This window comes from Canis lupus, chromosome 13 (assembly GCF_011100685.1).
Source record: "Canis lupus familiaris isolate Mischka breed German Shepherd chromosome 13, alternate assembly UU_Cfam_GSD_1.0, whole genome shotgun sequence".
In the NCBI taxonomy this organism is placed as follows: domain Eukaryota; kingdom Metazoa; phylum Chordata; class Mammalia; order Carnivora; family Canidae; genus Canis; species Canis lupus.
In genome coordinates, this window is record NC_049234.1 from 38,336,359 (window position 1) to 38,583,376 (window position 247,018).

General features: G+C 59.5%; 17 protein-coding genes and 2 pseudogenes across 58 annotated transcripts; 9 read left to right on the forward strand and 10 right to left on the reverse strand.

Moving 5' to 3' along the window:
* Positions 1 to 7,715: 7,715 nt before the first annotated feature.
* CYC1 (cytochrome c1) lies at positions 7,716 to 10,020 on the forward strand. Its single transcript, XM_038555798.1, has 7 exons — positions 7,716 to 7,848; positions 8,379 to 8,575; positions 8,658 to 8,784; positions 8,871 to 9,028; positions 9,114 to 9,274; positions 9,538 to 9,638; positions 9,717 to 10,020. The coding sequence occupies exons 1-7, from the start codon at positions 7,720 to 7,722 to the stop codon at positions 9,819 to 9,821; spliced, it is 978 nt and encodes a 325-aa protein (XP_038411726.1). The 5' UTR covers positions 7,716 to 7,719; the 3' UTR covers positions 9,822 to 10,020.
* Positions 10,021 to 10,935: 915 nt separating this feature from the next.
* Positions 10,936 to 15,052, reverse strand: SHARPIN (SHANK associated RH domain interactor). Its single transcript, XM_038555797.1, has 9 exons — positions 14,677 to 15,052; positions 14,418 to 14,592; positions 12,183 to 12,314; positions 11,967 to 12,108; positions 11,801 to 11,891; positions 11,568 to 11,721; positions 11,384 to 11,496; positions 11,168 to 11,296; positions 10,936 to 11,090 (listed from the first exon to the last, which is right to left on the reverse strand). Exons 1-9 carry the CDS (start codon positions 14,851 to 14,853, stop codon positions 11,007 to 11,009), a joined length of 1,197 nt encoding a protein of 398 aa, XP_038411725.1. The 5' UTR covers positions 14,854 to 15,052; the 3' UTR covers positions 10,936 to 11,006.
* Positions 15,053 to 15,582: 530 nt separating this feature from the next.
* Positions 15,583 to 18,496, forward strand: MAF1 (MAF1 homolog, negative regulator of RNA polymerase III). 4 transcript variants are annotated; one of them, XM_038555799.1, is made up of 8 exons: positions 15,583 to 15,715; positions 16,466 to 16,595; positions 16,696 to 16,824; positions 16,900 to 17,065; positions 17,201 to 17,322; positions 17,405 to 17,524; positions 17,641 to 17,847; positions 17,968 to 18,496. In XM_038555799.1, the coding sequence occupies exons 2-8, from the start codon at positions 16,513 to 16,515 to the stop codon at positions 17,987 to 17,989; spliced, it is 849 nt and encodes a 282-aa protein (XP_038411727.1). In that variant the 5' UTR covers positions 15,583 to 15,715; positions 16,466 to 16,512; the 3' UTR covers positions 17,990 to 18,496. The 4 variants fall into 4 exon arrangements, with proteins under 4 accessions (XP_038411727.1, XP_038411728.1, XP_038411729.1 ...); XM_038555800.1 differs by having other exon boundaries at positions 15,657 to 15,715; positions 16,510 to 16,595; XM_038555801.1 differs by lacking the exon at positions 15,583 to 15,715 and having other exon boundaries at positions 16,510 to 16,595; positions 17,692 to 17,847.
* Positions 18,497 to 18,590: 94 nt separating this feature from the next.
* WDR97 (WD repeat domain 97) lies at positions 18,591 to 30,554 on the forward strand. Of its 7 annotated transcripts, none has more exons than XM_038555794.1 (24): positions 18,591 to 18,726; positions 18,961 to 19,088; positions 19,777 to 20,405; positions 20,562 to 20,683; positions 20,790 to 21,489; positions 21,559 to 21,701; positions 21,785 to 22,021; positions 22,097 to 22,187; positions 22,356 to 22,488; positions 22,580 to 22,701; positions 22,962 to 23,022; positions 23,203 to 23,352; positions 23,429 to 23,686; positions 23,768 to 23,893; positions 23,981 to 24,064; positions 26,074 to 26,202; positions 26,305 to 26,529; positions 26,636 to 26,815; positions 26,904 to 27,101; positions 27,181 to 27,302; positions 27,389 to 27,551; positions 27,872 to 28,407; positions 28,493 to 28,554; positions 29,847 to 30,554. In XM_038555794.1, exons 1-24 carry the CDS (start codon positions 18,618 to 18,620, stop codon positions 29,861 to 29,863), a joined length of 4,725 nt encoding a protein of 1,574 aa, XP_038411722.1. In that variant the 5' UTR covers positions 18,591 to 18,617; the 3' UTR covers positions 29,864 to 30,554. The 7 variants fall into 7 exon arrangements, with proteins under 7 accessions (XP_038411722.1, XP_038411723.1, XP_038411718.1 ...); XM_038555795.1 differs by having other exon boundaries at positions 29,855 to 30,554; XM_038555790.1 differs by lacking the exon at positions 29,847 to 30,554 and adding an exon at positions 28,666 to 28,976.
* Positions 30,555 to 38,551: 7,997 nt separating this feature from the next.
* HGH1 (HGH1 homolog) lies at positions 38,552 to 41,476 on the forward strand. The gene is made up of 6 exons (XM_038555817.1): positions 38,552 to 39,183; positions 39,259 to 39,359; positions 39,464 to 39,562; positions 39,745 to 39,836; positions 39,931 to 40,053; positions 40,133 to 41,476. The coding sequence occupies exons 1-6, from the start codon at positions 38,552 to 38,554 to the stop codon at positions 40,307 to 40,309; spliced, it is 1,224 nt and encodes a 407-aa protein (XP_038411745.1). The 3' UTR covers positions 40,310 to 41,476.
* An 83-nt stretch (positions 41,477 to 41,559) lies between these two features.
* On the reverse strand, positions 41,560 to 46,668 carry LOC482089 (testis-specific serine/threonine-protein kinase 5-like). 2 transcript variants are annotated; one of them, XM_038555818.1, is made up of 8 exons: positions 44,567 to 46,666; positions 44,139 to 44,246; positions 43,761 to 43,963; positions 43,619 to 43,674; positions 42,961 to 43,093; positions 42,757 to 42,872; positions 41,992 to 42,126; positions 41,560 to 41,911 (listed from the first exon to the last, which is right to left on the reverse strand). In XM_038555818.1, exons 1-8 carry the CDS (start codon positions 44,768 to 44,770, stop codon positions 41,670 to 41,672), a joined length of 1,197 nt encoding a protein of 398 aa, XP_038411746.1. In that variant the 5' UTR covers positions 44,771 to 46,666; the 3' UTR covers positions 41,560 to 41,669. The 2 variants fall into 2 exon arrangements, with proteins under 2 accessions (XP_038411746.1, XP_038411747.1); XM_038555819.1 differs by lacking the exon at positions 41,560 to 41,911 and having other exon boundaries at positions 41,997 to 42,421; positions 44,567 to 46,668.
* A 1,261-nt stretch (positions 46,669 to 47,929) lies between these two features.
* On the forward strand, positions 47,930 to 115,674 carry MROH1 (maestro heat like repeat family member 1). Of its 15 annotated transcripts, XM_038555806.1 has the most exons (43): positions 47,930 to 48,012; positions 62,731 to 62,799; positions 63,756 to 63,901; positions 68,037 to 68,168; positions 68,574 to 68,736; positions 68,894 to 68,992; positions 72,826 to 72,977; positions 73,491 to 73,631; positions 73,906 to 73,998; positions 77,104 to 77,182; positions 77,453 to 77,566; positions 90,060 to 90,133; positions 90,682 to 90,804; positions 92,997 to 93,104; positions 93,389 to 93,533; positions 93,700 to 93,740; positions 93,952 to 94,093; positions 94,399 to 94,451; positions 94,920 to 95,027; positions 95,321 to 95,440; positions 95,528 to 95,650; positions 96,377 to 96,523; positions 96,607 to 96,633; positions 97,399 to 97,521; positions 97,678 to 97,757; positions 97,869 to 97,980; positions 98,064 to 98,159; positions 98,666 to 98,770; positions 100,829 to 100,964; positions 101,071 to 101,183; positions 102,017 to 102,169; positions 107,404 to 107,558; positions 109,527 to 109,692; positions 110,230 to 110,426; positions 112,838 to 112,975; positions 113,133 to 113,247; positions 113,635 to 113,781; positions 113,859 to 114,047; positions 114,256 to 114,411; positions 114,481 to 114,615; positions 114,706 to 114,808; positions 114,881 to 114,946; positions 115,373 to 115,674. In XM_038555806.1, exons 2-43 carry the CDS (start codon positions 62,778 to 62,780, stop codon positions 115,456 to 115,458), a joined length of 4,923 nt encoding a protein of 1,640 aa, XP_038411734.1. In that variant the 5' UTR covers positions 47,930 to 48,012; positions 62,731 to 62,777; the 3' UTR covers positions 115,459 to 115,674. The 15 variants fall into 15 exon arrangements, 12 of the variants coding, with proteins under 12 accessions (XP_038411734.1, XP_038411731.1, XP_038411735.1 ...); XM_038555803.1 differs by having other exon boundaries at positions 114,256 to 114,615; XM_038555807.1 differs by lacking the exon at positions 96,607 to 96,633 and having other exon boundaries at positions 115,373 to 115,458.
* LOC100685381 lies at positions 52,202 to 52,904 on the reverse strand (annotated as a pseudogene). The gene has a single exon (XR_005368929.1). The product of XR_005368929.1 is annotated as a 60S ribosomal protein L15-like (transcript).
* LOC100685529 lies at positions 56,939 to 57,434 on the reverse strand (annotated as a pseudogene).
* Positions 115,675 to 115,751: 77 nt separating the features above from the next.
* On the reverse strand, positions 115,752 to 141,492 carry BOP1 (BOP1 ribosomal biogenesis factor). Of its 2 annotated transcripts, XM_038555816.1 has the most exons (16): positions 141,373 to 141,492; positions 139,642 to 139,836; positions 128,810 to 128,890; positions 118,546 to 118,700; positions 118,331 to 118,448; positions 118,150 to 118,251; positions 117,864 to 118,076; positions 117,627 to 117,788; positions 117,469 to 117,549; positions 117,281 to 117,350; positions 117,066 to 117,198; positions 116,805 to 116,985; positions 116,430 to 116,718; positions 116,250 to 116,334; positions 116,058 to 116,165; positions 115,752 to 115,970 (listed from the first exon to the last, which is right to left on the reverse strand). In XM_038555816.1, the coding sequence occupies exons 1-16, from the start codon at positions 141,469 to 141,471 to the stop codon at positions 115,817 to 115,819; spliced, it is 2,226 nt and encodes a 741-aa protein (XP_038411744.1). In that variant the 5' UTR covers positions 141,472 to 141,492; the 3' UTR covers positions 115,752 to 115,816. The 2 variants fall into 2 exon arrangements, with proteins under 2 accessions (XP_038411744.1, XP_038411743.1); XM_038555815.1 differs by lacking the exon at positions 141,373 to 141,492 and having other exon boundaries at positions 139,642 to 140,780.
* SCX (scleraxis bHLH transcription factor) lies at positions 118,806 to 121,973 on the forward strand. Its single transcript, XM_038556333.1, has 7 exons — positions 118,806 to 118,817; positions 119,071 to 119,133; positions 119,207 to 119,446; positions 119,839 to 120,825; positions 121,330 to 121,363; positions 121,484 to 121,522; positions 121,643 to 121,973. The coding sequence occupies exons 1-7, from the start codon at positions 118,806 to 118,808 to the stop codon at positions 121,918 to 121,920; spliced, it is 1,653 nt and encodes a 550-aa protein (XP_038412261.1). The 3' UTR covers positions 121,921 to 121,973.
* Positions 141,493 to 141,727: 235 nt separating the features above from the next.
* Positions 141,728 to 162,238, forward strand: HSF1 (heat shock transcription factor 1). 4 transcript variants are annotated; one of them, XM_038555820.1, is made up of 14 exons: positions 141,728 to 141,971; positions 156,924 to 157,032; positions 157,449 to 157,585; positions 157,830 to 157,954; positions 158,974 to 159,049; positions 159,122 to 159,183; positions 159,310 to 159,406; positions 159,499 to 159,635; positions 159,720 to 159,995; positions 160,377 to 160,457; positions 161,297 to 161,402; positions 161,485 to 161,550; positions 161,633 to 161,705; positions 161,783 to 162,238. In XM_038555820.1, the coding sequence occupies exons 1-14, from the start codon at positions 141,855 to 141,857 to the stop codon at positions 161,986 to 161,988; spliced, it is 1,668 nt and encodes a 555-aa protein (XP_038411748.1). In that variant the 5' UTR covers positions 141,728 to 141,854; the 3' UTR covers positions 161,989 to 162,238. The 4 variants fall into 4 exon arrangements, with proteins under 4 accessions (XP_038411748.1, XP_038411750.1, XP_038411749.1 ...); XM_038555821.1 differs by having other exon boundaries at positions 141,855 to 141,971; positions 161,636 to 161,705; XM_038555822.1 differs by lacking the exon at positions 160,377 to 160,457.
* Positions 162,239 to 162,373: 135 nt separating this feature from the next.
* DGAT1 (diacylglycerol O-acyltransferase 1) lies at positions 162,374 to 177,301 on the reverse strand. 4 transcript variants are annotated; one of them, XM_038555824.1, is made up of 18 exons: positions 177,077 to 177,301; positions 174,901 to 175,049; positions 167,811 to 167,898; positions 166,143 to 166,183; positions 165,977 to 166,062; positions 165,842 to 165,894; positions 165,554 to 165,659; positions 165,333 to 165,446; positions 165,155 to 165,229; positions 164,963 to 165,066; positions 164,808 to 164,846; positions 164,675 to 164,716; positions 164,555 to 164,599; positions 164,362 to 164,474; positions 164,212 to 164,277; positions 164,021 to 164,108; positions 163,879 to 163,941; positions 162,374 to 163,801 (listed from the first exon to the last, which is right to left on the reverse strand). In XM_038555824.1, exons 1-18 carry the CDS (start codon positions 177,125 to 177,127, stop codon positions 163,646 to 163,648), a joined length of 1,479 nt encoding a protein of 492 aa, XP_038411752.1. In that variant the 5' UTR covers positions 177,128 to 177,301; the 3' UTR covers positions 162,374 to 163,645. The 4 variants fall into 4 exon arrangements, with proteins under 4 accessions (XP_038411752.1, XP_038411754.1, XP_038411753.1 ...); XM_038555826.1 differs by lacking the exon at positions 177,077 to 177,301 and adding an exon at positions 175,128 to 175,157 and having other exon boundaries at positions 163,395 to 163,801; XM_038555825.1 differs by lacking the exons at positions 174,901 to 175,049; positions 177,077 to 177,301 and adding an exon at positions 172,200 to 172,451 and having other exon boundaries at positions 163,395 to 163,801.
* SCRT1 (scratch family transcriptional repressor 1) lies at positions 175,808 to 181,763 on the reverse strand. The gene is made up of 2 exons (XM_038555828.1): positions 181,271 to 181,763; positions 175,808 to 179,286 (listed from the first exon to the last, which is right to left on the reverse strand). The coding sequence occupies exons 1-2, from the start codon at positions 181,383 to 181,385 to the stop codon at positions 178,349 to 178,351; spliced, it is 1,053 nt and encodes a 350-aa protein (XP_038411756.1). The 5' UTR covers positions 181,386 to 181,763; the 3' UTR covers positions 175,808 to 178,348.
* Positions 181,764 to 194,744: 12,981 nt separating this feature from the next.
* Positions 194,745 to 196,809, reverse strand: TMEM249 (transmembrane protein 249). Its single transcript, XM_038555072.1, has 6 exons — positions 196,805 to 196,809; positions 196,270 to 196,493; positions 195,952 to 196,046; positions 195,477 to 195,672; positions 195,207 to 195,292; positions 194,745 to 195,048 (listed from the first exon to the last, which is right to left on the reverse strand). Exons 1-6 carry the CDS (start codon positions 196,807 to 196,809, stop codon positions 194,851 to 194,853), a joined length of 804 nt encoding a protein of 267 aa, XP_038411000.1. The 3' UTR covers positions 194,745 to 194,850.
* On the forward strand, positions 195,885 to 202,688 carry SLC52A2 (solute carrier family 52 member 2). Of its 4 annotated transcripts, none has more exons than XM_038555832.1 (5): positions 195,885 to 196,026; positions 200,704 to 200,945; positions 201,034 to 201,910; positions 202,012 to 202,124; positions 202,234 to 202,688. In XM_038555832.1, exons 2-5 carry the CDS (start codon positions 200,816 to 200,818, stop codon positions 202,458 to 202,460), a joined length of 1,347 nt encoding a protein of 448 aa, XP_038411760.1. In that variant the 5' UTR covers positions 195,885 to 196,026; positions 200,704 to 200,815; the 3' UTR covers positions 202,461 to 202,688. The 4 variants fall into 4 exon arrangements, with proteins under 4 accessions (XP_038411760.1, XP_038411761.1, XP_038411759.1 ...); XM_038555833.1 differs by lacking the exon at positions 195,885 to 196,026 and adding an exon at positions 200,174 to 200,452 and having other exon boundaries at positions 202,001 to 202,124; XM_038555831.1 differs by lacking the exon at positions 195,885 to 196,026 and adding an exon at positions 200,174 to 200,452.
* On the reverse strand, positions 197,026 to 199,983 carry FBXL6 (F-box and leucine rich repeat protein 6). 2 transcript variants are annotated; one of them, XM_038555830.1, is made up of 9 exons: positions 199,589 to 199,983; positions 199,214 to 199,372; positions 199,010 to 199,055; positions 198,560 to 198,691; positions 198,378 to 198,485; positions 198,179 to 198,292; positions 197,879 to 198,110; positions 197,547 to 197,793; positions 197,026 to 197,278 (listed from the first exon to the last, which is right to left on the reverse strand). In XM_038555830.1, exons 1-9 carry the CDS (start codon positions 199,981 to 199,983, stop codon positions 197,128 to 197,130), a joined length of 1,584 nt encoding a protein of 527 aa, XP_038411758.1. In that variant the 3' UTR covers positions 197,026 to 197,127. The 2 variants fall into 2 exon arrangements, with proteins under 2 accessions (XP_038411758.1, XP_038411757.1); XM_038555829.1 differs by having other exon boundaries at positions 198,992 to 199,055.
* A 13,952-nt stretch (positions 202,689 to 216,640) lies between the features above and the next one.
* On the forward strand, positions 216,641 to 233,537 carry ADCK5 (aarF domain containing kinase 5). 5 transcript variants are annotated; one of them, XM_038555837.1, is made up of 15 exons: positions 216,641 to 216,738; positions 225,684 to 225,790; positions 226,512 to 226,661; positions 230,926 to 231,001; positions 231,124 to 231,324; positions 231,406 to 231,546; positions 231,635 to 231,748; positions 231,854 to 231,985; positions 232,053 to 232,136; positions 232,223 to 232,304; positions 232,374 to 232,452; positions 232,539 to 232,630; positions 232,702 to 232,954; positions 233,033 to 233,149; positions 233,239 to 233,537. In XM_038555837.1, exons 1-15 carry the CDS (start codon positions 216,727 to 216,729, stop codon positions 233,342 to 233,344), a joined length of 1,746 nt encoding a protein of 581 aa, XP_038411765.1. In that variant the 5' UTR covers positions 216,641 to 216,726; the 3' UTR covers positions 233,345 to 233,537. The 5 variants fall into 5 exon arrangements, with proteins under 5 accessions (XP_038411765.1, XP_038411766.1, XP_038411768.1 ...); XM_038555838.1 differs by lacking the exon at positions 231,854 to 231,985; XM_038555840.1 differs by lacking the exons at positions 225,684 to 225,790; positions 226,512 to 226,661 and having other exon boundaries at positions 216,658 to 216,738; positions 231,129 to 231,324.
* On the reverse strand, positions 233,528 to 246,677 carry CPSF1 (cleavage and polyadenylation specific factor 1). Of its 2 annotated transcripts, none has more exons than XM_038555836.1 (38): positions 246,598 to 246,677; positions 246,366 to 246,519; positions 241,273 to 241,300; positions 241,039 to 241,181; positions 240,877 to 240,957; positions 240,489 to 240,640; positions 240,264 to 240,410; positions 239,996 to 240,135; positions 239,815 to 239,925; positions 239,643 to 239,736; positions 239,377 to 239,464; positions 239,176 to 239,298; positions 239,046 to 239,097; positions 238,874 to 238,968; positions 238,734 to 238,808; positions 238,581 to 238,661; positions 238,432 to 238,506; positions 238,119 to 238,229; positions 237,904 to 238,045; positions 237,652 to 237,830; positions 237,442 to 237,578; positions 237,174 to 237,348; positions 236,897 to 237,103; positions 236,738 to 236,827; positions 236,502 to 236,645; positions 236,280 to 236,432; positions 235,696 to 235,812; positions 235,528 to 235,618; positions 235,377 to 235,461; positions 235,158 to 235,299; positions 234,917 to 235,069; positions 234,664 to 234,840; positions 234,498 to 234,564; positions 234,378 to 234,425; positions 234,153 to 234,308; positions 233,949 to 234,078; positions 233,729 to 233,867; positions 233,528 to 233,653 (listed from the first exon to the last, which is right to left on the reverse strand). In XM_038555836.1, exons 2-38 carry the CDS (start codon positions 246,507 to 246,509, stop codon positions 233,606 to 233,608), a joined length of 4,320 nt encoding a protein of 1,439 aa, XP_038411764.1. In that variant the 5' UTR covers positions 246,510 to 246,519; positions 246,598 to 246,677; the 3' UTR covers positions 233,528 to 233,605. The 2 variants fall into 2 exon arrangements, with proteins under 2 accessions (XP_038411764.1, XP_038411763.1); XM_038555835.1 differs by having other exon boundaries at positions 238,417 to 238,506.
* Positions 246,678 to 247,018: the final 341 nt, after the last annotated feature.

The following is a 247,018-nucleotide window of genomic DNA, read 5'->3' on the forward strand; positions in this document are numbered from 1 at the left end:
AAAAAGTTAAAAAAATAAAATAAAATAAAAAAGATGCCCTACTTGGCCTTGGGACACCTCGAGCACCTCCCCCGGGTGTCCCAGACTTCTGTGCTCTTCTCACACCATTTGCCTAGTCGCACCACTCTACCTGAGGTTTCCACAGAGGCAGCGTGGGGGCTGCTCTGGACACTGTTACCCAGAAACTGCTCCTGCAAGCCCACGCTCAGGTCCTATCTCCCCCCAGGCCCCTCTTCTGAGGCCCCAGTGTTACCTGTAAGTCACAGTATCCCAACCTTAACACCTTCTCCTTAGCACGCTCAGCCAACCCTGGACCCGGCATCAGCCTGGCCTCTCTTCAGGGATGCCCATCACTCCAGGTACAACCAGGCTCCTTGCCTTGGTCTCCAAGGCCTGTGTGTGTCCTTCAGAACATTTTCATTGCTCCCAAAAGCAACCTGTACCGACTCTGTGTCCCCTTCCAGCTCGTGACGCCGTTAATCTCTCTAACTCCAGATTTGCCTCATGAATGGATTTCATAGGAATGGCCTCATACATACGTGGTCTTTTGGGTCTGGCTTCTTCCGCTTAGCCTAACGCTTTCAGAGTTCATCCGTGTGGTATGTGTCACAACGCTGCATGGCCAAGCAACGTTCCGTTGTGTGGACATGCCCCATTCCATTTATCTGTTTGTCAGATGGACATGGGGGTCGTGTCCTCTTTGGCTATTACGGCAACGCAGCTATCAACGTTCATGAACAAGTTTTCTCGTGAACACATTTTCTCTTGGGTATATACCAAAAGAATCTTTTTTTGTTTTTAAGATTTTATTTATTTATCCATGAGAGATGCAGAGAGAGAGAGAAAGAAAGAGAGAGAGAGGCAGAGACAGGCAGAGAGAGAAGCAGGCTCCATGCAGGGAGCCGGATGTGGGACTGATCCTGGGACCCCAGGATCAGGCCCTGGGCTGAAGGCGGCGCTAAACCGCTGAGTCACCCGGGCTGCCCTTGTTACTGATTTTTAATTTTATTTTGTTGCGGTCAAAAAATGTACTTTGTATGATCTTACTATTTTTAAGAGTACTGAAACTTGTTTTCTTTTTTTTTTTTTTAGATTTTCTTTTAAAAAAAAATTTATTTATTTATTATTTATGATAGACATAGAGAGAGAGAGAGGCAGAGACACAGGAGGAGGGAGAAGCAGGCTCCATGCAGGGGCCTGACGTGGGACCCGATCCCGGGTCTCCAGGATCACACCCCGGGCTGAAGGTGGCGCTAAACTGCTGAGCCACCAGGGCTGCCCTTGTTTTATTTCCTAGCACATGGTCTATCCTGAAGTGTTCCACATGTACTCGAGAAGAACGTGCTCGTCCGCTGCTGGGCGCAGTTTCACTGGCTTCTGTGAAGCGTGACTGCCCTACAGCAACGTTCAAGTCTGGGGTTTCCTCGCTGAGCTTGTGTTCTGTCTTGATGGATTGGTCGTTTTTATTTCCTTATAGATTTATTTGAGGGAGAGAGAGAGAGCGCACACATATCGAATCATGGGGAGGGGTGAGGGGAGAGGGAGACAACTGCGCTGAGCAGGGAGGTCTACACGGGGCTCGATCCCAGGCCGCTGAGCTCATGACCTGGGCCGCAGGCAGACGCTTAACCACCTGAGCCCCCCAGGAGCCCCTAGTTCTTTTTTTTCATTATAAAATGTCCTTCTTTAACTCGTATCAATTTTTTTTTTTTTTCGTATCAATTTTTATTTTAAGGTCTATGCTGTTTCATATTAGTAAAGCCAATCCAGCTCTTCTTATTGCTGTTGGCATGGTATATCTTTTTTTTTTTTTTTAACATTTTATTTACTTATTTAACCGTGTGAGTCAGCACACAGACAAGGTAGGCAGAGGCAGAGGGAGGAGCAGGCTCCCCGCCAAGCAAAGAGCCCAACGTGGGACTCGATCCCAGGACCCCAGGGTCATGACCTGAGCTGAAGGCAGACACTTAACCCACTGAGCCTCCAGGGTGCCCCAATATGGTATAGCTTTTTCCACATTTTTACGTTCTACCTATTTGTCTCTTTGAATCCAAAGTTTATTTCTTATAGACACCATGTAGTTGGATTTTTAAAATACATTATGCCGGGCAGCCCGGGTGGCTCAGTGGTTTAGCGCTGCCTTCAGCCCAGGGCGTGATCCTGGAGTTCGGGGATCGAGTCCCACGTCGGGCTCCCTGCATGGAGCCTGCTTCTCCCTCTGCCTGTGTCTCTGCCTCTCTCTGTCTCCATGAATAAATAAATAAAATATTAAAAAAATAAAATACATTATGTTAATTTGTGCTTTTTAATTGGACAGTTTAATCCATTTACTTTTTTTTTTTTTTAAGATTTTTACACAATCTCTACACCCAAAGTGGGGCTTGAACTTGCAGCCCCAAGATCAAGAGTGGCATGTTCCACCAACGGAGCCAGCCAGCCGAGCCAATCCATTTATATTTAATGTAACTGATATAATTTATATTTGCTATCTTGTTATATGCTTTTCTTCTGTTTAAATTTAATTTGTAGTCATCTCTACACCAATGTGGGGCTTGAGTTCACAACCTCAAGATCAAGAGTCACAGGATTTCCAACCAAGTTACCCAGGTGCCCCTGTTATATGCACTGTATATCTTTTTCTGTTCCTCAATTTCTTCATTATTGCCTACATTTGTATTAGGTAGATCTTTCCCAATATACCATCTTATTTCTTTATATCCTTTTGAGTAATTTTCTTAGTGGTTGCCTTGGGATTACAATTATCTTCATGGATAACCTGATTTAGGTTAAACAGTAAATTAGTCCTGAGACACCTGGCTGGATCAGTTGGTGGAGCATGGACTCTTGAGGGTTTTGAGTTTGAGCCCCATATTGGGTGTAGAGGTTACTTAAAAATAAAATTTTATCAATGAATCATTAGGGCTACCTGGGTGTCTCAGTTGGTTAAGCATCCAACTCTTGGTTTCAGCTTGGGACATTTCAGGGTCATGGAATACAGCCCCATGCCAGGCTCCACACTGAGCCTGCTTGGGATTCCCTCTCCCTCTGCCCTTCCCCCAACTTGCTCTCTAATATTAAAAAATAAGTCACTGAAGTCTACCTCTGACACTAACAATACACTATATGTTAATTGAATTTAAATAAAAAATAAAAACATTTTTAAACCACTAATTTCAGTAGTAGTAAAAGATGTTGCTATAGCCATTCCCTCCTGTATGTTATTGTCAAATTCCATCTTTATGCATCCTGTGCCTATCCACATAGGCTTATAGTTATCACTTTATGCAGGTGTTTTGATTAGATAGGAAAAAAGTTATCAACAGAAATGCATTCAGGATGCCTGGGTGGCTCAGTCAGATAAGTGTCTGCCTTCAGGCCTGCTTCTCCCTCTCCCTCTCTCTCTGTTCATGCTCTGTAATAAATAATCTTAAACACAAAAATGCATTCATATGTTTTTTAAAGATTTATTCATGAGAGACACAGAGAGAGGCAGAGACACAGGCGAGGGAGAAGCAGGTTCCCCGTGGGGAGCCTGATGTCGGCCTCGATCCCGGGACCCCGGGGTCATGCCCTGAGCCAAAGGCAGACACTCAATCGTGGAGTCCCCCAGGCATCCCTGCTGTTGGGGAAGGGGGAGTACAGTTTTTGAAAGGTTATCACATACACGGACTCTTGTAACCACCACCAGCCCCGGGACACAGCCCTGTTGCACCACAGGGAGGGCCTGTCCTGCACGCACACCCCACGCTCCAGGTCTCCATCATGACGGTGTCCTCTTGTCGAGAATGTCCTACAAATGGAACCATATACATGCAGCCTTTGGGGACTGGCTTTTCGGGGGTAGAGGGCCCACACTCCCCCAACAACGGCAGCTCAAGTGTGCTGTCTCCTGAGGTGTGGAGGGACCCCGTGTATTCACCTGCTCAAGGATATTGGGATTGTTTCCAGTTTGGGGCAGTTGTACACAAAGCTGCTAACATTTAGGTGGAGGCTTCTGGTGACCGTAGATGATGATTCTTCTTTTTTTAAGATTTACTTATTCCTGAGAGACACAGAGAGACAGAGACACAGGCAGAGGGAGAAGCAGGCTCCCTGCAGGGAGCCCCATGAGGAACTAGATCCCAGGACCCCGGAATCATGCTCTGAGCCACCCAGGTGCCCCTCATATTTTTTTATATTTACCTATGTAGTGACCTTTATTGCTGCTTTTTTTTTTTTTTTTCTGGTGTTATTCCTTCATGTGGATTTGAGTTACTATTTAAGGTCTTTTTATTTCAGCCCGAGGGCCCCACTTACTATTTTTTTGGAGGGCAGAGTTCTTGTAACAAGCTCTTCCAGTTTATTTATGAGGATGTGTTAATTTCTCCTTTTTTTTTTTTTAAGATTTTTATTTATTTATTCATAGAGACAGAGAGAGAGGCAGAGACACAGGCAGAGGGAGAAGCAGGCATCATACAGAGAGCCCGATGTGGGACTCGATCCAGGGTCTCCAGGATCACGCCCTGGGCTGCAGGCGGCGCTAAACCGCTGCGCCACCGGGGCTGCCCTCTCCTTTGTTTTTAAGGGACAGTTTTGCCCTATATAGAGTTCTGGGTTGGTAGGGTTATTCTTTCAGCACTTGGAAAAGGTCATCCCACTGCCTTTTGACTTCCATGGTTTCTGATGTGAAATATGTAATTTTATTAGGGATCACTTATATGGAATGAGTCACTCCCCCCTTGCTGCTTTCAAGAGTCTTTTTCTTTGGCTTTCAACAATTTATGATGAGTCTAGGTGTGGATCTTTCTTAGTTTATCTTACTTGGCATCATTGAGTTTCATGGATGTGTAGATTCATCCTTTTCATCAAAGCTAGGAAATGTTCAGGCATTATTTTTTCAAATATTCTTCACCTTTCTCTTCTCTTCTGCTCCTGAGAATTATGCATAGACTGGTATGTTTAATGGTGTTCCACAGGTCATTTTTTTTCCTGTTCCTCAGTCTGGACAATCTCAAGTGACCTACCTTCAAGTTTACTAATTCTTTCTTCTAACTATTCAAATATGTAGTAGAACTCGTATCCCGAGCAGGCTGTGAAGGAGCACAGACTTGTGGCTTTCCACAGTGCCAGCTCCCTTCAATTATAAAGCAAGATCAATATAGTTAGAAGGCAGGTTCAGGGTTCCAAACACAAGGACGTTTCACCACGTGATCACCTTGGCTTGTCACATGGCACGCAGAACACGGCACAAGGCGAGCCACCCGACAAACCAGGTGACAGAAGGAGCAGGACGTTGGCGACCCAAGCCTCAAGTGGGGCTGTGGGCGGTGGGGGAGACGAGGCCCCGGTGAGGTCTGGGTCAGCTCATGGGGAAGCAGGGAAGGATCCCAGTCCTGTTGGGGTGAGCCGGGGGCAGCCAGGGGCAGGCGCAGAGGGGTCATGTCTGAAGAGTCGGCCGGCTGGCTGGCTACACGCCTCCTCCTCCCCTTCCTTTTTTTTTTTTTTCTTTAAGATTTCATTTATTTATTCATGAGAATATACAGAGAGAGAGAGAGAGAGAGAGAGGCAGAGACACAGGCAGAGGGAGAAGCATGCTCCCTGCACCGGGAGCCCGACGTGGGATTCGATCCCGGGTCTCCAGGATCGCGCCCTGGGCCAAAGGCAGGCGCCGAACCGCTGCGCCACCCAGGGATCCCTCCTCCTCCCCTTCCTAAAGGGGTTTAATCAGACTCAGGACCCTGCCGGCCTCCGCCTCCGCCGGTTATTGGGCCTGGGGTGTGAGCTGCGGCTGGACCCAGCAGGGGTCTCGTCACTGCAGTAGTGTTAACCGCGCAACACGGCCTGACAGGCTCCTGCTTCCGTGAGGCACCTGGCCTGCTCTCACAGTGTCTCATACTTTTTTTTTTTTTTAATTGAAAAATAAACATTTAAAATAATGTGGTGAGGGATCCTGGGTGGCTCAGCGGTTTAGCACCTGCCTTCAGCTCAGGGCGTGACCCTGGGGTCCTGGGATAGAGTTCTGCATCAGGCTCCCCGCAGGGAGCCTGCTTCTCCCTCTGCCTGTGTCTCTGCCTCTCTGTGTCTCTCTTGAGTAAATAAAAATCTTAAAAAAAAAAAAAGTGGTGATTCTGAAAATCAGATTCTAAGTTTCGTCGTTGCTGTTTGTGGCAGTTGTATTGTGTAGTGATTTTTCTGACCTGATGCTATCTAGTCTGTGATATTTGTCCTGTGTAGCCGCTGAAGTCAGCTCAATGGTCAGCTCACGGTGGGACAGTGATTTCCTTTAATGCTTATGATCAGTAAACTTGCCAGTCTTTCCCAAATAGCTCTGTGCACCTGGGGCCTGCCCCTGCAACCGTCTCAGGCTTCACTTCAACATGCAGAGAGGCTCAAGGTCACCAGGGGTAACCACTCAAGGCTTTTTCAAGTCTTTCATGAGCATGTGCACACCCTATTTATGTTGGTGACTTTTTTTTGTTGTTGTTGTTGGTGACTTTTTAAAAAAGATTTTATTTATTTATTCATGAGAATACACAGAGGAAAGAGAGCGGCAGAGACACAGGCAGAGAGAGAAGCAGGCTCCCTGCAGGAAGCGTGATGTGGGACTTGATCCCGGGTCTCCAGGTTCACGCCCTGAGCTGAAGGCAGACGCTCAACCACTGAGCCACCCAGCGGTGTTTATTTAAGAAAAACAAGTCAATCTCGGTAAGAACAGTGAGTTTTGAGGCGTGTTTTGACCGTTTCTGGCTAAAGCTGCTGGACAGCCCACATTCCTGGTACTGAAGAGAACAGGACACCTTCTGTGTAAATAATTGCCCTGACTTAACGTGCCTGAGACCCCTCCTGCCAGCCGCAGCTTTCTGGGCCTAGTAGCCTGTGTGCTCCGGAGGCTGTTTGTTGAAGACAATTACAGGCAAGTGTTTTTTATTTCAAAGTGGCCTGAGGCCACAGGTAACAGCTGCAGCTGCTGGTAGAGTAACCTTCAGGCTTAAAGGGAAGAGCTGGAATACAGCCTCCACAGGGATGTCAAGAGCCCTACATATTTCTGAAATATAAAAGGTCACAAACAGGGCAGCCCGGTGGCTCGCGCGTCGGGCTCGTGGAGCCTGCTTCTCCCTCGGCCTGTGTCTCTGTCTTTATCTCTCATCAATCAATAAATAAAATCTTAAAAAAAAAAAAAACAACCCACACCGCTGGGGTGTTGCAATCCTTTGATTATTTACAGACTTCTGAAAAAGCGGACCGCAATGCCTCCTGGCTTCTACGGGGGCGGGGGGGGGGGGGGGCTGCAGAGCCTCCGAGGCCCGTGGTCCTCCGTCCGCAACCCGGCCGTCAGCGCCCCGGCTCCCGCATCTCAGTTTCTAGGTAACACCGTGCGGCTACTAATCCTGGTCCAAAGGATGAGGGCGAGCAGCGCGTGCGGCCGGGCGCCGGGGGTCCGGGGGCCCGGGGTCCCCCGCCTTCCGCACCGCTCCTCCCTACGGCCACCGCGCCAGGCCTGGAAATACTGCGCACGAGAGCCCGCGCGCGGCCCCGCAGACGCCCCGGGCCCGAAACCTCCGCGGACCGCGCCATCCCCGCCACCGGAAGATGCCCGCGGGCCCCGCCCTGCTTCCGGTTTCCACGCCGCCCGGGAGCGCGGCCAGGCGGAGCCCCGCCCCCTCCCCGGCTCTCGCGACGCCTGCGCTCGGGGCCGCCGCAGGGGCCGACGGGAGCCGCGGCGCGCCGGAGACGGCCAAGATGGCGGTGGCGGCGGCTTCGCTTCGCGGGGCGGTGCTGGGCCCGCGGGGCGCGGGGCTGCCGGGCGCGGGGGCCCGGGGCCTGCTGTGCGGCGCGCGGCTCGGCCAGCTCCCGCTGCGGACGTCTCAGGTGAGCGCTGGGCGCGACCCCGGGCGCCGGGAGGCCCCGCAGCCCTGAAGGTCACGGCGGGGAGGCTCCGGGCGCGGGCCGGGCGGCGAGCGGGCGGCCCCGGCCACCTGGCGCCGCTGCCCCCGCCGGACCCCCGCGCCCTGCCCACCTGGCGCGCCCGGGAGCAGGACCGGCGCGAGGCCTCCGAGCCGCAGAGGCGCCCTGTGCGGAGCGCGGGGGCGGCGGGCGCGCTCGCTGCGGGCTCGGGGCTGGGGGTGACCCGGGGGGCGCGCCCAGGCCCGCCCCGCTCCGGCCTCGCAGACCCGGCCCGCGTCCCGGCGCGACCTCAGCCCGACCTCGGGCGGCTGCTCGTGACCTTGGCCCGCCCGTGTCGCCTGCCGTGCAGCCGCTCCCCCGGGCAGGAGGGGGCGGGCAGGGCGCCCCGCGGACGTGGCCCGCGCCGGGCGAGGGCGGTGGGCGAGGCGGGCGCGGGAGGCCGCCCCGGTGGGGCCTGGTGGGGCCCTGGCAGGCGCTGAGCCGGGCTCTTGCAGGCAGTGCCCCTGTCGTCCAAGGCCGGCCCGTCCCGGGGCCGCAAAGTGATGCTGTCGGCGTTGGGCATGCTGGCGGCGGGGGGCGCGGGGCTCGCCGTGGCTCTGCATTCCGCCGTGAGTGCCAGCGACCTGGAGCTGCACCCCCCCAGCTACCCGTGGTCCCACCGCGGCCTCCTGTCTTCCCTGGACCACACCAGGTGCGCTGCTGGCTGGCTGGGGCAGGGTCTGGGGCACTGGGCGGGATGGAATCCGTGCCCCTAATCCTGTGCCTGTCTTTAGCATCCGGAGGGGCTTCCAGGTATATAAGCAGGTGTGCTCCTCCTGCCACAGCATGGACTATGTGGCCTACCGCCACCTGGTGGGGGTCTGCTACACCGAAGATGAAGCCAAGGCGCTGGCTGAGGAGGTGCGGGGCCTGGGGGGAGGAGGACCTAGGGATTGGGGTGCCCACTGTGCTGGGCGGCAGGGTCGTGATGGGGCTCTTCGCGGCAGGTGGAGGTTCAGGACGGCCCCAATGAGGATGGAGAGATGTTCATGCGGCCAGGGAAGCTCTCCGACTATTTCCCCAAACCATACCCCAACCCTGAGGCCGCCCGAGCAGCCAATAACGGAGCACTGCCCCCTGACCTCAGCTACATCACTCGAGCTAGGTAGGCGGGCTGCCTGCAGGGTGCGGAGGGGAGTGGGGGGAAGCTCCGTGTGAGCCGGGGCTCAGGAGACTCGGATCGGTCCCAGGCACGGTGGTGAGGACTACGTCTTCTCCCTGCTAACCGGCTACTGTGAGCCACCCACCGGCGTGTCACTGCGAGAAGGCCTCTACTTCAACCCCTACTTCCCTGGACAGGCTATTGGCATGGCGCCTCCCATCTACGATGAAGTCCTGGAGTTTGACGATGGTGAGACGCCCCCACTCTGGGGACCAACAACCTGGGTCCTCTTCCCCCTGTTGGGACGCTTACCCTGCACTCTCCTTGGCTCAGGGTGGGTGTGTCTGAGCCGGGTTAGCATCCGCAGTCCTATCTAGCCTGGGCAGGGGGGTCCCATTGCTTGTACAGCCTTGGTCAGGAGGCCGTCTGACTGTAGAGGGGGATGCTCCAGGGCTACCCTGGGCTGCATAGGGACCCCCAAGAGCAGCCCTTACCACTTACCTTTGGCGCAGGCACCCCAGCTACCATGTCCCAGGTAGCCAAGGACGTGTGTACCTTCCTGCGCTGGGCATCTGAGCCAGAACACGACCATCGGAAACGCATGGGGCTCAAGGTGAAAGGGTTGGGCGTGAGAGAGGGGCTGGGCTTGGGTCCTTTCTGCTTCCTTTCTCTAAGCTTGCCTCGTCCCCAGATGTTGATGATGATGGGCTTGCTATTTCCCCTGATCTACGCCATGAAGCGGCATAAGTGGTCGGTCCTCAAGAGCCGGAAGCTGGCATATCGGCCACCAAAGTGACCCTGCTCCATGGCTGCTCACTGTCTTGCCTGAGGGGGCCCTGGAGCCGAGGAGCCACCCTGGACCTGTTCAGGCCTCAGCTGGCCCTCTTGGCCAAACCCCTCTTTCTTTGGTTAAGAGGGAACGGGGCAAGAGACCAGGTTCTGGTTCAGACCCTTCAGCCCCTGCATCATGGAAATAAATTAAGTTTCTCAACACACACGTTTGAGCTCTTGTGTAATGGGAGCACAAGTCTGCAGGGGCCTCTGGGACTGAGACCCATGCTCTTGAGCTCCCGGAATGTTCATGCCATGTCGTCCAGCCAGCATGTTGCCTGCTGAGTGGGTACTGAGTCCAGTACCAGTTGTGGGCCGGAAAACCGCTGTTAGAGAGGGCCACGGCACCCGACGAGGTGCAGGTACCCAGTCACAGCCACAGAGGGCCTGGCTTGGCCAGCCGCGGCCCAGGGACCTGGTCGGGTAAGCAGCCATCTGTCAGCAGGCTGAACTACTTGGCTTTCATCCCGAAGGCAGCAAGGAGCATTTCATGGGGGAAGAGGCCTGGCCTAAAGTAGGAGCTGCTGGGGAACGGGAAGAGCCCGAAGCCAAGCTGAGGAAGCAGAGCTAGGCAGAGGCTGCCTGGAATGTGCCCCCGGCGTCCTGCCTGGACAGCCAGAAGGAGCAGGATGCAGGGGTTACGGGGTGGCAGCACATGGCCGTGGCTCAGGGCTCCCAGCTTCGGAGTTCTTGTCCCCCAGGAGGGGAGTGTAAGGAGCATCCTGGCTTGAACAGCCCACAGGTGGTGGCCAGAATCTGGGAAGGGTGAGAGCCAGGAGGAGAAAGCAGAGCACCTGCTAGGCAGCTTCTGGGTGGGCAAGAGGAGGAACAGTCAGCGGCCCGAGCGGGATGGGTGCTCTGTGTGCTCTCGGGTCTGGGAAGAGGCCTCAGCCCCATGCTTCTAGGAGCCCTGGGGTTTGGAGTCCCACGTACTGGAGCCACCAGGGCCTGACTGGGTTGCCCCCCAGCTGAGGACCAGGCCCCACCTCCGCCACATTTCATGGCCGTGGGGCTATGCCCTGCTCTCCGTCCTCCCAGCCGCTCGGTCTGCTGACGGGCGCAGAGATGGGGGCACTCAGTTGGCTCAGAAGTGTCTTTAATGACTCCAGATTGCAGCCCTCCACAACCCTGGCCTGATGCTGGTGAGCAGTCAGCAAAAGTCGCCTGAGAGTTTCAGGACAGGCTCCAGGGACCTCGGGCCCGGAGGGATCAGGCCATCCTCTCTCTTCGAGACCTGGGGGTGAGGGCAAGACGGGTCATCCTGCTGGCTTTACCACCGTGCCCCCCCTTACCCTGCTCTGCCCTTGGTACCTTTGGCGGCTGGTGGGTGGAGGCTGCAGGAAGGGGGTCCCAACTGCAGGGCTTCTGGGTGCTGCACATCTCACAGCCGGGTCGGCTGGGGGCATTGATGAATGTGCAGGAAGGGCAGGACCAGCCAGGCTGGGGAGGCGGGGAGACTGCGGCTGCTTCTCTATCCTTCAGCTGCCCAGCAAGTCCCAGGCCCACCCGGCCCAGTCCCTTACCCACCTGAAGGGGGCTGGGGAGGCTGGCTGGCTGAGGCGCTCTGGGCAGCCCCAGTGACTGCGGAAACAGGCGACTTAGTTCCCCATCTGTCTTCTGGGGGCCCAGAGGGCTGCGTCCTGCAGTAGATGAGGTGGGGCTCAGCGCGTGTCAGCTCCCCCTCTCCCTCCCCTCCACGTCAGGCACTAACCTGAGGCCTCTCCGGGCGCTGAGAGCAGATAGAGGAAAGCAGGATCCCCATCCCGCCGGACCCCATACGAAGCAAGGCTGCGCTCGGGCACACACAGGCACTGCCCGATGACCCAGCGCTGCACAGCTGGCGGGAAGCCAAACTCCGAGAACACCTGGGGCCAGAGCATCGAGGCCAGGTAGTGTCACCAGAGCCCCCGGCCCCCAGCAGGTCTCCCCAGCCCCCATGCTTACCTGCTCCTGGAGAGTTGCGATGGTGCAATGGGGGTGAACTTGCAGGGACACGTGGGCAGAGGACGCAGCATCTTCAACTGTGACCTGTAGCCTGGGCCAGAATACAGGTCAGGGGGGAGGCTGAGCACCCCGGAAGGCTGGGACGTCAGAGTGCAGCAGGCCTCACCTGATGGGGCCAGGAGGGAAGCAGGCCTCCCGGAGCCGGACGCTGAGGGCCACGTGATGCTGGGCCAGCAGGGCTGCTGCCTGGGCTGCCCCCTTCTCATCTCCGTCCTCGATGGCCCGGGCCAGGCGCCCCACCAGCTCCTCTGTGGGGGGAGAGAGGCCCATCAGGGCTGAACGCACCCTGCTGCTTCCAACCCCCTCTGCCAGCTGCCTTTACCTTTCTCCGGAGAGTCTCCAGGGCTCCAGCAAAGATCCACCTTGGGTTGTGGGGTCTGGAGTGTGGGCACTTCGGGGGGGCTGGGTGGGGACACAGGGCATGTGTCTGGGCCCAGGGCTTGGGGCAGGCTGCCTAGGAGGGAAGATGTGGGGTGGGCAGGGGTCTCCTGAGATCAGAAGGCCTGACGTCTGGTGTCGGTTTCCAGGACACGTGCCCTCCCTGCTTACCTCAGCCCACGCCAGGGCCCTGGACCACACGTTAAGCAAGACCTCCCCCAACCTTGGCCCTTGCAAACCCCTAAAACGTCCCTGCCAACCCCTCGGAGCTGCAGCTGCACCTGGCTTTTCCTTGGGCTCCACCTTGCTCCTGTCTAGCCCCACCAGGCCCTTCCACCAGAGCTTGGCCACTTCTCGCCTCGACTGGCCCCACGAGCCTGCCAGGGATGCTCCCTTGGCACCCAGAGCCCCGCAGTTAGGGTGGTCTCCCCCTGGTGCCTCAGGGACCTCCATCCTCCCTACTGGCTCTACCGTTGGTACGTCAGCCCAGGACACCTTGGGTGCTCCCGCTCCACACAAACCCTCCTGGGCCCCTGCCTGCAGGGGCCCTGACCGAGCTGGCGGTGCCGCTGTCTGCCCGGCTTACCTCCCACGTGAGGCCCAGCCCACCCACTGCTGACGCAGCTCCTGTGACGGCCTCAGCCCTCAGTATTCGCAGCTGTCTGCCCCCTGACCCGGCCTGACCTGGCCCTGACTTGGCTGAGCCCCGGGATCACATGCACACTCATGCCTGGGGGCTTTCGGACCTGCCGCTTCCCGGCCACATGGGTGAAGGGTCCACTAGGATCTTCAAGTTTCACCTTAATGAAGCTTTCCCTGCCATCCTACTTAAAATACAAACCCCTCCCAGCGCTCTAATCTCCTCCACCATCTGAAAAGATCTTACTTATTTTTGTTTCAATTATATATATATATACATATACATTTTTTAGGAAGTGAAGAGTGAGTGGGAGAGAGAATCTCAAGCAGACTCCCTACTGGGCGCAGAGCCTGACTTGGGCTCCTTCCCGTGAACCCTGAGATCGTGATCTGAGCTGAAATCAAGCGTCAGACGCTCAGCCGACTGAGCTGCCCAGGAGCTCCCCAACCTACTTAGTTGAGAGGCACCTGGCTGGTTCCACTGGTGGGCCATGTGACTTGATCTTGGCGTTGTGAGTTCAAGCCCCATGTTGGGTGTAGGGATAACTTAAATAAATACGGGCGCCTGGGTGGCTCTGTCAGCTAACCGTCAGCTAAGTGTCTACCTTCAGCTCAGGTCGTGACCCCCGGGGCCTGGGATGAGCCCTGCAGGCTGCGGCTCTCTGCTCAGTGGGGAGCCTGCTTCTCCCTCTCCCTCTGCCCCCTGCTGTGTGTGCACCCGCTCTCTAATAAGTAAAGTCTTTAAAAAATAATACATACTTTTCACCTAATAAGTATTTTTGGGCCGACACACAAGGTCACGGTAGTTCCAAGCGTACAACACGGCGATTCCACAAGTCTGTACCCTACGCTATGCTCCCTGCAGTGCGTGTTTACCTGTCTTAGGTGTCTGCCTCCCTTTTAGGATCTGAGGTTTGATCACGCCACACCCGCGAGGCGTGAAGTGCTCAGTTCAGAGCAGGCGCTGACTACAGGCTGCGCTCTAGGCCTCTCTTCCGCCACCGCATACGGTTTCCTTCTTACTCTCTGGCAGCTCTTCTGACACCTTCGTGGCCTTGTCCTCTGCTCCCTGCATGTCCGCCTGTCACTGCTCTCTTGCTTCGCTCCCCTAGTGAGCTGGGTGACCTTTCCCACCAGCCTTTACCCTTCCGGGCGCGGGTGCCCTGTGCCCTTCCTCCTGGCTAGCCGTGTGCCCCGTGCCCTTGCACGCAGGCTCTGTCTGGGCGCTCCACAGTACTTCTCCCTCCAGCTTTGCCTCAACCACTATGTCCTCCGTCTCGTTAGCCACGAACTCCTGCCAATTCCGTCTCTGGAGAAGCCTCGTCTCCAGCAGGTGCCAGCCAGTGTCGGTAGCTCGGATCCCGCCTGGGCGCCCCGGCTGCCCCAGCCCCAGGCCCGCCTGCCCTGCCCCTGCGCACCTGTCGCCCTCCCCCTCCCGGAGCCTCCCGAAGCCTCCCGGAGCCCGGCTTCCGCCCGCCGCCCCGCGCAGGCTCCAGCGCTCAGCCCCGGCCCGGGCGCGTCCTCGCCGCGGCGCACTGACCATCGCGTCCCTCCATGGCGGCCCGTCGGACCAGGGCGGCCCAGCGCCGAGCGTCCCGGGCGTCGAGGAAGTGCAGGCTCAGGGCGCCGGGCCCTCCCGGCGGAGGCTGCAGCTCATGCCGGCTGGGGCCTCGGACCGTGTAGGAGACGGACTCCAAGGGCCACTCCGAACCGCCCTACGGAAGGCAGAGTCGGGCCACTTAGGCGGCCCCGGGCCGGTCCTCGCGCCGCCGCGCCGCGCCCCCGCCGCCCGCACTCACCGCCCCGGGGCCCGCGCCCAGCAGCTGCAGCCGGAGACGCCCGGGCCGCTCTGGGTCCGCGCTCAGCTGCAGCCTCCGCAGCTGCGCCTCGGCGTCCGGGCCCGCGCCCAGCGGCCTTACCGTGGCCTGCACCGCCAGCAGCACGGCGGCCGGGCCCGGGCCCGAGGGCGGCGCCATCCCATCTCCGGTCCGGCCGCGCTTCCGTGGGCTCGGGGCTCCGAGCGCCTCGGCCGACCGGAAACTGGGGCCGCGCGCTTGGGGTTCCGGCCGACACCAGAGGGTCGGAGCGCCAGCCTCCCGGTCCCGCTGGGCCCGGGACCCACACGGCCCGGAGGCTCGGCGGCGGAGGCGTGGTCCAACGGTCCGGGCCCGCCCCCCCGCGCCCGGCCGGTGCGGGACGCAGTCCCCGGGCTCCTTCCGGCCCGCCCCCCGCCCCGCCGGCCCACCCCGGGGGCCGCCAGCCACTCTCGGGAGCGCGGGCCGACAGCAGGGGCGGGACGCGCGAGGGGTGGCAGCCAATGAGCGCCAGGGGAGGAGGCGGGCTCGCGCGGCCCGGAGCGTGACGGACAGGCGGCGCAGCCAGTCGGAGCGGACGCGAGGAGTGAGCGACGTCAGCCGTCCCCAATGGCGCTCCGAGCTCCAGGTCCCGACGGCCGGAGCGGGCCACTCAGGGGCGGGGGGCCGGGCCTTGCGGACGCTTGTTGTTGTCCGGCCCGGGGAAGCAGAGGTCGCTCGGCCGCTCCTGCGCTCGTCCGGGCCTCGGGTGGCGGTCGGCGGGCAGGTCGGTCGCGGCAGTCGGTCGCCGTGCAGGGGCGAGGCTATGTCGCGGTGGCAGCCCGGCAGGGCCGGCAGGGCCGGGAGTAACGGGACGTCGCCGCGGAGCCTCTTCCCCCGGATACAGTGCGGCCCGAACGGAGGCCGCGCCGCCGCCCTCCGGTCCTGAGGAGCCCGCGCTGCCCGGAGCCCACAGCGCCCTCTTACCCGCGCCGACGTCCGCCGGCCCGACCCGGCCCGGCCCCCGCGAGCGCCGCGCCAGCAGGTGGGTGTCCGCCCGGCGCCGGGCGCCCAGGCCAGGCCTCCAGAACTCCAGCCCCCAGCGGACTTGGCGCCGGCGCGCGTGCGCGGCCCGGGGCGCGCGGCCTCCTGGGACGTGTAGTTCTCCGCGGCGGGCTCGGGGCTTTCCTTGGCCCCGGGCGGAGAGGCGGGTTCGGCCGCCTGACCCCGGAGCGCCCCGCGGCCGGCCCCGGGCCCTACGGGGGTCCTGCGGCCTGCCTCTGCCTCTGTTCCGAGGAGCTCGGCGCACTTGCGGAGAGGAACGGAGAAGCCTATGGGTTTCCTGTGCGCCTCCCTGGGGAGCCCGTAGGACAAGGGAGAGCGCTGCCCAGGTGACCGACCGCAGGCCCCCGCCTCGGTGTTCGGGTCCTCACCGGGCGCAGGAGTCGGCCCCTGGGCTACTGCAGGGATCCCGCGGGCTCGCGGCGACGCCCCCCACCCCCCATGGTGGGTGATGCTCTTGCGGCGGGACGGCCGTATCCCGGGAGATGAAGCCCCGGACCCTAGCATGAGCGGGACCCCAGGGCGCCCTGGGTGTCGGGGCGGGGAGCAGGGGCTGGCGGAGCTGGAGTTTCGGCTTGCCACCCTCAGGTAACAGGATCTGCTCTGCCTCTCCTGCCCCTGCCGACGGCAGGGGAAGGACCCAGCTTGTTGCTAACGGCTCCACTTGCCATCAGGGAGGCCAAAGGCTGAGCCCCAGGGCCCAGGTCCTCATAGACTGGCCTCCTGTCCTCAGGCAGCACTAGCCCCTCTGAGCACAGGACCCCCCTCCCCCCCAAGGACATGAAGCTGTTGGAGAACTCCAGCTTTGAGGCCATCAACTCACAGCTGACAGTGGAGACCGGTGATGCCCACATCATCGGCAGGTGAGGCCCGGCCTCCGAGGGCTCGCGTCTCCCAGGTCACCGTGGCCCTGCGTTGAGCCCTGTGGGTGGCAGGCTCCATGGTCCCCCCTGCCCCCTGCAGGATCGAGAGCTACTCATGTAAGATGGCAGGAGACGACAAGCACATGTTTAAGCAGTTCTGCCAGGAGGGCCAGCCCCACGTGCTGGAGGCACTGTCTCCACCCCAGACCTCAGGCCTCAGTCCCAGCAGGTGAGCCGGGGCAGAGTCTGCCCGCCGGGGGCCATGGGGTGCAGCGCCTGTGGGCTCATGCTCTTCTCCGCGCAGACTGAGCAAGAGCCAGGGTGGTGAGGACGAAGGCCCACTGAGCGACAAGTGCAGCCGCAAGACCCTCTTCTACTTGATTGCCACGCTCAACGAGTCCTTCCGGCCTGACTACGACTTCAGCACAGCCCGAAGCCACGAGTTCAGCAGGGAACCCAGCCTCAGCTGGGTGAGGGCCGGGTCAGGGGTGGGGCCCGCAGCCCCCAGCTGTCCTTACCACCCTGCCTACTTCATTGGCCCCTGGCTCTGCCCCGATGACGCGTCCTGTCCTGCAGCCTAGTCACCCCGACTGTGACCGCCCTAGGTGGTGAACGCAGTCAACTGCAGTCTGTTTTCGGCGGTGCGGGAGGACTTCAAGGCCTTGAAGCCACAGCTGTGGAACGCGGTGGATGAGGAGATCTGCCTGGCCGAGTGTGACATCTACAGGTAGGCTGGCATCCCTGCAGGTGGGCCCCGGGTGTGTGCGGCACTTGGGCCTTCATACTGCCTCTCGCCTCACGCCCCCCAGTTACAACCCAGACTTGGACTCAGATCCCTTTGGGGAGGATGGCAGCCTCTGGTCCTTCAACTACTTCTTCTACAACAAGCGGCTTAAGCGGATTGTCTTCTTCAGCTGCCGCTCCATCAGGTTAGCACCTTTCGGCCTCCTTTCCCTTAGCTCCTGTGGGGCCCACACACCACTTCCCCCGCTGTGCCCACGCCATTCCTGATTTTGTCCTCCTTGGACCTCCTCCCTGGGGTCAGCAACAGGCCAGGGGTAGGCAGTCCTAAGACCAGTTCCCACACCTCCCCCAGTGGATCCACCTATACTCCCTCGGAGGCAGGCAACGAGCTGGACATGTTGCTGGGGGAGGAGGAGGAGGAGGAGGAGGAGGAGGAGGAGGAGGAAGACGGCGGAGGTGGAGGCAGTGAGGGCGGACCCGAGGAGACCAGCGCCATGGAGGAGGACAGGTGTGTGATGGTTGCTGTGGCCTGGCTCTCTGGAGTCGTGTGGATGGGCAGAGTGGGCACCCTCTGGCCTGATCTGGCTGTCGGCTCCTCTGAGCTCACCGTGCACCGCCTTCTACCCAGGGTCCCGGTGATCTGTATGTGAGGACCAGGAGCAGAGGCCCCAGCTTCATTCAGCTTCACCAGTGCCTGGAACTGCCCACTCCAGGGGCCCCAGGGCCTCCCCAGCTGGTGGCCAGCCCCTGGCCCTGCCTCGGCTCCACACCACCGAGGCCACGCCCACCTAGCCCTTTGGCTCCCGCCTCCAGATGTCTACTTACCCCACAGGCTCCAGCTGCCCCTGCTGTGGTTGGACAATAGCACAGGGCCTGGTGGGAAGAGTCACTGCCCTTTCCCAGTGAACTGACACAGGCAGGGACAGCTGGACTACAGAGTTTATTTTTATATTTTGTGCCGGATCGGGCCTGGGCCTGCACACTCCAGCCCAAAGGGCCTGAGACCCAGTCAGCAGGCCCCTGTGGTCACCACCCTGGGCTCGTCCAGCCCCTGGCGCCCACCTGTACCCCCTCCCCCACCTCGCCCGTTGGGCAGCGTGCACTGAGTGTCACTTTGCTGCAGCTGGTTTGTTTCCAATAAAAATTTCTGTGACTTAGTGGGGACCTAGGCTCTGTGCTGTGTTGGGGGTGGGGTCTGCGTCGAAGGCGGGGCCTACCGGCGTCTGGTAGCCTAGCAACAGTAGCAGGGCCGTTAGGCGGCCTGGACCTGTAGCCGGAATGGAGACCGAAGTGTCAGATGCGAGTGACAGCCAGCTTCTGGACCAGGACCTGTATGATACTGACAGCTACGACGTCCCAGACCCGGGGCTGCTCAAGGAAAGGAATGGTGAGGGGGCCCGGCCTCGCCCACGCCCCCATGACAGCAGGCACGCCTCCCTCAGGCCTCCTTCCACCACGCCCCCATGACAGCAGGCACACCTCCCTCAGGCCTCCTTCCACCGCCGCCCCGCCGCAGCCCTGGGCAGTCCCTTGACCCGGCCGGTCCCCCCCGGGAGGTGCCCGCAGCCTAGAGCCAGAGCTCCGAGACCACTCTGACAGCGCTCCCCCTGCTGACCCGCAGACTTGTTTCCGGAGCCAGTCCCACCGCTTTTTACCAGCAGCTCGCGGCAGCAGAACATGACCCCGCGTGCCCGCGCCCACCAGCTGTGGCTGCTCCTCCGTGCAGGCCTCCGAGACTTCGTGGAAAAGGTGGGGCTTGCCTGTGGCCCTGCCTCTTCCTCTAGGCGTGCCTAGCACCCCCCACCTCTTCTCCTAGGCATGCCTAGCACCCCCACCTCTTCCCCTAGGCGTGCCTAGCACCTCCCCCACCTCTTTCCCTAGGTGTGCCTAGCACTCCCCACCTCTTCCCCTAGGTGTGCCTAGCACCTCCCACCTCTTCCTCTAGGTGTGCCTAGCACCCCCCACCTCTTCCCCTAGGCGTGCCTAGCACCCTCCACCTCTTCCCCTAGGTGTGCCTAGCACCCCCCACCTCTTCCCCTAGGTATGCCTAGCACCCCCCTGCCTGGGGCCCCCACCTCTTCCCCTAAGTGTGCTTAGCACCCCCCACCTCTTCCCCTAGGCGTGCCTAGTAACCCCCCCACCTCTTCCCCTAGGCGTGCCTAGCACCCCCCTGCCTGGGGCCCCCACCTCTTCCCCTAAGTGTGCTTAGCACCCCCCACCTCTTCCCCTAGGCATGCCTAGTAACCCCCCACCTCTTCCCCTAGGTGTGCCTAGCACCCCCCACCACTTCCCCTAGGTGTGCCTAGCACCCCCCACCTCTTCCCCTAGGCGGGTGCCCTGCCTAGCACCCTGAGGCTCCGCTAGGCAGGCACACTACCTCTCCAGCTCCCCACCCCATCCCATCATTGACCACAGGTCTGCCCCTCCTGGCCCACAGGAAAAGAGAGCCGAGCTGTGCGTGGCACGCTTGACCCATGGGCTAGAGCTGCTGCGCCACCTGAAAGTGGCAGCCGGGCTGTGCTGGGTGGCACAGGATCCAGTGGGCAGACGCTTCGTGGTGCTGGATGGTGCCGGCTATCTCCACCTGCACAGAGAGGATGGCTGGGCTTATGAGAAGCTACAGGCCCCAGCCGTGCTCACTGGGCTGGTGGCTGTGCCTGGCCCCCTGGGTGCTGTGAGCCGCTTCGTGGGCTGGGGCCCGGAGGGGCTGGCCATACTAAGGCCTGACTTCAGCCTACTGTGGCTGAGCAAGCCAGTGGTGGGCGGGATGCCGGACCACCAGCCCATCTGCTGCCTGCCAGTGCCCAGCCTGGGGCTGTTGCTAGTGGCATTGGCAGGTGGCAGCCTGGCGCTCTGGAAATTCCGTTCAGGGGGTCGCCGCCTGGTGCTGTGGGGCTCACCTCTGCGGCTGCCACCAAGCTCTGCAGGTACACTCACCCATTTGGTTCTGGGGCCCCTGTCTTCCCACCAAGTCCCATGCTGTTTTGCGGCCTATGGCTCTGCCGTGCTCATCTTTGATCTGCACACCTGGGCCCTCGTAGACGTCCGCCGGGACCTGCACAAAATGTGAGGGAGGGACCTAGGGATGGGGAAAGGACAGTGCATGGGAGGGGTGGGGGGGTGCGGCGGAGGTGAGTCCGGGAGGGTGAGCAGCCGGTGGCAGGGGCCCGGTCCTGTCACATGGAGGTGCTGGGGCTGCAGGGGCCTCGTCTTCCCCTTCAGCACTATCTTGGACTTGGCCTACTGCCTCGAGGTAGACGCCGTGGTGACAGCCTCTCGGGACAGCACGGTGAAGGTGTGGGAGACCGACTGGCGGCTCCGGATGGTGTTCATGGGCCACACAGGTGTGCCATCCCACCGCAGCCCCTGGGGCCCGCCTGTGTCCACCCCGGGCTGCCCGGACATCCGACCCAGTGCCCGGCTGCACCCAGCGACCGTTCCCTCCCACAGGCCCCGTGACGGCCGTGGCTGTGCTCCCCAACTCGTCCCTGGTGCTGTCCGCCTCGCAGGACGGGACGCTGCGCACATGGGACCTGCAGGCAGCGGCCCAGGTGGGCGAGGTGGCGCTGAGCGGCTGGGCCCGAGACGTGGCGGCGGCGCGCGTGGACCGCCTGCTGGCGCCCGCGTGCCCAGGCTGCCCGGTGCTGTCGTTGAGCGCGCGCGGCGTGGCCTTGTGGCGCCCCCGCGAGCTGTACGCCCCGCTGGCGCGGCTGTCGGCGCCCGTGCTGCTCCTGCAGGTGGCGCCCGAGCTGCCCGCCGCCCCGCGCGCCCTGCTGCCCACGCGCCTCGTGTGCGCCTGCTCTGACGGCTCGGTCCACCTGCTGGCGGCGGCCACGGGGCGCTCGGTGAGCGCGCTGCTGCTGGGGGCTTCCAAGCCCGCAGCCGCGCTGCTCTACTGCCTGCCCCGTGAGGCGCTGTGGCTGCTGACGCGCGCCGGCCACCTGCTGTGCGCCACTGCCGCGCGCCGCCCCATGCGCGTGCTGCTCCGGCTGCGCCCCCCGCCTGCCCCCGCGCCGCGGCCCTGCTGCCTGCACCTGTACAGCCACCTCGCCGACCCGCGCAGCGCCCTCGCCGCCTGGGAGGCCGTGCGCCGCCGCGGCGGGGAGCTGCCCCCCGGCCACCTGGCCGGCGCCTGGGACGACAAGAACCGGTGGGCGCTGGGGCCGGCGAGGGGGGGAGGGGTGGCAGGGCCCGCGCCAACGCTCTGATGTCGCGCTAGGTACCTGCCCGTGGTGGGCCACACGGACGGCACTCTGTCCGTCCTTGAGTGGCGCCACGCGAAGACCGTCTTCCAAACGGCGGCACACAGCCCGGGCCCGGTCACCGCCATTGCGTCCACCTGGAACAGCATCGTGTCCTCGGGTCCATACCTCCCCTTGCCCCGCGGCAGGCCTGGGACCCCTCCGTCCCCGCACAGGGCCCAGCCCCGGCTCCTGCCCCCACAGGCGGCGACCTGACCGTGAAGATGTGGCGCGTCTACCCGTACGCTGAGGAGAGCCTGAGCCTGCTGCGGACCTTTTCCTGCTGGCACCCGGTGGTGGTGCTCTGTGCGCTGGGGAAGCGGGTCACTGTGGGCTTTGAGGACCCTGACACTGCCACCTACGGCTTGGTGCAGTTCGGCCTGAGCAACAGCCCCCGCTGTGATCACCGGCCCCAGGACGACCCCACGGACCACATAACTGGTGAGCGGGCGGGCAAGAGCGAAGCCCAAGCCACCATGTGGCCCTGGTCCCTGACCCCAAGCCTTGGTCCCTCAGGCCTGTGCTGCTGCCCCACGCTCAAGCTGTATGCCTCTTCCAGCCTGGACTGCACCGTCCGCATCTGGACGGCGGAGAACCGCCTGCTGCGGTGGGCTGGGGCTGGGAGGGCGGAGGGCGGGGTGGGGGCCTGTGGGCTACCGGCTGGGGTCTCCTACCTCCACCCCCACCAGAGCCTGGTGGCTTGGGGGCGGGGTTGTCCCTGTCCTGGCTTCCTGCTTGGTAGAGCGGGCCAGACCCTTACCCTGCATGCCTCCAGGCTCCTGCAGCTGGACAGCCCCCCTCAGGCCCTGGCCTTCTGCAGCAACAGTGGGGACCTGGTGTTGGCTCTGGGTTCCCGACTCTGCCTGGTGTCTCATAGGCTCTACTTGCCCACATCCTACCTGGTCAAGGTATGCAGGAAGCCCAGGACACGCAGGAGGCCGCTGCTGTGGGCAGATAAGCCCCCGAGGCCAGGGCTATGCATGCCTTTCTCCCATTCAGAAGCTGTGCCAGAATGTCCCTGAGGTGGTGGATGACCCTCCGCTGCCCCTGACCAGCCAAGAGTCGCTAACCTCAGCCCAGCTGCAGAGGCTCGCCAAGCTGCATGGGGCGGCCAGTCTTAGGTGTGCCCGCAGGCCCCGCAGAGCAGTCCTGGAGGCCCCTGCCCGACTCCCTGAGTCAGGGCCTGGCCGTGCGGCCCCAGAGCTCCTGGGCTGCATGGGCCACCCCAAGCCTATCCTAGCCCTGCCATCCCTCTTCCTGGATGCTGGCTGTGCCCTGCCAGAGGCCTGGCCACCCCCACCCCCAGGTCTTTGTCCCAGCATCCGCCCCATCCCGCCGCTGATGACGCTGGTGTCCCACCTCTACCTGTCCCTGTCTGCAGCACAGACTTGTCTTTCATCCATCACCAGACGGGAACACCTCAGCAACCAGTGTTGGAGGAGGTGGGGTGGGTCCCGACCCCATCACCACCCCAAAGTCCCAACCCGCACCCTGCACCCTGCCCGGGCCCAGGCCACTCCCTTTCAGTCCTTGGGATAGGTCTGGGATCCCTGTGGTTGGGAGGCAGATGGCAAGACCGAAGGAGGACTGAGCTGACCCTTGACCCTTGGCCCTGACCCCAGGATTTGGAAGCCCTAGTTACTCGGGATCAAGACCTTCAGCAGCTGAGACTGGGGCTGGTGGTCCCGGCAGCCCATCCCCCACCTTCCTGGCAACAGCAGCAGGAGGCCTTTGACAACTACCTGCGCCTGGTCTATGGCCCGGGCTTGCTGGTAAGTGTGAAGCCTCCCCCAGCCGCCCTTCGCCTGGGGCCTCCGAGGCTACCTGTCTCCCCTGCATCCCTCCCAGGGCGTGCCTTCTGGAAGGGAGTCCCAGCAGGAGAGCACTGTGACCCTCATAGTGGAGAGAGAGACCTGGGACGTGTGCACCTTGCCCAGAGCTGCCAGCAGTGTTCGTCAGGCAGGGGTCTGTGCCGAAGCCCCAACAGTGCCAGCAGCCCACTCCCTACAGGACCCGGGAGCCGTGGGCCAGCACCTTGCCCACCCTCCCCGAGTCCCTATGCCCACCCCACACACACACCGAGGAGTGCACAGCAGGGCATCCCAGGTAAGGCCTCCCACCCCTCCCACCTCTACCTTGACCCTGTGACCCTACTGCCACCCTGTGACTCCTCATCCCTCATCCCAGCTGCTGGTCCACTCCTCCCTGAGCAGTAGCCTGGGCCTCAGTCTGGACCTGCAGCTGCAGCTGGAGCGGCTCCCCGGAGAGAAGCGTGTGGGCCCGGGCCCACCGACCCCCAACCTTCAGCACAGGGTGAGGGGGGCTGCTGCCTACCCCAGAGCAGGGCTGCAGGGGCACTGAGGGTCCATGCTTGGCTCTGAGCCCCTCTCCTGTCCCCAGGTTCCCCTCTTTTCAAAGAGGCGGCCCAGGGAGCTTCTTTCCAACCTCCGAGGCTTCTTTCCTGCCGCCATTGAACATTACGAGGTGAGAGTCCCTTGCTCTTCCCAGAGGCACCTCTCTCGTGCAGAGGCAACTTTCTTATGCACCCTGTCTTCCCTTTGTTGCTAATCTTGTGCTCGAGTCTGACTTGAGAGCCATGCCTGGGGATCCCTGGGTGGCTCTGCGGTATAGTGCCTGCCTTCAGCCCAGGGTGTGGTCCTGGAGTCCTGGAATCAAGTCCCACATCAGGCTCCTGTGTGGAGCCTGCTTCTCTCTGCCTATGTCTCTGCCTCTCTGTCTCTGTGTCTTTCATGAATAAATAAATAAAATCTAAAAAAAAAAAAAGAGAGAGAGAGAGCCATGCCTGCATGCTGCCCTCCACCCACCTCCTGGCCAGCCCGGTTGTGGTGCTGCTGTTCTCTGTGGGCCCTGACTCCTGGCTCTCTGGCAACCAGCTGCCAGAGGGCCAGAGATTCCCAGAGAAGACACCGGGCAAAGCCAGAGCCTCTGCCAGCTGATTCTGCCCGCACACCTCCTTCCCGGTTAAAGTGCTGGGTGGGTCCTGTATGGACTTTGTCTGGAAGACCAGAGTCCTCTCCCTTTAGAGGAGCAAAGTCCATAGATGTTGGCTTTGCAACTCGCCACCTTCCCCACCTATCCCACCCTAGATACCCAGGGGGGCCACACTCTGGCCCTGTCACCTGCCTGGGTGGGTACTGATCCTTCCCGTAGCTGTGCCATCGACCCAAACCCGCAGCACCCCCTCCGAGCTCTTCCCACTGACCCCCTTCATTGCTACAGACAGCTCTGTTCCAGGTCTGGGGGCCTGGTCCCTGGAGAGCATGTGGGGGTGTCAGCGCTCCCCAGCTTCTCAGTCGTCACAGCTGCCATCTCACTGACTACTCTTCTGCTTGGTTTCTTTCCAAAGGTCCTCTTTGCCTGTTTGTGTGTTTGGGGGTGTCAGCTGAGAAAAGAGGCAGAACTGAAATGAAATGAAAGCATTTATTTGGGGTCTTAGAATTCCAATTCGGGGAGCAGAGATTTGGTAGCAATCCAAACCGAATCCTACTGAGGAGTAAAAGCCAGGGGACTTTATTATTTTTTTTAAGATTTTATTTATTTATTCATGAGAAACAGAGAGAGAGAGACAGAGACACAGGCAGAGGGAGAAGCAGGCCCCAGAGGGAGAAGCAGGCCCCATGCAGGGGGCTGGATGTGGGACTCCATCCAGGGTCTCCAGGATCACGCCCCGGGCTGAAGATGGCGCTAAACTGCTGAGCCACCTGGGCTGCCTAGCGAGGAGACTTTATCAGCAAATTGCAGGAGCACTAAGAGACTTACACAGTTGTTCTCCAAAAGCTAGGATTGGAAGAATTCCAATTACATTGTACACTCCGCTGGTTTTCTGAGTACTTTAGTTTGTTTACAGGAAAATAGCTTTGTCGAGTGTCCACTTTTTGTTTTTTTTAGGATCTTATTTTTTTTTAAGATTTTATTTATTTATCATAGAGAGAGAGAGGGAGAGAGAGAGAGGCAGAGACGCAGGCAGAGGGAGGAGCAGGCTCTATGCAACAAGCCAGATGTGGGACTCGATCCCGGGTCTCCAGGATCACCCCCCAGGCTGCAGGCGGCGCTAAACTGCTGCGCCACCGGGGCTGCCCTAGGATCTTATTTTTAAGCAATCTCTACACCCGACGTGGGGCTGGAACCCACAACCCTGGGATAAAGAGTCACAGGCTTCGGGACTGAGCCCCCTGGGGGCTCTGCAGAGTGTGCACTTTATTCTGGTCAAAGATGCAGGGCAGCAGTCCTGTGTTCAGTGTGGCCGGTTCCATATGATTCCTCTTTCAAAAACAGGATAGAGTTTTAGTTCCCAAACCGTCTATAATGTTCAGAGGTTTTACCCAAGTTCGCGTGGACAGGGGGTGTGAGGCCAGTTGAGCTGCCCGAGACCTGGCTGGCAGCCGGGGCTTGTGCTGGGGGTGCCAGGTGCCCCCTGAGGTGGGGGTCAGCTCGGCCTGTCAGCCGGCCCCCCCCGTGTTTCCCTCCCCCAGAACCTGCAGACGCCCATCCGCTTCCCCGGCAGCGTGCCCAACTCCGTGGTCCTGCAGCACATGTGGCTTCCCGGGGAGGTCAGCGGCCTCGGGGCCCTCGCCCAGATCTCCAGCCGAGGCAGACACAAGGCAAGGGGGTGCGGGGGTCCCCGCCCTGGGGCTCTGAAGGCAGGGGCCTGAGTTCCCCGCAGCGTGCCAGCCCGGCGGCCACCTGTGCCCTCCGCTGCGCAGGTGAGGAGGAGCCTGGATGACGTGTGGCTGCCGCGGCGCATCAGGCGGCGCCAAGCCAGGTATCACCAGAAGCTGATCCAGTGGTTGGGGGAAGAGGAGGAGGAGGAGGAGGAGGAGGAGGAGGAGGAGGAGGAGGAGGAGGAGGAGGAGCGGAATCTGGACTGGGCCTCAGATTACCTGAGCGCAGAGGAGCAGCTCTTGGAGTTGGAGGAGCTGGAGGCGCAGGTAGGCGCGGGCGGGGGCGGGGCAGCGGTGGGCGGGGCGGGGCTGTGCGGGGAGAGGTCTGCAGCTGCCCCCCCCCCCCCCCCCGCCGCCCCCGCACGCCCCGGAGAACCTGGTCCTGCAGCTCAGGCAGCGCGCGGGCGCCAGGACCGACGCCAGCTCTCGCCGCCTCTCGTACCCCTATGGGCGCTCGCTCTGGAAACAGCGCTACGGGCATCTGCCCAGGTTCCTGCATTTCTTCATCGTCCAGAACTGGTTCAAAAAGCTGTTCCCCATCTTCACCCTGGAGGTTCGGGGGCTCGGGCGTCGGGGAGGCCCAGGCTGGTGGGGGCGGTGGGGCGTGCAGGGCGCAGGGCGTCAGCACGCGGTGCCCGCAGGCCTACCCTGAGGTGGGCACGGTGGAGGGCCTGGCCTCGCTGTTCACCGACCTGCTGTGCGAGGCGTCCTGGGCCGACTGCGTGCACATCCTGCGAGCGCTGCTGAGGCTGCTGCCCAACGTGAGCAGGGACCTTCGGGACCGGCTGCAGGACGTCCTCGTGCGCCTGCTCAACCTGGACCGGCCCCCCAGCCTGGAGGTGCGCCGCTGCCCCGCCCACCGGGCCGCCCCGGGGCCTCGCGCTGCCCATTGCCCACGCTTTGCTCGGCTGTGCTCAGGACCCCACGCAGAAGCAGTTCGTGATGCTGGCGCTGCAGCTGCTCCTGGCCTGCTCCCTGGAGTCCCGCGAAGTGGTGCTGGAGCTCATGTCCTACTTCCTGTACTCGCCGGTCTCCTGCCGGTGAGTCTTGCTCCCGGCTAGTTCTCCCGCCAGTGGGGGAAGGGGTGGGGGAAGGCGTCTGGAGCAGCTCCCCTCACCTGTTCCAGGCCCGAGCTCAAGAAGCTGCTGGACGGGCTGGGCCTGCAGGACCCACAGGGCTTCCTGTTCAAGGAGATGATGACCTGGGTCCAGGGCCCCGACGCTGACTCCAAGGCTGCCCTGCGCAAACGCTGCTGCCAGAAGCTGGAGGAAATGATCCACTGGCTGCAGGTCCTGGTGGGCAGGGGTGGGGCAGGCCACTTGTGAGGGAGCCTTCTGTCTTTCCCCCAGCCCCTGGGCTTTCCCCTAGTGCTTGAGGGGGTGGGGAGGGGGATCCAGGTGAGGCGGCCAGCACTTGCCTTGCTCAGCCCCAGACCCTCATTGGTCCACTTATGTCCCCCAACCCTCCATCTTTGGGGATCTTCCTGCCCCTCCCCAGGAAGGAGTCTGCAGCCAGGTCTCAAGGCTGGGGGCCACCAGTGCCTCTTGACGGAGGGGAGCCTCTGCCTTGGGCTTGGGGGGCGATGTCGACTGGCTGCTTCCCCCCACAGATGGAGTCCTTGCAGCCTTCTGTAGCCAAGTTGTCAGAGATGCTGCCCAGGGTCTGTGAGCCCTCAGCACCCGCACCTTCTCCCAAGGAGGTGCTGTCACAGGTCTCTGTGCTCTCCTGGTCACCTCACGAGTCAGTGATGCCCTCGGTCCCTTCCTGGGCCCCCTCACTAGTGGTCTCACCTGGGAAGCTGGACTTGGCCACCCTGGAGTCCCCAGCCAAGAAGGTGCTTTCACCGATGCACTTCACACCGACCAGGCGCATGCTGTCCGAGACCCTGCTGCACTTCTCCCTCTCTGAGGGCCGCTTGAGCTCCTCAGTGCCCACCACGCTTCGGGAAGAGCCACTGCCGCTGGAGCAGACGGACTGGTCACGGTCACAGATGCTGGACCTGGGCCCCATCGATGCGCTGAACTTCTTCTGTGAGCAGCAGCGGGTCCGGCAGCAGCGCTTCCTGCAGGAGGAGCGGCAGGGCCTGCACCCCAGCCCAAGCCCGTTGGTTCCCAACACAGTACTGCCTCAGCCCCTGGACTGCTGGTAAGGGGGCCCTCACACTGGGACAGGGCCTGTGGGGGGCAGCATAGGGGCTGGCCGGACCACACCTACCTCCTTATCTCTGCAGGCACTACCCCATCCTCCGGCTTCAGGAAGCCAAGCTCCAGGGGGCTCCAATGAGACTGAGGGGTGAGTGGGGGACAGGGGTTGAAATGCACAGCACCATCTACCTCCACCCTAGCTGGGGTCCCAGTGGGGACTGACCCCACCCTGAAGTCACACTGTCCTGCTGGCCCACAGGCTGGATGCGGTCCCAGCTCTGGGTGGCCCGTACCCTCAATGCCTCCATCCGGATGCTGAAGCTGCCACTGCCGAGGGTGGAACTTCAGCCTTTCCCCCCCAACTGGCCCAGGCCTGCCCGTCCGCTGCCCCCACTGCTCCTGCAACCCGCTTTGCAGCGTTATTTTCTGCCAGATGATATGAACCCTGACAGCTACAGTTGACCAGGCCGGTGGCCCAGTCTCTTCCTCCCCTTGGCATGGAGTCGGGATGTGGCTCTCCAGCCAGCTATTCTTTTCTGGAAATAAAGTTCAGAGGTTATGGCCAGAAAACTGGATGCCACCTTTATCTTTAGGGGCTGCAAGTGTGAGCAGGACAGTCTTGGTGGTGTGATGGATCTGCCAGTGGCCACCTGGAAGGCAGGAACTGGGGGCACGGTGGAATGTGGTGTGGTCGGCCCTTGGCAGAGCAGCATTCCTGGTGGGTGGGTCTGTCTGCCAGGAGAGAGGCCCATCACGTGGGCACATCTCGGCTCAGGCACTCAGCCTGTATTTATTAGTAAGTTACTGGGGTCAAGATAGTGGGGACTCATGGGCCAGTGAGTGGCCAGGCACAGAGGGGATGAGAGAGTCTAGATGGCTCTGTGTGTGTGTGTGTGTGTGTGTGTGCACGCGTGTACGTGTGTGTGTTGAGGGGGTGGGGGCCTGAGTTTGTTGGTGCTTTGCTACCCATGGCTAGAAGGGAGAAGAATTGATGAAGGAGTTGCATGTGCTTTTATCCAAGAAACAGCATCCTTTTGACCCTTGTATATAAAAATTGCCAGGAGACAGAACTTATATGTGAAGTACAAGATCTCAGAGGGCTTTGGCTTCCTTCTGAGCCATTAGGGCCTCCCAGGGCACTGGTCCCACAGCTTGTGGGGCACTTGGCCCATGTGTGCACTCGCTATTAGGTCTGCCTTCTTTTGTTTTGTTTTTTAAAGATTTATTTATTGGGCGCCTGGGTGGCTCAGCAGCTGAGCGTCTGCCTTTGGCCCAGGGCGTGACCCCAGGGTCCTGAGATTGAGTCCCACAGTGGGCTCCCCACAGGGAGCCTGCTTCTCCCTCTGCCTGTGTCTCTGCCTCTCTCTCTGTGTCTCTCATGAATCAATAAATAAAATCTTAAAAGAATATTTTTAATAAAAATTTATTTATTCATTTGAGGGAGACAGTGTGAATGAGCAGCGGGGAGGAGTAGAGGGAGACCATTCAAGCAGATGCCCCACTGAGCAGGACCGCAGCACCAGGCTCCATCTGACGACCCTGAGATCACCATCTGAGCCGAAACCAAGAGTCGGATGCTTGACCAACGGAACCCTCCCAGGGCCCCCTGGGTCTGCCTTGGTGAAGGGCTGTTCTAGCTTTTACATTCTCCTTTGGGGTCGTGGAGCAGCAATTTCTTACCTTTGAATGTTTTCAGCCTCTGACTTCAGAAGTTTTTTCTCAGTGTCTTTCTTTCTTTCTTTCTTTCTTTCTTTCTTTCTTTCTTTCTTTCTTTCTTTCTTTCTTTCTTTCTTTTTCTTATTTATTTATTTTTTTTCTCAGTGTCTTTCTAGATAAAATTTATCTCTCACACCTTCCCCACAACCCCAGAACTGTGCCTGGGCTCTAGTCATGGCGACTAGGGCAAGAATTGCCCAGTCTGGAGAACTAAAGACATGACATTTGTATAAAAGGGCCATGCCGCCTAAAGCAAGGACTGTGGGGTGCATCGTAGTCTGCTTCTTCTGGTATTTCATTCAAATTATAAAAAGCAATCAATTCTTGTAAAACTACCAACATGAGAGTGACGCCCAGCTGGCTCAGCCAGTGGAATGTGCAAATCTTCTCAGGGTTGTGAGTTCAAGCCCCATGTTGGGCATATAGCTTACTTTAAAAAATAAAGGTTAATTAAAAATAAAAATATATTAAAAATATCAACATGAGGGGTGCCTGGGTGCTCAGCGGTTGAGTGTCTGCCTTCGGCCCAGGGCATGATCCTGGAGTACTGGGATCGAGTCCCACATCGGGCTCCCTGCATGGAGCCTGCTTCTCCCTCTGCCTGTGTCTCTGCCTCTCTGTGTCTCTCATGAACAAATAAAATCTTTTAAAAATAATAATAAATAAAAATAAAAATATCAACATGAGAGTAGGGCAAGTTTAAACAAGTCAAAAACCCACTAATTATAAAGGGAAATATTAGTATATGTTTATTAATACATATTAATATAGTTAGTTTAAAATTAATCTATTAATCTATACCATTCAGAGAATAAAAAGGCCAGAGAGTGAGAGGAGATGTCTGTAATACATGTAACATGTAACATGATGAAGATGAAGTGGCATAGAACCAACTTGCTTTTTGGTGTCGTCGTCATAGCTACACAAGGTGTACCACTGACATTCCTAGAAGAGAGAAATTTATTGAGAAAGTAGATTAGAGACCCCTGAGTGGCTCAGCGGTTGAGCGTCTGCCTTCAGCTCAGGTCATGATCTCAGGGTCCTGGGATCGAGTCCCACATTGGGCTCCCTGCTCAGCGGGGAGCCTGCTTCTTCCTCTACCCTATAACCCAACCCTGGCTTATGCTCTCTCTGCCTCTCTCTCTCTCTCTCAAATAAATGAAATCTTTATTTTTATTTTTTTTTTAATTTTTATTTATTTATGATAGTCATACAGAGAGAGATAGAGGCAGAGACATAGGCAGAGGGAGAAGCAGGCTCCATGCACCGGGAGCCCAATGTGGGATTTGATCCTGAGTCTCGAGGATCGCACCCTGGGCCAAAGGCAGGCCCCAAACCGCTGCACCACCCAGGGATCCCTAAATGAAATCTTTAAAAAAGAATTTCAACAAATCAATAACTTTTAAAAATCACACAACGCAACAGAAAAAATGTACAAAAAGCTGGAATGGAATTTTCACTATAGAAGAAATCAGGATAGCAAACGCACACACGTATTCCCTTCACTTCCTAACAGTGTGGCGTTAAGGAGTTACCTGGCTCTCTGAGCCTTGGCTCCCCATGTATGAAATGGAGATGATGATGCTCAGAGGCTGCGCACTACTGTCATGAGTAAATGAACTTTTTTATCTAACACACTTAGGAAAATAATGCCTAGCACAGATGATGCAGATAGGAAAGCCAGACCCCATGGGCAGCCCCGGTGGCACAATGGTTTAGCGCAGCCTGCAGCCCAGGGTGTGATCCTGGAGACCCGGGATCGAGTCCCACATCAGGCTCCCTCCCTGCATGGAGCCTGCTTCTCCCTCTGCCTGTGTGTCTCTGCCTCTCTCTCTGTGTGTCTCTCATGAATAAATAAATAAAAATCTTTAAAAAAAAGAAAAAAAAGGGATCCCTGGGTGGCGCAGAGGTTTGGCGCCTGCCTTTGGCCCAGGGCGTGATCCTGGAGACCCGGGATCGAATCCCACATCGGGCTCCCGGTGCATGGAGCCTGCTTCTCCCTCTGCCTGTGTCTCTGCGCCTCTCTCTCTCTCTGTGACTATCATAAATAAATAAAAATTAAAAAAAAAAAAAGCCAGACCCCTTCCTCGCATCATTTACAAAAGTAATGTTCAGATGATTTGAGGATTGCAATGTAGAAACTGAAACAATAAATATATTAGAGGTAATTTAGAAAAATATTCCCTTAGAATACTTAGAAGGAGGGATCCCTGGGTGGCGCAGCGGTTTAGCGCCTGCCTTTGGCCCAGGGCACGATCCTGGAGACCCGGGATCGAATCCCACGTCGGGCTCCCGGTGCATGGAGCCTGCTTCTCCCTCTGCCTATGTCTCTGCCTCTCTCTCTCTCTCTCTGTGTGTGACTATCATAAATAAATAAAAAATTTAAAAAAAAGAATACTTAGAAGGAAAAGAGACAAATTTGCAGATTAAAAAAAATTATAGCAAAAGATGCCATAAAATCAAGGACAAACTTCAAAGTGAATTGTATATTCAAATGTAAAGCTGAAAAATTTAGAAGCAAATATAAAAGATCTGGGATAGCAACTGAGGAAGCATGTTCAGACTCAGACACGCCCAAGATGCCTTCTGTGAAGGAAATCAGAAAGTTGGACTTTATTGACTATTGTTTTTTGTTTTTTTAAGATTTTATTTATTTATTCATGAGAGACTCACAGAGAGGCAGAGACAAGATGCGGGGAGCCCAATGTGAGACTCGATCCCAGGTGCCCGGGATCATGACCTAAGCCAAAAGCAGACGTTCACCTGCTGAGCCACCCAGGTGTTGGTGCCCCAAGTCTGTCAAATTTTAAACTGCTCTGTCAAAGGCCATGTCAGCAGGCTGGAAAGACAAGCCATGACCAGGAGAAAATGCTTGCACGTGGCCTGTCCACAGAGAACATCTAGCTGGAAAGAAAAAAAAAAAAAAAACAGCTTCCAAAATTAACTTAGAAGCCAAACAATCCCACTAGAAAATGGGTGAAAGAAAAGAAAGAAAACGGGTAAAAGAAGCAAACATTTCAGCAAAGACGAAATGTTCCTCATCCCCAGCAATTAGAGGAAACACAAATGAAGAACACCTAAAATAAAAAAAGCTGACATCGCCAAAGCTGGTGAGGATTCGAGCAACCGGGTCTCCACATGCTGCTTGCGGGAATGCCAACTGGTCCAGACACTCGCAAACCATTTGGCGGTTTCTGGAGAACAAAACATGCCAGCACTAGGACGCAGCGGTCCCAGGCATTTACCCCAGAGAAATGAAGATTGATGCCCACACAGAAGCCTGTACACTAAGGCTTTATGGCCGCTTTACTCGTCACAGCCCCAAACTGAAAATGACATGGAGATGCTTGGGCAGGCGGACGCGCCCGCGAGCTCTGTAGCAGCAGGATGAAGTGGTTGACACGGCGACAACCTCCAGAGGTCGTAGGCTGCGTGATTCCACTTCCGTCACACTCGTGAAATGACAAGCACGGAGAGGAAGCACAGGCCCGTGGGTGCGGGGGGGAGGCCGGGAGCACAACAGCAGGACACCGTGGGGAGGGCCCTGCTCCCTATTTCTATGGCGGCACTGAGAGCAGAGGGGGAGGTTCATGCTGAAAGGTTACGGGTTCCGTTGGGTGATGAAAACCTTCTGGAAACACATGGTGGTGATGGTTGCACAGACCACGAGTGTAATTAATGCTACTAACTGTACACTTAAAAATGTTTAGGGGCACCTTGGCTGGCTCAGTTGGTGAAGCATACGACTAGATCTTGGGGTCGTGCGTTCAAGCCCCACCTTGGTCATAGAGCCTACTTTATTTATTTTTTTTTAGGGGTCCCTGGGTGGCGCAGCGGTTTGGCGCCTGCCTTTGGCCCAGGGCGCGATCCTGGAGACCCGGGATCGAATCCCAAGTCAGGCTCCCGGTGCATGGAGCCTGCTTCTCCCTCTGCCTGTGTCTCTGCCTCTCTCTCTCTCTCTCTCTCTCTCTCTCTGTGACTATCATAAATAAAAAAAAAAAAAAAATTATTTATTTTTTTTAAAGATTTATTTATTTATGATAGACATAGAGAGAGAGAGAGGCAGAGACACAGGCAGAGGGAGAAGCAGGCTCCACGCTGGGAGCCCAACACGGGACTCGATCCTGGGACTCCAAGATCGCGCCCTGGGCCAAAGGTAGGCGCGAAACCGCTGAGCCACCCAGGGATCCCCATAGAGCCTACTTTAAAAAAATGGTTTAAATGGCCAATTTTGTTATATGCATTTTACTACCATTTAAAAAAATTAATAATATACCAAAACCCATCGAATTTAAATGGATGATTTGTATGGTATATGGATTACATCTCAATAAAGCTATTTTACAAAATGGACAGGAGGGGCACCTGGGTAGCTCAAGTTGAGCGTCTGACTCTTGGTTTAGGTTTGGTCATGATCTCGCAGTAGTTGGATTGAGGCCTGTGTTGGGTTCCTGGCTGGGCATGGAGTTGGCTTCAGATTCTCTCTCCCTCTCCTCCCCCTTCTCCTCCACCCCACCCTTTTCTCCACGTATGCACACCCTCTCTCAAATAAGTAAAATACTTTTTAAAAGAATAAATAATACACAGGAGTGTCCTTCAAGGGCCTTCCACCGGCCAAATTCTGGATCACAGTAATGAGAGTATTCTATTTCTTTTAATAAAGGAAGACTCCGTGAGGGGTGCCTGGCTGGCTCAGTTGGAAGTGAGTGCGATTCTTGATTTTGGGGTGAGTTCAAGCCCCACACTGGGTGTGAGGATTAAATAAATTTACTTTAAAAACATTAATAGGGGCAGCCTGGGTGGCTCAGTGGTTTAGCGCCACCTTTGGCCCAGGGCGTGATCCTGGAGTCCTGGGTTCGAGCCCTACATGGGGCTCCCTGCATGTAGCCTGCTTCTCCCTCTGCCTGTGTCTCTGTCTCTGTCTCTCTCTCTCTCTGTCTCTCATGAATAAATAAATAAAGTCTTTAAAAAGAACATTAATAATAATAGTTTTAAAAAGACCCCATGAGGGGCAGCCCCGGTGGCGCAGTGGTTTAGCGCCACCTGCAGCCCAGGGCGTGATCTGGAGACCCTGGATCAAGTCCCACGTCAGGCTCTCTGCATGGAGCCTGCTTCTCCCTCTGCCTCTCTCGCTCTCTCTCTGCATCTCTATGAATAAACAAATAAAATCTTAAAAAAAAAAAAAAAAAAAAAGACCCCATGAGTCTTCATTGACATAATAAATGAACAAAATAGGGCAGCCCGGGTGGCTCAGCAGTTTAGCGCTACCTTCAGCCCAGGGTGTGATCCTGGAGACCCGGGATTGAGTCCCACGTCGGGTTCCCTGCATGGAGCCTGCTTCTCCCTCTGCCTGTGTCTCTGCTTCTCCCTCTCTCTCTCTCTCTCTCTCTCTGTCTCATGAATAAATAAAATCTTAAAATAAAAAATGAATAAAATAGGTAAAGAAAAAGCTTTTTCCTTTACAGTAAACAAAAACTACATACAAAAACTAGTGAGTGAAAGGTGGATGAGGAACGGACTATTTACATAGTCTCAAAGTATTTCCCCATAAAACATTTACTAAATACAAAGAATAAGAGTAACCTATCAGTAAAGAATGCTGGACAATTCACCTTAATTAAGTAATCAAACATCTCCTATGTGGGGGCAAACTAGTATCTTGCCATCTGATGGGACTCAACACAAAGAGCTCGGTCTCACTTCCATGGTATTCCTTTTTTTTTTTTTTTAAGATTTATTTATTTGTGAGAGAGAGCAAAAGCGTGTGCCCATGCGAGGGGGAGGGGCAGAGGGAGAAGCAGACTCCCCAGTGATCATGGAGCCCAACACGGGGCTTGATCCCAGGACCCAGGGATCATGATCTGAGCCGAAGGCAGACGCTTGACTGACTGAGCCACCCAGGCGCCACCCTCCATGGTATTCCTACCAAAAATATATGACCTGAGTCTCATCATGAGGCAGCCAGACAAATGCAAGTTGAGCAACAAAAGAGCTGATTGGTGCTCTGCAAGTGTCAAGGGCATGAAAGTCAAAGACTAAAGAGTAGTCCCCAGTAGAAGGAGACTGAAAACAAGTGACCACACCCTTTGCTAAAAGGTCATTATTGGGATAACTGGGAAATTTGAGGTGTCTGGGTCAAGGGTACATGGAAGTCCTTTCTACAACTCTTGTAACTTTATTAAATTACTTCCAAAAATTTTGTATCTTTTAATATATCTTGGGAATATTTAAGGCTCCCTACCTGGTGATTACACTAAATGATTCCTTGAATCAGTCAGAGCAAGTGCTTGCCGGTTTGCCTCTGGACACCAGTGGGCTCTGAAGGTACACATTTTGTCTCAGTCAGATGGACCCCCCAGATGCACCAGATGACAACAATTACCTAGTTTATCCATAATTTTCTGATTCCATTTCTTGAGAAATCTTTGACTCTTATGGGCAGGATCTGTGTGTCAGAGCATGTGGTTTCCTTGGAGAGATGGGCATTTCCTTGGACTTATCTACCCTCTCCCTCAATTTCAAGTGAGTGGCTTTCACATATGGCTAAGTTGGGACTGAAGCTATGAAGTGCCTATGGATCTTACCTGGGGACAAATCCCAGCTCTTGGATCTTTTTACCCGCTGACTTCAGGGGCATGCAGTTCCCTGTTGGTGGCTCTCCTGGGCCTCACTGTCCCTATAGGCTTTGTCCTAGCCCTTAGAGTGAAAGAAAAAGAATATCAACCTACTAAGCAGCCTATAACCTATGTAGAAGGACATAAACCATGAAGCAAGGAATAGGTGAGGGGAAGCTTGTATTAGAAAACAACGTTTCAGGGATCCCTGGGTGGCGCAGCGGTTTGGCGCCTGCCTTTGGCCCAGGGCGCGATCCTGGAGACCCGGGATCGAATCCCACATCAGGCTCCCGGTGCATGGAGCCTGCTTCTCCCTCTGCCTGTGTCTCTGCCTCTCTCTCTCTCTCTGTATGACTATCATAAAAAAAAAAAAAAAAAAAAAAAAAAAAGTTTAAAAAAAAGAAAACAACGTTTCAAACCAATGACCTCAGCCTTTACCTTAAAAAACTAGGAAAAAGAACAGCAGGTGACACTACTACAGATGCTACAGACATTAGAAGGATAAGGGAATAGCATGAACAACTTTATGCCAATGAATTTGACACTTTTGATGAGCCAATTCCTTGAAAAACACAAACTACCAAAAGTTACTCAAGAAGTGACACCCTGGGGCACCTGGGTGGCTCAGTTGGTGAAGTGTCTGCCTTCGGCTCAGGTCACCCAGGACTGAGCTGTCCCAGGTGACCTTGTGGGGGGGGTGCGTGGGGTCCCTGCTCAGTGCTTCTCCTTCTCCCTCTGCTGCTCCCCCTGCTTCTGCTCACTCTCTCTCTGGCTCACTCTCAAAATCTTTTTTTTTTTTTTTTAAGATTTTTAAAATTTGGGATCCCTGGGTGGCGCAGCGGTTTAGCGCCTGCCTTTGGCCCAGGGCGCGATCCTGGAGACCCGGGATCGAATCCCACGTCAGGCTCCCGGTGCATGGAGCCTGCTTCTCCCTCTGCCTATGTCTCTGCCTCTCTCTCTCTCTCTCTCTCTCTGTGACTATCATAAATAAATAAAAATTTTAAAAAAAGATTTTAAAAATTTATTTATCCACGAGAGACAGAGAGAGAGAGATGCAGAGACAAAGACAGAGGGAGAAGCAGGCTCCCAGCAGGGCGCCCCATGTGAGACTCAATGCAGGGACCACAGGATCACGCCCTGAACTCAGCCACTGAGCCACCCAGGCGTCCCCAACTCAAATCTTTAAAAAATACATTGAAAAAAGAAAGTGATTTTTTTTTTTTTTTTAAAGAGAAGAAAGCGGGCAGCCCGGATAGCTCAGTGGTTTAGCGCCACCTTCAGCCTAGGGCGTGATCCTGGAGTCCCGGGATCCAGTCCCATGTCGGGCTCCCTGCATGGAGCCTGCTGCTCCCTCTGCCTGGGTCTCTGCCTCTCTCTCTGGGTCTCTCATGAATAAGTAAATAAAATCTTAATAAGAAAATTTAGCAAACTTAATACGACGATACATGAAAATGAAAGTAGTACAACCAGATGGAGATGATGCGGAAACACAGGCCTAACATTATTAGAAGGTCAAAAGAAAAAAAAAGAAAAAAAAAAGGTCAAAGTAATTGATCCTAAGTCTCCCGGCGACAGGAGGTCGCTGCCTGCCCCAAGGGCCCGGTCACACCCGAGGGGCCGGCCCGCGCCCCTCCCCCGGCGGGGCGCGGCACCCAGTCCACAATGCCCCGGGCCTCGGCGTGGCCCCGCCCCCGCGCAGGCCCCGCCCCCGCGCAAGTCGGCGGCCTCTGATTGGCGCTGCGGCTTCCGCTGCCGGGGCGGGTCCTCGGTCCGCGTGGGGGCGGTGGGGCAGCGGGGTCCGGGGCGCGGACCAGCATGGGGGAGGCCCGGGGGGGCGCGGGCGCGGGCGCGTCGGGGGGCGGGCTGTCTCCCTCAGCGCCGCGGATGCCGGAGGCCGGCGCGGAGGCGGAGGTGGCGACGCTGCTGCCCTTCCTGGCGCCCGGGGCCCGGGCGGACCTGCGGGCCGAGGCGGTGCGGCACGTGCTGGCGCTGACGGGCTCCGGGCCCGGGCGGGCGCTGCTGGCCGGCCAGGCGCTGCTGCTGCGGGCGCTGGTGGAGCTGGCGGCGGCCCCGGCCCCGGCCCCCGCCCGCGACGCCGCTCGCGCGCTCGTCAACCTGGCCGCGGAGCCTGGGCTGCACGAGCCGCTGCTGGAGGCTGAGCCCGCGCTGCCCGCCCGCCTGCTCGGCCGCGCCCTGGACCCAGAGTGGCCCTGGGCGGAGGAGGCGGCCGCCGTGCTCGCCAACCTCAGCCGCGAGCCGGCGCCGTGTGCCGCGCTGATGGCCGCGCTGGCGGCCGCGGGGCCGGGGGGCTCGGGCCTGGAGCGGCTGGTACGCGCGCTCTGCACGCCCGGCTACAACGCCCGGGCGCCCCTGCACTACCTGGGGCCGGTGCTCTCCAACCTCAGCCAGCGCCGCGCCGCGCGGGCCTTCCTGCTGGACCCCGACAGGTGAAGCCCGGGGCCCTCGGGGAGGGGGCGGGAGCGAGCGGGAGCGGGATGGCGCTGAGCGGTCCCTCCCTGCAGGTGCGTGGTCCAGCGGCTGCTGCCCCTCACCCAGTTCCCAGACTCCTCGGTGCGCAGGGGCGGGGTGGTGGGGACCCTGCGAAACTGCTGCTTCGAGCATCGTGAGTGCGGGTGAGGGTGGGGGTGTTGCGGTGGGAGGGGCTGGGGCAGAGGGACGGCTCTGGGGCCCCCTCTAGACTGGCACCCATTTCTGGTTTTCCTTCAGGACACCACGAGTGGTTACTTGGGCCCAAAGTGGACATTCTCCCCTTCTTGCTGCTGCCACTGGCTGGGCCTGAGGACTTCTCTGAGGAGGAGATGGAGCGTGAGTGGCTTGGGCCGAGCCTCAGGGTTGGCCCAGCAGGGGGGGTGCAGATGCACAGATCTGGCAGGACCCCTTCTGAAACTTTCCCGCTCGGAGACGCTGAGCTCAGGTGGGACTTACAAAGGCAGGGTCTGGCCTACCGGCCTGTGCAGGCAGCCAGTAACCCCTTCATACGCCTCCAGGGCTGCCTGTTGACCTGCAGTACCTGCCGCCAGACAAGCAGCGGGAGCCTGATGCTGACATTCGAAAGATGCTCATTGAGGCCATCATGCTGGTGAGCGGGGGTCCTGCAACGTTCATGCCACCCCGCAACATACCCACACGTACCTGAGGACACTGATACCTGGGTAACCTTTGTCTTCTCCCAGCTGACAGCCACAGTGTTTGGTCGGCAGCAGGTGAGGAACCAGGGAGCCTATCTGATCCTGCGTGAGCTGCACAGCTGGGAGCCAGAGCCCGACGTGCAGGTGGCTTGTGAGAAGCTCATTCAGGTGGGTGCAGGGTTTGTGGGGAAGGGAGGAGCATGTCTGCAGTGCCAGCCAGCTGCTCACCTGCCTCCCCTGCTGGCAGGTGCTCATTGGGGATGAGCCAGAGCAGGGCATGGATAACCTGCTGGAGGTACAGGTGCCTGAGGATGTGGAGCGGCAGCTGCAGCGGCTCGACCAGCAGGAGCAGGAGCAGCACAGCCGGAAGCACCCAGAGGAACTGGCCCCAGAGCCACAAGCACAGGGGGCAGCGCCCACCTGAGGCCCCTGCAGCCTACCGCCAGGTCTGGGTGCACCTTGCTGGCCCTCCTGTCCAGCCCTTCCTGCAGTCACCTGCAGGCCTCTGCGTCTCCCTGCTCAGAGCTCGCCCCGAGCTGAGCAGCATAGCTGCCCCTAGGCTCACGGTGAGGTCTCTAGGGCGAATGGCCAATAAACCTGGGCAAGGGTACCTTCTCGTACCCTGCTGCATCCAGCCACTCACGTTGCTCAGCGTGGCCCAGGTCGGCCAGAGCTAGCTACGCCCTCTCCCAGGTACCTCCAGGAACCAGCTCATGAGCCTAGACTGATAAATGGTGCCAGCCTGAGCACCCCCAAGGGCATGACAGAGGCCTGGGCGTCATGGGTGTCCAGGTGTAAGCAGGGCTGTTTGTTGCCGGTGCCACCCCGAATCTTCCCTTCAGGACTCCTCAGCTTGCCCTGCCCTGAGATCAGCCTCAAAGGACTGATCCCTTGAGACTTGCCCCTGCCTCAGCCTGTCCTGGGATCTCCTAGGGCTGTACCCCCGGTGTGTCCTTGGAGCGTTTGCTGGGGCCCATCTGCCTACATCTCTCCACCTTCCTGCTTGACCTGCGGTATTGCCCTCAGCCCCTTGCTAGTGTCTCCAGCTCTGGACTGAAGTGATGCCCCCCTGCCCTCCCTCCCCCAGCTCACACACACACACCCGCTGACTAGGCTCTATCTTTGGTCAGTTTCCTTGAGTTTCAGAGCCCATCGCTTGACAGAGTCTCCCTGAGGCACCTGTGGCCCTGCTCTTTGCCAAGCCTTTTCCTTCACCACCCTCTGCCCCCTCGGAGCCCCTCGTGTGGGGCCTTGTGTTCTGCAGCTGCCAAGCCAAGCCTGCTAGGCCGTCAGCACGGCCTCCCCGCGCCCTGCTCCTTTCCTGGTGCCATCTTTTGCACAAGACTCCTGAGTACTGGCCTCCGCAGGCCTTTGCTCTCTGGCACTGGTGTGCCGCCACCTGGCATCCTGAGTGTTTCCAGTGTCCTCTGCACATGTCCTCCATCGTGACACTGCCTCCAAAGCTGGAGGCCCATTCCAGTTCCTCCCAGTGAGGCTGGGCTTCATGGATACAAGCTCTCCCCTTCCTTCATGTACTCTCCATATATTTTTTTTTTTCTTGTCCTGATTAAAGCTCTGGCATGGAAGCATGTGGACTCGTGTTCTCCCTGGATGGGGGATGCAGCAGGCTCCCCATGGCTGGCTGCCCCTTCCTGCACTGAGACATCACACCCCTTCCATAAAATAAATGCTTTATCTGGCCTCGCCCGTGCCCATCCATCCTCAGTTAACCAGGTAATACCCAGGCGTGGTCCTGATGGCACACGTGGAGCTCGGCAAAAGTGCTACCAGGAGGCACCCACCCCCACACTGGCTGCCACCGTGCTCTGGAGCCCCAGCTGGGCAGACCCTGCACCTCTTGTTGGGACTGCGTCTGGGCGCTCGGGCATTGGGCCAGAAGCACTCTCGTGGTGAGGTCCCCTGTGCTGGGGACGCTGGAGTCGCTGGAGCAGCCTCGGAGGCTGTGAGTCTCTGCCAGGCTCCATGTGGTCAAGGGCTGCTGGCAGCTGGGACTTGGCTGGCTTCTCTGCAACCAACAGCCATGGCAGGTCAGGAGGGGCAGTGGGGGCCTACCACCTGCCTGCCCCCCTGGGGGCCCCACCGCACCTGGTGGTGAGCTGAGCATGGTGCAGAAGAGTGCGTGCGCAATGGGCAGCATCCAGCAGTGAGCAGCCACCTGCTGCAGGTCCAGGCGTGCCCACGGGCGTAGCTGCAGCAGACCCCGGATCAGGTCCTGGCATTCTGTGGGCAAGGGCTCACAGCTCTGGCCCCCCACTGCCGTCCTCTTGTGCAGGCCCATCACCGCCAACAGTGGTGGTGGTTGGGAGGAGTCCTCCCATTTAGTCTACCCAAACGCCGGGAGGGAGTCCATGCTTCACCAGTCAGGAGATGGAGGCACAGAGAGGGGAGATGGCCTGCCCAGAGCCGGCGTAGAGCTCAGCTCACGGGGGTGCTGCCTTTCCAGACACGGAGTCTGGGTCTGGGCCTCCCCCAGGCCAGCTGCCCTCTCACCTCTTGGCTGCAGTCACCTACCAGCCTGGGTTGGGAGTGGGGGGACAGGTCAGCTTCTATGCCACTGCCATGCCCCTCACTGCACAGGAGGACCTTTCTCTGGACCCAGGGCTCTTTTTTTTTTTTTAAAGACTTTATTTATTTGAGACAGAGCAGTCAGAGAGGCAGGGGGAGAAGCAGATGCCCCTCCCCGAGCAGGGAGCCCGATGGAGGTTCCATTCCAGGACCCCGGGGTCATGACCTGAGCTGAAGGCAGATACTCCACCGCAGAGCCCCCCAGGTACCCTTGGACCCAGGTCTCTTGCCCACTTCCCAGAGCCATGTCGGGACTTTGGAGGAAGGCAGGGTGTTCTCACTCACCTGGGGACATGCCTGGCCTGAAGGTGGGGCCCTGGCGCATCAGGTGCAGCATGCGGTGGGGCTGGCGCTCCTTGAAGGGCAGCTTCCCAGTGACCATGGCATAAAGGATGATGCCCCTGGGGGCACAGGCTCCTCAGGGCAGGCTCCTTATCTTGCCCTCCCACGGGGCCCGCCTCTGCTGGGGTGCCTGTGGGCGCCACTCACAGGCTCCACAGGTCGGCCTGCTCCCCGTTGTACTTCTTGCTCATGAGGATCTCAGGGGCTGTGTAGGCCACGGAGCCACAGAAGGTGCTCAGCAGCGAGTTCTTGAGGCCTGACCGGTTGGCGAAGCCAAAGTCTGCAGGGGGCACACAGGGGGGCACAGGCGGGCAGTAGGCCCCGTGAGGGGAGGGAGGGGAAGGAGAGCCTCGGGAGGGACGGCTGTGGGGTGTCTGCAAGCACAGGTGCAGGCAAGAGGGAGGTTGGGCCTCCCAGGAGGGTTGAAGGTCAAGCCAGGTCGGGGTGCGGAGGGTGTCGGGCGTCTGAAGCAGGCAGCTGCCCAGTCGATGAAGCGTCTGCTTTTGGCTGAGGTCATGATCTCGGGGTCCTGGGATGGGGTCCTGGCTCTGTGCTCAGCAGGGAGCCTGCTTCAGCATTGTCCCTCTGCCCGCCCCTGCCCCCCACCACTTGGCGCGCTCTCTCCAAAATATGTAAATAGATCTTTAAAACAATTAAAAACATTGTCTGAAGCAGGCCAGGGTCGAGGCTGGGGCCCGGGCCGGGACACCAGCTGAACACGGATGGGCGTCCTGAAGCAGGTGAAGGCTGGGGCGGGCGTCCGGGTGGCCTGGGGAGGAGGGCGGGCGCTGGGCCACGGGCTCACCGCTCAGCTTTAAGAGGCCTCGGTCATCCAGCAGGATATTCTCACACTTTAGATCCCTGCACAGGGAGGGGGAGGCGAGCTGGTCCCGGGCTCAGGCGGGCCCCTCGACACGAGTAGGGGGCAGGCTGGGCAGCAGCCTCACCGGTGCACGATGCCAGAGCTGTGGCAGTGGGCCACAGCGCTGACCAGCTGCCAGAACAGCCCGCGGGCCTCGTCCTCTTCCAGCCCCGGGCGGCAGCGGTGGTCGGACACTGAGTTGATGTGTTCCAGCAGGTCACCGCGGGCTGCCAACTCCAGCACCAAGTAGGAGCGCCGGCTGTTCTGGTAGGTCTCATAGAGTTGCACCTGCGGGACCCCCAGCTCCCTGCTGTCACCCAGGGAGGGGCTGTCCAGTGCATTGGATCAGGGCCTCAAGATGGGGCTGGGACCCAAGCAGGACGGTCCCTGGTGGGAAAGTGGGTGGGCCTGGTCAGCAGGAGATGCACAGGATGGGAATGGGCTGTTTGGGGTCTCCACCTACCACGTTCAGGTGCTTGTAGGTGGCATTGAGTGATGATATTTCACGGGGCAGGAACTTTTGGGAGAATTCCACGGGGGCCTCGGCAGTGGAGATAATCTTGATAGCCACCTGCAGGGATGGAGGGCGGCCCTTGTGTGCCAAGCACAGCCCCTGAAGGGGGACGTGGACGCCCCGTGCCCTTGACGCACATTGCTCAACTTGACCGAGGCTGGGAAGCAGTGTGCTCCTGGGGCTATGCTGATCCTCCCCTCCCTTCCTGGCTCGGATAGGCTCAAGGGGTTCTGGAACTGGGAGTGGCCAGCTTGCGGGAGCCTTGAGGGGATACCATGCCAGGAAGAGCCAGAGCGGCAGGGGGGTGCCTCAGTGGGGGGAGGACAGGGCCACAGAGCCCGCTGTGGGCCACCCCCGGGGAGATGGGCCTGCCTCACCATGGCATGGCGCTTGCCCCGCAGGTCGGAGGCCAGCTTGGGGTTATGCCGCAGGCGCTCGTGTGTGGCGTAGGCCAGGTAGACTTTGGAGAAAGCCCCAGAGCCGATCTTCCTGGAAGACAGCAGGTAGCCGTTGTCCCTGCACTCGCGCACCTGCTCCATGAAGTTTAGCTGGTCCAGCTTTTGCCTGGCACTGCCCTTCATGGAGGCCAGGGCTCCCCGGAGGGGACAGGGTGGTCCAGCTCCCTGCAGAGCCTTGGCTAGGAGAACCGGTGAGACCTGACTTGGGTCAGAAGGGCTGGAGGAGTCTAGTGCGACCTGTGCCCCTTGGGGCTGGATCCCAGGACCCCAAATTTCTGAAGTCTTGCTGAGACTAGGACAGAGACAGGGGAATGACCAGGGCTGCAAGCCAATGCAGCCTGGACTGGTGGGGGGCAAGGCAGGCTCTGGGAAAGCAGGGGCAGATTCTAGAATGGAAGGTTCTAGAGCTGCCCTTGCATTGTGCCCTCAAAGGGGGGTGTCCCCAGGGCCTGCCTTCCTTGAGAACTGCTTGCTGGAACTAGCCCCGTCCTGCACGGGGCTCACTCTGTATGGGGTGATCCTCCCCAAGGTGAGGCCCACCGTAAGTGGGACTGGCCACAAAAGACCCTAAAGAAGCTTGTGGGGAGGGTGAGTGAAGGAAGGTGAGCAGGGTTTCCAAGGATACAAAGGACGGAAAGGAAACACAAGGAGTGCTCGCAACTGTTTTGGCTGAGCCCCTCGTGCTGTGAGATGGTATCAAGGGGGCAGCCAGGTGTGCGGCAATAGAGGCTGAGCTGGAGGAAGGGTGTGGGGGCGGGAGCTACCTGGCTCCTCTGCTGTGGCCTAGAAGCTTCTGCCCAGCTCACGGTCAGCTGCAGGAGGCCTTGCCCCCAGAGGTCTCCGCAGACTTGATGACACATCCCCAAGGCAAGCAAGGCTCCCCAGTTTGGGCTCTAGGAGAGAGAAGCCCACCTGCACACCCCTTCCCCTGGCCTCCAGCGCCTTCTGTGAGCACTGCTGTCACAGGGAGCGGTATCTAACGTCACCGAGCATCTGCTGTGTGGCAGGCAGTATTGGGAGGAGTCCTAGGAGCCCCAGCGGCCACCTCCCTTAGACCCTGCCTCGCAATCCATGCCGGATGCCCCCTTCCCGTTGTAGGTGTTCACATCCTGGGTTTTGAAGTGGAGCACAAACAAGTGGTGCCTGTCTTAAGGGTGACAGTTGGGGCAATTGGCATCCGGATATGTGGTCTCTCTGCCATAGCTAGATGGCACAGCAGCTGTGGGCTGCCATCCTGGAGGTGTCCCAGGAGGGCCTTGGCCTTGGTGGAGGCTTGGTGATTGTCTGTGGACTTGACTTTTCCTCCACTGGGACCCGCAGCAGCCACGGAGTGCCTGCAGGGAAGGCCTGCGATCGGTCTGGTGGGACACACCGTTTCTTATTCCTGGTGGACCACGAGCTGCTTTAGAGCAAGTTTAATACTCCCCTGCTCACCCACTGCCCTTGTTTGTCACATCGTGTGGGATAGAGAAAATGTGGACAGCCTGCCTGGTTCGTTGCTGCTGTGCAGGCTAGAGAGGAGAAAGCTCCAGATTTCAACAGAGGCATGGTTATTCAGGCACTAGGGGGTTGGAGCCGCAAAACGGAATATCGTGTGGCTCTAGCCAGGGGTGTCCGTGCCTCTGAGCTGCTGTCGTCAAGCCTGGGAACCGTGTCCCGTCACCTTCCCAGCTCCCACCAGGGCCACAACACAACTGGAAGCCAGTGAGAATCCTGAGGAGATGGGCAGGACCCAGAATAGTCACCAGCTCTGTCCACCCTCTCTTTGTGAAGTCTTTTGTGTCCTCCTCCTGCACTGCACCCCCGGTCATCCATCTAGCCCGTGAGATGCACGGAGCACCCATCATGGGCTGGGCTTGCTGCTGAGCACCAGGAGCAAATCACACACATGGGCCTTTCTCTCGGAGAGCTTCCAATTACAGAAGGGAGATTGGGGGGATCCCTGGGTGGCACAGCGGTTTAGCGCCTGCCTTTGGCCCAGGGCATCACCCCGGGGTCCTGGGATCGAGTCCCACGTTGGGTTCCTGGCATGGAGCCTGTTTCTCCCTCTGCCTGTGTCTCTGTCTCTCTATGTCTATCATGAATAAATAATTAAAATCTAAAAAAAAAAAAAAGGGAGATTGGCATCAATAACGTGACAAAGCGAAAGGATGGCAGTGATGTCTGCTGGCGCACCTTGTGCCCCTGGGGAGTGAAGTCTGGCCGAGGCTGGGGGTGCTGGGCACTGGCCATGGACAGAGGCAAGGCTTGGGCTGGAAGGTGCGTCCTCCAGATGGGAGCTTGGGAAACGCCAGCCTCCTGCCCTATAACTTCTGGGGCCGTGGGAGGGGCTTGGGGCCGGGTGGTCGGGCTCCTCCTGGGGGGCCGGGCCCCACCTGCAGAGCCTCTCAGTGTCAGCCTTGCGGGTTCCGTCCCTGCAACAGAAGCAGGCTGAGCCCCTTCCCTCCCCGCCCAGGGTGTGCCCTGGGGCCCCACTCTGCACCCTCACGCCATCGCCCTCAGCTCTCTGCAGACAGCCCGCTGCAAGCCGAGGACACCTGCCAGGCCCCGGATGCAGTGCTGCTGACCATTTCCTTCTCCAATCGCCCTTCTAAGCTTCTGAAACGCACTCCCTTCTGGTCTGTGCACGGGCCCGGATGATTTCAGCCTCCGGGCTGTACCGGCGCCAGCGCCCCCGCCGGGAGGGCAGCTCTTCTGCCCGCTGCTCCTTCGGGGCACTTCTGTGCCTTATTCCCCGCCGCTCTCTCCGAGCCCAGGCCCGGAGGCAGACACCTGCTCATCCCCATCCGCGGGGGGGCGGCGGCCCCGGGGCTCTCCGGTGTGTGTTGGGTGTTCAGTGTGTGCGTTCTCGCGTGAGCGATCACAGGGCATGAGAGTGCCCGCGTGTGTCCAGGTCGGGCCCACCTGGGCTGTGCACCTGGATAGGTGTGTGTCTGCGACGCGCCGAGGCGCCCCCCGGTGCGCGCCGGGGTCTCCGGGGTGCACCTGCACGCAGCCTGGCGCCGCGCGGACCGAGCGGGAAGGGCACATCCGCGCCTGCGCACTGGCCGGCCGCGTCTCCTGCAGCCGGGGGGCCGCACTCGCGCCCAACCGCCGGGAGCGGCCGGGGGCGGGGCCGAGCACTAGGCGGAGACTGCGCACTCGCGCTCGCCGGGGCTCGGGGGGCGGGGCGGGAAGGGGGCGGAGAGGGACGCGCCTCCGGCCAATGAGCGCAGAGATCGTGCGGGGGCGGGGCCGGGCGGCCGCGCGCCGGGCCGCGGTTGGCGGATGGGGCGGGGCGGGCTCGGCGTTTGGCCCCGCCCACCTCGGGCGGGGGCTGGTGGGAGGGCGGCTCCCAGGCGGCGGCGGCGGCCGCGGCTCCTCAGGTAAACCGGGAAGCGGGGTGGGCGGCGCTCGCTCGCACGGGCGCCCCTCCGGGAGCCGCGGCCGGAGAGTCCGGGGGCCGCGCGCGAGGCCGGGTGGGGAGGCACCCCCGAGGTCGGCGGGCGAGCGCGAGGAGGGTCCCGGGCGCGGGGCTCAGGTGCGCCGGGCGTGCGGCGTCCCACCCGGAAGCGGCCGGGGCGGGGGGCGGGGGAGCGTGTCCTGGTCACGAGGGCCTCGGCCGCGGGCACGGCCGTGGAGCTGCTCGGGCCGGAGGAGGTGCGGCTCCGCGGCGCGGCGCTGAGCTCCAGGCCCGAGCTGCCGCCCCGGGGTCCCCGCGGCGCCCGCACAGCCGCGGTGCAGCCCTGGACCCCGAGGAGCCGTCGCGGACGGGGGGGGGGGGGGGGGGGCGCGGGACGTGAGTGCACGGCGGGGGAGGCAGGGGGAGGCCGGCTGCGACGGGCGCCTCGGAGGCCGGGAGGGGTGTTGGGTGGAGAGAAGGGGCCGGGGAGGCCGCCGTGGGGCGTGTGGCGGGGACGCAGGGCGGGCTGGGCTGCTGCTGACTCCGAGCCTCTAGCCCGGTGCCCGGGCCCAGCGGAGGTCTGGGTGAAGCGCGTGGGTTGGTAGGAGCTGCGGGGTGTGAGGGGCCCACTGGACGATGCACAGCAGCAGATCCGCGGACACCTGGGCAGCGCGTGGTGGTGATGCGGCTGCGGGTCACCTGTCGCCCCAGTACCCCGCGGGCCTGGGGACGCTGCTGTCTGCAGGATCTTGATTTCGAGGCCTCGGTGGTGGCCCAAGTGAGCAGGTGTCTCTGGTCTCTCTGTGGGGTCAGAGTGAAATGACCTGAGTTGAGCTCTCTTGGTTACCTTGAAACCAGCATCCAGGCTGCATCTTGCTGCTTTTTGCTCCCCGGGGCTGCCTGCTGCCTGCTGCGGGAGGTCAGTGGGTCAGAGGTGGAAGCTGCGGGGCTGTCCTCGCGGCGCTCACTGCCAGCCCGCGTGCTTGGAAGCAGGTGTGTGCGCTTAGTTCTTAGACCCCGGGCCCGCTGAGGCCCAGGTAAGCAGCCAGGTTGTGGCTGGTGTATGATCAGCAGCGCTGGAGCTCATGAGCCTCTTCTATGAGCTGAATTATTTCATCTCCTGGAGGCAGGTGCTAGGCAGCCGCTGTGGCTCTTGGGGCTCCTGGCCAGTGCTCAGGGCATACTGGCTGCTGGAGTTGAGGACTGTGATTTCTTTACCCTTGGCTTTGGTGGTTTGCACGTGAACCCCGTGACGCAGCTCGCTGTGGTTTGTGTTGAGAGTGTTTCCAAGGGACCAAGAGCAATGGGCCGTGGAACTGCCTTTCCTAGGTCATCAGCCCAGGTCCTAGTTGGTGGCCCTGGAAGTTGATTCTTCTCTGGCTCCTGTGCTAGGAGGGAAGGTCCCGGGGGCCTGCTGCAGCGGTGGGTCCTTCCCATGACCCCACATGGTGGCCTGACTCCCCAGTCTCCCTGCACACGCCTGATCATCAGACAGGCTCACAGCTGCGTCTGGGCAGTGGTGCCCATGGGCTCCATGCAGGCGGCCCAGCCCCTCTGTGTGTGGCAGCCACCATACATGTGGGTGTCCTTCCAGCCAAGGGCTAGGACTCTTGGGGCTGAGATGGTGTCTGGTCAGCACTAAATGGGGTGGGAGGACTGGGTTGTTGTGGTGAACGAGGAGGAAGCCTGAGTGCTTCTTCAACTGCCATGAAGTAGGATGCAGGGAGGGAAGACCCCCTGAACCCTGCCTTCATGACCTGTGCCAGCATGCATCACGGCTCGGGTGTAGGGCAGAGCCTGTGGGAGCCGGTCCTCAGTGAGTCCCGGCCGCTAACCAGCAATGGGTTTCTCTCACACCTGCTTGGCTGTGTGTATCAAAACAGATGGTGCCTTTAGGGCACTGACCGGGCAGTCAGTGCTCAGCACACCTGCTTCCTGCAAGTTGCAGGCTGCCTTCCAGGCCCAGACCCTTCCTTGTCTCTGCACCCTCCTCCCCTGCAAGCATTGGTCGTGGCTTGCCATCAGCAGCCTGCTCACGGTTTGTCTCCACGGAGAGCAGGTTCTGGGCTGCTGTCCCTGTGTGTCCAGTGTCAGCACACAGATCACCTGGCCTGGGGCAGGGGCCGCGAACGGAACCTTACCTAACCGGTCTTGATTAGCTGCACACACTGTGCTTTTCCATTGGCGGTTGAGCTCTGCTCTTTGCTCTGTAGTTTATACGAACTCACCACTTGCTCCCATTGGTTGTTTTTTTTTTTTTAAATCTGACCAGACCCCTGATTGGTATTTGTGTTTCTTCTAATACCTCTGTGCCCTTGTGGGAGGGTTTCTGTAGATACACGTCAAAACGTGGGTGATCCCATCACGTGGTGTCTGTAGGCTCCGCTGACTGTGCAATGACCGCAGCGCTGATGACATCTGTGCTAGCGGAGCATGGCTGTGTGCCAGACCTTCCTCCAAGCCTTTCACTTGTGACACAACTGAAACCTGGTGCGAGAGTCCGGACCTTAGCATGTCCACGCTGTCCGCGGTGCAGTAGAGGCCAGTGCTCTCCCCTCAGTCTGCTGGATGTCTTTTCTGGGAATTCCGTATGCACGTTTGTCCATTTTCCTATTTGTCTTGTTGATGTAGGTGAGCTCCTTTGCATGCTGGTGTTAGATTTCTCTCTCATCTGTTATGAATGATTCGTCCTACTTTGTCTTTTATTTACCTTATGCTCTTTGGATGAGGTGTGTGAGCGTGTAGAGTGGTGTGCATAGGTATAAGTATGGATATGGTTTTCAAAATTTTTTTTAAGATTTTATTTATTCATGAGACACAGAAAGAGAGAGAGACAGAGACACAGGCAGACACAGGCATCCCCCTGCAGGGGATGCGGGACTCGATCCCAGGACCCCGGGGTCACGCCCTGGGCCGAAGGCAGACGCTCAACCACTGAGCCACCAGGTTTTCAAATTTAATGTATGTTTTTGACTCAGAAACTGAAACTCTTTATTGTTTATTTATTTATTTATTTATTTATTTAGATTTATATAGTCATGAAAGACACACACGCACACACAGAGAGGCACAGGCAGAGGGAGAAGCAGGCTCCATGCAGGGAGCCCAATGTGGGACTCAATCCCAGGGTCCAGGATCACGCCCTGGGCCGAAGGCAGTGGTAAACTGCTGAGCCACCTGGGCTGCCCTCAAACTTTTTTTTAATAGTCAAACTGAATAGTGTTCACTAGTCTGGCTTAGAACATCCTTTCCTACTTCAACACTATAAAATATTTACTTGTACTTTCTACTCGGACTTTTACGTTTCATCCTTCCACTTTTAACTCTTACATGCGTCTAGAGTTTGTATTGGGATAAAGAGAGGTGAGGGGGGCTAGTGTTTTCCTTGAGAGTTTAACTAGCTGTTTCAACACTATTTATTGACTAATCTGTATTGTTTAAAAGTCTTTCATGTATATTTTCTTCCTATTTGGTGTTCATTTCTGGACTTTTTATATAGTTCCATTGATTTGATACACTTTAACATAAATAGGACAAATCCTCCTCTTCATAAACTTTGAAAAATTGGGCAGCCCGGGTGGCCCAGCAGTTTAGCACCGCCTTCTCCCCGGGGTATGATCCTAGAGACCCGGAATCAAGTCCCACGTTGGGCTCCCCACAGGGAGCCTGCTTCTCCCTCTGCCTGTGTCTCTGCCTCTCTCTCTCTCTCTCTGTGTCTCTCATGAATAAATAAATAAAATCTTAAAAAAAAAACTTTGAAAAATGTAACTGGCTATTCTTTTTCTTTTTTTAAATTGGCTATTCTTGTATGTAATTCTTCTATATGAATTTTGGCCATTTCATCAAGTACCTTCCAATATCTTGATTCGTATATTTGTAGATTTGGAAAAATCGAGCTTTACAATATTGAGTCATATGGGAGGGTTTTGGTTCTATTCCTTCCATGAACAATTTTTTTTAAAGATTTACTTGTTTTAGTGAGCTATCTATCAAGTGGGGTGTAGGGGCAGGGTGTGAGAAGCTTACAGCAGACTCCCTGCTGAGCTGATTCCCTGCTGAGCTTGGAGCTCCATCCCCACACCCACAAGACCATGACCTGAGCTGAAACCAAGAGTCGGATACTCAACCGACTGAGCTACCCTGCAGCCTCTGAACAGAACAGTTTTCTTTTTTTTTTTTTTGACTGTCCTAAATTGTTTATTAGGTAAGAATTTTACAAACATTACTTATATTAGCGGTAACGGTGGAGCTGGAGAGTATTGCGTCTTCTCCATGCTGTACTGTGAGAACCACCAATAGTGTGGTGGAACTTGTGACCCTTCCCAAGGCCACAACTCTTGCGGCCTGCATAGGTCAGCCCTCGCATCTCCCTGTGTTTGTGGACTGGTTTGGTGATCCACTGGGTGTCAGGATTTCTTCTGATAGCTTTATGGAATGGATCAATGAGGATAACCTCAAAGAATTTGTATGTGGAATCTTCGCCAACCCAATAAGAATTCAAGACTCTCAGAGCTCCACAGTGGCGTCCAGCTCGCTCCTCTGCAACAGACTGAAGGCTTTGGGCAAACTTCAGCTGGTTAACACCATGATGGACAGGCTTGCCATAGGTAGCACCCTTAGGAACTGGGCATTTGCGGCCACCACGATGCACACGAATCCAATACATGACATAACTTTGCTTGGCCTTGTAGCCCAGTCTGCGCGCTTTATTGGGCCGGGTTGGGCGGGGGCCCTGTGGAGCGCAGAGAGCTGGCGGTACTGCCAGCAGCACACCCTGAGAAGAAAGCGCATGACATCGGACTGCTTCTTCCTCCATAGCTCCTGGATGTACTTGTACGCACCCATCTCGGCCTACCCTGATGGCTGCCGCCAGACGGAAAGGCTCTGAACAGTTTTCTAAAAAATTCTATGCACACTAAGGATAAAAACGAAAAATTTTTCCCTTGCTCACAGTGCATTGGAGAAGGCAGGCCTACTGGAGCATACAACTGTTAATATTTTGTGCTGATCCCATACCCATCATATGAACAAAGCGTTGTGGGAATATTGGATCACTTGCTGGGAAAGGTCGAGTGTCCTGGGTGACGTAACAGGGATTGCTGTTGAGGAGTGAGCAGGAGTCCCCATGGTAGAGAGGCCAGGGCAGGGTGTACCTGCAGGGGCCGGCAGAAGCAGAGGTGCTGAGAGTGCAGGTGGCCAGGATGCCTAGAATGTAAAGGGGTGAGAGAGAAGCAGCGAGGGCTGCAGGCCTAGGCTGCAACAGCCCGTGCTGAAGGTGTGGGTTAGGTTCTGTGGGCAGCAGGGGGACTGGTAAGCAGCAGTGCGGCATGTAGGGTCGGCGTTGGCAGAGGTCAGCGCTCTGCATGTGGAGGAGGCAGGATGGTCAGGTGAGGCGGTCATCAGAGGTAGTACCTGGGGCGGGTGGGCGTTGAGGGCCTTGTGTGAAGGGCAGAAGTAGGGAAAGGAGAGCAGTGGGGGGTGCTGATGGCTTCACAGTGGGTCTGTTACTGAGTAGGGTGTCTTGGTGCCGTGAATTTCATTTCCTTAGTAGTGTATTCAAAGAGCAGAAGGTTTTTGGGGCACCTGGATGGCTCAGTCAGTTAAGCCTCTGACTTTTGGTTTCAGCCCAGGGTCTTGGGATTGAGCTGTGTGTCTGCTTCCCCTGTCTCCCCTTCTGCTCCTCACCCTGCTCATGCTCTATCTCTCTCTCTCTAAAACAAATCTTAAAAGAACAAGTAGAAGTTTTTTGATGAATTTCAGTTTATGACCCCCCCCCCCCCAAGATTTTTCTTTTGGTGTCAGTCATGGAGATTTTCTTATTTTTTTTTCCCCCAGAAATTTTAGAGTTTTAACTTTTACAATTAGGCCTGTAAATCATTTTGAGTTTTTGTATGTACTGTGAAGTATAGGCTCAAGTTTATTTTATCGCATGTAGATGTTCAGTACTATTTGTTGAAAAGACTGTCCCTTTTCCACTGAATAGACTATGTCCCTTTGTTGAAAATCGATTTGCCATATAAGTTTTTTTTTTTTTTTTTTTTTTTTTTTTTTTTTAGGATTTTGTTCATTTATTTGAGAGAGAGGGAAAGAGTAAGCATGAGTGGGATGAGGGGCAGAGGGAGAAGCAGATTCCCCACTGAACAGGGAGCCTGACGTGGGGCTGGATCCCAGGATTCTGGGATCATGACCTGAGCTGTAGACAGATGCTTAACTGACTGAGCCCCCCAGGTATTTCCATGTGAGTTGTAGAATTAGTCTGGTCAGTTGTGTTTTTTTGTTTTTGTTTTTCTCAGCAAATGGCATGACTTTCCATTTTTGGTTGTCTATTGTTAGCAAATAGAAATACAGTTGACTTTTTAATACTGACTTTACCTCCTGTGTTCTTAACTGTTGACTTATTGATTCTAGTCCCAGTTGTAGGTTCTGTAGGGTTTTCTACATAAACCATCATATTACCTGTGAATAAAAACATTTTTACTTCCATCTTTTCAATTTGAATGCCTTTTTTTTTTTCTTGCCTTATTGCACTGACTAGACCCTCTACTATTATAGTGAATAGAAGTGGTGAGAACAGGTATCCTCACCTTGTTCCCTATTTTATTTTATTTTTTAAAGATTTTATTTATTCATGAGAGAGAGAGAGAGAGGCAGAGACACAGGCAGAGGGAGAAGCAGGCTCCATGCAGGGAGCCCGACATGGGACTTGATCCTGGGTCGAAGGCGGTGCTAAACTGCTGAGCCACCCGGGCTGCCCTTATTCCCTATTTTATTTATTTATTTATTTATTTATTTATTTATTTATTTTTATTATTTATTTTTTTAAATTTTTTATTTATTTATGATAGTCACAGAGAGAGAGAGAGAGAGAGGCAGAGACACAGGCAGAGGGAGAAGCAGGCTCCATGCACCGGGAGCCTGACGTGGGACTCGATCCCGGGTCCCCAGGATCGCGCCCTGGGCCAAAGGCAGGCGCCAAACCGCTGCGCCACCCAGGGATCCCCCCTTATTCCCTATTTTAAAGGGATAGCATTTAGTCTTTCACCATTAAGAATGAAGTTACTATAAAGAGCACCATTAGGTTGAAGAAGTCCCTTTTATTCCTGTTTGCTGGTAATTTTTTGGATGTTGGATTGTGACAAATGCTTTTTCTGCATTTACTGAAACAATTATATGGTCCCCCCCCCCCTTTTTGGTCTGTCAATGTGAATTACATTGGCTCTGCTTAAAAATACTGAGCCAAGCTTATATTCATGGGATAAACCCCATTTGGTCATGATGTATTATTCTTTTTACATGTTGTATGTGATTTGATAAAATATTAAGAATTTTTACATTTGTATCTATGAGGGATATTGGTCCATGGTGTTTATTATTTGTAATATCTTTGTCTACTCTTATTCTCAGAATAATGCTGGCCTCATAGAATCAGTTGGGAAGTATTCCCTTATTTTCAATTTTCTTGGAAGAATTCATGTAGAGTTGGTATTATTTATTCCTTAAATGTTTGATAGAATTTCCCAGGAGAACCATCTAGGCCTTGAGCTTTCTCTGTGGGGAGGCTTTTTTTTTTTTTTTTTTTTTTTTGTGGGGAGGCTTTTAACTACAAGTTCAATTTCTTAATTAGATACTACCTTATTTAGACTTTTTTAACTGCAATGTTTTAATATCATGAAATACAAGTACAAAACGTTGTACAAGTATATGTTGTACTCACAGAGATGGAATAATACATTTGTGTTATCAGACTATAACCCAGTGCTAACCACTGTACCAATGGCTTTCCATAGGGATTTTTCTACTCTTTGTATGAGATTTTATCATGAATAAAAAAGCTCACAAATCTTTTCAACCACTGCAGATTTATATTTATGTTAATATTCTTGTTCAGCTGCTTTGGAGACCGTTAAGAAATACAGAATTGCCTTAGCCAAGAGTTTTGAGTGGCTAAAAAATTTTATTATTTCATGTTGGCCCAGATCTCCCTTACACTGGCATTGCAAAGACACTGTGCACTTCTATGGGGTTTAAAAAAAAAAAGCGTTGTCTCAATAGACAGCCCTCTTTTTTTTTTTTTTTTTTTTAAATAATGAAGGTTTTTTTTTTTTTTTTTTTTGTTTTGATTGTTTTATTTTGTTTTGTTTTACAGAGATAGGAGGTACCAATTTTTTTTTAAAATTTTTTAATTTATTTATGATAGTCATAGAGAGAGAGAGAGAGAGGCAGAGACACAGGCAGAGGGAGAAGCAGGCTCCATGCACCGGGAGCCCGATGTGGGATTCAATCCCGGGTCTCCAGGATCGCGCCCTGGGCCAAAGGCAGGCGCCAAACCTCTGCGCCACCCAGGGATCCCAATAGACAGCCCTCTTATGTTTGGGAAGGCAAATTACCATTTCTTGAAAAGTACAGACTATTGCAATAGTTATTGGCTAAGTAGTAATTCATGAAAATCCATTTATATAACACAAATAATAGCAACAGAGAGCCATAAAGCCCCACATATACTAAAGAAAACAAGTTTGGAAATATTTAAACTATTTTTCCTACCTCTATACTGGTTTAGCCACATCAAGTGAGAGTAAATATCATCCAATAAAGAAAAGTATTCAGCATTCTGTTTCCATAGCATACCTCAGCCATCTCGGCTAAGACTTTTTTATGACAAACCAAAAAAAAAAAAAGAAAAAAGGATAAAAGTTGCATTTACTTTGCTGAAAATAAAAATAAAATAATGCTGATTTCATAAAATATCTGAAACTAACTTTGTTTCTATAATAAAATGGTGGCTATCTTTTTTGAAGTTTTAATTACCATTCTTGCCATTAAAAAAGAAAATCTATCAAAGTCATGTCAACCTTTAGGTATAAACTTTGGGGTACTTAAAATAACATGTTTGGAAAACTGAACCACATTCTTAATTGCCAGCATTATGCTTTGTTCTTGTTAGAATCATCTTTGTTTTTCTTCTTTTTACATCCCAGTTATAAACCCTGGCCAGATTGATTTCAGTGGTAGTCAATTGGTCTCGAAGAAAGTCAAGATCTTCCTCAAGAGAATCAAGATTTTTTGTGGCAGTTGATAGATTCTTTTCCAACAATGCTGAGCTTCATCAATATCATATTCAAGCATTACATTAGCCCCCAACCACAGACACACTTTATCAGTAGGAGGAACTGAAGCTTTGCAATACAGGTTATCTGCCAGTAAGAATCTGGTCTCCATTGAACCAGTCGACTCTTTTTTCTTCTGCATGTATTTTAGAATTTCTAAAGTCTGCTTAATTTCAGGAAGCTGACCTTTTAGGCTCCTTTTCTTTTGAGCAAGGTTGAGTTCTGTAAATTTATACTTCCGGTATTGTTCATCCAGCTTCTTCAGCACTGTATCTGCAGTCTCGTTCCCAGGCTGTTTCTTTTTTTTTTTTTTTTTTTTTAATTTATTTATTTACGATAGACACAGAGAGAGAGAGAGAGGCAAAGACATAGGCAGAGGGAGAAGCAGGCTCCATGCCGGGAGCCCGATGTGGGACTCGATCCCGGGTCTTCAGGATCGCGCCCTGGGCCAAAGGCAGGCGCCAAACCGCTGAGCCACCCAGGGATACCCCTCCCAGGCTGTTTCATGAAGGAATCTACATCTTCCATTAACACGGCCTCCGGAATCCCCAGGGGGAGCCGCCGCCCATTCCCCCTGCGGCCACTTCTCCCAAGCCACAACTGTCCTTAGCCGTCGCCATCTAGGAGAAGCGAGCGCACGCCGAACGGCCTACCTTATTTAGATTATCTATTTCCTCTTTCATAAGCTTTAGTGGTTTGTGTGTTTTAAGGAACTTGTCTGTCTTATTTATAATTTTTTAATTGAGGTATAATTGACTTGTCTATTTCTTTTCTTTTTGTTTTTTAAGCTTACTTATTTATTTATAAGTAATCTCTACACCCAACATAGGGTTTGAACTCATGACCATGATCCTGAGACCAAAAGTCTCATGCTTCTCTGACTGAGCCAGCCAGGTGCCCCTGACTTGTCTATTTCTTTTAAGACGTCCAGTTTACTTTAAAAAAAGTTCAATTTACTGGCATAAAGTTATTCATAATGTATTTTTATTTTCTTCCTAGTATCTCTAGAATCTATAGTGATGTCACCTCTCATTCTTGATACTGGTAATTTGTGTCTTTTTTTCCTGATCTGTCAGGCTAGAGGTTATCAAATTTATTGATCTTCTCAAATAACTAGCCTTTGGTATCATAGATTTTTTTTTCTATTCTGTTTTCTATTTCTTTGTCTTATGTGCTAATATCTATTATTTCCTTTTGGTTCATTTGTGTGTCTAGTTTTTTTTTAAGATTTTATTTATTTGAGGGCAACCTGGGTGGCTCAGCAGTTTGGCGCCGCCTGAGGCCCAGGGCATGATCCTGGAGTCCTGGGATGGAGTCCCATGTCAGGCTCCCTGCATGGAGCCTGCTTCTCCTTCTGCCTCATATCTCTGCCTCTCTCTGTGTCTCTCATGAATAAATAAATAAAATCTTTAAAAAAAAGATTAAAAAAAAAGATTTTATTTATTTGAGAGAAAGAGCACATGAGTGGAGGGAGGAGCAGAAGGAGAGGGATAAGCAGACTCCATCCACGCTGAGCACAGAGTCTGACATGGGGCTTGATCCCATGAGCATGAGATCATGACCTGAGCCAATATCAAGTCAGACGCTTAACCAACTGAGCCATCCCTGCACCCTTGAGTGTCTAGTTTCTTAAGGTGGAAGATCACAACATTCTTCTTTTCTAATACAGACATTTAGTGTTATAAATTTCCCCCAAATTTTGATATATTTTTTCATTTTCATTCACTTCAAAATGCTAATTTTACTTTTGATTTCTTTTTTGTCTCATGCATTATTTTGAAGCATATTGAGTGGTTTTTAAAATATTAGAGGATTTCTCAGATGGCTTTCTCTTACTGATTTTTTTTTATATAAATTTTTATTTATGATAGTCACACAGAGAGAGAGAGAGAGAGATAGGCAGGGACACAGGTAGAGGGAGAAGCAGGCTCCATGCACCGGGAGCCCGACGTGGGACTCGATCCCGGGTCTCCAGGATCGCACCCTGGGCCAAAGGCAGGTGCTAAACCGCTGCGCCACCCAGGGATCCCTCTTTTACTGATTTTTAATTTAATTCCATTGTAGTCAGAAAACTTTGTATGACTTGAATTCTTTTTTTTTTTTTTTTTTAGAGATTTCATTTATTTATTCATCAGAGACAGGCAGGCAGAGACACAGGGAGCCTGATGGGGGACTTGATCCTGGAACCCTGGGATCATGCCCAGAGCTGAAGGCAGACGGTCAACTATTGAGCCACCCAGGTGTCCCTGTATAACTTGAGTTCTTTTAAATTTACTGAGATTTGTTTTACTGCCCAGAATATAATCAGTCTTGGTAAATATTTCATGTGCTTTTGGAAAGAATATATATTCTCCTGTTGATGAATAGACAGTTCTATAAATACTACTTAGGTCAAGTTGGTTGACAGTATTGTTCAGGTCTTCTGTACCCTTACTGATTGATTATATGTACAATTGTTTTGCCAATTATAGAGAAATCTATAATTTGTACAGTATATGAAACTGTCTAAATGTCCTTGTCTACTAATTTTTCTCCATCATTTCTGGATCAGTTTGTATTGCTGGATTCATCTTCATTATGGGTTGTATTTTTTTTGCTTCTTTGTATGCCTGGTAATTTTTGATTGGATGCCAGACATTGTTGGTGCTGGATATTTTTGCATTTCTCTTATGATTCTTGAACTTTGTGCTGGGATGTAGCTAAGTGACTTAGAAATAATTTGATTTTTTCAGGTCTTACTTTTAGCTTTGTTAGATAAGACCAGAACAGCATTTATTTTACAGCTAATTTTTTTTACTGTGGCAGAGCCCTTTTGAATGCCCTTTCCAATACGCTGTGAGTTGTGATGTTGTCCCCTCTGGCTGCTGGGAGCAGCTTCATTCCTGGCCTGTTGGGAGTTCTTTTTTTCTTTTTTTTTCTTTTCTCTTCTCTTCTTTTCTTTTTACTAAAGATTTTATTTATTCATGAGAGAATACACACACAGAGAGAGAGAGAGAGAGAGGCAGAGACACAGGCAGAGGGAGAAGCAGGCTCCATGCAGGGAACCTGACGTGGGACTCGATTCCGGGTCTCCAGGATCACGCCCTGGGCTGAAGGCAGCGCTAAACTGCTGAGCCACCTGGGCTGCCCACAGGGTTTGGGTTCTATCTGATGATGTGCCACCGCCTTTGAGAAGTATCTTTGGACTCTTTCTGGAACCTGCTGACAGCATACCTCATACCCTGCCTGACAGCTGCAACATTTTCAGCCTATCGTTCTTTTAGGATTTGGGATTTTTTTTTAAAGATTTTATTTATTCATAGAGACAGAGAGAGAGAGAGAGAGAGAGAGGCAGAGACACAGGCAGAGGCAGAAGCAGGCTCCATGAAGGGAGCCTGACGTGGGACTCGATCCCGGGTCTCCTGGATCATGTGCTGGACTGAAGGCGATGCTAAACCAGAGCCACCCGGGCTGCCCGGGATTTGGGATTTTTTTTTTGCCACCTTCTTGCTCTGCCACAAATGAAATGTGTACTTTTAGATACTTTCCAGGAAGAAAGGGAAAACACCTTGCTGATGCCAGCATCTTCAAACCAGAGTCTTCTCCATCTGCTTTCTATCTGCCTGGGATTCCTGGAGATTTCTGGTTTGCTAATTTTATCTGGTTTTCTAGTGCTTTTGTGGATTTATTCTTTCAAGACTTGCATCACTAGGACACCTGGCTGGCTCAGTCAGTAGAGCACGAGACTCTTGATTTTGGGGTTGTGAGCTCAAGCACCACGCTGGGTGTAGAGAGATTACTTTAAAAAAATTTTTTTTAAAAAACAAAATAAAAACTTGCATCTTTTCTGTCATTTTGTTGAGGTTCTGGTGGGCTGGATGCAAACTTGGGGCTGGCTTGCTTTCCTGAACTAGGGTTCTCACTTACTTGTGTTTCTGCTACCACACACCCCGTGATTTCTCACTGTGCTGCTTTCCTTGCTGTATGTCTGTAGCCAGGTGGGTGTCGTCTGGCTCGGTTAGGGGAGGTCACGGCAACTCGCCTGTATCATCTGTGTCCTTTTGTGTGTGAGAGGTAGTGAGGGGAGGGCCCGGGGAGGAAGTGATCGGTGAGGGGTGGCGGAATTGCCAGCGAACAGGAGGCATCCATGATAGCGTCAGCCACCACGCCGAGGGTCTACCGCCCCTCTGACCTTAAGGACCTTGGAGAGTATGACATAGGTTTGAGCTTGTGACCATGTGGCGAAGAGGCAGAGGCACTTGCATATTGACGGACTTTATTCTTTGGGTTGTTTCAAGGTGTGCACTATTTGAAAACTGCCCCCCCCTTTTTAGGATTGATTTATTTATTTGAGAGAGAGAGTAAAGCAGGGGCAGAGGCAGAGGGGAGAGGAAGAGAATCTCAAGAAGGCTCCCCAGTGAGTGTGGAACCTGACGTGGGGCTCCACCTCATGACCCTGAAACCGTGACCTGAGCCGAGACCAAGAATCAGATGCTCAACCCACTGAGTCACCCGGGGGCCCCCAGAGCAGCACCTCTCTAATGCCATGGGCTGTTTGGATGATTGGTTTCTGGTGCCCGGGAACCCACTGGATCCCCATGCTGCTCATGCAGCTTCAGGCCAGGGAGACTCACTGAGCGCTGTGCTAGAACCCTCGGCCTGGGGCACCTGAGCCTGCCGAGATCGGGGCCCTGTTCTCAGCCTTCGGGGCAGCTTTCCCTGCTATGCATGGACTGCCAGTGATGCCAGCCTTCCGTGTGCCCTCTCTTCTTTACGGAGTGAAGGAGGCTGCTGTAGGTGGAGGCAGTGACCGCACTTGCCCGGGTCACCATGTGGGCTGGCAACAGCCTGGCAGGGTTGCCAGCTGGGGCAGATAGCTCCCCCAGGAAAAGGGACTGAAATCATGTGGGGTTTTTTTTTATAACAATTCTTTTTTTTTTTAATTTTTATTTACTTATGATAGTCACAGAGAGAGAGAGAGAGACAGAGACACAGGCAGGGGGAGAAGCAGGCTCCATGCACTGGGAGCCCGATGTGGGATTCGATCCCGGGTCTCCAGGATCGCGCCCTGGGCCAAAGGCAGGCACCAAACCGCTGCGCCACCCAGGGATCCCTCATGTGGGGTTTTTTAATGAGGTTTTTTTTTTTTTTTTTTGTAGAGGGAGCACGTGTGGAATAGGGAGGGGGCGGAGAGAGGGAGAAAGTCTCAAGCCGACTCCCCACTGAGCATGGGACTCAAAGTGCGGTCCGTCCCAGGATCCCACAATCACGAGCTGAGCCAAAATCAAGAGTTAGAGGCTCAGGGGACGGACCACCCCCAGGGGCTCATGTTTTTTTTTTTTTTTTTTTAATTTTTTTGTAAAGACTTTATTTATTCATGACAGACACACACAGAGAGAGAGAGAGGCAGAGACACAGGCAGAGGGAGAAACAGGCTCCTCACAGAGAGCCTGATGCGGGACTTGATCCCGGGACTCCAGGATCACGCCCTGAGCTGAAGGCAAGCCCTAAACCACTCAGCCACCCAGGGATCCTGGGGCTCATGTTTTACACAAACACTGACTGGCTGTAAACTGGAAGGCGGATGGCTGACCTCTTGCTTTTGCTTCCTCCAGGCTTGTGAAGAAGCTGTCCATGCTCACGCCGGGTGAGAGAAGCCGAGATGGCAGAGCCCTACGTGAGGAGTGAGTGCGTGGGCTGCGTGGGCCCCTAGGGCGGGACGCGGGGTGGAGTAGGCACCTGGAGGGTGGGAGGGAAGGGCTGTTGCCTGGGTGGCTTTCTCTCCGTGTTTGTTAGGAAGCAACGTTCCCTAGGAAGCAACAACGACAACGAAAACCAAAGTAGTTGTAGTAGTTGTCTCTGCAGCTGCCGAACGGGCGGGTAGGCCACTGGCTCAGGGCGTCGCAGGGAGTGGTGCTTGCTGGGCCCTGTGCCTTTGTCCCTTCTACACAAGGCCTGGCTCCAGCAGCCGCTCTGGCTGTCTGCTCTGTCCCTGCAGCCACGGCCAGCAGTTTGCTGAGCTCACGGGGAGACCCATCCCTGCCCCACAGAGCTCTGTCCCCAGGAGTGAGGTGCTAGAAGCACCATGGCAAGCACCACGCCCTGTGCTCCAGGGACACCGAGGGTGACAGGGTCCTGTCCAGGGGGGCCGGGGGGGACTGGTCAGGAGGGTGTAGGGCATTGACCAGTGGGGATGGGATGATGAGTCGTCTTTGGGTGCAGTTGGTGGGACTCCCTAGCATGGGGCAGTTGGCCACCTGGGGGCAGCTTCCTGAGGCACCTGAGGCACCTGAGGCACCTGGCCCTCAGCCTGTAACATCTGCGTTTTACAGCAGCCGCAGTCCAGTGGGGGCAGGAGATGTGAAGCAGACCCAGCCTGGGGTGTAAGGTCAGGGTAGAGTTAGCCAGAGTGCCCTCAGAGCAGGTGCCAGTGGGCCCCAGGGACCCTGGCAAGCAAGGTGGAGGGAGGCAGCACAAGTGCCTCAGGTGTGTATGGCTGAGGTGTGTAAGGGGGCCAGGCAGTGGGTGGCGGGGTGGTTGCCAAGGCAGCGGGAGAGTGCAGGAGTGTGAGGGGGCAGGCGTCCTCCAGCTGGTAGGGTTGGCCGGGCCTGAGCGCACACCCTGGGCTTTGTCTTCGTAGAGCTGTCCACCATCCTGCTGGATGCCGTCACCGACAAGGACCCTCTGGTGCAGGAGCAGGTGTGTGGCGCCCTGTGTGCCCTGGGAGATGCACAGCCAGCAGAGGCACTCAGAGCCTGTGAGGAGTACCTGTGGCAGCATGAGAAGGTATTCCTGCCAGGGCCGCGGGGTGGGGGGCAGGTGAGCTGCCCTTCTGGGGGGCAGAGCTGAGGGTCTTTGGGGTGGGGTCTGCAGGGGAGGGTGGGCCCAGACCTGTGGAGCCAGGTTGCTGTGGGCAGAAAGCCACACCTGCAAGTCCAAATTCCCTGGAGATGGGGCGTTTCCAGGGCAGACGAGCCGCCGTGCCTTGTGGCCTGTGGGTTGGTCCCGTCACGGGGCACTGGGTGGGGCTGGTCAGCAGCACAGTGTCCAGCTGTCCTGGTGTTGCCATCCCCGTTCACTCACTGGCTAGAGGCTGGACAGCTCTTCCTGCCAGGCTCTGTGCTGCCCCCCAAGGGGGGACATCCCCTTGTCATCAGCTGCAGTGAGGGACGGGTGGACCAGTGCTCTGACTCCGCGGGGGCCGCCCAAGGAGGCCGGGGCCTTTCCCTCGCTGCCCTCCTGCAGATTGCTAACTTGGCAGAGGTGTGACACACTCCTGGGGTCTCGGTGCCACTGCTGCCCAGCATGTCCCGCCCGTGCCGTGGGGGAGGCTTGGAACCAGCTCCTCTCCTGGACCCGCTGCCGGCCGGCCCCTGGGCCTTGGCTCTGACACTGCTGGCTCCCTGTCCTCTGGAGCAGTCGTGTGCCGTCTCAGTATGTGGTTTGGGCCCATCCTGGAAGGGAGAGAGACTTCTGCAGCCTTAAAAGACCATTTTTCTTTTTGTTTGATTTAACACCTTGATAAAAAGGGATCTCTCTACAGCGGGAGCTGATCCTCTCTTGGATCAACTGCGTCCTGCTGAGCGGCAGCCCTGTGACACCTCGTGCTGAGGGCCTCTCCTTCCTCCCTGTGGCTCTCCTCGCTGTCCCTGGGCTTATGTGCTTGTGCAGGAGCCCTAGGGCGCCTGTGGGCACTGTGAGTGCAGACGCCCCGTTGGTGGCGTGCATCGGGAGGGCACACCCCCACGCTTGGGCACCGTGTGCATCCTCCATGGCTCTTCTGTGGTTTGTGGAGCTTCGTGCTGCTGCTGTGCCGGACCCCAGGGTCCTTCTCCGTGGGCTGAAAGGCTCCATCGCCGTGATGTGCTGAATCAGCGTCTGATTGTGAAAGCAGATTGGGGCCGCCCTGGCCACTTGAGGGTGTGGCTGTGGCCAGGGAGTGCCTCCTGGAGGCAGCTGCCAGGGCCTTGGTTAGCTATAGCGATTCGTTGGAAAATTAAGCGTGCTTCATGCTTGTCATTTTCTAGCTCATGGTTTTACACCTCTTCCAGCGTTTTTGGTTTCTTTAACCAACTTAAAAATGAGAATCTTCCTTTACCTTTGCATATTTCCCACATGACATGGGAAGCTCTCCTACAGAGGCTGCTCCCTTGCAGGCACCTCCTTCTCCCCTAGGCCGCCTCTCTTCCAGTTTCTGTCACGTGCTTATGCTTCATCACAGCTTGCTTGGGCCACTCCCTCGGACAGGGTGCACACGCTTCACATCCCACGGACTGTCCCCAAAGGGAGTGTGGGAGACAAGTGCCTGGGGAAACGGGCAGAAATCGCCACCTTGGTGTGTCGGGGTCACGCCAGCAATAGCAGGCTTGTACTAGTCACCGTTCTGCGGGCCTGGGTACAAGGTCACCCTGCGGCAGATTCCGTGTGTGCTGGGGACCCACTGCTTGGTTTAGAGGCCACCTTCTTGCCGTGTCCTCCCACGGCGGAGGGCAGGCGGGTTCTCTGGGGTCTCTCTAGAAGGCACCGACCCCACTGGTGGGGTTCCACACTCATGGCCCACTTGCCTCCCGAAAACCCCGCTTCCACTACCATCACTTTGGGGTTAGGTTTCCATGTAGGAATCTCAGGGGATCCTGTAATAACAGTTACAGTTTGGAAACCAAGCTTCCAAATAGTGATTGGAGTTTTTGTTCTCTCTGTTCTTACTGCTTTTCTGGGCTGGTTTTCTCTAGAAAGTCATTCTACCGTAAGGGAGTTTTGACGGGCCGCTCGTCAGCACACTCCAGGACCCCCCATGGAGGCTGCAGGGTCTGCAGGAAGCAAGCCCACGTGTGGGTGTGGGTCCTGTCGCCCAGGGCCACTCAGCGTGAACCATGTGAACCCACTCCCCCCGTTAGGAGTGGAACGGATTCCCCAGTCACGTAAGGGACTTTGATCCTGACATCAGAACAGAGTGACACGGGACATGGTTGCAGCTGGAGCAGAGAATTTCTCTGGTGCAGTTAGTTATTCTGCTGGGGTTACAATCCCAGTCTGCTTAAGTGAGCAGCTTCTACACACTCAGGCCGGGACCTGAGGTGGCTGCACGGGGACCATGTGGTGACTGAGCTTTGTGTCCCGTGGCCAAGGCCGGGCCCACACCTGCCCCAGGCCTGTATTGGCAGCAGGCGAGCCTGTGCGCTGCTCCTTGTCTGTCCCAGTTCGGATCCCGCCGTGCTAGAGTGACCTAGAGGGCCGTGGCGTTACCCCTATGCGTGCCGAGCCTGCTGAGGCCCGCGGAACCTCGTCAGGGAACGTCACCTACACCTCACTCTGATGTGACTGCTCTTCTGCCCGTTGAACTTTGCAGAGCAATGGAAAATGGGGAAAAACCCTTTTCTTTAAAAATAAGCAGCTCTATCAAATTATCAAATAATGAGCAGTCCCTATCAAAATTTCAGTGAGGATTTTTTTTTTTTTTTTTTTGCAGAAGTAGAAAACGCTATCCTCAAATTCATGTGCAATCTCAAGGGGCCCCAGATATTACCCAGGCAGTGCTGACAGAGAACAAGGCCGGAGGGGCTCACTTCTCGACTTCAAAACTTACTAGAGAGCTGCTGGGGTCAAACAGTGGTAGAGACCAGCTAGAGACAGACACACAAACCAATGGAATAAGGTCAAGTAAACCCTTGCATGTGTGGTCAGAGGAGTTTTGACAACATTTATTATCAGGACAAAACCGAAGACGAGCTTTGGCCCAGAAAACCAGGGCAGGTTTCCCGTGATCTGTTCATGTATCTAGAGATGTTTATGACGGGTGTTGGCTTTTTTCAGGAACAAAAATCCTGCCTGTCTGTGGGCGTGGTGTGGTGTGGCCAGGGCTCTCTGGCCTCCGTGGGAGGGAGCCCTGGCCTGGCTGAGCCCCGCCGTGGGCCATCACCCCTGCTGTCAGCGTTGGCTGCATTTCTCTGGCGCACAAGCTCGGTCCTGACCCAGCTCGGGTGCGGCACTTGCTGCACACAGTGTGCCCCCCAACCTGGCCGCTCCATTCCTGGAGGTGGGGGCCCTCAGGGTAAGGCCAGCCTCGGTCTTCCCTGCCTCCTGCGACTCTCTTGCCCTGTCCTCCAGACTCTGAGACCTGGGGGCTCCTTCCCCGGGACCGGGTGGGCACTATCATTGAGCCGATGGCCCGGCCTGCCACCCAGCCCCTGGCCCCCCACCTGCAGCTTCACCAGTCCTCAGTTAAGGAGAGGATGAGTGGCAGGTGGGGTCGCGGTGGCAGGGTGCTGCTGAGGGCTGTGGCTGGTGGCATGACCTGTGCAGGGTTCACCTGGGGGCGAGGTCAGCAGGCCCCCCCCCGCCCCCGGAGCCACAGAGAGAGCCTCGGTTGGTGGCCGTGTGGGGCCGGGGCCAGGCAGCGCCGTGCTCTTACGTTGTAGTCTCAGGACACTCGGGCATGCTTGTGCTCGCTTGGCAGGGGGTGATGGACGATCCCCCGGGGTGGGGGTTGGGGAGGGGCTTGGGGGTGGGAAGGGCCCCTGAGTTGGGGGAGGGCCTGGAGTGAGAGGACCCAGCAGGTTGTGTCCCCTGACAGGCACGTGCAGGACCAGAAGAATTCCTGGTGATAGGGCCTCTTGGGGCAGGGGAGCTTCTGGCCAGAGACCCTGGCCACGGCAGGGGCTACATCTGCTCATCCTGGGTCCTGCATGGAGCGCTCGTGGCGCTGCTGACGATCTGGGCCCACACCCGATCACGGCCCTTTTCTGTACGAGGCACCGAGGTTCTGGGGGCGCGGGGAACGGTCAGCTGTGCTCCTTTCCTCCTGTCGGGCAGCCAGGGTGATTTGTTTTCAGGAGCCCTTGTAGACAGCAGGAGGGGTCGGCAGGGTGCCTGGGTGCTGGGCTCAGCTTCCAGGATCTTCCTCAGTGGTTTCTCTGCTCAGTTGGCACATCCTTACCGGACGATGATCCTGAGGGCCATGGAGACAGTTGTAAGCGGTCACATCAGCGAGCTGGACAAAGACGTGGCCAGGGCCGTCATCTTCCTGGCCTCCAGTGAGATGACCCGGGCGAAGGTAGGGGGAGGGAAGTTTCTTTACTAGAACTTTCTACCCAAGTGCATTAAGAAAACGGGTCTGTGTGTGGCTCTCTGGGGCTGGGCCCTCCCTCCTACACACCTACTGCCCTGCTGGCGAAGGGAGGGCCACCCATAACTTCAGCAGTGGAACTGAGGCAGAGAGCACAGTTCCTAAGCTGTCAGGGCAAACAAGGGCACCAATGCCTGCATCCCATCATCCGGGGTGGTGCTGGGCTCTCAGGGGAGGCACTGCCCTTGCCCTGCTCCTGGCCTGGGGGGGCCTTGGGAGAGCCTGAAAACAGGGCAGAAGGTCTCATTGTTGCCTCTCTGGCTGTGAGAGGGTGAGGTCCTGTCTCCTCTGCTCGGTCAGGCCATCAGTGCAGGTTTTGGGGTGGGGGGACAGGAATTGGTTTGCGACTGGCAGCAGGCCGCCAGCAATGTCCTGGTGGCTGTTGGGAAGCGGTTCATCGGCAAGGTGATGGAGGAAGTGCTGAGCAAGTTCCAGCCCGGCGCCCTACCCCACTACTATGTCGTGCAGACCCTCGCCAACCTCGCGGCTTCCAATGGTACGTACCTGCGTCCCGGAGGAGCCGGGAGGACCTCTCCGCACCTTGCCCCAGGCTACGTGGCCCAGGCACCCTCTGCCTGTCCCTGGACGCAGGGGCTGCACGGAGGCCAGGCCAGGATAGGCAGGTGCCTTGGTCACCTGCCCCCTCTTCACAGTGTTCGGCATGGTTCCCTTCCTGACGTCCATCCTGAGCACCATGCTGCCCATGCTGGGCATGGCCAAGCACGATACGATGAGGGTAGCCTTCTGCTGTGGTAAGATGGGTTCCCTGAGGGCGGGCGTGGTCTCCGGGGAGGGGTTGGGAGCTGCCTTTCCTACCCTGGGTCTTTGTGGAGGGTCATGAGTGCAGGCTGCAGGAGGGGGGTGAGCACTCATGGTGAGGGCGGAGCCGTGGGCGGCCTATGCTTGCTGGGCTGCTGGTGGGACCCCTCTGCCCTGCAGTGCGCTTCCTCAGCCTGGGCACTAGGGCGGTGTGGAAAGATGCCTCTCCACGGCCCAGAGACTTCTCATTTTTCTCCCTGCTCAGTGCCCGGCGTCTCCAGCAGGGCCACTCGCTCTCCTTCCTCCTGAGTCTGCTTCCCTCTGGGTGCCCGGGCAAGGGATGGCACCAGGGGGCGTGCCCTCAGTGGAAAGGGAGGCTTTCCTGGGGGAGGGGAGCAGAGGCTCCTGAGATCCAGAGGGGTGCGGGGGGCTCCCTCAGCAGCCACCAGCCTGCCCTTACCCTTCGTCAGCAGCACTGCCGACTCCGGCGCCGAAGGGGGTGGGGGGCCCCAGGGCAGCTGGGACCCTGAGAACAGGACTCTGGTCAGGAGGGTCCTAGACAGGGTAGGGTCAGGGCCACCAGAACTCAGCTGAGGCCTTGCCCTGCTGCTGCCCCTTGTGTGCTGGGCTGCCAGCCTGTGCACACCTGGGAGCTCTGGAGGCAGGCCTGGAGCTGTGGGCCCTGAGGCCCTGGGAGGGCCTCCAGCTGCTGCCACCCCCTTCTCACTGTCCCCGCCATGGGCTCTCCTGCCTCCTCATAGGCTCCTCCTGCTGCGGGTGATGGCCCCTCCCGCGGTTGGACACAGAGCCCCTCCTTGACCTAGTTCTGGTTGAACAGGGAGTTTGTGACAGGCTCCCGGGGCAGCTGAGCTGGGACATCCGCAGAGCTGGAATGCGGAGCGGGACGCAGAGGGACAGACCGCGTGGGCTGCGTGGGCCTGAGCCTCCGCTATATACTCACAGGTGCAGGAAACAAGGCAGGAGGGCTGGGGGGCCACGTAGGTCTGGGTGCACCCGGGCTGCAGGGGGATCAAAGAGAGCCCCATGGCCCAGCCGAGGCCCCGTCACCGGCCGCCCGTGTGGCTCCTCGGGAGGGGCCCAGAAGTTGCAGCTGCCGATGCTGCCCCGCCGTGCTGAGGAACCTACTCCTTCCCCTTCACGGGCCTAGTGCCCCTGACACTATTCGCTACGGCTGGTCTTCCTTCGTGCGTGAAGCCAGTGGGTCTCAGCAGCGCACGCCCACTGTGGGACGTCCTCGTGGCAGGGTGGGTGCTCCTCGCCACAAACTGCAGTCCTGCCTGCGGTTGGACTGGAGAATGGCCCCTCCTGCTGCCGTGGGGGGCCCGCAAGCACAAGGAGCGGGTCAGTGGCCACTGTAGGGAGGGCCCCGGTCCAGCTGAGGACGGAGGCACCGGGCCAAGGACAGGATCTAGTGCACGCTTGGAGGTCCTCACTGGTTGAGTTCCTAGGACCCTGCGGCCTGGCGGGGGAAGAGCTGGGACGCCAGAGGTGGAGTTGGCCTCCCCCAGACGGCCAGGTGTGTCCTCCCAGCAGCAGCAGCAGCCCCAGATGAGTGCCTGTGAGGAGAGTCTCGGAGAGGAGCAGCAGCCCCGTGAACAGCCGTGGGCCCGTGGGGAGCGGGCAGGAGAGAGAAGGCGTGAGCAATCCCTCAGGGAGCTGAGGGGGGACAGCAGAGCACGTCGCCATGAGGCAGCTCCTTTCAGGGAGCACAGCTGAGCTTTTCGGGGTTAGAAACATGACAACAGATGGCAACCAGAAATGGAAGAGAAGGTTGAGGAAATCCCCCAGAAAATAGAGCAAAATAAAAACATATGGAAAATAGAGAAGGAAGGATTGGCATGAAGTTGCATTTGAACAGCAGACACCCTGGAAAGAATGAACAGAGCAAGTGGGTGGAAGAGCCGTGGCGTCCCCAGCCGTGCCCCGGAGCTGGGAGTTCTGGGGGGAAGGTCCTCCGAGCACCCACACCAAGATGCTTTTGTAGGGGAAATGGTCCCAGAGGACACTGAGGAAGTGGGACGGCCCCCACTTCTGCGCCAGGGAGGGCGCCATGAACTGATGGAAGTGGCCAGGCCTGCCCGGGTGCTGTTTGAGTGGGGGGAGGGTGCAGGGTCCCTGGGGGCGTGGCCGAGGGAGGCCCAGGATGCTGGCAGGACGCGCAGAGGTGGCATTAGTGACCCTGCCTGGAGAGCCAGGGAGACTCGGAGGTAAAACAGTGACGCGGGTGCAAAGCTGGTGCCCTGGCCGCGGGGAGCAGGGGGCAGAGCCTGCGTCAGCAAGACCAAGATCCACCACAGCACTTGCTGCTGGAGGCTGGGGATGGAACACGAGCTTGGCTCCTGGACCCGCTACCTGTGTGCGTAACGGATGAAAGCTGACAAGCCCGTAATGCAGTGGGGAGGTCGATTTCTGCTTCCAGCAGTACAGGGGTCTCTTACCCTGAACAAATTCACCCCGAGATGCCAAGGACGCCGTTGAGCATGACCACATCCTGATTACAGAGCTCGGAGAGGCGAGCCCCGGGGGCCGGGGAGGACAAGGGCGGGTCTGGGCCTGCCCAGGTGGCACAGCACGTGGCTGCTGGGGCACGAGGCCTCCTGGCACTCTGCTGGAGGCGAGGCTGCCTGCCGCGGTGACACACAAGGGCCCCAGGAGGTGGTTTTCTTCTGAAATCTCTTTAAATTCTCTCTCCTGGGAACCCCTAACTGTGACCGCTCTCGTGTACACGTCGGGGTCAGGCTTAGTCTTGTTGCCTGGGGAGCCCTCGCTGAGAGATTGGCCGAGCAAGCGGGCCGTGTGAGTGGTGTGCTGGACCAGGGCCGCCGGGCCTGCCTCCGAGGTGCCGTACGCGGGTGTGGTCCCCTCCCCAGGAGGCTCGGGCGGCGTGACAGGGCCCCAGCGTCAGCCCATTGCTTGACCCGGGGTTCAGCCCTTGCCCACGCGTAGGTCTTCAGTTGTGCCTGGGCTTGCCCCCCCGAATGTCCACAAACACAGTCGCTGTCACAGACACAGATCGCTGTCTCAGGCCTGCCCTACCCCAGCCTGGACGCAGCGACTCTCGCAAAGTGTGTGGCTTCTGCGTCCATCTGTGAGGGGTGAGGTGGGCCCGCTGGCGAGAGTGGCGTTCCGGGGCTGTTGGTCCCTGTGCTGGCTTCCTAGGGCTTCCGTAACACAGCACCACAAGTCGGGGCACTTAAGGCAGAGAAACGTGGCCACCTGGCGGCTCAGTCAGTGGGGCACACGACTCTTGGTCTCAGGGTTGTGAGTTTGAGCCCCACGTTGGTGTAAGGATTACTTCAAATCTTAAAAAAAAACGGAAGAAAAGTATTCTCATGATTCTAGAGGCTGGAAGTCCGAGGTCCAGCTGTGCCCAGGGTTGTTTCTTGGGGGCTCAGAGGGAGTCTGCTCCCTGTCCCCTCCAGCGTCCTTGCCGTCTGGGCCCCAGTCTGTGTCCTGCTGTCACACTGCTATCTGTGAGTCTGTGTGTTCCCTTCTAGGGACCCAGTCACGTAGGAGTTAGGCCCCCCAGTCCCACCATGACCACATCTTAAGTAGTTACACCTGCAAACCTCCTCTTTCCAAAAAAGGTCACCTTCTGAGGTTCTGGAAGGATGTGGATGTGGGGGGGATGCTGTTCACCCCACTGTTCATCCCCCACTGTCGTCCCGAAGTCCTGCACTTGGCCCCTGTGCTTGGGAAGGTGTCTTGCAGGTTTCTGGGGGCGCGAGAAGGGGCAGGATGCCGATGTAGTGTTAGCAGTGAGTGTGTATGGCCAGCGGCCTGTAGCCACTCGCCCCTGTGACAGCTCTGCAGCGCTTCAGCGAGAGCACCCTGGAGTATCTGGCCAACCTGGACCAAGCCCCAGACCCCACAGTCAGGAAGGACACCTTCGCCTCTGACATCTTCAGTGCGTACGATGTCCTCTTTAACCACTGGATGCAGAGCCGCGAAGCCAAGGTAGCGCCTCTTGGGTGTGCAGGGAAGCGTGGTCTCACCTTGCTGGCAGCTCCCCCCCACCCTGTGCTTTAGGCTTTGGGGGAGGGGATTGGCCGGGGTGGGGAGTGGGGTGGAGCCAGCTGTCCCCTGCTTCCCCGCTGGCCGGCTCAGGAGGTGGGGGTTTCCGCGGGGAGTGGAGGTGCCCTGTGCCAGGGCTCCGTGGCATCTGGTTTGTTTTGTGCTCTGCCCCAGCCTGCCTGGAGGCTCCCTCCTGCACTGCCCGTGGGGGAAGGGGCTGGGGCCTGGTGGGTGCCCCGTGGTGTTTCCTTCATGGCCTCGCTGGCCTTCCGCTGTCCAGAGCCTGGCCATGGTCATGCTGACCGACCTCTCTGCCCTTGGACCCCTCGAGGACCCCCTGGTCACCTGGTAACATGGGTTTTCTCACTTGGGCCCCTGGGTTCTTGGCGAATGGGCCTTGGGCCTCTGTTCGGGTCAGTGGTCTGGGCCCGAGCACCGTGTCGCTCTTCCTGTCAGCTCCGGCTCGCTGTGGTGGAGGCCCTGGGGCCCATGAGCCACCTGCTCCCAAGCGAGAAGCTGGAGGAGCAGCTCCCCAAGCTCCTGCCCGGAGTCGTGGCCCTCTACAGGAAGCATGCTGAGGCCTTCCACGTGTCCAAGGTGTGCTCCTGCATGCTGTGCCTGTGCAGAGCTCTGTCCACCGGCCCGTCCCCACCCGGGTCAGATGGGAGGAAGGGTGGCTCAGAGGGTGCTGCTGGACTCCGTGTTGGCTGGGGTCCACGGCCCTCTGTCCTGAGTCTTCCCCTCCTCTCTAAATTCCTGACGTGGAGGTAGGGCTCCCTTATCTGAGCCCTGAGGTGGGGTCTCTGCAGTCAGGGGGTGGGGCTGGAGCCTGGGAGAGGTATGACGGCCCCTCTCCTCCCTGCTTGAGCAGAGCCTGGGTCAGATCCTTGAGGCTGCGGTGGGTGTGGGCAGCCGCACGCTGGAGGCCCAGCTGGACTTGCTCCTGGCTGCTCTGCATGCTCAGGTAGGACGCGCAGGAGATGGGGATGGGGGCTACTGTGGCGAGGCAGGCTGGGCTCCCAGGCTGGGGCCACGTTGCAGCACGGCTGCCATGACAGGGGCAGGTCTGGGTGCCGCCTGTCGCCAGGTCTTGGTGCAGGTGCCTGCTGAGGCTGGCAGGGAGCAGGAGTGGGGTGGGCTGTCCAGCCTAGTGGTGCTGCAGCAAGGGTGGTCCCTGGGTCGTGGGCGTGGCCCCTGCTGTGGAGCTCCTGCCCCGGCAGGATGGGTGGCCCCAGGGCCAGAGAGGCCTGAGATGGCCTGGGGTCTGCACTGGCTGTGGGTCCAGAGGGTGGGGTGCAGGCAGAGAGAGCAGAGGAGATCTGGGGCTGCTGGGGGGCAGGTGCCTGCGAGGGAAGGGTCCACTGAGCTGGCTTCAGTGGGCCTGCGAGCTGTGGAGGTCACAGGAACACGGGGGCAGGTGTGCAGTGGTGGGAGTGAGTCCTGGAGAGGGCACAAGAGGCGCGGGGGAGAGGCAGGGGTCTCCTGGCCCCGGGGGCCCTCCCGCAGCGGTCCACCCGCCCCACGGGGCCCCCAGCCAGCACTGCGCCCCTGGAGGAGCTGGAGGAGCAGTGAGGTGGGTAGATCCCTAAGAAGATAAAAATGTCAAGCTTGGCAGGAGACCTGGAGCACTGAGCTGGGCCAGCAGGCAGGTGCGAGTAGCCACCCCCAGGCCACGCGGCTCCGGGGTGGAGGTCTCCCCGTTGTATCCCACCCATGGTTTGGGGAGCAGGCGAAGGTTCAGAGCTGCCCCCTGAGCTGTCAGCAGCGCGGGGAAAGCCTGTCTGTGGTGAGGGTGGGCCCCAGAGCTGGCCGACCCCGCGTCCCCCACCCCCGGAAGGACGGCCCGAGAAGCTGGCAGGACGCGCCCTTGGCAGCACCTCAGGGACAGAAGCCGGACTCAGGGATGCGGAAGGAGCTGCTGGTGACAGTGACGTTCAACACCTGCTTATCAGTAACAGTCATAGCGGCACGGGTCTGGGGTCTGCGGGTCCGGGAGGAGTGTCTTTAACCTGTGAGAGCCCCCAGCTCCTGGTGAGCGGTCACGGCGCGTTCCCTGGGCCCGGAGGGAAAGGCTCCCCTTTCCCTGCTGGGGGCCCCGGGCTAGGTCTGTGGGAGAGGTGGGGAGGGCAGGCGTGAACCCTTGTAGGCCGCCCTGGCCTGCCCCCTGCCCACCCTGCCCCATTTCTCCCTGGGACGCGTCCTGCCTGTGGCGGGCCTCCACCACTAGGGCTGCGTGTCCTCTCTGCTGTGCTTGGCCTGGGGACAGTCCCGGGCACAGTACCTGGCACAGTCCAGGACACGGTACCGGGCACAGTACTGGGCACAGTCCAGGACACAGTACCTGGCACAGTCCTGGTCACAGTACCGGGCACAGTCCTGGTCACAGTACTTGGCACAGTCCAGGACACAGTACCAGGCACAACCTGGGCACAGTACCGGGCACAGTCCTGGGCACAGTACCTGGCACAGTCCAGGACACAGTACCTGGCACAGTCCCAGGCATGCCAGGGCCCTCAGTATTAGTCGTTTGCAGGAGGGCTTCCCTCGGCTAGAAATCCACCCAGCTGCAAATGGAATCCGTCCGTGAACATGAGAGCTAGGAGTAAAGTCAGGCAGGTTGCCTGTCACAGGAGTGACAGTAGCACGACCTCTGCCAGGCGACGGCAGGAGAGGGCCCGAGGGCTGGAAGAGCAGCTGAGATCTGCCCCCGGGCTGCCCTCCCCTGCCCCCGGGCATGGCCCCTGCCCCTGCCTGGTGCCGCTCTCTGCCACCAGAATCACCCAACGCTTACGTTCCCGTTTACGTCTTTAGTGTGGTGGCGTAGGTTCCGTTACATCTAGGGGAGCCTTTTGATTTCTGCAAACTGGTTTTCAGATCTCCTATTACCCAATATACTTTTCTTATTTAACCCACCTGGAACTTATTTTAGGGAAACCATGAGTGAGAATCCAATTTTTTCTTCTCTGCAGATGACTGCCCACTCGCATTAGTTATCTCTTGCTGTGCAACTGATTATTCTGGAACTTGGCACCTAATGGCAGCCATTTGTTATTTCACAGCCACTGTGGGTGTGGGATCCAGGCACAGCTCAGCGCGTGGCCCTGGCTCAGGGTCTCGCGTGCTGACAGTCCGAAGGCTTGGCCAGGGCTGGGGGCTGCTTCCACCAGGGTGTCCTCGTGGGGCTGTTGGCTGGAGGCCTCAGTTTCTGGCCGCGGGGCTGGGTCCGCGGGGCTGCTGCGTGTCCCCCGGAGTGAGAGCCCGCTGCAGTACCCTTCACGAGTAGCTCAGGTCTTTATGGCGGGAAAAACCAGGAGTGGAGCCTGGGCCAGTGCCTGCAGCGCCCGCTCCTCCTGTCCTCTGAGAGCCAGCAGGGTCCGGCTTCGGGACTCACTCTGCTGCTGACCGCTTCTGGTGCTTCCTAAGACGGGCTGTACTGAAGCACAGGACTGTGCCCGGTACTGGCATCGTGGCCATGCCCCTGGGACAGGGGGTGTAGGGCCTGGATCGCCACCTCAGAGCCTCAGCCCCCCGAGGGTGTGGGGCTCCGTGTCACCCCGGAGGAACAGCGGACCCCAGGAGACACACCTGCCCACAGCTTCAGTTTTTATTTTAACCGATGCCACTTTTTTTTTTTTTTTTTTACAATTTTGAATGAATCAGCACTAGGTGTTTCCGTTTCCAGGACTTTCTATGATTTAGAGCTAGTGGTTTCTAGTCTGTACCCAAAGGAAATGTGAAGTTGTCTCCTGGCTGCTGGTGGGAAGGGCAGAGTGTGCTGCCCCCGCTCCCCTCCCCGCCCTCCCCTGCCACAGGGGCGTAGGCCCGGGTACCGCAGCAGCCTCTAACCACAGGGCTCATGCTTCTGTGTCGCCACACCAGAATTGCTGGAGTGGCCTCCAGCTGCAGGCTGTGCTGCCTGCGTGGTGGGTGTAGAAGCCACGAGGACTGGATGGTCATTGTGGGGGCCCCACGTCCGCAGGAGCGTGTGTCCGTCCTTCCAGGCTGCTTGGGCTCTGGGAGGCAGCATACCCCCCTGTAACTGTTGTCCATCTTCTGTCCCTTGGACCAGATCTGCGTGCCTGTGGAGTCGTCCAGCCCCCTGGTGGTGAGCAACCAAAAGGAGGTGCTGCGCTGCTTCACTGTGCTGGGTAAGCAGCTGCAGCCCCCGTGTAGGACCATCTGTGGACGTGCGGGTCTGCTCGCCGTGGGGGCCTGTGGACTTTGGTGCGGGGTGGCAGCTTTGGTCACGGGTTGGAGGTGAGGAGGCTTCTTTGTCTCCCTGTCCCTGGGTCTGTGTGGAGCGGAGGCCTGGCCGGGCTGCAGCCCCGGGTGTTATCCTGCCCAGTCCTTGAGGCTTGCATGCGCTGACATCAAGCAGGGAGCGAAGATTATTACAAATAATGTGTGTCATCCTTCAGCTTGCTGTGCACCTGACCGCCTGCTGGCCTTCCTCCTGCCCAAGCTAGACGCCAGCAATGAGAGGACCCGCGTGGGCACCCTGCAGGTCCTGAGGCACGTCATCAATTCGGCTGGTGAGCGTCCGGTGGGAGGCAGGGCCTGGAAAAGGCAGATACTGTCCATCTTTTAGGTGGAAGGACCATCTTGCTCTGATTGTTTCTCCCCCCACCCTTTTTTTCCCTAAAGATTTTATTTGAGAGAGAGGGAGACATGGGGTGGGGGAGAGGAACAAACCGACTCCATGCTGAGTGTGGAGCCTGACATGGAGCTTGATCCCAGGACTGACATCATGACCTTAGCCAAAACCAAGAGTCAGACGCTCAACCAGCTAAGCCACCCAGGTGCCCCTTTGCTCCCATACATTCTTAAAAGCATTTTTCCCCACTTTCTATTTTGTAATATTTCAGACTTTTTGAAAAACACCTTTTTGCCCACTAGTGAATGCCTGTCGTAGACATTTGCCTTTGATAGGTGACTGGAGACGCTGGGACGCTGCGTCCCTACCCCCGGCCGGGTGTTCAGTGCTTGCTCCCGGCTCAGTGGCTCAGCTGCATCATGCATGGTCACAGCTGCCCCGGGGGTGTCCAGTTAGAGATACCTGCCTCAGGTGTGGGCCTCTGGGAACAAGGCAGGCCAGCTGTTCTGCAGAACACCTTTCCATGTGCGTGTGTCTCGTGACTCCCTCACAATCAGGTGGAAGGCTTCAGGCTTCTACTTCTAAGACTCATTTAATCAACAACGAGTTTGGACACTTTTCACACCCGAGTGTATATTCTTTGATGAGCCTTGGTCAGTACATAACGGCCTCGGGCTACAGTCGGCCTGCAGCCTGCTGTTGGGTAGCCCAAGCTCCGAATGGATTTTACGTGTTAACAGGTTGTAAAAGCAAAGAATGTGGCGCCACATATGGCCCTTGAGGCCTAAAGTCGTTTTTCATTGGTCCTTCATAGAACAAGAATGCTGACTCCTGTCCTGGGAGGGTCGCTGCAGGTCAACGCTGAGCCACAAACAGTGCCTGTGCACACGGACCTCCTCATGGAATTGGGGGATGATGCCCGTGGGATGAGGTGGGGATGGCGTGTGCTCCAGACGCTCCGTTCTTTCCCTTGATCAGGCACACTGCCTTCCTTCCCACCTGCTCCCTCACACTTAGGCTCCAGGAGTCCTCTTTTTTTTTTTTTTAACTTTTTCTAAAAGATTTTATTTATTTATCCACGAGAGACACAGAGATAGAGAAAGAGGCAGAGACACAGGCAGAGGGAGAAGCAGGCCCCATGCAGGGGGCTGGACGTGGGACTCCTTCCAGGGTCTCCAGGATCACGCCCCGGGCTGAAGGCAGGGCTAAACCGCTGAGCCACCCAGGGATCCCTAATTTTTAATGTCTTATGTCTTTTATTCAGTTTACTAACAAATAAAAAACAAGCAGTTCAGCATTTTTCCCAGCCCTCCACCTCTGGCAACCACCAATCTGTTCTCTATATCAGTGGGCATAGTTCTATAGATACATATAGCTGATAGATAAGTTTTTGTTCTTAGATTCCACATATAAGGAGAGATCACACAGTATTTATCCTGCCATCTGAGTCTTGGTCAGTCTTTTTCTTTTTTTTTTTTTTTTCACTTGATCTATCAATTTTTTTAAAATTTAAATTCAATAAATTAACATATAGTGTATCATTAGCTCCAGAGGTAGAGGTCAGTGATTCACGAGCTGCACGCAGCGCCCGGTGCTCATCCCGCCACGTGCCCTCCTTAGTGCCCGTCACCCCCTCACCCCGTCCCCCCAGCCTCCCCTCTAGTGACCCTCAGTTGGTTTCCTAGAGTTATGAGTCTCTCATGGTTTGTCTCCCTCTCTGAGTTCATCTTACTGTATTTTCCCTTCTCCCCCCCACCCCGATCCTCTGTTTTGTTTCTTAAATTCCACATATAAGTGAGGTCAAGGCATAATTGTGTTTCTCCGACTGACTTATGTCGCTCGGCATCATACCCTCTAGTTCCATCCATGCTGTGCAAATGGTAAGATTTCACTCTTCTGATGGCTGAGTCACACTCCGTTGTATACATAGGTCGCGTCTTTACCCTTCATCTGTCGATGGACATCTGGGCTCTGTCCACACTTGGACTCTTGTGGACGTTGCTGCTGTAAAGGTTGGGGTGCAGGCGCCCCTTGGAATCACCGTGTCTGTGTCCTGTGGATAAGTACCCAGTAGGGCCGTTTCTGGGCCATAGGGTAGCTCTACATTCAGCCCCTTTTGGACCCTCCACACTGCTCTGCAGAGCGGCTGCCCAGCCTGCATCCCCACCAGCAGGTCAGGGGGCCCCCCTTTCTCCTCATCCTCACCAACCCCTGCTGTCTCCTGACTTGCTGATTTTAGCCATTCTGGCCAGTGTGAGGTGGGATCTCGCTGTGGTTCTATTTGTATTTCCCTGATGCCGAGGGATGTGGAGCATTTCTTCATGTGTCTGTTGGCCACGTGTAGGTCTGCTTTGGAGAAACGTCTGTTCGTGTCTTCTGCCCATTTCTTCACTGGATCATTTGGTTTTTTGGGTGTCAAGTTTGAGACGTTCTTTATAAATCTTGGATACCAGCCCTTAATCTGATAAGGCATTTGCAAATACCTTCCCCATTCTGTAGCTTGTCTTTTGGTTTTGGCCACGGCTTCCTTTGCTGGGCCGAAGCTTTCTATCTTGATGAAGCCCCAATAGTTCATTATTGCTTTTGCTTCCCCTGCCTCTGGAGACGTGTCTAGTAAGAAGTTCCTGCGGCCGAGGTCGCAGAGGTTGCTGCCTGTGTTCTCTTCTAGGATTTTGATGGATTCCTGTCTCACATTTAGGTCTTTCATCCATTTAGAGTCTATTTTTGTGTGTGGTGTAAGGAAATGGTCCGGTTTCATTCTTTTGCACGTGGCTGCCCAATGTTCCCAGCACCATTTGTTGAAGAGACTCTTTGTTCCATTGGATAGTCTTTCCTTTTTTATTTTATTTTAAATGTTTTATTTATTTATCCATGAGATACACTGAGAGAGAGAGAGAGAGAGAGAGAGAGAGAGAGAGAGAGAGAGAGGGGCAGAGACACAGGCAGAGGGAGAAGCAGGCTCCAAGCAGGGAGCCTGACGCGGGACTCGATCCTGGGTCCCCAGGATCACGCCCTGGGCTGAAGGCGGTGCCAAACCGCTGAGCCACCGGGGCTGCCCTGGATAGTCTTTCCTACTCTGTCAAAGGTGAGTGGGCCATAGAGTTGAGGGTCCATTTCTAGGTTCTCTATGCTGTTCCATTGATCTACGTGTCTGTTTGGGCCAGTACCACACTGTCTTGATCACAATTTTGTAAGACAGCTTGAAGTCAGACATTATGATGCCACCAGCTTTGGTTTTCTTTTTCAACATTCCTTTGGCTATTTGGGAGTTTTTCTGGTTCCAAGGAAATCTTAGGATTATTTGTTCCAGCTCTGTGAAAAATGTTGATGGGGTTTTGATAGGGATTGCAGTGAACGTGTAGGTTACTGTGGGTAGCATAGACATTTTAACAATATTTGTTCTTCCAATCCATGAACATGGAATGTTTTTCCATTTCTTTTTTTTTTTTTTTTTTTTTTTTTTTTTTTTTTTTTTTATTAATTTTTATTTATTTATGATAGTCACAGAGAGAGAGAGAGAGGCAGAGACACAGGCAGAGGGAGAAGCAGGCTCCATGCACCGGGAGCCTGATGTGGGATTCGATCCCGGGTCTCCAGGATCGCGCCCTGGGCCAAAGGCAGGCGCCAAACCGCTCTGCCACCCAGGGATCCCTGTTTTTCCATTTCTTAGTGTCTTTCTCAATTTCTTTAAGGAGTGTTCTACAGTTTTCAGAGTACAGATCCGTCAAACTCTCCCTCTTCTCAGATGACATGATACTCTGTGTGGAAAACCCAAAGGGCTCCACCCCAGAATTGTTAGATCTCATACAGGAATTTGGCGAAGTGGCCAGATACAAAATCAATGCACAGAAATCAATTGCATTTCTATGCACTAACGGTGAGACTGAAGAAAGAAACCAAGGAATCATATTTTATGGTTTTCGGTGCAATTGTAAATGGGTTCAATTCTTTGGTTTCTTTCTTCAGTCTCACCGTTAGTGCATAGAAATGCAATTGATTTCTGTGCATTGATTTTGTATCTGGCCACTTCGCCAAATTCCTGTATGAGATCTAACAATTCTGGGGTGGAGCCCTTTGGGTTTTCCACACAGAGTATCATGTCATCTGAGAAGAGGGAGAGTTTGACTTCTTCTTTGCCAGTTCGAATGCCTTTTATCTCTTTTTGTTGTCTGATTGCTGAGGCTAGGGCTTTTATGTTGAACAACAGTGGTGAGAGTGGGCATTGCTGTCATGTTCCTGACCTTAGGGGGGGAAAGCTCTCAGTTTTTCCCCATTGAGGATGATGTCCACTGTGGGCTTTTGTATGTGGCTTTTATGATATTCAGGCATATTCCCTCTATCCTTACAGTGAGGAGAGCTTTAATCAAGAAATGCTGCTGTATTTTGTTAAGGAAGTGGACTTTTTCTTACCAAATGACACAGTTCAAGAATACACTTTTCCCCTCTCTAGTACACCTTAGGGAATTACTTCTGTCTCCATGCATTATTAGTTTTATTTTGAAATATAACACCCATACAAAAAGCACACATGTGTACCGTTCAGCATAATGACCCCCTACCTTTGCCTGCGAGTACTCGGTGCTGGCCTGGAGCCCCGCTGGCCTGCTGGCGGGTGGTGTGGATAGGACCTGAGCGTGTGAATTACTCTGTAACTTAGCTCTTTCCCTCAGTATTCTGTGTGTGAGATTTATTCATGTAGTGTAGCTCTCTCACTTTCCTTCCTGTGAAGGATTCCAGTGAATTAAGCTGTAGTCCATCCAGTCTCGTGGTGATAAGTGCCATGGCCTGTGATTTCTCTTACGATGCACCACGCCACTGGGAACACTCTTCTGTGCACGTATGGTTGAGCGTATGCTTAGGAGTCATAAAGTATGTGTGTGTTCAATGTTAGTCAGTAAAACCATTCTGTTGTCCAATGTTTGTGCCACAGTTTATAGCCCCCGCCTTATTAGCACAAGCAGCATGTGAGGAATATTGCTTTGTGTCTTTGCCAACACCTGTCAGCCTTTCACTTTAGCCATTGTGGGGGATGTGTGTCCTGTCCATTCTGGCTTTTTTTTTTTTTTTTAAGCTTTATTTATTTTAGAGAGAGAGCTCATGCATAAGCAGGGGGAGGGGCAGAGGGAGAGGGAGAGATAGACTCCCCACTGAGTGCAGAGCCCGACATGGCACTGGATCGCTTGACCCTGAGATCACACCTTGGGCCAAAACCAAGAGTTGGAGGCTTAATGGATTGAGCTCCCCCAGGTGTCCCCTGTTCTGGTTTTCATAAAATTAAAACACATACTTAGTTTGGCTTGCAGTGAGAAATTCAGTAATAGCTTGTTGATCTATCAGAAGTCCTTAAAACATGTTTTTTCCTCAATGGCAACCAGACTTTATTCTTTTTTTCTTCTGCTTTATTGAGACATAATGGACATGTAACACTGTGTAGCATTGGGGTGAACGACTGCAGCCTCCCCCCTGGTGGGATGGCTTAGACCAGAGCACCTCTCCCCACTCATTGATCACAGTTGCTGCTGTGACCCCGGTGCTGGCTGTGTCTGTGGGCCTGTTCCTGCAGGCTGTGTCCTGGGCACCTCCAGGAAGGCCTCATCACTGTCTGCTTGCAGGCGAAGGTGGGAAGGGGTGGTTCAGGAATGGCTCTGGCCTGGCGTGAGCATGAGTGGTAGATCTGGGATGCACATTCAGCTTGGGCTGAGCCGGGGCTCTGCTCTTTTTAGAAGTCTTCGAATTTTGAATTAAAGTGTTGTAATATGATTAAGAAGTTGGGGCCAGAGTTGCATTCCTTGGCATCTTGAACCAGGAAGCTTCTCGTGTGGGTGGGTGCTACTGTTGCCACCAGGTTGGCCACACAGGAAGCTCTCGCCTCTTCCTTCCTTTCCTTGCTTCTGTCCTTGAGCATCAAGTATTGGCACTGAAAACTGATGACAGTCTCAGTTTCCATACAAGTGATTTGGTCTGTTTGCCTGGATGCCCAAAGGGTGTTGATTTTTTTATTCTAAATTCAGAAATTTTATTGACTGTGTTGGCTGTTCTGGGAGTGATATTTTCCCCAGATCTGTCAAAGGCCTTTTCAGTATGTAGTTGTAAATCTTATTTTATCTCAGGATTTTTGTTTTTTATTTATTATTTTTTAAAGATTTTGTATTTTTTCATGAGAGACACAGAGAGGCAGAGACACAATCAGAGGGAAAAACAGGCTCCCTGTGGGGAGCCCGATGTGGGACTTGATCCCGGGATCACAACCTGAGCCACCCAGGTGCCCCTTATCTCAGGATTTTTTTTTTAAGATTTTATTTATTTATTCATGAAAGACACACAGAGAGAGACACAGGGAGAGACAGAAGCAGGCTCCATGCAAGGAGCCTGATGTGGGACTCGATCCCAGGTCTCCAGGATCACACCCCGGGCTGCAGGCGGCACTAAACCGCTGTGCCACTGGGGCTGCCCATATCTCAGGATTTCTAAATAGGATTTCAATATTCTGCTATTCCAGAAGTCTTCTTTAGCACTCCCTTATGTGTGCTTCATTGTCTTTGCCTGTCTTTTATACTTTTTGTATCAAATATTTTAAAGTTTTTTGGCCTCCAGTCATCTTTTTTCCTTCAGAATGTCCCTTTCTTTTTTTTTTTTTTTTTAAAGATTTTATTTATTTATTCATGAGAGACACAGAGAAAGAGAGAGAGGCAGAGACACAGGCAGAGAGAGAGAAGCAGGCTCCATGCAGAGAGCCTGATGTGGGACTCGATCCTGGGTCTCCAGGATCATGCCCCGGGCTGAAGGCAGGCATTTAACCGCTGAGCCACCCAGGGATCCCAGAATGTCCCTTTCTGATATTAAGAACAAATCACATTCAGTAAAATGCACAAATCCTAAGAGTATGACCTGGTGATATTTTACACATCGTTCAACCACGTAACCATTACTCAAACGGTGGAAAGTTTCCAAAACCCAAAGTGTCCTTATACTTGCTTTCAGACAGGAGCCACCTTTACTCTAGGAGGTAAGCACTTTTCTGACTTCTCTTCAGTAAATTGATTCTACATGCTCTTGGATTTCATATGAAGAGTTTGTTACAACAGGCGACCTGTTCCCTTGCATCCGTGTTCTTTCCCTAAGCATTGTACGTTTGAGATTTGTACATGTTGTACATCACTTCATCCTTATTGCTGAGTTATGTTTAATTACGTTTTGTGAATAAAAAAATGTTTTCTTGTTGATGGACACGTGGGTTGTTTCCAGCTTGGGGTAGTTATGGAGAAGGCTGGTATGAACGTTCTTGTACAGATCAGCTGGTGGGCACGTGCAGCATGAAATTTCTGGGCCTTGGGGCAGGTGCATGTTTAATGTTACCAGAAACGCCAGGTGGTTTTCCCCGTAGGCTTCCTATCCTGTGCTCAAGTATGATGCGTGAAAGCCTGCTGCTCCAGCTTCCTTGCCTGCTCTTGACATCGTCATCTCTTAATTTCCATTGTTTTGGTGATTGTGTCATAGGACTCACCAGAGAATGTGAATTTTCTAATGAGTACAGTGGCTAAGCATCTTTTCATTTACTCTATTGGCCTTCAGACATCTTTTTGTATGAAGGAGGTTCCTGTTCAAGTCTTTTGCCCATTGTAACACTGGATTTTTTCTTATTATGGTCCTGTCTAGGAATTCTTTGTCTGAAACATGTGGATAGGGTGTGCATCCTCAGTGGTTGGTGCCTTCGTGTCTGAGAAACCTATGCCCTTCCGGAGGACATGAAGACATTCTATTTTCTGCTAGGAACTTTATCGTTGAATTTCCACATTTCTTTGACTCATTTCTAGTTAATTTGGGAGTATGGTGTGAGATGTAGGGAGTAAAGATTATTTTCATATGGGCATCCAGTAATTGCAGCACTGCTTGTTCGGGAGACCGGCCTTTCCCCATTGCCTTGCATTAGCGCTTTACAGCGAGTCAGGTGCCTGTATGTATTAGGCTGCTGGGGCTGCCTTAACAAAGCATCACAGACTGAGGGCTAGACAACAGAAATTTATCGTCTCACGGTCTCACCGTGAACGTAGATGTCTGAGATCGACGTGTGAGCAGGGTGAGGGAGAACCTGTCCCATGCCCCCGGCCTAGCTTCTCGAGCTGCTGGCAGCCCTTGGCATTCCCTGGCTTGTAGCAGCCCTGCCCTGGCCTCTGCCTCTGTCTTTATCTCTACAAGCATCTCCCTGGGTGCCTGTCTGCGTCCATGTTCCCCTTTTATACAGGTGCCATGGTATTAGAATAAAGGCCCACCCTATTCCAATATGATCTCTTCCTAAGATAGCTAATTATACCTTCAGTGACCCTATTTCCAAGTAAAATCACATTCTTAGGGGCTAAGGGGTAGGAATTCAGCATTCTATGTTAACATATTTCAGGACTTCTCTGTTGCCCTGACCTCCTGACGCCAATAGCACTGTCTTAATTCTTTTGTCTTCGTACGAAGTCCTCGAATCTCGTAGAGTACCTCCTTCAGCTCTGTTCTTCCTCAAGATTGTTCATCTCCATTAGAAAAATCTTTTTATTGTAAGTCAGCTCACGGGCAGAAAGCACACTAAACGAACATGGGGCTTAGTTACTCATTTTAAGACAGGGATCTTCGAAACTACAACCAGGGCTCTTGACCTGAATGTATTGCTTCGGATGCCCCTTCCCTGCGTCCAGTTCCAGTAAGAACCCGATGAGTAAGCTGTCCTGGTTTTATGGTAACCACTCCCTTACAGTTTAGCGTCTCATCACTCGTATGCCGTATACCCCCGAGGCATCCTAGTTTGGTCAGTAAAAAACTGATATATTCATTGATAGCCTCTTTTTTTTGGAGTGTTGCTATTTTGTTTATTATGATGAATAAAGTACACTTCACAGAATTGACCATCCAAACCATTTTGTGGCGTACAGTTCAGTGGCCTTACTTACATTAATATTGTGCAGCTGATCTCCTGAACGCTCTTCATCCTACCAAACGGAAATGGTCCCCATCAAACAACGAAGCCCCTGTATTTAAGTCTTCTCTGAATTGTGAGCCCCCCCCCCCCATTCTTTTCTTTCCCTCATGATCTACCTGTGGAGGCGCCTGGGCCGTTGGACCTGTAGGGCCTCCACAGTTGAGTCTGCCGACTGTTCTCAAGGTGGGGATCAGCGTGTTTCTTGGCTGGATTCAGAGATGGGATCAGACTCAAGTTCCGTCCGTTTGGCAAGAGCAAGGGAGGCCCTTGACACTGTGGTCTTGGCTGCATCAGTGATCAGTGCCTGGGGCAAATTTGGTGATTTCATCTTCATTGATTCACTTTGATAAAGAGATACTCCCCTCATGTACTGTGTGCGTACCCCATAGCTGTGGCTCATGTAGAGAGGGCAGGATTGATCATTCTTTTGCTCTGTCACTTTTCAAGAATAGATTGGTTTCCTATTAACCTCTAAATGTAACTTTTATTTTTTTTTAAGATTTTATTTATTCACAAAAGATACACAGAGAAGCAGAGACACAGGCAGAGGGAAAAGCAGGCTCCATGCAGGGAGCCCAGTGTGGGACTCGATCCCGGGACCCTGGGATCACGGCCTGAGCCTAAGGCAGATGTTCAACCCCTGAGCCTCCCAGGCATCCCTGTAACTGTTCTTTTTTAGGGGCTTCATGGTCCCGCATCCAGTTCCCCGCAGGGAGCCTGCTTCTCCCTCTGCCTGTGTCTCTGCCTCTCTTCTCTCTCTCTCTCTCTCTCTCTCTGTGTCTCTCATGAATCAATAAATAAATCTTTTTTTAAAAAAATCTTAAGTGTTCATGGATTTTAACATATTTAATGGGTTGCAGTTTATCACAGTCATTGCCATTATCAAAGCTCAAATGTATCATCTTTGGGCTGTGGGAGCCTCTTCAGGGTCTGAGTCCTTTGATGTGACCCCTGTGGTCTTTGGCGGCTGGTGCTCTGGGCTCACCATATGTATTCCTTCTTCCGACCCGGAATTGGCCATTTCTCCAAAAAGCCCTATTTCTTTCCTTAGTGAGAAACTGCCCTTACAGACAATATCCTCGGGCCAGGGGTGCTCGTTGCCTCTTGGCGATCGCTGTTTCCAGGCCTTTCAGGAGTGTGAGCTGGGAAACGCCACTGCCTGCACAGAAGGGAGCGCGGCGCACCCGGACCTCAGACTGACGTTTGTGATTCAACACAGGCTACGGAGCCTTGGCTTTTACTCTTTCCTCTGGTTTCTTTTTCTCTGAAGTCCCATCATTTTCCTGGAATGTCCTGTGCTGGTCATGGTGGTCGAGTGCTGCGGTGAGAGCAGGGAGCCTCGTGTGCCCCTGCGGCGGGCTCTGCTCGGCCACTCTGCTTCCCTGGCTCCGAGGCTCCTCCCGCCCGCCACACGCTTGCCCGCGTCCCTGCTCTTTGGCTCTTAGCTCAGATGTGCCTCATTCACAAGAGCTGTTCTAGACCAGGTGCCCTGCTGGCGGTCTGTTTCTCAGCCTCTGGTCTGCTCCTTTCATGACGTTAGTACAGTTGTGATGATCTGATTGATTGTCTGCTTGTCTTTTATGTCCCTTCTGTGAGGACAGAAGTCCCTGGGGGGCAGGCCAGGTATGCGCCCACCCTCAGCAGGTTGTCAGGCCCTGACAGGTGCTGTCACATGTGTGGCAGGAAGACCGGGGCACTCCTTCACACTCCTGAGCCTCAGGGGCATGGGACTGGGTGGATGTCAGTCCTCGTCCTGCTCCCCACATCCCTGAGCCTTGGTCTGCTGTCCCTTCGTCCCTCTTCATGCTGAGGCCTGCTCACGGCCTGTGCCACTTTTCCTATTGGGTTGTTTGTGTTCTTTGCTCTTCGTGACCCGTTTTGGGGAATGTAAAAGTGACCAACCCCTCGCCAAGCACTCCCGTGGTTGAGGACATGTGTCGGCGCTGCTTCTTCACTTGGCAGGATGTTTGGTGGCCGCAGCCTGGACCGCGCCTGTCACTCCACCTTGCAGGGCCGCCCTGGGTTGGGCGCTGTCATGTGGCCCCTCAGCTCCAGTGGCTTCGCCCCGCCAGATCTGAGCTGCGTGCCTCTGAGCGTTCCTGCTGCTCGGCAGCCTTGCGCTCATGTGGCTTTGCCCCTGGGGCAGCTGTCCCCGCACCTCCCTGGCCAGCAGGTGGCGGGGTCTGGAGGCCTTGCCTGCCTGTTGGCACCGGGGACTTGGACAAGGGTCTTGTCCGGTTTTCTATTGATCTGCCTTTGTTTTCTCACCAACTTGTTGAGATCCTCTTGTGCATTGAGGACCCGAGTCCTCTGGGTGTGTTGTATTTCCCTTGTCCACTTGCTGCCCACTGAGTGGAGACCTCACCCTAGACCTGGTTCTGCCTGACTCGGGACACTTTCACCTGGTGCCCTAAATTACCTACCTCCCAGCTTCTTATTGGGCAAAATGATGTTTTTTGGGAAAAAGCTCATTTGTCCCTGGAGAGCAGTGGGCGGGCTTTGCTTAGGTGCCATCCCCTCTCCATGCTGAGGGCCACAGCGGCCATAAGGCCTCCTTATGCCCTCCTGAGTCTCAGCATCATCCTTGGCCACCTTGCTGTGGCTCTGCTCTGCTTCCTCACTGGGGGCTCATGAAGATCCTTTGCAGCATCCTATCAGAGGGGTGGTTTGTCTCTCAGTTGGGTCTAGACTCGTGTTTTCTCAGCGTGTGTGGTGTGCATCTCCTGCTGTCATTTATGTTGTTGTCAGGAGCCCCACACTGGCTTTCTCACGGCCACTCAGTGCTGTGCTTGGTGCTGCCACACATGTGCCACAGGGCAGAGCGTGGTTCCTGCAGCCCTGGGGCCTCGGGGGGTCAGGATGACCCTGTCCCAGGGCTGCATGTGGAATAAAAGTGTCACCCCTGGGGCCCCCGGTGGGCTCCATCAGTGGAGCTAGCAGCTCTTGATCTTCAGGCTGTGGGTTCAAGCCCCACAGTGGGTGTAGAGATAACTTAAAAATAAAATCTTAAAGTGCCATCCCACAGTGTTCCTTGAAGGGCCCTGCTCCCTGGGCACCCCTGTCTTTGTTCTCGTTCCTGTTGATTCAAGACTGCTTCCTGAGAGTCACTGTTAACCCCCACTTACTATCAGGAGACAAAGGGGAGCATTGCTGGTTCTGGGTAAGGGGTGCCCCCTGGACCTACTGACCAGGCCTGTCAGCGCTGCGCTGGGGTGCTGTTGGAGACCTTACCCTAGACCTGGTTCTGCCTGACTCGGGACACTTTCACCTGGTGCCCTAAATTACCTACCTCCCAGCTTCTTATTGGGCAAAATAATGTTTTTTGGGAAAAAGCTCATTTGTCCCTGGAGAGCAGTGGGCGGGCTTTGCTTAGGTGCCATCCCCTCTCCATGCTGAGGGCCACAGCGGTGGACGGCCGGCCAGCCTTGGTTGTGGTAGGGAGACTGAGCCATCTGTTCATTTCTTGCAGCGCCTCAGATGGAAGTTAAGAAGCCCTTTATTCTGTCCTCCATGAGGCTTCCTCTTCTGGATACCAACACCAAGGTAGGCAGTGGGCCAGCTCCAGCTCTGCTGTGAGCAGCTGCAGGATATGTGGCTGGGCTGGGGCTGGAAGTCACCACTGACACAGCCAGACCTAGAACAACAGCTCCAGATTCAGAGTCCTCCCCTCGAGGGGAGGTGGAGCCGGGGTGATGGCCCATGAGAGGTGCTAGCCCCCGGGAGCGGTAGTCCTGCAGCCCACGGTGGAACAAGCACTGGGTAGAGGGCCAGTAGTCTAGTGCCCGGGCAGGGAGGGAGGTGTGGGGGGGCACCGGAGGGAAAGAGGCCTTCCCCCCAGGGCGGCCAGGAGGCCACGTGTGCAGCTGAGGGGTGCTGAAGAAGTGGGGTGGGTGCAGGCACAGGTACAGATGCAGATACAAGAGTAGGTGGGGCATGGGGGCAGGCGCAGGTGCCCACCAAGGGGTGGTACAGGTGTGGGTGCAGGAAAGCTACCGGCAGAGGGGCAGCAAGATCCCTGTCTCCCGACTGGATGGTGGTGGGTCCAGGGCTCCCTCTGAGGCCCCTTCCTGACCTCCCTGAGTCCTGGGCAGGTGAAGCGGGCTGTGGTGCAGGTGATCAGCGCCATGGCCCACCACGGCTACTTGGAGCAGCCTGGAGGAGAGGCGATGGTCGAGTACATTGTGCAGCAGTGTGCCCTGCCCCCGGAGTCGGAGGTAAGGGGGCCCCCCCACCCATGCGCCGGCGGTCAGGGGCTGTCAGCCCTTCTCTGAGGAGGCATGGTCATCAGAACCTGCACAGCTCAGCCCAGGGGGCGGGGCCTCTGCCGGGAGTGGGGCAGCGAGAGGAGGGGAGGGGCCTCCGCTGGGGGGATGGGGAGCTCGGACCTCAGTTTGTCTCTCTTCAGAGTTGGGGCCTCCGCAGCTTTAGTGCTTCCCTCCCCTAGCTCCCAGGACTCCGAAGAGAGAGGCGGGACAGATACGCGGTTCTCTTTGGGGCTTTTCTTTTTCTTTTTCTTTTTTTTTTAAAGATTTTATTTATTTATTCATGAGAGACACAGAGATAGAGGCAGTGACAGAGGCAGAGGGAGAAGCAGGCTCCATGCAGGGGACCTGATATGGGACTCGATCCTGGGACCCCAAGATCACGCCCTAGCCAAAGGCAGACATTCATTTGCTGTGCCACCCAGGCGTCCCTCTTTGGGGCTTTTCTATTGAAAAAGTTACTGAGCAAATCCAAGTTTCCTCCTGAGGGAGAGTATGGTAGAGGGCAGAAACACAGGCATGAGTCGGTGGTCTCGCCACAGCCTTGAGCCATCCCGGCCCTGGTCTTGCAGGCCCATGGAGCCACCCTGCCTGCCCAGGTCAGCTCCGAGCTGAGGCAGCCCTGGACGAGGGATCTCTGCATCCTCACCCGGGTCCTCTGTGTTTAAGTTAAAACACTAGAGATTAAGCAGAGTGGATGCTGCTTGCTACCTTGCCTCTAAAACGGCCCTCGCGAGGGGTCCAGCTTGGTGCTGTTCCCACAGGCCTGAGGAGGCTCACCCCTGCTGCTTTGGCCCGTTTCACAGTCACCTAGGTCATTGGGCACGTACTGGACAGAATCAAGACCTCTGTCGTAGTCTGTTCGTCTCCAGGGTTTGGCGATTTGAAGATTTATTTTAGAATATTAAAAATTTTTCTAGGTGGACAGTTATTCACGGCCGTTGTGGACTCGTAATTTTATCGTATTGTCTGTTGTGAATGTGGCCAGGTTTATTTCTGCTTTTCAGAGTTTGTTGAGAGAGGACGCAGCTGGTTCAGTCAGCGAAACGTGCAGCTCCTGACCTCAGGGTTGTTTAGTTCAAGCCCCCATGGGGGGAAGTTACTTAAATAAATAAAATCATTTAAAAAAAATAAGTTTCTTGAGATCTTCTTGTGGACCTAATAGATGGTCAGGCATTTGAAGTTGTTCATGTTTGTTCAGGATGAAGTTCTATCTGTGTTCATGTAAAGAGCATGCTTTAGGGAACCCTGGGTGGCGCAGCAGTTTAGCTGCTCGCCGGGCTACCTCCCCTGCCTTTGGCCCAGGGCGCGATCCTGGAGACCCGGGATTGAATCCCACGTCGGGCTCCCGGTGCATGGAGCCTGCTTCTCCCTCTGCCTGTGTCTCTGCCTCTCTCTCTCTCTGTGACTATCATAAATTAAACAAACAAACAAAAAAAAGAGCATGCTTTATAACTTGTTATTCAAGGCCTGACCATCCCTATTTTCTCTACTTGACCTTTGATCTCCGAGGGAGAAGAGTTGGGTCTCCTCCAGTCATAGCATTTTGGCCATTTCTCTTTGTTATTCGGGGTTTGCCTTTTGGTATTTCAAAGCATGAATGGAAGGCTCAGACCAGACATTTAGAAAACAGGAGCCCTTTTCTTGCAAGGAACCTTCCTAGGGAGCTGGGCTTTGGAGCGCGGTCTTAGCAGACAGGACGATAGGTGCCCCCAGAGAAACTGCTGACTTGGGCTGCAGAAGCTGCAGCCTGTTCTTGGTCAAAAACGGGGGTTTTCCCAGGTGACTGTCATTTCCACAAAGGCCCTCCCGTTTCTACGGAGCTCAGCTTGCCACAGTTGAGGATCAGGTGATTTCTTCTGGAGTCCATGGAGCCCATGGCTGGCAGGGAAGGCTTGAGGTTTCTGTTACTCTGGAGACTAGAAGTAGGCCGGCTGAGCCTGTTTCCGTGGGAAGCCTTAGTGCCGCCCGTGTTACCTGCCCACAGCAGGTGGCAGGTAGCAGGTGTCATGGCTGCCCCTCTGCGCTGGGCTGGGAAGGGCCTGCCTGTTTGCATACGGGCTCTGTCCTCAGAGCCCAGAGCCTCCAGAGTAGAACCACAGCAGCCCACGCGTGCTCCTCCCTCTGCTCCTCCCCCACACCAGCCTCGGAAGCTGGCGCCTGACAGCGAGGACCTCCCAGAGGACGGCGTACGAGCCATCAGCATCAGCACCCTCTACCTGGTCAGCACCACCGTGGATAGGATGAGCGACGTGAGTGTGTGGCCAGCCCCTCAGCCTGCGCCCGGGCTCACCTGGACAGCTGGCTTCCTGGCCCCCGGTGCCCTGGCTGCCTCGTTGTGACCGACCGCTGCCTCCTGACCTTGTGGCCCAGTGACTTGAACCCGTGCTGGGCAGCCACAGGGGCAGGGGTGCTCGCCGGGCCACCTCCCCAAGCCTTCCCGAGTCCCCGCAGTGCTGAGGGGGAGCTCCTGGGCTGCCGCTGCTGTAGCCCGCACGCCCAAGGTGCTGGGCATGGACCATGGCTCTGCCCCCAGGTCCTCTGGCCGTACCTGCTTGAGTTCCTCACGCCCACGCGCTTCACCGGGGCGCTGACCCCCCTCTGCCGGAGCCTCGTGCACCTGGCCCAGAAGAAGCAGGAGGTGGGAGCTGATGCCTTCCTCATCCAGTACGACGGCAACGGTGCGCCCCTGCCCCCGGCACGTCTTCCTAACCCTGATCTCACCCTTGAACCTGTCCTCTTGCTCCCCGGGAGCCCTGAACCCAACTACACCCCTACCCAGGGTGCGGCCAGGCCGGGGCCCTGTGGCAAGCAGCCCCCTGAGCATTTCTACCACTTTCTTTCCAGTGAGCCTCCCTTCACCCTATGCCATAACCACAAGACTGCTGGTGAGTGTTCTGTGTGGCCTTTGTCATCTCCCCTAACCACACAGCTACTGACGGAGTCGGGAAGGAGCAGGCTCGCCTTGGGTCCCTATGTCCCCTGCCACGTGCTGTCTTGCCGTGGGGGCTGGTCAGGTGCTGCCCGTGGAACCTCCTTGCCTCCCCCCATGAGGCCTGCTGAGCCCTGGGTCTGGAGCTCCCCACTGTACTTCCTCAGACCGTGTCTTCCCACCCCTACCTGGGGGACGGCCGTGGGGCCGCCTCACTGCGCCTCTTGAACGTCTTGCATCGGAACATCCACCCTTTGCTGGGTCAGCGGTGGGCGACCACCATTCCCCTGCTGCTGGAGCACCTGGACGGTGAGGCTCCTCTGCCTCTGACCCCATTTTTGCTGGTGTGCATCTGGGTTTGCTTTTGGGGACCAGAGTTTTTTAACTTGGAAGAAACAGCCTCCCCTGAGTTTCAGGGACATGGGGCTGGAAAGGTGTCCTCGAGAGGCTGGGTGTCACCCAGGAGCATTTGGGGTGTGGGAGCAGTCCTGGCGCTCCCAAACACGGGGTGAGGCATATCTGGAAGGTGCTGGGCAGGGACCTGGGCCCGGTTCTCTGAATTGCACTCCTGCTTGCTGGGTCGGGCGAGGCTGACTGAGCGACTGTCATTTCAGAACATACTGAAGAAACCCTGTCACAGAAGGAGTGGGAGGAAAAGCTGCTGGCGGTGAGAGCCGGGGCCCCGGGGGTGTGGCCCGTCTTGGGCACGGAGGCCTGCTTCCGCCTGGGTTGGGAGAGTCGGGGCAGTGCATGCCTATGGGGGCTGCACCCCCGACGGTTGTGTGATGGCTGCCTTGACCTAGGGGGCGGGGGACAGGCCGTGCCCCCGGCGTGAGGACTGTCTACCTCCCTCGCAGATCACTCGCCCTGCTGTGACGGGGCACGTTATGGGGGCTCTGAGGTCCTCCGTCTGGCCCAGGAGCCTTCTGTGCTGCCCTTGCCTGGCCCACTGTGCACCCGACAGCCCAGGGTGTGCACGGCCAGGCTCGAAGGTCGCCTACAGGCCACTGTGAGCTGTGGCACGGAACCGCCCTGGGGTCACTGCACAGGGCGCCTTGGGGCCTCAGTGCCCTCCCCAGCCAGCCCTGTGCAGGGTGTGTTCCTGGCCCCTCACTGCTCTAGCTCCTGCCCACAGTTCCTTCGCGACACTCTGACTGTTGTGTCTGACAACACGTGGACTTGCCAGCTGAGCCTAGAGATGTCCAAACAGCTGCCCTGCTACAACGGGATAGCCCAGGAGAAGGTGCACAGGGGTCGGGGTGTCCCACAACAAGGGGTCCTGGGCACGGGCCTTAGGCTCCCAAGTTCCTGTGCTTGATTCTGTGGGACTTTGTGCCTGGATGTGTCCCTGGTGGCTGGTGGCTGGGACATGTCAGAGCCCATTGCCCCTACCTCTTGCTCCGCACGCTGTTGCCCAAAACTGTCATGGTGTTTGCAGTGGCTGTGTGGTGGGTTCCCAGCAGCCCCTCCTCCCATGTGTGGTTGGCGCCCGCACGGGAGCGTCAAGCACAGCCGTGCTTCTCTGCTCTGTTGCAGAACTTCCTGTATAAATGCATTGGAACTACGCTGGGCGCCGCCTCCAGCAAGGAGGTGGTGAGGAAGCAGCTGCAGGAGCTGCTGGAGACAGCCAGGCACCAGGAGGAGGCCGAGCGTGAGGTGGCTGCCGCCGTGCCCAGGAGCCCCCCAGGCACTCGTGTGCGTGTGTCCTGGCCTGGGTATGAGAGCACCTGTGTGCTTCCCTAGGGCCTCGCCTGTTGCTTTGGGATCTGTGCCATCTCTCACCTGGACGACGTCCTGGCCCAGCTGGAGGACTTCATGAGGTCGGACGTGTTCAGAAAATCCACTGGCATTTTCAACATTTTTAAGGTACTGGGGTCAGGGTGACAGCGAGGGGGCCGTCTGAGGTGGGACCGGCCTGTGCTTATGTCTTGGCCGAGGTGCCGTGATTTGAAGGTCCTAGGGTCTGGGCGTTGGGGAGCTGCCTGCGCTCAGGTGGGGCCAAGGCAGGGAGGTGGCGTCTGGTCCAGGGTTCCTGGTGTGCGGTGCCCCTCCCAGCTGGGGACGAGGGGCAGGCGGCCCCCAGAGGGCTCCCAGGGGCCAGAATGGGGCTGCCCTCCTGCTGTCTGTGTGTCCTCTGCCCCCGGGCACCATGGAGGCTGCATCCTCAGGGTAGCTCGATTCAGGAGGCATGGACTCCTGCGGCCTGTTGTATTTGCAGAATCTGCAGGGCCCCGCGGATGGAGGGGCTCCAGGGCAGAGAGCACTGGACCCCGCCCCCCCTCCCATTGTCTCTCAGCTCCCACTGTCCCTTCTGCTTGCCCCCTCCCACCTGGTCCCTGACTCGGTCCTTTCCCTCCCCAACGTGGCCCCCAGTGGGCCTAAGGCTGGCCTGCCTGTCGCTTCTGCAGACCTGATAGGCGGACTCTCTCCTGCGTCAGGTGGCACCTTCCGCCACTTAGCTGGCACCTGTGACGTTGCTGACTGGCCCTGCCCTTCTTCCAGAGGGACTTGGGGGGTGTGAGCGCCGGGCTCCTGTTGGGGGGCATGCAATGAACTGTAACGGAGGCTCTGCCAACTCCTCTGGCCTCTCAGGACCGAAACGAGAATGAGGTGGAAAAGCTGAAGGGCACGCTGATCCTGTGTTACGGCCACGTGGCGGCACGGGCCCCCCGGGAGCTGGTGCTGGCCAAGGTCGAGTCGGACATCCTCCGGAACATATTCCAGTACTTTAGCACCAAGGTGGGTGCCCCGGCACAGCACCCATGGGGAGGGCCCAGCCGCCACAGTCGCCTGTGTTAATTCCTTTCACTTTTGTTGTTCAGGTTCTGGGAATAAAGGTAGAGACGAAGGTACAGTGTGTAGGAGTTAAGTGTGAACTCTGCCTTTTGCCTTTTCTCTTCTCGGGGCTGGGCTGGCCGTGAGCTTCAGGGGGTTCCCTGGTCCCATCCACGGGGACAGCTTTCTGCAGCCTCGCACCAGGGCCATCCCCACTCACCTCGGAGCAGCTCCTCCTCTCGCGACCAGGACGGGGGCCCAGGGGCTAGCACTCTGGCCTCAGCCTGGCCGGCGGGTGGACAGAAGGACTCCTACCTAGGTGGCTGGGTGGCAGCCCCGCAGGCTGGGCTCTGCTCCCTGATGCTCACAGGGCTCACTCTCAGTGACAACAGTCAGCCCTTCTGGCTTTACTAATATGTCTCCTCTCTGGGATCTCTGGCACTAACCAGGTCGCGCCTCAGTAGGGGCAGTTGGGCTTCCCTTAGAGAGTGGACCCTCTTGGGTTGGCTGGCGGGGAGGATATTCCGACAAATGTCTCTCCTTCTGGCCCTTCGTGCCCTGGCCAGGCAGAGAACTGAGTGCTGCGGGGGCTCCATTACCGGGCCCCTGTCCGTGCGGCTTTGGCGAGAGCTGGAGGATGGGCTGAGAGGTCCCTCAGGCAGGAGCATGTGCGTGTGGCTGCGGACCCAGGGGAGGGCCTGTGGTCTGGCCTCCGGCTCTGCGTGGCCACCTGTTCTGGGTTCAGCCCCAAGGGCGGAGAGGCAGCGGCCACCACCTCAGGTGGAGCCAAGCTGTGGGGGCAGGTGTGGGCGGCCTCCTGCAGCCCCGTGTCCTTCCAGGATCCGGCTCTGAAGCTGTGTCTTGTCCAGAGCGTGTGCATGGCCAGCCAGGCCATCTGCAGCAGCGCACAGGCCAACTCCTTCCACTTCTCCCGGAAAGCGGAGCTGGTGGCACAGATGATGGTGAGCGCCGGACGGGGCCTGGGGTGGACCAGGGGCACACACAGTGGGGGACCGCAGCGCCCCCTTGGGTGGAGGGACGGAGCTGGCCTGAAGCCAGCACCAGGCACGTGGCTGCCAGGGGCAGGGGGAAGCTGAGTCAGGGGCTGGCTCCCCCAGGAGTTCATCAAGGCGGAGCCCCCAGACTCCCTGAGAACACCCATTCGGAAGAAGGCCATGCTCGCCTGCACTTACATGGCGTATCCTTTTCTCTGGGTGTGAGGGGAGCCTGGGGGGCTGCCGTCTGTGCACGTGCCCTCTGGACAGGGGGTGGCGGGTGCAGCAGCCTCGGGCCCTTGACTCCTCATCAGCTCCCTGGAGCCAGCGCTGGAAGAGCACGTGCAGGCGGACCTGATTCACAGCTGTCTGCACAGCGTCCTGCCCGTGCTGCCTGAGCCTGAGGGAGAGGATGACCACCAGGAGGTATGGCGGGCACCCGCGGAGACGGCAGGCAGGCCGCGGGGGAGGCAGGCTCACTGCTTGGCTGGTACCTCTTCTCTCTCTAGTCCCTGTACCTGGACACCATGCGTGCCCTTGAGGGTTTGCTGACGGGCCTCCTTCGGCGGAACATGACCCCCCAGGGCCTGCAGATCATGGTGGAGGTGTGCAGGGGTGTGCCCTGCCCTGGCGGGCACCGGGGGGTGGGTGCTGTCTACACGTGTGTGGTGGGGGTGGGGAGGGGATCTGTGAGCAGGGGCAGCGCCCCCGCCTTCCCGGGCAGGTGTGCAGACGGAGGTGAGCCCCGGTGGGAGCCTGTAGTCCCGTCCTCCACGGCCTGCATGGGGGCGGAGAGAGCCTGCAGGACCCCAGCTGGGAGGTCCTGACCGTCTAGGGCTGTCGAGATGGCAGAGTGGGGGCAGGTGGTAGCCAGGCTGCACCTCTCACTGCCTTCCCAGCAATTGCAGGGGTGGGACTCCCTGGCTCCTGAGAACAGCTAAACCTATAGGAGCGGGAGCTACGGTGGGCGACCTGCTCTGACCTGGCCTGCTGGCCCTCGCAGCCGGGGCGGGTGGCCTGGCAGGGATGCTGACTTGCCTGCGGCGCATAGGCTCCTGCTTCCCAGGCTAACCCCTGAGCTGGCACCTGTGTGAAGCCCCCTCTTCCCTAGCATCTGAGCCCATGGATCAAGTCCCCACGGGGCCATGAGAGGGTGCGGGCGCTCAGCCTAAGTGCCTGCCTGCTGCGGTACTTCCTGGAGCACCTGCACGTCAGCGTGAGTACCCAGCCCTGTCCTGGGTCCCTTGGCTCAGGGCGCCTATGTCCCCGGGCACCCTACCAGCTTCCTGGCCCTCCTGGTGCTTGTCCTGGGATCACCCCACATTGCACTAGTCCCACCATCCTCTTTCCGGAGACAGAAGAGCAATCAGGCCAGGAATTGCCCCCAGGGCTGGGCACCGAGTCAGGTCTGATGGGCACCCTTGTCCTTGGGAGCCTGTGGATTAGCTGGGATTAATGTGGAGGTGGGTGATGGGGACCAGGGGGAAAAGACGATGAGGACACTCGAGGCAGGAGCGCTGGAATGCTCAGAACACTGAGGGAAGGACATGTCCTTTGGGGTGGGCGGAGTGGGGGTGCAGGGGCTTGTTCCAAGGGCTGCACTTTCGGGACACGCTTCAGTATTTGCTGAGATGAAGTTGCTCCTTGCTCCACAGTTGTTCTTAACAAGATCTTAACAAGATCATCAGCCTGGGTGATTTTAGGATGAATTAGTCCTAAAATATTCCTGTTGTGATCTTGGATTTTGGTAGGGATTGCATGGAATTGATGGATGACTTCATTGGGCAGTAACATCTATTACCTCCAGGTCCCTAAGAAGCATGGGCTGCACGGTCTGGTTTTGGAGGTTTTGTAGCTTTTTCTGCAATTGTATTTACTGCTTATTATTAGGATGGATTTGTGGATATTTAGAAATGAGGCCATTGATAAGGTTCTTTTCATAGTTCTTTTTTTTTTTAAGATTTTATTTATTTATTCATGAGACTACACAGAGGAGAGAGAGAGGCAGAGACACAGGCAGAGGGAGGAGCAAGCTCCCTGCAGCAAGCCCAACGTGGGATTCGATCCCGGGTCTCCAGGGTTGCGCCCTGGGCCAAAGGCAGGCGCCAAACCGCTGCGCCACCCAGGGTTCCCAGTCCCCAGCCCTTAGATGAGAGTTTTGCTGCTAGTTATTTCTTCTCCTGTTCTGGTAGCATGTTTGGTAACCAGCCCGACGTTCATTCTTGGCCTGGCCGGATCTGCTGTGTGTTTCCTGATGGTTTCTGCTTTCCGTGTGTGCTTTAGGTGGGCTTTTCCCACTCCGTTTCTTTCATGGCCTGCATTTCACGTAACCCTAGTCCAACTGGAGTTCACCTGGCATGTGAGGTGACAGACGTGTGACCTCACTGGCAGGAATGGCAGTTGGTCCCATGAGGTGCTCTGCCCAGCACCCCAGCCTCCCTCTGATGGATACTCTGGCTCGGGAGGGCCCTCAGGGGAGCAGAGGCAGAGGCCTGCGCTTTCTGAAAGGATCCTGTGCATGGACAGGGACCGGGTGGGGGGGCTTCCGGAAAAGGCCTCACACATGATGGAGGGCCCACAGGGACAGGTGGAGGCAGAGGCCGAGGGGTGTGTAAGTGATGTCACAAGGCCCAGGGTGGGCAAGGCTGTTTGCTTAGAGCAGAGGAGCAAGGCTCCATGAGCACTGAAGACGCTCTGGAAACTGGGACCAACACCCAGCTAGGATGAAAGGGGGGGGATCCCTGGGTGGCGCAGCGGTTTGGCGCCTGCCTTTGGCCCAGGGCGCGATCCTGGAGACCCGGGATCGAATCCCACGTCAGGCTCCCAGTGCATGGAGCCTGCTTCTCCCTCTGCCTGTGTCTCTGCCTCTCTCTCTCTCTCTCTGTGTGACTATCATAAAAAAAAAAAAAAAAAAAAAAAAAAAAATTTAGGATGAAAGGGGGACCTCACACGGCCCCTCTCCTGACAACACCCCTGCTTTCTAGGGGCGGGAACTTCCCACACCTGTCAGCCAGGATCAGCAGCACCCTGCCCCTCTCTGCTGCCCGGGGGGACCCCCTCTATAGCCTGATGTCCCTCTGCCTGCACACACCTACTACGCAGCCCTCCTCCTAGGGAACCCCTCCTCCAGGGAGGGAGGAGCTCAGCGAGGGGCTGTGCTGGTCACATGGCTGCCCATGTCGGGGCCCAGGTGCTGCAGGTGGCTGGGCCCCAGTCCCCATCTCCTGCTGTCCCCCGAGTGTATCTGCAGGACCCTCCCCATCTGCCTCTCTAGGCCCTGGTGCCCTTCCACAACCTCGGCCTCCTCATAGGCCTCTTCTCCCCGCGGTGCGCGGACCTGTGGCCTGCCACGCGGCAGGAGGCTGTGAGCTGCGTCTACGCCCTGCTGTACCTCCAGCTGGGCTACGAGGGTGAGCCCTGGCTAGGCAGAGATGCTGGAGGGCTGGGGGGCAGAGTCTGGGCCTTGGGGGCTGGGGAAGTACCTGCCCAGCTCCACTCTCCATCCTGCCTCTGAAGGCTTCTCCCGTGACTACCGCGATGATGTGGCTGAGCGGCTTCTCACCCTCAAGGAAGGCCTCGTGCACCCCGACTCTGCCATCCTCTTTCACACCTGCAACAGCATAGCCCAGGTACCTACGGCGGCAGCCACAAAGTTTGGGAGGGCGGCAGTGTCTGGGGCAGAGAGGGGCTCTTGGGCCGTCAGTACCGTCCTGTCACGGGCTCTGCAGGGCGCAGCGACGGGGCACATCGGCGGGTCCCATTCAGAGAACGTGGTGTGGCACCGCCTCTGACCAGCACTCCCTCCGTCTCCTGGGGCCTACCCTCTGAGGCCCGGCAGCAGGGGCACGGTCAGGAGCTCAGCCGCTGGCTCCCGGGGAGTTCCATTCGGCATCTGGAAATTGCCCTCCGGGCTTCTGGAGGCTTCCTCTCCTACAGAAGGGAGAAGGGAGCAGGTGCCCAGACAATGGGAGGCAGAGACTGACCCTGGGCGAATCCAGGTGGAGTGGCAAGTGCGTGTGTGCTTGGGGCCAGACGTGGCGGATGTCCAGCCACCGTCGTGCTCGTGGCTCCCATGTGTGGTTTGTGACCTCCTCTAGCCTGTGTGCTGCTTCTCCACTTTAACCAGCACTCGCTCTGCTGTGCTGAGGACGAGGATGGGTGTCCAGCCCGTGGCTGGGCTGTTGGGGCAGGACGGCTGCCCTCTGCCCTTGACTCTGTGGTCTGGAGCGCTCCAGAGCAGCTCCCCGCCCCAACTGGTCGGGAGGGGCCTCCTGGAGGCTCTCTGACCGGAGGTGGCCGCCTGGGGACCATCCTCCAGGGGCCAGTGTGGGCGCCCTGGACAGGGCAGGGAAGGCTGGAGGAGGGGCAGAAGTGGGGGCAGCCCCTGAACCCAGTGGCCCGGGTCTGTGTGGTGGGCACTGCTCCCCATCCTCCCACTCTTCTGACACAACCATCCTTCTAGATTATTGCGAAGCGCCTCCCCCCGGAGCAGCTCATCAGCCTCTTGCTGACCATGTTTGAGGGCCTGGGAGACCCCGACAGGAACTGTTCTCGAGCCGCCACGGTCATGGTCAACTGCCTGCTGAAGGAGCGCGGCAACATGCTCCAGGAGAAGGTGGGGGCGGGGCCTGCTGGGGTCCTCCTGCCCCTTTGCACCCCCCTCTGCCCCTGCTGCCCCTGCTCCCGTGCTCTGGGTGGCACACACACTGCTCGGCCCCCTTGCTCTGCGAAAAGGACAGAATTTGGCACAAGTAACTGCGGAGAAACTGAGGGGGAGGGAAGGGGAAGGTAGATGCAGGGGTAAGGTGTAGGGAGCCCTGCAGCGAGTGGGCACTGGCTGGGCACTCTGCTCCAGCAGCCGGATAGTCCTGCAGCCTGCTGGCCCAGAGAGGCCGTGCCCAGGACGCTCAGGTGCCACTTGTTCCTTGCTGCCTGCATGTTCACCCTGTCACCCCTGTGCCCTCTTGGTGGGAGGCTGTCCATGTGGTTGTTCCCAAGTGTGCACTGGCAGCAGCTCTGGGTCTGTGCATGTGGCCGGACAGCTGACATGCGTGTGCCTGCACTACAGGGCCTGTAGCTCTGCAGGCCCCAGGGGTCCGGGGACTGCTGGAACGCCTGCCCTGTGACCCCCTGAGAGGCAGACCTGTTTGCCTGGAAAGCATCCAAGCAGAGGAGTGAACTTGTCCTAAGTACACAGCCCTGGGAGGCCCCCCAGAGGTGCAGGAGCAGAGCATCCCACCAGCACCTGAGCCTCCGGTCCCACAGGCCGACCCCCCACAGGCTGTCACCACCTCCCAGCAGTACAGAGCTCGGCCTGGTTTGCACCTTACAATGAAATCACACCATCCGTGCCCTTGTGCGGCCTCTCCCAGTGCTCAGGTCACACAGTCCATCACACACCACTCCTTCCTGCGGGGCATCGTGTTCACTCACCCGCCAGCCTCCGTGGACATGGGGCAAGCTGCCAGAGTCCAGGTCCTTTGGACACGAGGGTGCATTTCTATTGGGGACATACTGGTGGAAGGGCTGGGGCCTGCGAGAGAGGCCCCCGTGTGGCTGTCCCAGGTGGCGCTGCAGGCAGGGGACCACTCCCCTCTCTCCGGCAGCGGTAGGGTCTGGTGTGCCACGTCATTGCCATGCTTTCTGCTGGGTGTGAGAGTCCAGTTGGTGTTCCTCTGGTAGCTTATGTAGTTTGTACGTGTTGCTGGCTACTCGGCCGTCCTTTGTGAAGACACCAGTGTCCTCGTTTTTTTTCTGGATTGTCTGTGCTTTTCTTAGTGATGTGTGGAAGTCCTGTATATCCTGGATAGTTCTCTGCTGGAGGCGCGCACGTGCACGCACACGCATGAGTATGTATATATCACAAATACCTTCTCAGGGAGGAATGAGCAGGAATTTCCTGACAGGGAAGATGGAAGAGCATTGGGAAGGGCCATGTAGGAAGGGAACTATGTCTGGTGACCCCTGGAAAGGGAAGGGCACTGAGCAAAGGGCTGCGGCGGGTGTGGAGGTATCGGGTGGGAGGCATCGGCGGTCTGGACTTGGGGGGAGAGGTGTGGCAGGGGGAAGGGGACACAGGATTGGCCGGGTGAAGGTTTGGATTTTATTGTTGCATTCAGTGGGGCTCCCCAGGTTGGACTTGAATTGTAGCAAGTGCCCGGTGGCTCTGTGAGTGAAGGGGGTGGACCCGGCTGGAGGCAGTGGGCATGGTGGTCCCGGTGTGTGGATGTAGAGGCCGCACGGTGTTCACTTGTTCATCCCATGGTGTTGCAAGTGATGCTGGGAACATGGGTATACAGGTGTCTCTCCGTGATCTTGCTTTCTGTTCTTTGGGTAAATATCTGGCATGGAATTTCTGGTGATACGGTAATTCTGTTTTTACCATTTGAGGACCTGCCGTACTGCTTTGCACGGTGGCTGCACTAGTTTGCACTCCCACCAACGGTGCACACGGGTTCCAGTTTCTCCACATCTCTGCCAACACGTGTTATCTGTTTTTCTTTTTTTTTCTAGTGGCCATCCTGCCGGGTGTGAGATGGTACTTCCTAATGATTTTGACTTCATTTCCCTCACAATTAGTGATGGTGGGCATCTTTTGATGTGCTTGTTGGTCATTTGTACATTTTCTTTGGAGATAAATCTGTTCGTGTCCTTTGCCCATTTTAAAATCCTGTTGTTTAATTTTTGTTGTTGTTGGGTTGTAGTTCTTTCTATATTCTGGATATTAGCATGGTATCAGATGTATGATTTACAGGTGTTTTTTCCCTAAGTTCCCAGGTTGCCTCTTCACTCTGTTGATTGTGTCCTTTGATGCATAAAAGTTTTGTTTGTCTGTTTTTTAAGAAAGCTCTACACCCAATGAGGGGCTTGAACTTGTGACCCTGAGATCAGGAATCGCATGCTCTACCAACGAGTTGCCCTGTGTACACCGAAGTCTTTGAGTTTGCTATAGTCCTGTATTTTTCTTTTATCTTTTTCCTTTTTTTTTTTTTTTTTTTTTTTGAAGATTTTGTTTGAGAGAGAGCATAAGCAGGGGGAGGGGCAGAGGCAGAAGCCGACTCCTCCCTGAGCAGGGATCCCAGACCCTGGGATCATGACCTGAGCTGAAGACAGACGCTCACCCGACTGAGCTGCTCAGGTGCCACTGTATTTTTGCTTTTGTTGCCTGTTCTTTTATAGCCGGGAAATTATTGCCAAATTCAATGTCATGAAGCTTTTTCCTGTTTTTTTTGCTCTAGGAGTTTTATAGCTTTGGGTCCCACCCACTTGTGATAGATCCAGGCTCCTCTCCACAGGCCCAACGTACTGAGCTGGTGGGTGGGTGTTCAGGGTGCTGCTTTTTGCACAGCATCCTTTCCAGCTCAGGCTCACAGACATGGCACTCCGCACACTTCCCCCAGGGGACTGCATTGCTGACCCAGGTTCACACTTTGAGCGTGTCTGTCTCATGTGTGACGTGGCACGCTGGCATCTTGTACCCACAGATGCCTTGGTGGGCTGTCATTTTCCTTCCTGTCCTGACAGACCTTGGCAGGGGTCCTCTTAGACACATCAGGTCGCTGTTAGACTCTAAATTTCTCTGACATCAAATCAGAAAATGTGGTCCTAGCAAGTGACATGTGACTGGACTGAGCCCTCGACCCCTACAGGCAGCGATCCTCAAATAGAGCACGTTGTAAAACTGAGCAGAGAGGGCGAGACAGGAAGCCACACTGCAGGCTTCTAGCCTCAGCGGTGTCAGAAGTAGGAGCAGGGCCTCTTGGGTTGGAGGGAAGCTGCAGGGAAGCCAAGGAAACGGGACACAGTGGAGTCAAAACGTGCCTACTGCCGTGCAGCATTGCGGCAGGCTCACCCGGGGCCCAGCAGCTCCGCTCCGAGGCCTGTGCCCAGAAGCGGAGACACGTCCACACAAAGACCTGGATGTAGACACTCGCAGCAGCAGCAACCATAATGGCCGAAGAAGGGACACAACGCAAATGCCTGTCGATTAATGAACAGATAAATGAAACGAGTCGTATCCTTGCAAAGAAGTATCATCCAGCAGCCGAGAGCAGGGAAGCACCGACACACCTACATATGGATGAACCTTGCAAACGTGGTGCACAATGAAAGAAACAAGTCACCAAAGGCCACACAGTGTGTGAGTCCGTTCGTGTGGTGAGTCTATGGGGCCGGAAGGGGGGCCAGGGGCTCCGGAGGGGTGGCCGATGAAGATGAGGCTGCTTTTGGGGGTGATGCTGCACAACCCTGGGAACACACTGGAGACCACTGACTCGCACGCCTACATGGGCCAACCCTGTGGCGGGGAGTCCTGCTTCCACGAAGCCTCAGTGAAGGGACCACGAGGCAAGAGACCATAAGGGGCTGCTGCCAGGAGGACAGGCCTTGGGCGGGTAAAGGTGAGCCTGGAACAATCCAGAAGGTGCAGGGCATGCAGGCTGAGCCCCACATGGTGGGCCGTCGGAATGCAGACCCTACCCTGGGCCCCGCCGGTCAGGGAAGCGGGACGTTGGCACGGCCCCAGGCCGAGCGCCCTCTGCAGCCAAGCTCCGGGACCTGCTGCCATGCTCACCGACCGCACTCGCCAGGGCCTGCTCGCTGCTTCGTGAAATACGCCGGAGCAAGGAAAAGGGTAGAGAAGATGGACAACACCACTGAAACGATTAGAAACACCTCTGACAAGACAAGTCAGGAGAAAGAGCCACTGTTCCCAAAAGGAAAATGCAAAGTGAGCAAAGGACAAGAAGCAACTTGCTCAGGGTGCCGGCGAGCCTGTCCTGTGGGGACAGGCTGCTGCGGGGACGCGGGCTCCGCACCTGAGCGCAGGGCCTGGGGGAGCCAAGGGGACTCACAGCCACAAGGGCCACCAGGTGCACGTGGAGGCGCACATCCAGCCCGCATGTCCTCGCTGCCGGGGCACCCCAGGCCAGTTTAGAGGATGCGGTGCTCTGTGGCAGGCCTGCGGCAGCCGTGTAACAACAAGGCACAGGGCATGCAGGGGAACAGGTCCAGGTCAGCAGGAGCAGGACTCTGGCGCCGGGGTGCTATGCTTCAGCAGCCGGGGGATCAGCCCCCTGTCCCAACTCCAAAGTTGTAGAAGACAAGTGTCCTGGTGTCCCCCTGTCCCGGTGCCGCCCACGCCCTCCCCAGCCGAGATCCACAGCCCTTGTCCCCCACACGTGAGATGCGCTACCGCATGAGCAGGCGTGGGCTTGGCCTGGAACGTTCCCTCATCAGAGCTGTGCCCTGCCCTTGCTCCTCCTGCTCCCCCCCACCTCTCAGGTGGGGTCCTCGGCCAGCGCTGCCCTGTCCAGGGGACCGTGTCTCGTCAGCTGTCCTCCCTGCTGTGCAGCCTCGGCAGTAGGGGCTCCCCGTGCTGGCCAGAATCCCTTGCCGTGGGCCCAGGGCCTGTAGCGATGAGGCGGTGCCCACAAGGGGGCCTGCCTGCCGTGCTGGGCCAGTGGGCCCCCGACTGGCTGTGGAGCCAGGCCCTTGGCTTGGGTGGGCCAGGAGGGGCACCGGCTGCCTGCAGCTCCGCTCTGTCTGCCCCCTCCTGATGGCCCCTGGCTTCTGGGACTGTCCAAGGACCTGCGTCCCCTTCCCTGCGCTCCCTGTCCTGGGGTGGTGCGCATCGCTCGCCTGGCGAAGGGCGTCCGTGTCCGGGCAGCAGGTGGCTGTGTGTTGCCCTTCCTGGCGGAAAGGGCCCGGCAGGCGCGGTTGGGCCTCCATATGCACCCCGAAGCCGCCTCCTGTGCGCCCCAGGCCCCTGTGCTCTGCTGGTGCTGGAAGGGCTCCCAGTGCGTGCGTGTGCGTGTGCCCAGCCTGACCTGTGTGGCTCCCCGCCCTCAGGTGCCTGAGATCGTGAGCGTGCTTCGCTCCAAGCTGCAGGAGACGCGAGAGGAGTACATCCTGCAGGCCGCCCAGCACAGCGTGCACCTCCTGGCGTCCCAGCACTGCGCCGCGGTGGTCACCAGCCTCCTGGGAAGCCCCCTGCCCTTTGACAGGTATCTGGCACCTGCGGGCTGCGCGGGGTCTGCCTGCTCCCAGCCCTTCCTGCACTGTGTCCCAGCTTGGCCCCTGCGGGGCACCTGCCACCATCTGGAGCAACCCGTCCTCGAGCTGGAAGGGTCCCCCCACCTGAGGCCCGTGCCCTGGCCTTTGCTGTCCGCCTATTGGGAGGGGCCCCGAGCTGCGTGCTCCCCCGGCCCCGGCCCCGCCGTCGGTGCCTCTGCTTGTGCGCGCACCTCTCCTTGACTTGTGTCCGCTCTGCTTGTGCAGACTCCCGTGCGGGGCGTCCTCAGCCCTCGGTGCCTCTCCGTCCTGCCCCTGCGGCCTTTCTTTGTCCGCCTGTCCTTCCGGCGTGAAGGCCACGTCGTGCCTCTGCCGTGGCGAGGCGAGCGTCCAGCCCCATCTGGGACTTCTGTCTCCCCTCTTTCTTCTGGATCCTCATTCTTGTCTCTTTCTAGCTTGACACGACCTTTTTTAGGAGTTTGTTTTCCCCAAAATGAGTTCTGAAGTCCTGTGCGGTTTCTGGTCTTCCAGCAGCTGCCCCGAGAGGGACCCATGCACACAGAGCCTAGCTGTGTGCTGGGCCTCTGTACGTGGGGCCCCCTCCGCACCCGCATTGACCGGGAGGGTCTGGTGGTGGCCGCCAGCTCTCCGGGCCGTGGCCGCGCCTCCCACGCTTGGCTCTTCATGCTTTGGCTTCTCTGTTCGTGGAGGCCGTGCAGGCGGGCCACGGCCCGTGCCTGTGCCCCAAGCTCCAAACCCAGAAATGTCACTGCTGCCCGACGGCTGTCCCCAGACACGTGTTGTGCTCGGTCTTAAGCTCCGATGACACAATCCACGTAAACACAGTCATGGGGCGTTTCTTTCTGCCCCCTTTACGTGGCCCTGCCTGTTGTTGGGCCGTATGGCTCATTCCTGCGCTGTGACGCCAGGGCAGCCCTGGCCAGGTCCGGCCCACCACATGTGCACAACCTGTGAGCTCAGGGTGGGTTGGTTTTTTTCTTAAGATTTTATTTATTCTTGAGACACAGAGAGGCAGAGACCCAGGCAGGAGGAGAAGCAGGCTCCCTGCGGGGAGCCCGATGCAGGACTCGATCCCGGGACCCAGGGTCACACCCTGAGCCGGAGGCAGATGCTCAATCCCTGAGCCACCCTGGGATCCCCTCCAGGGTGGGTTTTAATCTCACAAGTAGCTGGCAAAGAAAGCCAGAGGCTAGTTCATGACTGTGAAAATCACTTGAAATTAAAATTTGTCCAGAAGCAAAGTTATCGGAACACGACATGGCCCTTCGCTGCCGCGTGGGTGCCGTGGGTGTTTGGTCAACAAGGCCGCGTGCCGAGAGTGAGCTGTTCCCTGCCCTGGGTGCAGGTGCAGGCTCCCCAGTGTCCCCGCCCCCACGCGGCACGGCTCGCCTCCTGGTGGGCACGCGCATTGTCCCTCGTGGTGGCATCTGGGCCTCCATCCCTTCCGCCTGCAGCCCATCTTCCGGCATTTCCTCGGAGAGGGTGTGCAGACTCTCCTTTTGGGATCTGAAGGTGCGTTCACCTGGCGGGAATCGAGCTCGGCGAGGGTTCAGTGTGCGGGAGGAGGCACATCCCACCACCCTGCCAGGCGGCCGTGGCCTTGCTGCCCCCCGTGCTGAGCACTGTCCATCCTCTGCTTCGGGGACGCCCGCTGTCCCGTCTCTGCTCAGCCCTGGGGCACTTCTCCCGCCGCCGGCCCATGGTCGTGAGTGGAGGCGGCCCCCACGCCTCCCGCCCGCGTCCTGTCCCGTGCCGCCTGCGGGGCTATGGCTGCCCTCTCAGCCGCGTCTCGGGGCTCGGGGTTCGTTGCTGCGAGCTCGAGCTCAGCTTGCCATCTGTTTGCAGACCCCCGGGCCGAGGCTGGGGTCCCCCCCCGCAGCGGGGGAGGTCTGGCGGCGCGTCTGGGGCCCGGGGGTGACCGTCCTTCCGTCCTGCTGCAGCCACACCTGCACCCTGTGGCGGGCGCTGGCCGTGGAGCCCAGCCTCACTACCCAGGTCCTGGGGCTGCTCCTGGAGAAGCTGAGCAAGGACGTCCCGTTCAAGGAGACCCGGGCCTTCCTTCTGAGCAGCTCTCCGGGCCGCGTGGCCACACTGCTGCCCCTTGCGGTGAGTGGGGCCCCGGGGCTGCCTGCCTGGCCTGCTCCCTGCTCCCGGAGGCCGGGGAGGGGCCGTGGGGCCGCTGGCGGGAGGACCCACAGGTGGCCTGGGTGCCCCCCTCGGGCACCTGGCAGCCGGGGGGGGGGGTAAGCCTGGCTCGTAAAGGCCTCGCAGCTGTTGGCCCCAAGGGAAGCCCCCATCCCGCGGGAAGGCGAGGCCACGGCGATGGCACAGCAGCTGCCAGAGCTGCTTCCCCCTTTTTGCTGCTGTGGAATCAAGAGCAGATGGTCGGGGGCCTGTCCCGAGGGGGACCACCCTGCCCCCGCGCCTGCCAGGGGCCCAGCGGGGCCGCGGCTTCCCTGTGCGGCGTTCCCCCCACCCCCACCCCTCCCCGCCCCCGGGAGCCAGATCTCCGCGCAAGTGGGGTGCCCCAGGGCGCTTCGAGTTTCAGGCGAGTTGGGGGCGGGCCGGCCTTCAGCATGCGGCCTCGAGAGGGTCCCGAGGGTCCCGCAGAGCCCAGCCTGACGTGCCCCCCACCGCCCCCAGGCCACGTGCGCACTGTGCGAGGTCATGAGCGCGCCGGCGTCTGGGCCCGCGGTGCTCGAGCTCTACCCGCAGCTGTTCGCGGCGCTCCTGCTGCGCATCAGCTGCACCGTGGGTGTCGCGCTGCCCCGGAACCTGCAGGCCAAGGAGAGGAAGGGTGTGGGCTCTGCTGTGGCCCCGAGGAGCCTGGAGCCCTGCAGGTAACCGGGTCCTCGCCTCCTGCCCCAGCACGGTTGCAGGAGCGTGTGCATGTGCGTGTGCGTGTGTGTGTGTGTGTGTGCGTGTGAGCACACACGTGTCTGGCTCCCTGGCCGTGAGGTACAGGACGGGAAGGCTGGGCCGGGCACTGGGGCCTTGGCTCAGCGTCTCAGGTGTGCCTGGGGAGCTGGTGCTGGCACCTCGGATCAGACGTCAGTGCTGGGGATGCAGCCTCCCTGCCTGAGCCCCTCCCGTCCTCCGGTGGGTCTGGGATGGGACCGTGGGGCGGAGGCAGCTGCCAGCCTGCGGGGTGGCCTGTGGGGGTGGCACGGAACACTCAGCTGTGCCACCTTCACAAGATGAAGGGGAGGGCTTGGGGTGTGGGTGGGGCCTGGGGCTCCTGGTCCCTGCCCCGTGTACACCCCATGGGGCGCTGTCCTCGGGCGCACTGCGCCTCCCAGGTCAGACCCCGCTGGCCGCAGAGGCAGCCCCCTCCCCCTCAGCTCTGCTAGGGCTTTGGGATTCTCTCTGTGGGGCCGTAGGGCCGTGGGGCGGGAGACTAGGACGGCAGGTGCAGCTGCCTGCTGGGAGCGCTCAGCAGCCCAGCGTCGGCCCCGTGGCGGCAGGGCCTCTGAACAACTACAGGGCCACGAGGCCACTGGAGCCCGAGGGAACCCCTGGGGGGACAGGAACACGTCAGCCCGCCTTCCCCGGGGCTGCTCCATCACAGGAACCTCGGCCACTCAGGGAGGGGCCATGTGCCAGCGGCTGCCGGGTTGTGCCCGGAGCGGGCAGTAAGGGACTGGTGAAGACCCCTCTGGACCAGCCCTGGCCTGGCACGCGGGGACCGCACTCCATGGCCTGTGAGCTCTGGGGCCTGTGGGTCCCGAGCCCCCTGGGGCCCCGGGCCAGGGTAGGTGCAGAGCCAGCTCCAGGCAGGGGCCCATGGGTTAGGCATGCAGACCGCTCTCCCAGCCACGCCCGGTACGGGTCTGGACAGCAGGTGGACAGGCTGGGAGGCGCCCTTCCCCAACTGCATGTGCCTCAGCCAAGGCTGCGCCTTGCAGGACTCGTGGTGGTGGCTCAAGGGGTGCCCTCCGCAGCCACCTGGGTCAGAGGACGAGCACCCGCCCCCTGCAGCCCGGCAGGAGCCTACTGGAGGATCCGTCCCCCTGGCTGTTGCCCGAGTCATGGGCAAGTGCGCTGCCCTGGGTGGGTGTCCACCTTTGGGCCAGGGGCTCCCAGGGGCACATGCCTGCTGGCCAGGGCAGGGCCTGAGCGCCAGGTAGCCGCTCGCCGGGGAGGGGTGCTCCTGCGCTGTTCTGAGAGCAGGGGAACACTGCTTGGGCTCCGGCTCTGGTACGAGGCCCTGCAGGTGCCAGACGCATGACTGCGCCCCCCTACACCCAGGATGGGGGCCCTGCCCCTGCTGCCTGCCTGCCACCGACCGCCCCGAGCTGGGCACGAGGCCGTTGCTCAACCCCAGGCGGCCCCAGCCCCTCCTGCCAGGGACACGTGACAGCCAAGCGCCGCAGGGCCAAGCCGCAGGCGCAGCCACCCCTGCCATCCCACCCGGGGCTGAGCTTGTAGTCGCTGCAGCTCCGGCCACAGCCTGGCCTCGGCAGGGAAGGGTCCCTGCCACCATGGAGCCCCACCTGCCATCCCTTCCCCGGGTCCAGGCTCCCCCGGGTGGGCTGCACATGGGTGCCTTCTGCGGTACAGGAACTGGCTGCGCGGGGCCAGTTCTCGGGTCCCTGGCGGACCCTGCTCCACGCAGCCCACTGACCTCGGGTCCCCTCTGCCGCTCGTCCAAGGGCCCCGCATGAGACTCTGACCTTTTTTTTTTTTTTTTAATTTTTATTTATGATAGTCACAGAGAGAGAGAGGCAGAGACATAGGCAGAGAGAGAAACAGGCTCCACGCACCAGGAACCCGATGTGGGATTCGATCCCGGGTCTCCAGGATCGCGCCCTGGGCCAAAGGCAGGCGCCAAACCGCTGCGCCACCCAGGGATCCCGACCTGACTTTAGTTTCACTTTTAATAACTGTCTCTTTTTTTCATTTCTTAATTAAATGAAGGTTTTCAAGGCAAGAAAAAACCCTGAAGGCTGTTACCCTAATGGTGCTGGAGGGCTTGGGGACGCTGCCTGCAGAGCCCCCACCTGCCCGTCACAGGGACGGGTGGCCACAAGCACTAACAGCCTCCCTGAGCCGAGGGTCCAGAGCACCCTCGAGGTGCCCAGCGGAGGGGAGGGCCCAGGGGCCTCCCTGGAGGGTGCTGCTGGCAGGGCCCAGGCCCCGCAGCCTGGGGACATCTCTCCCAAGAGCAGGAGTCTGTGCAGGGGTGTGGGGCACCAAGGTGAGCGGCGCTCCAGGCCCCCCGCCCCCAGATCCATCTCCGTGTGTCCCACAGCTCCGCAGCCGATGCTTTGCAGGCCATGCTGCTTCGGGGAGGCAATGAGGACGTGGTGCAGCGCATGGAGCTGGAGGGAGGCTGGCAGCTGCTCAGGACGTCGGCGGGGCATGAGGAGGGGGTCACCCGGCTGGCCAGGTTCTGTGCAGGCTACCCCAGGGGAACGTGGGAGCCAGTGGGCCCAGTGGGAACCGCCCCCCCTGGATGGCCCTGGCTTCCGGCAGGCCTCCCATGGAGCAGGATGGGGAGGCAGGAGCCCGAGGCCCCGGCACTCATGCTGGGGCCCCCTCCCTAGCGCCATGGCCAAGTTTGCCGGCCCCCGGCTGCCCCTGGTGATGAAGGCGCTGGTGTGCACACAGAGCAGCGTGTACGAAATCCAGCGGGTGACCTCCACGAGCTTCCTGGCCGAGGTAGGAGCCGCCTGCTCCGGGGGGCCCGGGGGCGCCCTGCCCCGCTCCTGCTCGGTACTGCTGGGCGCAGGGCCCATCAGGCCAGGCCCAGGGACAGGAGGCCTGAGCTGGGCAGTCTCTGGGGCCCTCGGGGGGGGGCGGGCAGCCGGCCAGGGCCCCAAGCCTCCCTGGTCGCTGCTCCGTGGCTGACGCTGCCAAAACCTGCCCCGAGGGTGGCGGGGTCAGGACCTTGGAGGGAACAGGCCGAGGCCTGTCCGCTCCTCACAGCAAGCCTGGCCGGGGGCACCCAGCGGTGCAGTGGTGAGAAGTGGGCACTGCCCCCGGGAGGTGGCCTGGATGGGGTGGGGGGAGAGGGGGCGCAGGTGCTCACAGCGGGTCCGCCTCCAGCTGCTCAACAGCAACGTGGTCAACGACCTCATGCTCCTGGAGTCACTGCTGGACAACCTGGCGGCCCGGCAGAAGGACACCTGTGCCAGCGTGCGGCGGCTGGTGCTGCGAGGCCTGGCCAACGTGGCCTCTGGCTCCCCAGATAAGGTGAGTGGGTGCGGGAGGGAGAGCGGGGTGGGGGCCGGCCACCCCATGCCCTACAGCTGAGTGCGGGGCTTCCCCAGGTGCGGGCACACGGCCCCCAGCTCCTGACGGCCGTCATTGGCGGCCTGGACGACAGGGATGACCCTCACAGCCTGGTGGCCCTGGAGGCCATGGTGGGCCTGGCGAGGCTGCTGGACCTGGTAGAGCCCCAGGACCTGCACCCAGTGCTGCTGCACGTCGCCATCCGGATCCGACCCTTCTTCGACAGTGTAGGCGGGGCGTGGGGACTCCCCCCCCCCCCCCCAGGCGGCCTGTCACCCCCCCCCCCGCCCCGCCCCCTGCTGACCCTCTGCTGGCGCCATCTCCCCACCCCACCCCCGAGGGGCCTTCTTGCCAGCCTGTCAGTCCCCTGGTGTCCACGACGCGGGAACGCCCCCAAGCCCCGCACTGGTGACCCCCCTCCCCACCCCCTATCAGGAGAAGATGGAGCTCCGCTCTGCGTCCATCCACCTCTTCGGGCATCTCAACAAGGCCTGCCAGGGGCGCTGTGAGGACGTGTTCCTGGAGCAGGTGGTAGGGGGGCTGGTGCCCCTGCTGCTGCACCTGCGGGACCCCCAAGGCCCCGTGACCAGCGTGAGTGGGCCGCCGGGAAGGGCGGGCCGGCCTGGCTCTGGGGTGGGGGCTCAGCGTGCTGTCCCGCAGGCCTGCAGGTTTGCGCTGCGCATGTGCGGCCCCAACCTGCAGTGTGACGAGCTGGCGGCCGCCCTCCAGAAGCACCTGCAGGAGGGGCGGGGCCTGCACTTCGGGGAGTTCCTCAACACCACCTGCAAGCTCCTGGTGAGGGGGTGGTGAGGCGGGGAGGGGGGGAGGCACGGGCGGGGGCGGGACTCAGGGCCCCCCCCCCCCCCGCTGCCCCCACTCCCGCAGATGCACCACTTCCCCGAGCTGCTGGGCCGCCTGGTGAGCACCGGCCTCTTCTACTTCAAGAGCAGCTGGGAGGACATCCGCGCTGCTGCCCCCATGCTCACGGGTGAGCCCCGCCCCCGTGCGCGGCCCCGCCCCCAGCCCGGCCTTCCCTGACTCCCCCCCCACTGCCCCCCAGGGTTCCTGGTGCTGCACGTCGAGCCGGAGCTGCGGCCACAGGTGGACCTGGAGCAGCTGACTGCAGGTGAGCTGGTCAGGCCCCCACCCCCACCCCCACCCCCACCCTGTTGGCCTGCACGGGGCCTCACTGACCTGTGGGCACCAAGGGGGACTAAGTGATTTTCCTGGATTTCAAGGATTTTTCCCCTGTCACTGGTGACCTCATCGTCTCTAGTAATTCACGGAAACTTCTTAACTGTTCCAAAAGAGCTTAAAAAACACTAAAAAAGGAAAAACTATCTTTCCGTTGGCTCCCAGGCGCTCCCGGCAGAGGCCTGTCTTAGGAGAGTGGTGGGCGGGTGGCCCCCGCGGGGTGGGGGTGCACCATGAGGGTCCTGGCCCCCCCAGGCTCGGTGGACAGGGAAGGGGAGGGTCTAGCCTGGCGGAGGCCCGCGGGCCGGGTGTTCCTGGGGGGCCTGGCGGACCCCTGGCAGCGGCTCCCTGCCCCTAGCGCTCCAGCTCCTCCTCAAGGACCCGGCCCCCCTGGTGCGCATGAAGGCTGCAGAGACTCTGGGCCGCCTGGTGAAGTTCGCCTGAGGCCCCCCCGCAGCGCCACCCATCACCCCTGCGAGCAGTCACCACGGGTCTGGGCCGAACCCCCCCCCCCCCCCAGCCCCACGGCACTCCCTGCCCTAGGAGCAAGGGGCTGAACACCTGCCCTTCTGGAGGGGGCCGCCGGAGGCCAAGCGCGGGCCAGGGAGCAAGTGGTTGTACCCCCCCTTCCCAATAAAGCCACTGGCTCCTCAGGCGGCGTGGGAGTGTGAGGTCACAGCCTCTCCTTGTGGGACGGGCAGCGGGTCGGGAACCCCGAATCAAGGTTGCACCACCGGTCGGGGGGAACACGTGTATTGAGGGTCGCCCGCACAGCCCTGCGCCCTGTGGAGGCGGCCCGGCTCTAGGTGAAGAGGCGCACGGTGCCATCGGCCCCGGAGGAGAAGATCCAGGGCTGGGTGGGGTGGAAGGCCACATCCAGGACCCCCAGGTCTCGGGTCAGCGTGTGCCCCCGCAGCACCTTCACAGGCACCAGCAGCGGGTTCTGCAGCAGGTCGCTGGAGGGGGGAGGGGAGGGGCTCAAGAGCATGAACCCCCCCCAGCACCACCACCCCCACCCCAGGCAGGCCGTGGGCCGCACTCACTTATACACCATCCCGTGGCAGACGATGACACTCCCGTCATCCGAGCCAGAGGCGAAGAGTGGGTACCGGGTGTGGAAGGCCACGGCCCTGAGGGCCTTCCGGTGATGCCTGTGGTGCAGGGGTGGGTGGGTGAGGGCAGGGCGGGGCGGGGGGGAGGGGGGCAGGGTCCCCACCCCTGGTGCCCGCTCTCACCGCAGCACCCTGTAGGGCTCACAGGAGAGGTCCAGGTCAAACCACACAAGCTTGCTGTCGTAGCTGCCGCAGATGATGTTGTCCCCTGGAGGCAGATGGGGTGGTGGGACCTGCGGCGCGCACGCACACCCTCACTCCCTCCCGGCCCCCTCCTCACCCCCCTGCCCCCCCAGCCCTCACCTGCAGGGTGCACCGCCAGGCTGGACACCCACTTGCAGTTGGGTCTCAGCTTCTTGGTGAGCTCCTGGCGCAGCAGGTGGTAGACACGGACGCTGCGCTGCGAAGCCACGAGCAGGAAGGGCCGCACGGGGTGGAAGGCCACCCGCTGCACCTGCCCGTGGCTCCGGCGGAAGGGGCTCTGGCTGCGGCGCCGGCTCAGCTGGTGGATGAGCACCTGTGTGTGGCCCGCGGCGGCCAGCACCACGGCCATGTAGTCCCCGCGCCCATGCCAGATCACCTGCGTCACCGGCTGCGGGAGGCAACACCGGCTCAGCGGGAGTGTCCGTCTGTCCCCCCACCCCAGCCTACACCACTCCCCCCCGCAAACCCCCACACCTTCCCGTGGCAGATGCGCAGCCGCAGGCCCTCCCGCCGCTCCTCCTCGGAGGCCTCCAGCCAGCGGGCAGGCTGCTCGGCGGGCTCCTCGGGGGCGACGAAGGCACTCAGCAGCTGATCCGTGCCGCCCACCGCCAGCCGGTCCCCCAGGGCTGGGTTCAGGAGCAGCACCGAGTCCTCTCTGCAGACGGGAGTGAGCGGCGGGCTGTCAGGCTCAGGTCTGTGCCCGCTGCCCCGGCGCCCCCTGCGCCTTGCACTTACACGGCCACGGCCACGAGGCAGATGGTGGGGTGAGGGTTCCAGGCAATACTCCTCACCACGCCCCCCACGGGCACGGTCCTCATGCAGCGGGCAGTGGCCACCTCCCAGAGCCGCACCGAGCCATCGTCAGAGCCTGGGTACAGCAAACAAGGCCCTCACCGCCTGGCCGTCGCCCCCGTCCCCACAAGCCAGCAACGTCCCTGCCGCAGGCTCACCTGAAGCCAGCCACTGGCCCTCTGGGGAGACACTAAGGCAGCGAATGAGGTCACTGTGACCCTTGTAGACCTACAGAGAAGGAGCAGTGAGGCCACGGACCCCTCCCCGGCGCTCCCCCTCCCCCGTCCCCGTCCCCCCCCCCCCCCCCCCCCCCCCCCCCCCCCCCCCCCCCCCCCCCGCCACGTACCAGGGCCTGGCAGGTGGGGAAAGGCTGCAGGTCCCGCGGCTGCGGCAGTTTTGGGATGAGGTCTTCCGGGTCCACGTTCACCTGGGATAGGAGAGCATGAGGTCACCCCGCCCCAGCTCCCGCGCCCCCACCCAGGCGCCCCACCACCCCGCACACACCCTCATCTTGCGCTGCCGAGGGCACAGGTAGAGGTCGAGGCAGCGCTCGAAGCGTTCCTGGATGAAGCGGCCATAGGCCGGCACGGCCCGCAGGCTGGGGAACTTGCGTGGCAAAAAGTTGAGCTTCCTCTCCCCCGGCTCCTGCTGCTCCCACGCCAGGCGCTATGGACACAGGGGTGAGCCGGGAGCTCGCGCCCCAACAGGCCCGCCCGTTCCTGCCACCCGCGCGAGGCCCACCTCCTCCTCGCTGGGCAGGTACTCGGGAGGCGGGTTGTAGGACTCCGCGTGGCCGGGCAGGGCCAGCTTGGGGGCGGGCACGTGCATCTTGTGTCGGCCCAGCACTGCGTCAGGGTCCTCCTGCGCCCAGAGGTCGTAGAAGCTGGGGCTGTGCTCCCGCGGCCGGCGAGGCTGGATCCAGCCCATCTTGATGGCGTGCACCATGCGGGAGACCTGCGGGCGCAGAGCGGGTCAGTGTGGGCCGCATGCGGGAACTCTGGGAACTCTGGACGGCGACTGCGCCTACCTTCTCCTTCTCCACCAGGGACGGGATGAAGCTGCGCTTGTCAGCAGGTCGGTTGGTCACCGGGTGGATCATCAGGTCCCCACTGAAGAAGTCCACAGCCGGCTGCGGGCACAAGCAGGGACATGTGGGCCGTGACCCTGCAACCAACCCCGGACGCCCAGGGCGAGGCGCTGCCACCTACCTCGTAGGGATCGAAGCTCACGTCCCCAAACTGGCCCCTCTGCAGCCGCCGAACCAGGGCCACCTGCTCATCAGTCAGCCGCACGTCATGCCCCGTCATCCGGTCTTGCACCGTGCGCCTGGGGACCCAGTCAGAGCTGGCACCTAGCACCCAGCACCTAGCACCTCCGCCCCGCACCCAGGCCCCGCGCCCAGGCCCTGCCCCAGCCTCCTCACCAGTAATCAGGGTTGTCCATTTTGTCCAGAAACTGGTCCAGCTCGTCACGGGTGCGCAGGGGCTTGTAGATGCGCCTGCCGTCCAGGTCATAGCCCACGTGGGGGAAGTTGTCGTACCACTCCAGGGGCACATTGCCCACCGTGTTCCGGATGTCCTGGGCGGCAGGCCAGTGTGTCAGCATTGGGCACCCACCATGCCCACCCCTTCCTTCAAGCTCCCCAAGAGTCACAGGCAAGGGTGGGGGAGTGAGAGCAAAGGGATGGGCCTCAAGGCTGGTGGGGCAGTCCCCAGGCACCCCGACACATGTCCTCTCCCTGGGGTGTGACGTGGCACGGCGGCTGGTGCTGTCCCCCATCCCCCCACAACTGGCCCTCAGAGGCGCCGGAGCTGTACCTTCACATTTTCCACTGAAGTGGTGCCAACCCCAGAGCCTCCCCCCTGGATTCCTTGGCCAGGACTCTGGGCAGCCACAGACAAGGGTGACCTCATCGCCCATGGGCTCCCTCCCCTGGTGGGGGCCTTAGGCAAAAACGGGTAGCCGCAAGCAGGGACGCAGCGAAGACCCCGCCAAGCCAGTCCAAGGGGAGGTAGGAGCCACTGTGTCGTGCCCGGCAGGCACTCGACCCCCCCAGCCCTCCCTGCTCCTGCCCCCCACCCTAGAGCAGCCACATTCCTGGACACACATTCCTGGTCGAGGCCCCTGCCAGCCACCACCCTCCCTCCGCCCAGCGCGGAGACTGCTGCCCAGGCGGCCGCTTCCTGAATGGTGGCCACAGGGGGAGGGGCCCCGAGGCCGCCGAGCGCAGCAGGGAGCCGAGGGCCCCTCGCAGGAGCGCAGGACCCCCTGGCGCTGCCCCTCTGCACCTGCCCGCCCCAGCCCTGCCAACTCTCGCCCTCCCAGCAAGCCCGCCCTTCAGGCACGCCCCCCGTGCCCCGGCCCTTCCTTCTCTGCCTGGGATGGGGGGCCTGATTCCCGTCCACGCGGCCACCCCTAAACCACAGACAGACCCCAGAGCCTGCAGCGAGGGGACGGGGAGGGTCTCCGAGGCAGAGGGCACAGCCTGTGTGGGACCTGGAGCGTGCGGCCGCCGCGGGGAGGCCATGCCCCCAGGGCCCCCATACACACACACGGGGGTCGGGGGCGGCCTTGGGGGGGGGGTGAGCCCCAGCCCCGGGGTGCTCTGCGCCCCTCCGCACCCCGCCTGGCACGGGAGGCCCGAGTGTGCACAGGAGCGAGGCCGACAGACAAACAGGGTGTGGCCAGGCACCGCGGCCAGGGCATCTGAGTTAAGCGGCGGCAGCAGGAGGAGAGGACCTGCCTGGGTCGCGCCCGCCTGACCCTCCCCTCGGCGCTGCGGCGGGGGCGGGAGGGGGCTGCGGGGCCGGCGTCCCCCCAGGGCCTGCCCCCCCAGCCCGGGCCGCGAGATGCCCCGGGCCCCTTCGTCGTGGCGCGAGGCGGCAGAGGGACGAGGGCCCCTGCTCCCTGCGGCCTCCGGGGCCGGGAGGCGGGGAGGAGGGCGGGCCGGCGCGGGGGAGGGGCCGCCGCCACTATAAAGGCCCGTCCCGCGGCCCCGCTACAGCCCGGGACGCACACGTGCGCGCGGCGCCGCAGCCGCCACCGCGGGCCACCGAGACCCGCGCCTCCCCGGCCCGGGCGGCCGCGCGGCCGGCGACATGCGCGGCGCGAGGCGGAGCTGACGGCGGGTGCAGTGTCCCTCGCCATGCTGCGCTCCGCGCCGCCGGGCCGCTACCTGTACCCCGAGGTGAGCGCGCTGTCGGAGGACGAGGACCGGGGCAGCGAGAGCTCCGGCTCCGACGAGAAGCCCTGCCGCGTGCACGCCGCGCGCTGCGGCCTCCAGGGCGCCCGGAGGCGGGCCGGGGGCAGGCGGGCGGGGGGCGGCGCCGCGGGGCCCGGGGGGCGGCCGGGCAGGGAGCCCCGGCAGCGACACACGGCCAATGCGCGCGAGCGGGACCGCACCAACAGCGTGAACACGGCCTTCACGGCGCTGCGCACGCTCATCCCCACGGAGCCCGCCGACCGCAAGCTCTCCAAGATCGAGACACTGCGCCTGGCGTCCAGCTACATCTCGCACCTGGGCAACGTGCTGCTCGTGGGCGAGGCCTGCGGCGACGGGCAGCCGTGCCACTCTGGGCCCTTCTTCCACGCTGCGCGTCCTGGCAGCCCCCCGCCGCCGCCCCCACCGCCCCCCGCCCGCGACGGCGAGAACGCGCAGCCCAAACAGATCTGTACCTTCTGCCTCAGCAACCAGAGAAAGTTGGTGAGTGTCGCCCAGGCATGCACGCATCATGCACGGTCCGGGCCACCCTGGCCACCCACACCTGCCGGGCAGGGCCCCGGCCCCCCGCCCCCGCACCTGCCAGCCCCAGGCCAGGGAGGGAGGAGGCTGCCGCGCAGCAGCCAGGCCCGGCCCTACTGGGCCCGCTCCCCCCTCGGGTCCTCAGGGACCCGTGGACCGAAGGGGGCCACCCAGGACCAGCTGGGAGGCCAGGGGGCAGGGAGACCCCAAGCGGGAAGAGGCTGGGGGACCGGGCCAGGCCTGGTGCAGACGGCTCTGGGCCCCCCCCCACCGTGTCCCCGAAGGAACGGGACCCCCGGCCCAGGCCTGAGGCTCCCCAGGCACCTGCCAGCCCTCCTCCGGGCCCGGCCCGTGCCCTGGGGCTGCCCACTCACACCCGGGTGCGCCTGTGGGGCCCGCCGGTGGGGTGGTGGGGGCTGGGGAGAAGGCCACGTCGCGGGAGTGCCGGCCGGCTGTGATTTACAGCTCCTGCCGGGCTTGGTGGCACCGGAAAAGCAGGGTGAGCAGGAGAAAATGCGGCGCGGCTTTTCCCGATCCCCATTTCCTCTCCAGACAGCACGCGGGAGCTCCTGGGGCCTGAACATCTGGGAAATTTAATTTTACAATTTCGACCGTGCAGCAGTGTACTCTCCTCCCCAAACTGCATGGGGAAGCCGGGGTGAGCGTGGAAGGGGTGTGTTCAGCACCCGCCAGCTGAGACAGCACCCAGCGGGGAGGCCCAAGGTGCGGGCTGGCGCGGTCGGAGCCCAGGCCCTGACACTGCCCCCTCCCTCCGCAGAGCAAGGACCGAGACAGAAAGACGACGATTCGGAGTTAGAGGCGACGCCGCCGGGCTACCCACAGAGCCCATGTGGACCTGACTCGGGCACAGGCCTCCTGGGAGGGCGCCCACCTGGCCGGCCCCGCCTCTGGCGACGGGGGGCCGGCGGACAGACAAGCAGCGACAGGACTCTGCACTGGCCCAACGGGCCGGGCCCACTGGAACCTTCCGTGCTGGCTTCCTACCTGGGGTTTCTTCTGGCCACTACGTGCTGGTATCTTGTGTCTTTGATATGATAATATAAAGTCTGGAAACTTTGTATAATTAAAAACAAAACAGTATCGTCCAAGCGTGGAGCACACTGTCCTCTTGAGCGGTTCAGGACCCGGCCTGAGCCCAGCAGCCCCTGGGGCGCGGTCTCCCGGCTGCGTCCTCCCATCTCCGGGTCTCCTGGGCCAGCAGCACCAGCTCTCAGGGAAGCCTCCGCCCTCCAGGGCCTAGGCCACCCCTCCCAGGCCTGAGGCAGAGTGACGCACCTCCCGGCCTGGGGGCTGAAGGAGACCAGTGAGGGACAGGAGGGCAAAGGAAGGACAGAGGAAGGCCCCTGCCACACAGCAAGGGACCGAGCAGTCCGGCCTCCACCCCAGAGGCCCGCGTGGCACCCAGGCATCCCTGAAGGGGCGAGGAGGGCAGAGCGTGCAGCACCATCATGCCAAGCCTCGGGGCCTCAGTGTTTGTGCAGAGACCCAAGAAGTGGAAACCCCGGGGGAGGCTGAGTGAGGGGCCCGGCTTGGCACAGCAAGTTTCCAAGCTTGGTGGGCCTAAGAGTGCAGGCCACACGGCAGCCCCCCACATGCACCCCTGGGTGCCCACCCTGGGCCCCCAAACAGGGCTCTGGGTCTCACCTCCGCTGAGGTGCCCTGGCTCCCCCACCCCTTCGAGCTGGAAGACAGGACCTACCTGACCCCTGCCCCCCCCCCCCCGCCACTCAGCCCCTTGCAGCACCGCTCACGTGGACAGAACCCTGGCTGCCGACCGCTGTGCCCCACCCAGCTCCCCCAAAGGCCCCACCTGCTCGTGAGGAGGGCAGTTCCAGGCCCTCTCCCCGAGCTGTGCACAGCTGGCTGACCATTAAAATCCTGCAGGTGACAATTACGGTTTAGTGGCTTGAGCTCTGCTGGTACAGCAGAGAAGAAAGGCGGTGGGGGGTGGGGGGGCCACACTAAGTGAGCCCCCACCCCCGTGGGCCAGCAGCCTGACTTCCGGCCAGACTGGGCAGGGAATGGCCGAGGGCGCCAGGTGCCGGCCCTGGGCCCTCCCAGTCCTCAGCCTGGGATCAGGGGCCCCACTGTCACGCCCTCCTGGGCCCCCAGGGAGAGGCCAGGTGCTGAGCCCACGTGGGCACCCCGACAGGGCAGGGCCAGAGCTGCCCCCCTCCTCTGCACAGAGGAGCTCTGGGGAACTGCGGAGCAGGAAGCGGTGGTGTAATTTTGGAGGAAACTCTCAAAGCCAGAGCCATTAAGGGCCAGAGGGGGGGCCGCGTCCAACGTGATAGAAATATAACAGGATAAAAAGTCGCCACGGCAGGTTCCATTCAGAGGGAAACCCAACCCCAAATTTCCTTTCCCTAATCCTGCAGGAGCCTCCAGCTGGCCAGAGGAAGGGGGGAGAGGGCAAGCCCCTGCCCCGCCCGCCTGCCCCGAGAGGTGGGGGTCCAGATGGAGGCTGAAAGAGGCCCGGGGGAAGGTGTCCGGGGAGGCAGGTGCACCCCAGGACCTGCGCCCACCTCCTTGCCTCACCGGGCACCAGGGGACATTCTGTGGGGAGGGTCTGTGGCCCACCCACCCCTCACCTGGGAGAATCCATCTGCACACCTGAGCCCGGGTGGGGGATGCAAACCTCCATGGCGAAGCCCCCCAAGATGCCGAGCACCCGAGTGGGCACCCACCTTGTGGTCACAGAGCCGCTCGGCAGGTGACAAAGGCAGAATGGGGAACAGCTAACATGCAAGGCCTGAGAAGACTGTGAGGAAGGGGCAGCCCTGGGAGTCCCGGGACTGAGGAGGCGTCAGAAGGGCCCTGGCGGGGGTTCTGTGAATGTGGGGGCTGGCAGGAGGGGATAGGCTGCTTGGAGGTCCCCTGGGACCTAGCCCGTTGGGGCATGGTGCGCACGGACCAAGTTCTCCGCTGCCGGGCCTGTGACTCCCAGTAGTGGCTGCAGCTTGGCCGACTCAGGCCTGGGCAGCAGGCCCGGTGCTCCCTGAGCTGCTCCGGTAGCAGCAGCACGGCTGCGAGGGCCTGGCCCGCCAGCCAGCAGGAGGGAGCGGAGGGGGCGGGGGAGGAGCACTCCGTCACCCTTCACTGCTCCAGAAATTCAAACCAGACTGGGGGTGGCGGGCGGCCTGAGCCTGGCGGCCCCACTGGAGTCCACCGGGCTCCTCACGGCCGCTGGGTTGGGGGTGGCAGGTGCTCCCTGCCCATGCGGGCCCTGCTTCCTCCCCAGCACGCTGGCCTCGCCTTCCAGGGGGATGGACAAAGACCTGGGGCTCCCCAGTGCGAGCGCAGTGCAGCCCCAGAGGCAGCTGGAAAGGCGGGGCCCGGCCCGCGCCCTGGGCCGGCAGCCGCCTCTGCGGGCCAAGCTGGGCTGGAAACACTCTGATCGGCCCCGGCTGTCAGCTCCCTGTCCCCGGCCCGGGAATGAGCTGCTGGCGGCACCACATGATTCATCACCAGTCCCGCGCCCGCAGGCCAGCCGGCCCCCACCCTGCTCGGCACCTGTGGGCTGCCAGGAAGCACATGTGACCCCGCGAGGGCAAGCACCCACCGACCCCTCCAGGTCAGGTACGGAGCTTAGAGACGCAGGCAGAGGACACAGACGCCCCCCTCCCCGCTCTCCTGGGGGGCCGCAGTGCCCCAAGGACAAGCCAGGGGATGAGGCCAGCAGGGGTCCCCACCCCCCAGACTGCACCGGACATAGGCAGCGAGCAACAACTGGCTGATGTGTCGGCTGGGATTTTTCCGCTCTCGATGAGCCCCTCCCCTCCCCCTCCCCAAAGTGGCTGCAGCTGTCAGGACCGCAGATTGGAACTGCAGGTACGGAGCTGGCCCGCTGCCCACCTCCCTCCCGTGTCTGTCTGCGAGAGAGGAAGCCGGCCCACCTCTGGAATCCTTCACTCTCTCCTCGTTCTGCCTCTCCCACCTGTCCCCTGGGAGCGTGGGGTCAGCCGCCCTCGCTCAGGCGCTCTCTTTTCCCTGGCCCCTCTCCGATTACAATGCCGGCAGTGTTCGCGCAGCTCCCCCTGCACGAAGCTCCCGCCTGTCTCGGAGCGCCACTCGGCCTTCCTGAGCTCGGCCTCTCCTCGCTCCTCCGCGGCGTTTAATCTCTGTCAGGAGTTCCGGGCCCGGAGGAGGCTGGGCCGCGTGCCCCAGGCTCACCTGCTGCATCTGAACCCACAGAAGGTTCCAGGAGGATGAGTCCTGGTTCACAGACCAAAGGGGAGAAAGCCAGGTCCTGCTTGGCCTCTTCCCATGGCAAAAGCCAAAGCCGGGTGGGGGACCCCAGCAGGGGACAGGGCCATGGGCCAGCTGGCTGAGCCAGGGGGCCAGGTGGGGCACTCAAGGCTATCTTCCCAAACCTCCTCCATCAGACCGCCGCTTCTGTCTGCGAAGTCAGGTAGCAGGACACTTCTGCAGAAGGCGACCCAGACACTGCCCCTCCATCTGTGTGTCCCCCTTGGAAGTGCCACCAGCCAGTCCCACCCGAGGCATCACACGTGTCCCTCCATGGGGATGGGGAGAGCACGGCCAGGCTGCCCCAGCTCCCAGGTCCTCAGATCCCCCAGGGCCCCCGCCCACCCGCCCATCTCCAGGGGCTGGCCAGGGTGCAGTGCGCATTCCCACATGGGGCCCCTTGACTCTTGGCCACCTACAGGCAGGGGCTCCCAGAAACCCTTCTGGAGTGCAGGGTGTGCGCACAGGCCCACATCCCTGCTGCGCGGTGGAGACCTGCCATGGTGGAGACCTGCCGTGAGACCCATGCTTCCAACAGAGCCGCTGAGCTTCCTGCTGGGCCTGGCCCCAGGGCTGCACACCTGCCCCAGCAGCGCTCCACAAGCTCACTCCGCAGGGCTCCCGCCAGCCCCCGGCCCGTCCTTGGCGCAGGTGCTATTCCTCACCCACCGTTCCCAAGAACTTGCCCTCCCCAGGCGGCCCTGCAGCTGCGGAGGAGCAGCCCTGGCCCCAGCCCCAGGGCAAACCCTCTTCCTCACGAGGCCCCGTCCCACCCACCTGCCTGCCTGGGTTCCTACTGCCAAGGAGACTGGCTCCAAGTGGGCACACGGCAGCAGGCTGGGGCCTCCACCACCCACGTGCCCCAGTAACGGGGGGACGTGGCTCCGAGTCGGGTCTTCCCTTCACCTGCTGGCGGCCACGTGGCCCCGGCCCCGAGACCCTGCTCTGTCCCGAGACCCTGCTCTGTCCCGTAGGAGGGAGCTGCTTCCAGTGCGGCGCACCCCCTGCAACCGCTGCCGCCAGAGCCAGGGGCACCCCCACCTCTCATGGCCCGGAGCTCCAGCGGGCACAGGGCGGGGGAGGGCGGGCCTCGGGGCCCAAGCGCGTGGCCCAGCCAGAACTGGAGGGAAGGCCCGCGGGGCGCTGCGGTCAAGGGGGGCACGCCCACTGCACAGCGGCCACCTGCGAGGCCTGGGTCAGGCCGGCGGGAGGGACAGGCTCGCGGGCCGCGGGGGCGTCAGGCCCACACGAGCAGGCCGGGCGCCCGGCGCTCCCCACAAACAGCCCGAAACCTGAGCCGCTGCTCCCGCTGCCAGCAGCGACGCAAGCGCTCAGGCGGGGCGGGGCGGCCGAGGGGCCGGAGGAGCGGAGGCGCGGGAGGCCGCCAGGCTGGAGGCAGCTGCCGGTTCAGTAGCTGGGAGAGGCCATTAACGGCCGTTTGGCGAGAGAGCAGAGGGATCGCGGGCTCCGCACAGACAGGCCTGGGCCGTCCCGGCGGGCCCGGTTACAGCGCAGCCAGGCCGAGGAGCCGCCAGCGCTGCGCCCCGCCCCCACCCGGGCCTGGCCCGTGGGCGGGGGGGGGGGGGGGGGGGGGAGCAGGGGGGGACAACACACGGGGTGCCTCCCAGCCCTGCGACCAGAGTTCATGGCCACCCCTCACCTCTCACCTACTGCCAGCCTCAGTTTCTCCCAGCTGCTGGAAACAAAGGAGGGCCCGGGCTGCAGAGGCCGCCAGCGCCCACCCCCCGCCCCACCTCCCCGGGGTCCGGCGGCTGGATGAGATCACGTCTGTGAGGTGCCGGTGCCGTGGGAGAGAAGTGAGGTGGACATCGCGGGGGTGGGGTGCACACGGCCTGCAGTGGCCGGGCTCCCCCCACTGCAGGACCCCCGCCAGGCCCAGCAGCACATCCTGGGGACCAGGGCCCCCATGGAGCTCGGGACGTGAATCTGGGGACTGAGGAAGGCCGATGTTTGGGAGCAGGAGCCCGACAATCCCAGTCTACATCTGGGGTGGGGCCCCCCCAAGAGACCAGCAGTCCAGAAGCTCCAGCCTCCCCCAGGCCTCAGATGCAGAGGCGGGGAGGGGGAAGGGGGCAAGAGGGCCCGGGGGCACCTCCATCCCACCCCGGGGCCTGCCCAGCCACAGCCTCCACAAAGGTTCGCTGCCCCGGGAGCACCAACCCCACCAGGACACCTCTGCTGCTGGCCAGAGCCTCAGTGGGGTCCAGACCCCACCTGCCACCTCCGAGGACCCTGGGAGAAGGGGATGCCCCGACGGCACGGGCGTTCCCACACCATGGCCTCTGGGGGCCCTGAGCCCCACGCTGCGCAGCAGGTACCCCACGGCCCCCCACCTCTGTCCGAGCCCACCCCTGCCCATCAGGGTGGACGACGCGGTGCCCATGTGCTGCTCGGGGAGGGAAGCATCTGCCGGGCCTGGCGCAGCCCCTGAAAGATGAGCTGTGCCGCCCCCTCGAGCCGGTGGCTGCGCTGGCAGAAGCGGGGGGCGGCAGCAGGGCCCCCCTGTCACTCACACATATGGGATAGTCATTGCCAGAGGAAGCAGCCCCCGCAGCCCCACGCGGCCGCCGGCGGGAGGAGCCTCCCTGTGGGCAGCCCGGCCCCTCCCCCGCCTCTGCACTCCATTTACAACCATCATCGATTTCTCAAAATACCAAATATAAAAAAGTAGCCGACAGGATGTGGCTGCCGACAGCCAGAGCCCCTGGGAGGGGGGAGACAGGCAGGGAGCCGCACTGCGCTGCCCCCCTCCCCGTGCGCGCCCGCTGCTCCGGCCAGGAAACCAATTTATTTTGTTTTGTCTCTGTTCTCTGAACGCACAGAGACCAGATCGGGCCGGCGGCCAAGGCTCCTGCAGCCGCTGCCAAGAGAGCGCGAGCGTGGGGGTGGAGGCCGGACAGGGGAGGGGGCGCGGGCCTCCCCAGGCCCCGGGACGCCCCTGACAGGCAGCAGGAAGAGCCCTGGAGGACCGCTGTCCCCGCGAGCCCGGCACCAAAGCTGGCCTCCTCCAGCCCCATGGCCCGCGCCCAAGGAGCCGCACCCGGGGGGGCGCGCATCCTGCCAGTGACCGGGGCACACCTGGGAGGGGACAGGCAGGAGGAGACGGGCCCTCGGGGCTCAGAGCACCCCGGCTTCCAGCCCTCCCCAGCCAGGCAAGCTCCGGAGCCGAGACACAGGGCATGGCCCACACGCCAGGGCCTCTGGAGGCCACCTGGGGCCCTCGCGCCCACCCCCATGCTGTCTCCTCAGGCCATAAACCTGAAGGGGCCCCCGGGTCAGTCCACACCTCGAGGACACCAGCGAGGGGAGGGGCAATACCCAGAGGCCACCCCTCCCCTGCACGAGGCTGCCCTTGTCACTGGGGCCTGTCACCCCCAGCTGAGATGGAAGCTGGCCCTGCCCCAGCCTCTCTGTGCCCACCGAGCAGGAGCACAGCCTCCACGGAGCACCTGGGGGTCCACCGTGTCACGTCCACCCCACTCCCTTCCCCAGCGATGACACACACTCCAGCAGACATGTGTCCCCAACCCCTACATCGAAATCGCCCTTCCAGCGCGGAGCGCGGCCCCTCACGGCGGCCTGACTCCTCCCTGCCTGGTGCAGCAAGCCCACCTGGGGAAGGCCCCCCACCCCTCGTGGAAGAGGCGAGCCCCACCTCCTCGTCAGAGCTGTCCACCGCATACTCTTCACAGCCCTGCGCTCTCGCCACCTCTGTGCTGGGGCTCGGGGTCGCAGCCTGCAGGAGAGAAGGGGACAACGGTTATGTCGGCACAGTGACACCCTCCGACCTCGGCGGGAGCCCACCCCGTGCTCCCCCAGCCCCTCCTGGAGCGTGGAGGCTCAGGAAGACCAAATTGTCCCTCTCGCCGAAGCTGAGGCCAAGGTTCCCGCGACCCTCAATCTCTCAGCAGCTCCAACCTGGCCCCGGGCCTTAGACAAGACCAGGGACACCCCGGGTCTACGTGGGCCTTGCCGCCCCCACCTGGGGTGCTCTGTCAAGGGCCAGGCCCACCACTATGTTCCAGCTCCAAGGAAGGAGCCTGGGGAGGGTTGACACCTGCGCCAGACGGGAACAGGTTGGCAACAAAGCCACCCGCTCAGGGCCCAGCCACCCCTGCACCCTTTAACGAAAAAACCGGCTGCAGGGTCCTGGCCCAACGGCCCATACCCAGTGCCGCCAGGCCCCGGAGAGCCCAGGGTCAGGGAGCAGAATGGGGGTGGCCGCTTAGTGGCAGCCAGTTAGGGCAGGGCAGGGGGTACCACACGTGACCCAGCCCCTCTGGAGAGCAGCGTGTGGCACCTGCTGTCGGCCACCACCGTGGGCCCGCTGCCAGCCTCTCCCCAAGGCGGCCACAGGCCCGGAGAGGCACCCGACCTGCAGAGTGCCCCCGCCCTACACACCGTGTCCCCCGGGTCAGTGAGTGGGTGCCCTGAACATTCACACCCAAACCTGGAAAACAGATTCTTCCCTCACAGGGTGGGGGAATCGGGTGTCCCGGAACCAGAACTGATGGGGAAAACAGCCCCTACCTCTCACTCCTGGGCGCAGTAAAGTACTCGGGAGCAGGAGCCCCTGAGCGAGGCACCCCCGCCAGAGCCCCACTCCCCCTGACCGGGCAGGAGCCAAAGGCCTGTGAGGTGGCTCTTCCTCCCGCCTGTTTTTTCCCTCAATGTAGGGAGGGTGGGAGACTAAGTTTTTTTCCAGGCCAGGAACAAGGCGGGATTGGGTTTCCATGTCTCCCCAACCCCCGCTCCCCATGCTGCAGGCACTGTGGGAGCCCTGCCCACCGAAAGTGGGTCAGCACAGCCTGATGGGTGCAGGGTGTGGGTAGGGGGCCATGAGACCAAGCCCCAAGCTCCCCTCCAGCCTCGCCCACCGCAGCTCCCATTGCACATGGTGGCCCAGGCGGGTGGGGGTGGGGGGGTCCCCAGTGCCAGCCAGCCTCCCACCAGCTGCCCGCAGCACCAGCCACGGAGCCCCAGGGGCCCAGGGGCCCTGCCCCTCAGGCCGCAGTCACAGGGTCCCAGCAGGCAGTCACGGTCCCGGGGCCCCCATCCGCCCCCATCGCCCCAAGCTGGGTTGGCCCAGGAGCCAGAGACGGCAGGCCCCCCGGAAGGCGGGCGCACCCCAGCGGCGGGGTGCAGGTCCCCACACAGCGGGCCGCCCACCGAGTGCCGCGCAGGGGGCATGGTGGCCACCAGGTGGCAGCAGAGCACGGCCCGCTCGGGACCGGGGTTGGGACACCTTGGCTTCGGTACCGTACCCGCATTTTAAAACACGGAGAAGTTACGGGGCGCCTGGAAGGCTCAGTGGAGGCTCTGGGTGAGAGCCCGGGTCCTGGGATGGAGCCCCGGGGTGGGGGTGGGGGTCCCCGCTCAGCAGGGAGCTCCTCCCTCTCCCTCTGCCCCTCCCGTGGCCCCTGGGGCGCGCTCTCTCAAACATAAAATCTTGAAGAAAAATAAAAACAAAAACAAGGAAAACTTAAAAAGATCGTGAAACACAGAAGAACGCTGAGCAGGGACCGGCCCCCCCAGCCCAGACCCTGGTCCTCAGGCACAGAGTCTCCGCGGTCTGCAGGACACACACCGCCCCCCCCCTGCCCCTGCAGCGCACCCCCAGATGCCCCCGGACAAGCAGGGCTCTGCAGACCCGAGGCGCAGACCAGGGGCCCCCGACCGGCTGCCCCGGGGGCCAAGGAGGCGAGAACAGGGGCACACGGCCCACAGCACGAGGGCGGGCGAGCAGCTGGCAGCAGGCTGGGAGCCTCGGGGTGGGCAACAGCAGCACCAGGGCCCAGGCCAGGCCCGTCCCCCAGCCCAGCTCAGGTCCTCGGGGAGCACACCCTTGCTTCTCTGCCCACCCCCAAGGCCAGAACCCACCGTGAGGACCAGGGGAGGCCCCGAGGGGGTTCCGGCTGCCTAAATCGCATCTTGTGACAACTGCTACAGAGCCTGTGGTCCCCAGCTGCAGACCCAGCCTGCCACACCCCACCGCCTCTGCCACCGGGCTCGGGGCGCACAGGGGACCCTGACAGCCCCGCAGCGGCGCAGACCAGCGGCGGCCAGGCCGACTTGGCTCCCTGCACAGCCTCCCTTGGGTCAGGCTCGCCCTCGAGAGGGTTCTGGGGAGGCTCAGAGGCACCAAAGGAAGGGCAGCCTCCATACCCTGAAGGTCAACGGGAGATGCGCCAGGCTCGTGTGGCCCAGGCACCTGGACACTCGTTCTCAGGGACCTGGGGGGTGGCCCGCGGTGGTGCTGAGCCCGACACAGCAGCGCTCTGTGCACAGGGCACCCCTACCAAGGAGCGCGGGCAGAGGGCAAGGGAAGTGCAGCTCCTAAAGCATACACAGCACCAGAGCCTGGAGGCCACAGATCTGGAGGCCACAGACAACACCTCAGGCACAAGGAAGGCGACTGGGGAGCAGGGTCCCTCCCAGGAGCCAGAGCAGGAGCTGGCCCCATACCAGGTAAGGCTGCTAACACCCGGCCGATTTAGGAACACCAGAGAGCACTGGATCCCCCGAGCTACCCGCTTCCCCATTCACAACAGAAACGCCAGCACTGTGTGCGAACGAGGCACCGGCACCAGGCCTGATTCAGACGAGGCCCCTCGGCTGGGCATGGCAAAGGGATAAAGTTCAGGAGGTGCATTTTGTACACAGTGGGGAGATTAGGGCTGTTTTATTAGTTCTTTTTAAAGATTTATTTATTTGAACACCTGAGTGGCTTAGTGGCTGAGTGTCTGCCTTTGGCTCAGGTCCTCGGATTGAGTCCCCCATCAGGCTTCCTGCATGGAGCCTGCTTCTCCCTCTGTCTATGCCTCGGCCCCTCTGTCTGTCTCTCTCAGGAGTAAATGCATACAATCTTCAAAAAATAAAGATTTACTTGAGGGGGAGCATGGGGGAGTGGGGTGAGAGAGGGGCAGAAGGGGAGAGTCTTAAGCACAGTCAGAGCAGAGTGGGGACCCCAAGGCTCCATCTCACGACCCTGAGATCACGACCTGAGCCGAAACCAAGAGTTGGGATGCTCGAGCGATAGAGGCCCCCAGGCGCCCTGAGACTGTGGCTGTTTGAAACTATGGCTGGAAATCTTTGTCCTCCCATTGAGGGACAGAGTCTATGTGCCCCCTCCCCAAATCCAGGTGGGCTTATGGCTGGCTCATCTGTCTAAGGAAAGCAGCCCAGACCCACGATGTGTGAATTCTGAGTCGAGACCATAAGACCTTCCCGCTGTGCCCTCGGGGACCTTAGGTAAGCAGATCCAGACAGGCAGGCACAGATGCCCAGCAAGTGCCAGCTGTCCAGGTGTCCCTATGGACACATGTGTGAAGAGACCCCAGCTGTTCTTCCTTAGGACCCTCACCTGAGCCCCAAAACATAGGGCATGATGAGTGAGGAGTGTCCTAGAGCAGAACGCTGGAGGGCACAGGGAAGGCTGACACGCTCCAATCGTGCAGCCCCGTTCTCGGGTGGCAGCCGGCTGGGGGTGCTGTGGGATACCCCCAACCCCACTGACCACGTCGCCGCAGACACGACACCTCACCCTGCCTGAACTCTGATCCCCAGAAATGAGCCTGCCATAAAACGGCTGTTTGATGCTCCGAGCCCTGGGAGGGATCCCGCAAGAGCTGCCTGCCTCCCCCACGGGGCCGACCCCCCCCCAGCCGCTGGCTCACTCCTGGGCTCTCTGGTTGGGGGGCCAGGCACTTCCGGCTGAGGTGAGCTCCATAACCAGCTGCTGTGAATCAGTCAGGGCACCCCCACCCCACTCCAGCAGGGCCCATGCCTGGACCCCTGCACGGCAGCACGGCCACGGCCTGGGCCCCAGACTCAGGGCATGCTGCCCAACCTCCCGGCAGGCCCTCCGCCGCCGTCCCCAGAGCCATGCTGAGATCCAGGCAGGCCCCTCTGCCCGTGGGTTTTCAGTATGGACCGCACAGAACTCTTCCCAAGATACCTGGGCGTGATCCCTAGGTCTGCAGTACGTTCCTGGGCGGGGGAGCAGACCGCTGAACGGCCACGGGAACTTCCGAACAACAGAAAACAAGATAGGAAAAAACCCCTATAAGAAGGACCGACGTAGGGATCCCTGGGTGGCGCAGCGGTTTGGCATCTGCCTTTGGCCCAGGGCGCGATCCTGGAGACCCGGGATCGAGTCCCACTTCGGGCTCCCGGTGCATGGAGTTGCTTCTCCCTGTGTCTCTGCGCCTCTCTCTCTCTCTCTCTCTCTCTCTCTCTCTCTCTCTCTCCCCCCCCCCTTTTGTGACTATCATAAATAAATAAAAATTTAAAAAAAAAAAAAAGAAGAAGGACCGACGTAGACACAAGCGGGAAAGGCAGAACCAAACAAGCACCGAAGGGGAGAAGTTGGTTTTCAGCACACAACTCCGCTCCACTGAGGAACCGAGGAGCATGACGACCTCGCCCCTCCGGGGGCTGCAGGTGCCCTTTGGAGGATGAAGGGAAGCGACGGCCCTCCTGCCCGGAGAGGCCCCACCGAGCGGGAGGCCAGGGCCTGGGACAGGTGGCTGGGCGTGCTGGGACGGGGGAGCCTCGGGACAGCACCCCCACGGCCCTCAGGGTGACCGGGTGGCCAGTCCTGAGGGGACCTGGAGACAGCTCTGCTACGCAGTCCCCGGGAGACGCCGCAGTCACGGCGGAGGAGCTCCGCGGGTCCCACACCCAACACTGCACGCTCCAAACAAGCGAATCTGCCGGGTGCAAGCAACCCGAGGCCATGGACCCCCCTGCAAACACAGGGCCCCGAGGCAAAGCCCCCGAGAAGGACGGGGGCCCCGGGCCACGGCCCGGACCCTACCCTCACGCACCGACCAGCCCCCCGCGATACACGGTGCCCTTCCTCCCCTGAGCTCCTCCAGCCCCTGCCAGTGGCACCCTGACTCCCGCCGCCATCCCGGCCCCCAGAAGCAAGGAGCTCATTCCCATTAAGCTGCGAAGCATGGGGCTCCTGTCACACAACACCTAAGTGTCTGGTAAGCGACAAACAGCACCTGGCGCCCTCGCGCGCAGGACCAGCACACGCACAGCTGCTCCAGCCTGGGAAGCCGACCAAAGGGCCTCCGAGACAGACGTCAGCCGAGGGCGAGGAACAAAGGGGGTCAGGAGGAAGCTCCCTTGCCGCCTCCTCCCTCCCCATCAGGACCTGCCGGCCCTCTCCCAGGGGCCAGGGCACATGCTGGGCAGGCCCGGGGAAGAAGCGGGGAAGGAGGGCAGGGCTGGGGAGGGGCTGTGGGCCCAGCAGGGCACAGAGGCTCGAGTTCAGCAGCGGCCAAGGCCAAGGGTCCAAGCGGCCTCCTCCGACTCACAAAGTGCAGGCCGCACAACCCGACCCCCAGCGCGCGATAGCTTTCTCGATGCAATCCTCACAGGAACACAGGAAACGATGCCTCGCTACTCATATAAGAAAAAGTCACAAGGCAACAACAAGAAGCTACACTTCCCGTTTATCAGAGGGGGAAAATGAAGCCTTTTACCCACACACGGTCTCCGGAGGGATGGCAAACAGGTGCGTGAGGGGCTGTCATGTGGGCAAAGCGGCACGCTTTCCTTCCACTAAAAACGCACTGACCTTTGATCCAGGGCTGCTTCTCGGAAGGCATCCCAAGACTCGCCTACACAAGCGAGGGGACTGACGCAGCACTGCCCACCCTCCGAGGGGCGAGGGCGGCCCTCAGAGCCAGAGCAGCAGAAGGCAAGTAGGAAGCAGTCGGGAGTGGCACACGCAGGAGCCGGGGCATGCAAACACCCTCGAAAGACCCAAGGACAGGGAGCAGGGGCAGGCGGAGTGGGAGGGACGGGGAGCTCCTGAGCCATCAGGTGCTGTGTTCCTGTGATGCTCGTCACGTACTCCCTCACAACAGTTAAAAAGAAAGTGGTAGACATGTCTGAATCCTCTCCAAAGTCCCTAGAGGGAACGGAGAGGGAGGAGCTCACGTACAGTGGCGCCCAGGGCAGCCCAGCACCACCAGGAGTGGGCTCTGGCCCCTGCGGACGAGCCTGGGCATCTTGGCCACAGAGCCCCATCTCCTCCCGCGGGGAAAGGAGGACACTCAGGGCAGTCTCCACAGGACGTGCATGTGATCAGCTGGCCATCCACTCCCAGCCGTGGATGGTTTCAGCAGGACGCTCACAGCCCGTCTGGGAAGGCAGACACACCTGGCCCCCTTGGCTCCCAGGGCAGGGCCCCCTGACAGTCCTGCGGGCACAGGAAGGCAGACGGACGGGTTGCTGAGCTGATTAGAGTGCTGGGCCGGGGCGTGGCCCTGCAGTCAGAAAAGCTGGGAGAACCCCACCAGCAATGGGCACCTCAGGCTGTGTCCTGGCCATCTCCATCTCCATCTCCGCCTGCGGGCTGGTGGGGCAGGATGCCCTCAGGCACCCGCAGCACAGTGGTCGAGCCAGCAGGTGGTTGCCTGCCCATCCTTGGAAGTGGTGAAGCCTTGACACAGGATAAGGGGACTGAATGTGGAAGAGCGACGGGAGCACACAGTGTTAGAGGTCGGTGGACGGCCCCGTGGCGTGGTGGCTGTCAGCGGTCTGGTAAGAACCGGGCCCGGCAAGGAGGCAAGGAGTAGGAGTAGCCGGGCTTTTCTGTGGCCACAGAAGCCCAAGGGTCTCCAGGAAAACGTCACTTTGCCTTGCAGAAGTAGCTCACCTAAGGCCGCTAATTACAAGACCGTACAGGTGGCCTTGGCCAGGAGCCCAAGAACTCTTGGGACTCGCTGTTAAAACGCTGGAACAGCTGGCGAGCGCAGGAGCAGAAGCCGCAGTCCCTGCTGGGGTGGATCCACAAAACCGGCAGTGGCAGCGAGACACCAATCCTAGAAGCGGCTCAACAGAAGGGGGCCATGCGTTGATGGCCCACCCCAGTGGCAGAGCATCCTGACGGGGACACGTGATGACCCACCGGCTGCAACAGGCAAAGGTCAGCCAGCAGACCCCCAAGAAGACCTTGACCCGGTGGAACCCCCAACGTGGTAGGAAGGTTCTACTTGCAGGCGCTGCTGGACAGGCTCCGGGCGGCCGAACGCAGGCCCAACCAGTGCCCACCAACACAAAGCTCCCGGACCCCCCAAGCAGCCATGACCGTGGGAAGACAGGAGAACGGGAAGTGGGGACTGGCTGCTGGTTAGAAACAGGGCCCAGACCATCCAAAGAGTGAGTGTGAGCAGAAGACGTTGGGGAGAGTCCAGCTCCACCAGTCGGATGGGTAGGGATGGCTTCCGAGAACAGGTGGAAAAAGGAGAGATGGGAAGAGTTCTAGGAAGGACTTTGAACACCCCCCCTTCAGGCCTAGAGAAATTCACAGGACGACAACCACGAGACGTGCTTTAGGGCCCCTCCAACAGGGGCCGCCCGTGCCCCTCATACAAGTACGACAAAGCCAGAGATGCGAACCCCCAGGCCGGGGTGGCTGCCCAGGATGGTAAGTGGAAGCCAGAACCCCTAATGACTTGTGGGGCTCACGTCCAGGATGACCCCCAGGGGACAGGGATGGCCCTCAGAGCCCGGGCATGGGATGGGAGGAAGGGACGCCTCCCCCAAGAGGAGATGAGGAGGGTGAAGTCCTGACGCTGCCCCAGCACAGCACACACTGGAGGGGCCCTGGTCCTGGCTTCAAGTTGAGGGACAGGGGTCAGGCTGCTGCAGAGCCAGGTGCAGCCTCTCCACCCTCAGAGGACTGCCCCCCACCTTCTGGAAAAGGGAGGGCATTTACTCTCTGCTGTGCTGTGGCTTCAGTCCCTGCCCAACGAGCGAGCAAGCAGACCCAAGAACGTGGTACTGCAGAGAAACCCGAGCTTCGCTAGCAGGAACCCGAGGAAGAAGCGGGTGGACGAGCGCGGAGGGATAGAGCACGGGCACACCAGGATGAGCGCCCCTCCCACCAGACTCCATGGAACAGCCTCTTGAAACAGTTGCACATGTTACCTAGCTAAGAGAACTTAAATAGAAATTTTTTTAAAGGGAGGGGTGCAGGGAAAGAAAGAATATCCTAAGCAGGCTGCACACCCAGCACAGAGCCCAATGTGGGGCTCCATCTCACAACCTTGAGATCATAACCTGAGCCAAAATCAAGAGACACACACTTGACTGTACCACTCAGGGGCCTCAGGTAGAACTTCTTAAGGTTTTTTATTTATTTGAGAAAGAGACAGAGATGTTGACAAAGATTGAGAGAGAGCACGAGCAACGAGGAGAGGGAGAAGCAGACACCTCGCTGAGCAGGGAGCCTGATGTGGGGCTCCATACCAGGACCCTGGGATCACAGCCCGAGCCGAAGACAGTGCTTCACCAACTGAGCCACCCAGGCGCCCCCAGATAGAAGATTTTTATTTAAAAAAGTAATTTAGGACAGCCCGGGTGGCTCAGCAGTTCCGTGCCGCCTTCAGCCCGGGGCATGATCCTGGAGATCGGGGATCGAGTCCCACGTCAGGCTCCCTGCATGGAGCCTGCTTCTCCCTCTGTCTGTGTCTCTGCCTGTCTCTGTGTGTGCCGCTCATGAATCAATAAATAAAATCTTAAAAAAAAAAAAAAAAGTAATTTAAAAATTTTTTTAAAGTAGGCTCCATGCCCAATGCAGGGCTTAAAACTCATGACCCCAAGATCAAGAGTAGCATGTTTTACCTAGCAAGTCAGCCAGCTGCCCCCCGCCAAATTATTTAATTTTTAAAGATTATTTTTAGGGACGCTTGGGTGGCTCAGTTGGTTGAACATCTGACTCTTGAATTCAGCTCAGGTCCTAATCTCAGGGTACTGGGATCAAGCCCTGTATCAGGTTCCCTGCTCAGCGGGAAGTCTGTTTAAGATTCTCTCTCTCCTTCTCTCTCTGCCCCTCCCACTCATGCACAAGCATGCGTTCTCTCTCTCTCAAAAATTAACTAATTAATCTAAAAATTATTTTTAAAATTTTATTTATAAAAAACAATAAAAACCCCTTTTTAAAATAAAAAAATCAGGGGTGCCTGGGTGGCTCAGTAGGTTGAGTCTGACTCTTGATTGTGATTCGGGTCTTGATCTCACAGGTGTGGAGCCTAATTTACTAAATAAATAAATAGATGTGTGGATCCTTAATTCTAAGAGGAGGAGAAAAGACATGGAAAGATGATTGAGGGGCAGTCTGGGTGGCTCAGCGGTTGAGCGTCCACCTTCAGCCCAGGTCGTGACCCCGGGGTCCCAGGATCGAGTCCCACGTCAGGCTCCCTGCAGGGAGCCTGCTTCTCCCTCTGCCTGCGTCTCTGCCTCTCTGTGTGTCTCTCATGAATACATAAAATTAAAAAAAAAAAAAAAAGGAAAAATGATTGAACTATTAGCCGTGGTCACCAAGTAGAACAAGAGTAATGAGAACTTTAACTCTTTACACTAAGTAGTCTCGAGAAAAGGCTTAATTTTTGTCAAGGAACTTGTATTTTTTTTTTTTTGAAGATTTTATTTATTCATGAGAGACACAGAGAGAGAGAGAGAGAGAGAGAGAGAGAGAGAAAGGCAGAGACACAGGCAGAGGGAGAAGCAGGCTCCACGCAGGGAGCCCGACCTAGGACTCGAACCCAGGACCCCAGGATCACGCCCTGGGCCCAAGGCAGGTGCTAAATCACTGAGCCACCCAGGGATCCTCCGAACATGTATTTTAAAATGTTGTATTTTAAAAAGTTAAAAAAAAAAAAAGGAGGAAAAACAGTTGCTCATCATCCTACAAACCGGTCAGTACACTTCACACACCATCCAATGTGCACGCCGGCATCATGGTTAAAGCCTGAATGGGGTAGCTTTAAATATCACTTTAAATCCTTTCTTCTTAGGAAACAATCAAACAAGCTTGGCTTTTTGGTTTCTATTACGGGAGTGCATTTCCGTATGACTCAAGGTATTAACACCAGACCCACCGAGAATACCAATAGTTATAAACTACTCTCTCAAACGTTCCAAATAACAAATATTGTATTTTAGTTAAACCAAGCTTTTCTCTCATTTTTCTCACTTCACGGCAAAGTGCACCCTTCCCCATCATCCCAGGGTCACGTACAGCGCCAAAGCCTCAAGCAGTGAGGTTCCCTGGGATCAGGCTCGGGTGTTGGGGTCTCCTGCGTGTCCCGAGAGCTCCCCCCAGCCCCACCCCGGGCCTTGCCCCCAGGAGGTCCGGCCTGCGACTGAGTCTAGCCAAGTGGGCTGAGGGCCATGGAGAGGGGACTTCAGAATCACCTGAAGAGGAAGCCCAGGCATGTGGGATTTTTGGAGTTCCTGAGAACAGAACACGTAACTGTGTTTGAAAAACAACACCCAAGAGCTCAGAGCAAGCCAGCTCTAAGCAAGTGTTCTTCATGGCCCCAAATGTGCCCACGGGTGCATCGTGGTCCTTGGGGTTCCCCAGGAAACTTGGGAGAAGGGCACAGTGCGGGGACAGCCCCTCAGAGAGCCTAACACCTGGCGGTCACTTTCTTTTGTGAAAGAAAAGGCTCCTCACTCACTCACCTGCTGCCCAGCGGTCTTCTCCGGCCCACCGTGGCCCTCATCACTGCTGACCTCCTCCTCTTCCTCGGCCGGGTCATCCTCACTACTGTCGCTGCCGGAATCTTCCAGGCCTGAGAACACACTCTCTTCGCTTTCAGACAGGCCAGAATCGCTGCCCTCCTGGAGGCTGGGAGCAGGGGCACCGGCGAGAGAGGACTGCAAGGAGCACAGTAGTGATGACAGCCAGACCCCCAGGCCGCCTGCCACCCAGCAGGCACCCTGCTGACCCAAGGCTCTGTATGGCCAGCCTCCAAGGCCACAGTCCTCAGGTCGCAAGCCTCTACCTCCAGCACCCGGGTGGAGCCTTCCCCACTGCCCGTCCGCCTCCACTGGCAGCACGGCCGCCTGCCCTTGGAAGGAACGTTTAACTTCCCGCATCTCACAAGGGAGGGACTTCTCAAGGACACCTCTTTCTTAAGAGTTCAGTTCCCATCACATAACCACCCTGGGCTCTCCATCCTCCACACCCCATGCTGGCAAACTTCAGAGCTATGAGGGCACGAGGGCAGAGACGGGACCAGCAGAGACAGGACCATACAGGGGCTTGTATCCCTGAAACAGGAGCCCCCGTATCCAACTAGACTGAAATCAACATTGAGGTAAGTTGTCAAAGTGGGTTGAATGGTGACAAAAATGATCCAAGTTTTACTTAAAGACACGTAGAGAGCTACTCCCCCGCTCCTGGGTGAGGCCCAGCTCCTGAGCAGAGCTCTGCTTCAGATGCCATCTCATCCTAAGTCTCCAGGACACGCTGGGGGAACCTGTCCCTGCCTTTTAAAAACTAAGAACTTGTAGCCTCTAGGAAGCATGTGAGCACAGAATCCTGGCTGTCACTCCTCAACAGTCCACAGCTCTCACCCAGGGAGGCAGCCTGGAACCGCGTTAGAAGTCTTTCCTAGAACAGCTTTCACAGAAACGACTCTGATTTCAGCTCAATCACACTGCGCATCTCTGATACTTAGCTACACAACTACAACAGCAAATAAAAGCACAACAGACCATGCGGGGAGGAAGCCACCCCGTGTGGCAGAGTCACCTGGGCACGGAGCCACCTGCCACAGGCGGCACCCGAGGGAGGGGGACCCCTGGGGGAGGGGGACACCCGGGGAGGGGGGCCCCAGGGGGAGGGGGACATCAGGGGGAGGGGGACACCTGGGGGAAGGACACCTGGGGGAGGGGGGACATCGGGGGAGGGGACACCCGGGGACACCAGGGGACGGGGTACACCAGGGGGCGGGGAGACACCCGGGAGAGGGACGCCCAGGGGGAGAGACACCCAGGGGACACTGGGGGAGAGGGACACCCGGGGGACACTGGGGGGAGGGGGACGCCCGGGGGAGGGACTACCCGGGGTACACTGAGGGAGGGGGACGCGGCGCGGAGCCGCACGTGCTCCCGGGACTCTGGACCCGGACGGACTGACAGCCCCCGCAGGCCACGCGTCCAGCGCCGGGAGCCCGGCCTCCACGGCGCCCTACGCGTACGGAACACGGCTGACGCGCTGCAGCGCCTCAATACGTCGACCCCCCGGAGGCCGCCCGCCCCCCGCCCCACCGCCGCGGACGCGCAGGACCCGGAGCCCTTCTTCCTCCCGATCCCGGGCCCGCCGCGCGCCGTGGGCCGACTCGCCACCACGTGCGGCCCCGGGCCCCGCCGCCCGAGCCCCGCCGCCCGGGCCCGCTCCCGCGTCACCTCCTCTGGCTCCGGCGCCGCCTCGGGCCCCCCCGGCCGCTTCCCGGGTCGAGCCCCCGTCGCCGCCGCCGCACCGCCCGCGCCCCGAGCGCCCGCCATGCTGCCCAGCCGGTCACGACCCGCACCGCCACTTCCGGCAGCGCGGGCCGCGTGGGGCTGGGGGCGGGGTCTGCGGGGGCGAGGGGCGGGGCCGGCCCCTCCCCTCCCGGCCTGACGGTGGGGCGGGGCCAGCACGCGCAGGCGCGCGGCGGTCGGAGACGGGGCGGGGCCGGCGTGCGCGCGCCAGGGTGACGCGAACGGGCGGCGCCGGCGGGAGCGCGCGCGTCGCAAGATGGCGGCGGCCATGCTAGGCCGCGGGGCCGTGTGTGCGCAGCGGGCGGCGGCGGCGGCGCTGCCCCGGCGACAGGCGCGGCGGCGGCGCTAGCCCGGCCCTCGGTCCCGTTTCGCGGTCGTCACTTCTGCCTCTCCCCGCCTTGCCCGGCATGGATCTGCCCGTGGGCCCCGGCGCGGCGGGGCCCAGCAACGTCCCGGCCTTCCTGACCAAGCTGTGGACCCTCGTGAGCGACCCGGACACCGACGCGCTTATCTGCTGGAGCCCGGTGAGGGGCCGGGGCGAGTACCCAGAGGGTGGGTGTGGGGCGGGGCCGGGGCCTGCGCTCGCTGTCGGCCGCTCCGCGCGCCGAGGGCCGCCGGCGGGGAGGGAGGCCTCTCAGGTCCTTCGCTCCCCGTCGGACCGTCGCGGAAGTGGGTCTGCCCGGAGAACAGAGCCCGGCCTCGCAGGCCACCGCCGTGCCCAGGGGACCCTCTCCGTTTTCTCAGATGAGTTCCAGGGCGGGATGGCCGGCGGCTCTTCGGAGAAAATTAGGACGCGGTGCGTGGACTGGAGGTCGTCGCTCTGGTGCGAAAGGGAGAGCCACGAAAACAGAAAGTAAAACGTCACAAAGTTCAGGTTGATCTCGAACCCATAGCCAGAGATACTGGAGCTGGGTCTCCCCGGAGCAGCTTTGTTTTTCATTCCTCATAGGGCGTCTTTATTCAGGTCCCTGTCTTCAGTTGCCTGGCAGCGGGCTTGTTTACAGGGTTTGGCCCTGCAAGACCGGACAGCTCCGGTTTTGCGGAGGTAAATTGGAGAGTGTGTCTGGAGTTGAAGATCAGAATCTGCTGTTCCCAGCCTGGCTGTGATGTCGTGTCCCGGGGAGGCCAGAGCCATACCCCGGGGCCGGCAAACGGGTGACCCCGAGAGAGGCCACACTGGTCACGCAGAGCCTCTGGGTGCCTCCAAATATGCTTGACCCCTCGAGGGCCAACATGCTGGGTTTCTGACTTTACTAAGCACTTCCCTTTCGTGCTCTGAAGCCATTAGGAATGAAGAAGTGTTCAGGTCGAAGCTAAGTCTTGGCTTGTCTGTTTGCCCGAGCTCTGCTCTGCCTAAAGATTGTCTGGGAATAGGGGATCCCTGGGTGGCTCAGCAGTTTGACATCTGCCTTCAGCCCAGGGCGTGACCCCGGGGTCCTGGGATCGAATCCCTTGTCGGGCTCCCTGCTTGGAGCCTGCTTCTCCCTCTGCCTCTGCCTCTGCCTTTCTCTCTCTCTGTGTCTCTCTTGAGTGAATAAACAAAATCTTAAAAAAAAAAAAGAAAAAAAGAGAGAGACGGGAAATAAAGAGACTAGGTATTATGCCATGTTCTTATTGGAGACACTGTTTCAGTGATACGCGTGTGGGCACTCTCCATTCCCCAGTGCACTACCTGTTTCCTACCTGATGAGAGGCAGCACCCTGAAGTGGGGAAGCATGCCATCCCCTCTTTCCAGACTTCGGATTTTTCTAACCAAAGGAAGTGACCACACATTTGTATCTTCCTTTATCTTCCTTCTTCCTCTTTTTCCTTCCTCTAACTTCAAGGAAACACTCTTAACCCAGATCCAGGAGGGGCATCAGAGATGCCCTGGGATAGTCCAAGCCTAATCCTACTATGGTGATTTATCCCACCTTCTAGGGTGCCCTTTAATCTGCTTGCTTTTTCTGATTTTTTTTTTTAAGTTTTTTTTTAGAAGATTTTTTATTTATTCACGAGAGACACACACACAGAGAGAGAGATGCAGAGACACAGGCAGAGGGAGAAGCAGGCTCCATGCCGGGAGCCTGATGTGGGACTCGATCCCCGGTCTCCAGGATCACACCTTGAGCTGCAGGCGGTGCTAAACCGCTGCGCCACCAGGGCTGCCCGCTTTTTCTGATTAAAGATTGTGAGGCATGTGGGTGAAGCGTCCCCAGCTTTCTCTCCAGGACCCACAGCCCGTATCCTGGGCAAGGCCTTTGAACAGGAATGATCAGGCTTGTGACAGCCTTTGCTTACAGTGGCTGCCTATGTGGGTTTGTCGAGGGGCAGGGGGATGGGGAACCAGCCTGAGCATGAGTACGTGAACCTTCCTGGTCTGTATGCAGGTCAGGCAAGACGTAGTGGTAGGGGCTGGCACTCACAATGAATACAGAAGCCAGACAGTAGCTCAGCAGTGGAAGGAAGCCCTTTCCAGGCCGGGTGGGGGGCTGCCGAGCTGCCTGGCTCAGAGACAGGAGATGGTCTGTACCTGTGGCCTTGATCAAAAAAGTCCACACAGTGTCTTCTGCAGAATTTTGGCCCAGAGTGTGACTCTCAGAGGCCTTGGGAAGCTCTGATGTCCTTGGTTTTGGTGCCCCCCACCCCCACCCTTTGTTTTGAAAGTTTTCTCACAGTTCTACCAAGAGAAACTCACCATGTTTGACCCAGGGGACAACAGGCAGTCAAAGGTGTGGTGGCTGACTCTCCAGGCTGAGTACAGTGGGGGATGGGGTCTAGCCCCAGAAACCCTCGCCAGTGGGGCCAGGTTGGGACAGCACTGAGCTTCCTTTGCCAAGCATGACGGACAGACCACAGGTCACTGCCCCGTACAGTTGTGTTGACCTACTGTCAAATCCTCCTACAGTTAAAGACGCACTGAATATGGAGTCTGAGGTGGATAAACAAGGGTCTTTAGAGATGCAGCTGCCCCCCACCCCCAGGTCCTGCGACCCTGCAGCTCCTGCTGCTGCAGGGAGTGAACTTGGCCACCGGGAACACAGCCTAAGGGTGTGCCACAGCTCTCCTGACCTACAGCCTGTGCTTGTTCCCCTTGCCTCCCACCCCCACGGGGACTGTGCATGAATCAGACCTGTCTGGCCTAGGGATCAAGGCCAGGTGAGCCCGGAAGGTGCCTGATAGCACAGTTTAAGGAAGCACTTCTTTTTAGGCCACCTAAAGACTGGGGAGGCTGGGGAGCCCGAGGCGGGACTGTGCTCTGATCAGTGCAGGGCTCTTTCTAGGAGCAGGAGTGGATCTAATAGGACTGTATGGAGGCAGACACCTAGGAACTGGAGGTCGGCAAGGCCAGGGCCTGTCCCAGGTGGCCCTCGCGAGTGCCAGTGGCCAGAGGGTCACTCTGGAGAGGCTGGGTCTCAGGGTGGAGAGTCAGGGACACAGCACTTCCTGCAGTTAGGTCATCAGCTCCCCATGAGACCGCTTGAATTGCTCTGGTCGCACCCATACACTCAGATTTGGCCATGGACCATTTCCAGAGTACCCATGACAGGCAGGGACACTCCTTCTCCCCTGACACTGAGTGTCTAGGTGAGGACCCGACAGGCCCTCTGGATCCTGCCCTTAGGGATGTCAGTGGAACCAAAATGCTGAAGGAGCACCCCAGGTTACCACTCCCCAGTGGCAGGCCGGGAGGCATGCCGCAGGCCCTGACGCTCCCAGGGCCTCCCTGGAGCAGGGCTGCAGTAACAGCCGCCAAACAGTAGCCCAGCTGTGCTTATTCAGACCTTAGGTGCATCGTGAGCCCAAGCCTTCTTGTGTATCAGTTTTCCTCCAGGGCCATCCAAGGAGGTGACAATTGGCCATTTTGTAGATAAGAACACTGAACCTCGGGCAGCCCGGGTGGCTCGGCCGTCTAGCGCCTGCCTTCAGCCCAGGGCGTAATCCTGGAGACCTGGGATCGAGTCCCACGTCAGGCTCCCTGCATGGAGCCTGCTTCTCCCTCTGCCTGTGCCTCTGCCCCCCCCCGCCCACCGTCTCTCATGGATAAATAAGTAAAGTCTTTATTTATTTATTTATTTATTTATTTATTTATTATTTATTATTTATTTATTTTTCATTTATGATAGTCACACAAAGAGAGAGAGAGAGGCAGAGACATAGGCAGAGGGAGAAGCAGGCTCCATGCACCGGGAGCCGGACGTGGGACTCGATCCTGGGTCTCCAGGATCGCGCCCTGGGCCGAAGGCAGGCGCTAAACCGCTGCGCCACCCAGGGATCCCCAGTAAAGTCTTTATTAAAAAAAAAAAAAAAAAGAACACTGAATCTCAAAGACATCAGGAAACTTCACAAAGAAAGCTGGAGGTTGAAGTCCACTATCTTTCTGATGACCACCAGCTGTTGCTCCCTGACTGCCTTGCCAGGCACTCCGTATTTCCTGGCGGCAGCAGGAGACCCCGACCCATGCCCCCAGGATCAGGATGCTGGCCCCACCCCCACCTGCTTCTCTTAGTTAGACCCTAGCCACACCTGGACCGACCAGCACTGCAGGGTTTCAGTCAGGACTGGATTTGGGATTTTTACATGAGAGTCCCCCTCACCCCTTCAGTAGAGATAATACACACATGGACGGATGAGACTGGCACAGACCTGTAAAGGACAGACTCTACACTGTGGGGTGGGGAGGAGGAACTCAGGGCACAAGGGTCTCAGGAGGGGGCTGGAGGTCTGAACCGTGGTGGCCTCCTTGGAGGGAAGGCAGGTGTCCCGTGTGGCTCACAATTCTTTATTAAAGGACCGGAAGGGGGCAGTGGGATGGACCCACTCTAGAACACACAAAGAGCTCCCATCAGGTATCACATGGGGGCTGGGCCAGAGGCCTCACACTCCATAGACCCCAGAACCTGCAGCTCTGGCTGTAAGGCTCCCTTTCCCTCTGGATGGGGTGGGAGTGCTGTCTTCACAGGCAGTGAAAGGTGGAATGCCAACCCTCAAATGCTTCCCGGGGCTGGCAGCACAGTAGCTGCCACCACAGACCCCTCCCTTCTTGACCTGAAGGCCACGGAGTGATCAGAGTCACCAACCTGCGTGTGTGTTCCTTCATCTGGAGATCCGTGCAGGGGCCAGTGGCCAGAGAGTAGGAGGGACGTGTTGGTGCCTGTGTTGCTGGGACTCACTAAAGCTGACTTCAGCAGGAAGAACAGGATGTAATGGTGCAGCTGGTCTTACACTCAAGGACAAAAGTCAGGTGGAGGAGGACCTAAAGGACCCTCCTTTTCTCGACCAGCCTCACACCTCCTGTCACCTCACTCTGCGGCCTGGATTTCTCTGCTTCTGTGGCCACATGGCTCCAGACATGTGCCTACTGCTCCTCATGCCCATGTTCCTGCTGCATGCAGGGGACCAGGGCACATCACGCCCGACTAGTCTTTGGATGGACATTTGGGGGACGACGGTGTTCTGGGCAGATACTTGGAAAGTGCAGGTGGTCCCCCTCATGGAATACAGTGGTGGTTAACCCTTTGGGGTCATGAAGCCCTTTGAGAAAATACTCAAAGACAGAAGCCCTCTCTATAAAAACATATATGCCTGCAGAATTTGGGATTCATTGTAGGTTGTTCCTAGTGCCATCAAAAATAAGGTCAGAGACTCCAAATTTACAGTCCGACTTGGCATTGAGACTTGCATCTCGGAGCACCTGGCTGGCTCGGTGGCTAGAGCATGCAACACTTGATCTCAAGGCCGTGAGTTCGAGCCCCATGCTGGGTGTAGAATTTACTTGGGAAGGGAGAGGGGTGGTGACACCTGAGTGGCTCAGTCAGTTCAGTGTCTGCCTTCGGCTTGGGTCATGATCCCAGGGTCCTGGGATAGGGCCCCACGTCAGGCTCCCTGCTCAGCAGGGAAGGCTGCCTCTCCCTCTCCCGCTGCCTCTCTTCCTGCTCATGCTCTCTCTCACTGTCAAGTAGATACATAGAATAATTTTGTTTTAGAAAGTGCATCTCGGGATGAGGGCATCACTCACCAGCCAGCAGTGGGGCACTCACTTCTCTCTGCTTCTCCATATTTCTAATTGTAGGCTTTCACTATACCAGAGGAAAAGCTGAGAGCACCCCCAGGAATCCCCCAGAGGCAGCAGAGAAGGAAGGGTCCTGGACCATGAGGCAGGGAGATAGAATGTCACGTTCTGTGAAGGTCTCACCAGAGACTTTCGAAACTCCGTAAGGCAGGGCTCGTGCGACATACTCAGTGTGGGCTTAACCCTTGAACAGTGTTCAGGATTGGAAAACAGGAAGGACAGGTAAGCCACACAGGTGCCCAGGTTTTCTGCCTGGAGGCGGTTTTCAGACTAACAGCCCAGCTTTGGAGAAGCTAAGGCAGCTAGAGTTTGCAAGGTGCGGTCAGGGAAGGGAGCTGCACTGAGACGGAGCCCCAGGAGTCTGTGCATGAGCCCATTTGGGTCTTCAGCAGGTGCTGGTTCACCTGCCCGTAGGAGGAGACCTATGAAGCCAGCCTGAGAACCTTCTAGAGAAGGAACAGCTACTGAGGAGAGCTCACGCGGGGCGGCGAGTCACCTGAGCTCTCCCAGCCAGAGCGGAGGAGCCACCTGGACGTGCAGAGCATTCCGCAGAGGCTACAGCTTGGCAGTGGGACCGAATCAGGAGAGTCTGCCCCCAGTGCAGTGTGATCAAGTTTAGAGAGAAGCCTTGAAAGACCAGGCTGATCCCCACGGAACACTCTGGGGAGGAAGACCACACGACTAGACACGACGTAAAGACCTTCGTGTCCAGGGCCCTATCAGAACCAACAGAGGAGCCACTTGGCAGGAGCGTGTGTCCTGTGACAAAGGGCAGTGTCATAGCAGTGTTCCCAGGGCTGAGGGGAACTAGCCAACAAAGACACTGAGACAACTGTAAAAATATTCCGAGTGCTCAAAGAAGTAAACCAAATCCATGAAGACAGACGTGGAGGACAGAGAATAAAGTGTCAGTGGCACACATATCCCAGAATTCCAGACTGTTCGTGTAGATACCCCTTCAGGGAGGTGTCACGTATCTTCCCACCTGTACGTGTGGGCTACACGTAGTGACTTTGTTCCGAGAAACGCAGAGTGGGAACGGGTAGGGGCGACGACAGCGGAGACCCCTGACGGGGCCTCGTAGTGTGCATCCTGCCGTGACACGGCGAGGGCACTTACCGTCTGTGGTCTTCCCCTCCAAAAACTTACATAACCTCACCTGGTCAAGAGGAAAAGACACAGGACAAATCCAGGTTGAGGAACATTCTACAAAATACCAGACCAGTGCTCCTCAAAACTCAAGGTCAAAAGAACCAGGAAAGTCTAAGAGGTTGTCGTAGCCAAGAGGAATATAAGGACACATAACAACTGAATGTCATGTAACCCCTTGGATGATGTCCTGGGACAGAGCGGCATCAGCTAAAAACTAAGGAAATCCGAATAAAATAGGGACTGTAGTTAATAATAACGTATGGGTATCCACCCTTTTTTTTTAAAAAGCTCACGTTATGCCATCTTGCTCGTACAGAAGACCTACGTTAGTACCTGTTTCAGCCAACTAAAAGAAATCCAAAAAGGATTTTCATTTTTACAAAAAGCGAAAATAGCATTCAGCATATTTTTTGCAGCAAGCCATGGTAGAGGCAGTGCACGTTCCACGCGGCAAGGGTGGCCCTGCCAGGCTCTTTCCTCAGGGGCTGTACTCAGCATCTCAGCCTCACACTGCTAGAGCTGTGCGCTGTGTCTGAGTACCTATGACTTATATCAACTTACTTTGTGCATCCATTTGCAAGGTGTGTTCTGAGGTATCAGAAAAACGTAAGTGATTATTTTTGGGGGTCTGGGAATACTCTATATTTTGCCATATTGATTAACAGTAATTCCTGGGACACCTGGGTGGCTCTGTGAGCGTCTGCCTTCGGCTCAGGGCGTGACCCGGGATCGAGTCCCACGTCAGGCTCCCTGCATGGAGCCTGCTTCTCCCTCTGCCTGTGTCTCTGCCTCTCTCTCTATGTCTCTCATGAATGAATAAATATATCTTAAAAAAAAAAAAAAAAAAAAAAAAAAAAACAGTTAATTCTCGGCTTTAAAAAATTTGGGTTAGGGATCCCTGGGTGGCGCAGCGGTTTGGCACCTGCCTTTGGCTCAGAGCGCGATCCTGGAGACCCGGATCGAATCTCATGTCAGGCTCCCGGTGAATGGAGCCTGCTTCTCCCTCTGCCTGTGTCTCTGCCTCTGTGACTATCATAAATTAAAAAAAAAAAAAAAAAAATTGGGGTTATAAAAGATTTCATAGGAACACTCTACTTTCAGATAGCAGGGAAAACCTCTATATTGATTCATTACTTGTGACAAGTACCCAATGATACTGATGGTTTGCAGAGCATGTGAGAACCCTGTACTATCTTCCCAATTTTTCTGTAAATCTGAAGTTACTCTAAAATCCAAAATTTATTTGTATAAGTCACTGTCGGGGATTAACAGCAGATTAGAGGGCAGCCCCGGTGGCCCAGCGGTTTGGTGCTGCCTTCAGCCTAGGGCGGGATCCTGGAGACCCGGGATCGAGTCCCACATCGGGCTCCCTGCATGGAGCCTGCTTCTCCCTCTGCCTGTGTCTCTGCCTCTCTTTCTGTGTGTGTGTGTGTGTGTGTGTGTGTGTGTCATGAATAAATAAATAAAATCTTTAAAAAAAAAAAACAGATTAGATACTGCAGAAGAAAAGATCACTGAACTAGAGTTCTATGGTTATAGAAACCGTTCGCAGTGATTTCCAGGAAAACCAGACTGGACACTGAGCAGAGCCACCTGGAGACAGTATCACACAGCCTGACACACAAGCGAGGTCCCAGGATAAAGGAAGAGGGAATGCTTAGATGTAACTATCCAAATTTTTGGAAAGCTGTGAACCCACAGATCCAAGATTTATAAGAACTTCCAAGGAAGGGGAACGCCTGGGTGGCTCAGTGGTTGAGTGTCTGCCTTCTGCTCAGGTCATGACCCCGGGGCCCTGGGATCGAGTCCCACATCGGGCTCCCCGCATGGAGCCTGCTTCTCCCTCTGCCTGTGTCTCTGCCTCTCTCTCTCTCTCTCTCTCTCTCTGTGTCTCTCATGAATAAATGAATAAAATCTTAAAAAAAAAAAAAGTCCCAAGGAATCTACCAAAAGAAGTTACTAGAACTAACAAATGAGTTTAGTGAGGCCACAGGATTCAAGGGTAGTATATAAAAACCAATTCTGCTTCTATACACTAGCAATGAATTGTTGAAAATGGAAATATTTACAATAGCTTCTAAAAAACCACAAAGGGGCGCCTGGGGGGCTCGGTTGAGAGTCCGAGTCTTGATTTCGGCTCAGGTCGTGATCTCAGGGTTGTGAGATTGAGCCTTTATAGGACTCTGTGTTCAGCAAGGGATCAGCTTGGGATTCCTCCCCCTTGGCCCCTCCCTCCCTAAAATAAGTAAGTAAATCTTTACAACACTCACACACGATATTTAGCAGTTGTGTTACTTACTGCTGTGTAACCCATTATCTCCAAACGTAACTGCTTAAAACAACAACGTCTCTGTTCCTGAGAGTCACAGACTGATGTGGACTCAAGGTCTCATGAGGTTGCAGTCATTTCAAGACTCAACTAGAGAAAAGAAACCTGCTTAAGTGTTTGTGGCAGGTAACTTTTGTCAAGAGACTTGCATTGCTCACCACGCAAGCCTCTCCCTAGGCCGCCCTTAGCAGGTCAGCCCGCTTCTCTCCGAGCAAGAGATCCTAGAGAGCAAGATCCCTAGGTGGCCTTAGTAACACGTTCTCCAAAACCATCACACCTGCTAAATGCTGGTGGTCACAAAGAACAGCCCTGGTACAAGCCCCATGTTGGGTATAGAGATTACTTAAAACTAAATAAACTTTTTAAAAAGTTAGACAAAAACAGTTCCAAGAAAACTACAGACCAGTATCTTTCAAAATGCCTTCTATAAAATAGGAGCAAATCTAGCAATATATTAAAAAAAAGTAATGTCAAGGGTGGTTCAAGATTTTAAAATCAAGTCAATATAATCCATTGTGTTAATAGCCTGAAAGAGAAAAACCACATAATCATATTATTTGCAGGAAAAACATTTGTCAAAATATGATGTTCAGGGCAGCCCGGGTGGCTCAGTGGTTTTGTGCCCGCCTTGGGCCCAGGACGTGATTCTGGGGACCCGGGATCACATCCCACATCAGGCTCCCTGCAGGGAGCCTGCTTCTCCTACATCTCTCTCTCTCTCCCTCTCTCTCTCTCTCTCTCTCTCTCTCTGTCTCAAATGAATAAAATCTTTAAAAAATAAAATATGTTCATAAAAAAATATCCTCTGGAAGCTAAGAATAGTGGGGAACTTATTCAGCCTAATTCAAAAGGCTCTACAAAGAAACTTACACCTAGTATCATACTTAATGATAGGAGAGCCTGAATGTTTTTCCCCTAAGATCAGAATAAGGCACAATGTCTATTCTCACCAGTTCTAGTCAACATTGTACCGGAAGGCCTGTCCAGTATTTGAAGAAAAGAAAAATTAAAGGAATATGTTTTGGAGAGGGAGAAATAAGACCAGTCTTATTCATGAATAGCACGATTGTCTACACAGAAAATCCCAAGAAATCTACAAAAATACTCCTAGAACTAGGGGTATCTGGGTGGCTTAGTTGGTTAAGCATCTGACTCCTGATTTCAGCTCATGTCATAATCTCAGGGTCGTGAGATAGAACCCTGTGTCGGGTCTAGGCTGGGCTGGGAGCCTGCTTAAAATTGTCTGTTCCTCTCCCCTCTGTCCCTACACCCACACACACACACTTGCACATGCATGGTCTCTCTTAAATTTTTTTCTTTTTAATATTTAAAAATTAAAAAATATATACTCTTAGAACTAAACAATGAGTTTTGCAAGATTATTAGATACAAGGTCAATACAAAATCAATTGCATTTCTTTTTTTTAAGATTTTTTTTTAAAGATTTTATTTATTCATAACAGACACAGAGAGAGAGAGGCAGAGACACAGGCAGAGGGAGACGCAGGCTCCATGTGTCCATGTGCCCCAGTGTCACACCTTGAGCTGAAGGCAGCCACTCAACCACTGAGCCACCCAGGTGTCCCTCTAAACATATTTTGAATGTGTTCCTTGAAGTCTTGGTTAAATGTGATGTCTGTCACAGGCAGTTACTGTTTTTCTCTTTTCCCTGTGCATGGATCATACTTTGCTGTTTCTTTACATGTCTCATAATTTTGTAGAAAAAAAGTACATTTTAGGGGTGCCTGGGTGGCCCAGTTGGTTAAGGGTCTGCCTTTGGCTCAGGTCATGATCCCGGAGTCCTGGGATCGAGCCCCACATCAGGCTCCCTGCTCAATGGGGAGTCTGCTTCTCTCTTTCACTCTCAAATAAATAAAGGCTTTAAAGATAAAAAGAAAAAAAAGAAAGAAAGAAAAAGTATATTGTAGGTAATGCTGTACTTCTGGATGACCACCCCACCCACCCACCCTTGTGCTTTTTTGGGGGGGGGGGGGGGGTTGCTGGCTTGTAGGTTGCGTCAGTGAGGTCTGTTTCTCCGTGTTAGTTCACTGGCTTGGGGTGTTACACCCAGACTGTAGGCTCTGTAATTACTGCCTCATTGTTCTGTTGGCTTTGACAGTACCCCAGGGCACAGATTGTTGAGAAGTCTGGTCTAATTACATTCAGGCAGTGGTGGCCTTTAAGTTCTGTCTGAGGTCTGTTCTGACCTGGGCGGGCTGATAGCTGTCTTTGCTGTGTGAGCAAGCTGGCCTTGGTTAAGCCTTTTACTGTTCCTTTTTTTTTTTTTTTTTTTAAGACTTATTTATTTAGTGGGAGAGAGAGCATGCACACACGATTTGGGGAGGCACAGAGGGAGAAGGAGAAAGAGGATCTCAAGAAGGCTCCCTGATGAACACAGAGCCTGACATGGGACTCGATCCTACAACCCACAGATCATGACCTGACCTGAAATCAAGAGTTGGTGGACCCTCTACCAACTGAGCCACTCAGGCACCCCTCGAGCTTATTTTACTCCTAATTTAGAGGTGCTGTTGTTTTCCAGAGCAACCTTAGGCTTGAACTTTCTAACACTTTGGTTTCACATAAACTGAGTTTGCTTGGGGAGAACTTCAGAGTTTTCTTTCCTTTGGGCTGCCTCCCTCATGAGAACTCTCTGAGCCACTATTTTGGGCACTGGGCAGGGCAGTGGGCTCTGGTCTTCCTCGCTTGGCTCTCCCAACATGGATGCTGTACCCTACATGCTAGCTGGAGTGAGGGCAATCGGGGTGCCTGGGGTACAGCCTGCATTATATGGATGGGGGCAAAATGGAGAAGCACCCACACACACACCTCTTGGTTGCAGTCACCAAGAATTTAGCCTCTTGACCTTGTTGTTAGACAGGATAAGAGATACTGGTGGCCTTCTCCTCTCAGTGAGATACAGTAAGTCTGTAAGTAAACAGAAGGGAGAGGAACCCCCACCCTCCTGGTCATGCTCTCCCAAAGTGTAGCATCAACCAAGGTGAACTGAGTGGGGAGGGAGCAGCTTGCAGCTCGGGTGCTACAGGCTCACTAGTCCTGCATAGGTTTAGTAGGTTTTTTTGAATAAATGTTTTCATTTGTTGTATGCCTTTAGGATCATTTCCAGAGACTTTTTTTTTTTTTTTTTAAGATCTTATTTATTTATTCATGAGAGACACTGAGAGAAGCAGGCTCCCTGCAGGGAGCCTGATGTGGGACTTGATCCCAGGACCCTGGGGTCATGCCCTGAGCCAAAGGCAGACAATCACTGACCACTCAGGGGTCCCAAGACTTTAAATGGTTTGAATAAGCTTTGTTTCACTTGGGAGTGGTTCACACTTGACATCCCAAATGCAAAGTTGCTCCTTCCTTTTCAAAGAGTAGTTTTGGGATCCCTGGGTGGCGCAGCGCTTTGGCGCCTGCCTTTGGCCCAGGGCGATCCTGGAGACCCAGGATCGAATCCCACGTCAGGCTCCCAGTGCATGGAGCCTGCTTCTCCCTCTGCCTGTGTCTCTGCCTCTCTCTCTCTCTCTCCCCCCCCCCCCCCGTGTGACTATCATGAATAAATAAATTAAAAAAAAAAAAAAAAACAAAGAGTAGTTTTGCTCCCTTTGCTCCCAGATACAGAATTCTGGGTAAACAGGTTTTTTTCTTTCAGCCATCCCAGTGCCTTCTGGCCTCCATGGTTTCTGATGAGAAATCAACTGTTAATCTTATTAAGGGTCCTTTGTACAAAATGAGTCTGTTTCTCCCTTTTTGCGTTGAAAATTCTCTCTGGATCTTTTCATCCTGTTTGATTATGAAGTATCTAGGTGTGAATTTCTTTGAGTTTATTCTGCTTAGAGTTTGTTTAGCTTCCTGACATTTTTCATCAAATTTGGGAAGTTTTTAGCCATTATTCTCTGTCCTCTCCTGCTGGGACTCCCATTGTGCTTAAGCTGGTGTTTGGTGGTATCCCACAGTCTCTGAGTGCATTTTTCTTCATTGTTTTCTCTTTCTGTTCCTCAGGCTGGATAATCTCAATTGACCCATTGTCATGTTTGATTCCTTGTCTGTGCTCAGATCTGCTTTCAAGCCCCTCTAGTGAGTTTTAGGCCTGAGTTGTAATACTTTTTAACTCTAGATTTCTGATTTGGTTCATTTTTATGATTTTGCTCTTTACTGGTACTCTTTATTCTCGGAGATATTCTCATACTTTCCCTTATTTCTTTAGATACGGTTTCATTTTAGTCTTTTAACATATTTGAAATAGCTGATTTAAACTCTGTCTAGTAAATCCAACTTCTAAGCTTATTTAGGGATGGTTTCAACTGATTGCTTTTTTCCCCACCATATACGCTGTGCCTTATTTCTTTGCATGTCTCATACTGTAATGAAAACTGGACTTTCAGTCGATATAACATGGCACGTGTTGGTTTCTGAACATCAGCTTCTCCTTCCTCCCCAGGGCTGTTGCTTTTGCTGTTTCTTATGCTGTCGGTATTTGTTTGTCTAGTGACTTTTCTGAATTCTGGACAGTGTATGGTCTTCATTGTTCGTGACCGCTTAAGTCTTTGCTTGGTTAGCTTCACAGGTACAGAAAGGGGCAGAAATTTCCTTTGATGCTTGGAACCCATAAGTGCCCCATTCTTTGCTGGGGGCTCTGAATTTATCAGGGTAAGCCTTCAGTGCTCAGCCGGGCAGTTGACGCCTCTACTTCATTCTCTGTTTGCTGATGATGCCTCAGAGTCAGCCCAGTGTGCAAACCTAGGGCCTTTTCAGGCCTTACCTCATTCTTGATGCGGCCCCGCACGTGCACGTGACTTCTGGATTTGCAGGAAGATTTGGGGTTTTTCCAAAACCCCAGCTTTTCCTCTTAAGTTTCCTGGTTAGCCTGGTTTTTGCCGTAACTGCTATCCTCTGCCTTAGACTCAGAGTTGTTACATCCGCTCTTGATGGTATCAACATCCCCAGGGAAAAGGCTTTTTCTCCTGGGAGAGTTTGGGGTCAAATCAAGCAAAGACAGCTTTGCAAGTGGAATCTCCAGGGAGCTGTCAGACCAGTAAGATAGCAGATCTCTGGGAGTGGGGCGTTGAAGGAGCTCCGGCCCCATCGTCACCCCGGCTGCCAGGGAGCTGGGCTTCTGTGATCTCAGCTGCTGGCAGAGGAAGTGGGGAGGGGGCAAGTCAAAATACCACAGCACTCAGCTCACTGGGGTTACCTCGAGTGGCGAGTGAACCGAGTGAACCGAGTGAACCACGGCTCTTGAATAAACGCTCCCCATGTTGCTGTCATCCCTTGATGGGTTTTCAGGGTTCTGAAAAAGTGCACCCTAACACTTCTGCCAGTGTCCTTAACACTGCTTTGGAGGAGGAGGGGTCTTCAGAGTCCTTCCTCCTCCCTCCCCCTCACACGCGCACGTGTCACCTGGGGGCCCTCTGGCCTCTCGCTCTCCTTACTCTTAGTGCCCTCTCTGACGGGAAGCCTTGCCGGTGTACCTTGTAGACTCCCGCCACCCCTCCTCCCCTCCGCACTCCCTGTCCCTGCTCCAGGCCCCTGACCCTCCTGGTAGCTCCTGGACATAGGTCAGAAAGGAGATGAAAGAAGAGTAGTGGGGTGACTCCGTCAGGACCTCCATTTCTCGTCTCATGCCCACAGGGACGGGCCTGCGGTTCTGAGCACAACTGTGTTTCCCTCCAGAATGAATGACGTCAGGCTCCCATTGTCTTGGCTGCCTCACTTTGGGGTCTTAGCTGCTCTTGGGGGAAATTTGCTGATTACCCTAAAGACTGGGTCTGAAAAGCTATGTGTTGGGAACCTCTGACCCCTGGGGCAGGGCTTCCCGACTGGGACGAGGGCCTCCTGTAGGGCGCGCACAGAGGGGCCGGGAGCCGAGCTGCCCACCTCTCGGGGGCGTGCCCGCCTGGCCAGCCGCGCGTGACTCCGCCCCTGTGTCCCAGCAGAGTGGGAATAGCTTCCACGTGTTCGACCAGGGACAGTTCGCCAAGGAGGTGTTGCCGAAGTACTTCAAGCACAACAACATGGCCAGCTTCGTGCGCCAGCTCAACATGTGTGAGTACCCGCCTGGAGGGCGTGTGGGGCAGGGACGGAGGGCCGCCTCCTCTGAGGGTCTCTGCAGCCCTGCTGCCCGGTCCCGTGAAGGATGGGGCTGCGGGTTCTGACACCTGCGCTGGCCTGGAGGCGGACTGTGCACCTGGGGGGGCAGGCTCCGGTGGGCCTGAACCCAGGGTCCTCCGGGCAGAGTTTGTGAGCGCAGCCGGACACAGCCGCGTGTGGTCCAGGAATGCGGGGTCTCCCTTAGACTGAGAGCACCAGCCGCCGCGGGCCGTGGTGTGACCAGAGCCGCGCCGGGCACGGCCCTCCCCCCGGGGTCCTCCCCACGTCCCTCAGCGGGGCAGCGGCCAGGCTGTAGTCGGGGTCTGGTCCCCAGCCCTGAGGCAGAGCCGCCCCCACCCCGTCACATGCAGACGGCTTCCGGAAGGTGGTGCACATTGAGCAGGGTGGCTTGGTCAAGCCAGAGAGGGACGACACTGAGTTCCAGCACCCGTGCTTCCTGCGTGGCCAGGAGCAGCTCCTTGAGAACATCAAGAGGAAAGTGACCAGCGTGAGTAGCCAGCCTCCCTCTCTGCCTCCTCAGACCTTCCTCCAGGCCACGCGGGCCAGCAGCGTCCGCTTCCTGTCCTGCTGGGCCTGTCGCTGCTGAGGGCAGCTGGCCCCCTGCCCCCGCTTGCCCGCCGTGGGCCCCCTCGCCCAAACCCCAGCAGCCACCACGTGAAGGCCCCTCTCCAGACACCAGCCCCTTGGCCTTGGCGCCGCATCCCAGGCCCTCCCTCTTCCCGGGAACCCAGGTCTCCACACTGAAGAACGAGGACATAAAGATCCGCCAGGACAGTGTCACCAAGCTGCTGACCGACGTGCAGCTCATGAAGGGGAAGCAGGAGAGCATGGACTCCAAGCTGCTGGCCATGAAGCAGTAGGTTCCCTACAGCGAGTGCAGAGGGGCCACCGGGCAGGGGAGATGGCGGGACGAGAGGACCCGGCCGGGGGGTGGGGGTGGGGGACCTGAGGAAGGTGCAAGCCTGCAAGCCAGCAGTGTCCTGGGGCCTCCTCCCACCAGCCCTGCCTCCCACGGTTTGTGGCACAGGCTCCCAGGCCTTCTGCTCTCCACATGTAGTTAAATTGGGACTTGAACTCCCTTCTGGGAGACAGGGTCCACCCCCCCAGTGTTCCTGCCCCAACGGGCAGAGCTGGGCTCCTCCCACTCGCTGTGTCATGCAACCTCACTGCTGGGTCTCCACGGCCCATCGAAGCACCAGCCCTGGGGGCCCCGGGGGCCCCAGCAACCACAGCCTAGGGTGGCTGTCCTCATGACTCCAGGGTCACAGAAGCAGCTCCTGGGCTCTGACCACCCTCCCAATGGGGTCCCTCAGAAGCCAGTGGCCCTATGGCACCTGGAAATGGGGGCCAGGTGAATTTGGCCTCCCAGAACGTGGGTACCTCTCGGGACAAGGCCAAGGGGGTCAATTCCATGTCAGTGAGACATTCAGGAGGCGTGGCAAGGCCTGCTCACAGCCCCGTGCATCCCTGTTGGGAAGATGGTGCTCCAGTGGCACTCATACCCCTTGAAGCCCCTTCTGAGCCTTTCACAGGCCCCGTGATGGGCCCTGAGCTCCCTAAAGGCCCACGACAACCCCCATCAGCCACTCTGCAGCCTGAACAGCTGGGCTGCACCGTACCCCAGGCCTTCCCTCCTCGCCTCAGGTTCAGGGGGGCAGACACTCGGGTTGTGTGCCCCCACAGGGGTCTCCTCCAGGATCCTGGGGTGCACCCAACATGCCCCTTCCTTGGGAGCCTCACTATCCTCCACCTGTACCTCTGTCTGTCCCGCCCTGGCCCTGTGGCAGAGCACCGCACACATGACCCACACCTGCGGGCGGTGGGGGGTGTCTGCGGAGCCCCCCAGTCCTGCTGACTGCACCCGGTGTGTTACAGCGAGAACGAGGCCTTGTGGCGGGAAGTGGCCAGCCTGCGGCAGAAGCACGCCCAGCAGCAGAAAGTCGTCAACAAGGTGCGCGGCGGGCCCCGGGGGGTGCCTGCAGGTCCCGTCCTCGGCTGGGCTGACTGTGCCTTTCCCCCGTAGCTCATCCAGTTCCTCATCTCCTTGGTGCAGTCGAACCGGATCCTGGGGGTGAAGAGGAAAATGTGAGGCCCAGGGGCGGGGGGGCTGCTCCTCAGCTCGGGGCCCCCGGCCACCCTGTGTCCTCTTGGCTGAGGCCTGGGTGGCCGAGGCCCGGGGGAGGCACCTGACCCCGCCCCTTCCCCCCACAGCCCCCTGATGCTGAACGACGGCAGTTCGGCACATTCCATGCCCAAGTATGGCCGGCAGTACTCCCTGGAGCACATTCACGGCTCGGGCCCCTACTCGGTGAGCACCGGGTGCAGCAGGCCTGGCCCGGGGGGGCGCGGGCAGGCGCCGCTGCGGCTCCTGCCACATAGGTCACCTCCCTTTGATGGCAGGCTCCTTCCCCGGCCTACAGCAGCTCCAGCCTCTACTCCCCAGATGCCGTCGCCAGCTCCGGACCCATCATCTCCGACATCACTGAACTGGCCCCCAGCAGTCCCTTGGCCTCCCCGGGCGGAAGCGTAGACGAGAGGTGGGGGCCTCGTCGTCCTCCCACCCGTCGGGAGAGGGGTGGGCTCACAGAGCCAGCTCCTGATGTGTGCGCCCCCACACGCAGGCCACTGTCCAGCAGCCCCGTGGTACGCGTCAAGGAGGAGCCCCCCAGCCCTCCTCGGAGCCCCCGGGTGGAGGAGGCCAGTCCTGGACACCAGTCCTCAGTCGTGGAGATACCCCTGTCCCCCACCGCCCTCATTGACTCCATCCTGCGGGAAAGCGAGCCTGCGCCCGCCGCCCCAACCACACCCCTCACGGATGCAGGGGGCCGCCGCCCCTCACCCTCGCCCCCGCCTGCCCCGGCCCCTGAGAAGTGCCTCAGCGTAGCCTGCCTGGACAAGTGAGTGCCCCCCACCCACCTCCACCACAGCCTCTGGAAGCTGGGACTGTCCTGGAGGGGCTGCTACAGGGTGGTCGTCAGGCGGCGGGCACACGGTCGCTGGAGGACGCACCAGCAGACCCGGCCCTGAGCTCAGAGCTTGCTGGGCCCACGTCCCCAGGGTCTCAGGAGCCAAGGGGGTGTGGCCCCGCAGGCCTGTGACACCTGCTCTCTGAGCCACTCTGGCTGCTGCTGTCACCCCTTCCTGCAACAGGCCACTGCACCTGTCCTGCTGCCCAGCAGGGGGCTTGCCCCAGAGGCCAGGCAAGCAAGGGCGGGGGGGCACGGAGTCCACCTGGCCCCCACCTGCAATCGGGGGGCTCTTGTCTTTGTATCTTGCAGTTTGGCTCGCGCTCCACAGATGTCTGGGGTCGCCCGCCTCTTCCCCTGCCCCTCCTCTCTGCATGGCCGAGTCCAGCCAGGGTTAGCGCCGTCCCCACTGGGGAGGGAGGAGGGCTCCGCCAGAGCTCAGGCCCCTCCCCAGCCTCGGACCAGACCCTGGCCTGGCCATGAGCACTCGGCCCTGCCCGGTGAACAGGCGCCGGGCCCTCTGCAGCGGGGGGCAACCCCCACCCCAGGCTCTGGGGCCTGAGCCAGTGGCCCAGGTCGCCGACTGACCAGGATGGGCCTCCCAGCCTGGCAGCTGCCACCGGTGCAGCCGAGGCCCTGGCTGCTGTGTGCACTGGCTTCCTCGCAGGGCGGGGAGGGGTGAGGCGGGGCCCCAAGGACACCACCCAGAGTCGGCCTGGTGGCCGCCCGTCTAGTGGCCCAGGGCCTTCTTGGCCACAGCCTCCTGACCCAGGCCTCTTTCCCAGCATGCACGGGGGCACACACACGCGTGCACACGTCGGACCAGCCCTCCGCACCCTGCTGCAGTTCCCCCTCCCTGTCCCTACCGCCTTCCAATGGAAAGGCAAGACCTTGTCAAGCCTTGAAAACTGCCCCCAGCCCGTCCTGCACACTGAACCCCTCCTGCCCCCTCCCCACCGCCACGTTGGCCCTGTGTGAAGTGCCTCCAGAGGCCTTACTGGGCCTCACGGTGACATGCCGGTGGCGTGGCCTGAGCTACCGTCCCCGCCGTGGCCAAGGCTCTGGCCCTTTTCCCGCACACGCTGTGCAGCGGGGCCCCCCCGGGAGCCCAGGCAGGGTGGGGCGTCGCTACGGGCAGCCCCTCTCGGATGGCGGGTGTGAGCACCGGCAGGAAGGCATCCGGCTGGGGGTGCCTAGAGCCCCACTTTACCTGCCCCACCCACTCCGGCTAGGACGGAGCTCAGTGACCACCTGGACGCCATGGACTCCAACCTGGACAACCTGCAGACCATGCTGACGAGCCACGGCTTCAGCGTGGACACGAGCGCCCTACTGGACGTGAGTCCCTCCCCTCCCCTCCCCTCCCCTCCCCGCGGGCTGCGGGCTCCCAGTGTGGCCTGACTGCCCTCCCTCCCCGCAGCTGTTCAGCCCCTCCGTGACGGTGCCCGACATGAGCCTGCCCGACCTTGACAGCAGCCTGGCCAGCGTGCGTAGGCAGGGAGGGGGGCAGGGGCCTGGGGCGGGGTGGGCCGGCAAGCCGGAGCCTCACTCTGCCCCCTGCTCCCCAGCAGATCCAGGAGCTCCTCTCCCCCCAGGAGCCACCCAGGCCTCTTGAGGCAGAGAACAGCAGCCCTGACTCAGGTGAGCCAAGCCCCGAGCCCATGCCCGCCCCGCCCGTGCCCCCCACACCTGTGCCCTGACCCAGCCCCCACCCCCAGGGAAGCAGCTGGTGCACTACACGGCGCAACCCCTGTTCTTGGTGGACCCGGGCTCCGTGGATATGGGAAGCAGCGACCTGCCCGTGCTCTTCGAGCTGGGGGAGGGTTCCTACTTCTCCGAGGGGGACGACTACACAGATGACCCCACCATCTCCCTGCTGACGGGCTCTGAGCCCCCGAAAGCCAAGGACCCCACTGTCTCCTAGAGGCCCCAGGAGGAAGGCTGGCCAAGGGCTAGGCGTGGACCCCGGTCGGCAGCGAGGGCCACAGCCCTGTGTGCCTGGCTGGCTTGAGGCTTTACAGCCACCTTGGACTGACCAGCACTGCGGGGATTCAGTCAGGATTGGATTTTGGGTTTTTACACGAGAGTCCCCCTCACCCCTTCAATAGAGATATACACACACACGGACAGACGGACGGACGAGACTGGCAGAGACCTATAAAGGACAGACTGTACGCTGTGGCCTCCCGCGTGTTTCCTCCCGCCACCCCCAGGTGGGGAGGGGGTGGGGGGCTTGGCCGTGGTGGCCGCCTTGGAGGGAAGGCAGATGTCCAGAGCAGAGCTGTGCGCACCTCACTCCACAGGAACCGTGTGGCTCACAATTCTTTATTAAAGGATGGGACGGGGGCAGTGGGATGGACCCGCTGGAACACCCTCCCCACAAGGGGACCGGGGCGGGGGGGTGAAGAGCGTGGACGGGCACGCCATGTGTATCTTCCTGGCACAGCCGTCCCTGCTCTTAACGCGGTCTCAAGGCACTGGGCTGATTTGGGAGCAGGGGAGGGGTGGGGGGCAACAGACCAGAGCAGCCCACCTGATGCTCTGTGCCCCCGGCGTCCGTCCCCTACCCCCCATCCTCAGCACGGCCCAGGGTGACAGCTACCAGGAGGCAGGGGCTGCAGGGCTCTTGAGGCCACCACCCAGGCACCTTGTCACACCCCTGCCTTGGCCGCAGGGTCTTTAGTAGAGAGAGCCCACCGGCCGAGGTAGGCTGTCCCCACCTCTCAGGCTTGGCAGGTGGTCGGGCCTGCGAGCGGGGTATCCTGAGGCTGTGTGAACTGCCCTGCCCAGGGTGGGGAGAGCTGAGGGGACAGGCCCCAAACCAGAGGAGCTGAGGGTTCCTCTGGGGTCCTGGCAGGGGCAGAGGATGCGTGTGTGCTCCTGAGGGACACCAGGTCAGGGGCTGGCCAGGCCACCTGCCTCATCCAGGAGACCCAGAGCATGCCCGAGGGTCCATGGGCCACTGCTGTGACCCCACAGCCCAGGGACGGCCCCAGGCACGCGGCCCTACCAGCCAGCAGCTGGTCCTGGTCCTTGGGGCCCCTGCCGAGGCCCCAGCACAGGGACACGCAGCTCCGAGCCGCTCTCCCACCCCACACGCACACACATTCGAGATTGACAGGGGCGGGGACAGGACAGGATGTGGGACCTCAGCTGAGCCTTGCTGGGCGGTGGGGGGTGCGGGGAGGAGCGGGCCTCCATCAGTCACCGTGGCTGCCTCCCGGGACATGGCACCCCCAGGAGGTGTGGGCACTGACAGGGCCAGCGGGACGCAGACCCTCTCCCGAGAGCGCCACTAGCACCCCACAACCCCAGCAGGCTGAGGGCAACCACTCTGGACAGCACTTTATTGATTCCCTCAACCCCTGGGCAGATTGGCACAGGTCCCTGGGCCCTGGCCTGTGCCCGGTCTGCCATTCCCTGAGTGGGGCAGGAGGGAGCCCCATAGGGGCAGAGAGGCCTTCTGGGGGCTGGTAGGAGGCAGTGGAGAGCCAGCCTCCCTCCCCAGCACGCAGGTGGGGGCTGGCTCTGGCCTTGGGCAGTGAGGTGAGGAGGTGGCCATGAGGACCAGCCGGGGCAGCTCAGGCCCCCACCACAGGAGCCTCATAGTGGAGCACATAGTAGTCGTGGACGTACATGAGCACGGCCACCGGCTGCCCGATGATGAGTGTCAGCCACACAGCTGCGTTGCCATAGTTGCCCTGGAAGAAGCGGCTCACTATCCAGGCCAGTGGGATCTGGAGACACGGGCGGAGATCAGCTGGCCACAGGGACCCGGGGGCGGGGCGGGGGGGCCTGGGGAGGGAACGCTCACCTGAGCCATCATGCCCGTGAAGGCCCAGAGGCGGAACATGTGCAGCGGGATGCTCACCAGGTACTGCAACGGGGTGACAGGGCATCAGCCGCGCTCAGCCACACCGCCCAGGGACGAGGCAGGGGGCCCGCAGAGCGCTCACCTCGTGGAAGAAGGCGGAGGCGAAGAATACCCCAGTCCTGGCCACCCACTTGCTGCTGCCCCGTCGGAGCATGGGCTTGTAGAAGTGCCTGCGGAGGGAGGGGCCGTGGGACGGGTGCCTGGCTCCGACTCCGGCCCCAACCCCGGCCCCTGCCCCGGCCTCCCGCCCACCGCACACCTGCCCACGCCCACCTGAGGCACCACTTGTGCACCGGGATGTTCCAGTTCTGCCAGAAGTAGGTGACAGACTCCGAGTTCCTGGGGGTTGGGAGCAGCGAGTGACGGAGCGGGCCCGGCCCCGCCCAGGCCCCGCCCCCGGCACGCCAGGCCCCGGCCACCCACCACCAGTCCCGGTAGAATTCCCGGTCTCCGAACTGCATGAGCTCGGCCACGGCGTTCATGCACGAGTGGAAGAACCAGTAGAAGAAGATGAGCCAGATTAGGTGATTGGGGACCTGCAGGGGGAGGCAGGTGCCAGGTTGCAGAGCACGCCCCCGCCCCGCCCCGCCCCGCCCCGCCCCGCCCCGCCGCTCACCGCCAGCTTCAGGAGGCGCTCGATGATGCGGGAGTAATCCATATCCTGCAGAGACAGAGCTCAGCTGGCCCCGCGCCCCGGCCGCCGCGCCCCCCGCCCCGGGAGAACCCCACCACTCACCTTGAAAGGCTTCATGGAGTTCTGGATGGTGGGGACCATCCACTGCAGGGGAGGGCACAGTGTCAGCTCCCTGGCTAGGAAGCGCACCCCGCCCGCCCCTCCCGCCCCCGCCGCCCCGCCCCGCCCCAAGTACCTGCTGGATCAACCCCACCTGCAGCTGAGTCAAAAACAGCTGAGGGAGGAAGCAGAGAACACCAAGCTAAGGCCCCGGCCCCTAGCCACTGGCCCGCCCCAAACCCCCCAGCAACTAGCAGCCCCCAAGCCCCCCCAGCCAGCCTTCGTCCTCACCATCTCAAGGAGCCTCCGCAGCAGGAAGCGCTTTCGGATGCGGGGAGAGCGGGGAAAGTTGAGCTCATAGCACAGAGTAGGGGCAAACAGGAAGTAGTACAGGTCTGCGGGAGGGAGTGAGGGCGGGAGTGAGGCCAGTGCCCATCCGGCTCAGGGCCGCCCCCCGCTGCCGTGGCCCCGGGAGGGCCTCACCTCGGTAGGTCAGGTTGTCCGGGTAGCTCACCATGCGCTGGGCAGTTCCCCCGTTGGCCTTCTTACCTGCGGGAGCTACAGGCAAGCGAGGGGCGGTGAGGCCTGGCTGTGGCCCAGGTCTGGACCCCCGTGGCCGGTGACCCAAGCGCCGAGGCCCCAACCCCGGGCAGCTGCTCACCAGCCTTGGCCTTGGCCCGTGCCCTCCGCTCTCGGCACCACAGGTTGACGTCCCGGTAGGAGAAGAGCTTGAGGAAGAGGATGGTGTACACCATCAGAGCCAGCACGGAGCCCACTGTGGGAGAGGCAGGCTCAGGCCACAGCCCTCCCACACGGCCCACAGGAGGCCGGGGTCTCTCCTGCAGGCCCCTGGGGCGGGCTGGGGTGAAGGACGCGGCGCACCTGGCGTGATGGACTCGAGCAGCAAGGCCACGGCTGCCGGGAAGCAGAGGATGGTGGCCAGGTTGAGCACGTGCAGCAGCAGCCCAGCCTGCTCCGTCAGGGCACCCTGGGATGGGGGGAGCACAGTGCTCAACCAGTGCGCCCACTCCCTCGGCCAAGGGCCCCCCGGGGGAGGGCCGCCAGGCCTGCGGCACAGCCCCTCCCAGGAGAGCTACTCGCAGCCTGAACCGTAGGCCCAGCGAGGGGAGCTGACCTCTGGGCGGGACAGGGGACCCCGGCACTGCTTACCACCGCCAGGCGCTTCTCCACCTGGAACGCAGCCACAGCAAAGACATTGGCCACTGAGGACAGAAGTGCCCCAGGTTCAGGAGCAGCTCACCCCTGGCCCTCCCCACCCGAGGGCTTCCTTGGTGCCCAGCTCACCAATAACCAGACACAAGGCGGGCCAGCTGTAGGGGTCCTTCAGAAACAGAGACACCACCTGGATGGGATCCACCAGGATGCCGTACCTGGGGACCAGGGGATGAGGGCCTGAGCAGGTGGGGAGGGGCCTCAGGGGCGGGGCCGGGGCCCTGGGGAGGACACTCACTTGATGAGGTTTTCTAAAAATAACCGTGCATTGCTCAAGATCTGCAAGAGAGAGGAAGGGCACAGCCCCATTAGCCCTGGTCACAGGCTGCCCCCCAGCTCCTCTCAGCACCCGGAGGGGCAAGAGCCCTGGGTGTCCACCTCACCCCACACCACTGCGGGGACAAGAAGTCCTGCAGCAGTGCCCCCATCACCCCAACACCAGCAGCACAGATGACCTGTTCCCTAGCAGCGGGCCAGGGCCCCGAGGCCCCAGGATGTCCCACACCCCGGGGAGTGGGGAGAAGCTGACCAGTCCTGGGGGCTAGGCAGCTGAGGCCAGACTGCCCTCTTCCACTCTCCGAGCCCGGGCCCATGGCCCCAGCGCGGCCCCAGCAAGATGGGCTCCTGAGTCTGGCCCGGGGCTGGGGAATGGCTTCCCTCTGCAGGTCCGAGGGTCTCCTGCTCCACCCCAGAGAGCACAGGCCCTGCCGGGTGCCCTCAACTCAAGCCCTGAGCAGGGCTTGCGGCACACTCTGTGGAATAGTGATGCTGGCCAGGGGACACTGCTGGGATCCCTTACCTGGGTGGTCAGGGAAGGCTTCACAAGGAGGTGACGCGCAGAGAGACACAGGAGCCCGCCCTCCCCCAGCCACATGGGCCAACCTCCTGCGGGGCACAGATGTGCCGCCACCACGCCCGGTGGTGGCCCCTCCTAGAGCCCACAGCAGGCAGGAGCCAGAGCTGCTGGTGGGCCCCGCTGGTGGAGGGAGCGCAGCACAGCCCCGGCCCCGGGGTGCACATCCCGTCCAGCAGGGGCGCGGTAAGGGAGCAGAGCAGGGGAAAGGTTCTGGGGCTGGGCCAAGGGCCAGGCAGGCCCAAAGGGTTGCAGGGAACAGGCAGTGCTGCCAAGTGGCCCAGGGCCTGCCCTCCGTGGCTGCCTCTACAAGCGGGGCCCATGCGGAAGGCCTCCAGGGTCCAAGGACACATCTGAGGGTCGGGCAGGTGTTGGAGCCACTGTCCCCTTGCCCAGCCAGCTTCCCGCCCACCAAACCGCTCCGCGGAGCAGGGAGCCATGACAGGAGGATGTGGGTGTGCCAGGAGCAATAACCACAAGCCGCACCCAAGACAGAGGTGCTGATGTCAGGAAAGGGTCAAAGGCCTCTGGCCACATCAGCCTGCGCAGCAGGGACTGGGCCCAAGGCCCTTGCCCCCTGCCCCACCCTGCGGGCTGCTCCCTGGCCACGAGCGCAGCCCCACCCAAGGTGCCAGCAGGCCGGGGCCGCAGCCAGGCCACCCACGGAGGTGGACACAGAGGGGCACCTAGAGCCGAGGCCGAGTGCGCTGTCGGAGCCCGGAGCTGCCAGGCTGAGCCCAAGAGCCGTCAGCCTGCCCCTGCTCCCCCCGACCAGGCCTGCCAGGGACCCCAGCCCACGAGGATCCCTCGGAACAGAAGAGACTCTTTCTGGACCCCAAGACCACCCACACCTGCTGTTTCTGGGATTCAACACGGAGGAGAGGCGTGTGGCCCATGCAGGGACCACCGCCACAACCTCTCGCCCACGCAGCCCGGACACCAAAGCTCTGGCGCCTTCCCCCAAGGGCAGAGCCTGTGCCCAGGCAAAGGCCAGCCTCGGGCCATGGCCCCAGCTGCCACAGGGACACCTGCTCCAGACACCAGCCTACTCACCAGCATCACCACACACCAATTCAGGATCCCACGGTAGTTGTTAAAGCCACTGTCAGAGCTGAACAAAGAATCTTGCAGGCGGTGGCACCTGGTAGGGCGGGAGACAGACACTCACCAGCAGGCACCAGCGGAGCAGCGTGGGCTCCCCCTGTCCCCCGGGCGGTGAGAACCCCGGGCCAGGACCAGGTGTGGGTTCACCCCCCGCCCCGCGAGCCCAGGGGCCCAGCCAAGTCCAGCCCCTCAGCAGCCAGCCTTGGGCCGGACCCCAGCCCCTCCCACAGGGCAACTGTCATCTACTGTAGCCCAGCAGGCCCACCCTGCCCACTCTCCCGCCCACACGTCCTACTCCCCTTCCACAATCACAGGGGGGCCAGGTAGGACCAAGCCCTCAGGACCACCCAGAAGCCTGTCCTTCCAGGACAGGAGGACAGCTGGCCCTGCCCAGCCCAGGGCGACAGGGAGCTGGAGCACCGCAGGCCAAGAGCCCATCCGCGCTCCCCAGAGGCCCCTGGCGCCACCATGCGCAATGGCTACAGGGGGCGTCAGACTCCGGGAGCCACAGGCCCAGCCCACGATTCTGCAGCTGCAGACGTGGAAGCAGCGCCTGGACCTGCCTTGCTCATCAGCCCACCCTGCCACCCAGCGCCCCGAGGGGCCCCCACCTCAAACCACCTCCTCCCCATGCTGGGCCCATGCAGCTCTGAGTGGGCGCGGGGCCCTGGGCCAGCTGAGCACCTGGACACGCACATGCGCCTTGGGAGCAGGGGCCCGGGCCTCATACGCTCCCGTAGCCTCCAACTGTTTCTAAAAGAGCGGAATCCGGCCCAGTTCAACCACAGGGTAAGTACTGTGCTCCTGCCCCGGCCGAAGAGGCAAGAGGGGCCTGATGGCGGTGAGGTCCCCGCAGAAGCAGGAAGAAGCGACCTCAGAGCCCACCCAGGAGAGCTCCCACCTGATGGGGAAGGGGAAGCAGAAGCGGCCCGCACATCCCCGCCCGATCCTCAGGGTGACACAGGTAGCAGAAGGGCCACTGGGAGGGACGCCTGGGTGGTTCAGCGGTTGAGCGTCTGTCTTTGATTCAGGGCCTGATCCTGGAGTGCCAGGATCAAGTCCCACGTCGGGCTCCCTGCATGTAGCCTGCTTCTCCCTCTGCCTGTGTCTCTGCCTCTCTCACTGTGTCTTTCATAAATAAATAAAATCTTTTTTTTTATTTTTTTATTTATTTATGATAGTCACAGAGAGAGAGAGAGAGAGAGAGGCAGAGACACAGGCAGAGGGAGAAGCAGGCTCCATGCACCAGGAGCCCAACGTGGGATTTGATCCCGGGTCTCCAGGATCGCGCCCTGGGCCAAAGGCAGGCGCCAAACCCAAAACCCAGGGATCCCAATAAATAAAATCTTAAAAAAAAAAAAAAAGAAGGGCCACAGGGTGGCCAGGGCTACCCATAGCCTAGCCGCAGCCCAGCCCCTGGGGCGCTCAGCCTGCCCTACCCACCCCGGCTGCCGTGCCACCAGGAAGCCCCACACAGCATTGAGCAAGGCCTCCAGTGTTGTAAGACGGGAGCCCTGGGCCTCCCCTCCCCTCCTGTGTACGCACGTCTCCCCCTCGTGAGGCACCCAGGCAGGACAAGCGGACTCAGGAGGACACAGCGGGGGCCCCGTAGCAGATGTCTCTCAGGGCTGACCCTGCCTCAGTGGCCAGCCTTGCTACGGCTGTGGTCAACACCCAGACGGCCCCACTGGGAGGGAGGGGCTGGGAAGGCTGCGATGCTCCCCGGCACCCCATAGCCAGGGTGGAGGCAAGGCCCGCGCTGCGCCCGGCCCACCAGCCTGTCCCGGCCACAGGCCTGGCCTCCTCGTGTCCAGCTCCCAGGTCTGTCTGTCCTGGGCCTTGCGGTAAGACCACTGAGGCCCTCTTCTCCCTGAGTCTCTGCGCCTGCCTTTCTGTGAGGCGAGCAGAGGTCAAGGCCCCACTGCCCAGAGAGCAGTCTCTGAGCCTGTCCCCGGGCCAGACCCTCTGCCAAGTGTAAGCCCATTCGCTTTCACTGGAGCCATCCCAGGGCCACCCCCATCTGCACGTCAACATCCATCCAGCGAACGTTTCAGGACAATGTGACCCCTTGTCCCCTTTGGGCCGCCAAGACCACGCTGGCTTTATTTTCAGCCATCTCTAAGAAGAAAACAGGGCTGGGGAAGGGGTATCATTTTCCAAATCTGACACCAAACAACATCATAAAAACGTGTTCAGATCCCTGCCGTGAGGCTCTGTCCAGCTCTCGAGGGCTCCCCAACCTGCCCACCCCCACTCCCCAGGCCCTCCATGGAGCTCCTCCCACCCCAACCCCAGGCACCCCACTTCCCCACAGGTCAGAGACCCAGGGGAGGAAGCCCACCACCCACCAAAGCCCACAAGGTCCAGCCCTGCCGGTACGGCCCACAGTGGACCAGAGGGCAGACAGCTGGCCTTGCCCTCTCCCCTGCTACCAGCAGCCACCCACACCCCTGTGCCCTGCAGCCGTCCCACACTTGCTCCCCAGGTCCACCCAGCCAGCACGGTCATCGTAACTCATTACATGTGTCACATCCGTCACATCCCCTTTGGGAGGTAGGTGCACGGGGAGAGTTAGGCTTGCCAAAGTTCGCCCAGGGACACAGCCCCCAGTGAGGGTCACACCTGGGGACCTCAGGGTCCAGCTCCAGGGCCGGCTGTCCTCCCCGCTGCCACCCTGTCAGCACTTCCTTCACCCAGCCTCTGAGCTGACTCCTGGGATACAAGGTGAGGAGGTGGGCCCTCCACATGCTCAGACCCAGGAACAGACACCCTGGGGGGGACCCTGCACCCAGAAGGCTCTGCCTGGAGTGCCCATGAACCAAGGGCCACATGCCCCGGGACAGGGCGCTGTGTGCGGCGCCCCCTCCTTCCCGCCCCATGGCCACACCTTGTCTGGGACACACCCAAGGCCTGACCCACCTGCCCAGGCCCAGGTGAGCAGGAAGTGTAGGGAGGGGAGGAGGCCCGGGCCGGGGAGTAAGGAGGAATGGGGAAATGGAAGGCTCGGGAAGGCCTGCCTGGCCTGGGGACCAGGAGGGGTGTAATCCCTAATCCCCGCCATCCCTGCCATCTCCAGATCCTCCTCCTGGGGGTCGACCTTGAGTTTGGGGAGACAGGGCTGCACTGGCTCAGCCCAGCTATCAGGAGCACAGGTGAGGCTTCCCGACACCTGGCCCTGTGGAGGCGGGAGGAGCCTGTCCCGCAGTGGCCACTGGGCCCAAAGCCAGCGCCCCCCATCTTACACAAAAGACAAGTCCTAAAAAAATAAAAAATAAATAAATAAATAAATAAATAAAAAGACAAGTCCTGCCACCCCTGGATGAGATGGTGCTAGCCATGCCCCTGCCTCCTGGACGGCAGTTAGCAGCGGGGACTTCGCAGCCTCCCTCACTGGCCCGCAGACCTCCTCCTCCTCCTCCTCCTCCTCCTCCTCCTCCTCCTCCTCCTCCTCCTCCTCCTCCTCCTCCGCACAGCGGCGCCTGCGGCACCTGCAGACTCTGGGCTTGACCTTTGCCCACGCTCCTCAGTGCTGAGATTACCTTATCTCCAGGTGGACTGTGAGCACCCCGAGGGCACGGACCCCAGCTGCCCTCACCCCCCCCCTCGCCATGGTGAAGAAAGCCTCTCTTCCTACCGAGACAGCAGATCCTGGCAGGCACACTGACCAACTGCCCACTTCCTCCGTGCTAACCTGTAGCCCCAAAGGCACTCCCCACGCCAAAGGCCCGGAGGACCCCTGGGCAGGAGCGGAGGTCAGCAGCGGGAGGACGAGGCTGGAGGTGGCAGAGGGAGGCCGTGGAGCCAGCTTCCAGGAGGGAGCCCTGACCCGGCCAAGTCCGCCCATCAGCTCGACCAGCTCCCCACGCCTGCCTGCCAGCCCCCCAGCTACACAGGCTGCCCCACCTGTGGGCACCGCCAGAGCCCGATTCTGCCCCGCAAGAGGACACTTCTGCTAACATAAGCAGGGCCCCGGGCCAGCCAAGCTCTGGGTTGAAGGAGGGGCCCCCATGAACACAACTCTGGGGACGGCGTGCAGGACCAGACCACCGCTCAGGCTGCCGACCCGGGCCGCGGGCAGCCGCCCCAGCAAGCCCCCGAGGGCCTCCCCGGCCTCCTCTCCTAGCGCACGGGGGCTGGGCCGGGCGCCCCCGGGCTGCGCGGAGGGGCGTCTGGAGGCGGGGCGCTTCCACCTGGTGACCTTGGCAGGTGGCTCTCCGGTCCGTGCCTCAGTTCCCCCGCGGGGCCCAGGGCACACCTGCCCACGCCCAGTCGGGGAGCGCCCGGGCACTCCGAGGGCCCCGGACAGGGGTCGGCGCTGAGGGAGAGGCGCCTCGCTACCTCAGGTCCCAGTGGCTGCCGCCCGCGTCGGAGCCGCGGCTCTCGTCCTTGTCGGCGGCCGGCCCGTCGCCCCCGGGGCCCGCGGCCCGCACCTCCTCTTCCGCCGCCGCAGGCCCGCCGCCGCTCTGGCTCGAGGGCCGCGAGCCCGTCCTCCGGCGCCGGGAGCCGCCCGCGCCGCCGCGGTCGCCCATGGCCTCAACCCGCACCCTGTCCCGGCAGAGTCGTGGCCCGCCGGGCTCGCAGCACCCAAGGCCCGCGGCCCCGCCTCCAGCCCCTCGGCCAACGGCCGCCACCGCCCCCTGCCGGCCGCCGTAGCCCGCGCGCTGGCCCGGGCCGCCAATCAGCGCGCGCCCTCCGGGCCGTCCGGGAGCGCGGGCGCGTTGCTCTGGGAGCCGCTCACTGGCGCGGCGCGCGCCTATTTGTAGTCCGCGGACGCGCGGGGCACGCTGGGAGTCGTGGTCGCCCCGCGCGCGGCACGCTGGGAGCCGGGGTCGCCCGGGACGCCGGGAGGACGGGGTTCGGGGCGTGCGGCCCGTGACGCAGCCTCCTCCCCGCGGGCCCCGGCGCCTCCGCGGAGCTCCCCCGGCCGCTTCCCTGCTGCTCATCCCTCTGGAAACGCAGGGTTGCGCCATTGCTCAGCCAGGCGCGGAGCCCGGGGCGTAATCATTTCCGAGGGGCCTCCCGGGTTAGCGTCCGCCGGCCAGGGCGCGGGACTCGCCTTCTGCCCCACCCAGCGTGTGGGCCCCGAGCGCACGTCGGGGAGCCCTCTAGTTAGCACCTGCTTTTCCTCAGCTGAGGTTGTCCACACAAGCGCCAGACCGAAAGATGGAGCAGGACAGAGTCCCAGGCCCCGGTCCCTGGGACGCCCGCCCTGCCCGGTGGCTCCACAGCCCCGGGCCCCGCGGGGACAAGGACTCCCCTCCCCGGGTGGCCCCTTACGCAGGCTTGCGGGGCCGCCATCCTTTCCACCCAGGCTAGTTTTGCCAGGGCCTGGGGAGCCTGGAGACCTAGCGGCTCCCGTTTCTCGCACGACTGCGAGGTGGCAAGTGCGCCTCCCTCCCACCTTAGCTTAACACGCATCTGTGTGTGGGGCTTGGAGTGTGAGCATCCTGGATTTCGGGGTGCGAGGCTTTCCTGGGGGCTCAGCCAGGTTTACCCAGCAGCAAAACTCCATTAGCCATTCATGCCCGAGGTGAGCAAGGCCAAGAAGAGCGCCTCTCTAGAAGCAAATATACCAAGAGTGTCGGCCTGAGGTTAGTGGCGTCTTCGTGCGGACTGGCCACCGCCTTCATCACAGTGTCTGGGCCCTCGGTGACACGTCCCTATTGCCACTGGGCCATCGGGGACTGATAGCCCGCCATCCGTACCTGGCAGGCTGGGGCTACCGGGCCGTGTCTTCCAGTGACCCACCCCAGGGGCTGCGGGCCTGGGCAGGAGAGCCCCTCCCACGTGCCTACGCTGCCGACCTGCTCTCCCATCCAGTCCTGCAGACCTCGGGGCCTGTGCACGAGCTGGCCTGCGCCAGGCTGCGCTAGGCCTTGCCGAATGCCGATCCCGAGCGAAGGTGAACAAAGGGGTGTCCTCGCGGGCGCCCGCAGCGTAGGAGTGTGCCCCGGGAGCGCTGCCACGCGCGCCCACGGTCTCCGCGTGCCCTCTGGCTGCGCCGTCCTTCCAGTGCGGAGCCCAGAGCCACGGGGCCCGCCCCGGCTGTCGGGGAAGACTGAGGACTCAGGCTCCCGGTCGGCCTCGGCCGAGCGCAGCGGCCAGGAAGCGGGAACCGTGAGGCTGGAAGCGGCTGCCCGCGTGCACGACCGGCTCCAAGCCGTTCTTTGGCAAGTGACAGCAGGAGTGAAGCGACTGGAGTGGACGAGGCACCACCGGGAGGAGCAGCCCCGCGGGGCCCCCGGCCGGGCCGTCGAAGCTCGGGCGCTGAGCGGGTGCGCGGGGAGCCGGACAGCGAGGCGCGGGGCAGGCGCGGGGCAGGCGCGGGGCAGGCGCGGGCTGCCCGAACACAGATGAGGAGGAGCCTCGGCGCCGGGGCGGGGCCTGCGCCGCGTGGGCGGGGCCTCGGGAGGCCACGCGGGGGCTCCCTCCCCCCTCCCCGCGGCCCCAGTCACCTCGGGAGAGGGGGAGGCTCGCCGGAGACGGGGTGCCTGGCGACCCGGGCGCGAGAGGGCCATTCCCCTGCCCGCGCCGCACCTGCGCAGGGGCCAGAGGCTGGGCCTCGCCGGCAGGCGCCCAAAAAGAGGGGCCAGCGGGCAGACCCGGCTCGGGATGCAGGGTCCTGTCCGTGGAGATTATGGGGACTGAGGGACAGGCCCGGGGAGGCAGGTCCCGCCCTTCCACCCCAGGGCCCCTCGGGGGCCTGCAGAAGCAGAGACCTCTGGTCCACACCCAGGAGCTGGCAAGGGAGGAGCGCTCCTCCGGCCTGGACACTCCCCCGGGTGTGACTTCGGGGGCGTGGCGGTTGGAGTAGTGGGGAAGGGCTGCTGTCAAAGGCGGGTCTCGGGTAAGCTGTCCTCCCTGGGGCTGATTCTTCCTACGAAGCCATCCCCAGCCTGGGGACAGTGAAAGGTCCAGGACATTGACCTCTCCCCGGAGCAGTGGCTTTCACTCCAGAGGTTTCCACAGGCTCCTAGTGCTCCCCAAAGAGGGCGCCCACCTCCACCTGAGCCCCACCCTGAGCAGCCTACAGGCTTACCTCTTGCAGCTCAGGCTCCTGGGCCGTCCACCTTGATGAAGTCTGGGCAGACCTGTCTCCTGCCAGGGTTCACACAGCTTGCTCTGGGATGACCTGGTTTGACGGCATGTCTCCAAAGACTCTAGGCCCCTCAGCTCATACCTGCCTACCTGGGTATCAGAAGGCATTGCTAGGGCAGGTGACCCTGTCCCCGGGCTGCCCCTGACCAGCCCAGTCCTGCCCCTCACCTCAGTTTGGTTCATCCTGTCTAGAGCTCAAGAGCTGTGAGTGGCTGTGGAAGCCTCTCTGTCCCCTGAGTGGCACCTCCCCAGAACCAGCATGGGTCAGCTGTCCCTGGAGGCCTCCTCACACTGCGGGGGTCAGGATGTGGGCAGCACGGAGCAGGAAGGGGCTAGATCTTGCACCCCCTGCTGTCCCCCTTTTTTCCACTGGCATTGAGGAGGGCTCATTGGTGGCCGTCAGGCCCAAGGGGCAGCAGGATCCCCTGCAGGGAAAGTAGGCCAGAGGTCTGCAGGCCCTGCTGTACCAACTCAGGTGAGTCTAGGTCATTTCTGGGCTGGGCCTGACCTCAGGCAGGAGACCTTTGGCTCCCTCAGCTCCTGCACAGGGTGGATTAACCTGCCACTGGACAAATGCCAGCTGCTTTGCTTTCAGGGGAGTCCTCCCACGCCTCAGCCTGCCAAGCCGGCCCTCCTGGCAGGATGAAGACAGCCCTCTCCTGAGAAGGGACACTGGCACGCCTGACACAGGCAGTGAGCTGCCCCCGGGGCTGCATGGGCAGGCTGCCATTGCCAGCGCCCGGCCTGCACCAGCCCCCCCAGGACGCAGCAGGACTGGACAGACGGCCCTCCGACATCCCAGCGCCCCTGTAGGCCCAGCGCTGCAGACATCAACCCGACACTCCAAGTTCTATCAAGAGTGGCATTTATTCTCCTCGTGGAGGTGCGGCGCTCCGGGGAGCTGGTGCTATTGTGCTTAGGAAGGAGGTCTGTCCGTCCGTCCGTCTGTCCGGCCGGCCCAGCCCCAAACGGGGGCGGAAGAGGGGCGCGGCCCGAGTAAAAATCCCGGCCTGTTCCGGGTGGGAGTATGTACAAGGCGACGGGGCTCAGGCGGGGGTGGGGGCGGGGCAGGCCGGCGGCCGCAACCCCCACCCGAGGGCCCCCGCATCTCGGGCCCTACTCGTAGAATCAGTACAAAATAGGTGCTACCTAAACGTTCCTTCTACCTGAATTCGCTAAGTCGGTTATTGTGCTGCTTAGTTATGGGGGCGGGAGGGGGCCCATGGCTTTCCACGGCGGCGGGGTGTAGGGAGAAGCGGGAGCCCTGGCCGGCCCATGGCCCTCTGGCCTTCTCCTTAGGTAGGTAGACAGGCATGTGGGGGTGCGGCGGGGCGCCTGTGTGTGCGTGTGCATGCGGGTGTGCCCAGCACAGGAGGGCAGGCCCCTGCTTGGGAGCTGTGTGGACACGGGGCTGTGGTATAGAGGGTTTTGGATATGGGCCCTGCTGGGCTGGGCCCTCAGTCTGCTCCGGCAGGTGCAGCTGGGTAGCAGCTTGGTGCCCAGTGGGTTGGGGCTGACCAGGCCATACACTCCAGCGTGCACCTTTTGTCTGGCCTGCGGTCCTGGCCCCACACAGCAGAGCCCGGGAGGCCAGGAGATGGAAGGACTGAGAGTTGGTGGTATGGGTGGCCCTGCTCATGCTGGGCCTTGGGGCCCTGGGTCTGTGCCACCTGAGCTGAGAACGCCAGGTGCAAGTCAAAGGTCGAACCCAGTTGCACCCAGCACTGGCCCCTGGCTGGGGCGGGGAAGAGGTAAGGGGGATGCAGGGCTGGGTCTAGGGACCAGGCCTTTCTCTGCAGATGCAGCCCTCCTTGGCCCACCCAAACCTGCTGGACCCCTGTCACCCACATGCACCCCCCGCAGGTCGCTGCATCTCTGGCCGACTCTGCAGCGGGCCTGGCACATGGTAGGTGCCCAATGAACAGTCCGTCGGTGGGTGATGGATGACTGAAGGAGGGGTCTCGGGCGCAACCGCCCTGCCCCTGCCCCTGGAGCCGTTACACCCGCAGGGCTCTGCCGTGGGGGGGAGGGAGGAGGGGGAAAGAAAGTCTGCGCGTCCGGCCCCGCGCAATGTCCCTGATCTAGGGGCCTATGGGGTGGGTAGGGCAGGGGGATACCTGATTCTCAGTAACTCTAGAGGCGGCGGCAGCTTCGCATGCAGTGCGCATTATTGCTCTATAGTCGGCGTCGGACTAACTAAGGGACAGGAAGCGGGCAGCCCCGGGAAGGGACGGGAGGGGGTGGGGCTGCATGCAGTGACGTCACAAAGGCGGCGGCCAATGGGGCGGGCCCTTGGGGCGGGGTCGCCGCCGAGGCTTTGGCATAGACGGGCGAAAGTTGGCAACCGAGTGGGGGCGGGGCCCAGGGGGCGGGGAAGGTAACCCCGGACGTCCCGAGCCCCCGGCGTCGGCGGGAAGGATGGGGGCCTCAGCGCCCCTTCCCCGACCCGAGTGCAATCCGTTCATAAATAAAACGTACAAATACAGAAAGAAAGAAACCCGACGCATCCGCAACCCCCCCAGGGGGCTTTACCCGCAAAGCGAATACAGAGAGGTGTGTGATGGGCCGTGCCCAGGCCTGCCTGCCGGGCCGGGCTCCGGCCTCCCGCACCGAGGGCCCGGGGACGAGGGGGGGGGGGGCCCGGGGCGGGGGCGCTGGGATCTGAGGAGGTCGGATAAGTCCATGCGATTCGATATGCGTCATTATTATTCGTTATGAAGGACAGAGCCCGGGACGCTGGGCTGGAAGAATTCGGATTTGGCAGAGGATGCGAGGATGCGAGGGCGGGAGAGCGGGGCGGCGGGGACCCAGGCCCCGGAGCGGCCCCGAGGGAGAGGGTGCCGCCGCCCGCCTCTCTCCCGTCCCCAACGCGTCTGTCACCCCCGGGGCTCCGCGGAGGCCGAGGAGCAGGGCCGCCTCCGCAGGACCCCCTCCCGCTCCTCCCCCCGCCTGCTCCCCGGACGTCTAGGCCGCAGGCCTGGCCCTTGGAAGGCTTGGAAAGGGGTGGGGAAGACCTGAGTCTCTGCGACACGACCCAGGGGCGCAGAGGAGGGAGGGGGGTGCTCCCCACCTCACCCCACCCCGGTCTTCAGAGACCTAACTCGGAGATGAGGTTCGGTTCGGGGTCTCCTCGACCCTATTGCTGGGAAAAAGCCTGGGGCACCCTGGAGGGGAAGGGAGGGGGGTCGGGGTGGGTCTCCCCTCAGGACCCTATTGCTTGAAGGGGCCGACAAGGCCCCCGGCGGGCGGGGCGGGGCCGGGCCCCCTCCCTCTATTGCTGTGAGGAGGGGCCCGCCCTCCGGCCCCTCCGCCTGGGCGCTGGCGGAGACTTCCCTGGGGGCCCGTATTGCTGAGAGCCGACCGGCTGGGCTGGCGTTGGCACCGCCGCCCTAGGCCTGCACGGGACCGAGCTGCGGCGAGGCGGCGGGCGCCTGGGCCGCGGGGCCGCCGCCGCCAGCGCCGCCCTTGAAGCATGCAGACTCGTAGTGCTTGTTGAGATAGGACTTGAGCGCGAAGCTCTTCTTGCAGCGCTTGCACTGGAAGTGCTTGAAGGCCGAGTGCGTCTGCATGTGAGCGCGCAGGTTGGAGCGGTCGGCGAAGGCCTTGCCGCAGTGCGCGCAGCCGAAGGGCTTCTCGCCCGTGTGGGAGCGCATGTGGCCTTGCAGCAGCCAGGGCCTCGAGAAGGCCTTGCCGCACACGCCGCACTTGTGGCGCAGGTCGTGCGTGAGCAGGTGCATGGCCATGGCCGGCATGGACACGTACACCTTGCCGCACGTCGGGCAGCGCCGCGCCAGCTGACTGTCCAGGCTGCGGTGCGTCTGCTTGTGGCGGCTCAGGTTCGACGACGTGGCGTACGTCTTCCCGCACTCGCCGCACGCGTGCCGGCCCCCCGCGCCGCCAGCCCCGGGCCCCGCGCGCGCCTCTGTGCTCACCCCCGCGCGCGCGCCGCCCCGGGCCCCGGCCCCCGACCCCGCGCCGCGCGCGCCCGCCCCGGCCCCGCCTCCGCCGTCGCCGTCGGGAGCCGCCGCCGAGGCCGTAGAGGGGGCGGCGGCGTTGGCGGCCTTGCGGCGCGAGCGCCCGTCGGTGATGAAGAAGGCGTCAGCCGCGTAGCCCTCGCTGACGGCCGCGTCGCCGTTGATGTAGCCGCCCGCGGCCGTGGCCAGCTCGGGGCGCGGGGTGGGGGGCGGTGCCGAGCCCGCGGCCGCCGGGCCCAGTTCTCCGCGCACGGCCGCGGCGTACATGGGCTCCGGGGACGGCCCCTTGAGCAAGGCCGCCTCCGCATCGCCATCGTAGACGGAGGCGGGCCCCGCGTAGTCGTTGAGGTATCCTGGGGGCCGGGCGGACAGACAGGCAGACAGAGGGAGGGGGCAGCGGGCAGCGGGCAGCGGACGGGACACACGGGGTCCGGGAAGGAGCAAACAGGAAGAAGGACAAAGGAGAAGAGGCCGGGGACCGCGGGGCACGGAGCACGGAGGAGGGGGGGTGGAGAGAAGAGAGGACAGATGAGACCGGGCCCGGCTCCGCCCCCGCCGCCCGCCCCACCCGCGCAGGGGGAGGACAGAGGCGCATCCTCGGGCGCGGCTGCCCCCCTTCCGCGGAGCCTCAAGGTCAGGGGGGAGGGGCGGCGCTTCCCTCGCCCTTCCTCCTCCACCCCTCCTCCCCCTCGGGTTCTCCCCACTTCAGCAGTTTTCCCTGATTATGCAACACACTGCGGACCCGCAGCGCACAAAGCCGGGACCGCCCACCAAGGGACCCCGTCGCTCCTGCCTCTCGGGGTTCCCACCTGCTCTTCCCCTCGGCACCTAGAACTCGTGCCCGAGCTGGATGCTGCCCCTCGTTGGCCCCCGAGCCGCCCCCCCCCCCCCCCCCCCCCCCCCCCGCCACGGGCCCTGAAGACTTCTCCCTCCGGCAGCCCCTCCCACCCGGTAGTACCTCCTTCCTTCCGCCCAGGTGTCTCCTCTTCCTCACTGGACTGGACCCCCCTTCCCGCTCCAGCCCGGTCTCCCTCCATCTACTCTACTTCTTCGCCCACTCCCTTCGGTCATCCCGCACCCCCTGGGCCCTCCCTTGTTCCACATAGCTCTCTCCCCCCAGGCCCTAACCCTTTGTCGGGGCCTTCCCAAGCCTCCGGTGGGCGGGTGACCAGGGAGTGCCAGGGCACCCAGCAGGGGACACCTTCACTGAGGCAAGCTGCAGGCAGGCAGCATCATTCAAGCCGATAACCGCAGTTGTTCTCAAGGCACAAGATGGATCTCACAACCTCAAAGTCACAGATGCACACACCACACGATGCAGCCTCTGGCTTCTCCAGGGTTACACCCAGCCTCCCAGCCACCGTCAGCCCTGGAGTGTCCTCAACGGGGTGGGCTGCACGCTGATCCCAGCCCAGCACCGACTCATGCAGGGTCACACATGCAGCCACCCAGGACACACTCTCAGCCAGGGTCGCCAGTCACATGGGTGCACAGCGGCCTCAGAGTCACATGGTCCCATGTAGTGGCACACAGGCAGGCACACACTCATACAGGGTCACACACAAGCGCACACAGTCACATGGCCGCACGCAGTCACATGGGCGCACACAGGCTCACACACAGGCTCAGGTCACACTTGTTCTATCACCCCAGGCCGCCGCTGGCACTCCCAGCCCTCTTGCCTGCATGCTAACAGTTGTCCTTGAACTTGAGCAACCTTACACAAAGAGCCTCCCCCTGATTCCAGCACTTGGGACCTCCCTACGTACAACCCTCCTGCCCACATCCTCCTGCCTGACCCCGGCTGCAGGGGAAATACTGCTGCTTCTCTGCTGACACTCTAGTCCTGACAGGTGGCGGCCCCCACTGGACCCATGCCTACTCCCAGGAACTCGCAGCACTCCCCTGACCCTAGCCAAAAAAAAGACAGGATGATGCCGAGGAAGGCCCAGGCTTCTGGGTGTGGGTCTGCACGCATGACAGGTCCTGTCATATCAGCCAGGTGTCCGTACGACTGCATCTGTCCCCGCATGGTCAGGGTGTGGGTCGGTGTGTACCTTCGGGCACTTCCTGTTCCCGTCCCTTGTTCCCCACCTCGTCTCCCGCATTGGCACTCTCCTTGCCCGGCGGCCGTGGCCCTGCTCTGGCCTGCCTCTGCGTTCCCCTCTCCCCACCCTCCTCCACAGTCCAGCTTCAGCCTCCCTCTCCCTCTAGTTCTGGTTCCTCGGGTCTATTTCCCGGGGCCCCTGCCTCTTGCCTCCCCAGTACTCTGGTCCTCTGCCCCCTCCAGCACTGCCCTGGGTCCCTTGCCGTCCCCAGCCTCAGCCCAGCTCGCACCTTTCTCGTGCAGTCGCACTCCGAGGTCGCTGCGGGCGCGCCCGTAGGAGCTCTCGAGGTCCGCCGAGGAGAACGTGTCAAGTTTGACCTTCTTGACCAGGAAGGACCTGGGCATGATTCCTGCGGGGCTCCGGCGCTGCGGGCCTGCGGAGCCGGGGCGCGGGGGGGCTGCGGCCGCGGCGGGGCCCCGTCACCATCCGAGGAGCGGCGGAGGCAGCACGGGTCCCCACTCTGGCCTCTGGATGCTGCCGCTGGAGTGCCGTCCTCTCTCCTCCTGCCTGCCTGCCCTGCGTTTCCTCCTCTGCTTCTCCGGATTCCTCTTTTCCTTCCTTCTCTTCTCTTCTCTTCTCTTCTCTTCTTCTCTTCTCTTCTCCTCGCTTCCTTCCTTCCTTCTTTCCTTCCTTCTTTCCTTCCTTCCTTCTTTCCTTCCCTCCTCTGGTCCCGGCTTCCCAGCCCGCAGTGCCGCCCCTGGACAGGCGGGGGAGGAGGCCGGGGGGGGGGGGGGTTGGGGGGGGGGGGGAAGGGGGGAGCGGCTCCGTCCCGAGCCCGGAGGCTGCGAGTGGGTGCAGGGCTGGCCCGGCTCCGCGGCCCCCTTCCCCTCCCCCCCACCGCCGTGGCGGAGCCTCAGTCAGCGACCCCCCATGCCCCTGGGGGTGGAGGCGCCGGGCCCGGAGAACGCGGCGGCGGCGGCGGCGGCGGGAGCGCCAGCAGCTTCAGCACCGCGGCCAGCGCCGGCCCGGCCAGCACCTCGGCCAGCGACCGGGCGCGCTCAGCCGCGGCGGGCGGCGGGGGGCGGGCCGCGGGGGCTCGGCCGCCGGGCGGGGGTCCTCGGCGGGGGTCTCTGGGAGGCTTGCTTTATTGTTCTGCAGCCGGAGCGAGCGGCGGCGGCGGCAGCGGCGGCGAGCGGGGGGCGGGGGTCCTCAGGGGGAGGGGTGCGCAGGGAGGGCGGGCCGAGGGAAGGAGAGAGGGAGGGACGGGGGCTCCGGGGGCGGGGCTCGGCGCTCGGACAGCTCCTGGGCCCGGCCTCCTGCGCCCGCGGCCGCCTCTGCCTGCGGCCGGGCCCAGCCTCTGGCTTTTAAAGCCCGGGAGCTGAGGGAGGGGGAGGGCGGGGAGGGAGGAGAAGCCGGCGGAAATGGCTTCGCTGGACCGGGCCCGGCCAGGGTCTCCTGGGAGGGGTCTTGGGGATGCCGCGGCCCCCGCCCGTGTGGATTTCCCCCGAGCAGCTTCGGGAATGGAGGCCTGGCGGTCTGCGGCATTGTCGTGCGTGGGGGGAGAGGTGGAAACAGGCCTGGGACTCATGAGCCGCAGCCCGGAGATCTAGTGGGGAGGGACGCAGGGCGGATCCCAGCCCCGACCCGCCCGCCTGGCTTTCGGGTCTGGAGGCTGGGGATCTCGGGGGGCGGGGGCGAGAGGCCAGAGAGCGAGTGCTGAGGCAGCGGAAGCGCAGTGTGGAAGCGCTGCGCGCGCCGCGTGCCGCAGTGTCTCCCTGCCACTCGGTCACCCGGGCTGACCCCGTGCCCTCTGGAGAGGCCTCCCTGCACCCCTGCCCCTTCCCCCAGGGGCGGATGTCTAGCGCGGCGGCGACGCAGCCAAGGGGCTGGGGAGGGGAAGAGGGGCAGCCGTGCCCTTGCTCTAGAAATGCGACTTCACGGGTGGTTTTGCACCCTCCCGCGCGGCCGCAGCTCCCCCCGGCGGCCCCGCAACCAGGCGGATAACCCTTACCGCGGCCGCCCGCCCCGCGTTTGCAGCCCCCATGACGTCAGGCCCGGCCGCCAATGGCCGCGTGCGGGGGTGTCGGGGGCTCCAGGCCGCACAATGGCCGCGCGCGGGGACATATGTCCTCAATTAGGACCCCGAGCTGCCATTGTCCCCTCCGTCCCCGCGCCGGCCGGGTGGGGAGCCCACGCTCGGAGCGCCTCCGCGCGCCCGCCGTCGCCGAGGGCCGAGGTGGCGGCGGCTCCGGGGAGGGTCCGGGCGCGGCCGGGCTGGGGCGCGTGCAGGGGGTGCGCGCGCCCGGCGCTCCTCGCGGTGACCTTGCGCAGGCGGCGCGGCGGGGGCGCGGGCGGCGGGCGGGGGCGCGCGGCGGGGGCGCGGCGGCGGGCGGGGGCGCGCCGGGGTGCGGTGCCGAGCCCCGCGGCTGCCGTGTGCGCGGCCGGGCCCGCAGCCCCGCTTTGTGGCCTCGGCCCGGCTGCGTATTCGTCCTGCGTGGCGGGCGCTCCCGAGGGGCGGGGGCGGGGCGCCGCCAACCCCCTTATCGCGGAGCCGCAGCCGGCGCGGCCCGACGCGGGGGCGGGGCGGGGACACCCCCCCCCCCCGCAGAGCCTGTGTTCCCGGCGCCCTCTCAGGGGGGCCCGGCCGAGGCGCAGCCGGAGGCGCGGGGCCAATTAGCATTTTGATTGCGGGACTGGGGGCCCATCTGGACCGAGGCCTAATTACCGGGCAAACCCTCCGGGCGCGGGCGGGACGTGCCCTGCCGGTCCCTTCACCGGCGCCGCCGCCCCGCCCCTCCGGCGGCTCCCGTGCCCCCCGCGCGGCCCAGGCGGCCTATCCCTCGGCTCGCTCTCGCGCCCTGCCCGCCGTCCACGGCCCCTGGCTGCCCCTTCACCTCTGTCGTCATTTATCTACTCCTCCAGCCCCTGGCTGGCCGTCCGCGTGCCTGCCCCTCTGTCAGCTTCCCCGCCCCCCACCCCGCTCCCAACCCTCTTGACGGACAAGGCGTTAGAGCGCGGACACATATGTCCCACGGCTGCGCTCTCTAGGGGACCATTCGGGCGGCCCTTGATCTCGCTCGCTCAGGTGGAGTCCGCAGCCCCCTGGGGCGCCTGGCGGGGAGGGGCAGGTGGGCCCAGGCCTCGGCCATCAGTTCGCAGTGGCGGGGGTGCAGAGGACACATGCGGCCCGGCCTCAATTCCTCAATTACGTGGGCCGCCTCGCCCCACCTCCTTTCCAGCACCCCCCCTGTCCCCCGCCAGCATCCCAAGGTCGCTGCGTCCCAGTCCTAGGGTCCAGCTAGGAGAGACTGGGGAAGGAGAGATGGTGATTCCCATGCTTTTGGAAACTTTTAGCTATCCTCCCCTGGAGGCCACCCTGAGTCTCTCCCACTGAGGGCTGAAGACCTGGCGGGGGTGGGGTGAGCTTTGTTGCAGGAGAGGACACAGTCCCAGACGAGGCTACTTTGGCTCCCCGAGGACCCAGCCAGTTGAGGGATACTCCAACCCTCAGGGCCTTAGCACCCGAGAACCTTGGTCTGTCCACCCTGCCCCCATAGAGCCTCTGTTCCCTCTGTCCTGGTTCATGTTGCAGCTGGGCCCAGCATCTTACCCACCTGGGGTGAGGGGATGCAGTGTTGGTTCTGTGTCCCTCTACCTCACTCTGCTTCTGGGCATGACCTCTCCCGCCCTGGGCAGGTCCCATGTTGCTCAAAGGCCACGCTTTAAAGTGGAAACTCAAAATAAATGAATGAATGAATGAATGAATGAATGAATGAAAGAAAGAAAGAAAGAAAGAAAGAAAGAAAGAAAGAAAGAAAGAAAGAGGAAACTCACAGTGTTATGTCCCCAGCACCCTCCCCCCAGCAGAGCCAAGATCCCTTGTGTGCTCACTCCTGGGCCCTCAGGTCACCCTCTCACCCCCCTCCACTGTGCTGGGGCTCCAATCCAGTCTAGCCCAGCCTACTAGCCTAGCCTAGCAGGTCCACTCCTCCTCTGGATCCCTCTCCCTGGCTGCCAGCATCTGATCCTTGCTAGGAGTCTCTTTTGGTCTGGCTCCCTGGCACCCCAACACCCTCCTCCTCATCGGGAGAATGGAAGTCTTCCTGGAAGACTTTTGACTTCCTGGAAGTCAGTTGAGATCCTGTGTACATAAGTGGGCTGACTCAACTGCCAATTTCCCAGCTGTGAGGTAAGACTCACAGCTCAGAACAGCCACCCCCCACCTGCTCCTAAAGCCCACGGCCAGCCCAGGACACTGATACTAACCAGAAAGATGAGGAGGCCAGTTGGTAACTTGGATCATGAGAGCAGGCGGGGCAGAGACCAGGCCTGGGAGACCGTTGTGGGCTTCAGCCTCTATTCCAGAGGAGATGGGATTGTATATTTTTGAGGAGCTGCAGGGAGGCCAATGGGAATAAGCAGGGGCATTTGGTTTATCCAGGTTTGGGCTTTTGCCAGGCAAGCTTCTGAGAGGGGCAGCTGAGCCAAGGGAGAGGAGGCACTGATGGTAGAATCTAAATGGAGTGAGGAAGGGGTGAGGGCGTGACAGCGTGGGGGCTCTGGTGCTGGGGTCGGCATCTGCAGGACGGAGCTGGGACTGCGCTGGGGGTAGGTGACTGTCTGAGAGTGGGGTGTTGGGTTGAAACTCTGGAGGGGATGTGAGGGGGGACAGTTACTGACGGCAACAGGCTCAAGGGCATAATTGGGGCAGAGGACGAGGTCATTGGCAGGAAGAAGGGGTCATGACTGAGGAGCAGGGAGCTGCAGGCTGGTCCTAAGAAATTGAGGCCACCGGGAAAGCAGACCTGGTGCGGCGACGGGGTGATGCCCGCAGCCAGGGCCGGTTGGGTGGTTAGCACGGCTCATGGCTTGTGTCAGCGAAGACTCCTGCAGAGAGGAGTGGGGAAGGGGCCACAGGCCACGATGAGGAACAGGGGTGCCTGGTGCCCCCTTCCTGGCCAGGGGGCTGAGGTGGGAAGAGAAAAAGCAGCCCCCGGAGAAGGCTAGCAGTAAGGGAGCAGGGCAGAGGGGAGCTGGGGTTCCCAGCAACAGGGCTGAGGCTGGTGGGGGGTTGCTAGTGACTAGCTGTGCCCCAGAAGCCGGGGTGTGTACCGGGTGAGGCTCGGGAGGACAGCAGCATGGGATAGAGCAGGTCCCTGCCGGGGCAGGAGCTTGGGAGCTACGGGAGAGAGGTTAGACCATGAGGCAACTAAAAATGTCTACTTAAAAAAGACAAGGAAAAACAAAGAGCAAATATCAAAGTAGTAGAAAATGTTTGTATAACAATGGGTTAATATTCTGATCATAGAATAGCTGCTATAAATGAACCTACAGAACAAAGATGCGGAGACCCCCAAGGGGTTAACAGGCAATTTACCGCACGATAAATAAGAGACCTTACTGGGAAAGACATGCAAATTAAACAAGATGCAAATTTTAGGGGGTTTTGTTTACAGTTTTATTATATAAAATATCAGATGTGCACAAAAGTGCAAAAGGTCAGATAAAGATAGGTCCACATTGGCCCATCACTACCATCACCCAAGACCGGCTCACAGCCAATCTGATTTCCTTTCCCTCCCTGAAATCCCAGGTATTGTATCTCAAAATGCCACTTTTAGTAAGTAAATAAAGACATTAGAGCACAGAGGGCCTGGGAGTTGTGTGAGGGAGGCCCTGGCTCCCAGCCTGAGGTCACCAGGAGGTGTCATGGGCTCTGCCCCCTTCTTGCTTCAGGAAGGGTGTCCCCTCAGCCTCGTTTTAGGGCCATCAGAGAGGCCAGCAGCCCTGAGTGACCCAGGTCCTACTTTGTCCCAAGGGATCCAACCCCCCGATCTTCCCAGATCCTTGGGCCTCATTTCAAGCCTGAGATAGAATTCCATACAATAAATGTGTAAAGCATGGAGTTCCATCCGTTTTTTTTTTCCTAAAGATTTATTTATTTATTTATTTATTTATTTATTTATTTAAGACAGAGCCAGAGATAGCAGAGAAGCAGACTCCCCGCAGAGCAGAGAGCCTGATGCAGGGCTTGATCCCAGGACCCCAGGATCATGACCTAAGCCGAAAGCAAGATGCTTCACTGACTGAGCCACCCAGGCACCCCTGGAGTTCCATCAATTTTAACAACACAGTTGTTCTTGTATCAAGACACAGGACAGGGACACCTGAGTGGTTCAGTAGTTGAGTGTCTTCCTCTGGCTCAGGCCATGACCCTGGGGTCCTGGGATCGAGTCCCAATCAGGCTCCCCACACGGAGCCTGCTTCTCCCTCTGCCTGTGTCTCTCTGTGTGATCATAATCAAGTGATAAAGGGAAATATTAAAAGCAGCCACCAGGGGGTGTGGGGAGGAATCAACATACTGTGTATAAATGAGCAAAGATAAGGATGACAACAGACTTTTTTTTTAAGATTTTATTTATTTATTCATGAAAGACACACACAGAGAGGCAGAGGCAGAGACGTAGGCAGTGAAAGAAGCAGACTCCATGCAGGGAGCCTAATGTGGGACTTGATCCTGGGACCCCAGGATTATGCCCTGAGCTGAAGGCAGGTGCTCAACCGCTGAACCACCCAGGTCCTGACAACAGATTTCTCATGGAAATAAAGCAAGCTAGAGGATGGTGGAGCAGCATCTCTAAAGTGTTGGGAGAAAACATTGTCAACCTGGAGTTTGATACCCAGTGAAAATATCTTTGAAATGCACAGGTTAGATAGATGTTTCAGACATATAAAAGCTGTAAGAAAAAAAAAAAAAAAGCTGTAAGAATTCGTCACCAGCTGACCCACACTACAAGAAATCCTTAAGAAAGCCCTACAGACAGAAGAAAATGACACCAGATGAAAATATCCATGTCTACAAAGAAATGAGAAGTATGCGAATTGTAACTAAGAAGTAAATGTAAACACTTTGTTTTTTATTATTTAAAAGATGATCAACTGATTACGTAGAATTAACAATGTATGTGGGGTTTGAAACATATATAGAAGTGGAACATATAACTAGATAGCATAGTTGGGGTGGCAGAGATGGAAGGACAGGATGGCAAAGTGCTCACAGCGTGGGTGAAGTGGCCTAAGTCACTGGAATGTGGACTCTGATAAGTCAAAGGTGTATCTGTAAAGAATAAAGAAATTAGGGACACCTGGGTGGCTCAGTGGTTTAGTGTCTGCCTTCGACTCAGGGCATGACCCCGGGATCCTGGGATCGAGTCCCATGTCCGGCTCCCTGCGTGGAGCCTGCTTCTTCCTCTGCCTGTGTCTCTGCCTCTATCTCTGTGTGTCTCTCATAAATAAATTTTTTTAAAAATCTTAAAACAAAATAATAAGCCAACAAAGAAATCATGCAAAATTCGCAGCAAATACAAAAGAAGGCAGAAGAGGGAAAGGAAAACAGGAAGAGATGGGACACATAGAAAGCACATGGCAGGTTTGTAGATCCAAACCCAGCTGTGTCTCTAATCGTATTACATGCAAGTGGTGTGGACACCCCAACTATGAGGCAGAGGTTGCCAGGTGGTGTAAGAAAGCGGGCCCCCACTGCACGCTGTCTACAATAAGCCCATCGTAAATGGAAATAGGTTAAAATAAGAGGACCTGAAAAGATACACCACATAAACACTAAAGAAGGCTGGGGGGGCTATGTTTGCATAGTACAAAGTAGATTTCTTTTTTTTTTAAGATTTTATTTATTTATCCATGAGAGACACACACAGAGAGAGGCAGAGACACAGTCAGAGGGAGAAGCAGGCTCCCTGCAGGGAGCCTGATGTGGGACTCGATCCCGGGACCCCGGAGTCACACCCTGGGCCGAAGGCAGATGCTCTGCTGCTGAGCCACCCTGGTGCCCCACAAAGTAGATTTGTAAATAAAGAATATTGCAGGGATTGAGAGGGTTGTTTCAAAGAAGACTAAACTTACTGCAAAAGCTGTGCCAGGGTGCCCAGGGGGCTCCGTCGGTGAAGTGCCTGCCTTCTGCTCAGGGCACTATCCCGGGTTCCTGGGTGGGGCCCCACCCGTGGGCTCTCTCTCTCTCTCTCTCTCCCCTGCACACATTCCTCTTAAATAGATAAATAAATAAAAATATTAAAAAACACAAAATACGGGATCCCTGGGTGGCACAGCGGTTTAGCGCCTGCCTTTGGCCCAGGGCACGATCCTGGAGACCCGGGATCGAATCCCACGTCGGGTTCCCGGTGCATGGAGCCTGCTTTTCCCTCTGCCTATGTCTCTGCCTCTCTCTCTCTCTCTCACTGTGTGCCTATCATAAATAAATAAAATAAAATAAAAAATTTTAAAAAAAACACAAAATACCTGTGCCAGGCCCAGGTCCTGGTTGAGAGTGAACGAGAACCTCCTGTACGGGGTGAGGCCAGCTGGGGGGTGCCCTGCACGTATTTCACGTCCAGACCCCCTAAGCTGGGCTGGCGGAAGCGCTGCCCCCTGATAAGGACGTCCTCTCCTTGAACGTTCAGGGACCGTTCTCTCTTCTGCCCTCGTATACTCCCCTCGGGTCTGTCCCCACTTCCCACCACAAGGCTTGTGACTCACAGCACGTGCTGTGGGTGTGGAAACAGGGGCAGGTGCTAAAACCCAAAGGAGCTCTATAGTGGGTTAGAGAGTTCTTCAAAAGGAATGTGCAGGAGGGGGTGTATTATTAGTGTATGACACACCTGTCCCTGCAGGTGGAGCACACAGCCCAGGCACCATGGGGTGAGAGCAAGCATGGCCCCTGGGAGCTTGGGCTCAGTGTCCCCGCAGCTCCGGGGTCAGTCCCGGGGGTGACAGCTACGGCCAGGGGCACAGCTACAGTGTCCATGAGCTGAAGGCTGTGGCCGCCACCTGTCATGTGCAAGTGTCCAGAAGAGGAGTGGCCTGCACAGCAGGGGACCTGAGCTGACCACCAGGTGGGGGTCTGGGACTGGGTGGCTCCAGGGCCTGCCAGGTCCTGGCAGCTGACCACCGGGCATGGCCACCCTGGCCCAAGAGCGTGCTCCGGCGCAGCAACACCTGAACCAGTGGCACTGGCTCTGGGGCCAGGTGATAAGCGGAGATGGAAGAGATTGTTGGATGAGGCTGGAAGGGAAGAAAGTACAAACTGAGGCCGGAGAAAGGGGATGCGTGTTAGCGCGGAGACTGGCGAGGCGGTTGCCTTCCGTCACCTGGAAGGGAGAAAATGTACCTAATGACCTGCTTCTGGGCGAGGGGACATCCAGGAAATGGTGGAAATGCCTGTCGTGTGTGCCACTGTGTCACCTGCAAAAATAATGTATTGAAATCCTAAGCCCCAGGTGTTCCTGGATGTGATGCTCTTTGGGAATAAGGTCCTTGCAGATGCCATTAGCTCAGGGGAGGGCATCACGGGAGCAGGGGACCTTTAATCAGGGGAACTGGTGCTTTTACAGGGAGAGGGAACGCGCCTGCGAGACAGGGCACCGGTGAAGACAGATGCCTGAGGACGCAGAGGCAGATGGGCCAGGGGGCTTGAGGATGGCACCGCCAGAGGCTGGGAGGGGGCCTGTCGCGGAGTCGCCCGGGGACCCCAGACGGAGCCAACCCTGGGGCACCTCGATTTCAGACTTCTGGTCCCCAGAGCTGCGAGATCATAGAGCGCTGTTGTCTTAATGTACCCGCAGCTCGAGAGCCATGAGGGTGGTGAGCTGCCCGTCACATCGAACGGATCACAAGCAGTGAATGAGCTAAGGACAGAACCTTTTAGTTTTCAAGAAGAAATTAGAGGGGCGCCCGGGTGGCTCAGCGATGGAGCACCTGCCTTGGGCCCCGGGCATGATCCTGGAGAACCGGGATCGAGTCCCACATCAGGCTCCCCGCTGGGAGCCTGCTTCTCCCTCTGCCTGTGTCTCTGCCTCTCTCTGTCTCTCATGGATAAATAAAAAATAAAATAAAATCTTTAAGAAATGTAGGACCTCGAGGCTTCTCCTTCAGATGCCTAAGAGATGTAAAGCAGTTTCTTTTTTTTTTTTTTCTTTTTTAAGACTTTACTTATTTGAGAGAGAGAGCGTGATCAGGAGGACAGGCAGAAGCAGAGGGACAAGGAGACTCAGAGCAGGGAGCCCGATGTGGGACTCGATCCCAGGACCCCAGGGTCATGCCCTGAGCTGAAGGCAGGTGCTAAACCGCTGAGCTACCCAGGTGTCCCACTTCCTCATATTTTAAGATTGTCTGTTAAAGGTATCCTTCCCTGTCTCATTCATGTACATCCTGTATGTAGGGAAAGAGAGCTTGGGTTTTTTTAGCTCATGGGTCTCTGCAAGGAGGACACACACAGCGGGGTGGCCCAAGGAAGGACCCCTGAGCAACCTCATTTGCCCCTGGACCTGACTTAGATGGGAGATCCTGGACTTAAGGTCTGAGCCGGGTGCTGTGATGAGATGAGCTATTGGGGGGTCTGGGAGAGGCCAGAGGGTGCACTGTGGTGGACTCCCCACATTCAGGACCCTTGTGAAACTCCTACTTTTCATGGACGTGACTCTGGGCTTGGCCCTGTGACTTGCTTGGCCACTAGGACATTGGCATGAATGATGCACACAGAGGCTTAATGGGATGGGGCCCAGTGAGGCTGCGCTGCTCGTAACACTCCCTCCTGGAAACCCGGTAACAAGAGAGTCTGCTGAGTGATGAGAGAACACCTGAAAAGAGGCCCTGGAGGCTGGGGGTCAGCTTGGACGCCTGGCCCCCACCGGGAGCAAGTGGAACCGCCCAGCTGAGCCCCGCCTGCGGCCCGGCTCCAGTGAGGACCTGCAGTTTCAAAGGCCTCAAGCTGAGGCTGGTTTGTTAGGTATCAACAGGGAACTGAAGCCGCTTGGTCTGCACCCCTGACTCCCGTCCTCACTGTCTGCCTTCCCAGCCCGAGTCCCATAGTCCAAAATCGTAATCCCTTCCCTGAACCCCACACTCTTATACTTTCCTCACGCATCCCCAACCCTTGTTAGACCGAACTATCTTCCAACTCCACACCTGCATCAAAGCAGCAAAACTGTGCTAGAGAAAAACACAAAAGCACACTCACTCATCCTTTAAGTTTACAAAACATGTCTCAAAGTGGGCTCTGCACACGACCAGAAAATCTTACTATGCTTTCTTTATCCTGTTCGTCTTCCTTCTCTGGGAAGACTGTTTCACACCTTGCCTTGATTTTGTTCCTTGAAGCTTCTGAATCTCCACCCACTCTGTCGCCCCTTGAAGCTAACAATACTTTTTTTCTTCTTTTCTTTTTTCTTTTCTTTTTTCTTTTCTTTTCTTTTCTTTCTTTTCTTTTCTTTTTTCTTTTCTTTTTTCTTTTCTTTTTTCTTTTCTTTTTTCTTTTCTTTTCTTTCTTCCTTTCCTTTCCTTTCCTTTCCTTTCCTTTCCTTTCCTTTCCTTTCCTTTTGAATCAGAGGCTTGGTTACAAGTGTTAGAAAACTCTGCATAACAATAACTTAAACTGTAGAAATCTTACTCTTTTGCAAAGAGTTCAGCCTAAGCCATCCAGTGCGCAGGGCAGCTGCAGTGTTCAGGCTTCCACGATTCCATCTTGCTGCTCTGCTCTCCTCAACCCGTGCCTGGGTACCTCGTCATCCAAGGTGGTTGCTGAAGCTACAGGCCGGGTGTGGGGGGAAGGAAATGGAAAGATAGGCCACCCCCCTTAAGGATGCATTTGGTAATTCTACACACCAATTCTTATATTGCATTGGCCAGGACTTAGTCCCAAGACAACGTCTATCTACCTGCGATGGAGGCTCGGCAACGGAGTCCCTGCTCTGTGGGACCATAGGCCTAGTTAAATTTGGGGGAGTTTCTCCCTAAGGAATGAGTGGAGGATGGGCAAAGGGATCCCGCTTGCCCTCACGAGGTGTTCACTGTCCTTTCCTCTTCTGCCCAGCCTGGAAGTTGGTTCCTGCATCCTACCCCCTCATCCCCCACTCCCCACCCCCCTCCACTCCCCCACCCCTGCCGGGTGCTCTTCTCCAGAGCTCTGCATGACCCCCGCCTGCGGCATCAGCTCAAATGCTGCATCCCTCCCCATCCTGGGAAGGATTCTCAAATGTGCATCCTCCCTGATCCCCCGAGCTAGGGGGACACCACCCCACCTCCAGCCTCTTTGGCAGTATACAAGTTAGCTCTTCACAGTATGTCCCTCTTAAGATTGTGAGCCCCAGGACGCCTGGGTGGCCCTCGGCTCAGGGGTCCTGGGATAGAGTCCTGCATCAGGGTTCCCCGCAGGGAGCCTGCTTCTCCCTCTGCCTGTGTCTCTGCCTCTATGTGTCTCTCTCATGAATAAATAAATAAAATCTTGCCAAAAAAAAAAAAAAAAAGATGGTCAGCCCAAGGAGGACGGGAAGTTTGCCTTCCTAGATGCAACTAAGTCCCCAACCTGAAGCATTGACCTGAGCAGCCTCCCAGAGCCCGAGGGACTGACATGCCTTTGTAACCCCTTCAGAGCAGACGCACTGGGGGCCTAGCTCAGCCACGAGCCACTCACGCAGCGAGGCTAGCCCCATGGCCTCCACCTCCCACTCCTCACCTTCCCCTCATAACGTTTCCCCCAACCTGTCCCAAGCCCCTCATGCCAGCTCTGCTCACCCTCTCCAGCCTGTCCCCTGGCAAAAGCAAGGCACTCACCTGGGGATAACTTGGGCCCTATCTTCTGAAGGGCAAGAGGAGCCTGCACCTGTGCCATGACCATTGCCTGAAGCAATTCCAGCAGTCCCTGGATCCTGCCCGCGCACCCACTGGGTTTGGCCACCTTGGGATCAGGAGTTGATCAGTGAGTGACTCTGAGCCATGGTTCCAGGCAGGATGAGCTCCATGGCATGTGACCCAGGGAAGTCATCCTCAGAAGGATCCATACAGGGTTTTGTTGTTGTTTTGTTTGTTTAACTAAGTAAACTACACCCAACATGGGGCTCAAACACAATCCCAGGATCAAGAGTCACATGCTCCACTGACCGAGCCAGGCAGGCACCCCCATCCTGGGCTTAATGCTTTAGTGTCTCCTGGAAATTCTCAATAACTCTTTTAACAAGAGGTGCTGCACTTTCATTTCACATGGGGCCCTGCAAATTATGCAGCTGGTTCTGGTTCCAGGGACACTCACTGATATAACACTCAGAGACCTAGGTCACCAGCGAGGCCCTGAGGGGAAATGCTGACCAGGGGAGCCACATGGACACTGCCAGCTGCCACTCCTGCGGGGGCCACAATAGCCCACTGCCCTCTCCACTCCCACAGCAGCTCCTGCTACCCAGGAGGGGGGAACACCCACTGGACAAGGGGATAGGGGACTGGTGGGCCAGTGGGCATGGGGAAGGAAGCTCCAGGGATGCATGGGTCCACCCAGCAGGCCTTGAACCCTGCTCCAGGGCTCTGCAACGTACTCCCTAGGAGCGCTGCAGCCCTGACTTTGGGGACACATAGGCACAAGGCTGGACCCGTGGCTATGCCCCCTCCCATTGCTGAGTGGACTAGGAACACAGACTGACCAGATTCTGACTCCCGGATGCCTCATTGGTCCACACTCCCGAGGCCAGGCAGGACAGCTAAGTGCTGCTGACAGGGAGGCAGGGGGTCCCACACCTGTCCAGTGAGGAGTCCTGGGGGGCCTGCTGCTCATTGCTCACCCTGCTCCTATCGCCACCCCCAATCTTCCAACCCAGACTCCAAGATGTGCTCCCTGAGGCCCTGGGAGGTGGGCAGTAGGGGAAGACCCTGGAGCAGGGGCCTCCCCCCCTTCCCTGCCCTCCCCTCCCAGAGGGAGCACTTCCTGGAAGCGACAGGCAGCTTTATTGAGGGGGTAAAGGTGAGAGACTGGCCGGGAAGGGAGAATGCAGCTCGTGGGCAGGGGTGCGGGGAGCGAGGCTGCCTGTGGCGTTACACGTCCAGGTCCAGGTCCAGGTCGGACTGGGAGTCCCGCTTGTCGTACGTGCGGGTCTTGCGCTGCACGATGCCCGGGCTGAAGGCGGCCCCCAGCGGCCAGTGGCGGACCACGTGGCGGTAGGACGTGGCCAGGCAGTCAAAGTAGTTAATGTTGAGCTTCCGGGCAATGTGACGGCCCAGGTATTCCATCTGCTGCGGGTACAGGCGGCAGTCAGGAGAAGACGGTCCGCCCTGCGCCGCGGGCCGCGTGGGAACCGCGCTGTGCCGGAGGAGCGGCCCGTGCTAAGCCCCTAAGCGGTGGGGGCCTCGCGTAGGACGGAGGAGGGGAGGGAGTGCGTCCCGGGACCCACCTCGTAGCGCTCTGACAGCTGCACCAGCACCAGCGGCTCTAGTTTGTGGCCGCACAGAACCAGCTGGAAGAAGCACCTTCCGTAGGCTGCAGTGGGGGGAGCAGTTCAGCCCGGGGGCTCCGGGGGTGGGGGCTCCATGGGGCGAGGGCGAGGGCGAGGGGAGGCTCCGGGGGCTGGGGGTTCCGGGGGCCAGAGCCGGGGGACGGGGCAGAGGGCTGGCACCCTTCCCCCTGCACACCCTCCCCGGTCGGCGGCCGCGCGGTGCTTCACCGTCGGAGCTGAGCGCCAGGCGCACGTAGACCAGGTGCATAGGGCCCTGACACACGGTGCGGCCCTGGATGGAGAAGTGGTACGTGCCCCGCGCGTGGTTCAGCACCAGGCGGCGCCGCGCCAAAGACGAAATCATGAGCCACAGGCCCACGGCCAGGCCGCACGCGGGGAAGCCCCAAGTCTCCTGCTTCCGCACCTGCCGGAGCCGCCCGGACCTAAGCAGCCAGGGGGCGGGGCCGGGGCGGGGCCATGTGCGGGGCCGGGGCGAGGGGGCGGGGCCGAGTGAGCGTCGGGGCGGGGCCAGGTGAGTGAGGGGCCAGGGCCACTGTGAGGGGCGGGGCCGGGGTGGGGGCGGGACCATGGGCGGGGCCAGGGTGAGTGTCGGGGTGGGGCCGGGGCCGGGGCCGGGGCCGGGCCGGGCGCGGCAGCCCCCAAGAGGCCCGCCCTGCGCTGGGGCGCGGCCGGGAGCTCAGACCTGGCTCACCACGCCGAAGCTGACGAGGAGGAGGCAGACGACGAAGAGCAGCGTGCCCTTCCACAGGGTGTCCAGGTAGTACTCGAGCACGAAGACTGCGGGCAGCGTGGCGGTGGCGCGTGAGGACGGCCGGGCCCTGCCGGCAGCGGGGGTGGCAGTGCCAGCGCTCGGGCCAGAGCAGCCTCCGCACGCAGGGCCCGGGGCGCGGTCGGCATACAGGCCGCACGCACATCGGATCCCCGCCCCGCGCCCCGCGCCCCCACCCAGGCCGCCGCTCCCGAGGGTGCAGGGGGCGCCCCGGCCCCGGCCCGCGCGCACCGTTGGGCTGCTGCTGTGTGAACGGGTAGAAGCTGTTGTTCTTCAGGCGCTTGGCCAGGTGGCGCTGGGTGCAGAAGAGCCCCAGGGCCCAGAGCTGGAAGCGCTTGCCTCCGGAGGTCGTGGGCAGGCCGCTAGCCCGGCCCTTGGGGGCCTGCGTTGGGCACAGAGGGTCAGCGGGGCTCCCGCAGGCCGCCCGCGCCCCGGGCTCAGGGTCACGCCAGTACCTGGGACGACAAAGCCTCCAGGTCTGCGGTCCAGGAAGGAGCGTCTGTCAGACGGAGGGCGGAGGAGCGCCGTGGCGGGTGGTTCTGGCTGGGCCGGCCGGGATTCTAGAAGCTCTGGGCAGCGCGTTCTAGAAGGGGCTGTTCTGTTCCTACCTCTCTGTCGGAAGTGCCCACACCACAGAGGCCCCCTGCACAGCCCGGTTCACAGGCCTCACCTCAAGGGCGGGTGGCCAGACATCCCAGGCCTGCGCTGGAGGTCTGCAGGCAGGCACTGCACACTGGACCTCCCAGCTGAGCAGGGCCGCCCTTACCCCATGGCCACTTTTGCCCAGGCGGAGCCTCAAACACAAGCACAGACAGCTCACCCCCCTGTCCCTGAGGGCAGGACACACACATTCCAAGATTCAAGCACTTCGGTGAATCAGCAATGCACTCCTACCCCTACCCTCAGGCTCCCAGCAGTTTTAGCCTTGAATGGTTCCTGCCGGCACAACACCTGGCCTCTCATCCCCACCTTAAGGACCACACAGAGTTCCTAAAAATGTTTTATTGTTTAAAAAATGCTTAAACATCCAAAATGTGGAAAGGGTGGCAGGCACCGCTGACTACCTGAGGGCTGGGGGTCTGGAGCTGCCTAGCTGGAGGAGGGGAGGCTGGTGAGCAGCTGCTCCAGGCACCACTGGACTTCCTCCTGGCCTCGGTAGGCCCGCTTCAGGCCCCGAGGAAGGCAGCGGCAGGACTCCAGGTTGAGATAGAGCAGGCCTGGGCAGCTGCTGATGACAGAGCTGTGGGGGCAGGGCACACCATGGGGAGTCGAGCCGCTGGTTCCCAAAAGACCCAGGCCCCGCTGGGGCTTGGCCAAGGTAAGAAGCCCTCTCTGCCCAGGCGCCACACCTGGCTCTGCCACCCACAGCCACCGAGGCCCAAGCCCAGTACCCTTGGTGTCCCTAATGTCCATCCTAAACAGGAGCTTGGCCAACACGTGCTCCCCTTTTGTAAACTGAAACTTGCAAGCCGTACTGACTCCAAGAGACCGGGAATGGGGATGCTGACCTGACTGTGCTTGGTGTGACCCGAGTGCCCCTGAGGTTGACAGAGCATAGGGCTGGGTGTGAGCCCCCACGGGTGGCTGAGAAGGCAGCCAAGGCCTGCTCCAGGTCTTTCTCACTGAAGCCCTGGCCACTCAAGTCCAGTTCCCGCAGAGTGTGGCACCACTTCTGAGTCAACAGGTGGCTGCCCTCTTTGGCTAGAGTCAAGCGATCTGACGTGCCATAAAGACCCAAGTGAAGCTGTTCTAGCTCTGCAAGGGAAGAGTGGTCATGAGTCTTGGGGCGGCAAGGGTGCCCACATCCCTCCCGCCCAGCCACCATCCAGAGAAAGCTGACCCTGACACGGCAGATCGTGCAGGCCGGCAGGTGTGATGCGGGCACAGCCACGAAGATCCAGCAGGCGCAGGTTAGGGGAGCCGTGGAGCAGGCGGCCCAGGGCCTCGTTGCTTACAAAGTTGCAGGTGGAACCGGCGAGGCAGAGCTCCTCAAGGCTGGGGAAGCCTGGGCCAGGAGTCACCACTCGCCCGGAAGGCTTGGGCAGCCACATCAGGTTTAGGAGCCGCAGCACCTGGAGCGAGGCCCAGGCTGCAGACGGGAAGGGAGGGTGGCAGGTGGGAGAGGCGGGGTGTCAGGTACCTGCAGCTGGGGGCAGCCCTTCTGCAGCCCCTCAACAGGCAGCTGGAGAGGAGTGCTGCTGCGGTTGATGCCGGTGCTCACCTCCAGGACCTGGAGCTGGGGGCAACAGCTGCCCTGCAGAGATGGAGGAGAACAGATTCAGCGGCCTGGCTGTGCCGGGCTCAGCATCCCGCTCTGCTGCCGCCCATCACCAACCTACCAGAAGCGCACCCAGGATGGCTGTTGTCTGGGAGCTGTAGGTCAGCCACAACTTGCGCATTCGGGGCCCTGCCTCCTCCAAGAAGCTCACCACGGCTGTGGACTCCACCTGGGAACCCAGCACATGGGTACCCGTCCCTTTGGCCCAGGCTTCTTCAGGGCCCCTGGGGACACAGGGCTCACCATGGAGTGCTGTATGTCCAGGCTGTGGAGCTGAGGGCAGGCTTTGGCTAGCATAATCAGAGTGTCAGAGGTTACACCATGGCAATCGGAAAGCTTGAGGAAGGTGAGCCGAGGACAGGACTCGCTAACCAGCTGTGGAAGACAGAATACCACCAGAGATTGGGAGAGGTCATGTGTCCACAAAGGAAAAAACCAGTGGCCAACACCAAACCCTCACTACTGCCTCAGCTATGACCTCCTTTCTGCCCATGGCAGGCCAACATGGTGCTCCCAGTTCTGACACCTCCCTGCTGAAAGAAACAACAGGAAAGGAGGCCCAGGCAGGCATCCCCGTGGGGCAACACTGGGCTCCAGGTGCCTGACCACTTCCTGGAAGTACTGGGCAATCCCAAAATGTCATGGCTGGTGGGCAGGGCAGCCTGGAGCTCTCACCTTCAACACGGGGTGTACCTGGGACTTCCAGTGGATGAGGGTCAGCCTCTGGAGCTGCGAGAACCTGGGCCGACAGCAGAGGCAGAGCTGCACGGTGTTCCCACGCTGCCCGACAGCGGCGTCCCCACCCACCCCTTCCGCTAGGGAGACACACACAGCCGCTGGCTTTCTACCAGCCGCCGACAGGAAGCCAGGGAAGAAAGAAAAGAGAGAAGGTCTCACCGATTGGGCATAAGCCACTCCAGGGAGGCGAGAAGCTTCTTCTCGGCCTTGGCTTCACTCTTGGCGAGGCGGCCAGCCGGCGACGGTGACAGGGTCACGGTGTGCCAGAGCGCAGGCTGGGAGGCCGCCTGGTGCCAGCGGCGGCACACGCGAGCAGCCCTGGGAGGAGACCTGGGCTGAGGGGCTGCGACGAGACCGCGGTCCCCGTCGTCCTCACCAGGCTGCAGACAGCTCGGCTGCAGGGCCGGCCCTGGGCTCTCTGTGGACCCCCGAAAGGCTGCGCTCTGTCCCCCGCGGTGCCCCCGCCGCGGCCACCCGCCCGCTGGGCAAGAGGTCAGCTGGACCGTGCCGCTGCGCCCCCCGGGCCTGAGGTACCTGCCGAGGAAGGGCACGGGCCCATCGGCCGCCACCAGCAGCCCGAAGATCTGCAGGAGAATTTCCAGGGGGATGCGGTCGCCCCAGCCCGGGTCGGGCCCCGGCGGCGGCTCCGGGGCGGGCGCCATTCTAGGTCTGGCCTTGGCGCCCGGGGCGCGGGGCGCGGGGGCCGGCTGCCGCTGAGCGCGGCGGGCGGCGCGCCGGTGCACGCGGGGACGGGCAGGCCCCGGGCCCGGCAGCACCAGCAGCATGCTGTCCGACTGCAGCAGGTGGTACCCGGAGCCGCTCGGCGCCAGCTGGTCCCACCACCAGTCCTCGGCCGAGCGAGCCCGCTCCCCGGCCGGCTGCGCGCCCCGAACCCGGCGCCGGGCCCGTCGCGCCGCCCCGGCAGCCATAGCTCCCAGCAGAAGCCCCCTGCCGCCCCGGGGCGGCGGAAGGGGCGGGTCCCGCGGCGGAAGGGCGGGGCCTGGGCCGACACGCCCCGCGCCCGACTTCCGAGGCGGGACTTCCGGCTGCGGCCTCGCGGGAGGCCGAGGCGGGCTGCGCGGCCTGCGGCTTCCTGCGGTCTGGCTGTGGGGTGGGCGCTCGGTCCGGCGGGGCAGTGGTTCCCGGCCCCCGCCCCCGGCTCCGGGCCCGAGGCGCCGCCGGTGGAGCGTGGCGAGACGCCTGGCTGTCGGGGCGGGGGGCGCCCGGCAGCTCTGCGCCGCCCACCGGACGCCGCGAGGGGCGGTGCGGGGCCCGCCCCCTCCCGAGGACACGCCCCCGTCCGTGGACACGCCCCCTCCCCGCGGACCCGCCTTCGCTCCCGCCGGCCCGGGGCTCGCAGAAGCCTGGAACTCTCGCCGGGGCGGAGCGGCAGCCGAGGTGTGCGCGGCGCTGGGGATCCCCGTCCCGGGTCCGGGTCCGCCCCGGGGGCGGGCGGTGGTGGCCCGAGCAGCGCAGGCGGGGCGTGGGGCCCCCTCCCCGCGTGCTGCCGGGGCCCCGCGTGCTGCGCCTCCTGCCGCTAGCGCGTTCCGGGTGCGCCGCCCCGGCACCGTCGAGGCCCGCTGGCCCTGCTCGTCGCCGTGCAGGTCTGTCTGACGTGTGGCCCCGCGTCCGCGTCTGTTTTCTTCGAGGTGTCGGAGGCCTTGGGGTCGCGGCAGAGCCGGAGCGTGCGCTCGGGCCGAGGCGGGGACGGAGGAGCAGGCCGTGACCCTGGGCTGTGCTGCGGGGCCCAGCGCGGGCCGGATGGCAGCACCCCGGCTGGGCCGCCTCTTGTCGACACACCTGCTGGTGGCCCTCTTTGGCATGGGCTCTTGGGCTGCCATCAACGGGATCTGGGTGGAGCTGCCCGTGGTGGTGAAAGACCTTCCCGAGGGTGAGCGGGGCGTGCAGGGGGCGCGCAGGGGGCGGGGGTTGGCTGCCCTGAGCTGCCGCCTCTCACCGCTGCTCTCCCCTCCCCGCAGGTTGGAGTCTGCCGTCCTATCTGTCTGTGCTGGTGGCGCTGGGGAACCTGGGTCTGTTGTTGGTGACTCTGTGGAGGCGGCTGGCTCCGGGCAAGAGCGAGCGGGTCCCCATCCAGGTGGTACAGGCGCTGAGCGTTGTGGGCACAGCCCTGCTGGCCCCACTGTGGCACCACGTGGCCCCCATAGCGGGGCAGCTCCACTCCGTGGCCTTCCTGACGCTGGCCTCCGTGCTGGCCCTGGCCTGCTGTGCCTCTAATGTCACCTTCCTGCCCTTCCTGAGCCACCTGCCACCTCCCTTCCTGCGCTCCTTCTTCCTGGGTCAGGGCCTCAGCGCCCTGCTGCCCTGTGTGCTGGCCCTACTGCAAGGCGTAGGCCACCTCGAATGTCTGCCAGCTTCTTCCAATGGCACCCTCTGGCTCCCCAACGACTTCCCAGAGCGTTTTCCCGCCAGCACCTTTTTCTGGGTGCTGACCGCTCTTCTGGTCACTTCGGCTGCCGCCTTCCAGGGTCTGCTGCTGTTGTTGCCATCACCGCCATCTGCATCCACAGCAGGTCTGGGGTCTGACCTGCGGGTGAGGACCCCAGGAGTGGAGGAGGAGGAGGAGGAGGAAGAGGCTTCACCGCTGCAGGAGTCACCGAACCAAGCAGCAGGCGCCCCTCCCAGCCCAGACCCTGACGCCCATCGGCTGCTCTCCGTCCACAGTGCCTGCCTGCTGGGCCTGCTGGCCATCACCAATGCACTGACCAACGGTGTGTTGCCTTCCGTGCAGAGCTTTTCCTGCTTGCCCTATGGCCGCCTGGCCTACCACTTGGCAGTGGTGTTGGGCAGCGCCGCCAACCCTCTCGCCTGCTTTCTGGCCATGGGCGTGCTATGCAGGTATGAGGGTCCCGGCTGCTTGGGGTGGAGTTTAGGGATGGGCGCTGGGTTGTGGTGCGGCCAGTCCTGAACTTCTGCTCACCCGTGTAGGTCTCTGGCAGGGCTGGGTGGTCTCTCTGTGCTGGGCATGCTCTTTGGGTCCTACCTGATGGCACTGGCAATCCTGAGCCCTTGCCCGCCCTTGGTGGGCACCTCTGCAGGGGTGGTCCTTGTGGTAAGTGTGCTGGGAATACTGAGGCAAAGTGGTTGCGGTGGTGGTGGTGGGGGTTGCCCCAGAGCAGGGAACATCTCATGCTCAGCCTGCTGCTGTGTCCATCCTTCAGGTGCTGTCATGGGTACTGTGTTCGGGTGTGTTTTCCTACGTGAAGGTGGCCGCGAGCTCCTTGCTGCACGGTGGCGGCCGGCCGGCGCTGCTGGCAGCTGGAGTGGCCATCCAGGTGGGCTCCCTGCTCGGTGCTGTCGCCATGTTTCCTCCCACCAGCATCTATCACGTGTTCCGCAGCGGGAAGGACTGTGTGGACCAGTGTGGCTCCTAAGCCTGGGTGGATAGGGACCTGACGTTGGGCTGAGATGCCGCAGCACTGAAGTGCTCAGAGTCCGAGGAGGCCCTCCTACACGTGGGCGTACTCGTGGATACCTGTACACTCCATAGCAGATACTGGTCAGGGTGGGGACCACAGAGCAGGCCCAGAACCAGGGTCCGGCTAGGGCTGTGGACTTGGGCCGAGATCTGGAACCCATGTGGGCTTTACACAGTAAATCACTGTTACTCCATGGATCCCAGTAGTTAACTCCTGTAGTGTCTTTGTGCAGGTGGACGTCTGCTGAGCTGGAGGGATGACATGAACCGTTCGGTAGGGCCCCCCAGCCTCCTGGCTGCTCATAGATTCTGGGTTGCGCCCTTTGAGCCCTGGACTCTGCTGCCCACCCCTCCATTGCTTGTTGGAACTTCCTCCCGAGGACTGACTACCGTGGTCAGAGGCGCGTGGTGCCCACCTGACACCAGCTTCCCCAGGATCTCCCGTCGGGTGGTGGGGCCTCTTCCTGTGGGGGCCACTGCTCTGCAAGCCTCCGGCCGTGTGCTAGGAGGAGCCAGCGAGGTGCGAGGGTCCCGCAGGAGGCTGCTGCTTCATTGTGGTGCAGCAGTGGTAGCGTCTGGTCTGCTCGTGTGGGAGGATCCTCTTGTGAGGCCCAGGCACTGTAGGGGCTCTGTCAGTAGGGCTTTGAGGACACTGGGGTCTAAGGTTCTGGCCAACTTAGGGATCCTTCTGGTCAGGAGCATCGTTCCCTTCCCTGAGCCACAAGCGGCTAGTTTCTGGCTGCTTTCTGTGATCAAATGTGCAAATGCCGCACACTGCATTCAGACAAGCATGTGCCTTCTCCCGGGGCCTCTGACCAAGGGCCCCTGTCCCTGAGCAGCTCACACCTGCCCCGGCCCTGGGACAGCGGTTGGGCCTCTGCTTGGGTAGCATCTGCAGGGAGCAGAGCCTTAGGCTGTGGCCTGTGCTGCTCTGGGTGGTCATCCTGCATAAAGAGCTGGAAGGGACCTGATGGAGGGCCAAGGCCACGGCCAGGCGGCCAACAAGGCCTCAGGACACGTGGGCAGACGCTGCAGTGGGCAGGGGCTCGGGCTTCCTGGGCAGGCAAGAAGCGGAGGCCCATGGGGGAACCCAGGCTCCACAGGGGAGGTGGGACACCTGAGCTCTGCTCCAGCGGGACTGGATCTGGCACTGGGATCCTGTCCCCGCCATTCTGCAGCGGGGACTGTGCAGCTCGGGTGGGTGGTGGGCGCTGGGAAAAATGGCTCCTGCTCCCATTTCCCTGGCTCCTTCCCACGATTGTCCTGGTTTCCGGAAGCCCTTTTAAACTTCAGAAGCTGCCTGTCCTTAATGTGGCCCGCACGTGGGCCTTTGAAGGTCCCAGGCAGGACCGGCCAGAGGACCGAGGGGGGCACCCGAGGCCTTGGCCGCTGAGCCTGTGGTCTGGGGCTGCATCAAGTATTGGGAGGGCCTGGGCTCCCAAGTGGCTCAGACACAGCACAGCCCTGAGGGCGGGAGGCCCCCACCAGGTCCCAGGCTCCCAGGACATTGGCCGGCCTAGAGGAGGAGCAGGGGCCACAGGGGTTCACCTGGCTGTTCGCCTGTGGGAGTCCGGGCTGGTGGGGTGTGAGTGTGGAAACCGCTGTCCGTGGTGGTGAGTGGAGAGCTTCAGAGGGAGGAGGATGAGGACATGGGCGTGGGCACACCCTCATCCCCCACCCCCAGCACCATCCCTGCCCACCTGGGGCTGGAGCCGCGTCCCGGTTCCTGCTCTCTTCCGTCAGGCGATGATCAAAGGCGTTTGCAAGAGCCTCATCTCTGCCCATGTGAGCACGTGGGCCAGGTCCACGGGCCACAGAGGAGTGAGGCCCGGTAGGACATGCATGCTCTCCTGGAGAGGGGGCAGGTGGCCCTGAACCTGGGGGCCAGGGCTGAAGTGGACAATTTGAGGAAGCCACTGCCCTTAGAAGCCTCAAGGGCCTTCCTGTCCCTGCCTGGTAGGAAATAACAAGGGGAGGGAGATGCTCAGGGCCAAGTCCCTGAGAGCTGCCTGGCACACCCTTCCTACCCACGGTCCCCCAGCACGGGGTCTGATCACAGGGCACCCACGCTTCCAGCTGGACAGCAGGTGGCCAGGGACCCCGCCTTACAGCCTTGCCCAAAGGGGCTCAACCCCAGGGCTGGGGGCCCGTGGAAGGAGACCCCAGAGGGCAGGCAGGGGCCAAGGCAGGACCTTTGACCACTGGCTGTCCACGGGAGCACTCCTGGGGAAAGAGCAAGGCCTGAGCCACAGGGCCACTGTGCCTGTCCCTCTACCAGGGGCAGGCCCCTCAGCTCCTCAGAACCAGGGAAGGGCCAGCGAGGCCGCGGCCTGCCACATGCAGGTTCCTTTCCTGGTGAGACCGAGTCCTCAGGACAAGCCGTGCCTGCACTTGGTGGAATGACAGAAGAGCCTTCGCCTGCCTTCGGTCCTGCGGTTCTCAGCCTACGGGCTCCCCAAGGGGTTGTGATTGTCTATGTAACCAACCTGGGTAATAGAAGGTTGTGTCCGTCCATTAGCATCTGCTCAGAGCCTCCACTGCGTGACCTGGGGCCACGGGACCATCTTTAAGGGGCTTCCTCTCCTCCATGGAATTCAAAGGGAATTTGAATTCCTAGTTTTTGTGGGAACAGAAAATGAGAATATGGGAGCACCTGGGACCCTGGCCAGAGAATGGGTGCAGGTCATCGGCCATTCCAGCATCAGCCACTTGGGCCATGTCCACCCTGTCTCAGGGAGGCTACGTGCCTGAGGTCCTGAGGCCACTGTGGCCTCGCCCTCTCCCATCACTGGCCTCCTTCCAGGGGGCTCAGAGGCTAGTAGGATTCTGATGGGGTGCTGCTGATTACAAGACCCCCTGCCCCCACCCTGTGGTTGGGTGGGTGACCCCACTGATCCAACGGTGCGCCCATCCTCCTGCCCTCATGACTGAACTGGGGATGCTGCCCCTGTGGAGCAAATCGGTCTACTGTGACATCTGTCTGAGGATCTCAGTCATCCCAAAAGCCATAAAAAGCTACCCAAACTTCCCAGAGCAGACCCAAGAAGGAAGGCGCCGCAGAGGCAAGCAGGGTGAGAGGTGCAGAGGCAGGATCCAGAAAACGTGCTGGCATCATCTGGACCCAGGTGGTCTAAAGCGAGACCTGTGGGCTTCCTAGCTGTGTAGGCCCATAGTTTCTTGCCCCAGCCCAGGTTGTGGTGGGTCCCGCCTCCCTGAGTACCCGGGACAGACGGACCGTGGGACACCCAGCACCTCCCTGGGGGAACGGCTGTGCTGTCTGGGCAGCTCTCCCCGGCACACCCGTGACCTCCTCTCCTAGGCCTCTGCCTCCAGCTCTCCGCAGAGGGCTCCCCTGCCCTGCTCCTGCCCTGCAAGGGAGAGATTCCTGGGGAGTCACCCCCTCGCATCTGCCCCTCTCGGAGGAGCCAGGCCAGGCAGGGAGTCGGCAGGAACTTCCTCGGCCGGGCCTCCCTGACCAGGGCGCCAGATGTGCGCAGGGGAAGGCTTCTCTGTCCACACAAGAGGACGACCATTTTAATTTGCTGAAAGACAAGCTGCAAACAACTGTGGGATTTCCATCCCTTTGCAAGGGTGGTGGGGAAACAAAGCTAATTCAAAAGCAGACTGGAAAAGATTTCTTCCCGGGCCTTCCTGGCACCCCTGAGCTTCCCCACACGTTCCCTTTGCTGTTGTTTAAGTAGGCTCCACGCCCAGCACCCAGCCCGATGCAGGGCCTGAACTCACGACTCAGATTAAGACCTGAGCCGAGATCAAGGGACTGAAGCCTAAACGACTGAGCCACCCGGGCGCCCCCACCTACACTCCTCGTGGGGTCGTTCTGTGGGTGGCCCCACCTTGACCGCTGAGCTGGTGAGCGTCCACTCTGCACGCGGGTGGCTGCAAAGGGAGGCCCCAAGCACCTGGGGCAGCCCCGAGCACCCAGGGCAGCCCTGAGCACCCAGGGCAGGTCCCGAGCACTCAGGGCAGCCCCGAGCACCCGGGCACGAGAGCGCAGGGCGGAGAGGAGAAGGTGTTCACTGGGGGCCACGGTGCAGAGGGGAGGACAGCCGGCGGGCAGCCGAGCCTGGGGCTGGGAACCGGCACTGAAGAGCCGAGCCCGTGGCGAGGCCGCCGGTCCGCAGGGCCCTGGGAGCTGGGCGGAGTGGGCGGCCAGGAGGTGGAGGCCAGGAGCCTAGAGCCCGTCACCGTCCCCCCCCCCCCCCCCCCCAGCCCTGCCCCTCTGCCCAGGAGCGCGGCCGGCTTCACATTTCTGGAGGGTCCACTGGTGGCAGGTGGATGGCCTGGCGGGCCGGGCCCCTCTTCAAGGTAGCTGTCGGGAGCCACAGGAGGAACTTCCCTGTTTCTGTGAAATGAAGAGTCACCAGCCCCACCCGTGGGCCACCAGGCCAGAGGTCGGCCAGGCCCCCCACCCCTGGGCCTCCCCTCTCCCTGGACGTGCTGGAAGCACCGGGGCTGGGGCAGGGAGGGAGGGGGTGTGGCTCCCGGTGTCTGGGAGCTGCCATTGCAGCTGGTGCTGGAGAGCCTGGGGGGCAGGATCTTGAGGGACTGGGCTCTGAGGGGGTGGCTCGGGAGGATCAGGTGCTGGGGTAACAGGAGATGAAGCTCGGGGTCTGGGGGGTTGTGCTGGGACAGAGTGGAATGGGCTTTAGGGGGACTGGGAGTCTGGGGGACCCGGGAACAGAAAATCACAGGCACTTGGGGGGGGGTATAAGAGGGTTAAGACCGAGTGAGGCCGGAGCACTGGAGAGCGGGTTCCTGGTGTCTAAGGACGGCCGTGCTCTGCGGAAAGCGCATCGTCCCAGGGTCTCTGATTCATAAGGTCGGTGTCTCTCCTCGTCTTCAAGCCACTTTACAAACTTGTGTTTGTAAATGACTAATAGCAATGTAACTGTCAGCTGATTTCCCTCCTCCAGTCGTGGAAAAAGCCGGTTTTGTATCCATATGTAAGTTAATTCCAACAATCTCTCATTCTGCCCGGATTTATGATTCTTGGACTTCTTTGAAGCAGTTATAACATTCCTGAATCTCTTAAAGAATGACAAAATCTTTGACATGTGTTCATTTTATATCTGTATGAGAGTTATGACTCTGCCTTTTTCTGTAAGTTATCATGTAAACAGTTTTGGAGGTTTTCCACCAAGATGACCAGTGGCTCCCCTGGCCGAGCTGGGCTGGGCGAGCTGCCGTTCCTGAGTGTGCACCTCGCAGGCCAAGCCCTGGCATGTCTGTTCTTGGTTTCTAGGGAGGAGTCTGACGTGGCAACAGGATTATCATTTCCTAATGGTAGTTTTTCTTTTTTCTTTTCTTTTCTTTTATTTTATTTTTTAGATTTTATTTATTTATTCATGAGAGACACAGGCAGAGGGAGAAGCAGGCTCCACGCAGGGAGCCCGACATGGGACTCGATCCCGGGTCTCCAGGATCACGGCCTGGACTGAAGGCAGCCACTTAACTGCTGAGCCACCCAGGGATCCCCAACTGTAGTTTTTCTTTCTTTCTTTCTTTTTAAAAATATTTTATTTATTTATTCAGGAGAGACACACAGAGAGTGCCAGAGACATAGGCAGAGAGAGAAGCCTGATGTGGGACTCGATCCCAGGACCCGGGGATCACGACCTGAGCCGAAGGCCGATGCTCAACCGCTGAGCCACCCAGGCATCCCTAACTGCAGTTTTTCTAATTATAATTTTCCTCTGAAGTTATTTTGTGGGATTCTTTGTTTTTTTTGGTTTTATTTTTGTGGCCAATACGTCATTGGCCACCACTGACAGCGATGGAGCAGTGGTGGGTATTGGTTTTGTGGTCTGACCATTCAGTGAGCTCTGCAGATGGACTAATGATTTACAGACATCTAGTGCCTAGTGGATGGGAGGCAGTGGAGAATCTGAATTGTTCATTGTTAGTTTGTGTTTGACTCTACAGTAAGCTATTGTCATTAAAGAGGCCAATAGCAGGTTTGAGTGGCAGAAGAAAAACTCAGCAAACTTGAAGGCAGGTCAATTAACATGATTCAATCTAGGGAAGAGGATGAAAAAAGAATGAAGAAAATGAGCAGAGCCTCAGAGTCATGTGGGATACCATCAAATATACCAAATATATGCATAAGGAAAATCCCAAAAGGAGAGAGGAGAAAGTAGAAGAAAGAATATTTAAGGAAATAATGGCTGAGGGGCACCTGGCTGCCTCAGTCAGAGGAGTATGCAGCTCTTGGCCTTGGGGTTGTGAGCTGAAGTCCCATGTTGGGTGTAGAGATTGCTTATATAAAGAAGAAAAGAAAGAGAGAAAGAAAAGAAAGAAAAAAACTTTCCAAGTTTATTTATTTTTTAAATGATTTTATTTATTTATTAGAGGAGCACAGGCAGGGGGAGTGGCAGACAGACAGAGAGGGAGAAGCAGACTCTCCGCTGAGCGGGGAGCCTGACACAGACAGGACTCAATTCCAGGACTCCAGGATCATGACCTAAGCCGAATGCAAATGCTTCACCCATTGAGCCACCCACGTACCCCCAGATTTCCCAAATTTAATGAAAGTGTTAATATACCATGTAAGAAACTCAATTCACTCTGAGTAGGATAAACAGGGACATCCACACCCAGAGACATTATAATCAAACTGCCAAAGTCAAAGACCGAGAGTCTTAAAAAGAGCAAGAAAGGGACGCCTGGGTGGCTCGGTGGTTGAGCATCTGCCTTCGGCTCAGATCATAACCCTGGGGTCCTGGGATCGAGTCTGGCATTGGCCTCCCTGCCAGGAGCCTGCTTCTCCCTCTGCCTCTGGCTCTGCCTCTCCCTGTGTCTCTCATGAGTAAATAAATAAAACCTTTAAAAAAAACCCAAAAACCATGGAGACCAAGATGGGAGGATGGCATAGTCCAAGTGCTGAAAGAAGAAGCTGTTGGCAATTCTGTATTCAGCAAAACTACCTTTAAAATATGAAGGAGGGGATCCCTGGGTGGCGCAGCGGTTTAGCGCCTGCCTTTGGCCCAGGGCGCGATCCTGGAGACCCGGGATCGAATCCCACGTTGGGCTCCCGGTGCATGGAGCCTGCTTCTCCCTCTGCCTATGTCTCTGCCTCTCTCTCTCTGTGACTATCATAAATAAATTAAAAAAATTAAAAAAATAAAATAAAATATGAAGGAAAAAAATAATATAAAATATGAAGGAGGGATCCCTGGGTGGTGCAGCGGTTTAGCGCCTGCCTTTGGACCAGGGCGCGATCCTGGAGACCCAGGATCGAATCCCACATTGGGCTCCCGGTGCATGGAGCCTGCTTCTCCCTCTGCCTATGTCTCTGCCTCTCTCTCTCTCTCTCTGTGTGACTATCATAAAAAAAAAAAAAAAAAAAAAAAATGAAGGAAAAAATTAAGACACTCCCAGATAAATAAAAACTGAGAGAATTTATCACTAGCAGACCTTCTCTATATGAAATATTTTTTTTCTATATGAAATATTAAAGGTAATCCTTCAGGCTGAAAAACACTAGACAGTAACTCAAATCCGTATAAAAAATAAAGAGCACTGGTAAAGGTGACTACATAGGTATTTACGAAATCCTGTACTCATGCATTTTTTTTTCTAGTAACTCTTTTTCTTGTCCTATCTGATTTAAAATGCAACTGCATAGGAGTGTCTGGGTGGCTCAGTCAGTTAAGTGTTTGTCTTTGCCTCAGGTCATGATCTTGGGGTCCTGGGATGGAGCCCGGCCTCAGGCTCCCAGCACAGCGTGGAGCCTGCCTTTCCCTCTCCTTCTGCCCCTCACTTGCTATCTCAAATAAATAAATAAAATCTTAAAAACAACAACAATGCTCTATCTACTCAACAATGTCATAATACATATTGCTTTCTGGTGAATATAGGACATTCTCCAGTACAGACATTTTTAGGCCATAAAGAAAGTCTCAATAAATTTAGAAGGATTGAAATCATATGGAACATGTTCTCTGACCACAAATTAAAATTCACAAAAAATTAGAAATTAAAAATCAATAACAGAGGCAGCCCGGGTGGCTCAGCGGTTTAGCGCCGCCTTCAGCCCAGGGGGTGACCCCGGAGACCTGGGATCGAGTCCCACGTCAGGCTCCCTGCATGGAGCCTATTTCTCCCTCTGCCTGTGTCTCTGACTCTCTGTGTGTCTCTCATGAGTAAACATATAAAATCTTTTTTTTTTAATGTTTTATTTATTTATGATAGTCACAGAGAGAGAGAGGCAGAGACACAGGCAGAGGGAGAAGCAGGCTCCATGCACCAGGAGCCTGATGTGGGATTCGATCCCGGGTCTCCAGGATCGCGCCCTGGGCCAAAGGCAGGCGCCAAACCGCTGCGCCACCCAGGGATCCCTAAAATCTTTTAAAAAAAAGGAAAAGAAGTAAAACTATTTCAATTCTCAGGTGACATGACCCTATGCATAGAAAATCTTAAGGAATCCAGAAAAAATAATTAGAACTAAAAAGCAAGGTTGTGGAGACCAGATCAATATACAGAAACCAGTTGTCTTTATATACTAGCAATGAACAATTCGAAGAGAGATTATGAAAAAGTCATTTATGATAGCATCAAAAATAATTAAATACTTGGAAATAAATTTAACAAAAACCGTTCGAGTTGTATGATGAAAACTACAAAATATTGTTGAAAACAATGAATTTGGGGTGCATCCTAGATCTTAGCTCATGTCATGATTTGAGGGTCATGAGATGAAGCCCAGAATTAGGCTCTGTGCTCAGCGTGGAGTCTGCTAGAGTTTTTCTCTCTTAAGTTAATGGAAACATTCCAAATTCATGGATTGAAGACTTTTTATGATGGCATCACTCTCCATATTGATCTACAGATTCAAGAAATTCCTTTCAAAATTCTAAGGTTTTTTCTAATGCAGAAATCAATAAGTTGATGCTAACATTCATAACAAAATGCAACAGATCCAGAATACCCAAAACAATCTTTATAAAAAGAATAAAGTTGGAAGAATTACACTTCCCAATCACAAAACTTACTACAGAGCTACACTAACCAAGACCAAGCAGTACTGGGGTGCTCGGCTGGCTCACTTGGTAGCATATGTGACTCTTGATATCCGGGTCATGAGTTCAAGCCCCATGCTGGGCATAGAGATTACTTTAAAAAAAAAAAAAAAAAGACTGGGCAGTACTGGTACCAATGTAAGAAGAGACATGAGATCAATAAAATAGAATCAGGAGTTCTGAATGAGATATTACACTTATGGCTAATTGATTTTTAACAAAAATGCCAAGACAGGGCAGCCCCGATGGCCCAGTTTAGTGCCGCCTTCGGCCTGGGGTGTGGTCCTAGAGACTCGGGATCAAGTCCCATGTTCGGCTCCCTGTGTGGAGCCTGCTTCTCCCTCTGCCTGTGTCTCTGCTTCTCTCTGTGTGTCTCTCATGAATAAATAAATAAAATCTTAAAAAAAAAAAAACAGACGGCAACAAGAGACAAAGAAAGACACTTATATAACCATAGAAGGGACACTCCAGCCGGAAGATATAAGTCTTGTGCTAATTTGTTCCAGAATTCCTAAAAAAGTAGTACCATGTGGCAAAAGTTTATCTTCTTTTCTCCAGTATGGAAGCACCCAAATAAATAAGGCATCTAATCGCACACATAAAAGAAGCGGTCTAATACAATAATAGTAGGGGACTTTGACACTCCACTGACATCAATGGACAGCTCATCCAAACAGAAAATCAACAAGGAAACGGTGGCTTTGGATGACACATTGGACCAGATGGGTCTAACAGATATTCAGAACATTCCATCCTAAAACCCTGGAATACACATTATTTTCAAATGCAAATGGAACATTCTCCAGAACAGAACAGATCACATACTGGGTCACATAACAAGTCTCAATAAATACAAAAAGATTGAAGTCATACCATGCATCTTTTCCAAACACAAAGCTAGGAAACTAGAAATCAACCACATGAAAAAATCTGGAAAGAGCACAAATACATGGAAGTTAAATAACATGCTACTAACCAATAAATGGGTCAAATAAGAAATCAAAGAGGAAATTTTAAAAATAAATGGTGATACGGGATCCCTGGGCGGCGCAGCGGTTTGGCGCCTGCCTTTGGCCCAGGGCGCGATCCTGGAGATCCGGGATCGAATCCCACGTCAGGCTCCCGGTGCATGGAGCCTGCTTCTCCCTCTACCTGTGTCTCTGCCTCTCTCTCTCACTGTGTGCCTATCATGAATAAATAAAAATTAAAAAAAAAATGGTGATAAATGAAAATGAAGGGCAGCCCCTGTGGTGCAGCAGTTTAGTGCTGCCTGCAGCCTGGAGTATTATCCTGGAGACCCAGGATCGAGCTCCATGTCGGGCTTCCTGTATGGAGCCTGCTTCTCCCTCTGCCTGTGTTTCTGCCCCTCTCTCTCTGTCTCTATGAATAAATAAAATCTTAAAAAAAAAATGAAAACACAATGGTCCAAAATCTTTGGGATGCAGCAAAGCTGATCTAAGAGGGGAGATCATAACAGTACAGGTCTAACTTAAGAAACAAGAAAAATCTCAAACAACCTGACTTTATACCTAAAAGAGATACAAACAGAAGAACAAATACAAAACCAGTAGAAGGAAGAAAATAATGAGTAGAGCAGAAGTAAAAGAAACAGAAACCAAAAAAGCAATAGAACAGGAGCTAGTTCTTTGAACAGATCAACAAAACTAACAAACCTTTAGCCAGACTCATCCACAAAAAGAAAAGGATCAAAACCCTCCTAGGAGTGGAGATTCTGGTCACAGGAAGGAACATAGAAATTAAACCAAATTATGGGTATTGTATTTCTCACCCTGGGAGAATAATACAGGATTTGGAAAATCCAATCTGAGATTTCTTTTGAAAACTTGAGGGAAGCAAACCTATAGTTTGACACTTGCTACACCCACATAAATAACTGGGTCACACTTATTGAAACCAGCCTCGTTTTATGGCCTAAAGTGATTTTTATTTGAAAAAAGAATTTAATTGAAGGTGGGGGGAGACAGTAATAAACTATAGGAATAAAAAAAATACATTAATGGTATTTTTATTATTTTTTAAAAAGATTTTATTTATTTATTCATGAGACACAGAGAGAGGCAGAGACATAGGCAGAGGGAGAAGCAGGCTCCCTGCGGGGAGCCCAACATGGGACTCGATCCCGGGTCTCCAGGATCAGGCCCTGCGCTGAAGGCAGCACTAAACCGCTGAGCCAACGGGGCTGCCCTATGAAATACTATTTAAAGAAATACTTTCTTTTTAAAAAAAATATTTTTCGGAGAGAGAAAGAGAGTGCTCATGCATGAGAGAGCAGGGGTGGGGGGAGAAGCAAACTCCACGCTGAGCAGGGAGCCAAACTCAGGGCTCCATCCCAGAACCCAGAGATTATGACCCGAGCTGAAGGTAGACGCTGAACCCACTGAGCCACCCAGGTGCCCCAGACACTTCCTTTTTGTAGATTTGCAAATATGGTTCTGTAGAGATTCAGTTGTTTTCTCCCGTAGGAAAAGCCAATTTCCATCTATATTTAAATTCATTTAAAAAATGTAAATGTCATAAACACATTATTTTACAGATTAGAAAACTGAATTTTAAAAACAAACCAAAAAGTCATTTCATCATTCCTTTACTCCACATAAATTTGTGGCTTTTGAACTTGTAATCGCTTCCTTGTTCTCTCACTGGTTAATGAGTTAAAGAGGCTTTTGCCGCATGGTTCTAGGTTTTTAGGAATGCTGGAGCAGGGGATCCCTGGGGGCTCAGCGGTTTGGCACCTGCCTTCCACCCAGGGCATGACCCTGGGGTTCTGGGATCGAGTCCCACGTCGGGCTCCCTGCATGGGGCCTGCGCCTCTCTCTGTCTCATGAATAAATAAATAAAATCTTTAAAAAAAAAAAAAAAAAAAGGAATGCTGGAGCAAATTACTACACACCCGGTGGCTTACAGTGACAGCGACTGGAGCGCTGGAGGCTCGAGCCTGAGCTCAGGGCGGGCGGGCTCCTGTGCAGGCTGAGGGTGACCTGTTCCCAGGCCCTTCACCCGGCAGGGGATGCCACGATCCCGGGGTCCCTGGGCTTGGGGGCACATCACTGTGCCCCCACCTCGGCCTTCACGCCAGCCTTGCCTCTGTGTCAGGTCAGCTCCTGGGTTTAGGGCCCATCGTCCTCTGGGATGATCTCTTCAGAGAACTTTACTCAAGGACACCTGCAACTACCCTGTTTCCTAATAACGTCACCTCACAACTGGCAGAGCTGAGGACTTGGACATGTTTTGTGCAGGGATGTTGTTCAGTCACGACACACATGTTCGTTTTATGTGTGAGAATCATTCTTCTTAGTAAATACACTTAGACTTTTTTATTTTATTTATTTATTTTTTTATAAGAAACAAGTTTTGTAGACTCAAGGACCTGGGAGCACAGAGGTGCTGGGAGATCTGGGAGGTGTTCTGGGCAGTGGGGGGCTGATGGGCAGCACTGGGGTGATTGTGTCTGCGGTTTGGACCAGGAGTAGCGATCACTCAGGGGAGGTTTTCTTAGCACTCCTGGGGCCCAGCCACCGCAGTTTTGGGGAGCTGACTTCACATAGCACCATGAGGGGTGGGGTCCCCCCATTCAGTCCAGGGGCCTTTGCCTGGGACAGAAGCCCCAGTCAGTCCAGGGGCCTTTGATGTGAGGATAGAACAGAGTGCATCCGATCGTGCATTTGGGGAGTGGGAACTGGCTGTACCTTGTTTCCTAAAAGTGGGCAAGAAAGCCCCTACCCACTGCAGTCCCAGCCCCAGGGCGGCTGGCCCAGGCTTCCAGCAGTGTCTGAGGCCACGTGGCTACTCTCGGCCGCTGCTGTCACTTCCCCGACGCCCTCGAAGCACCTCTCTGTGGCCTGCACTAGCTCCTGGACCTGCGTGGCCGCACACGACGGGGTTAGCGGGGAGGCTGCGGGCACCTGGGAACAGCTCTGGATCCGCTGTCAGCGGCCTGGATGCCAGGGGCAGGGCCGCTCAGAGGACGGACGGGTCCCTGTCTTCCCTGGAGCGACGGCCGCGTGCCTTCATCCGGGTAAGGCACCCAGCATTTGTTACAACGGGGACAAGGTGATTCTGGACACAGGCCCCTCCTGGCCCAGGACGGCTGGGCTGGCGCGTTCCCTGGTGGTGGAGGCGGACTGCACCTGTGCCCTCCCGTACAGGATGGGGGGGTGGTTAGCACTCAGGGAGGGAGGGGGGTCGCAGGAGCCCGAGGCACCTGGAGCGGGTGCCCCCGCGGGAAGAGGGGGCTCCAGGCGCTTGGAGGAGGGGGGGGCTCGAGGCACCTGGAGGAGGGAGGGTGCGGGGGTGGGGTGGGGGTGGGGCCTGCGGGAGCCCGAGGCACCTGGAGGAGGTGGGGGGGCTCGAGGCACCTGGACGGGGGTGGGGGTGGGGGGAGTGGGGCTCGAGGCACATGGAGGAGGGAGGAGGGGGGACTCGAGGCACTTGGACGGGGGGGGGGGGGCTCGAGGCACCTGGACGGGGGGCGGGGGCGGCTCGAGGCACCTGGAGGAGGGGGGGCCCGAGGCACCTGGAGGGGGGGTCCCAAGGCACCTGGAGGGGGGTCCCGAGGCACCTGGAGGAGGGGGGTCCCGAGGCACCTGGAGGGGGGAGTCCCGAGGCACCTGGAGGAGGGGGGGTGCGGGGGGGGGGGCCGCGGGAGGGCTGCCCGGCGCGCCGACGGCTTCAGCGCCGCGAGCGTCGGGAGCCGTCCAGTGAGGCGGGGCTGCCAGGCTCGGGCGGCCGCCGCAGGGTGCCCAGACCCGCGTGCCCGACCCCCACCCCAGGATGCGGCTCCTGTCCGACGAACAAGGCCCCAACCTCATTCTGCAGCGAGGAGAGCGAGGTCCACGGAGGGCGCGGAGTGGGGAGCGCGCGGGCCGCCCCGCCGCTCCAGGCTCCCGCTGCCCGTACGTGCGGCCCCTGCCCGAGCCTTGGCGGCTCTGTGCCGGGACAAGACCCCGGCGGGAGCGGGGCGCCCCGAGCGCGGAGGGCGGGAGCGAGCTGGGCCGTCAGCAGCCCGCGGAGCCGCCAGGGGGCGCTGATCCGCCGCCGCCGCGAGCACCCTGGGGCGTGGCCTCCGGGCTCCGCCCACCGCCGTCGGGGCGGGGCGCGCGTGCGCATTGCGGGCGCCCCGCCCCGCAAGGGCTGCTGGGCCGGGCGCCGGGAGCCGAGCTGAGCCGAGCGGCGCGAAGATGTGGCGGCTGGTGAGTTCCCCGCCCCGCGCGGCGCGGCCCCGGTACAGCCCGCCAGCCTCCGCCCGGCCCCCCGGGGCCCCCGAGCCGCCCGCTCCCGGGCCGGCCTCAGGGTCCCGGTCCTCAGGACAGGAACGCCTGGACCGTGCGGGGCCGCTGGGTCCCACCGACCGGCCGCCCGCGCCCCGCAGCCCGCGGTCACCGGCCACAGCCCGCACCTCCCGGGGCACCTGGACCTGCCGGTGCAGCTCGTGTCCCGGGCCCGCCTGTGCCGCGGACCTCGCACCGGCCGTGGCTCCGCAGTGACGCCCCGCGCCCGCCCGCATCGCACTGCGGCCCGGAGCCCTTCCTCCTCCTCGCGCGCTGGAGAGCTGAGCGGCTGAGGGGATGAGGGGCCGAGGGGATGAGGGGCCGAGGGGGTGAGGGGCTGAGGGGCTGACGGGCTGAGGGGCGCACCGGCGTTCCCAGCTTGGGGTTTCATGCGGGGCTAGTAGGCCGAGCCGTGTAGTCTGCGTGTTGACAGTACACGTGCATTTCTTTCTTTCTTTCTTTTAATTTTAATTGAATTAAAATATAGCGTATCATTAGCTCCAGAGGTAGGGGTCAGTGATTCACGAGCTGCACGCAGCGCCCAGTGCTCATCCTGTCACGTGCCCTCCTTAGTGCCCGTCACCCCCTCACCCCGTCCCCCCAGCCTCCCCTCTAGTGACCCTCAGTTGGTTTCCTAGAGTTATGAGTCTCTCATGGTTTGTCTCCCTCTCTGAGTTCATCTTACTGTATTTTCCCCTCCCTCCCCCCATGATCCTCTGTTTTGTTTCTCAAATTCCACATATGAGTGAGGTCAAGGCATAATTGTCTTTCTCTGACTGACTTATGTCGCTCGGCATCATACCCTCTAGTTCCATCCACGCTGTGCAAATGGTAAGATTTCACTCTTCTGATGGCTGAGTCACACTCCATTGTATACATAGGTCGCGTCTTTACCCTTCATCTGTCGATGGACATCTGGGCTCTGTCCACACTTGGACTCTTGTGGACGTTGCTGCTGTAAAGGTTGGGGTGCAGGCGCCCCTTGGAATCACCGTGTCTGTGTCCTGTGGATAAGTACCCAGTAGGGCCGTTTCTGGGCCATAGGGTAGCTCTACATTCAGCCCCTTTTGGACCCTCCACACTGCTCTGCAGAGCAGCTGCCCAGCCTGCATCCCCACCAGCAGGTCAGGGGGCCCCCCTTTCTCCTCATCCTCACCAACCCCTGCTGTCTCCTGACTTGCTGATTTTAGCCATTCTGGCCAGTGTGAGGTGGGATCTCGCTGTGGTTCTATTTGTATTTCCCTGATGCATTTGTTCATGTGTCTGTTGGCCACGTGTAGGTCTGCTTTGGAGAAACGTCTGTTCGTGTCTTCTGCCCATTTCTTCACTGGATCATTTGTTTTTTGGGTGTCAAGTTTGAGAAGTTCTTTATAGATCTTGGATAGCAGCCCTTAATCTGATAAGACATTTGCAAATACCTTCCCCATTCTGTAGCTTGTCTTTTGGTTTTGGCCACGGCTTCCTTTGCTGGGCTGAAGCTTTCTATCTTGATGAAGCCCCAATAGTTCATTATTGCTTTTGTTTCCCCTGCCTCTGGAGACGTGTCTAGTAAGAAGTTCCTGCGGTCGAGGTCGCAGAGGTTGCTGCCTGTGTTCTCCTCTAGGATTTTGATGGATTCCTGTCTCACATTTAGGTCTTTCATCCATTTAGAGTCTATTTTTGTGTGTGGTGTAAGGAAATGGTCCGGTTTCATTCTTCTGCACGTGGCTGCCCAATGTTCCCAGCACCATTTGTTGAAGACACTCTCTTTGTTCCATTGGATAGTCTTTCCTACTGTGTCAAAGGTGAGTTGGCCATAAAGTTGAGGGTCCATTTCTAGGTTCTCTATGCTGTTCCATTGATCTACGTGTCTATTTGGGACCATTACCACACTGTCTTGATCATAGCTTTGTAAGACAGCTTGAAGTCAGGCATTGTGGTGCCACCAGCTTTGGTTTTCTTCTTCAACGTTATTTTGGCTATTTGGGAGTTTTTCTGGTTCCAAGGAAACCTTAGATTATTTGTTCCAGCTCTGTGAAAAATGTTGATGGGGTTTTGATAGGGATTGCAGTGAACGTGTAGATTGCTGTGGGTAGCAGAGATATTTTAACAATATTTGTTCTTCTAATCCCTGAACATGGAATGTTTTTCCGTTTCTTTGTGTCTTCCTCAATTTCTTTCAAGAATGTTCTATAGAGTACAGATCCTTTACCTTTTTGGTTAGGTTTATTTCTAAGTATTTTATGGCTTTTTGTGCAATTTTTAAAAAATTTATTCATGAGAGACACAGAGGGAAAGAGAGAGGCAGAGACACAGGCAGAGGGAGAAGCAGGCTCCATGTAGGGAGCCTGACGTGGGACTCGATCCAGGGTCTCCAGGGTCACACCCTGGGTGGAAGGTGGCGCTAAACCAGTGAGCCACCCGGGCTGCCCTATTTTTTGGTGCAATTGTAAATGGGATCGATTCCTTAATTTCTCTTTCTTCTGCCTCATTGTTAGTGTAGAGAAATGCAATTAATTTCTGTGCATTGATTTTCTATCCTTCCATGTTACTGAATTCCTTTATGAGTTTTAGTTTTTGGGTGGAGTCTGGGTTTTCCACATAAGTGCAGATGCATTTCTGTTAATTTTTGTGGCTTGCGATGAGCAGATCCCTTACACAAGGGTGTTTTATGTACTGAAGTGAGGCAAGGTTAGTGTGAGAGGCAGGCGGATAGATACTGAATTGGCTTTAGCACAGCACTTTACAGCTTACAAAGTGTCTGCACATATTCGGGTCACTTAATCTTCCCGACTGACCTAAGGATCGGGCAGGTAAGTTTTAGCTTTTTTTTTTTTTTTTTTTAAGTTTTAGCTTCTGATGAGGAGCTGCTCAGAGTGATAAGGGGAGCAGAGTCCAGTAAGTGTCTGAGTCCTGATGGTGCCAAGAGGGTCATAGACCCTTGGAAAAGAAAAGGGCCGGGTATTCATGGTCCTCTGGGCCACCTCCCCTGGGCCCAGATTCCCTCCCAGGCTCACTTCCTACCTGTGGGAACGTTTCTGTGCCTCGGATTTCTGTGCTACTGAAGTGCTCAGGGCAGCTTGAGCCTGCCAGTAAGCGGCCCTGATTCTTGTTACCTCTGTACTACTCCTGGTCTGGGCCTCATCGTGAGACGCAGCAGGTGCTGCTTTAGTTTCTCTAGTGCTATGGGCTGGGTCTCCTGCACTGACCTTTCATCCTCTGATGTGCTCAGTCTCATCGACAGGGTGGTGACCTTTGTCATATCTATTTGAGTCTCACTACTCAGAGCCTTTGTGTGTGTGTGTGTGTGTGTTTGCTACTTTGTAGGGTGTTAGCTGAGTTCCAGATGAGCGCTCTGTTTCTGCAGGCAGCTGTGCACACACTCTAAGAAAGCATGAGAGGCTAGGGTAGAGAAGGCCCATTTCATCTGGTCCAAACTGGAAGGCTTTGAAGTGGTAGGTGTGGAGACAAGCATAGGCTCGGGCTGTCCCAGGCAAGCCAGGGCATGTGGTCATGCTGGTGGAAGGCACTGGTGTGTGGGGGAGCGGCCTGGGGAGCCGCAGTGCTCTCTTTGCCTGTTTGCTGGCGTGCTCTGGGTTTGATCTGAGATATGTGATATATTGGAAATTGCCCTGGACTTGTCCCTGGAAGATCGGGCTACAAGTTCTGCTCATATTTATAGTCACATGACTTCTTCAGACTTCAGGGATGTCTCTTGGGTGATGGAGATATTTTGAGGAGCACTGGCCATCCCAAACTGGAAGGAGGCAGGACGTGAATGGACCTGCGGACCCTGGCGGGTCTCTGGAGTTGTCAGCATGCCGCCTTATCCTTGGGGTCCTGCCCAGGGTCGGGCTGCTGCCAGGTCTTACCTGAGCATGCGCTCCTGCGTGTCGCTCACCTTGCATCCAAGGCTGGGCCACGTGGGCTCTAGTGCGTTCTGTGCTTAGTCACCGTTTATCTCAGTTTAGCGGGCCTTCACGGAGCTCCTGCTTTATCTCACGGGCACTGCACTAGGTCCTGGAAGCGCAGAGATGATGGGGGGCCCCGCACAGTCCAGGCTACACTAACAGTCATGCTCCTGTATGGCGGAGACCTCCGCACAGGTGGATGGGGGGTGAGAGAGGACTGCTGGGTCGGGGTCTGGCGCCGCGTGGGCCGTTGGGGCCTAGGACCTTTGTTACAGGAGCATGAGTGGAGAGTCGCTCACTGTGGGAAATGAATTGGGCAATGAGACGCCATCGAGTCCTCACTGCTGCAGTGGCATCTGAGAAAGCAGAAGCCAGTACTGGGGACCGCAATCGGGGCTCTGACCTTTCTGGCCTTGCCCCCTCTGAGGCTTGGGGTACAGCCAGCGCCTCATGCTTCAGTGTAAGATAACTCAGAGTTAGCATTCTCTCTGCTCCATCTGGGGGGCCTGGGTCTCTTGTGATGCTGAGGTGAGCCCCGGTCTTGGGGGCAGCCACGCCTTGGCTCCTGCCTCTGTCCTCGGGGCCTGAGGCCTTTTGCTCTGCATTTCCAGTTCATTAGCTCGCATAGCTCCTGGAAGTTTCCTTTCCTTGTGAATGCTAATGTCTCAGGATAATCATTGTCCATCAGCTTTGGCCGTTGCCCTTCTTGTCCCCAGCGATGCAGCTTCTGGACATACGAACGCCACTGCAACTTTGCAGCAAACTCTGCTGTCCTTTGACTTGCTCCTGCCCTTCTGCCCCAGTCAACTAAAGCATTTCTTCATATCCTGTATATAACCTGTCTCTGAGTTTGTTGTTTTTTTTTTTTTAATATTTATTTATTTATTATTTATGATAGAGAGAGAGAGGCAGAGACACAGGAGGAGGGAGAAGCAGGCCCCATGCCAGGAGCCCGATGTGGGACTCGATCCCCGGACTCCAGGATCGTGCCCTGGGCCAAAGGCAGGCGCCAAACCACTGAGCCACCCAGGGATCCCGTCTCTGAGTTTTACACATGTTGGAAATAGTCTCTTTTGTGTTCTGGGCTAAATGCTTTTTTTCCTTTGGAAAAAGTGGTGGGAAGCTAATGATCTTTTAACATAAACAGTTCAATTTAATCTAGCAAGTATGGACTTCTTTGTGTTGGGTGGAGTTGGCTTGTGAGGACACAGCTGTTGGCTGGGGAGTAAGGGCATGCAGACCAGCAGCTGGTGAGCAGGAAGGCCATGGAGTAGCTGCTCCTTGACCCCCGCATGCCCTCAGTGTGTCCATCTGCCTGGCCTGCTGTGTGGGCTGGGAGTTGTGCAAGAGGGCTTTGCAAAGGTCAGTCCTCTTGACCCCTACATTAATAGTACAGTAGTCCTTGCTTTGTAGACAGTGAAACTGAGGTATAGAGAGGGAAGTGGCTTGTCCTGACTGCACAGCTAATAGTTACCAGAGCCTCTGTTCGAATTCCAGGCTCAGAAGTCTGCATTCATAGTCTGCCCCTTCTCAGCCCTGGCTCTACCTGAGTCTCTGGGGCCGCCCTGGGCACTGTCTGTGCTGAGCAGTGGCCTTCGTCTCCACCCATTCAGTGCCAAGAGCACCCCTTTCCCCAGGTTGTGACAACTAAGTGTCTCCAGACAGTGCCAGATGTCCTGGGCACACAGTCACCTCTGGTGAGTACCCCTGCCCTGCCGTAGCTGCCTCACCTTCAGAATGCCACTTTCCTAGGATGTGGAGAAGGAGCCCTCGTGTGTGCTGTTGGGGACGCAAGCTGGTGCAGCTGCTCTGGAGAACAGTATGCAGGGTCCTCCAAAGTTACACATAGAGCTACCCTACGACCCAGCAATTGCACTGCTGGGAATTTACCCCCAAAACACAAAAACACTAATTCAGAGAGTTGCATGCACCCTATGTTTACAGCAGCGTTATCAACAACAGTCAAACTGTGGAAGCAGCCCAAGTGTTCGTGGACTAACGAATGGATAACAAAGTGGTATATATACAGTGGAATATTATTCAGCCATAAAAAGGAATTAAATTTTGCTATTTGCAACAACACGTATGGAGCTAGAGAGTGCTAAGCAGAATAAGTCAGAGAAAGGTACCATGTGATGTTGCTCATATGTGGAATTTAAGAAACAAGCAAAGGAAAGAATAAGAGACAAAGTAGGAAACAGACTTTTAGAGATGCTTGGGTGGCTCAGTCAGTTGAGTGACGGACGCTTGGTGAGACTGAGCTCCCGTCAGGCTCTGTGCTGGGCATTATTAATTAAATAAATAATTTTTAAAAATGCGTGACAATAATATAAAAGTTAAGAAGGTTAAAATAGAATTAACAGTGTACTAAAGTATTTGCAACTGGGGGAGGTGATAAAAGTATTTGTTTTTCTTTGTTTTTTTTAATATTTTATTTATTCATTCATGACAGACATAGAGAGAGAGAGACAGAGACACAGGCAGAGGGAGAAGCAGGCTCCATGCCAGGAGCCTGACGCGGGACTCGATCCCAGGTCTCCAGGATCTGGGCCAAAGGCTCTGGCCAAAGGCAGGCGCCAAACCGCCGAGCCACCCAGGGATCTCCGATAAAAGTATTTGTATTAGACTATGTGAAGTAAGGGATTCATAGTTCAGTCGGTTCTATAACCATACAAAGCTTCCTTCGTGATTGCAGTTAACCGTATGTTTGTAAAGGAAACAGTAGAATAATAAAGCAACACCACCTTCCGGGCAGGGACCTGCAGTAGCACAGCAGACGTGTGTGGCTGTGATCCTGAGAATATTTAAATACGGGGTCAAGCTGACGTAACGGTCCCAGTCAACTGCCCAGGTGCCCACTGCCTAGACCCACCCATTATTAATGTCCTGTCCTGTTGCTTCTGTTTCTGTTTGAAACCATGTATTTTGTTGTCATTGGACTATTTGAAAGTAAGTTGTAGACATTTTGACACAATCTCTAAACGTTTCAAGGAGCATCCCCTAAAGGAGAACCTTGTCCCTGGCGCGGAGGAGCGTGAGAGGGGACTCCTGGCTGGCTGTCGTTCCCGCCCTGCTCGCTGTGCAGGAGTGCTTCCAGGTGCTTTCCCTCTGCCCGAGCAGCGCCAGGGCATCGTGTCTGTGCAGCCTCCCAGCCTATGACTGTCTTCCCACTTTTTTCTCTGAATATCATTTAACTTCTTGTTATAAAAAATTGCAAATATTGGGGCACCTACATGGCTCAGTTGGTTAAGTGTCCATTATCTTGGCTTCGGCTCAGGTCATGATCTCAGGGTTGTGGGATTGAGCCCCATGTTGGGCTCCCCACTCAGTGGAGAGTCAGCTTGTCTCCCTCTGCTCCCTCGCTTTCTCTTTCTCAAATAAATAAGTAAACAAATTGCAAATGTTGATAGAAGCAGAACTGATAGGTGGCTGTGCCCAGCCAGTGTTCCCAACTCATGGATTCTAACGACTTTCTGAGGAGGCCTTGCTGTTTAGAGGAAGCCCCCACCCTGGATCCCCTGGTTGGACGTGCTCGGGCTCACTGATCATGAGAGCTGAGCTCCGGTGGCCAGCAGGTGCCAGTGGTTGTCAGTTCTTGTTCAGTGGGCCTGAGTTTTCGAGACGACCAGAATCCCAGCACAGCCCTCCCTGGCCAGAGTTTCGGGCAGCTGGGGTGTGACGGCATCGCCGCCCTCCCCGGGTCTCAGGCACCAGCCATGGGCCATCTTGCCAGGTCCTCACACCTGCCTGGAATCCGCTTGGCTCTATCACCCAGCCCCCTCCTCCTGGGCTGCCCTTGCCAGCACATTGCCCACTCCCCGCAGGCAGCCCCAGGGCCCTTGGGATTCCCCGCCTGGCTCCAGCTTGCCTGCTGCCCACTCTGCTTGGGCACAACGCCCCCCACCTATGAGCGTACGGGATGTTTCCCAGCACAGGGGCTTCTCCCCACTCCAGAAATGCCGTGGGTGCTGCTGGCGGGCTGTGGGTGGGAGGGGGTGAGTGCTGGCCTGCTCTCCTGCACGGGAAGCCAGGGGCTCTTCAGGCCCAGGGGCTCACCTGTCTGCCGGCAGCTGCCTTTCTTGCCTCCGTGGGGTTTCCTTGAGGATCTGTGCCCGCTGCACGTGGCCTTGCCGAGCTGTCAGCCTGCGTTCCCCGGGACAAGAGGTCATGGAGCTTTTCCTTTGACTTTCGTGTTGTTTTGCAGTCCTTGAAACCGTCTTTTGGGCTGTGTGCTTTGGCCAGAAAATGATTGGAAAGTCGGTCCTTCATTTGGTCCAGGGTTCATGATGATAATGGGAACATCTGTGCCGTGGGTCATGACTTAGTATGCACAACCTTTTTTTCCCTAAAAAGGGAATTTGTGGTTGGCAAATTTGTGCTTGAGGAACTCCTAAGACCTAATCAATCAGCTGGCATTGGGAGACCAAGGTTGTCAGTAAGTACAGGAGAGTCATGTGTCCCCGTGGTCACTGGAGTCAGCCAACACGTGCCGTGGCCCCCTGGTGCTGCTGTCCGGCTGGCCACGTTTTCTCCCTGGCCCTCCCTGCCTCCTCCGGTCTCCGCCTCTGGGGCCCTAGCAGGTGGTCTTCCGCCTGAGATCCCGACATCTTTCTGATCGTGTCATCAAGCATTTATTGATCGTTCCTTTGGAAATTCAGAATGACTTCCTGAGGCTGCTGGTCAGTGGGCTGAGCAGCACAAAAATAGACAGCGATAGGTCTCAGGGCCAGGAGAGCGTTGCAGGCAGGGTTACAGCGCATCGAGGTAGCGGCTCCCGGTGCCCACGGCGTCGTTCTCGGATCTCAGCCTGCCCTCCAGAAGTGGGGTTGTCCTCGCCTTCCTGAGTCCGGCGCGGGAGCCTGGCCCCACGCACGGGCCCTAGAAGGGCTGACGTGCTTGGACGCCGCGCGTGGATCCAGGGCCTAGAGCCTGCCCCCCGATCGGGCCGTGTGACCCCTGCTGTCTGCCCCCTTGCAGTCACGGCTCTGCTGCTTCCACTCCGCCCTGCTGCGGAGCACACTGGACCCCTGGCTGCCGCCCGCTGCCTTCCCCAGGAGAAGCCTCAGGGTCCTGCCCACGAGGTGGTGAGTTCTCCCCAGCCCCAGGTGCTCCCTGCCAGGCAGGGATGGAAGACCTGTGTCATGGGGCCCGAGGCTGGCCTTTGCGACCCGCCCCCTGCAGACAGATGCACCTGCTCCTTGGGGCGGTGCCCCCATGGGGCCCCGAATTCTGGTGCAGGGCTCACTGACAGCAGCGGCCTGAGCTGTGTGCTCCGGGGAGAGTCCTGGACGTGGGGTGGGGGCGAGGTGGACGTGTCAGGAGGCCACGCTCAGGCCCGGCGGCCGTGGAGTGAGCAGTCTGAATGTGCAGTGCTCTTCAGTGACCTCGGGGCAGACGTGTGATGGCTGGGCTCCTGCAGGGCTGTCACTGTAGCACCCGTCCCCTGCGCGTCTTGCCCAGCTCTGCCACCCGGCACTTTGCCACCCGGGGGGCCATCCTCACGGTGGACAGTGGCTTTAACTCTGCACGGCATAGGAGCCCCTGATTCTGTGAGGACCCCAGCTTTGCCTGGGAGCTGCTTCCCGTGGAGCCTGGTGCCCAGGGCGTCCACGGGGCTCAGGCGCAGTGCCCTCATGGGCCTCTGGCACCGGTGTTGGCTGCTACAGCTCCCTGGGGTGGGCCAGGCTCTGGCCGTGGGTGCCCCTCGCGCTGTGGGGAGCAGAGGCCTGCAGAGCCCAGGCCCGGCGGGCAGTGGACAGCGGGCAGTGGCCAGTAGCCGGACCACACACCTCGGTCTCTGTCCAGGCCCCTCCGACCCAAGCCCCTCTGGAGGAAGGTGCTCTCCGCCACGGCGATGGGGGTCCCCCTGCTTCTTGGAGCCCGCTATCTCACAGCAGAGCCTCAGGAGAAGAGGAAGATGAGGCTTGTAGTGGACGGCGTGGGGCGCTTCAGCAGGTAGAAGGGGCTGGGGCTGGGAGGGGCTGCAGGGTTTGGCTGGAAACTTCCAAGCTGCCCTCCAGACATTCCACTGCCCCAAGCCTTGAGCACTAGACGTGGCCTCTTACCCGTCAGACAGCCGTGGCCAGCTGGAGGAGGAGAGTGGCGCCTGCGTCAGGCTTCCGCCCACTGGTGGGCCGCTGCCGCCTCCTTACCCTGACCCCCAAGGAGAGTTGGCATCCGGAGGGCTTTGGGGGAGGGGGGAGGACACCCTCCTCTGCCCCCACTGGACCTCACGGGAGATGGGTAGCGTGTGGTCAGTAACATCAAGGGTGCCTTCCACGGGAGGCACTATTCGTACTCCCCCATCTTCCAGCACAGCGTCCTTGGGGGGGATCTTCCTGTTGGGGCCCCTGGGACAGACCTCCCTGCTGTTGGTCAGATCCTGAAATCCCTATGGCCAAGAGCCAGTTCTTGGCTTTGGGGGAGACCTCAGTCCACCCAAACCCACGGTGGGGCTGGAGGGGGTAGCTCGTGGCCATCTGGGGAGGAGGCCCAGGCTGACCTCGGGGAGGGACTGCTCAGGCCGGGCACCTCAGACCGGTGCTAACAGAGGCCATAGGTGTCTGGACTGTGAGTGCTTGACCGCTTCCTGCTGGGAGGACACACCAGGCCATCACGTTGCAGTGGGACGTGGGGCCACCGCGCACCCCGCTGCCCCTGTGGCGGGCTGGCCTCGGGCACCCAGTTGCCCTCGCGGGCAGGCCCTGGGCCATGAGCGCTCTCCTGCGCGGTTGTCCAGCTCTCAGCCCGAGGTTGATGAGGGCAGAGCCTGGCTTCCTGTAGGCGGTGTGGCACGAGGGACCTGCGTCAGGCACCGTGGCAGGCGCCCCCGTGGCAGGCGCCCCCGTGGCAGGCGCCCCCGTGGCAGGCGTGGCACTGCCTTCTCTGCTCCTGGGAACCTGTATTTCTGCAGCGAGCCCTCAGGCTGAGCTGGGGCGGAGGGGCATGGCTAGACTCTGCTTTTCCCAGCCTGTTGTCAGCCATGGGCCTAGCCGCGACGGCTGGGCAGGACGGGCACACGGTGGTCACAGGGCCTCCAGAGCCAGGGGCTGCATGCATGCAGGATCCCAGGACGGTGGCAGGTGGGGAGCAGGACTTGCCCGTCCCCCGGGGGGGATGCTGCTTGAGGAGAGCAGAGATCAGACGCGTGTCAAGGCTCCGAGGAGAGCGATGGGCAGTCTGCGTCGAGGCCTTCCTTTCTCATCCCCACCCCTTGTTTAATTTTCCCTTTTCAGAAACTTGTGGGCTGTTTTTTTTTTTGACCGTTTCTTTTTGTTTTTAAAGACTTTTTCAGGGATCCCTGGGTGGCGCAGCGGTTTGGCGCCTGCCTTTGGCTCAGGGCGCGATCCTGGAGACCCGGGATCGAATCCCACATCGGGCTCCCGGTGCATGGAGCCTGCTTCTCCCTCTGCCTGTGTCTCTGCCTCTCTCTCTCTCACTGTGTGCCTATCATAAATAAATTAAAAAAAAATAAATAAATAAAGACTTTTTCATTTGGCAGAAAGAGAGCACAAGTAAGCAGAGCGGCAGGCCCGGGGAGAGGCAGGGTCCCCGCTGAGCAAGAGCCTGACTGGGCTCGATCCCAGGACCCTGAGGTACCACCTAAGCCAAGACAGATGTTTAACCACTGAGCCACCCGGGTGCCCCAACATTTTTCTTCTTGAACCCTCTACAGATAAGTTGTCATGAGGCCCCATTGTCCCTACAAGTTTGTTCCTAGACAAAGACATTCTCCATAAGCACAGTCAGGACACTGGTGCAGGGATCCTGGGGGGCTTAGCAGCTGAGCCTCTGCCTTGGGCTCAGGGCGTGATCCTGGGGTTCCAGGATTGAGTCCCGCATCGGGTATCCACAGGGAGCCTGCTTCTCCCTCTGCCTGTGTCTCTGCCTCTCTCTGTGTCTCTCATGAATAAATAATAAAATCCTAGAAAAACAAAGACACCAGTGCATCATGAGCCCCTACCTACATGCAGTCCCCTGTCACCAGGCCCCCCAGCAGGAACCCTTCTCAGCACAGGGATCCTATGACAGGCCCATCTCCAATGTCTTGCACTCTAGAACAGTCTCCGTGTCTCCTTGGGCCTTACAGCTAAACTGGAGGTCAAACGTTACGTGCCCAGGGCTGTCCGTTTTGACGGTTCCCTAGGATGAACTGCAGAGCTCAGGCCCGTGCTGAGCCCTGGACCGGGTGTTACCGTAGTAGAAATACAACCAGTCAGTGAGGCCAAGGACGAGATGCGCAGGGTGAGCCCCGCCAGGGCTCCACAGTCGGTTTCCCCGTCCTCAGAGACCCTGCACAGCCCCGCTCCTGCCGCCCTTGGTGAGCTGCTTGTGCACGGCCCCAGGGGCGCCTCCTTACAGGAGGGACGGGGCCGTTGGCCTCCCTCCGCGGCTGGGCTCATCTCTGGGCCAAGCCCCAGGTCCCTAGTCCCCTGGCCAGTCTTTCTGGTGATCTGGGCCCATCATTCAGGAAATCCCCAGGGTCCCAGAGGCCACCTGCCAGGAGCTGGGGCAAAGGCCAGGCCTTCCTTGCTGGGTGGTCGCCCTCCATGACCCGGTGACCTTGACAACCCGGGAGGCTGTAGGCCAGTGATGTACATCAGGGGGCAGCAAGCAATGGCCAGACGTGCCGCTGCCTGTTTCATACGCGTAGCTTTCTGGGACCCGTGCTCCATGCAGTGTCCGTGATGCCTGCAGCTGCTGTCACAGTGACAGCAGGGACCGTGTGGCTCACGAAGCCCAAAATATTTACCATCTAACTTTGTAAAGGAGAATTCCGCTGACCTCGACCTCTTCTGGAGCCCCTCAGTTGGGTTTGTGTGTGGTTTGCTCCTGGCCACACTAGCTGGCCGCGTTCCAGTCTGGAAATGTGTCTCTTCTCCCCACTTATTTGAATCAGGCTGGACTTGTGGATTTTTCACTTGATTCTGTTAGTTCCTCTCTGTTGACATCGGGTATTTTTTTGTTGCTGGCGGTCTAGGATTGGCTAGTGGGAGCTCCTTCAACTGGACTTCTGTGATCCTTTGCTTTCCCAAGTTTTTATTTAAATTCCAGTAGTTCACATACACTGTAGTGTTAGTTTCGAGTGTAGATCCTTTTCTCTCCATTTTCTCATACAGAATTTACAGCCACGGAGTTGGAAGCACTGCAGTGAACCACGTTTTGCCATCACATCTTTAACTCCCGCCCCCCGAGTCCTTTCACCGTGTCTCCCGTTTCTGGAGCATTTTATTCCATTTTGTACTAGGAGATGTGCCAGGGCTCATCTTGTTCTTTCCTACGCCTGGACGCAGCCATCCTCCAGGAAGCCTGGTTCCTTGGGGTGGAGAAGGGTCTTGACCACGACGGGGTGTTGGGGTGCTCACTGCCCCGGGTGCACCTGCGGGCCCTGCGCAGACTAGGCTGAGGGGGTGCGTGGGCCTGCGGCCGTGTCTGGCCACACACCCCACACCTCGCACTCACACACTTGCTGACAGAGGTCGTTCTTCTTTACTCCCTTCCTACAACTTTCTCCAACTTGGGGAACCCTGGCTCCCCTCATCTGCAGTTTAGTCCTGACCATCACCGAACGCAGTACTGCTGCCGCCCCTCCGCAGGCCCCTATTGCCTCTTGGGCTGAATTACCCGGGATGGGGGTGGGGGGGCACTATCCCCTCCACACCCCCGGGGAGCTCAGGGCACCCGTGTTAGGAGGGGCTGAGTGGGCAGAGGCTGCCTGTGGAGCGTGGCTTGGCAGGTGTGCGGCAGGCTGACCTCGTCACCACGGGGGGCCACACGTGCCTGGCGGGGGTGGGGGGGTTTGCGGGCAAACCTACGCAACACCCGGCAGGAAGCTGGAGGTCTGGCTCCCCCAGTGGCCTCCTCGAGGCGCAGGCGCCCAAGGGCCTGCAGCTGGGGTGCTGGGGGCCACCCCTCTGCTCTCCGGCCTCGGGGCGGCCTGGCCACAGCCTGGTGCATGGGGCTCCTCTGGCACGGGGGCTGCTGATGGCAGCCTGGTTGGCAGGGCCCAGCCCTCCGTCCCGGGTGCCTGGTGGTGTGTGTTCAGACACAGGGCCGCCTGCTGTGTAGACCGGGAGCTGGGACTGCCCCGCTGCCAGCGCCAGGCAAGAGCAGGAGCTAGAGCAGCCCGCCGGGCCACCCTGAGCCCGGCCGCCCCCGTGCATGGCCCCTCGGCACCATGGCCTGGCCCGGGGTGGCTGAGGGCAGCCTCTGCCAACAGGTCGCTGAGGATAGGCCTGCAGATCTCCCTGGACTACTGGTGGTGTGCGAATGTCATCCTGCGAGGGGTGGAGGAGGTTTGTCCCTGCACCCTAGCCCCGGGGCACTGCGGGGGGGTGGGGCAGCGGGAGGGTGTCGGGGGCCCTGGGCAGCGCCCGCCTGTCCCCATCCCCCATCCCTGCCCTGTGCCTGTGGTCAGAACAGCCCGGGGTACCTGGAGGTGATGTCAGCGTGTCACCAGCGGGCAGCTGACGCCCTGGTGGCCGGGGCCATCAGAAATGGGGGCCTCTACGTGAAGCTGGGCCAGGGGCTGTGCTCCTTCAACCACCTGCTGCCCCCGGAGTATATAAGGACCCTGCGTGTGCTGGAGGACAGAGCCCTCACACGGGGCTTCCAGGAGGTGGGTCCTGTGCTTGGGTTGGGAGCTGGGGTTCCTGGCAGCGCCCTGCCCCCCCACTGCTTCCAGAACCCTCTCCTGCAGGTGGATGAGCTGTTCCTCGAAGACTTCCAGGCCCCGCCCCACAAGCTCTTCCTGGAGTTCGACTACCAGCCCATCGCTGCCGCGAGCCTGGCCCAGGTGCACCGCGCCAGGCTGCACGACGGCACCGCGGTGGCCGTGAAGGTATGTGGGGGCCCGCTCTGTGCCTGGGCGGGGGCTAGGGCTAGGGCTGGGGTGGCCTTGGGTCCTCCCCGCACCCTTCCCAATGCAGGTGCAGTACATCGATCTGCGGGACCGCTTTGATGGGGATATCCACACCCTGGAGCTCCTGCTGCAGCTTGTCGAGCTCATGCACCCCAGCTTCGGCTTCAGCTGGGTGCTGCAGGTACCACCGCCCAGAGACAGGCTGGAGCCGATGGGGGGTGCATATTGCGTGCTGGGGTGGGCTGCTCCCCGGCCTGGACCCCCCAGCTGCTCCTGTGGTCCCTAGGACCTGAAGGGCACCCTGGCCCAGGAGCTGGACTTCGAGAACGAGGGGCGGAATGCCGAGCGCTGTGCCCGGGAGCTGCAGCACTTCCACTATGTTGTGGTGCCCCGCGTGCACTGGGACACGTCCAGCAAGGTGGGCTGGGCCCCTCCCGGGCGGGGACACACAGCCCTGCCAAGCTCAGCCACTTGCTCTCTCCCAGCGTGTGCTGACGGCCGAATTCTGTGAAGGCTGCAAGGTCAACGACTTGGAGGCCATCAAGTCCATGGGGCTGGCGGTGAAGGATGTGAGTGCCGTGTGCATCGGGGTGGGGGGTCGGCGGGGGGAGATGGAGCACAGGGCGATGGTGGTGCTGTGCTCTTCTCTCCCCAGATAGCAGAGAAACTCATCCAGGCCTTTGCAGAGCAGATATTTTACACGGGCTTCATCCACTCTGACCCCCACCCTGGCAATGGTAGGAGGAACCCCCCGGGGGGTGGAGGGCGAGGGGAGGGGGACAGGAGCCAACACGCTGTGTCCCTAGTTCTGGTGCGGAAAGGCCCAGACGGCAAGGCGCAGCTGGTGCTGCTTGACCACGGGCTCTACCAGTTTCTGGATGAGAAGTAAGCTGGCGGCGGGGTCAGGGGTCAGGGGTGGGAACTGGGGGGCGGGAGCCCGGCTGCTCAGCCTCACTCCTGGCCTCCCTTAGGGACCGGGCAGCCCTGTGCCAGCTGTGGCGGGCCATCATCCTGAGGGATGACGCCGCCATGAAGACACACGCAGAGGCACTTGGGGTGCGAGGTGAGGCCGGGTGTGCAGGTGCAGGGGCTTGAGGGGTGCCCGGTCCTGGCTCATGCCCCCCCGCCCCCCAGACTACTTCCTCTTCTCCGAGGTGCTCATGCAGCGGCCCGTACGCCTGGGGCAGCTGTGGCGCTCGCACCTGCTGAGCCGCGAGGAGGCCGCCTACATGCAGAACATGGCGCAGGAGCACTTCGAGGACATCATGGGTGTGCTCAAGGCCCTGCCGCGGCCCATGCTGCTCGTGCTGCGCAACATCAACACCGTGCGTGCTATCAACACCACCCTGGGCGCCCCTGTCGACCGCTACTTCCTCATGGCCAAGAGGTGGGCACTGGCGGGGGTGTGACCCGGGGGTGGGGCCGGGGCCGGGGCCAGCCTCGGGCTGACTGTGTCTCCGGGCAGTGCGGTCAGGGGCTGGAGCCGCCTGGCAGGGGCAGTGTATCAGAACATCTACGGCGCCAGTCTCCTGCGCCACATCAAGGTCCTCTGGGAGACGTTCAAGTTTGAAGTGGCTCTAAGGTGAGGGGCGAGGAGGGGGTGGGCACCTGGGGCAGGGGGCCGAACCCTGCTCCCCACCAAACTGTGACCCCTCCGCCCTCCCACCACAGGCTGGAGACCCTGTCAATGCGGCTCACCGCCCTCCTGGTTCGGCTCCTGGTCCGCCTGGGCCTCCTGCCCGAGACCCAGGGGCTCTCAGAGTTCTTGGAGACCTAGGGAGTCCCGGGGCAGGAGGGTGACCTCAGAGCTCATCCAGCATCGGACTGCCAGGGTGGCCACGGCTGGAGTGCACACCCCAAGACCAGGGGCGCTGGGGCAGCTGCAGCCTCAAGTGGGGGGATGCCACGGGGCTCTGACCACAGCCCGGCCAAGACGCCCGACAATGACCACAAGCTCTTCTTAAATCAAACATCTTTTCCTCGTGTTTTGTACAAAAAGGGGTGGGGGTAGGGGTCGGGTCGGGGCAGCATGTGGGGTCTAGAAATGCGCAGTGACACGGTCCGTCTCCAGAAGGTCATCCAAGATCTGCAGGGAAGGGGGTGATGAGTGGGGGGCGGGCCACCAGGGAGGGGGGCCACACGGGGCAGGCCAGGGGCTCACAATGTCTGGGGTTGTGCCGATCTTCTTGGCCAGCTCGCCGCGCTCCATGGTGCTCAGGTACAGGTAGCGGTTGAGCAGCTCCCCGTCTAGGACATTCCGCACGGCATTCTGCAGGATACGCCGGTCCACGTGTAGCATCCTGGGGGGGACACGGGCCGTTGGGCAGCAGGACGCGGGTGGGGGATGGGGGGTGGGGGTGCAGTGGGGGGAGCACACTCACCGGAAGGCCCTGGGGTTGAGGCCGGCATGGTGGGGCAGCATGGTGGTCAGCGCGTTCTGCAGCATCAGTAGCCGCCGGTACGTCTTCTCCTGCATGGGCAGCAGCAGCCCGATGCCCCCATCCAGTGTGGCTACAGGAAGTGCCGCGTGAGCCGGGCTGACCCCACACACCTGCCCCTGCTGCCCCCTCCTACCCCCTGCTCACCGAACCACGTGATGTGCTTATTCTCCCACACAACCGACTTCTTGCTGGGTCCCTCCGCTGCCCCCCGGCACGGGGTCCTCCAGAACGTGTTCACGTGGGCACCCACGTGGAAGTCCGCCCGCCGGAGCAGGCGCATGCCCCCGAAGCTCTCTTTGGCTAGGCCGGAGGGAGCTCAGGTCAGTGGCCGCCCAGCCCCCAGGCCCCCAGCGGGGAAGGGACACTCACCTTCTGGCAGGTACATGTACACCATGAGGTTGCGGTCACGGTCAGACACTGGGGAACAGAGCTCGGGTCAGCCCGGCTGCCCCCAGCGGCTCAGCCCCTCTGCCCCAAGCCCCTGCTCACCGAGGAAGCCCAGCTGGGCGTTGTCCACCATGAAGTCCACGCTGTACACTTCCAGGGGCTTGGCGTCCTGGGGACAGGAAGTGGGGCCATCCAGGTCAGCCCGCGGCCAGCGCCCACCCTGCACCCGCCCAGCGCCCCCCACACGGCGCCGAGGCCCCTCGGGTACCCGCGACACCAGGCTCAGCGTCTTGCTCTCCTCCTGGTAGCGCAGCAGCGAGATGCTCTTCATGACGTCCGCCGCCAGGATGAAGTTCTTGACGCTGATCATCTGGTGGATGTAGAGCTGGGTGTCGATGAAGGCCATGCCCGTCAGCTCACTGGCCCGCAGGCTCCACAGGAAGATCTGGGGGCAGAACGAGCGGGTGACATGTGCGGGGTGGTGGCAGGGCCCAGGGCGGGCGGGGGGGGTGAGGGCGCACCTTCTGGCCGATGGCGGACACCAGGTGGCCGTTGCAGTGGCACAGAGCCGTCACCGGCCCCTTCTGCTCCTTCTCGTACAGGACCTTGAACTTGTTCTTGGTCAGGGGCTGGCCAGGCTCGGGCACCACCTCAATCACGTCCATGATCAGGATCTGCCCGGGCAGGAGGGCAGGACATGGGGGGTGACGGGGGGTGACGGGGCTGCGGGGCACTGCCCACCCTGACCTGCCAGCCCCTTACCCGCCCTCGGCACGTGACTTCCTCCCCCTGCATGAGGCAGGTCCCGGCAGCCACGTAGCCCTTGAGGCCCGACACGGTCTCCTCGCTGCGCAGCGACACGGTCTTCATGCATGTCACGTGCTCCCACTCCTCCAGCTCGATCCTACGCAGGGCGGGTGAGGGTGCAGCTCCGGGCTGACCGCGGCTGACCACCCTGCCCCGCCCCCGGGCCCCACTCACCTGGCATTGGGGATGGCCTCCCAGCTGACCGGGGAGATGAGCTGGATGGAGAAGGCCTCCTGCTGCGGGTGGATGTACCGGTCATCTGCAAGGACACGGGATGGTCAGGGGGGGTGGCCCCCACGGCCTGCCCCACGCGGGCGGCACGCACCTCTCTCGATGGTCTCGAACTCCTTCTCCTCTCCGGTCATGCGCGGGATGCGGGTGCACGGCATGTTGGTGCTGGTGGCCACGGCGTACACCTGGGAGGGCGCGGTGTGTCACAGGGTGCGGAGGGCACGCCCTGTGGGTGCCCGGCCTTGAGGGGACGGGGTCAGACCTTGGACTCCACATGGTAAGCGACGTAGTGCGCCGTGCAGCGCAGAGGGATCTTCCTGACAGGCCACGGGGCGTCGTAGGACAGGTAGGCAGGCAAGACGCTGATCCGCAGCTCTCCCTGGGGGGTGGGGGCGGGGTCAACGGGGTCTGGCGCTGCCAAGGGCAAGCCAGGCCGCACACCTGACACTGCATGGGGCGGGGGTCCTACACTTCGCGGGCCGCCAGCCACACGCAGATGAGTGAGCACCGCTGGACCCCCAGCTGCCACCCTCACCCGTGCGCGAGGTTCGCCAGCACCTACGGCATCATGAGCGCCCACGCTGGCACCACAGGTGGGAAGGGGCTCACAGGGCGAGCGCCTCCCCAGGGTCACACGGCTCCTCGTGGGCAGTGACGGGACCCCAGCCCCACAACCTGCTGCCCCCGGCTGCTCAGCCCTCCGGCCTTCGCAGCATCTCACCTCTTTGACCTTGGCCTGTTCACTGGCTGGACACCCCCCTGACCCTCCAGACGGAGCCCAGGGCCCCCCCATCCCCACCGACCCAGGCAGGGCAATGGGGGGCACGAGCCCCGAGGCCTCCCCACCTGTCTGTTGAAGTAGAGGAAGCCCCGGGGGCAGTTGACGTTGTGGAATGGGGCAAAGGAGTCGATGGGACCGTCGATGCCCATGGGGTGCAGCCGCAGGGCCCCCCGGCCGGTCACCAGGAGCCAGTGGGGTGAGGGGCCGCAGATGAACACCTGAGGGCAGGCGCTGTGAGCTGAGGCCCCCATGGCCCCCCCCCCGCCCCCCCCAAGGCGCCAGCCTACCCCCGAGTAGCCGTAAATGTCCTCGAAGTACCGAAACCGGGCCACGCGGCCACGGGCCCCCGCCCCCTCCTCGGCACCACCGCCCTCCGCTTTCTTCTTGGACGGTTTCGGCTTCTTCTCCCGGAAGTTGATGTTGTGAGGGACCTGGGGGGCGTGCGTGCTCCGTGAGGGCGGGTCATGCCCCCCCCCCCCCACAGCCGCCCCCCCCACCGCCCAGCTCTGCCCCATCACTGCACCTTCTTGAATCGGACTTTGAGGTTTCCCTGGCCGAGCTGGGAGTCGTGGGGGAAGGCCTCGTAGATAAGCAGCTCCTGGTCCACGTGCACCTGGGGGCGGCGCGGGGTCAGCGGGAGCGTGGGGCCGGGCCGGGCCGGGGGCGGGGGGCCCACACTCACCAGGAGGTAGGGTCTGCTCTGGCGGCTCCCCAGTGCCACCAGCAGCACCTCCTTGACCAGGGGCAGCTCCCCCTGGCGCGTGGCCTCCTCTTTTCGGGCCTCGGCCTGCGTGGTGGGCTGACCGAAGGAGCTGTCCACCAGGACGCGCTGCCCCACGGGGAAGTTCTTCACCAGGAACACCAGCCGCCAGTCGGGGAGCTGGTAGATCTGCGGGGGGAGAGGGGTTGGCACCACAGGGCCGGGCTGGGGCGCAGCAAGGGCGCGGGGCCTCACGTACCTCCATGGTTCCGTTCTCCCGCACCAGCAGGCACCAGTGGGTGGGCTCGGCCCGGAACGGCATGGGGTCCCGGTCAGCAGGGGGCTGGCTGCTCCGGCGAGCCTCCTCCTTGCTGGGGCTGAAGAGGGAGCCCGAGTCCCCGTACAGCATCTCCTCCTCATCATCCACTGTGGGGCTAGAGCCGGGGGCAGCAAGCAGGTCATGCGTGGCCGGATGTGGTACCTGCCCCCGCCCTGCCCCAGGGCGCCCCCACGTACCCCCCACGTACCTGGTTTCCGAGCCCTGGCCCTCAGCCTCCAAGCAGCTGCGGCCTCCCAGGTCATCGCGGGCCCCGCCCAGGCGGCTCTCCGTTGTGAACATGCCGCTGACATCTCGGTACACGCACAGCGTGATCACTTTGGACTGCTGCGGGGGCAGGGGGGTCAGCACGGGGTCGGGGGGTCAGCAGGCTGCGGGCACGGGGCCGGAGGGCGCTTACATGGTGCAGTGGGGGCTTGTGCAGCGCCAGGCGGTGGTGACGGCCCCCATACGAGTCGCTTTTGAGCAGGAACATGGTGACATGGCCCTCGGCACTCATGATGACCACATAGGGGTCAGCCACGGCGCACTGCACAATGGGGGAGCCCAGGTCCACGGGGATGAAGTGCAGCTGGTTCACTGTGGGTACCGGGTGGTCAGCCCCGGGTGGTCAGCGCCCGCCACCCCAGCCCGGCCGCCTGGCTGTGCCCACCTCCTTCCAACAAGCGGATGCCGAGTGGCGACACCTGCACGATGTAGCGGTTGTCCCCGATGTTGCCGGCAAACACTGTGGGGCCCTGTGTAGCAAAGCCACTGGTGTCCAACTCCATGATCTCCTGGCCCGTCTGCAGGATCTGTAGGCGATGGGCGCGTGAGGCACACCCCATGCGGGGACCCCCGCGCGGCCACCGGACCCCCACCCCTCACCATGGTGGAGTCTTCCCGGCTCAGGATAAGGAACCCGTGTCTCCGTCCGTCATCCTCAGCCTCCAGGGCGCTGGACTCCTGCTCCGCCACCTCGCCCTTGGAGGTCTCCTCCTGTGGCAGTGGCAAGCGAGCAGGAATCACACGCCCGGCCAGGGGCGCCCGCGGTGGCAGGGGGCGGGGGCAGACCCCCGGCCAGCCCAGGGCAAGCCCGCCTGCCCGCATGCCCACCCCACACAGCAGCAGGGCCCTGTCTCGGGCCCCTGGGCCGCCCGCCCCACTCCGCCCAGGGTACACCTACTTGCTCCTTACGCACAGGGGCGATGACGGTCCACATGTCGTAGCAGCCAGGGAGCTCAAAGGTGGTCACCACCTGCGGCCGGATGCTCTTCTGGAATGACGATGGGGGACATCAGCCCCCTGGTCCTGCCCGGGCGCCGCCCCCCGCCCCCCAGCCCCACATACCTGCAGCACCGACAGGGCCCCGTTCTTCCCATAGCCGGAGCACACCACGATCTCCAGGTCTGGCTCCGGGCTGTTCTGAAACTGCAGGGGGGCTGAGTGAGGACAGGCCCCCCCTTGCGTGCACCCCGCCCCCCACCTCTCCAGCCAGGGCACCTCTTCAGAGAGGAAGGCGGGCTCGCCCATGGCGGCGTTGGCACAGGGTCCGATGTTGAGGATGCTGTCGCACACCTGCAGACACAGCCGGGCTCAGGCAAGCCAGCCAAGGCAGGGCCCCCCCTGCGCCCCAAACTCACCTCAAAAGAGTACGTGGCCAGCTGGGTACCCGACTGGGCCTCACTGCCGTACACTTCAATCTCGTCCACCTCGTCCTGTGGCACCGACTTGCCCCCTGCGCAGACGGACCCGCATGAGCCCACGCCGCCGGCGCCGCACCCTGCGCCCTCCAGCCCAGCTCCTCGTCCTCACCTGACCAGCCCGCTGCGCAGTCCACCCGCTTCTTCTTCGAGGGCGGCTCTTCCTGGGGGCAGGACGGGGCAGTGAGCAGCGCTCCAAGGCCACCCGCGCAAGGCCGCCCTGACAGGCCCCGGGCACCCACCTTGTCGGCAGCCTCCCGGGCGGCACTGGCGGGGGGCTCCTGCAGCTTCTCCGTGTACTTGAGAAGCAGCGAGTTGCCCAGGCGAGAGCCGAGGAACAGGTACCCAGGCTCCATGGTGACCATCTGGAGGTGGGCGGGCGGGCGGTGAGGGCAACGCAGGCGCACGGCCAGGGCCACCCATGACCCCCCCTCTCAACTCACGCTGGTGGTGAGGACGCTGGCGGCGGCCTTGTCGAAGTGGAAGGCGCGGACGCTGCGCATGCCGTCGGTGATGAGCGTCAGCACGTAGCTGTGGGGACGGGGAGTGGGGAGGTGAGCTGGGAGGAGGCACTGAGCTGGGGGGGCATGGGGTTGGGGGGTACAGGGCGGAGTGGGGAGGCACTGAGCTGCGGGGGCACGGGGCGGGGGGAGGCGCTGAGCTGGGGTCGGGGGCGTGGAGCGGGGGCTGCCACGCAGGGGAGACTCACATCTCCCCGCCCTTGAGGGAGATGACCATCTTGTCGTAGGAGATGAAGGCCGCCTGTGCACAGTCCAGGGTGATCCGCACGCCCTCCTGGGTGCCTGTGTGGGGCACGGTCAGACTGCCCGCCCCTGCGCCCTCCGCCCCCCCCCACCCTGCCCGCCTCCACCCACACTCACGAAGGGGAAAGGCAGTGGTGCCGGTGGTGAGGCCGTTGAGAGCCACGCCATATGGGGGGACGCTCTGGTTCAGGTACAGCAGCGAGTTGACGGCGAAGACCACCACCCCACCTGGAGGGGGACATGCCAGTGGGCGGGGCTCCCCACCCTCCCCGGACACCCCCATCCGCACGGCCCTCACCTATGGGCTTGGGCACAGCGAGGGCCTGCGTGCAGTCAAAGGGCAGGCTGGTGAGGGACCAGATGACCGGGTGGACCTTCTGTGTGATGTTCAGGGAGATGGCCACGATGGAGCACGTGTCCTGCCGCACAGCCACCCGCCTGGGGACAAACAGGCAGGTCCGCCAGGGCCCGGTCACAGCACTCCCAGTGCCGGGGGCCTGGCCACCCCCGCCCAACCCAGACCCACCGAGCCCTGGCGGCTGCAGCACCCAACATAGGAGCCTCACCCGGGCCAGGTCTGGTTGGGCTCGAACAGGATGAGCAGGGTGGGCTCGTAGTAGCCGTGCAGGAACTGCAGGTCCACGATGTTGAGCAGCTTCTCATCCAAGCCCCGCACGTCAATGATGTAGCTGGGCAGGAAGCTGGACCTCTGCCTGCGGGCAACAGGCTCAGTGGGCAGAGGAGCCAGGGAGCTGGGGCGCAGACGGTGGCTCCCCCACCGCGGTACTCACCCCTCCCCCATGAGCCCCTCGTGCTCCTCGGCCAGGCTCTCCCTGCGGAAGGGCAGGACCACCAGGCGCGTGCCGTAGATGAGCATGGCCGCGCAGCGCCCGTCGGGGTCCACGCGTACCCTCGGCGTGTGCACATTCTGCACGAACCCATCCTGGGGGGCAGAGGGCATCATGAGGCAGGCCTCGGCATAGGAGGCCCAAGGGGGGCGCGGAGGCAGGGAGGGCTGGAGGCAGGAGGGGCTGGGGGGAGGCAGGGAGGGCTGGGGGCTGGGGGGCAGGGGCTCTGGGGTGGGGGGAAAGGGCTGTGGGTCAGGGAGGGCTGGGGATGCGGCCCTGTGGGCAGGGGGCACGGGGGGCAGGGAGGACTGGGGACGCGGCCTGGCCCTACCCGCAGCTCAGGCTCCTCAAAGTAGTGCAGAGACAGGGTCTTCAGGTCATGGGTGCCTGGGTCATACTCCACCACTGACAGCTGAAAAGCAGGTCAGAGCTCACCTCAACCCCAACCCAGCAGGCCCCCCACCCAATCGCCCACCACCAGGCCCCCGCCTACCTTGGCGTCCTTAAAGCTCAGGAGCAAGGCGTCCCGCTTGGCACCCGCCAGCTGCACGCTGGCCATGGACATGACATTGCCGAAGAAGGAGAAGGAAGCCACCAGCTCCAGCTTTTCCCGGTGTTCTCGGTGGGCCTTTCCCTCTGGGGGATAGGCTGGTGGGTACAGGTCTGGGCCCGGCCCCAGCCCCCACTGTCCCAGGCCCGTGGCCGGGGCAGCCACCCTCGTGCTCACCTGTGCTCCTGTCATTCTTGACGGGTGCCTGGGAGGGGAAGAGGAGGTGGGCAGTGAAGCCGCGCCTGGCGGCCCCAGCCCTGCCCGAGCCCTCGCTGTGCTGGGGACCACGCTCCCGGGCACTTGCAGAGACAGCCGTGCGCACCTCAACGCAACGTGCACGGACTCACGCTCGCAGCCGGTCCCCGACTTGGCCACAAGGCTTCTCAGGAAGCCCCGGGCTCCGGGGCTGGCAGTGCTCAGGGTCAGAAGCCGGACACCGAGGTGCCCAGTTGCCGGCGCGACCCCCAGGTCACCCTCTGGGCCCAGGCACAGCACGGGCCCCACCTGACGGGCCGGGCTCCTGGCCTGAGCTGCTCACTGGTCCCAAGCAACTGCCCCCCGCTCCCGGATGTGCAGGGTGCCCAAGGCACTCGGGGCGCATCCCCCCCCCACCCGAGGGCAGGAGGGTGTTGGTGCCGCGGCCCCAGCCCATGGGGAGCAGCCCCACGTCCTCCGCCGGGAGGGGAGCAGCAGCCGCGCTTGCGCCTGTTTCCTCCGCAGAACATCGGCCCCAAGCTTCATTAGGTTTCACGGTAACAGGCTGCTTGGCTCGGGCTGTTCTTTACTCACAGTTACTTAAAACACACTTGGAAGTCATCGCTTGGAAACAAAGTAAAAGGTTTTTTTAAAGACTTATTTTTAAGAGAGAGCGAGGGCGCGCGCTCACGTGGGGGGCAGAGGAAGACCGAACCTGAAGCCGACTCCCGGGCCCACCGGGGCTCGAACGCACGCCCGAGGTCACGGCCTGCGCCAAAATCAACAGGCAGGCGCGCCCCCCACTGAGCCTCCCAGGCGCCCCAGAAAAGTTCTAATAATGAGAAAAAAGCCCATTTTTAATACTATGCTTGTGCCCTGGGGAAAACATCCCTAGAAGGGCTGCTCGAGAAGGGCCGCGTAACTAACTTGCTACAGGAGAGGCACCTTCGGCCTCCAGGACCCCAGTCACAGCCACAAGAAAACCCCCAGAGCCACTGGAGGGTCCCAGGAAATTCAACCTAATGTTTCAGAAACGACAAACTTAACACCAAATGAAACCAAAACATGCACTGGTCCCCGGCTGATGGCACCTCAGGGGGTGTAGACCCCCCAACAGCAAGCATGTGCAGACAGGAGGGACAGGGGGTCGCGGCAAGCTCCTGACCTGTCCGCAGGGGAGCCACAGCGTGTTGTTCCAGGCGCACACGCAGGAAGGACCCCCGTGTTCACGGTTAAGGAGAAAAACCCTATGCTGTTTCAGCGAATATAATAAAGTGTGTGACGGGGCTGCCCGGCGGCTCAGCAGTGGTGCGTCTGCCTGCGGCTCGGGGCGTGACTCCGGGGTCCTGGGGTCAAGCCCTGAGGCGGGCTCCCTGCTCCACCGGGCGTCCGCTGCTTCTCCCTCTGCCGCACCCCTGCTCGCGGGGGGGTCCTGCGCACGCTCTGTCTTGCTAATACATCAAATTTCCCTTTTTAAAAGGGAAGAAGGTTGAGGCCATTATATTGATGTTGGACAAACTAGATCTTTTTTTAAAAGATTTTATTCGGGATCCCTGGGTGGCGCAGCGGTTTGGCGCCTGCCTTTGGCCCAGGGCGCGATCCTGGAGACCCGGGATCGAATCCCACGTCGGGCTCCCGGTGCATGGAGCCTGCTTCTCCCTCTGCCTGTGTCTCTGCCTCTCTCTCTCTCTCTCTGTGACTATCATAAATAAATTTAAAAAAAAATTAAAAAAATAAATAAAAGATTTTATTCATTTATTCATGAGAGACACAGACCCAGGCAGACGGAGAAGCAGGCTCCCTGTAGGGGGCGCCCGATGCAGGACTCGATCCCAGGACCCCGGGGTCACGCCCGGAGCCCAAGGCAGACACGAATCTAATGAAAAACCAATTGCAACTTTGAAAGACGTGAATTTATAGATTAACCTCAGGAACATCTCTACAAGACCGACATCTTGCACCCGTAACCGTAATGAATTTTCTATTTCCTTGGGTTTCCAGGAATTTCACTGAAGTGCTGTGTACTCCCCCAGAGGTCACGGGGCCTTTCGTGCTGCCCACGGCGCCCCTACAGCTGCCCCAGGCCACGGCTTCCCTGCTGAGCTGCCCTGACTCCCCCCTCACCCAGAGGGCGGGGTACCAGCCGCCCCGGCCCCACGCCCCCTGCCTCGAGCTCCGGGGCTTCCCCATTCCTGTCCCCCCCATTCCTGTCCCCAGGGACGGCTGTTCGCTCCTGCAGCCTCTCCCAAGGCACAGGCTAGGAATGGAGTGGTGCCGGACCCCGGGCCTGGGGGTGACGGGCACCTGCCCCCCAGGGTCCAGAGCTGAAGTAAGACGCCCCTGGAGGCCAGCCTGCTGCCGGGAAGACCAAGCTAGCCATGCGGGCAGAGGCGGGGAGACGGGGCACCTCCACGGGGCACCTCCAGCCTGCCTCAGCCCCCAAGCAGAGCCCGGGCGCCCCCGAGCCACCTGTTCCGCGGCAGGATCTACACTGAGCCCCAGCCCGGGGCCTCGCCACTGCCTCGGCGGCTGCATCCGCCTCAGACTGCAGATCGGCCGACGCTCCTACAAGGGACTAACGACGAGCACCCGCCATCAGCGCCGCAGCCCCGGGCGACCCTGAAGATGCAACCACTCGGTTCAGCCCCGGCCCACCGGCCACGACCATCTCTTCGGTTCCCTTTGCGCGAGCCTTTACCCTTCAGGACACATCCCCGCCCCCCAGTCACGAGTCACCAGGGCCCCCGGAGGCTCGGCAGCAGGGACCCCGCATCAGGCCTGCGTCTGCAGCTTCCCTGGGCTCAGCCTTTCTCCCGCCTTCCCGGCCACGCCTCCTCCGACTCTTCCTTGGCCTCTTCTCTTCCCAACCCCTCAACCCTGGGGTACCCCACACCCCAGGTGGCCCTCTTCTGGGCGATCCCAACCAGCTTCGGATTTTAAAGAGCCCAACTTCAGCCCCTGCCCAGACCGCGCTCGCGACAGGACTGCCGTCCCCGCCCTCCCTCAGCCTCACCGGGGCCGCGCCACCGCCACCAGCGCCCCCGCACGTCTGCAGAGCTGGAGTCCGGGGCGGCCCCAAGAGGCCCCGCTCCCAGGATTCGTGCCCCGCGCAGCCTCTCCCACTGTGCCAGGGCGTCACGTTTACTTCGGGTTACGAAGACACAGTGGCCGCTTGGTGACTTTCTGTCGCCAGCCTTCATTCTGCAGGAGGCCGCCCCGTGGCGACCCACACGACGCAGTGAGGCCTCCTCCCAACAGCGGGGTCAGTGAGCAGCAGAAATCCAACCCCGACAGAGCCTTCAGAGGGTGGCAGCACTGGCCAACATCTAGAATGTGCAGGAGCCACGCGGCTGGGCCATTCCTGGCTTCCTGACCCTCGGAAACCAGAGACACTTCTGCGGTTTTAACGTTCTAAGTTTTCGGATACCTCGTTGGGCAGCAGCAAGAACTAACAGGATGTCCATAAAGGAGCCCCCACCCCCCTCTCCCCATTCCACCTTCTTCAGGTCAGGTAACAGCAACTCCACCCCTCCTGGTCCCCAGACCAAAACTGGGCCCTGGCAAAACATGGGCTCCTCATGCCTTTGCGTCCTGCATCCTGTGCATCCCGAGCCTGACCGCTTTCCAACACCCCCACTGCCCGGTGCTCCCGCTCCTGACGGTCTCCCTGCAGCCCCATCCCCCACCGACTCTCCAGCACAGCACCCAGAGATCCTGTAACGCCCGGGTCAGACCACTCCTTAACTGCCCGTCCAAGCTAGCTCTCAATCCCTACGATGACCTGAAAGGTCAACATGCTGACCTTTCCCATCCTCGCTCCATTTCTTTCTTTCTTTTTTTTTTTTTTTTTTAAGTAATCTGTATGGCCAATGTGGCGCTTGAACCCACAGCCTGAGATCAAGATCCACCAGCAGTCCCTTCCTCAGGGCCTCTTGCAGATTCTTTTTTTTGAGAGAGAGAAGGAAGAGAGGGTGGGGGGGGCGGAGGGAGAGGGAGCGAGCCCCAGGCCGACTCCCACCCAGCACGGAGCCCGAGGCTGCACGGGGCTCCACCTCACTACCCTGAGGTCGTCACCTGAGCTGGGATCCTGAGCAACAGCCCCTACTGCCTCGCCTACAACCCCTACAACAGCCCCTACAACCCCTCGCCTGAGGCCTCCTCCTTGCCTGCTCCAAATTCAGCTTCGCAAGGAGGCAGAATTTAACCCCACACCTGCCCCCCATCCTGCTCTGCTGGTCTGCACAGCACTTTCAACTCTGGCCCGCGACATGATGGGCCCTGTCGGGTCTGTCGCCGCTGGAAGGGCGGCAGGTGTCTGTGCCTGTGGTGCCCCCCAGGCCTCCGCGCAAAACCAGCGCGTGATACGCATCTGTAGGAGAAACGAGTGAGTGGATGCCCGTGGGCTCTGAACCCGTTTGTAGAAAACACGACGGTGCAAGTGCTTGCGGTCTGTCCCTTAAAGGCCACTCGTGTGGGAGGGAGGACTTCACAGGGGGCGGGCCTGGAAGCCTACGGGCGGGGACCAGGCGCCCATCACTCCAGCAATCTCCGCCTGGGTGGGCTCGCTCTGCCAGCCCCATGGTCTCCACCTCTTCGCACTGCGCCCGCGGGAGCCCCGGAGCTGTGCGTTTTTAGCCCCAAGATCTCTCTAGTTTTGACTGAAACCCTGACGGCAGCCACATACTGACGTCAAAGCGGCTGTTACCCCAAAAGCTTAACCTCAGGGCACCTTTAATGGCACGTGTTCAGTCTCACAGTCGGGCTTTAGGATCCGAGCTCAGGTGCCGGATCCCGGGGCGGCCGCGCGGCTGCGGCACAAACAAAGCCACGTGTTGCGAGCGGCCGCCGCCAGGCCCGACCCCCACCCCGGGCCGCGCCCCCCCCCCGGCCCGCGACCCCAGAGCCTCCCCGGAGCTCCCGAGGCGGGCTGGCCGCGCGGCCCCCACGGTGCCCCCTCCCCGGGCCCGGCCGCCGTCTCCGCCTCGGGCCCGCCGTCCGGCTCACGGCCGCACCTCTAGCCCCGGGCGGCGGGCGCAGGGGCGGGGGTCGGGGGCCGGCCCGGGCGCCGCACTCACCTCGGCGTCGCGGTTCAGGCGGTACACGTAGAGCTGCGAGGTGCCGGCCACCACGAGGTTGCGCTCGCTGTTGTTGAAGAAGTTGCAGTACATGGAGAACTCGAGGCCGGTGGGCGGGTGCGCCTGCTTGTACACGGCGTACATGGCGCCGGGCCTGCGGGGCGCGCCCACGGTGAGCGGGGCCGCCGCGCAGGCCCCCCCAGCTCCCCCGGCCCCCCGCCCACCTGCCCACCTGCCGTTGGCGCGGCTCGCGGGACCCGGTCGGCGGCGCACTGGCCGGCGGCCCCGGAAGCTGGGCGCCGGGGTTCCGGGCAGCCGCGCCTGCGCAGTGTCGCCGCGCGGAGGGGCGTCGCGCCCCCTGGTGGCGGGGAGGGGCGGCGGCGGCGGAGGCGGGGCTCCCCTCCGGCGGGCCGGTGACTCGGAATCCGAGCGACATCGGCGACGGTGGCTCCGCAGCCACGTGTACGCGGTGTCCGTCCGCCCACCTGCTCGTCAGCCGCGGGCTCCCGGGGACCGTCGGGCGGCGGGCGCGGGCGGCGTGGGGTCCCGGGGCGCGCCGGCCCCTCGGGAAGAGCGAGGAGCGGCAGCAGCACGAGGATCGCCGGCGGAGGCCGCAGGGGACACTGGGCCTGGGAGGACACCCACGCGCGGCG

What these genes read in the sequence shown, in the direction of transcription:
- SCX (XM_038556333.1), top strand. An exon ending in CCAAGCCAGTCCAAGGGGAG is followed by an intron (nt 119,134 to 119,206) that starts GTAGGAGCCACT and finishes CCCCCACCCTAG; the next exon opens with AGCAGCCACATTCCTGGACA. An exon ending in TCAGCAACCAGAGAAAGTTG is followed by an intron (nt 120,826 to 121,329) that starts GTGAGTGTCGCC and finishes TGTGATTTACAG; the next exon opens with CTCCTGCCGGGCTTGGTGGC.
- LOC482089 (XM_038555818.1), bottom strand. Translation starts at nt 44,770, where the DNA reads ATGAAGGGCAGTGCCAGGCAAAAGCTGGACCAGCTAAACTTCATGGAG. An exon ending in AGCTCTGGCATCGTGCACCG is followed by an intron (nt 43,675 to 43,760) that starts GTGAGGCTGCTG and finishes CTCCCTGTGCAG; the next exon opens with GGATCTAAAGTGTGAGAATA. An exon ending in AGGCCTCTTAAAGCTGAGCG is followed by an intron (nt 43,094 to 43,618) that starts GTGAGCCCGTGG and finishes TGCCCCCTGCAG; the next exon opens with ACTTTGGCTTCGCCAACCGG.
- CPSF1 (XM_038555835.1), bottom strand. Translation starts at nt 246,509, where the DNA reads ATGTACGCCGTGTACAAGCAGGCGCACCCGCCCACCGGCCTCGAGTTC. An exon ending in GGCCAGGGCTCGGAAACCAG is followed by an intron (nt 237,349 to 237,441) that starts GTACGTGGGGGG and finishes CCCCGGCTCTAG; the next exon opens with CCCCACAGTGGATGATGAGG. An exon ending in GAGGCCATCCCCAATGCCAG is followed by an intron (nt 235,300 to 235,376) that starts GTGAGTGGGGCC and finishes CGCCCTGCGTAG; the next exon opens with GATCGAGCTGGAGGAGTGGG.
- SHARPIN (XM_038555797.1), bottom strand. Translation starts at nt 14,853, where the DNA reads ATGGCGCCGCCCTCGGGCCCGGGCCCGGCCGCCGTGCTGCTGGCGGTG. An exon ending in TGGAGACTCTCCGGAGAAAG is followed by an intron (nt 12,109 to 12,182) that starts GTAAAGGCAGCT and finishes CTCCCCCCACAG; the next exon opens with AGGAGCTGGTGGGGCGCCTG. An exon ending in TCGCAACTCTCCAGGAGCAG is followed by an intron (nt 11,722 to 11,800) that starts GTAAGCATGGGG and finishes CTCTGGCCCCAG; the next exon opens with GTGTTCTCGGAGTTTGGCTT.
- MROH1 (XM_038555803.1), top strand. Translation starts at nt 62,778, where the DNA reads ATGGCAGAGCCCTACGTGAGGA. An exon ending in CAACCTCGCGGCTTCCAATG is followed by an intron (nt 68,737 to 68,893) that starts GTACGTACCTGC and finishes CCCTCTTCACAG; the next exon opens with TGTTCGGCATGGTTCCCTTC. An exon ending in TGCAGAGCCGCGAAGCCAAG is followed by an intron (nt 72,978 to 73,490) that starts GTAGCGCCTCTT and finishes TCTTCCTGTCAG; the next exon opens with CTCCGGCTCGCTGTGGTGGA.
- ADCK5 (XM_038555837.1), top strand. An exon ending in GCTTCAGCTGGGTGCTGCAG is followed by an intron (nt 231,749 to 231,853) that starts GTACCACCGCCC and finishes TGTGGTCCCTAG; the next exon opens with GACCTGAAGGGCACCCTGGC. An exon ending in AGAGGCACTTGGGGTGCGAG is followed by an intron (nt 232,631 to 232,701) that starts GTGAGGCCGGGT and finishes CCCGCCCCCCAG; the next exon opens with ACTACTTCCTCTTCTCCGAG.
- FBXL6 (XM_038555829.1), bottom strand. Translation starts at nt 199,983, where the DNA reads ATGGCTGCCGGGGCGGCGCGACGGGCCCGGCGCCGGGTTCGGGGCGCG. An exon ending in AGGTACACCCCGTGTTGAAG is followed by an intron (nt 198,692 to 198,991) that starts GTGAGAGCTCCA and finishes TGTCTTCCACAG; the next exon opens with CTGGTTAGCGAGTCCTGTCC. An exon ending in CCATCCTGGGTGCGCTTCTG is followed by an intron (nt 198,293 to 198,377) that starts GTAGGTTGGTGA and finishes CCATCTCTGCAG; the next exon opens with GGCAGCTGTTGCCCCCAGCT.
- SCRT1 (XM_038555828.1), bottom strand. Translation starts at nt 181,385, where the DNA reads ATGCCCAGGTCCTTCCTGGTCAAGAAGGTCAAACTTGACACGTTCTCC. An exon ending in AGTGCGACTGCACGAGAAAG is followed by an intron (nt 179,287 to 181,270) that starts GTGCGAGCTGGG and finishes CCCGGCCCCCAG; the next exon opens with GATACCTCAACGACTACGCG.
- HSF1 (XM_038555820.1), top strand. Translation starts at nt 141,855, where the DNA reads ATGGATCTGCCCGTGGGCCCCGGCGCGGCGGGGCCCAGCAACGTCCCG. An exon ending in TCAAGAGGAAAGTGACCAGC is followed by an intron (nt 157,586 to 157,829) that starts GTGAGTAGCCAG and finishes CCGGGAACCCAG; the next exon opens with GTCTCCACACTGAAGAACGA. An exon ending in AGCAGAAAGTCGTCAACAAG is followed by an intron (nt 159,050 to 159,121) that starts GTGCGCGGCGGG and finishes TTTCCCCCGTAG; the next exon opens with CTCATCCAGTTCCTCATCTC.
- HGH1 (XM_038555817.1), top strand. Translation starts at nt 38,552, where the DNA reads ATGGGGGAGGCCCGGGGGGGCGCGGGCGCGGGCGCGTCGGGGGGCGGG. An exon ending in AAACTGCTGCTTCGAGCATC is followed by an intron (nt 39,360 to 39,463) that starts GTGAGTGCGGGT and finishes GTTTTCCTTCAG; the next exon opens with GACACCACGAGTGGTTACTT. An exon ending in TCATTGAGGCCATCATGCTG is followed by an intron (nt 39,837 to 39,930) that starts GTGAGCGGGGGT and finishes GTCTTCTCCCAG; the next exon opens with CTGACAGCCACAGTGTTTGG.
- CYC1 (XM_038555798.1), top strand. Translation starts at nt 7,720, where the DNA reads ATGGCGGTGGCGGCGGCTTCGCTTCGCGGGGCGGTGCTGGGCCCGCGG. An exon ending in TCTTCCCTGGACCACACCAG is followed by an intron (nt 8,576 to 8,657) that starts GTGCGCTGCTGG and finishes GCCTGTCTTTAG; the next exon opens with CATCCGGAGGGGCTTCCAGG. An exon ending in AGCTACATCACTCGAGCTAG is followed by an intron (nt 9,029 to 9,113) that starts GTAGGCGGGCTG and finishes GATCGGTCCCAG; the next exon opens with GCACGGTGGTGAGGACTACG.
- BOP1 (XM_038555815.1), bottom strand. Translation starts at nt 140,058, where the DNA reads ATGCGGGAAGTTAAACGTTCCTTCCAAGGGCAGGCGGCCGTGCTGCCA. An exon ending in CTCGGCAGCGCAAGATGAGG is followed by an intron (nt 117,550 to 117,626) that starts GTGTGTGCGGGG and finishes CTCCTATCCCAG; the next exon opens with GTGAACGTGGACCCGGAAGA. An exon ending in GAGCCCTACAGGGTGCTGCG is followed by an intron (nt 116,166 to 116,249) that starts GTGAGAGCGGGC and finishes CCTGCACCACAG; the next exon opens with GCATCACCGGAAGGCCCTCA.
- SLC52A2 (XM_038555832.1), top strand. Translation starts at nt 200,816, where the DNA reads ATGGCAGCACCCCGGCTGGGCCGCCTCTTGTCGACACACCTGCTGGTG. An exon ending in GGTGAAAGACCTTCCCGAGG is followed by an intron (nt 200,946 to 201,033) that starts GTGAGCGGGGCG and finishes CCCTCCCCGCAG; the next exon opens with GTTGGAGTCTGCCGTCCTAT. An exon ending in GCCATGGGCGTGCTATGCAG is followed by an intron (nt 201,911 to 202,011) that starts GTATGAGGGTCC and finishes GGTCTCTGGCAG; the next exon opens with GGCTGGGTGGTCTCTCTGTG.
- WDR97 (XM_038555790.1), top strand. Translation starts at nt 18,618, where the DNA reads ATGGAGACCGAAGTGTCAGATGCGAGTGACAGCCAGCTTCTGGACCAG. An exon ending in GAACAGCATCGTGTCCTCGG is followed by an intron (nt 21,702 to 21,784) that starts GTCCATACCTCC and finishes CTGCCCCCACAG; the next exon opens with GCGGCGACCTGACCGTGAAG. An exon ending in CCAGCCGAGGCAGACACAAG is followed by an intron (nt 26,203 to 26,304) that starts GCAAGGGGGTGC and finishes TCCGCTGCGCAG; the next exon opens with GTGAGGAGGAGCCTGGATGA.
- MAF1 (XM_038555799.1), top strand. Translation starts at nt 16,513, where the DNA reads ATGAAGCTGTTGGAGAACTCCAGCTTTGAGGCCATCAACTCACAGCTG. An exon ending in GGGAACCCAGCCTCAGCTGG is followed by an intron (nt 17,066 to 17,200) that starts GTGAGGGCCGGG and finishes TGACCGCCCTAG; the next exon opens with GTGGTGAACGCAGTCAACTG. An exon ending in TTCAGCTGCCGCTCCATCAG is followed by an intron (nt 17,525 to 17,640) that starts GTTAGCACCTTT and finishes CCCTGGGGTCAG; the next exon opens with CAACAGGCCAGGGGTAGGCA.
- TMEM249 (XM_038555072.1), bottom strand. An exon ending in GCTTCGGCGTGGTGAGCCAG is followed by an intron (nt 195,673 to 195,951) that starts GTCTGAGCTCCC and finishes CGGCTCCGGCAG; the next exon opens with GTGCGGAAGCAGGAGACTTG. An exon ending in CCTGGCGCTCAGCTCCGACG is followed by an intron (nt 195,293 to 195,476) that starts GTGAAGCACCGC and finishes CCCCCACTGCAG; the next exon opens with CCTACGGAAGGTGCTTCTTC.
- DGAT1 (XM_038555824.1), bottom strand. Translation starts at nt 177,127, where the DNA reads ATGCGCACTGCATGCGAAGCTGCCGCCGCCTCTAGAGTTACTGAGAAT. An exon ending in ATTGGTGTGTGGTGATGCTG is followed by an intron (nt 166,184 to 167,810) that starts GTGAGTAGGCTG and finishes TCTCTCTTGCAG; the next exon opens with ATCTTGAGCAATGCACGGTT. An exon ending in TGCGGAGGCTCCTTGAGATG is followed by an intron (nt 164,847 to 164,962) that starts GTGAGGACGAAG and finishes TTCCTCCCTCAG; the next exon opens with CTGTTTTTGACTCAGCTGCA.